General features: G+C 40.9%; 13 protein-coding genes, 1 long non-coding RNA gene and 1 pseudogene across 20 annotated transcripts; 7 read left to right on the top strand and 8 right to left on the bottom strand.

Moving 5' to 3' along the window:
• Positions 1-41,293: 41,293 nt before the first annotated feature.
• LOC119721288 (disco-interacting protein 2 homolog C-like) lies at positions 41,294-77,178 on the bottom strand. Its single transcript, XM_038191291.1, has 38 exons — positions 77,094-77,178; positions 73,682-73,753; positions 72,507-72,599; positions 70,937-71,059; positions 70,073-70,279; positions 69,133-69,261; positions 68,423-68,539; positions 66,949-67,022; positions 66,331-66,454; positions 65,323-65,414; positions 64,981-65,091; positions 64,593-64,716; positions 63,794-63,897; positions 62,788-62,955; positions 62,142-62,235; positions 61,368-61,487; positions 60,130-60,244; positions 59,152-59,291; positions 58,143-58,279; positions 57,609-57,689; positions 56,648-56,775; positions 56,117-56,201; positions 55,545-55,643; positions 54,879-54,970; positions 54,360-54,513; positions 53,100-53,180; positions 52,509-52,674; positions 51,719-51,858; positions 51,079-51,240; positions 50,127-50,257; positions 49,592-49,683; positions 49,062-49,138; positions 47,733-47,903; positions 47,038-47,157; positions 46,162-46,236; positions 45,194-45,368; positions 44,422-44,545; positions 41,294-43,419 (listed from the first exon to the last, which is right to left on the bottom strand). Exons 1-38 carry the CDS (start codon positions 77,176-77,178, stop codon positions 43,167-43,169), a joined length of 4,635 nt encoding a protein of 1,544 aa, XP_038047219.1. The 3' UTR covers positions 41,294-43,166.
• A 4,347-nt stretch (positions 77,179-81,525) lies between these two features.
• LOC119721578 (neurofilament medium polypeptide-like) lies at positions 81,526-92,692 on the top strand. The gene is made up of 8 exons (XM_038191655.1): positions 81,526-81,695; positions 81,925-82,211; positions 82,445-83,759; positions 83,937-84,083; positions 84,310-84,510; positions 89,966-90,252; positions 90,479-91,745; positions 92,059-92,692. Exons 1-8 carry the CDS (start codon positions 81,674-81,676, stop codon positions 92,259-92,261), a joined length of 3,729 nt encoding a protein of 1,242 aa, XP_038047583.1. The 5' UTR covers positions 81,526-81,673; the 3' UTR covers positions 92,262-92,692.
• Positions 92,693-96,409: 3,717 nt separating this feature from the next.
• On the bottom strand, positions 96,410-97,799 carry LOC119719306 (adenosine receptor A2b-like). The gene has a single exon (XM_038188718.1). It carries the CDS (start codon positions 97,759-97,761, stop codon positions 96,634-96,636), a length of 1,128 nt encoding a protein of 375 aa, XP_038044646.1. The 5' UTR covers positions 97,762-97,799; the 3' UTR covers positions 96,410-96,633.
• A 1,810-nt stretch (positions 97,800-99,609) lies between these two features.
• On the bottom strand, positions 99,610-100,750 carry LOC119721577 (collagen alpha-1(X) chain-like). The gene has a single exon (XM_038191654.1). The coding sequence runs from the start codon at positions 100,748-100,750 to the stop codon at positions 99,947-99,949; it is 804 nt and encodes a 267-aa protein (XP_038047582.1). The 3' UTR covers positions 99,610-99,946.
• A 2,336-nt stretch (positions 100,751-103,086) lies between these two features.
• Positions 103,087-105,387, top strand: LOC119721287 (alpha-1A adrenergic receptor-like). Its single transcript, XM_038191290.1, has one exon. The coding sequence runs from the start codon at positions 103,451-103,453 to the stop codon at positions 104,816-104,818; it is 1,368 nt and encodes a 455-aa protein (XP_038047218.1). The 5' UTR covers positions 103,087-103,450; the 3' UTR covers positions 104,819-105,387.
• Positions 105,388-107,549: 2,162 nt separating this feature from the next.
• Positions 107,550-111,733, bottom strand: LOC119721286. The gene is made up of 3 exons (XR_005270168.1): positions 111,626-111,733; positions 108,167-108,622; positions 107,550-108,041 (listed from the first exon to the last, which is right to left on the bottom strand). It is a non-coding gene; the product is annotated as an uncharacterized LOC119721286 (long non-coding RNA).
• Positions 111,734-113,739: 2,006 nt separating this feature from the next.
• On the top strand, positions 113,740-115,757 carry LOC119721285 (cysteinyl leukotriene receptor 2-like). The gene has a single exon (XM_038191289.1). The coding sequence runs from the start codon at positions 113,864-113,866 to the stop codon at positions 114,935-114,937; it is 1,074 nt and encodes a 357-aa protein (XP_038047217.1). The 5' UTR covers positions 113,740-113,863; the 3' UTR covers positions 114,938-115,757.
• Positions 115,758-116,123: 366 nt separating this feature from the next.
• On the top strand, positions 116,124-117,475 carry LOC119721576 (annotated as a pseudogene).
• Positions 117,476-118,453: 978 nt separating this feature from the next.
• LOC119721574 (QRFP-like peptide receptor) lies at positions 118,454-125,228 on the top strand. The gene is made up of 2 exons (XM_038191653.1): positions 118,454-120,056; positions 124,310-125,228. The coding sequence occupies exons 1-2, from the start codon at positions 119,042-119,044 to the stop codon at positions 124,411-124,413; spliced, it is 1,119 nt and encodes a 372-aa protein (XP_038047581.1). The 5' UTR covers positions 118,454-119,041; the 3' UTR covers positions 124,414-125,228.
• Positions 125,229-127,568: 2,340 nt separating this feature from the next.
• Positions 127,569-141,587, bottom strand: LOC119721284 (cytochrome P450 4F4-like). Of its 4 annotated transcripts, none has more exons than XM_038191287.1 (10): positions 141,565-141,587; positions 136,385-136,598; positions 135,973-136,117; positions 134,804-134,976; positions 134,211-134,332; positions 133,588-133,852; positions 132,119-132,315; positions 130,880-131,013; positions 129,554-129,701; positions 127,569-128,371 (listed from the first exon to the last, which is right to left on the bottom strand). In XM_038191287.1, the coding sequence occupies exons 2-10, from the start codon at positions 136,556-136,558 to the stop codon at positions 128,200-128,202; spliced, it is 1,530 nt and encodes a 509-aa protein (XP_038047215.1). In that variant the 5' UTR covers positions 136,559-136,598; positions 141,565-141,587; the 3' UTR covers positions 127,569-128,199. The 4 variants fall into 4 exon arrangements, with proteins under 4 accessions (XP_038047215.1, XP_038047216.1, XP_038047213.1 ...); XM_038191288.1 differs by lacking the exon at positions 141,565-141,587 and adding an exon at positions 141,542-141,564; XM_038191285.1 differs by lacking the exon at positions 141,565-141,587 and adding an exon at positions 141,167-141,267.
• Positions 141,588-141,947: 360 nt separating this feature from the next.
• Positions 141,948-156,772, bottom strand: LOC119721283 (puromycin-sensitive aminopeptidase-like). Its single transcript, XM_038191283.1, has 17 exons — positions 156,475-156,772; positions 155,248-155,329; positions 154,356-154,555; positions 153,841-153,948; positions 153,250-153,450; positions 151,800-151,930; positions 151,400-151,470; positions 150,584-150,792; positions 150,214-150,318; positions 149,847-150,081; positions 149,393-149,529; positions 146,568-146,702; positions 145,838-146,057; positions 145,294-145,493; positions 145,002-145,109; positions 144,383-144,535; positions 141,948-143,715 (listed from the first exon to the last, which is right to left on the bottom strand). Exons 1-17 carry the CDS (start codon positions 156,595-156,597, stop codon positions 143,527-143,529), a joined length of 2,607 nt encoding a protein of 868 aa, XP_038047211.1. The 5' UTR covers positions 156,598-156,772; the 3' UTR covers positions 141,948-143,526.
• Positions 156,773-171,098: 14,326 nt separating this feature from the next.
• On the bottom strand, positions 171,099-171,893 carry LOC119721573 (U3 small nucleolar RNA-associated protein 25-like). The gene has a single exon (XM_038191652.1). It carries the CDS (start codon positions 171,891-171,893, stop codon positions 171,099-171,101), a length of 795 nt encoding a protein of 264 aa, XP_038047580.1.
• A 1,624-nt stretch (positions 171,894-173,517) lies between these two features.
• Positions 173,518-174,312, top strand: LOC119721572 (U3 small nucleolar RNA-associated protein 25-like). Its single transcript, XM_038191651.1, has one exon. It carries the CDS (start codon positions 173,518-173,520, stop codon positions 174,310-174,312), a length of 795 nt encoding a protein of 264 aa, XP_038047579.1.
• A 10,796-nt stretch (positions 174,313-185,108) lies between these two features.
• On the top strand, positions 185,109-244,236 carry LOC119721282 (mitogen-activated protein kinase kinase kinase 2-like). Of its 4 annotated transcripts, XM_038191282.1 has the most exons (16): positions 185,109-185,614; positions 208,044-208,182; positions 223,691-223,800; positions 229,277-229,317; positions 230,699-230,810; positions 231,640-231,870; positions 232,215-232,445; positions 234,114-234,202; positions 234,948-235,003; positions 235,489-235,575; positions 235,768-236,016; positions 237,193-237,341; positions 238,016-238,141; positions 238,645-238,774; positions 239,329-239,506; positions 240,211-244,236. In XM_038191282.1, exons 2-16 carry the CDS (start codon positions 208,179-208,181, stop codon positions 240,446-240,448), a joined length of 2,031 nt encoding a protein of 676 aa, XP_038047210.1. In that variant the 5' UTR covers positions 185,109-185,614; positions 208,044-208,178; the 3' UTR covers positions 240,449-244,236. The 4 variants fall into 4 exon arrangements, with proteins under 4 accessions (XP_038047210.1, XP_038047209.1, XP_038047208.1 ...); XM_038191281.1 differs by lacking the exons at positions 185,109-185,614; positions 208,044-208,182 and adding an exon at positions 219,367-220,623; XM_038191280.1 differs by lacking the exons at positions 185,109-185,614; positions 208,044-208,182 and adding an exon at positions 221,913-222,877 and having other exon boundaries at positions 235,768-236,001.
• Positions 244,237-257,743: 13,507 nt separating this feature from the next.
• LOC119721281 (shiftless antiviral inhibitor of ribosomal frameshifting protein homolog) lies at positions 257,744-269,546 on the bottom strand. Its single transcript, XM_038191278.1, has 6 exons — positions 269,427-269,546; positions 267,861-267,932; positions 266,637-266,792; positions 264,421-264,584; positions 264,081-264,225; positions 257,744-263,332 (listed from the first exon to the last, which is right to left on the bottom strand). Exons 1-6 carry the CDS (start codon positions 269,445-269,447, stop codon positions 263,111-263,113), a joined length of 780 nt encoding a protein of 259 aa, XP_038047206.1. The 5' UTR covers positions 269,448-269,546; the 3' UTR covers positions 257,744-263,110.
• Between the last annotated feature and the right edge of the window lie 9,249 nt (positions 269,547-278,795).

Genomic DNA, 278,795 nt, shown 5'->3' with positions numbered 1-278,795 from the left:
GAAGGGGCATCCGCTGCTACTTCTGGGATTTTTTCCAAAAGTTTCGGTTTATCGACCTGCCGATTTGGCATGCGGGTTGGCCCATTCATCCGCTTCAAAATGGTACCGTACCCCGGTTGTCCAGATCCATCCAGGGTTAAGGTACCTCAGGCTGCGATACATGGGAGCCAGGCGGGTTGGCTGACAGGACCTCCTTAAGGGACTTACTGCACAAAAGCGAAAGAAGGGGCATCCGCTGCTACTTCTAGAATTTTCTCCAAAAGTTTCGGGTCTATCGACCTGCCATTTGCATGCGGGTTGACCCATTCATCCGCTTCAAAATGGTACCGAGTTTGTCCAGATCCATCCAGGTTAAGGTACCTTCAGGCTGCGATACATGGGAGCCAGGCGGTTGGCGCTGACAGGCCTCCCTATGGGACTTACTGCGCAAAAAGCGAAAGAAGGGGCATCCGCTGCTACTTCTGGGATTTTCTCCAAAAGTTTCGGGTCTATCGACCTGCCGATTTGCATGCTTTTGGCCCCTTCACCGCTTCAAAATGGTACCGGTTTTGTCCAGATCCAACCAGGTTAAGGTACCTTCAGGCTGCGATACATGGGAGCCAGGCGGGTTGGCGCTGACAGGCCTCCCTATGGGACTTACTGCACAAAAGCGAAAGAAGGGGCATCCGCTGCTACTTCTGGTATTTTCTCCAAAAGTTTCGGGTTTATCGACCTGCCGATTTGCATGCATTTGCCCATTGGCCCATCATCCGCTTCAAAATGTACCGAGTTTGTCCAGATCCAACCAGGTTAAGGTACCTTCAGGCTGCGAGACATGGGAGCCAGGCGGGTTGGGCGCTGACAGGCCTCCCCTATGGGACTTACTGCACAAAGCGAAAGAAGGGGCATCCGCTGCTACTTCTGGGATTTCTCTCCAAAAGTTTCGGGTCTATCAACCTGCCGTTTTGCATGCGGGTTTTGGCCCATTCATCCGCTTCAAAAATGGTACCGAGTTTGTCCAGATCCATCCAGGTTAAGGTACCTTCAGGCTGCGAACATGGGAGCCAGGCGGGTTGGCGCTGACAGGCCTCCCTATGGGACTTACTGCACAAAGCGAAAGAAGGGGCATCCGCTGCTACTTCTGGGATTTTTTCTCCAAAAGTTTCGGGTTATCGACCTGCCGATTTGCATGCGGGTTGGCCCATTCATCCGCTTCAAAATGGTACCGAGTTTGTCCAGATCCATCCAGGTTAAGGTACCTTCAGGCTGCGAGACATGGGAGCCAGGCGGGTTGGCGCTGACAGGCCTCCCTAGGGGACTTACTGCACAAAAGCGAAAGAAGGGGCATCCGCTGCTACTTCTAGGATTTTCTCCAAAAGTTTCGGGTCTATCGACCTACCTGCCGATTTGCATGCGGGTTGGCCCATTCATCCGCTTCAAAATGGTACCGGAGTTTGTCCAGATCCATCCAGGTTAAGGTACCTTCAGGCTGCGATACATGGGAGCCAGGCGGGTTGGCGCTGACAGGCCTCCCTATGGGACTTACTGCACAAAAGCGAAAGAAGGGGCATCCGCTGCTACTTCTGGTAGATTTTCTCCAAAAGTTTCGGGCCTATCAATTGCCGATTTGCATGCGGGTTGGCCCATTCATTCGCTTCAAAATGGTACCGTGTTTGTCCAGATCCAACCAGGTTAAGGTACCTTCAGGCTGCGAGACATGGGAGCCGGCGGGTTGGCGCTGACAGGCCTCCCTATGGGACTTACTGCACAAAAAGCGAAAGAAGGGGCATCCGCTGCTACTTCTGAGATTTTCTCCAAAAGTTTCGGGTCTATCGACCTGCCGATTTGCATGCGGGTTGGCCCATTCATCCGCTTCAAAATGGTACCGAGTTTGTCCAGATCCATCCAGGTTAAGGTACCTTCAGGCTGCGAGACATGGGAGCCAGGCGGGTTGGCGCTGACAGGCCTCCCTATGGGACTTACTGCACAAAAGCGAAAGAAGGGGCATCCGCTGCTACTTCTAGGATTTTCTCCAAAAGTTTTCGGTCTATCGACCTGCCGATTTGCATGCGGGTTGGCCCATTCATCCGCTTCAAAATGGTACCGAGTTTGTCCAGATCCATCCAGGTTAAGGTACCTTCAGGCTGCGATACATGGGAGCCAGGCGGGTTGGCGCTGACAGGCCTCCCTATGGGACTTACTGCACAAAAGCGAAAGAAGGGGCATCCGCTGCTACTTCTTGGATTTTCTCCAAAAGTTTCGGTTTATCGACCTGCCGATTTGCATGCGGGTTGGCCCATTCATCCGCTTCAAAATGGTACCGAGTTTGTCCAGATCCATCCAGGTTAAGGTACCTTCAGGCTGCGATACATGGGAGCCAGGCGGGTTGGCGCTGACAGGCCCTCCCTATGGGACTTACTGCACAAAAGCGAAAGAAGGGGCATCCGCTGCTACTTCTAAGATTTTCTCCAAAAGTTTCGGGCTTATCGACCTGCCGATTTGCATGCGGGTTGGCCCATTCATCCGCTTCAAAATGGTACCGAGTTTGTCCAGATCCATAGGTTAAGGTACCTTCAGGCTGCGAGACATGGGAGCCAGGCGGGTTGGCGCTGACAGGCCTCCCTATGGGACTTACTGCACAAAAGCGAAAGAAGGGGCATCCGCTGCTACTTCTTGGATTTTCTCCAAAAGTTTCGGGCTATCGACCTGCCGATTTGCATGCGGGGTTGGCCCATTCATCCGCTTCAAAATGGTACCGAGTTTGTCCAGATCCATCCAGGTTAAGGTTAACCTTCAGGCTGCGAGACATGGGAGCCAGGCGGGTTGGCGCTGACAGGCCTCCCTAGGGGACTTACTGCACAAAAGCGAAAGAAGGGGCATCCGCTGCTACTTCTGGGATTTTCTCCAAAAGTTTCGGGTCTATCGACCTGCCGATTTGCATGCGGGTTGGCCCATTCATCCGCTTCAAAATGGTACCGAGTTTGTCCAGATCCATCCAGGTTAAGGTACCTTCAGGCTGCGAGACATGGGAGCCAGGCGGGTTGGCGCTGACAGGCCTCCCTATGGGACTTACTGCACAAAAGCGAAAGAAGGGGCATCCGCTGCTACTTCTGGGATTTTCTCCAAAAGTTTCGGGTCTAAACCTGCCGATTTGCATGCGGGTTGGCCCATTCCCGCTTCAAAATGGTACCGAGTTTGTCCAGATCCATCCAGGTTAAGGTACCTTCAGGCTGCGAGACATGGGAGCCAGGCGGGTTGGCGCTGACAGGCCTCCCAATGGGACTTACTGCACAAAAGCGAAAGAAGGGGCATCCGCTGCTACTTCTGGGATTTTCTCCAAAAGTTTCGGGTCTATCGACCTGCCGATTTGCATGCGGTTGGCCCATTCATCCGCTTCAAAATGGTACCGAGTTTGTCCAGATCCATCAGGTTAAGGTACCTTCAGGCTGCGAGACATGGGAGCCAGGCGGGTTGGCGCTGACAGGCCTCCCTATGGGACTTACTGCACAAAAGCGAAAGAAGGGGCATCCGCTGCTACTTCTGAGATTTTCTCAAAAGTTTCGGGTCTATCGACCTGCCGATTTGCATGCGGGTTGGCCCATTCATCCGCTTCAAATGGTACCGAGTTTGTCCAGATCCATCCAGGTTAAGGTACCTTCAGGCTGCGAGACATGGGAGCCAGGCGGGTTGGCGCTGACAGGCCTCCCTATGGGACTTACTGCACAAAAGCGAAAGAAGGGGCATCCGCTGCTACTTCTGAGATTTTCTCCAAAAGTTTCGGGTCTATCGACCTGCCGATTTGCATGCGGGTTGGCCATTCATCCGCTTCAAAATGGTACCGAGTTTGTCCAGATCCATCCAGGTTAAGGTACCTTCAGGCTGCGTGACATGGGAGCCAGGCGGGTTGGCGCTGACAGGCCTCCCTATGGGACTTACTGCACAAAAGCGAAAGAAGGGGCATCCGCTGCTACTTCTGGGATTTTCTCCAAAGTTTCGGGTCTATCGACCTGCCGATTTGCATGCGGGTTGGCCCATTCATCCGCTTCAAAAATGGTACCGAGTTTGTCCAGATCCATCCAGGTTAAGGTACCTTCAGGCTGCGAGACATGGGAGCCAGGCGGGTTGCGCTGACAGGCCTCCCTATGGGACTTACTGCACAAAAGCGAAAGAAGGGGCACCGCTGCTACTTCTGGGATTTTCTCCAAAAGTTTCGGGTCTATCGAACTGCCGATTTGCATGCGGTTTGCCCATTCATCCGCTTCAAAATGGTACCGAGTTTGTCCAGATCCATCCAGGTTAAGGTACCTTCAGGCTGCGAGACATGGGAGCCAGGCGGGTTGGCGCTGACAGGCCTCCCTATGGGACTTACTGCACAAAAGCGAAAGAAGGGGCATCCGCTGCTACTTCTGGGATTTTCTCCAAAAGTTTCGGGTCTATCGACCTGCCGATTTGCATGCGGGTTGGCCCATTCATCCGCTTCAAAATGGTACCGAGTTTGTCCAGATCCATCCAGGTTAAGGTACCTTCAGGCTGCGATACATGGGAGCCAGGCGGGTTGGCGCTGACAGGCCTCCCTATGGGACTTACTGCACAAAAGCGAAAGAAGGGGCATCCGCTGCTACTTCTGGATTTTCTCCAAAAGTTTCGGGTCTATCGACCTGCCGATTTGCATGCGGGTTGGCCCATTCATCCGCTTCAAAATGGTACCGAGTTTGTCCAGATCCATCCAGGTTAAGGTACCTTCAGGCTGCGAGACATGGGAGCCAGGCGGGTTGGCGCTGACAGGCCTCCCTATGGGACTTACTGCACAAAAGCGAAAGAAGGGGCATCCGCTGCTACTTCTGGGATTTTCTCCAAAAGTTTCCGGTCTATCGACTTGCCGATTTGCATGCGGGTTGGCCCATTCATCCGCTTCAAAATGGTACCGAGTTTGTCCAGATCCATCCAGGTTAAGGTACCTTCAGGCTGCGATACATGGGAGCCAGGCGGGTTGGCGCTGACAGGCCTCCCTATGGGACTTACTGCACAAAAGCGAAAGAAGGGGCATCCGCTGCTACTTCTGGGATTTTCTCCAAATGTTTCGGGTCTATCGACCTGCCGATTTGCATGCGGGTTGGCCCATTCATCCGCTTCAAAATGGTACCGAGTTTGTCCAGATCCATCCAGTTAAGGTACCTTCAGGCTGCGATACATGGGAGCCAGGCGGGTTGGCGCTGACAGGCCTCCCTATGGGACTTACTGCACAAAAGCGAAAGAAGGGGCATCCGCTGCTACTTCTGGGATTTTCTCCAAAAGTTTCCGGTCTATCGACTTGCCGATTTGCATGCGGGTTGGCCCATTCATCCGCTTCAAAATGGTACCGAGTTTGTCCAGATCCATCCAGGTTAAGGTACCTTCAGGCTGCGATACATGGGAGCCAGGCGGGTTGGCGCTGACAGGCCTCCCTATGGGACTTACTGCACAAAAGCGAAAGAAGGGGCATCCGCTGCTACTTCTGGGATTTTCTCCAAAAGTTTCGGGTCTATCGACCTGCCGATTTGCATGCGGGTTGGCCCATTCATCCGCTTCAAAATGGTACCGAGTTTGTCCAGATCCATCCAGGTTAAGGTACCTTCAGGCTGCGATACATGGGAGCCAGGCGGGTTGGCGCTGACAGGCCTCCCTATGGGACTTACTGCACAAAAGCGAAAGAAGGGGCATCCGCTGCTACTTCTGGGATTTTCTCCAAAAGTTTCGGGTCTATCGACCTGCCGATTTGCATGCGGTTGGCCCATTCATCCGCTTCAAAATGGTACCGAGTTTGTCCAGATCCATCCAGGTTAAGGTACCTTCAGGCTGCGAGACATGGGAGCCAGGCGGGTTGGCGCTGACAGGCCTCCCTATGGGACTTACTGCACAAAAGCGAAAGAAGGGGCATCCGCTGCTACTTCTGGATTTTCTCCAAAAGTTTCGGGTCTATCGACCTGCCGATTTGCATGCGGGTTGGCCCATTCATCCGCTTCAAAATGGTACCGAGTTTGTCCAGATCCATCCAGGTTAAGGTACCTTCAGGCTGCGATACATGGGAGCCAGGCGGGTTGGCGCTGACAGGCCTCCCTATGGGACTTACTGCACAAAAGCGAAAGAAGGGGCATCCGCTGCTACTTCTGGGATTTTCTCCAAAAGTTTCGGGTCTATCGACCTGCCGATTTGCATGCGGGTTGGCCCATTCATCCGCTTCAAAATGGTACCGAGTTTGTCCAGATCCATCCAGGTTAAGGTACCTTCAGGCTGCGATACATGGGAGCCAGGCGGGTTGGCGCTGACAGGCCTCCCTATGGGACTTACTGCACAAAAGCGAAAGAAGGGGCATCCGCTGCTACTTCTGGATTTTCTCCAAAAGTTTCGGGTCTATCGACCTGCCGATTTGCATGCGGGTTGGCCCATTCATCCGCTTCAAAATGGTACCGAGTTTGTCCAGATCCATCCAGGTTAAGGTACCTTCAGGCTGCGAGACATGGGAGCCAGGCGGGTTGGCGCTGACAGGCCTCCCTATGGGACTTACTGCACAAAAGCGAAAGAAGGGGCATCCGCTGCTACTTCTGGGATTTTCTCCAAAGTTTGGGTCTATCGACCTGCCGATTTGCATGCGGGTTGGCCCATTCATCCGCTTCAAAATGGTACCGAGTTTGTCCAGATCCATCCAGGTTAAGGTACCTTCAGGCTGCGATACATGGGAGCCAGGCGGGTTGGCGCTGACAGGCCTCCCTATGGGACTTACTGCACAAAAGCGAAAGAAGGGGCATCCGCTGCTACTTCTGGGATTTTCTCCAAAAGTTTCGGGTTTATCGACCTGCCGATTTGCATGCGGGTTGGCCCATTCATCCGCTTCAAAATGGTACCGAGTTTGTCCAGATCCATCCAGGTTAAGGTACCTTCAGGCTGCGATACATGGGAGCCAGGCGGGTTGGCGCTGACAGGCCTCCCTATGGGACTTACTGCACAAAAGCGAAAGAAGGGGCATCCGCTGCTACTTCTGGGATTTTCTCCAAAAGTTTCGGGTCTATCGACCTGCCGATTTGCATGCGGGTTGGCCCATTCATCCGCTTCAAAATGGTACCGAGTTTGTCCAGATCCATCCAGGTTAAGGTACCTTCAGGCTGCGATACATGGGAGCCAGGCGGGTTGGCGCTGACAGGCCTCCCTATGGGACTTACTGCACAAAAGCGAAAGAAGGGGCATCCGCTGCTACTTCTGGATTTTCTCCAAAAGTTTCGGGTCTATCGACCTGCCGATTTGCATGCGGGTTGGCCCATTCATCCGCTTCAAAATGGTACCGAGTTTGTCCAGATCCATCCAGGTTAAGGTACTTTCAGGCTGCGATACATGGGAGCCAGGCGGGTTGGCGCTGACAGGCCTCCCTATGGGACTTACTGCACAAAAGCGAAAGAAGGGGCATCCGCTGCTACTTCTGGATTTTCTCCAAAAGTTTCGGGTCTATCGACCTGCCGATTTGCATGCGGGTTGGCCCATTCATCCGCTTCAAAATGGTACCGAGTTTGTCCAGATCCATCCAGGTTAAGGTACCTTCAGGCTGCGATACATGGGAGCCAGGCGGGTTGGCGCTGACAGGCCTCCCTATGGGACTTACTGCACAAAAGCGAAAGAAGGGGCATCCGCTGCTACTTCTGGATTTTCTCCAAAAGTTTCGGGTCTATCGACCTGCCGATTTGCATGCGGGTTGGCCCATTCATCCGCTTCAAAATGGTACCGAGTTTGTCCAGATCCATCCAGGTTAAGGTACCTTCAGGCTGCGATACATGGGAGCCAGGCGGGTTGGCGCTGACAGGCCTCCCTATGGGACTTACTGCACAAAAGCGAAAGAAGGGGCATCCGCTGCTACTTCTAGGATTTTCTCCAAAGTTTTGGGTCTATCGACCTGCCGATTTGCATGCGGGTTGGCCCATTCATCCGCTTCAAAATGGTACCGAGTTTGTCCAGATCCATTCAGGTTAAGGTACCTTCAGGCTGCGATACATGGGAGCCAGGCGGGTTGGCGCTGACAGGCCTCCCTATGGGACTTACTGCACAAAAGCGAAAGAAGGGGCATCCGCTGCTACTTCTGGGATTTTCTCCAAAGTTTCGGGTCTATCGACCTTGCCGATTTGCATGCGGGTTGGCCATTCATCCGCTTCAAAATGGTACCGAGTTTGTCCAGATCCATCCAGGTTAAGGTACCTTCAGGCTGCGATACATGGGAGCCAGGCGGGTTGGCGCTGACAGGCCTCCCTATGGGACTTACTGCACAAAAGCGAAAGAAGGGGCATCCGCTGCTACTTCTAGGATTTTCTCAAAAGGTTTCGGGTCTATCGACCTGCCGATTTGCATGCGGGTTGGCCCATTCATCCGCTTCAAAATGGTACCGAGTTTGTCCAGATCCATCCAGGTTAAGGTACCTTCAGGCTGCGAGACACATGGGAGCCAGGCGGGTTGGCGCTGACAGGCCTCCCTATGGGACTTACTGCACAAAAGCGAAAGAAGGGGCATCCGCTGCTACTTCTGGGATTTTCTCCAAAAGTTTCGGGTCTATCGACCTGCCGATTTGCATGCGGGTTGGCCCATTCATCCGCTTCAAAATGGTACCGAGTTTGTCCAGATCCATCAGGTTAAGGTACCTTCAGGCTGCGAGACATGGGAGCCAGGCGGGTTGGCGCTGACAGGCCTCCCTATGGGACTTACTGCACAAAAGCGAAAGAAGGGGCATCCGCTGCTACTTCTGGGATTTTCTCCAAAAGTTTCGGGTCTATCGACCTGCCGATTTGCATGCGGGTTGGCCCATTCATCCGCTTCAAAATGGTACCGAGTTTGTCCAGATCCATCCAGGTTAAGGTACCTTCAGGCTGCGATACATGGGAGCCAGGCGGGTTGGCGCTGACAGGCCTCCCTATGGGACTTACTGCACAAAAGCGAAAGAAGGGGCATCCGCTGCTACTTCTGGGATTTTCTCCAAAAGTTTCGGGTCTATCGACCTGCCGATTTGCATGCGGGTTGGCCCATTCATCCGCTTCAAAATGGTACCGAGTTTGTCCAGATCCATCCAGGTTAAGGTACCTTCAGGCTGCGATACATGGGAGCCAGGCGGGTTGGCGCTGACAGGCCTCCCTATGGGACTTACTGCACAAAAGCGAAAGAAGGGGCATCCGCTGCTACTTCTGGGATTTCTCCAAAAGTTTCGGGTCTATCGACCTGCCGATTTGCATGCGGGTTGGCCCATTCATCCGCTTCAAAATGGTACCGAGTTTGTCCAGATCCATCCAGGTTAAGGTACCTTCAGGCTGCGATACATGGGAGCCAGGCGGGTTGGCGCTGACAGGCCTCCCTATGGGACTTACTGCACAAAAGCGAAAGAAGGGGCATCCGCTGCTACTTCTGGAATTTTCTCCAAAAGTTTCGGGTTTATCGACCTGCCGATTTGCATGCGGTTGGCCCATTCATCCGCTTCAAAATGGTACCGAGTTTGTCCAGATCCATCCAGGTTAAGGTACCTTCAGGCTGCGATACATGGGAGCCAGGCGGGTTGGCGCTGACAGGCCTCCCTATGGGACTTACTGCACAAAAGCGAAAGAAGGGGCATCCGCTGCTACTTCTGGGATTTTCTCCAAAAGTTTCGGGCCTATCACCTGCCGATTTGCATGCGGGTTGGCCCATTTATCCGCTTCAAAATGGTACCGAGTTTGTCCAGATCCATCCAGGTTAAGGTACCTTCAGGCTGCGATACATGGGAGCCAGGCGGGTTGGCGCTGACAGGCCTCCTATGGGACTTACTGCACAAAAGCGAAAGAAGGGGCATCCGCTGCTACTTCTGGGATTTTCTCCAAAAATTTCCGGTCTATCGACCTGCCGATTTGCATGCGGGTTGGCCCATTCATCTGCTTCAAAATGGTACCGAGTTTGTCCAGATCCATCCTGGTTAAGGTACCTTCAGGCTGCGATACATGGGAGCCAGGCGGGTTGGCGCTGACAGGCCTCCCAATGGGACTTACTGCACAAAAGCGAAAGAAGGGGCATCCGCTGCTACTTCTGGTCTTTTCTCCAAAAGTTTCGGGTCTATCGACCTGCCGATTTGCATGCGGGTTGGCCCATTCATCCGCTTCAAAATGGTACCGAGTTTGTTCAGATCCATCCAGGTTAAGGTACCTTCAGGCTGCGAGACATAGGAGCCAGGTGGGTTGGCGCTGACAGGCCTCCCTATGGGACTTACTGCACAAAAGCGAAAGAAGGGGCATCCGCTGCTACTTCTGAGATTTTCTCCAAAAGTTTCGGGTCTATCGACCTGCCGATTTGCATGCGGGTTGGCCCATTCATCCGCTTCAAAATGGTACCGAGTTTGTCCAGATCCATCCAGGTTAAGGTACCTTCAGGCTGCGTGACATGGGAGCCAGGCGGGTTGGCGCTGACAGGCCTCCCTATGGGACTTACTGCACAAAAGCGAAAGAAGGGGCATCCGCTGCTACTTCTAGGATTTTCTCCAGAAGTTTTGGGTCTATCGACCTGCCGATTTGCATGCGGGTTGGCCCATTCATCCGCTTCAAAATGGTACCGAGTTTGTCCAGATCCATCCAGGTTAAGGTACCTTCAGGCTGCGAGACATGGGAGCCAGGCGGGTTGCGCTGACAGGCCTCCCTATGGGACTTACTGCACCAAAGCGAAAGAAGGGGCATCCGCTGCTACTTCTGGGATTTTCTCCAAAAGTTTCGGGTCTATCGACCTGCCGATTTGCATGCTGTTTGGCCAATTCATCCGCTTCAAAATGGTACCGAGTTTGTCCAGATCCAACCAGGTTAAGGTACCTTCAGGCTGCGAGACATGGGAGCCAGGCGGGTTGGCGCTGACAGGCCTCCCTATGGGACTTACTGCACAAAAGCGAAAGAAGGGGCATCCGCTGCTACTTCTGGGATTTTCTCCAAAAGTATCGGGTCTAACGACCTGCCGATTTGCATGCTGGTTGGCCCATTCATCCGCTTCAATATGGTACCGAGTTTGTCCAGATCCATCCAGGTTAAGGTACCTTCAGGCTGCGAGACATAGGAGCCAGGCGGGTTGGCGCTGAAAGGCCTCCCTATGGGACTTACTGCACAAAAGCGAAAGAAGGGGCATCCGCTGCTACTTCTAGATTTTCTCCAAAAGTTTCCGATCTATCGACCTGCCGATTTGCATGCGGGTTGGCCCATTCATCCGCTTCAAAATGGTACCGAGTTTGTCCAGATCCATCCAGGTTAAGGTACCTTCAGGCTGCGAGACATGGGAGCCAGGCGGGTTGGCGCTGACAGGCCTCCCTATGGGACTTACTGCACAAAAGCGAAAGAAGGGGCATCCGCTGCTACTTCTGGGATTTTCTCCAAAAGTTTCGGGTTTATCGACCTGCCGATTTGCATGCGGGTTGGCCCATTCATCCGCTTCAAAATGGTACCGAGTTTGTCCAGATCCAACCAGGTTAAGGTACCTTCAGGCTGCGAGACATGGGAGCAAGGCGGGTTGGCGCTGACAGGCCTCCCTATGGGACTTACTGCACAAAAGCGAAAGAAGGGGCATCCGCTGCTACCACTGGGATTTTCTCCAAAAGTTTCCGGTCTATCAACTTGCCGATTTGCAGGCGGGTTGCCCATTCATCCGCTTCAAAATGGTACCGAGTTTGTCCAGATCCATCCAGGTTAAGGTACCTTCAGGCTGCGAGACATGGGAGCCAGGCGGGTTGGCGCTGACAGGCCTCCCTATGGGACTTACTGCACAAAAGCGAAAGAAGGGGCATCCGCTGCTACTTCTGGGATTTTCTACAAAAGTTTCCGGTCTATCAACTTGCCGATTTGCATGCGGGTTGGACCCATTCATCCGCTTCAAAATGGTACCGAGTTTGTCCAGATCCATCCAGGTTAAGGTACCTTCAGGCTGCGAGACATGGGAGCCAGGCGGGTTGGCGCTGACAGGCCTCCCAATGGGACTTACTGCACAAAAGCGAAAGAAGGGACATCCGCTGCTACTTCTAGTATTTTCTCCAAAAGTTTCCGGTCTATCGACCTGCCGATTTGCATGCCGTTTGGCCCATTCATCCGCTTCAAAATGGTACCGATTTTGTCCAGATCCATTCAGGTTAAGGTACCTTCAGGCTGCGAGACATGGGAGCCAGGCGGGTTGGCGCTGACAGGCCTCCCTATGGGACTTACTGCACAAAAGCGAAAGAAGGGGCATCCGCTGCTACTTCTGGGATTTTCTCCAAAAGTTTCGGGTTTATCGACCTGCCGATTTGCATGCGGGTTGGCCCATTCATCCGCTTCAAAATGGTACCGAGTTTGTCCAGATCCATCCAGGTTAAGGTACCTTCAGGCTGCGAGACATGGGAGCCAGGTGGGTTGGCGCTGACAGGCCTCCCTAAGGGACTTACTGCACAAAAGCGAAAGAAGGGGCATCCGCTGCTACTTCTAGGATTTTCTCCAAAAGTTTTGGGTCTATCGACCTGCCGATTTGCATGCGGATTGGCCCATTCATCCGCTTCAAAATGGTACCGAGTTTGTCCAGATCCATCCAGGTTAAGGTACTTTCAGGCTGCGATACATGGGAGCCAGGCGGGTTGGCGATGACAGGCCTCCCTATGGGACTTACTGCACAAAAGCGAAAGAAGGGGCATCCGCTGCTACTTCTGGTATTTTCTCCAAAAGTTTCGGGTCTATCGACCTTCCGATTTGCATGCCGGTTGGCCCATTCATCCGCTTCAAAATGGTACCGAGTTTGTCCAGATCCATTCAGGTTAAGGTACCTTCAGGCTGCGATACATGGGAGCCAGGCGGGTTGGCGCTGAAAGGCCTCCCTATGGGACTTACTGCACAAAAGCGAAAGAAGGGGCATCCGCTGCTTCTTCTAGGATTTTCTCCAAAAGATTCGGGTCTATCGACCTTCCGATTTGCATGCGGGTTGGCCCATTCATCCGCTTCAATATGGTACCGAGTTTGTCCAGATCCATCCAGGTTAAGGTACCTTCAGGCTGCGAGACATATGGGAGCCAGGCGGGCTGGCGCTGAAAGGACTCCCTATGGGACTTACTGCACAAAAGCGAAAGAAGGGGCATCCGCTGCTACTTCTAGGATTTTCTCCAGAAGTTTTGGGTCTATCGAACTGCCGATTTGCATGCGGGTTGGCCCATTCATCCGCTTCAAAATGGTACCGAGATTGTCCAGATCCATTCAGGTTAAGGTACCTTCAGGCTGCGAGACATGGGAGCCAGGCGGGTTGGCGCTGACAGGCCTCCCTATGGGACTTACTGCACAAAATGCGAAAGAAGGGGCATCCGCTGCTACTTCTGGGATTTTCTCCAAAGGTTTCGAGTCTATCAACTTGCCGATTTGCATGCGGGTTGGACAATTCATCCGCTTCAAAATGGTACCGAGTTTGTCCAGATCCATCCAGGTTAAGGTACCTTCAGGCTGCGAGACATGGGAGCCAGGCGGGTTGGCGCTGACAGGCCTCCCTATGGGACTTACTGCACAAAAGCGAAAGAAGGGGCATCCGCTGCTACTTCTAGGATTTTCTCCAAAGGTTTCGGGTCTATCGACCTGCCGATTTGCATGCGGGTTGGCCCATTCATCCGCTTCAATATGGTACCGAGTTTGTCCAGATCCATCCAGGTTAAGGTACCTTCAGGCTGCGAGACACAGGAGCCAGGCGGGTTGGCGCTGAAAGGCCTCCCTATGGGAATTACTGCACAAAAGCGAAAGAAGGGGCATCCGCTGCTACTTCTGGTATTTTCTCCAAAAGTTTCGGGTCTATCGACCTGACGATTTGCATGCGGGTTGGCCCATTCATCCGCTTCAAAATGGTACCGAGTTTGTCCAGATCCATCCAGGTAAAGGTACCTTCAGGCTGCGATACATGGGAGCCAGGCGGGTTGGCGCTGACAGGCCTCCTTATGGGACTTACTGCACAAAAGCGAAAGAAGGGGCATCCGCTGCTACTTCTGGGATTTTCTCCAAAATTTTCCGGTCTATCGACCTGCCGATTTGCATGCGGGTTGGCCCATTCATCTGCTTCAATATGGTACCGAGTTTGTCCAGATCCATTCAGGTTAAGGTACCTTCAGGCTGCGAGACATGGGAGCCAGGCGGGTTGGCGCTGACAGGCCTCCCTATGGGACTTACTGCACAAAAGGAAAGAAGGGGCATCCGCTGCTACTTCTGGGATTTTCTCCAAAGGTTTCGAGTCTATCAACTTGCCGATTTGCATGCGGGTTGGACAATTCATCCGCTTCAAAATGGTACCGAGTTTGTCCAGATCCATCCAGGTTAAGGTACCTTCAGGCTGCGAGACATGGGAGCCAGGCGGGTTGGCGCTGACAGGCCTCCCTATGGGACTTACTGCACAAAAGCGAAAGAAGGGGCATCCGCTGCTACTTCTGGTATTTTCTCCAAAAGTTTCGGGTCTATCGACCTGACGATTTGCATGCGGGTTGGCCCATTCATCCGCTTCAAAATGGTACCGAGTTTGTCCAGATCCATCCAGGTAAAGGTACCTTCAGGCTGCGATACATGGGAGCCAGGCGGGTTGGCGCTGATAGGCCTCCTTATGGGACTTACTGCACAAAAGCGAAAGAAGGGGTAGCCGCTGCTACTTCTGGGATTTTCTCCAAAAATTTACGGTCTATCGACCTGCCGATTTGCATGCGGGTTGGCCCATTCATCTGCTTCAATATGGTACCGAGTTTGTCCAGATCCATCCTGGTTAAGGTACCTTCAGGCTGCGATACATGGGAGCCAGGCGGGTCGGCGCTGACAGGCCTCCCAATGGGACTTACTGCACAAAAGCGAAAGAAGGGGCATCCGCTGCTACTTCTGGTCTTTTCTCCAAAAGTTTCGGGTCTATCGACCTGCCGATTTGCATGCGGGTTGGCCCATTCATCCGCTTCAAAATGGTACCGAATTTGTTCAGATCCATCCAGGTTAAGGTACCTTCAGGCTGCGAGACATAGGAGCCAGGTGGGTTGGCGCTGAAAGGCCTCCCTATGGGACTTACTGCACAAAAGCGAAAGAAGGGGCATCCGCTGCTACTTCTGAGATTTTCTCCAAAAGTTTCGGGTCTAACGACCTGCCGATTTGCATGCGGGTTGGCCCATTCATCCGCTTCAAAATGGTACCAAGTTTGTCCAGATCCATCCAGGTTAAGGTACCTTCAGGCTGCGATACATGGGAGCCAGGCGGGTTGGCGCTGACAGGCCTCCCTATGGGACTTACTGAACAAAAGCGAAAGAAGGGGCATCCGCTGCTACTTCTGGGATTTTCTGTAAAGGTTTCGGGTCTATCGACCTGCCGATTTGCATGCGGGTTGGCGCATTCATCCGCTTCAAAATGGTACCGAGTTTGTCCAGATCCATCCAGGTTAAGGTACCTTCAGGCTGCGATACATGGGAGCCAGGCGGGTTGGCGCTGACAGGCCTCCCTATGGGACTTACTGCACAAAAGCGAAAGAAGGGGCATCCGCTGCTACTTCTGGGATTTTCTGTAAAAGTTTCGGGTCTATCGACCTGCCGATTTGCATGCGGGTTGGCCCATTCATCCGCTTCAAAATGGTACCGAGTTTGTCCAGATCCATCCAGGTTAAGGTACCTTCAGGCTGCGATACATGGGAGCCAGGCGGGTTGGCGCTGACAGGCCTCCCTATGGGACTTACTGCACAAAAGCGAAAGAAGGGGCATCCGCTGCTACTTCTGGGATTTTCTGTAAAGGTTTCGGGCCTATCGACATGCCGATTTGCATGCGGGTTGGCCCATTCATCCGCTTCAAAATAGTACCAAGTTTGTCCAGATCCATCCGGGTTAAGGTACCTTCAGGCTGCGATACATGGGAGCCAGGCGGGTTGGCGCTGACAGGCCTCCCTATGGGACTGACTGCACAAAAGCGAAAGAAGGGGCATCCGCTGCTACTTCTGGGATTTTCTCCAAACGTTTCGGGTCTATCAACCTGCCGATTTGCATGCGGGTTGGCGCATTCATCCGCTTCAAAATGGTACCGAGTTTGTCCACATCCATCCAGGTTAAGGTACCTTCAGGCTGCGATACATGGGAGCCAGGCGGGTTGGCGCTGACAGGCCTCCCTATGGGACTTACTGCACAAAAGCGAAAGAAGGGGCATCCGCTGCTACTTCTGGAATTTTCTGTAAAAGTTTCGGGTCTATCGACCTGCCGATTTGCATGCGGGTTGGCCCATTCATCCGCTTCAAAATGGTACCGAGTTTGTCCAGATCCATCCAGGTTAAGGTACCTTCAGGCTGCGATACATGGGAGCCAGGCGGGTTGGCGCTGACAGGCCTTCCTGTGGGACTTACTGCACAAAAGCGAAAGAAGGGGCATCCGCTGCTACTTCTGGGATTTTCTATAAAAGTTTCGGGTCTATCGACCTGCCGATTTGCATGCGGGTTGGCCCATTCATCCGCTTCAAAATGGTACCGAGTTTGTCCAGATCCATCCAGGTTAAGGTACCTTCAGGCTGCGATACATGGGAGCCAGGCGGGTTGGCGCTGACAGGCCTCCCTATGGGACTTACTGCACAAAAGCGAAAGAAGGGGCATCCGCTGCTACTTCTGCGATTGTCTCCAAAAGTTTAGAGTCTATCGACCTGCCGATTTGCATGCGGGTTGGCCCATTCATCCGCTTCAAAATGGTACCGAGTTTGTCCAGATCCATCCAGGTTAAGGTACCTTCAGGCTGCGATACATAGGAGCCAGGCGGGTTGGCGCTGACAGGCCTCACTATGGGACTTACTGCACAAAAGCGAAAGAAGGGGCATCCGCTGCTACTTCTGGGATTGTCTCCAAAAGTTTCGGGTCTATCGACCTGCCGATTTGCATACGGGTTGGCCCATTCATCCGCTTCAAAATGGTACCGAGTTTGTCCAGATCCATCCAGGTTAAGGTACCTTCAGGCTGCGATACATGGGAGCCAGGCGGGTTGGCGCTGACAGGCCTCCCTATGGGACTTACTGCACAAAAGCGAAAGAAGGGGCATCCGCTGCTACTTCTGGGATTTTCTGTAAAAGTTTCGGGTCTATCGACCTGCCGATTTGCATGCGGGTTGGCCCATTCATCCGCTTCAAAATGGTACCGAGTTTGTCCAGATCCATCCAGGTTAAGGTACCTTCAGGCTGCGATACATGGGAGCCAGGCGGGTTGGCGCTGACAGGCCTCCCTATGGGACTTACTGCACAAAAGCGAAAGAAGGGGCATCCGCTGCTACTTCTGAAATTTTCTCCAAAAGTTTCGGGTCTATCGACCTGCCGATTTGCATGCGGGTTGGCCCATTCATCCGCTTCAAAATGGTACCAAGTTTGTCCAGATCCATCCAGGTTAAGGTACCTTCAGGCTGCGATACATGGGAGCCAGGCGGGTTGGCGCTGACAGGCCTCCCTATGGGACTTACTGAACAAAAGCGAAAGAAGGGGCATCCGCTGCTACTTCTGGGATTTTCTGTAAAGGTTTCGGGTCTATCGACCTGCCGATTTGCATGCGGGTTGGCGCATTCATCCGCTTCAAAATGGTACCGAGTTTGTCCAGATCCATCCAGGTTAAGGTACCTTCAGGCTGCGATACATGGGAGCCAGGCGGGTTGGCCCATTCATCCCTTTCAAAATGGTACCGAGTTTGTCCAGATCCATCCAGGTTAAGGTACCTTCAGGCTGCGATACATGGGAGCCAGGCGGGTTGGCGCTGACAGGCCTCCTTATGGGACTTACTGCACAAAAGCGAAAGAAGGGGCATCCGCTGCTACTTCTGAAATTTTCTCCAAAAGTTTCGTGTCTATCGACCTGCCGATTTGCATGCTGGTTGTCCCATTCATCCGCTTTAAAAAGGTACCGAGTTTGTCCAGATCCATTTAGGTTAAGGTACCTTTAGGCTGCGACACATGGGAGCCAGGCGGGAGTTGCGCTGACAGGCCTCCCTATGGGACTTACTGCACAAAAGCGAAACAAGTGGCATCCGTTACTACGTCCGGGCTTTTCTCCAACAGTTTCAGATCTAGCGCCCTGCCGATTTGCATGCTGGTTGTCCCATTCATCCGCTTCAAAAAGGTACCGAGTTTGTCTACATCCATTTAGGTTAAGGTATTTTAAGACTGCGACACATGGGAGCCAGGAGGGAGTTGGGCTGACTGGCCTCCCTACGGGACTTACTGCACAAAAGCGAAACAAGTGGCATCCGCTACTACGTCCGGGCTTTTCTCCAAAAGTTTCATTCAGGTCTAGCACCCTGCCGATTTGCATGCTGGTTGGCCCATTCAACCGCTTTAAAACGGTACCGAGTTTGTCCAGATCCATTTAGGTTAAGGTACCTTTAGGCTGCGACACATGGGAGCCAGGCGGGAGTTGCGCTGACAGGCCTCCCTATGGGACTTACTGCACAAAAGCGAAACAAGTGGCATCCGTTACTACGTCCGGGCTTTTCTCCAACAGTTTCAGATCTAGCGCCCTGCCGATTTGCATGCTGGTTGTCCCATTCATCCGCTTCAAAAAGGTACCGAGTTTGTCTACATCCATTTAGGTTAAGGTATTTTAAGACTGCGACACATGGGAGCCAGGCGGGAGTTGGGCTGACTGGCCTCCCTATGGGACTTACTGCACAAAAGCGAAACAAGTGGCATCCGCTACTACGTCCGGGCTTTTCTCCACAAGTTTCAGTCAGGTCTAGCGCCCTGCCGATTTGCATGCTGGTTGGCCCATTCGTCCGCTTTAAAACGGTACCGAGTTTGTCCAGATCCATCCAGGTTAAGGTACCTTTAGGCTGCAACACATGGGAGCCAGGCGGGTTGGCGCTGACAGGCCTCCCTATGGGACTTACTGCACAAAAGCGAAACAAGTGGCATCCGCTACTACGTCCGGGGTTTTCTCCAAAATTTTCGAGTCTAGCACCCTGCCGATTTGCATGCTGGTTGGCCCATTCATCCGCTTCAAAATGGTACCAAGATTGTCTAGATCCATCTAGGTTAAGGTATTTTTAGACTGCGACACATGGGAGCCAGGCGGGAGTTGCGCTGACAGGCCTCCCTATGGGACTTACCGCACAAAAGCGAAACAAGTGGCATCCGCTATTACGTCCGGTCTTCTTCAAAAGTTTCAGTCAGGTCTAGCGCCCTGCAGTTTGCATGCTAATTGGCCTATTCATCCGCTTTAAAACGGTTTCGAGTTTGTCCAGATCCATCAAAGTTAAGGTACCTTTAGGCTGCGACACAAGGGAGCCAGGCGGGTTGGCGCTGACAGTCCTCCCTATGGGACTTACTGCACAAAAGCGAAACAAGTGGCATCCGCTACTACGTCCGTGCTTTTCTCCAAAAGTTTCAAGTCAAGCGCCCTGCCGATTTGCATGCTTGTTGGCTCATTCATCCGCTTTAAAACAGTACCGAGTTTGTCCAGATCCATCCAGTCTAAGTTACCTTTAGGCTGCGACACATGGGAGCAAGGCGGGTTGGCGCTGACAGGCCTCCCTATGGGATTTACTGCACAAAAGCGAAACAAGTGGCATTAGCTACTATGTCCGGGCTTTTCTCCACAAGTTTCAGGTCTAGCGCCCTACCGATTTGCATGCTGGTTGGCATATTAATCCGCTTCAAAACGGTACCGAGTTTGTCCGGATCAATCCAGGTTAAGGTATTTTGAGGCTGCGACACATGGGAGCCAGGCGGGGGTTCCGCTGACTGGCCTCCCTATGGGACTTACTGAGCAAAAGCGAAACAAGTGGCAGCCGCTACTACGTCCGGCCTTTTCTCAAAAAGTTTCAGATCTAGCGCCCTGCCGATTTGCATGCTGGTTGGCCCATCCATCCGCTTCAAAACGGTACTGAGTTTGTCCAGATCCATCCAGGTTAAGGTACCTTTAGGCTGCGACACATTTACACGATGTAGACCTGACCAGCAGCTTCCACCAACGTAGAGTTTGCCTTGAATTTCTAATGATAAGGTACCTTTTGATCGAGATATAGACAGGCGGTGTTGCCTGGCTCTGACAGGTCTTGCTAGGGGATTTACTGCACAAAACGCAACTTGCGGGATTGGGTGACTACATCTTGCATTATCTCCACAAGTCTTGAATCTAAAGACTTGCTTGTTGTTTCACGTTGTAGACCTTACCAGCAGCTTCTAAACAACGTAGGATTTGCTTAGAATTTCTTATGTTAAGGTACCTTTTCATCGAGATATAGAGAGACAGTGTTGCCTGGCCCTGACAGGCCTTGCTATGGGATTTACTGCACATAACGCAAGTTGCGGGATTGGGCGACTACATCTTGCATTATCTCCACAAGTCTAGGGTGTAAAGACTTGCTTGTTTTTGCACGATTGAGACCTGACAAGCAGCTTCCGACCAACGTAGAGTTTGCTTTGAATTTCTTATGATAAGGTACCTTTTGATTGAGATATAGACAGGCGGTTTTGCCTGGCCCTGACAGGTCTTGCTAGGGGATTTACTGCACAAAACGCAACTTGAGGGATTGGGTGACTACATCGTGCATTATCTCCACAAGTCTTGAATCTAAAGACTTGCTTGTTGTTTTACGTTGTAGACCTTACCAGCAGCTTCCAAACAACGTAGGATTTGCTTAGAATTTCCTATGTTAAGGTACCTTTTGATCGAGACATAGACAGGCAGTGTTGCCTGGCCCAGACATGCCTTGCTGTGGGATTTACTGCACAAAACGCAACTTGCGGGATTGGGTGACTACATCTTGCATTATCTCCATAACTCTTGAGTCTAAAGACTTGCTTGTTGTTGCACGTTGTAGACCTGACCAGCAGCTTCCAAACAACGAAGAGTTTGCTTTGAATTTTCTATGTTAAGGTACCTTTTGATCGAGATATAGAAAGGCGGTGTTGCCTGGCCCTGACAGGCCTTGCGAGGGGATTTACTGCACAAAATGCAACTTGCGGGATTGGGTGACTACATCTTGCATTATCTCCATAACTCTTGGGTCTAAAGACTTTGCACGTTGTAGACCTGACCAGCAGCTTTCGAACAACGTAGAGTTTGCTTAGAGTTTCTTATGCTAAGGTACCTTTTGATCCAGACATAAAGAAGCCGTGTTGCCAGGGCCTGAAAGGCCTTGCTATGGGATGTACTGCACGAAACGCAACTTGAGGAATTGGGTGACTACATCTTGCATTATCTCCACAAGTCTTGGGTCTAAAGACGTGCTTGTTTTTGCACGTTGTAGACCTGACCAGCAGCTTCCGAACAACGTAGAGTTTGCCTTGAATTCCATATGTTAAGGTACCTTTTGATCGAGACATAGACAGGCGGTGTTGCCTGGCCCTGACAGGCCTTGCTATGGGATTTACTGCACAAAACGCAACTTGCAGGATTGGGTGGCTACATCTTGCATTATCTCCACAAGTCTTGAATCTAAAGACCTGCTTGTTGTTTCACGTTGTAGACCTTACCAGCAGCTTCCAAACAACGTAGGATTTGCTTAGAATTTCCTATGTTAAGGTACCTTTTCATCGAGCTATAGAGAGACAGTGTTGCCTGGCCCTAACAGGCCTTGCTATGGGATTTACTGCACAAAACGCAACTTGCGGGATTGGGCGACTACATCTTGCATTATCTCCACAAGTCTAGGGTGTAAAGACTTGCTTGTTTTCGCACGTTGTAGAACTGACCAGCAGCTTCCGAACAACGTAGAGTTTGCCAAGAATTTTTAATGTTAAGGTACCTTTTGATCGAGACATAGACAGGCAGTGTTGCCTGGCCCAGACATGCCTTGCTGTGGGATTTACTGCACAAAACGCAACTTGCGGGATTGGGTGACTACATCTTGCATTATCTCCATAACTCTTGAGTCTAAAGACTTGCTTGTTGTTGCACGTTGTAGACCTGACCAGCAGCTTCCGAAAAACGTAGAGTTTGCCTTGAATTCCATATTTTAAGGTACCTTTTGATCGAGACATAGACAGGCGGTGTTGCCTGGCCCTGACAGGCCTTGCTATGGGATTTACTGCACAAAACGCAACTTGCAGGATTGGGTGGCTACATCTTACATTATCTCTACAAGTCTTGGGTGTAAAGACTTGCTTGTTTTTGCACGTTGTAGACCTGACCAGCAGCTTCCAAACAACGTAGGATTTGCTTAGAATTTTCTATGTTAAGGTACCTTTTCATCGAGCTATAGAGAGACAGTGTTGCCTGGCCCTAACAGGTCTTGCTAGGGGATTTACTGCACAAAACGCAACTTGAGGGATTGGGTGACTACATCGTGCATTATCTCCACAAGTCTTGAATCTAAAGACTTGCTTGTTGTTTCACGTTGTAGACCTTACCAGCAGCTTCCAAACAACGTAGGATTTGCTTAGAATTTCCTATGTTAAGGTACCTTTTGATCGAGACATAGACAGGCAGTGTTGCCTGGCCCAGACATGCCTTGCTGTGGGATTTACTGCACAAAACGCAACTTGCGGGATTGGGTGACTACATCTTGCATTATCTCCATAACTCTTGAGTCTAAAGACTTGCTTGTTGTTGCACGTTGTAGACCTGACCAGCAGCTTCCAAACAACGAAGAGTTTGCTTTGAATTTTCTATGTTAAGGTACCTTTTGATCGAGATATAGAAAGGCGGTGTTGCCTGGCCCTGACAGGCCTTGCGAGGGGATTTACTGCACAAAATGCAACTTGCGGGATTGGGTGACTACATCTTGCATTATCTCCATAACTCTTGGGTCTAAAGACTTTGCACGTTGTAGACCTGACCAGCAGCTTTCGAACAACGTAGAGTTTGCTTAGAGTTTCTTATGCTAAGGTACCTTTTGATCCAGACATAAAGAAGCCGTGTTGCCAGGGCCTGAAAGGCCTTGCTATGGGATGTACTGCACGAAACGCAACTTGAGGAATTGGGTGACTACATCTTGCATTATCTCCACAAGTCTTGGGTCTAAAGACGTGCTTGTTTTTGCACGTTGTAGACCTGACCAGCAGCTTCCGAACAACGTAGAGTTTGCCTTGAATTCCATATGTTAAGGTACCTTTTGATCGAGACATAGACAGGCGGTGTTGCCTGGCCCTGACAGGCCTTGCTATGGGATTTACTGCACAAAACGCAACTTGCAGGATTGGGTGGCTACATCTTGCATTATCTCCACAAGTCTTGAATCTAAAGACCTGCTTGTTGTTTCACGTTGTAGACCTTACCAGCAGCTTCCAAACAACGTAGGATTTGCTTAGAATTTCCTATGTTAAGGTACCTTTTCATCGAGCTATAGAGAGACAGTGTTGCCTGGCCCTAACAGGCCTTGCTATGGGATTTACTGCACAAAACGCAACTTGCGGGATTGGGCGACTACATCTTGCATTATCTCCACAAGTCTAGGGTGTAAAGACTTGCTTGTTTTCGCACGTTGTAGAACTGACCAGCAGCTTCCGAACAACGTAGAGTTTGCCAAGAATTTTTAATGTTAAGGTACCTTTTGATCGAGACATAGACAGGCAGTGTTGCCTGGCCCAGACATGCCTTGCTGTGGGATTTACTGCACAAAACGCAACTTGCGGGATTGGGTGACTACATCTTGCATTATCTCCATAACTCTTGAGTCTAAAGACTTGCTTGTTGTTGCACGTTGTAGACCTGACCAGCAGCTTCCGAAAAACGTAGAGTTTGCCTTGAATTCCATATTTTAAGGTACCTTTTGATCGAGACATAGACAGGCGGTGTTGCCTGGCCCTGACAGGCCTTGCTATGGGATTTACTGCACAAAACGCAACTTGCAGGATTGGGTGGCTACATCTTACATTATCTCTACAAGTCTTGGGTGTAAAGACTTGCTTGTTTTTGCACGTTGTAGACCTGACCAACAGCTTCCGAACAACGCAGAGTTTGTTTTGAACTTCCTATGTTAAGGTACCTTTTGATCGAGACATAGACAGGCGTTTTTGGCTGGCCCCGACAGGCCTTTGCTATTGGATTTACTGCACAAAACGCAACTTGCGGGATTGGGTGACTACATCTTGCATTATCTCCACAAGTCTTGGGTCTAAACACTTGCTTGTTTTTGCACGATGTAGACCTGACCAAGAGCTTCCGAACAACGCAGAGTTTGCTTTGAACTTCCTATGTTAAGGTACCTTTTGATCGAGACATAGACAGGCGTTGTTGGCTGGCCCCGACAGGCCTTTGCTATGGGATTTACTGCACAAAACGCAACTTGCGGTATTGGGTGACTACATCTTGCATTATCTCCATAACTCTTGGGCTTAAAGACTTGCTTGTTGCTGCACGTTTCAAACCTGACCAGCAGCTTGCAAAAAACGTAGAGTTTACGTATAATTTCCTATGTTAAGGTACCGTTTGATCGAGACATATACAGGCGTTTTTGGCTGGCCCCGACAGGCCTTTGCTATGGGATTTACTGCACAAAACGCAACTTGCGGGATTGGGTGACTACATCTTGCATTATCTCCACAAGTCTTGGGTCTAAACACTTGCTTGTTTTTGCACGATGTAGACCTGACCAGCAGCTTCCGCACAACGCAGAGTTTGCTTTTAACTTCCTATGTTAAGGTATGTTTTCATCGAGATATAGAAAGGCGTTTTTGGCTGGCCCTGACAGGTCTTGCCCGGGGATTTACTGCACAAAACGCAACTTGCGGGATTGGGTGACTACATCTTGCATTATCTCCACAAGTCTTGGGTCTAATCACTTGCTTGCTTTTGCACGTTGTAGACCTGACCAGCAGCTTCCGAACAACGCAGAGTTTGCTTTGAACTTTCTATGTTAAGGTACCTTTTGATCGAGATATAGACAGGCAGTGTTGCCTGACCCTGACAGACCTTGCTGTGGGATTTACTGCACAAAACGCAACTTGCGGGATTGGGTGACTACATCTTGCATTATCTCAACAAGTCGTTGGTCAAAAGATTTTGCTTGTTGTTGCACATTGTAGACCTGACCAACCCCTTCCGAACAATGAGACTTTGCTTTGAATTTCGTATGTAAAGGAACCTTTCGATTAAGATGTAGAAAGGCGGTGTTTCCTGGTCCTGACAGGCCTTGCTAGGGGATTTACTGCACAAACGCAACTTGCGGGATTGGGTGACTACATCTTGCATTATCTCAAAAACTCTTTGGTCTAAAGTCTTGCTTGTTTTAGCACGTTGTAGACCTGACCAGCAGCTTCCGAAAAACGTAGAGTTTGCCTTGAATTCCATATTTTAAGGTACTTTTTGATCGAGACATAGACAGGCGGTGTTGCCTGGCCCTGACAGGCCTTGCTATGGGATTTACTGCACAAAACGCAACTTGCAGGATTGGGTGGCTACATCTTACATTATCTCTACAAGTCTTGTGTGTCAAGACTTGCTTGTTTTTGCACGTTGTAGACCTGACCAAGAGCTTCCGAACAACGCAGAGTTTGCTTTGAACTTCCTATGTTAAGGTACCTTTTGATCGAGACATAGACAGGCGTTGTTGGCTGGCCCCGACAGGCCTTTGCTATGGGATTGACTGCAGAAAACGCAACTTGCAGTATTGGGTGACTACATCTTGCATTATCTCCATAACTCTTGGGCTTAAAGACTTGCTTGTTTTTGCACGTTTCAGACCTGACCAGCAGCTTGCAAAAAAACGTAGAGTTTACCTAGAATTACCTATGTTAAGGTACCGTTTGATCGAGACATAGACAGGCGGTGTTGCCTGGCCCTGACAGGCCTTGCTATGGGATTTACTGCACAAAACGCAACATGCAGGATTGGGTGACTACATCTTACATTATCTCTACAAGTCTTGGGTGTAAAGACTTGCTTGTTTTTGCACGTTGTAGACCTGACCAGCAGCTTCCGAACAACGCAGAGTTTGCTTTGAACTTCCTATGTTAAGGTACCTTTTGATCGAGACATAGACAGGCGTTTTTGGCTGGCCCCGACAGGCCTTTGCTATGGGATTTACTGCACAAAACGCAACTTGCGGGATTGGGTGACTACATCGTGCATTATCTCCACAAGTCTTGGGTCTAAACACTTGCTTGTTTTTGCACGATGTAGACCTGACCAGCAGCTTCCGCACAACGCAGAGTTTGCTTTTAACTTCCTATGTTAAGGTACCTTTTGATCGAGACATAGACAGGCGTTTTTGGCTGGCCCTGACAGGTCTTGCCCGGGGATTTACTGCACAAAACGCAACTTGCGGGATTGGGTGACTACATCTTGCATTATCTCCACAAGTCTTGGGTCTAAACACTTGCTTGTTTTTGCACGATGTAGACCTGACCAGCAGCTTCCGACTAACGTAGAGTTTGCCTTGAATTTCTTATGATAGGTACCTTTTGATCGAGATATAGACAGGCGGTTTTGCCTGGCCCTGACAGGTCTTGCTAGGAGATTTACTGCACAAAACGCAACGTGCGGGATTGGGTGACTACATCTTGCATTATCTCCATTACTCTTGGGTCTAAAGACTTGCTTGTTTTTGCACGTTGTAGACCTGACCAGCAGCTTCCGAACAACGCAGAGTTTGCTTTGAACTTTCTATGTTAAGGTACCTTGTGATCGAGATATAGACAGGCAGTGTTGCCTGGCCCTGACAGGCCTTGCTGTGGGATTTACTGCACAAAACGCAACTTGCGGGATTGGGTGACTACATCTTGCATTATCTCAACAAGTCGTTGGTCTAAAGATTTGCTTGTTGTTGCACGTTGTAGACCTGACCAACAGCTTCCGAACAATGAGAGTTTGCCTTGAATTTCTTATGATAGGTACCTTTTGATCGAGATATAGACAGGCGGTTTTGCCTGGCCCTGACAGGTCTTGCTAGGGGATTTACTGCACAAAACGCAACGTGCGGGATTGGGTGACTACATCTTGCATTATCTCCACAAGTCTTGGATCTAAAGACTTGCTTGTTGTTGCAATTTGTAGACGTTACCAGCAGCTTCTAAACTACGTAGAATTTGCTTAGAATTTCCTATGTTAAGGTACCTTTTCATCGAGATATAGAGAGACGGTGTTGCCTGGCCCTGACAAACCTTGCTATGGGATTTACTACACAAAACGCATCTTGCGGGATTTGGTGACTACATCTTGCATTATCTCCATTACTCTTGGGTCTAAATACTTGCTTGTTTTTGCACGTTGTAGACCTGACCAGCAGCTTCCGAACAACGCAGAGTTTGCTTTGAACTTTCTATGTTAAGGTACCTTGTGATCGAGATATAGACAGGCGGTGTTGCCTGGCCCTGACAGGCCTTGCTGTTGGACCAGCAGCTTCCGACTAACGTAGAGTTTGCCTTGAATTTCTTATGATAGGTACCTTTTGATCGAGATATAGACAGGCGGTTTTGCCTGGCCCTGACAGGTCTTGCTAGGAGATTTACTGCACAAAACGCAACGTGCGGGATTGGGTGACTACATCTTGCATTATCTCCATTACTCTTGGGTCTAAAGACTTGCTTGTTTTTGCACGTTGTAGACCTGACCAGCAGCTTCCGAACAACGCAGAGTTTGCTTTGAACTTTCTATGTTAAGGTACCTTGTGATCGAGATATAGACAGGCAGTGTTGCCTGGCCCTGACAGGCCTTGCTGTGGGATTTACTGCACAAAACGCAACTTGCGGGATTGGGTGACTACATTTTGCATTATCTCAACTAGTCGTTGATCTAAAGATTTGCTTGTTGTTGCACGTTGTAGACCTGACCAACAGCTTCCGAACAATGAGAGTTTGCTTTGAATTTCGTATGTAAAGGTACCTTTCGATTTAGATGTAGAAAGGCGGTGTTTCCTGGTCCTGACAGGCCTTGCTAGGGGATTTACTGCACAAACGCAACTTGCAGGATTGGGTGACTACATCTTGCATTATCTTAAAAACTCTTTGGACTAAAGACTTGCTTGTTATTGCACGTTGTAGACCTGACCAACAGCTGCCGAACAACGTACAGTTTGCCTAGAATTATTTATGTTAAGGTACCTTTTCATCGAGATATAGAGAGGCGGTGTTGCCTGGCCCCGACAGGCCTTGCTGTGGGATTTACTGCACAAAACGCAACTTGCGGTATTGGGTGACTACATCTTGCATTATCTCCATAACTCTTGGGTTTAAAGACTTGCTTGTTTTTGCACGTTTCAGACCTGACCAGCAGCTTGCAAAAAACGTAGAGTTTATCTAGAAGTTCCTATGTAAAGGTACCTTTTGATCGAGACATAGAGAGGCGGTGTTGCCTGGCCCTGATGGCCTTGCTATGGAATTTACTGCACAAAACGCAACGTGCGGGATTGGGTGACTACATCTTGCATTATCTACAAAAGTCTTGGGTCTAAAGACTTGCTTGTTTTTGCATATTGTAGACATAATCAGCAGCCTAGAAACAACGTATAGTTTGTCCATAATTTCCTTTTTGAAAGTTCCTTTTGGTCGACATATAGAGAGGCGGTGTTGCATGCCGCTGACAGGCCTTGCTTTGGATTTACTGCACAAAACGCAACTATCCGGATTGCGTGACTACATCTTGCATTTTCTCCAAAAGTCTTGGGTCTAAAGACTTGCTTTTTTTTGCATATTGTAGACCTAATCAGCAGCTTTTGGACAACGTAGAGTTTGTCTACACTTTCCTATTTAAAGGTACATTTTAATCGATATATAGGGAGCCAATACAGCACGGCAATGATAGGCAGTGCTATGGGAATTTCCGCACAAAACGAAAGCAGCAGGACTTACTTAATACATCTTGCATTTTCTCCAATAGTCTTGAGTGTAGAGACTTAGTTTCTTTCACATATTGTAGCCCTACTTATTAGCTTTCGAACGATACATATTTTGCATACAATTTCGTTTTTAAAGGTACTTTCGTCCGACATATAGAGAGCCAATACAGCACGGCACTGACAGGCCGTGCTATACGAGTTGCTGTACAAAACGAAACCTGCGGGACTTAATAATAATAATAATAATAATAATAAAGTATTTATAAAGCGCTTTTACAAAATAGACCAAAGCGCTGTACAACTACAAGAGAGGACTAGGAAGTAATGAATAAGAAACTTTTAAGACGTTTCTTGAAAATGGTGAGAGATGGGGCGTCCCTGATGTTGATGGGAATAGTGTTCCATAATTTGGGGCCTGCTATTGAAAAAGATTTGTCTCCAAGGGATTTTGAACCTGTAGGAATAGAGAGAAGAAGTTTATCATTGGAAGATCTTAATCCCGGTCTGCCTGGTAGATACAAAGTGAGTAAGTCACACAAGTAAGGGGGAGCATTACCATGTAGGCACTTGTACACCATCAAAAGAACTTTGAATGCTATACGCTGCTGGATGGGTAACCAGTGAAGATTGGTGATGAGAGAAGTAGCATCCACAGTGCATTTGACAGAGAAGATGAGCCGAGCAGCACGGTTTTGAATTTTTTGTAGTCTATGTTTTTCACCTTGGGTTATACCAAATAGAAGAGAATTGCAGTAATCAAGCCGGGATGTTATAAATGTACGAACAACATGGTGACATGTGTTGTCATCGCTATTTCTTAATACATCTTGCATTTTCTCCAAAAGTATTGAGTGTGAAGACGTAGTTTTTTGCACGTTGTAGCCGTACTCATAAGCTTTCGACTGATAGTTTGTTTACAATTTCGTTCTTAAAGGTACCTTTTGACTGACATATAGAGAGCTAATACATACATCTTGCATTTTCTCCAAACGTCTTGAGTGTGAAGACTTAGTTTTTTGTTTTTAAATTGTAGCCCAACTCAACAGCTTTTGAATCATATATAGTTTGTCTGAAATGTCCATCCTAAAGGTATCTTTCGACCTACATATAGCATGTTGTAGCCCCTACTCATTAGTTTCGAACAATATATAGTTTGTCTACAATTTCGTTCTTAAAAATACTTTTCGTTCGACATATAGAGAGCCAATACAGCACGGCACTGAAAGTCAGTGCTATGGGAATTTCTGCACAAAACAAAACCAGCGGGACTTACTTAATAAATCTTGCATTTTCTCCAAAAGTCTTGAGTGTGAAGATTTAGTTTTTGGGTTTTTTTTAAGTTGTAGCCCTACTCAACAGCTTTCGAATCATATATAGTTTGTCTGAAATTTCCATTCTGAAGGTATCTTTCGACCGACATATAGAGAGCCAATACAGCACGGCACTGACATGTCGAGCCTTGGAAATTGCTGCACAAAAAAAAAAACCAGCGGGACTTAGTTAATGCATCTTCCATTTAATCCAAAAGTCTTAAGTATAAGAACTTCAGTGTTATTGCATTGCAGTGGCCTACTCACCAGCTTTTAAGTATGTATAGTTTGTTGGGAATATTCCCTTTTCAAGGACAGTTTAAGGGGGATATGTCAAGTGTATAACCAGCGGCTCTGACAAGCCCTTCTATGGGACTTTCTGCACAAAATTAAACTAAGGGGTGAAGTTAAAACTGCAATTTTCTTCAAAACTATTGAGTATGAGAACTTCGCTGTTATTGCATTTTGTTGGCCCGCTCACAAGCTATGTTCTAAGCATGTATAGTTTTTTTTTCGGAATATTACATTTTCAAGGGCAGTTTAAGGGGGATTTATCAAGTGCATACCCCGAGGCGCTGACAAGCCCTTCTATGGGACTTTCTGCACAATATTGTAACGTAGAACGAATCTGGGGTTCTCACACGCCAGACGAAGGAAACCACAGACACTATTCTTCAGGGTTTCGGGGCTCTCCGGCCATTTAGTCTTTCCAATTTCTTTACACGAGGCTCTCTCTTTATACAACTCACAACAAAAAGGAAAACTATACAAAAGTCACACTACTGAGTCGGCGCAGTCTGGCAACGGGTCTCCCTAACCCAGCAGCAGGGGTCCCAACGCTGCAGTTGCACCGTGGGTTCGTGCTGGCGCCCTCTGCCGGCGGCCCGGCACCGCCGTTACACAGCCCCCTCCGAGGACCCTTGTTCGTCCCCGAACAAGGCGGCGCCTCCGCTGGGGTATCCGCTTGGGTCTCCTGGTCTCCTATGTGGTCTTCTCCGGGGTCACCTCTGGGGTCTCCTCTGGGTTTTCCTCTTGGTTCTCCGCTTGGATCACCTCTGGGATCACCCCGGGGTCTCCTCTCCATTGACTCCTGTGCGGAGCAACTCCATCGGCTCCGCTCCATTGAGTCCCGTGCGGAGCAACTGCGCCGGCTCCTTTTTTTCACTCCCGAGCGGAGCAACTCCACGGTTCCGCTCCATTAACTCCCGTGCGGAGCAACTCCGTCGGCTCCGCACCATAGACTCCCGTGCGGAGCCACTCTGTCGGCTCCACTCCACTGACTCCCGTGCGGAGCAACTCTACCGGCTCCGCTCCATTGATTCCCGTGCGGAGCAACTCCATTGATTCCCGTGCGGAGCAATTCCGCCAGCTCCGCTCCATTGAATCCCGTGCGGAGCAACTCTACCGGCTCCGCTCCATTGATTCCAGTGCGGAGCAACTCTACCGGCTCCGCTCCATTGATTCCCGTGCGGAGCAACTCCACGGGCTCCACTCCATTGACCCGTCCCATAGAGTCGTGCAGTGCGGGCCTGCTCCGAGTGGAGGTCAGGACTCGCCGTACTGCGATAGTGGGGATGAACTTACTGCTGGGGGAGATCCACTCCCGGTTGTGCCGCCTGAGGCGCGCTCGGACGGTTTACCGCCCCCGGTGTATGGGCAAATCCAGCCTGGGGCGCCCCGAATAGGAGGCCGCACAAGTCGTATCCATGTAAGCACCGAGTGGCGCTTCCATGTAGGGCCTAGCACTATTTTCATGAGCGTAGGGATTGCGGGTTGCCCCAGGACGAAACCCCGCCCCCGCTGCATCAACCAGCACAGCTCGGAATCGTGCCTAATGGAACGAATCGTCTGCTGCGCCAGCGTCTACAGCACGGGGCGGCCCCTCGCGAGACCTGGCACGTGTGTTGATGCGGGGTGTCTCCGGACGATCAAGCCGGGCCAGCCCCGCTTTATCAACAGGCGCAACTCGGCAGTGTTCCGAGTGGAACAGAGCGTCTGTTGCGCCGTGGTGCACAGTGCGGCGCGATTCTCCATGGGATGTAGCATGTGGGCCTAGCTGGCTCCCCGAAACCCTGAAAAAGTCCAACTCCAAGTCATCCAACGTGACGAACGCTTTTCTGGCCATCTCACCAGGTTGGTTTACGCTCTGCGAGGCCCTGATCCAGCGTGCGTACCCGCCGCGTGGCGAGTCGGACGCCAGACTAACTCGACCCGGTGTATTCATGGCGAAAAACACTCCAAATTCTACCTGTTTTTCCCGTCAGACATGCCACGGCTGCCACCAATGTAACGTAGAACGAGTCTGGGGTTCTCACACGCCAGACGAAGGAAACCACAGACACTATTCTTCAGGGTTTCGGGGCTCTCCAGCCATTTAGTCTTTCCAATTTCTTTACACGAGGCTCTCTCTTTATACAACTCACAACAAAAAGGAACGCTATACAAAAGTCACACTACTGAGTCGGCGCAGTCTGGTAACGGGTCTCCCTGGCCCAGCAGCAGGGGTCCCAACGCTACGGTTGCACCGTGGGTCCGTGCTGGCGCCCTCTGCCGGCGGCCCGGCACCGCCGTTACAATATGAAACCAGGTGGTGAAGTTGAATACATCTGCAATTTTCTCCAAAACTACTGAGTATGAAAAGTTGGGTGTTATTACATTTTGTTTGCCAGCTCATCAGCTTTCTTAGCATGTATAGTTTGTTTTGAATATTCCATGTTCAAGGGCACATTTCGCCGAAACTGGGCGGTTCAATTGAATAATCTGCAATATTCTCTAGAAACTCCAGTCTGAGAACGTGGGTGTTATTGTATTTTATTGGCCAGCTCATCAGCTTTGAAAGCATCTGTAGATTGTATGTTATATTCCATTTTAAGGGCACTTTTCGCGGGACATTTTGCCACAAATAAACTTTACTCAAAAATGCTTCTAAACCTGTTTTCCAGAGAGGGGGAACACAGTGTGGACGTGGGAAAGTCAACACAACGTCGCTGCTACCGGGTGGACCTATTTTGTTTGGAAGTTCACACAGAGAATTTCAGCTTGTATAAAGTCGCAGAAATGGTGAAGAAAGAAATCCTGAATCCAGACCAAGGTCCGGATAAACAAATCTGATCGATTTGTACTTGTACCAAGGACCACCTCTAAAAAAGATTTCATGCAAATCCGTCCGTAACTTTGAGAGTTATCTTGTTAACACACAAACCAACCAAATCCGATGAAAACGTAACCTCCTTGCCAAATTCATAGGGGAATAAATGTGCTTGGTTGGTTTTAAACAAGTACGTTTAAAATAGATCAAAACCAGTCCCGAGTCGAAGATGTACTCCTATTTGGATATTGCTCATGTATGGCTAAGACTTATACTAACTTACTTTCCAGCCAAGTCCTCTTTTTCATGTTTACAGTTATCCTGGTGTTTAAGTTACAAGGAGAAAGGGGTTAGTATATTTCAACATCAAAAATTCCACAGACGAATTCACAAGTACATTGCACTTGAGTTCGCTTCATTTGCGATTCCTTAGGCATATATCTTGAAGCTAATAGATAGGCCCAATGGTTCAGCAATCGTCATCTGCAGACTCACAGCCAATCGTCGGAGCCCCGTCTTCGAAATTTCTCCTCCACAATATTGTCGAAATGTCTGCGGTTGTTCACATGAGAAAAACCAAGTCTTTGCTTTGTCAAGTAAACTTGAAAAACCAAAAGACTTCATTTTTCTCAAATGTGGTAAATTAAAAGATGAAACTCACCCCGTTTAGTGATGTGGATTACCTTGAAGCGTCCTTGTTCGGCTAGGTCTTTAGAGATCGTTTAAGCGTTTCCTGCCAAGCAAAAGGTACCCCGTTCAATAAGTAATTTGTTGCTTTCACGTCAACGGCACTTTTTATCTTTACAGAAAAAAAGTAATCCTACTTTAAAGGGTTAAAATGGCCAAATGATATGTTTACAATTCCAGGGTCACACATCATGGAGCACCATTGTCTTGAAGTTTATGAGGGAAAAATCCGAGTGCCACCACCCCCATTCACCTAATGCTTTGCTAATATTATTTTATTTATACAATATGAATGGTTTGGCAACTTTTTAAAGATAAACCTAATCTCGAATTTAAACGATCTTTGCCGATGAATAACACCAAAGTATGCCTCAATGTCTCGTAAATACTCAAAGAAGCTTCTTGAAGAATTGAAACTTACTAGATTCAGTATCTCTTTAAGTTGTCTTGAAACCGTCCCCGTGACGTTGTGCCATAGAAGGGTAATTGTATCGAAATCTGCAAAACAATAAAATACAGTTTGGTAAGAATTGTGCAGCTATCAAGCTAGGAGCGCAATTGGTCAAGATTGTTAAACTGTTAAAGTATTTCATTTTCACGACTAATTCCGACTTATTTGTTGGGAGTTCACCTCCCCAAGTGCGCAAATAAAATTATGTCATCACTTTTAAGGATTAACGTATTCCTTTCTGTTATAAAAAAAAAGTAAAAATTTCGCTCATTTTCAAATATAAATTGATTTCTTTCAATTGTATATCTTTTCTTAGAAATCAGCCTCAAGGTTATATTGGAAAGAATGTAGTATCATATAGCCACTTTGGGTGTTTAAGCACAAAGTCCAGTGGGAAAAGGTTTTACTATATACCTGAAACCATCAACGGTTAGAAAAATTGGAGACAAAGCTCTTTTTGTTCAAAACAATACAAATTGATGACACAACATTTTGGTTCAAGAGTTGTGTGAGAACACGTAGTAAAATAAATGAGTCAGAAAACGGCCATTATATGGACACTTCATAATAATATATACACTGGGTACACAAATGTATAAGGGAAACGTTTACGTCGACACTGTATGCAATGATGTGAGCCAGCACGTTGATGACATCACCACGGCCATGGCGGACAAGAGAGTCTGGAAGAGTTTGGTTTCATCCATCTTGGCTGTGGCCGCCCAATGATGATGATGATGATTATGGCCCATGTTAACGGGAAAACTAGTTGCAACCTGACGCCACTATTTGCTTCATATATCACCTCGATGATGGTCATTCATTGCAAAAATTATAAGACATGAATCTTGGACTGAAAAACATTTCAAATTTTGTTAGGAAATAAAAAGAAAATTTTTCTGACTCTCCCTAGACTTTGTACACAATCGCGGAAGTGGCGTCAGCTTGCAACATTTTGTTTTATTTTAATGGATACTTTTTTCGTCATATTTTCTGTTCCTGGCCATTTATGGTGGGGTGAATGTCATATAGTTGTTTATTTTGACAACAACTGACCACAATGAGATTATAGTCATAGAATAAATACGTGCAATTTTTTACTCTAAATTAATTCTAAATTCTTACCTCAATTTGTAGTCTCATTCAGCCATACAAATTCAGCAACACCGTAGTTGAGTGATGTATCGCCTTGAGTGAAAACCCTCCCTCTTGCGTTCTCATTTGAAACCTACACTCATTATCTAGGCGTTTGCATCAAGATGATTTGACATCGCGCACTCTGTAAGTGTTCTCCACTGTTCTCTGTCTGATGCCACGTGCCAGGTGCATCGATCCTCGATGTTGATCCCCGTGGTTGTCAGGTCCTTGTTTATTCTCTTCAGCCACGTGGTTCGTTGTCCCCCTCTTGGTAGCTTGTTCTTGCGGATTGCCTCTAGAAGTGCTTGCTTGGCAGGAGCTTCCTCGGGTAGTCTCAGGAGATGGCCTGTCCACCTAAGACGTCTTCGGGTAATGGCAGTAATCCACGGGATCTCGTTGGTTCTCCTGTACAGTTCTTTATTGGTGATCTTCTTGGGCCATTTAATATTAAGGATTGAACGCAAGAGTCTTCTGTGAAATGCATCAATGTTCTCTTCTAGTGACTTAGTCAATGTCCATAGATCAATGTTGTATAGAAATACAGATACTATGAAGGCGCGGAATGTTTTGAGTTTCGTGTTGTTTGAGATTGCATCACTGTTGAAGACATTCCTGAATTTGTTGAAAGATACCATCGAAAGTATTTTCCTCCTGGTAATATCTTGCTCAGTGTCGAGAAAGATCCCAAGCATTTGCATTTCTTCCAACTGATGTTGCTTCCGTTTCTACTGATGAGGTGTTTCTCCGTCTTAGACGTGTGAAACCTAGACTGAAACAACTTGGAAATAATTACGCCGGAGGACGGCGATTTATTATCGTTTTTCGTTAAACAACTCGAGTTTGCACTCGTTCCTATTTTAACCCTAAAGGGGCCGTGTTTTTTTTACCATCTTACATCAGGGGGGCGGAATCCCCCCCCCCCCCCCCCCTCAGATCTCAGCCATCGAGTGACGGTTTTGGAATTGTGGCCAATTGATTATTCATATGCATCAATGCTAATAATGCTTTGTGTACGCTACAAAGGGAAATTAATTTTTCACATGGCGCCTAAAATATTTTTGCTGCGCAGCAACCCATGGTCGGAAATTTATGCGCAAGACTCCTGACTAAAAATTCAGCAAAGCTCGGGTCGGGGGAAAAACAATGTTGCAAGGGTATCGCGGAAAAATTTAGGGGCGGATTAGGGTTAAGACTCCCTTGTTCACTGCCTCCTGCCCTTTTAAATTTGACCCATATTTCTCCATTGTTTAATTCGAAAAATGAGTGTTAAGCAAATGAGCACTGACCGTCATGTTACCACGAATGACCTATATACAGTGAATAAAGCGCGAGTGCGGCTGGTACGGGTTGTTTTTGTTTTATTTATTATTTTGGGGTTTTGGGGTGGGGGTTTCTAAATAGCCCAAGTTTCTCAACCATAATATAGACAGAAAAGAAGAGCTTTTTCTAAGATTTATGATCAGATAGGCCTACTAGTGTCGTTTTCTTCTTCATTGGCGTCGCGAGGGGGGCATGGGGGGTGCTCCCCCACCCCCACCCCTTCTGAAAGGCAAAACAAAAAATAAAGGAGAAAAAAACCAAGGTTTGCAGGGGTGTGCAAAATCGGAGGATTCAGAACTGTTAGGGTTATTTAAGGGACCGGAGACGGGGGCAAATGTCCCTGCCCACCCTCGAAAAAATTATCAGTCGAGAAAATGCTGGAAAATATAGGGATTTCGGGAGAAATGTGCTTTGCCCCTCTAGAAAAAAATCCTGGCGACGCCTATGTTCATTTTCAAATCCTTCCTTATATGCGGACAGAGTGAATAAAAATGTATTTAGGCCTCCTACAACTTAAGTCCAAGGCAAAAATCCTTGTCGTCAAAGTATAAGAATATCATCAACTGGTAACTAAGCTTGGATGTACAATATGATAGTATTCTTTTTCACTTTTTTTCCGCACTTCCTTGAACATTTTGAAACCCAGAACTTGCCGATATTTACCCTGCTCAAGCACGTTGCTCTTCAGGTTGCTTGAAGCACGAAGAGATCGAGCTTGGAGCACATGTATAAAACATGGCTTCCCATCTTGTCTGCTACACTGTTGAGGTTCTGTACACGCTGGCATGTGTTGTGGGTGGGTAAGCGAGCCTACGATATGCGCTTCAAAGGAATTTTCCTTTGAAGAAGAAGAGTGTTTTGTCTTAAATCTTAGCCCTCGACATAGTCGACGTAGGCGGTTTTGGCGAAAGAAATTCCTCTTTTGTTAATCGAGACCGGCGACCCCCATTTGATAAGCACACTAAATCAGCTATCATATAAAGACCGGATTTGCACGCCGACAGGGCGCTTCTAAAAAAAAAACTATATCCCTCGTTGCTCTGGAAGTTTTACATGTGAAAGAAAGAGTATACATTAATTTAATCCCCGGCAAGTCCGACTAAGGCCGTTTTGGCCTACAATATTCCCTCATTGTTAACCGAGCATGTCGTACCGCCATTTGAAAAGGCACAATTACTCAGTAATGATATAGGGCGGGGTTAGTCGTTGTAAAGAAACGTCATTCTAAAAAAAAAACTCGGAAGCTTGAGTTTCAACCAATAGCTATTCAAGGGTTCAACCGATGCCGCACTATAGTGTCGATTCAGTGACAATTCACCGTCCGAAATCACGTTTGAAGCAATGTTTTCGAAAAGAAAATAAATATGTTTGTCTTGTACTAGCACTGGAACCAAAATGTTGAACCTCGAATTTCCAAAACAAAATATTCTGCAAAAACAAGCTAACAAAAACCAAGAGGGAAAATTTGTTCTAGCAATTTTTAAGCCAAGCTTTTTTATTGAATTCAACTAGCCTCCAATTAACGAATAATTTGTACCGCAAACCTTCATATTACCCTTTAATGCAATAATATTTACCAATTAAAAATTAATAACATATCTTGTTTAATATCTATATAACATCTTTTCAAAAAAATGCCCGATCTTTGATTGGCAAAGTTCAGTATTACTCTTAAGAATGAAAGTCGTACCTGATTAAAACATTTTTACAACTCATGAGCTTTAACTCTAGTTTAATGGGTTGTTAATCTACCTTTACATTTATTTTGAACCACGAAATCCACAATAAGACTTAGTAAGGGATAATAGAGTAAAAAAAAGGGGAACATTAAATGGGTGCTATTACTAAAGCATTCTTCAAATGGTGTCATCAAGAAATTAGCGGACGCTAACAATGACATATTTATACTTGATACAATACTATTACGACGGTTGCACTCTCGATACCTCCAAGTATGCAAAATGCCTAAAGACAAACACGGCCGATTTACCCACGAAGCTACTGATATTCTCATTTGTTGTCTCTTTGTTTAAACTATAAGGCAAATGTTACTCACCGAATGCCCAACACACAACAATCTCACTTAAAAAACCTAAGGACTTTGCGGAAATAGAATCACATTTTTTTCCACTAGGGCAAGGAATCTATCTATTGTCATTCTATGCGCCAAACACCGAAGCACCACTTAATGTCACTATTAAAAGAAAAAATTCACGACGCATTCGTTGTACACTTTTATATTCAGCAATTGTTTTTAACTAAGGTCGACCGATTAAATGCTGAAATACCAAATCGTATCTCTCGTCTTTAAATAACTTTGCAAAACGAATCTTTACAAACATTCATGTAATTATTATTGTTTTTGTTTTTTACATCATTCTATATATTCATGAGCCTTGCACTGTCTCGTGTCAATTTCGTTCCTCCATCTACTTCACTTAAGCGGCCAATGATTGCTTGATGCATCGAAAACCACAATGATGACCCCAATGCTGGGCAAAACTGTTATGTAGTTCATGCATGCGCGTATGAGAACATGAGCGCAAGCTCACTGGCGTAAAAATAAGACCGACATTCCTATAAATGAATCCGGCAAGATTAAGTCTAGCTCACGTTTTCTTTTACGGAGTCAATTTACGATAACACTGTTATGTTAAATTATTCAGTATAAATTTCGGACTGTTTTCATGAGCAACTATATTTATTTCAAGACATTTGCATGCTCTCACTTTCAGACGTTTTAAAACTTTGGACATTTTCGGACCTTAAAAACTATCAATTATTCAATAACAATTATTAAGGAGTAAGTCACTAAAATCCATTTACAAAACAACTTCTTACGCTGCTAACAATTTCGTGAACAATGATCATTTCCGAGTGTGCTTAAGGAAGACGTTCACTCAGACTCTTATTTTTGGTCCCTATCCGATTCTTCTGACCCGAACTAGATATCCAAGCATGCCATCATGAAACGAACAGCAGAAGATAACTACATGTACTAACAACAATTCATAACGAGGTCATCTTGTGTACGTTCTCCAACTTCAAGTAGTCACGTGATTGTCCTCCAGACAAAAACATTTCACATTTGTGGTAAGTTTGTTTATGTCTTAGTCTAAAAACATATGTCTGCACAGTGGGGCTAAAATAGTGTAATTACGAAATTCATGTTGTCCAACAAATGCATGAATTTGTTGCTATTCCAATGGCCTGTCTCTGTCTTTATGGTCTTTCTGGTAGTTATTCCTCCTTGATCCCAAGAATTTGCAGCGCTTAATTCTGATCATTGTGCGAAAGTTGTTTTCACACAATCATAAATAACATAAGTTGGCTTAACAGGAAGTGACTTCCCCTTCTTGCTAACACACAAGAAAATAATTACATTTTGCTTTCTATTAACTTCCAAATTCAGAATGAATCAAAAGCGAGTTCCCGTTTTGTTCCTTCACAAGATAATAACGAATACACAGAAGAAGAAAAAAAAGAGAAAAGTGAATGGGTGAGGAGATCTGAGTGTAAATATCTTTAACATTACCAGGCTTATTCTGGCATTAGATCTTTTTTTACCTGCATAGACAAATTTCCAATATTCGTTTTTAAAGAAACACAAAACCGTTTAAAAATAATCTACCTTGTAACCATGTCCATTATGAAAAAAATCCATGAAAAAAAAGAGTATTTACAGAATATGTTAAAGGGAATATACATCATTTGCTTTTGCTGTAATTTTCAGAAATGGATGGAATTGGGGGGTTGGAAATGTATAGCAAATATAGTTACACTGACTTTTTTGAGGTTTTGGGTTCGAAAATGCTATAAAAACCAAGAAAAACGATCATTTTCCTGTAGTCTGGTTCCCTGACTCCATATAAGAAGAAACAGAGCAGTTTACATACATTGGGGAATTGTAAGGTCAGGGAACCAGTCTAGCTGGCTCGTACCCGTTCATAGGTTTGTAATCGATTGCAAACAAGTGCGATGGTCAATTGGGGCCAGTATTTGAAAAAACAGCCAGTTGTTTCCAACGCTGATCGGCCGATCAGCGTTGGAAATTGATACAAAAAAAACACTTTTCTTGAAAATAACAGTATACCAGGTGCCATGATTTTACAGGATGCTTTACACTGTCATTCACAAACAGTCCAGCAAGGTATTTCAAAATGATTTGGTAGTTTTATTTTTTGATGTTTGCAAATGTTGTATTTTCCCTTTAAGGGACTAATAGGTCCTGGGTAGTTTTCCTTTTACTAAAAATTTAACATGCAATTGCCTGCTCAGTTTGTCTCAACTGAAATAAATTAGAATCCTAAATATTTATGTGCACTGTCATTGAGGACTTTTCAATTGTTTTTAAATTCTTCATGCTTTTTATCTTTCAAACTGATGATGAGACTTCTATTGTGAGAAATATGCCATTCTGACTCATTCTCATTATTAGTATGTACACTTCTTACTATCGTGTTGACCTAAGCCGACATCTGGAGTATTTCAAACGCTGACAGAAATAATGCCACTAAGTTATCCACATTCATGCATGCTTTGGTTATTTACAATGCAAATACAGACATGTCAATAATATAAAAAATGGCCACAGTCAAGTGACAAGAATACACAATATCATTAACCCTAAAATATCATCAATAAAAACTGTTTGCAAATATTCATATACGTAAAAATTCTGGCACTGGTTGTCTGTGGGAAGAAGGTGGCGGGATATGCTAGGTGCTGCAGTTTTAAAAAGTTAGAAGTTATTCGTATCATAGAGAGATGTGAGATTTTTTTCAATAATATCAGAAAGTCCATAGAATATTGGTTAATATTATCACCAACAAAATGGCGAATTTTTTCAGAAGTTGACTAGATGTATACCCGCCCCAACTCCCAGGAAAGTGCGTCTGCTGTATTATTTCCAATGCACACACTAAATGTAATATGTAAAGTCTACAATCTTCATTTGGGTATCTAAATCTTTTGGCAACATTTGCACGCGTTTCTTTATATTACTATATCATATTACTTGAAATTCAAATAAGTGAAATTTAACCCACAATGTACATGTAACTATTCTCAACAACTCAGCCAAGTCATGTGATTTGTTTTTACTTCTCTAGACAGCTACCCAGATATCAATATGTTGTAATTATAGACTCAGATGAAGTTCACATCGTCATCAGTTCAGTTTATCTGCAAAGTGTTCGGTCTGGGCAAAAAACTTCAACTGTCTACAATATGATTTCTGAGTCATTTCGCTACTTTTTGCCAGACACAACTTGAAGCAAAAGTCCTCAGGTTAAGCACATTATCTATAAACTATGAGGATGAATTTCAATAACCAGTGCACTTGAATAAATGGAGTCACTAAGCTACGTAAAATGGTTAATCACTTGAAAGACTATATCACACAAACAGCGATGTGTATGAGGTTAAGGCATCACATTTCTGTAGTCTCCAGCTCCACGTGTCGATTTGACTTTGCCTTCCGCCTGCGTTTCTTAACTCTACCTTTATGCTACTATGTTAATTTGCACACTTAAACCAAAGGAGATGTCTGAGTAAGATTTTAAATGTGGCACTCTTTATGCAACTAGCAGACAGTATCTGATCCTAAATTATACCAGGTGGGATTCTATTAGAAAGATTGATTGCAAAGTGTGTGTATTGTACAGAAACCATGGACAAATTTATAAATTTCATTACTTCTAAAAGATGGCACCGCGTTTCTAACCTCCATGAGTTTCCTTTTAGGTGAAAGTTTGTATTTACTTTCTGTTAGGCCACAACATTAAGAACCTGTACTGAGTTCTTTAATGCATAACTAGGAATACAAATGCAATCTTGATAAACAGTACCCACATTTTTATCAAGTTTCCATATGTTTGTGCAGAGACTATGCTTTTGAAGGATATGGCAACAGGTAGATCAGTGTGCAGTGCATGCAGTGTAGCCAAAACCCTTTGGCTACACTGCATACTCTAAGCACTCCAGTTTTTCTTTTAACCCCTGATTTTCTCATGGCCAAATCACTCAAAACCATTGGTGTGTTTTTTAGAGGATTGAGAATGTACAACCACTGTTAGTTTACATAGGGCTGGATACCCAATGTCAAAAGTGTTCCTGCACAGTGGTGGATTAAGGAGGATTGGGACCTACTGGAAAAACAAGGCCTCAAAGGGTTGGGGCTTATGTAGCTCTATGAGAGATTTCTTCTTGCACCACTGATTAATAAATGATGTGGAACAGGACTGACACTAGTTTGGCGAAGTCCTTTTTTATGTAGAAGTCATGGATTTAATTTGTGGAGCAGCTCAGCAAAAAATATTGCGGAGCAAATGTTTTGTGCTTAGCTAAGAACCAGTTACGAATACAAGACACCGGGTGGTATTTTGATTGGCAACATGTTTTTGCTAGTCATTCTGTGCCTTGCAACTTCTGTGCTTACCAAAATTCTTTGCTTAGGAAATTTCTGTGCTGAGCTACTCCATGAAGATTGGGGGCTTTGATTAGAGAGTTTGGTTTACATGTTGTAGGCCACGTAGATGGGATCCAGCTGGTCGGCCAGGAAGCCGTCCCGCAGGTGCATGCGTTGTTTCTCTCCTCTAGAATTGATGGGTATGATCCCCGGATCCACCATGACCACCACGCCAACGATCAGATAGTGCTCCTCCAGGACCGCGTTGGTGACCAGGGGGACCAGGTCCAGGGCCTCTGATTCCTTGCCGTCCAGCTCCACGACCACCACCAGAAGGTTGGTCCATGTGAAGACAGCACTGTCAAAATGAACATTAAGTTTTTGTTCATTAAATGTGTATTCATCCTAAGGCCAGATCATTCAAAATCCACAACATTTTGGAGAAATCACAGCACGGAGGAAAATACAGCGGGCCTCTGTTATCTTCAATATATGTGCATTTTGTTTTGATTAAATTATACATGTATTTTTATTAGATTTGTATGCCACACCCACATCCTCAGGGTGCTGCATGCAGTCTTTTCATCTTATCATTTCAAATAAACTAGCAGCATTTTAACAATCTGTACAGTCATATTCAGTCAATTAAAGTTTGAGAGCACTTATTAAATTTATGATTTGAGGCTGTATATTATTGAGAGTAAACTCTGGAAAAGTTTGCGGTTACATTAGGGGATTACAAGAAACAACCCAGTGGTTTGGTTTTTTTTGGTGCTTTTTTTAGGCTAGCATTTTTCCAAATGGCGGTCATAGCATACTGACACTGAACAAAGACATCAGAAAAAGTCATTTTAAGTGCAGCGGTTCTTTCAATTGTAACCGTTGCTGTATAAAATGTGCTGGGTCACTTCTTAAGTTCTATGAGTCATTTAGCTCGCAGGCTTTTAGAAAATACTGCACAAATATGTCACAAAGTACTTCGGAAATACCAAATCAACCCCTCTTGTAGACAGCCATCTTGCCTAAACAAATTACAACTGCATATTCAATGCCATCTGGTATGTGTGCACGTAGTGCAAAATGTTTTAAACATGCCCACATGTTGCTCAATTTTTTTTTCAAAATACGGCACATCACAAAAATTTGCCTCTCAAAATGCAGATGCACGAGACAATCTGTAGGCAGTGATGTCATTGAGAGGGGCTTATACAGGCTTCTAAGTTGAGAATGCCAATATCTTTGTTAAGTCCATAGGTTGGTTCATAGTTGTAAACTTTATATCAACAACTGTTCCAGTGTGTTTACGGCAGCATAAACTGGCCTTACACTGCACATGAAAAGTTTGTGACTGTATATTTACCATTCACAGACATTCTTGTGACATCGGAGGACTGTGTTCTCGATGTCAATCGGGTGGTATCTCATCCCACGCATCATCAATGTCTCATCCAGGGAACCAACAACAAACAGTGCATCATGTCGATCTACAACCAAAAAAAGAACACACATATACTACAGCTTGCTACTTTGTTGCACACTGACTGAAACAAAATGGTGCACTGCCCTGATTAAGTATGCACAAGATTGAAAATGGGCTGCGCTAACAATGAGAATCCGTGTATGCAACGCTGCAATGTGCTTCACAGAAGGTAGTCAACAGAATCAATCTAACTTGCCCTACCCTCACTGGAACGTTCCCTGCCATTAACTTTGTCAAAGGATGCCATTTGAATTTTCCCCAAATATGAACGAAATCGCTGGTAATTCACTGATATCTAAACTAAACAGAAATCTTTAGTAGTCCCAGTGTCAAATATCATTTGCCAATCCCAGCCCTACATCTTACGTACATACTGTCCTAAAGGGCATATGCCATGACCTAGTCCCCTCAGTACCAGTCTATATATCTGTTGAAGGTCCAATAAATCGTATTTGGTGCAAAAACATGCACTTGTGTCCTTACTCCTTAGTCAAGATATGGACAGAGCTGGTTTCATACAGTCCTCCAGAACACACAGACATTCATCAGTGCCTTCAATGCCACTCAATAATGCATGTTAGTGGTGTCCCGGGCAAATATACATGTACTATGTAATACCCTCACTGTCAGTCAATATAAATATATATCCCACCTCCGTCGGCCTGGGTCAGGTCAGTTCTCTTGATGAAGCCCAGATAGCCCGTCCTGGCAAATGTCGTGTGTGTATCTCCAGTCAACAGCCGGGCATTGAAGTGGTCGCTGCGTAGAGAGTCGTCGCCGTAGATTGTGTAGTAGCCACAGGATGAGTGTGGGCTATTGACCCAAATCTTCAATTCAGGATGGGTAAAAAAAATTCAGATATGAAATCAAGTCATTCTAAGTCTGACCCAGTGTAGTGTGAAATTTGGACTCGAAGAAATCCGGACTCATGGGTTGCATTACACATGTCTTAATGAAGACATTTATGACAGTGACCAGTCACGTGCGAGGGTTACAGCCTATGTCAGGTAAAAGAGACCAGATTTCATAGGAGTCCAATTTTCATATAACACCGGCTTGTGAGTTTGACAAACAACTCTGAAAATGAAACTTTGGGTATGCTAAGAACTAGACAGAAGCCACATAGGCCCTGGGGTTACTGGACTTTGGCCTTGACTCTTTGAATTCAATTCAATTCAATATCAACGTTTATTTCCATTTATGCTGTTAATGATGCACTAGATGACATTATCACAGTGAATAAAAGGCAAGAATGGAGGCATACTCTGAAGCCCCTTGGTCTGACTGCCAGTTGGAATTTCTAACACAATAGGCCTTTCAAATTACCAAAAATGTCCTTGCCTCAACGAGACTTGAGCTTTGGCGGCTGTAAAGCAAGTACGTTTTTCTGTGCTGCCTAAACGTGGACATTTGTGTCCTTTTCTGAGGAATGAGACTTTATTTGGACAAGTTTAAAAATACAGTGGAGTAAAGTTACTTCAATAATAAATACATTTTTTAATTTGAAAAGTGGGGAAGGGTGAAAAACACAAGCACAACACTTATCATTGAGGAAAAAGTTTTATTGATGATCAAAAAGGTTCCCCTGAAGAAGTCTGATGAAAGATAAAGGCTTCCTACCTCTCCGAGATGCGAGTCAGCACATTGTCCCATGGTTTCTGGATGGGCAATCACAACCTTCACCCCAGGTAGAATCTGAAAATAAAGAATCAAAACAAGAGTTGTTTAAAAGTATATAGGATCATTTGCCTTTCGTGCATTTTATTCGTTTCAACTAGTAACACCACTCAAAATCCAAAACAAAATGTTAAAAACCTGTTGAAATTCAGCTTAGTGGATAATACACTTATCGAGAAAACATTAAAAAAAAACGTGCACAACCTTTTGATCACCAAACATGATTTCGTCCATAGCACACTCTATTTAAAAAAAAAATCAGTCAATGGACTGATTGTTGGAATCACCTACATTTCTTGATTGCCTTTAACCAGATCACGCTAGGATTATTTTGACATGACCGGACCCAGGCGCAGGATTGTTTTTCACAAACCTCGATGCCAGACAGGTTCAGGCCGTCACCTGTGGGTAGCACACCCTGATATTTCTCGCCTCGCTCGCTGCGAGCAGGTTGCAGACAGATTTTTCCGGCCTCGCTCGTTGCTTGTTTATCATCATCCGTTCTGAACACCTCAAACCTTTGCGTGTATACACTTCATCTGACGTAAACTGGTTAAATCACAGCAAGCCAGACCGAATAATTTCACAGGGTGTTTAGTAATATTACACTCTTTAATCTGAGTAAGTTTTTGATAATAACTCGCTAGGTTACTCGTAAGAAAACTGTGAATGATCCCAAATGCCTTGAAGGGTACATGGGATCATTAGTTTTTGTGTATTGAATTTTGTTTGAATTAATTAAATTGCTCAAAATAAAAGTGTCCCTCCCACTGGAGCTCATGTACATAATCCATAAGAATTCTGTGACATTGCTGTTACCTTGCCCGATTCCATGAGGCATACACTCTGTGGACTGCCCTTCTCCACAATAGTCACCCTGTCATTGCGTAGCGCTCTCATGTCACAGTAAACCTGGGTTGGGTCTGGACTTGAGGCCCCCTACACACAATAACAAAAAAACATTATTAATAAATATCAAGCATTACCTTGAGAGCAGTTTTAAGATGCGATTTCAGATATACAAAAATACTTGATGCAACTTTATTGGATGCATATTATTTTACTTCCTTATTAATCCTGGCTGCACTGTAAATTTTGTTGTCAAAATTGTAAGCAATAACTCCAGAATTTTGAAATGAACGATTTGATTCTTTGAATGAAAAAAACTGAAAGACATATTTATTTTCTCTGCATAATACCTTCCATCAGGCAACAACATGGATGAAAGGCAATAGACGATATCTTAAGTCCCGCCACACTGCTCATTCTAGCTGTGTGCTTCATACACATGTGCAAGCATGTATATATACAGGGTTTCTTATGGGGTAGAAAACAATAGGAACAAAGGAAAACAAAAGAAGGGAAACAACGGTCCTCCCCACATGTATGTGTTTGTAAGGCTGTGTGCATGCATGTCCAACTTTTGGGCACGTCATGCTTGATACTGATCACAGCTGTGATTGGTCAGAACATGTGAAGGCGGGGTTAGTGAATTGGTCTATTAGTGCTCATACCTGTAACCCAATAGCAACATTGACTCGGCAGCCGAAGGACGTACTGACTGCTCGGGCAGAGAGTCCCAGGCTGCGGAAGAGCTTGCTGAAGGAGTTGGTCAGCGCAATCCTGGGCCTCTCTTCAGCCACGATGACGCAAGTCCGTACAGCGGACAAGTTGATCCCCTTGGCCTGTAACAAAAGGAGATGTTGTCATTCATTGCACAGAGTTGGAATTCAATATCGAGTGCTCTATGTAGAAACACTCCCTCAACGGTTACAAAAGGAGAGTGGGTGGAGACCATAGGGAGATACATTTGAATGCACTGCCAACAGTGCATGACACCTATGTGAGGATGATTTGGGGTTTGTGCACATTCAGAATAAAACAAACATGCATACTTCACGCAAACCAGTATGCACGACCGATGCGTCACTCCCGCTGCAGATTTTGAAAGTGGTCACAAAGCACAATCAACTGTTCCTGCACGAAGTACATAGATAGGGCCATGAAACTGCCAGAAATTATATTCGCAGACTTCACGATAGTTAGAACTCGTCTAAATGACAGTTTGGCACAAGCACAATTTAACTTACAATGGATTTTGATCAACATCCTCACAAAACACACGTTTTGAGATATAACACACAGGGTAATATCTCACACGAGTGAACAGTTGCAGTACCCACTTCCATCTATAATTCAAACCTGCCAGCCGACCCCAGCAAGCTTGGTGGTCGAGTGGTTAAGATGTCTGCACTGTTAAAGCAGGAGGTCCGAGCCTGGGTTCGAGGTCAACAAGCAAGCTTATGAATTTTTCTCACAAGCTCTTGGACCACACTCAGTATGCATAGTCCGTATACATGCCCACGCTTATTGCTCCCATGTCTAGGCAGCACAGCACAATATAATACCGGAGTCTTATACAGCGCACCTATCTACCAACAATTAGGTACTCAAGGCGCTGTTAATTATGTCTATTATTAAAGACAGGTAAATGAAGTTTATGAGAAATATAAGGCCCATTATGTAGCACCTTTATAAGGGTTTACAAGGTGCTGCGGCGCATATTGCAGCCAGAAACACTGGGGCAAACCCCTTCTCTTAGCGATAAGTGCTACTGGGTTTTTTAACGTGCATTACACAACACACGGAACCAACGGCTTTACATCCGAAGGACGAAGCAATAATGGTGAAGTGCCTTGCTCAAAAGCACAAGCACCATGTTCCCACGGTCAGGATTCGAACCCATGTACCACGGCACACAAATCGAACACAGTAACCTTTGGACCACAGCACCCCACAGCAATATGACAATGATTGAACAAACCTGATACCATTGTACATACCTTGAGCGTTCCTGTGGACTGTCCCAGTCCCTTTGTGCAAAGCTCAAGCACCGAGTAAGAACAAAACGTGTCCCTCACTTCAAAATAAACAAGGGGATAAACAAGATGAATTATCATTTCAAATCAAAGAGAGTAAGGTCACTGACATACCCTGTGAAATTATTCTGTCATCCGTGTAGTCATTGTTTGCAAAAATTATAAGAATTAATTGGATAACAATCCAAGTTTTGATATAAGGGAACAAAGCTGTATGGTCTTATAAATTCGTCAATGTTCTTGTTCTTTAAATGCAGACAGACTACACACTGTACTTTAATAGTTTTCCTGAAATGTTTACAACTCGAAATGCGAGAATTTTATTGGGGAGGGGTTCAATCAAATTGGCATATATTTCAGCAGCGATTTTGAAAAAAAAAAATTGAATCCGAAATTTTTACGGCGGCAATTCCATAATCCAGGTTATTAAAAATTAATGGCCTATATGCAATGGTAAAAAATTCCTTCATAATTATATAATGCCTTGAGCCCACCTTTGTGTTGGCTCAATGCAGACAGCCACAGCGAAGGGTTTGTTTCTATCTCTGCAGGAGGGATCAGGATCGACTGATGACCTGAATACACGCTGTAATGTCACAAGAAACATGTATGTTGAATAAATGTGAATGCACATTTTAGTCTGAAATACCAGCTTTCTACCAATCCATCTAGCCCAATACTTCTGTCCACAAAAGGAGAAGCTACCTTATGACTACTGAATAAACTCATACTCCATCCTCTTCAACAGCTAATAAGGTTGAACAAACACATGTAAACCGACTAAGAGTTTCTGCACAGTGGATGCTTACGAAGGATTCAGGTGCAGTTCCTATAAATTAAGAAAGCCAAGAGAGTTACGCTTAATGCTTTGGCACTGTTCACACTGTTCACACTGTCCACTCATGAAATCTGTGGACAGCTTCATCAAAGATTGCACGGATGTGCTAACGTTTTGTGAAATGTAGTATGGCCAATCTGTGTCTTGTGACAATCTACTGATGATTGCTTGAACTATGAGTATTTCTTTACCTGCTGAGCACCCAGAGGACAAACCCCAAGCCACTGTAGGGATCCAGACAGAGACACACAACCCTGGAGGGATACAGCTCACAGGCAAGTTTCTGAGATCGACAAACTGCGCTAGCGGAGGCATGTGACATCTGTACAAGAAAAGAAAAGGAAAATCACATGTTGAACAACCACGAGGGGTTTCAAAACCTCAACTTTACCTCTGGTTTTTGGCTTCAGGAGATTTTCAGCCCTAGGCTTAGGGCACTCTGGCTCAAAATAGGACCACGTTCTAATATAGCAGTATTAAATTCTACAATTGGAGTATTTCAACATGGTTTGGACACTGAAAAGAGCCAGAATAATCCTGGAACCAGAGATCAGGTAAAGCCAGAAAAAAGCCAATATGTGAGAGAACCAAGATGTTTACATTTTGTGCAAACTCAATTGCAACTTCAAAGCAGCATTTAGACGTGTGGTACCTTGTTTGAGAAAGTAGTTTCAAGGCTTAGTACAGACGTAGGTTACTCAATGAATCTATTCACTGTGTGAAATGCCAACCCAAATACTGGCACATGCATAAGATAATACAATAGGAGCCTTCAGATTCCCAAAAAGGAAGAATGTTACATTTTTCAGAACTACACATTCCCACTGCTCCCAATTTGCATCAATCACTGGTGGCTGAAAATAGCTATAACAGTATTCTGTGGCCTGCGTTTGTTGAGGTAGAATTCTACCGTTTTGAAACATTCATCCAAAATTGAATGTGCCAGATTTCGCCATGGCCCTGCACACTTTTATGTGGATATTCAACACGTGCGTCTTCCCAATGCCACACTGCATGATCTAGCCATGCACATAATGAGCACGCGCATGCATGCAAGACTTTCATTGTGTATTTGGTTGCAGTCACAGTTGCGCCTGGTCCAAACATCATGGGGCTGAGCTTAAAAGGTGGGTCTATACTGACCTTGACACCTGCTAGCATGCCAGTTGTGGACACACTGAAGTCCATGTAACACATCATCTCAGCAGTTGGAGCCCTGTACACACCGCCAAGTTTCTTCTTCGGCAGGTCGTCTGTGTCCATGAGCTGGGGCCAGGTCTTGACATCAACTGTACCTGTAGCCTCCTGCCAAATCATACAAAAAAATGCATGTCTTGCGTTATTTCACCTCATCATCACTTGCTCCACAAACCTAAACACTCGTTATTTGCCTTAGGAAAATGCAATGGTACGTAGCAAACCACATCAAATAATAAGCCAAATCGGTATTTCAACCTGCGCATGGGCGTAACAACATTTGACGGATTTTACTTTGGGATAAAAGTGACAGATAAATGCACACAAAGCTATTGGGGATGTGGTAACCCAAATTGCTTTCTGCCATTTTTCATACAAAACATTGGGGCATAAAAAACACTTTAAAAATACCTCAATGTCCAAACTTTCTTAAATTTTGTGCTCACTTCAAACTTTCTTTGATTTTGCTGGTATCCGCCATGAACCTCGTGGCTTTTTTTACTAGGAATTCTACCTGAATCCTTCCAAAACCTCCACTGCGCATTCTTTTATATTTAATTAGAAGACATACACCGCACATAATAACCTTTGACTTCAGAAGTTTGATGACTGCTGCCGTTGACAAGACAGCAATGGACTTGCTGACCTCAACAATCATGCGCACTGTGGGAAGGGTTGTCACAAGGTTCTGGGGGTGGGGAGGGCGCACAGTCACTGGAACAGCACCTATTAGGGATGTAAAGAAAGTAGCATCGATTCAAACACATTTGCATATACAACGTTTTATGAGCTTAATGAGCTGGTCCAGTGTTTCCGATTTCTGCACTAGTAATCAGGAGGTTGTGGGTTTGAGTCCCACCCGAGCAAGCTTGTGAATTTTGTTCTTGCAACCTCTATGACATCACTGAGTATGCAGAACATACGAAAGTGGATAGGTGAAAGGCAAAACCCAATATTTAAACTTAACATATTCTGAATGCTAAAAACTTATAAGACAAGTTTACTAAGATTTGTGAAATGAGGCAACTGAATAGTTGGTTCAACAAATATCTCTTTATTCACATTTTCAAGTATTCAATTACTACCAACACTTAAGTTTTTCTGAAACGTGTCATTTTCTTGGGCTCGAATTGAAAGGATTTTTGTCACTAACATGGAGGACTCCAGCTCAACACTGGTCCTATGTTCTGCTTACGAAACATGAAATCTTACAAATCACAAGGCCAAAGTTTCAATTTGTTTGAACATCAAAGGTTTTCTCGATTATTCTTAAATCAGAGAGAAAGCCGAACCAGAGACAAAGCCGGGATTTAGACAATCTTGATTTGATGAAATGTGCAATCCAGGTTTGTGAAAAGGAAAATGAAAACACTCACCACTGTAAAGACAACCATAGAAGGCAGCGATGAGGTCAATACCAGGGGGGAAGATTAAGGCAACGTGGTCACCCGTGTTGACGCGCCCCTTTTCCTGGAGCAAAGCTCCGATCCTTTCAGCCTTCTTGTGCAGCTGACTGCAGGTAAGGGCAAGCGAAACAGCTCCCTGTTTGGAAAACAAAATCAATAATCAAACCTAAATAGTGCTAAAGACCAACATTATACAACATAGAAACTAAACTAAAAACAACAATGTTCAATTATACTGAAAAAACTTTTTCCGGTTTACCAGAAGATTTTAAACATCTTATACCCGACTTCTTGTTATTTTGTCATCCCCAAATGTTTAATGAACAATCTGGGTTAATACTGTTCAAGGTAAACAGAAAAGGAAAAAGGGCATGTAAGTGTATTATTCCCAATTAGGCTAACTAATTTGTATTTGATTCTGCTGTAATACATGTATTTATATGCTCTTATATTGGATAATCACATTTAGGTTTTGGTTGCATTCTCCCCTAGCGCTTTGTGTCCTTTGGAAAAGGCGCTTTATGAATATGGTTATTGTTATTATTATTATTATTAACTTACCTTATTGTTCAGAAGAGTGAAGAGTACGTGGTCTGGAGTACTCTGTGCACGCCATTTCAATACCTCAGACAGAAACTGATACTACAATGAAAGAAATACAGTGCAATATGGATATGTTATTTGTGTGATAGTAAAATTTCCTTGTGGGCTTATATGGCTGTTCAGGGACAAATGGGTTAATATCACAGGGAGCAACAACAACATACCCATTTCATGGCAATGCTAAGCACAGAATTCTGCAAAAATGCAAAACAGATTCTTTCACCAGCCAAGGAGTGATGTGATGTACTTTACTACTATTGACTGGATTTCTACTGGTCAATTGCAGTGCTTGTATATTGCCATTGACTGATTCTCCACTGGTCAATAGTACACAAATATTATTGCCATTGACTGATTCTCCACTGGTCAATAGTACACAAATATTGAGTGGCTCAGCGTGGAATGGGAGGAATATTATCGCAAGGTAAAATCTGGACTTTTCCATTTCACGAGGCGAAGCCGCGTGAACTGGAAAAGTCCAGATTTTCCCGAGCGATAGTATTCCTCCCATTTCACAATTAACAGCCACTCAATATTTGTTTTATATAACTGACACATAGATCCTTGTCATTTGATATATTTGAACTTTTATTTCAATACAAAATTGGTGGAAAATGTATTTCTCTCTTCCAAACCACCCCTTCACGAAAATGTTTGAACCCCACTCTGTAGCGCTGGCTCTTTGGAACAATATGCGCAATGCTGAATGCGCACACCAGCATGCATTTGCACACGAACACCGTGTCATGGAACAAGAATGATCCTAACTGTTCAATAGTATTTCCCATTCCCCATGGGCGAATGGGACTTTTTGAGCCCCGACGTGAATGGGAGCAATAACGAATGTCACGTGATGTGAGTTCCACCAATCAAATGACAAGGATCTGTATGTCAGTTATATAACAGTAATTATACACTGCTATAGACTGGTTTTCCACTGGTCAATAGCAGTGCTTGTATATTGCTATTAACTGATTTCCCACTGGTAAATAGCAGTGCTCTTATACTACTATTGACTGGTTTTCCACTGGTCAATAGCAGTGCTTGTATATTGCTATTGACTGATTCTCCACTTGTATACTACTATTGACTGGTTCTTCACTATTCCATGCTCAGCAATCAGCTCAGCGATATTCAAATGCTAAGCTGCTGCATTAAGACTTATGCCTGTCCGCCATGATGGCTTTTTTCATGCTTAATTCTCAAAGAACCTTTTACCTTCTTCGCAGCGTCAGTCTCATCATCCAATGATCCGATGTCCCGACCCGCTGCTCCGGCTATCCGTGAGCCAGCCACCAGGTTGCCCATCATGACCGATGCTGGGCCAATATCCCCTGGCTTGGTACGTGGTTTGGGCAGATTGGTCACACAACTACGACGAATAATAATAGGAATATTGAGGCATTTTATAGCCCTTTACACAAAAGATATGAAGAGATTTAAAATCATTACCCCTGATAAACTTCAACGCGGTGTGAATGGTTGTTCACCCACACAGGTACCACTGGATGTCCAATTCTTTACTTAACGTATATCTCTTAATCTCTTTTGGTTTAACAGGATTGATGTTTACGAGAAAAATATGAGGAACTAATACAACAAAGGTGCTTCAGTGACTAGTTTGGCTGTTGAACACAGACAGGCATGTTTTCATAGATGGCATGGTCTTTACTTGAGAGATTTAATTGTGGTACTGTGTCTTGCCCAAGAACACACTTGATGTCTAAAGATACTTACGTGTGAGGGCACATCAAGACATTAGTAGGGTGGAGACAGCCTTCCAGAAATCGGTGCTTTGTGTCCGACAGATGAATGCCTCCAAGAGGGGTCTAAACAAAAATATATTGAAAAGCCTTCTGAAAAAAAATAGTTCATTGAGAAATCTTGTATAAAAAAGTCCCTTCTCTCAATTTCCATTCTCAAACAGAAAATGGCCTATACCAGGACACAGATCAGCTCTACTTATACTGCTCAGCAAATTTATGGGTTAAGCAAAAATCTGCCGAGTACTTGTCACATGCCATATACAATCGCATGACGCTTTGGCTGGTAACCTAATAATGATATGAAGGCAACATTTTTCTGTACTTATAAACATGTTGACTACAATTGTTCACAGCCTTGCTTTAAGTGAAATTTCAAATCTCATTCTTGTCAATTTTGTCAGTCACTTGAAATACTGATTACCTCTTTTTGATAGTTCATATCTCTTGTGGTTTGTTAAAACATTTCTTCTTGGTCCCCCATTACTTGCTTTTTATAGCCTCGTAATTGTGACTTCCATACAAAAATCTGGTTACGTCATTCATTCATGTTACATAGCCACAGAGTCTCTTAGTAGTTTGGTTGATATTACCTATGATTGGTTAGCGTCAAGCGAGAAAAGAACCTGGCTGAATTTACCTTGGGTAGGGAGTTTGGCGGGACCAGTGCCAAGCAGTACACACCGACCTGGTGAATGCTGTCTATGGCTTGCAACACACGACTCATCCACTGGAAACACTGTAGAATAGATACACCACACATTATAACGGTCAAAATCAGGTATTATAAGATAGATTTACTGTTATCAAATGAATCCTAAAGTCTCTATAAAGTAAAAGTGTCCCCTCAGTAGCAATGTTTCATGTAGATGGCTCTAGATGGCCCTTGGCTCAGATAACTGCCAAAAAAAAGGAGGCGGGGAATCGGAAGGAGGGGGAAGTTAATCGTGTACTAGTCAATTGGGAATACCCATGGCTATCAGTGGTGGACAGCCTGCCAAGTATTTATGACCCTTGTAACAGAATAAAAAGTCCAAACAGTTTTTGGAGTATTTCTATGGAGTTATAACTGCAAATCTCAGCCGTCGCTACTGTCACCAAAGATTGCTCATGTCAAGAATGTGATATTGACTAATACTGCATAGGTATTGTTTTTGAATTCAGTTAAGTTTAAAGGAACCATTTAGTTGGTCTTATAATCTAATTGAATACCTCTTCTTCCGTTGCTTCGGGTCTCTGTTCGGCTATGATGACCACACGTTCATCTCTCAAGACCTTGATCGAGAATACTGCAATTCTGCAGAAAGGCAAAGCACGAAATCTCTGATCATTATTAAAACTTTGCACTGAGTCTTGTTTTAAGTACTCATGCATATCTGACTGAATTTTTTATAATTTTTTTTTTATTTGAAATCTTTACACATAAATATAAAAATGGGTTTCCAAAAAACACATACATCTATTTAAAAATTATATAATAGTAAATCATGATCTGAAAAAGATAACTCTAATGAGTAAAGAGAAAACATGGACTGACAGATGTAGACAAATGAACACATGCAGACAACTGAAAAGACAGACAGACTAAAGGACAAAACATGAAACTAAGCAAACAGAGCTTAAAGTCCAAAAATGACAAAGACAGAAAGGCAGGCAAACAGTCAACTCTCTTTAATGAATACTAAAAAAGACACACACAGTAGCAACAGAAAAACAAGAAGACACAAGAAATGTAGATCTTACCTCCCCCGGAAGATGAACTTCATGGGTTCGACAGCCAGCACTGTGGCAATGATGTCGTCTGTGTTGTGTCGTCTGCCACCACACACCATCAGGCCATCCACCTTACCACACACAAACACCAAGCCACCCTAACGACAGTACCAACAAAATATAAGAGATAATCACTTATGAAGTCATTTTCAGATATATTAACCCTAACTCTGCCAGACGCGTAAATATCTGTGGGACATTGCTGCATTGAGCCACCAACACTAGTGCATTAACAGCCAATACAGGAACAATGAGAGCTAGTCCCTAGGGGCAATGGCATAGTTGTATCCTGCTACAGTTGGTGACCACAGACTCTGAGGCAGTTTGGCCTTTAAACAATTTTCATCTAATGGATCTTGCCACACTGGGCAGACTTCTCATTTTGACGAGTGTTGCATGTTGTTGTGTTTAGCAGGTTTCTAGCCAAAATACCCTAGGCAGTTTATTAGCGTTAAGGAGGGTACATATTTAACATGAGCATCTCAATTAAACTGCAACGATTGAAGTCGGGAAATTACACTATTGCTTATGCATACAGTATGAACTGACCAATTCAAATTACAGAGCAAAATCTGATTCAACAATCTTACATCCACTTCGATGAGCTTTTTTTCAAACCAGCCCAGGGTTTACTTGCAGTGTCATTTCTAAGAATCATCACTGCTTTTTAGTGCCCAATTTTATGAATTTGCTGAACGAAGAAATTTACACAGCACAAAAAAAATTGGTTGCCAGATAATACTGTGATTGTAATGTTCTACTTGTAAATGCTTCCAAGTTGCTCCTCACGCATATTTGCTTTAGAAATATTTTCAGCTGAACTGTGCCATAGCATTAGGTTCTGAACTGGAGGGTTCACCCTGCGTGCGGAAAAAAAAGCTAAGACAGTTTGGGGAAAGTAAAAAACCTCAACTGATAAGGATTATCTTACAGGTCCCAGGAAGCCCAGGAGACCGGTTCTGACAAAGCGCTCACTGCTGACATCGCTGCCGTCATCACTCAGTGGAATAACCTGAGAATGAACAACATACAATAATTCACTATTCTGGTAATTGCATTCTTGAAATGTAACTTGACAATCCCATATACCTTCACATTCAGTATTTATACTGCTTTTTCTAAGGAAGCGTTTGGGCCCGTCTTTTGGAGGGAGGGGTTATGCTAATGAAAATATCCATATGTGCATTGCAAATCGACACTTCCACCTGACAATCATCCAAAATTCACCCATACTCTGCTCAAACCAATGAATATGGATAAGCATTTAAGATGTCCAAAGAGGGGTCCACCAAAGTAAAGTACTGAAATGGAATTTTTCCCATCACCAATGTGTTGAAAAAATAAATGTATTCATAATAAAAAAATAAAAAAAGCCTGCTTCTGCATATTGTGCTTATTAAAAGCACAAACCTCAGGCAACGGAAAACACAGTATCAATATGCATCCTACAAAATAAAGAACTTACATTGAATGTTGTGTTTGTCTTTCCCCTCAGCCCCCAGTAGGAGGCTCCTACAGCCTCTGAGGCCACACACAGTTCCCCTATTTCATCTGTCTTGCACAACACTGGTGGCCCCTCCACCTTGACCACTACCATGGCAGCTATCAATGAGGAAGAACAAAAACGATTCAAGTTTTTACGTTTTATGTCACAAGTCAGGTCAGGTGTACCTGGGCATTAGCAATGACAAAGGAATGCCTTTGTCCGTTGTTACATTTCACTCCTTTACCTTTACCTGACTTGAAACTGGATGACTTATGATTGACTAGTGATGTAATGATTTCTAATGATTTGTAATGACTTAATTACAACTCTACCATAGAGCATCCTAATGTTAAATGATAATGGAATTGTGTTAAAGCCCAAGTCCATCATTTGCAGCTATCCAAAAAAGTAACCGGTGTAATTGTTGTTGAAAAACATACTGGTTGAAAGATAGTAAGGGGACTAAACTCCCTGTGAAATTATCCTTTCTGGCAAGCTCTCGTTTTGAAGAAATCAACGAAAGAAGGCATTTACAACTTCTTAAGAAGCACAGAAGAAAAATTTTAATTAGTTGTTCGTTTTGTTTTTCGGCACTGCGCGCACAAGCATTGGAACGACGCACAGGCGCGCGCAGTTGCTATAATTCGTTGGATCAGTGCGTAACATCGCGTAAAGCTGCAATTCAAAACAATTCGAAACATGATTTAGCAACTTTTGATTTGAAATTGAGATCCTAGAATGCTGTTTTTCTCGGAATATGAAGATGAAGCTGAGCTGAAACTTCATCAAGTAAGTTGTTCAGTATCCTTCATTAGATTTTGAACACTTTTGTTGCTTCAAACGAACAAAATGCACTAATTACAAATGATGGACTATAGCTTTAAATACATACATGTAGAACAACGTAACGACAATGTACATGTTACACCTCCTGCTGTTTGAATCGGGAAATCCAAGACAGAAAAGACATAAAGTGCTTTGAACTTACATCCTGGCATGACAACTCCAACATCTTGCAGAGTTAGAGATGTAAGCTTGTCGTCTGTGTCAACGCGAACCACGCCATAGCTGAGTCCAGCCATAGATAACACGCCACGACCCGAGGCCGTGCTTCCAGTCTTACCGGGCCTGAGAGACAAAGACGAGAGATATACAGTCAGCAATCTCCGACTGGATGTAAACAATTTCTGTTGAGCACATAGATCCTCTGTTTAACCGCGCCCTCAATGCCAAAATGCATCAAATGGCTTTTACTGGGGGATGTGATTAGCACTAAGGGTTATGCCTATTTAGCACAGTTAAAATCGAGTCAATCACAAGTCAATCACAAGTTATCGAATCTCAAGTTCAGTGACAACTTATTCCAATATACTGAAACTCAGCCTTTCCCTTTGCCATTGCTCAAACCTTGTTCGTGAGCTGACTTGTGATTTCACTTGTGATTGACTGGTGATTGACCCAAAACTCCTTAACATAGGTCTCTCTCAAAGCCGGCCATCTCTGTAGGAGAACTGAAACTACGTATTTTACGCAATCAAGCACGCATTGCGCAGTGCTGAAAGTGTTCCAAACACGCGCGCTTGATGCTCGAAATGTGTTCAAAATATGACGCAGCCAATGTGCATTATACAAGTTGATGCTCAAAATGCCGATACATGTGGCTAGTACATGTGGAATTGACGCCATTTGAGAGAGACCTATTGTGCTACATTAGCGCACACACAAACCAATGACTACCCATTGCCTCCCAGTATTGAGCCATGCAGCACTATCCACTGAGCAAGCACAAAGTCCATTCACAGCAAGATACGATTCAATGAAAATCAAAGTTTGAAGAAACTCGTGTTATTAAAACAGCAGGAGGAAAAATCGTACACCAGCCTGAAAAAGATGAAATGAGACATGGAAAGAGACAAATTACCAAGAAATTTTGAGACAAAGAATTACGTCTCAAGTCTGGTTTTACCTGCGCAAGGACACAGTCAGAGCTTCTGGGGCACAGGCACAAGGGCACATGACCTCTGGTTTCAATCCTCGAGTCTGAAAGGTACTCAGGAATGCATCACATGAAGACAGAGACCCTAACAAATGAAAGAAAAAACAATTCGCAAATAGGACCACTCTTTTATCACTCTCAGCACAGAAATTTGCTTAGCATAGATAATTATTATTATAACACCGCACCCACAGATTTTGTGTCTTGATTGGCCGAGAGCGAGTCACATGATACTTTCTATTTTTGCTATCTTTCTGTGCACGGCCAAAAGTACTATACCCGTAGCAACCAAAGTACTATACCATTAGCAACCAAAGTACTATATCCACGGCGCGGTATTTGTTTGCAAATGCATGCTGGTGTGCGCGTAGCGCGTTTTGTTCCAAAGAGAGCGCACCGCAGAGTAAGGTTCAAACATTTCATGAAGGGGTAGTTTGGAAGAGAGAAATACATTTTCCATCAATTTTGTATTGAAATTGAAGTTTATTTCAACTGTGCTCAGATTTAAATAATTTAAAATATTGAAACCAAGCAGAATCTGTGGGTGAAGTGTTATAAAACAAATATTGAATGCTTTATCTCGTGGTGAAGTAAAACTAGCCTCCCTCGGTGATCCATGGAGCATTCTATTTTCCCTCAGCTTTGCTTCGGGAAAATAGAATGTCCATGGATAACCTCGGGAGGCTAGTTTTACTTCACCACTCGAAGCATTCAATATTTGTATACTATACCTCATACATATTCATGACTGAGAACCGAACTCTTACTGGTCCATTCACCACCATGTGTCAGCTGCTAGTTTTGCTATCGCATGGGTTACCAGTGTGAGATTCTACTAAGCAATCATCACGCTACCCTACCTACATGAAAAGATGGCGGTACACGTACAGCAACGTTTTGCCCACATAACAGATGCGTAACTCATCGGAAGTTGTTTTTCACATATATGAGGTACAGTAAAACAAATATAACATTATTTCGGGTTGATAGTCGATATTAGCTGCCCTTGGTATTGGAAGTTGACAAGCTAGTTTCCTTGGTTCACCTCGGGAACAAGTCTCTTAATTTCCAATACCTCAAGGAGCTAGCATCGACTATCTCAAACCATGTTATATCTGTATACCTGCCTAGCAAAATGAGGTTATCAGCCAAAATGTAATGCAAAGTGTACTGCTGTAACTTTGTTTAGACAAAACAAATCAACTTACATGGGTTAGCACCATCTGCCACAAGCAGCATGCGTAGGTTACTGAGATTAATGTCCTTATGCTCCTTCTGTGCCATCAGGCCCCAGTGCATGTCACGGGATTTGACCACGGCAAGAGATGCTGAAACAAGACCGAAAAGAAGAAATGTGACAGCAGTGTATCGGGAGTGAGTTCCACTCAAGCAAACATTGCTAGCATTTACAATTTTTTTTGGTGAGAAGCCAATGCGAAATGGTTTGGAAGGTTTTCATTGTTCCTGTATTGTGGAATGCACCTCAGATTGAAGAAAGTGAATAAATCAACTTCTCTTATCTTCATTTTTTTTTTTATTTCTGTTTATGAACCAAGGATATCTTCAAATCTGCAGTTGCTTGTCATTTTGAAGAAACCTGTGCAGAGAATGCACATTTGGGGGAAACATATTCTAAGAAAATCCAAGGAATCGGGAAGAGACTAAAAACCCAAAACGCATGTCAGCCTACAAGTGAGATATAAGCAAGGATCACAAAGGTGGAATGTGAGGATTTTAGTCCTATTTGCAAACCCAGAATCCAACACAGTTTGTTGCCAACAGCTTCACACAAACTCTGCGAAAAATCTTCCAAGAGGCTGAGTTTTGCTCAAACGTTGTGAAAGCGTTAAACATGAATATTATCAGATCCTTGCTGGGTGTTGGCAGGGATGGCAGGACTGCTAAATGACAATTACAAATGTTACTGAGTCCTTGCTTGAGTTGTCTGGTTTAAATGACTGCTTTTACTTTAGTTATTTTACCTTTATATTTGGTGACCATGTGCATCCAAGAAGCTGGATTCACCTTCATCAGCGAGTAGGGCACAAAGATGACGTGCATTCCGTTAAACACGCTCTGAGCAACAAGAAAACATCAACATATCAAGTTTACAAGGAAATCAAATCAAATTTGACAATTATGTTAGTATAACTTTCTTTACTGCTTAGTCTGGCCACCTTTGCAAGGACCCGACAACAATTGTACATGTATTACACGACCGTCCACTGTGGACACCTGTTCATAGTGGCCACATTCCACCAGTCCCTTCGGTGACTAGGTTTGACTGTATTACCCATAGTAATACATGTGTTTCCACACAGATAAACAGATATCATGCCCTATAAAACCTTAATGGTTCAATGAAAAATAATTCAATCCCCCACCAAAAAAACTGTTATTGGGCATGCAACTGAGAAATTAGGGTGGAAAAAGAGGAAACTCCAAACCACACAAGACTTTGTACAGTGTTTTTCAATTTGTAATGGCATTCATGAGAATTAAAGACAAGAAAATCAGCAGATCAGAGGAAAAGTTGCATGCCTATGTTATCAAAGTTCTCACATTCTTGAAATGAAATATAAAGTCTAAGCTCTATCATTGTAGTAGGGAGGGGGAGGGTATACTCACTGCTAGTATGCTGTGCCAAAGGCCAACATCTCTCTTGAAATCCAGCACATTGACCATGGTCTCAGATTCAGAGAAGTTGCAACCCACAGTCAGCGTGCGACAATGGTACAGCATGGCTTTCCTTGTGACCGTCACGCCCATGACACTGCCATCTTTGTCAGTGGTGTACTGTAGGACAAGACGTGAAGAAAAAGGTAAAGACAGGCCAAGGCTTGTAAAGTTGGTCTAAGAGCACTAAACATTCTATTCAAGTGGTTCAAAATGGCTATACACTGGACTGCTGTACACAATGGAACAGATTTAACCATTACGTGGTAATCCTATGGACTAATTCGGAGAACAGAATTATGAGCCATTTTTAGGTGGAGCCACGTTAGCACGCATGCCGCATGCGTTCTTGAAGACAAGGCGCGCACGTTTTGTTCACACTATTCGTCGGAGGAACCCGGAGCGAACGCATACAACCTGAGCGTGACTCGCACGAGCCTGGTACCACCACGGAAAATGGCCGTTGCCAAATAAGTCCATACGAAGGCAGAAGCAACAGTCTGTGAGTCAGTCAGTCATCGGGACTGTCTTAAAACAGAGAGCCATTTCATGGGGGAAAATACAACCTTCAGGGCCTTATTGATTTATCGCAGTAGAATCGCGTCAATGCAGCTAGTGAAATATTGTCCAATCACATGATATACAAAATGGACGCGGAACGCGCAAAATCCGAGACAAACAAAACATAGCATACAAAACTCCTTAGGGTTGTCTAAGGGGCGTGGCTAACTCGCAAATGTCAATTTTATAGAGCAAGTGTAAAAACAGCTAAGCAACGGAAATATTTGCTTAGCAAAAACAGGATATCAGCCAAAATTCATGCACTGTATGTGCTATGTTACTGGTTCTCAGCGGATGTTTGCTGAGCAGATTGACAACATTTTCTGGTTAGTAGCTCTTTGACATTGGGCCCAGCTCATAATTATGTAGGGACCGAGTGGCACCAGACCAATCTCACCTCGATGTAAGCAGGTGCATCGTCAGCCATCCGTGGTGGGATCTGCCAATCCTTGGCCGGTCTGTTCAAATGATCTATGACCTGCCAGTTCATCTTGGGCCATCCTGTACATTGAAATTAAATTCATTATTAGCAAAATACTTAATAACAAGTCAAACCCTTTGGGAGACACTTTGGCATCATAAGTTATACCTTTGGGAGACACGTCAAATTAGGGAGACATTTCAATGTCTCCCTAATTCCACATCCCCTACTTAGAGGCAAAATTGTATTGTCACAAATAGGCTAGATCGATTGCTCGTGGTCCAGTTAGTAAAAATAGCGAAATTTGTGGGCCGATAGGATAAGGTAAAATTGGGGTTAGGGGTCATTAAAGTTGGAAAAAAATGTGTGCACAAGTCTATGGGAATGTCTCCTTAATACCCAATTATCGGTAATTATTATTTGCACAATTATGATCTCTGAAAAAAAAGGTTATTTTTGTATTACCCGTTAAGGTGAAATGTAGTACAGTATATTTTAAAACATATTTTATATTACACTAAGTTCCTGAATTACGTTGCCTCATCTCTAGGTTTTAAGCAATATTTCACTGATTGTTACGACTTGAAAGTGGCTCTAAAAACACAAAGTCCCATCACAGCTTTCTGATGGAACATCCTTGTCGGGAATGAACAATGAGATAAACTTATCATTTGTGCTTCAATCGATCAGAAGAATTCCACGTTACAACTGGCTGAATACATTCTAGTTCTTTGCTTTTTCCCTGACTGACAAGAAAAACAATCTTAACCCTGACCTCTAAACCTGATGATTTCCCCTTGCTGCGTCTTGGGCAGCTCCTTCAGACACACGGTGGAAGTCAAGGAGACTGTGATACCAAGGCTTCCCAGCAGAAAGCCAATCTGCTGGCTACCAGCATCCTGTACATATAGTGAAAGAGGTTTGTCAATTCCATAGCACTTCTACTTTATAAGACTTTTAACTGCAATGTTAAGGCTTACTACTGTTTGTCAGTACTTTATGCAATTGAACTGATTTGAAAATCCGAAGCAACGCGAGGGAAAGTTATCAAAATTAGCCCAGGTTTAAAAGAAACATGACATGTAAGAAAGCAAGAACAGATCTATGTTCTAGCTTTACACTGGAATGTCAAATACAACATGGAAACAAGAATTCTGCTCAACCTTTCGAGAAAGCGGCACATCAATAGCTACAGGTACGACGTTGGCGATGAGGCATCCGTACATTGCAGTAATGAATCCAGCAGGGTCGGAATTTGGGAACACAAGGGCAACCTTTGCATAAACAAGGCACAATCAAGTGAACAAATTGTTATTCTACACACTACAAAATCACATTGGTCCAGATGACTTCATGGCTGATATAATTTTTGAAAAAAATGATGCTATAATGCCAAGACAGTTTTCAACAACTGCTTATGGCTTTTTTTTTATAAGTTCATGACCAAATAAAAAGGAAAAGAAATAAGAACTAGAGTGGTATTTTTAATGACAGACGTTTCTTACTCTGTCACCGGGTCTGAGTTGTGGATCTCCTTTCCCTCCGATCTTATGCAGCAAGTGAAAAGCAAGTTTGTTGGCTCTGGTCAGCAGCTTGCCTGAGGGAAAAGTTAAACTTACACAATTATCATGATATTTCTTATTAAAAACGTTAACCCCTCCCAGAAAGCAAATTGATATTACTTTAACTCAGCAGTGGCGTGTTGTATGTGTGTACCTGAAGTCCTATCAAATTTGTGATGTTTAAGTACACACACATGTATGGTGGCAATATATTATTTATAAATTGAAAAAGCCTGAAATCGGGAAATCTGTAGGAGGACTTACATCTCTGATAATAGGGAGGTTTCGCAAGCGAACGGATACGCTTACACTTACGTTTAGCTATCCGTATCCGTTTTTCACTTACGTGTAGCGAGCGAGATATGCGTGTCGTCTGCACGTATGACGTCATACGCCACTCACTATCCGCTAAACGTGCAGACGTCACGCATATCTCGCTCGCTACACGTAAGTAAAAAACGGATACGGATAGCTAAGCGTAAGTGTAAGCGTATCCGTTCGCTTGCGAAACCTCCCTAATACTCTATTTTTACATGATAGCGGAAATGATGTGTTACATGAATGCCAGAAGTTTATTGCAAAGCTGACAAAGCAATACATGAATTTGTGTAGCTGGAGACTGAAATGAGAGGTATTTCTAAACTGGAAACCTGTTGTCATAACCGCCGTTACTTCTGGAACAAACCCGGAAGTAAGGAAGTATTTTCCATCATGAACACACAGCAGTGCACAATGCCATGCTGCATCAGCCAAATCACACTCTTGCCCTCCTGCATTCTTATGGTACACACAGGCCTACTAAACATACGGATTGCATGTAAAACTGCAAGCTCTCTGTTGGAAGTTGTCGGTAAATGTAAGCAAAAGCCATCTTTCACAAAAACCTTTGATGGTACTTGTACACATAGTCCGAAGAGCACTTGCATGCTGTACTTGATGCCAGATACTAACCATATGTCAGTGTGCAGTTGACTTTGCCGTTGGCATCCAGCGAGGTGACCACATTGGCCTTCTGATGTGCAGTGCCATACCTCTGTAAGGCAGACTCCAGGTTTCTTGGCAAGCCTGTTGGTATCTGTTCAAGCGGCAAAACAAAGACTCCTTGAACACTGTTGTATTCTCTGGACTACCGTGTGTAGCATTGCAAAATGCCAAAGTTCCAATAAACCAATTCATTGTTTCGTTCAAATGCAATAAAGTAGTTCAGGTCAAAGGTCATTCAGAATAAAGACATCCAACGACCGACGGCCAGTTTATACTTCATGCGAATGCCATGCGAATTTGATGTAACGAAGGGTTCGTTGGGAAATTCGCCAGAATTGAAATGTGTTCAACTTTTGCGAATTCACAGTGTGAAAACTTGCCCTGACGTCACAAATTCACATAAACGTTCGCTTTCACGCCGAGTATGAACCGGTCTTTACAAGTACCAAAGTTTACTTCTCGCCTTAACATTTATTACATATGGCCCTAAACAAAATCCACTGTAGAAAGTACCACAACGAACAAATCATTGGTTTTGTTTATCCAGAATGACAGTGTGACCCTATGACAATCTATGGAACTTACGTTGAGTTGTTCTCCTATGGCTGGCGTAATAGTGTTCCCTTCCGGTTTAGGAGCATTGGGGTCCATTTCAGTCACTGAAAGTAAAACAAAAATCAGAAACTGTCATCTTAAGATTTTCTGCTGTTGAATACGTTGTGCATTAAACAAATTTCCTTTTTTGCTTGAGAATTATTAAAACTCACTGCACTTTCAGGTTCAAGGGATATTGTGTAAATGTCCAGATGGCTCAATGCCAGCAACATCATGGTTGAATCAGGTGTTCCTGGGTTTTTTTCAGTGATGGCGTGAACAAACTAGTTTCCGCTACCAAAGTCGAGTCCAAGTGTGCAGTTAGCATGTTTTGATGTAATTGCTAATTACAACTACATAAAACTTGTGCTGGGTACACTGTTAGCATTTACAGCCAATGTGTACTTGATTGCGAAAATTGTATTGTCAAAAACAGATAACAAGGTGCACGCAGCTTACAGAAACAAGATGAAACAGCAGAATCCAACCTGTAGGCACAATTATACAATTACCAAATTCAAAGGACAAATGTAAAAATCACTCCAAAATTGAGAGGAAATGCATCATCTTCCTACCGGATGCAAAATCTTCAGCTGCACTGACACTGGGACCAAATTCTCTCTTCTATAGTTCCTTCGGGATTGTTCTTACTCATGAACTTAACCACAAAAACTCATAAGATTATGGACTGCAAGTGCATGCTGGTTTTTGCGGTCTACAAGTCAAGCCATATTCCACAAGCCACGACACACGTATATTGGCTACTTTTATCGATAGCGTTTTTCAACAACACATATCATTTGGACCTTATCAGGGGCAGTAAGCACTGTTGGCAAAATTCCCAATGAACCCTCATGACATCACCTGATCCACGTATTATTTGGGCATGTAGATATGCTTGCAAGTGCACTGTTCTTGTTTGAACTGTGAGTAATGACTCACAAAGAACAGGTCCTAAAAATCGCACACTAGGCTAATCCAGTGATTTCAGCAGCGGTCTTGTGCTTTCTGTGACTGAACTAGACCAAAAGTCTTTTCTTTACACTACTGAATAACGCTTATATTTATCTACTACATCTGCTATTATCTGCTATATCAGAATCGAACCAGCCAGCCGACCCCCGCAAGCTTGGCGGTCGAGTGGTAAGACACCAGTACTAGTAAGCAGGAGGTTGTGGGTTCGAGTCCCACCAAGTTGTTTTTGTCTCACAATTACTTGGGACAGCACTGAGTGAAGGGCAAAACCCAATATTGAAGCTCATTTTTAACAATTTCACACGCCCAATAAGAGTCCATGGCAGAGTTTAACTAATGCCTCAAAAACAATTACCAGCTTAATTTCGTATTGTCCATTTGTGTGTTTCTTATTTTTAACATTGCCTTCACATGAGGTAGAACAAGTTTTAAGCGACTAGCTCAGTTGTCAAGTAACTTTTCATCTCAAATTGAATATTAACACATTTACCTTGTAACTCGTCATCGTCTTCCTGGAAGAATTCTTGCAGAGGTTTCCTCTTTGGTCTCTTGAGGGTGTTCAATAGCTGTTGAATTTTGGCCGACACTTTGCTGTTTGGTATGGGCCCTGAGACAAAGTAGTACCACAAGATATTGCAATCAATTTGCCAGTAATGACACAAACCTTTTAAAGGCATACGGGATCATTTGCCTTTACCCCTGAAGTAACCTACCAAATTATTATCAAAAGCTTACTTGGATTAAATATCATACTGGTACTGAACATCCCGTGAAATGATTCCGTCTGGCATGCTATCATTTGGAAAAAATCAACAAATGTACGTGATTTCCAATGATCAGTCAATTTTTGGAAATAAAAGAGTGCTATGGACGAAATCATGTTTCGTGATAAAAACAATGTGCATGGGCTTTCTCAACATGTGTTCTATCCACTGAGCTGAAACTTCAACAGGTTAGATTTTGAACATACTTCTTTGGATGTTTGAGTGGTGTTATACTTGGAAACAAACAAAATGCATGAAAGCAAATGATCCTATATATGAAGGATATCATTAGAGAGGTTTCGCATGACAATTATTACAAATAATAACGCACCAGATAGGTCAATTGTGTGGTCACGAGATGTCTTACGCAACTCACTTTCTGCCATTCTTGTATAAACATTCAACTTTTGTATTAAAAAAAAAAAAAGTGTTTTACTGTATGATGCACCATCTTCTTCATCCTCATCTTCTTCCTCATCATCTTCAATCTGCCGTGCAGCGATGTAGCCTGAGCTAGTGGTGACATCAGGAGGGGGCTGGGAGGCAGGCATGGAAGAACTCGTCACTGGATAAGGATAATAAAACAACACCATTATGCTTTGCATCTTAATGATGTACATGTGTACGCTACTGTCCATGCCATTTTTGAGTTGCAAATGTATAAACACCAATACTACTGTAATAGTGACAGTTCTGAGAGCATTATAGCTACATGTAAGTATGTTGAAGTCCTCATCACAAAATAACACTTTTTAACACTGAAAAAAAAAGGAATGTCATTGCTACATGAAGGTACAAGTTATCTTGTACTAGTTACTGGAACTGCTACATATGTATACAATGTATAAACATGTAGCTATTTACCCACAAAAGAATGTGTGGATTTGCTGAGTATACACAAACTAATTCCGTCTGGATGTGCACAAGCCTGTAGCATCTTTGCTTTAGTGCTGCAATCCAGCAATGGCATTTAGGTGTCTGTCATTCTTTGTCACCTGAATGTGCACAAACCTACAGCATCTTTGCCTCAGTGCTGCATAGCACCTATGGCAATAGGTGTCTGTCATTCTTTGTCACCTCAATGTGCACAAACCTACAGCATCTTTGCTGTAGTGCTGCATGGCGGCAATGACATTTAGGTGTTTGTCACTCTTTGTCACCTGAATCTGCCCAACCTGCAGCATCTTTGCATCGGTATTGCAGGGCAGAAATGACATTTAGATGTCTGTCATTCTTTGTCACCTGAAACCGGTGGCATTTTTGCCTCAGTGCTGCAGGGCAGCAATGGCATTACGGTGTCTGTCAGTCTTTGTCAACATTGAGAGGGTACTTGTTTTATTGAGTGTAAGAAATTCCAAGCCTGTTGTGATACTCACTATTACTAGCCACATCTAATCTCCTTGCACCTCCCCTGGCCAGGTGGCCATTGGCAGCAGCCTGCCGGTTCACCATTTCACTGAATCCTGGCTCCATTCCAGGCAAGCGGAAACTCCCTGCAGATGTCGGCCGACTGCCAGTTTTCCGATCCCCGAGGCGGTTGAGCGATGAAGTCGAGGATCGAGAATCGTCATCCGTGTCGGAATCTAAGAGTTAATGTTTTGGTTAGAGGTCGATAAGCAGAAGAAAAAAAAATGTGTGGAAATCTTCAAAAAAGACAGTATGCTCTGCCAGTCTACTTGCTCATATATTTTCATGTGCTCCATAAAATGAAAGTTATCCAAACTGGCTTTACTGCCTTTTTAATGACACTACAAGCATGACAAGGCCACACAAGACCTGCTTTTTGGTACTGCATACAGTGTATAGTGATTTACACGACTTAAGTTTTCCTTATATATCTGTAGTCAAGATTGCCAGGATTTTACATTTAATTCAAGAAAGTTTTTATAATTTTATAGCGGCCAGTTTTGATGACTTAAACGGAGCACATGGAAATGTATGAGCAAGTAGTTAAGCTTCAACTGATTTATTTAGACCAACACAAAATTCACGAAAGAGATTTCTTATCACATGGCGCAACTGCAAACTTACTCCTTTTAGCAGGTACATGTAGAATTGTTTTGTTTCCAAAGATAAATGTATACTACATGTACATATATGTACATGTACACATACATATTGGTATATGTACTTGTATATGTATGTCCCTTCGTGCACATGTAAGGTAAATGTGTTGAATATTTCAGGACTCGTTACTCAGTTGACATGTGACAAAGGCTACATGTTCCGATTCACTATACCTGGAGGAGTTTCTATGGGCACGGCACTGGAGTGGAAAGACTGACGTTTGGATGGCATAGGAAGAGGCATCTCTCGCTCTCGGTGCTTAGCCAGTGCAACCTTGACAGCCTCCTCTCGAACATCTGCATTCAGAGACAGTATCAAACACACATCAAAAGCCTGTGCACATGTGTCTGGATCCTGCTTAAAAGATTCTTGGGAACTTCTATTTCACTATTAGTTTTACTTAGCTTCAGAAAGTCAGTCATTCATATTGATGTACAGTTGTATCACATTTGTATTCCTGATTACTAAGAATTCATACATGAAACAGGTGACAATGTAATGAAAAAAAAGGCTTCCACTTGACTTAGGCATGCAACTGTAAGGTCACCACACAAAAAAGAGGAAACTACAAGATTAAGAAGACTGTACAGTGTTTTTCGCTTTTCAATGGCAGACATGGAAATAAGATAAGAGGAAATGAACTGATCCGAGGAAAAGTTGCATGCCTGTTAACTCTTTTATAGGTCGAAAATCAAAATTCAGTTCAAAGTGTAAAAGTACTACAAGTCAAACTAGTGCGACCCCCCTGGCATGCTGGCAGTATTTACAGTCTACTCTCATTAGTACAAACACTGTTAATACAATGTCTGGTTATAACAAATATAAAGCCTTGGTCCAGACTGTGCATTAGTGTATACAGTGAATAGGACTGGCACTCCACTTTAATACAAAATTCTGATATTATAACAAACATTTTGGCTAGGTCCTGCTGAGTTTGCATTAATAAGAGATGACTGTATACAGTTAGTAAGCACACTTTTCAGTTGATCTCATTTGACAATCAACAATGACCTCATTCGACCCCTAGATGACATTTGACCTCAAATGTCTCAAGTCATCTTACATGTATGTCCCCCTACCCAAAGATTATTGTCACCAAGTTTGGTTGAGAGTGAAGTCTGACTTTTCATATGACAGTACTATTCAGTTTACCTGAACCAAAAACAACAAAGTCAATGACCTCATTTTACCCCTAGATGACCTCTGACCTCAAATGTCTGAAGTGATCTGAATTCTTCCTACCAAAAGATTATTGTCACCAAGTTTGGTTGAGATTGAAGTCTGACTTTTCATATGACAACACTAAACTGTTAACCTAACCAAAATGGAACACATGGACACACAGAAGGAATACACTATCGCAAGATCCCCCTTTCTTGGCTTAAAAGCCAAGGGGATAAAAACAAATCCTTTCAGTTTTTGCATGTGTGGGGTTATGAAGTGTTAATTAAATGTAGAATTCATACTTAAATTGCACTGAACAGAGCAAATTTGGCATGCAGTAGCATGGCAGAGTCCAACCGATTGCCCTGAGCTTATATAATTACCACACCAAAGTACAAGTCCTTTCATTAGTTTTGAAGTGTTAAACATACATGTACTCACACAAACAGTTTTGAAATGTGTGTTGCTAGCTACACTCTACATGCATATCTATGGGTAAAACTTGTCTACAGCCAAAACTTGAAGAGTTTTGAAGTGTTAAAGGCACATTTCAACCAATCACTGAATAAGGACATTTACCTGAGCGATATCTATTTTCCGGTTCATGATGCTCATATCGGCGACTTTTACCGCTGCGTTTGAGGGCCACTGCAGCACTTGCCTGTTCTGAAACTAAAGGGTGAGATAAAAAATGTATAAATGTTCAAAATCTGTGTTTGTTGTGATATAATGAGACACAGGGGATATGGTTTCTTTAACACATGTGGTCTCACAGAACTACATTTTTTTTACTCTTCAATAACAGGAGCCTGAAATGTCAGCAAGGTGTATATATTACCTGCTCATTACATTTGTAAGTTTGAATTTATGCCTTTGTTTTCCTTATAAATTGAATAGCTTTATCACCTCCAGCATGTGCAATGTTTACACATGTATGAACAAACTATTTCATCAGGTCACAGCGTTGTACTTCAACTCAAATATGTATCATAAATTCATAAGACATGCTTCATATACATGTGCACAAGTTTACAACTGAAGTATCAGTTATGACTCATACTAATTTGTAGTCTATTTGTATACTGTTCACATAACTGTCTTCTAAATGACAGCATGTAAATGTGTAAGACTGAAACAAATTCACTCTTTAAGTGTTTTGTACCACTACTGTGTTACAAATGAAAAGTGGTTTCCTTTTTTAAATATTGGGTACCTCAATGTACTAGTACTGTATGTACAAGAATATAACCATGTAAGAGCACTTTTAAGTTAATATAAGTATACATATATTCTTTTGTCCAAAGTCATACAAGTTCAACCTTTCTCATTTGATTTGCATACAATATGTACATTTCATATATTGGCCACCTTTACTGAACAGTGTGTAACATTAGAGTCGAGTTTCAAGTCACTGCAAAATTCATTTGTTTGTCAGGGCAAGGTCATATATTGTACTGGACCACAAAAGAGGTGACTCAATTGTGTGTCTTTGTCCTGAACAATGAATTCACTTGTCCAAACAGTTCACAATGTACATGTACATGTATAAGTATATCAAAATATTCACAGGTAAAAATGTGTACATGAACCTTTTATTTGTGTAATGTTGCAGTATAAATTGCAATCACGCATACACAAGCTGAACAGTCAACACATCAGTACATGAAAGTTTGTGTACATGTACACTTCTTATTTGGAATATTATAAGTGTTTACATGTAACTGATTTAAATATTTAATTGGGAGAGAACCAACCTTCTATTTGATGCACGAAGGGCTCCATCAATTTATGCTTCTTCTTTTCATAACCTTTATGTGTAATGTCCCCTGGGGTAAGAAAAAAAATACAGAAGTGAATTATGCTGCAATATGATTTGATAAAAGAATATACATTGATTAATAATTTTTGTTATTTCTTTTGCAGAGGAATAATCTCATGACTGACTTATCCTTTGTTGGGCAATCCTTTGATGGGCAAAGCTCCAGTCAATGATAATTAAATCGATCTGTTTATTTAGCCTTAACCAGCCTCGCATTTTTCCCGTTTTTAATGGTAGATCATTTAGCGCCCTCATGCATGTGTATACGAGTAGGTCTACATCATATAAGATATTACATGTAAATAACCATTTCTCATCAAGCCAACCCATGGCCTGGTGGATAGCGTGCCTGCCTCGCAAGCAACGCTGCTTGATTTTGAGTCCCAGCGTGACCAATGATTTTGAAACTTTATTTTTTGTCCAAAAAATTAAGAATTGTCTTATTTCATTGTTTAAAATTGAATCCTGAATTTAATTGCAGAGTATTTCATCTTCTTTTTCTGATTCGTGCCTCTGGAGGCTCTTGAAAATGAAGTCACAACGACAATGTTTGCGTGGAACCAGACAAAGATTCGTCATGGTGAAAATTGTTAAGTCGCAAAAACAAAACAGTCACTGCGCATGTTCAATGCTGTGCTGGTACAATACTGAACACAATCGGGGACTGGTTCATGATCAAATACCCACAACCTTAAAATAATTGATTTGGATATTATTATAAAAATATTAACATCGTAGTAGCTATTGTTACGGCAGCCAATTTTCAACTGCTTACAGTGCAATCGTTACGGTATTGCAAAAACACAACTGCGAATATATTATAACTGCCCTTCCAACCAGCACGCTTTAGTAGCTCGATTGGTAAAATCTTTAGCCACTAGTTTAGCGACGGGGTGCATTTTTTTTTTTGTGGAATTGTTTTCTTAACTTTTGTCATGTTTATGTTTTTAATCAAATCATCCTTTTTTATTTTAGTAGATTTCATTTTCTTCTTTGTAAGGCGTTGCTTTGGAGTACTCTTTTAAAAGTGAAATAAAAAATGTGCAAGAACCGTTTGGTTGATAGTCTGGTTCCAACAGCCAAAGATAATGACGTTGAGTAGGTCAGGGAACCAGACGAGTCCGTAACAATAACAGTTGAAATTCGCATTTTAAAATGGCTGCCGTAACGATAGTCACTGCATTTTTTTAAAGGGAAATAGGCCTGAAGTCCGCGAACCATTCGGTTGAATGATAGTATATCCTGACGTTGAATACTCTAGTCTTAGTATTTGGTCAGGGAGTCAGACAATGCCGTACGTAACAATAGCAGTTGAAAATAGCGTCACGGCTGCCGTATTAATAGCACATGAGCAACTGAGTACTATAAGGCCATGAGAATGAAAGTTTTAGATTTGTGTCCACCGCCCGCACCTTCACCGCTAGTCCTAAAATTTGGGACTCTCAATAAGTATGAGAGTCCCAAAACTGAAGGTATTGAAAACATGCAAAACAAGAAAATAGACTGGCACGTAAAACAACCAGTCCAACACAGCTTCAGTACTGCAGCATGAGAATTGTGTGGCATGAAGCGGGAACAAGTCTCAATTTACTACACATTTCTTTATAGTCAAGCCACCAGACTATTGACACTGAATGAAGAGGTCAGTCTTTTCAAATAGTTGGACCATGGATTGACATGTACCAGTCTAGTATTTAGCCCCATTTTGAAATCACTTGACTTCCCTCTCAAGTGCAAAATATTGAAGAAATGTCTCCTTTAAAAATTGAATTGAGTCTGCAAACTTGGTTGGTGAAATACTGAGGACATTTTGTTTGCCCCAGTGGAATTTTTGGAGAAATTTGCTGTCTAAACTGTGAGTAAATTGGGCCTGATTTAGTTTTGCACGTTTCAGAGCACTCCAGAGCCCTGTCTGCTTCACCGCATGAAAATTTCATTATTTTGCAAAACTTTCAATATTTCTAAAAATTCTATTCTCAATTACAAAAGACACACACAAAAACATAATTCAGTCGCATAAAAATGAGATACTAAGGCATATTTCCACATAGGGGTGCATGTACATGTATGTCGCCATATGTTAGAGACGGAGGCCAGCCCGCAACTTCACGATCATCAATCCCGTAGTACACATCAGTACACATCACGGGTACATTCTGTGTGTGGCATGCGCAGCATTGGTTTTTATTCCTCGGGTTTCCCCATTCCATTTGGCATATTTACCAAGCACTGCTTCTACCGCTTGATCTGATTGGTCCTTTGATTGTGGCACTCACTGAGTCAACCAATGGAAACTTTCATCTCCAACTTTGTCAAATTTTGATTTTCACATTTAGACTTTATTTGTAGCCTAGTTTATTTACGCTTTAGAAGCATACTCACCCTTAGACCCGTGAACGTGGCTTGTAAACTACGCCACGCTGTTGTGTATTTCCGAACCTGGCGAAACTGTCCCTCTGACTCCCTCCGTTACACACACTGGACGTTATTTTGCAAATGTAATAAGTACTTACATATGAAGCTGTCTTGAAATCTGTTTGTACATCAAAACTTGCATTTGACGAAATTTGAGGAAAATTCTGGCCCCAGTTTATGAAGTCCTGCTAGCTGCCATTTTCTCCCAACTGGCGCATGCGCATTGCGTTTTATTGTACCGTCCTGTTTCGTATAATTCGACGGCTGTTTACTGTCGCAGCTAAAAGAGACATCGTTTTAGACAGGTTTCAAGTCCTTTCCTCTCTCACCGCACCGCACGCGGGCGCATGTGCGCCCACGTGCATGTGCACACACGTACACGAGATGAGCCGAGCAGCCAATCGGGTGCGGGGTTTTTTTTTCGGGGTGGCGACATGAAACAGCCGTCAATCTGTCCAAGCGACTCGTCCGGGGTCATTTGTCAGGGTCACTTGTCGGGTTAAAATGAAATTTCTACACGTTCGTATGGGTCTTTATTGATGGCAAATTTCGTCGAAATTACACAGCCTGAACAATCGGACGGGCAAATTTAGATTTCTAGGTGAGTACTCAACATGCATACGGAATTATGTATGGTGGATCGATTTTCGCTAGGTTCAAAAATACACAACAACGTGGCGTTGTATACAACGCCACCTTCACGGGTCTAACTCACCCTCAATTATAGCGATAGAAAAGAAGTCGCGCATTGATTGATTTTTCACTAAAAATAATGAATAATGAAAAACAAAAAAAAGCCTCCTGTCATCTGAAAAATTTTGGACGCAAATCTAAAACTTTCATTCTGATCTGAGTCGTGGGTTTTGTTTGGCCTATTAATTACACCAACACGATTTATCCATCCGATCTACCGAGAAAATGTAAGACCCTACCTTCCTTCAACTCCTGCTCCAGTTCGGACAACTTCTCGCGTATATTAGGTGGTAATTTAGACGAGTCTATCCTGTGTTCGGCCATGTTGATTTGACAAAACGTCCTTCCAGCTAGCTGAGCACCAAGCTTGCCAAGCAATGTTGTAGGCCTAGGCTACGTTGATTCTGTACTCTTCGACGAGCTGCGTCAAAAACTAACGTTACGTAGTTCGAGCTTGTGTTTAGTTATCTGGTAGAATTACGCTTGGCTAAGACTGGCTAAGTAGCTAAACATAATTTCCCTGTTTCCATTTGTTTTTTAATCATGTATCCCCATTCGATCTGTAGAACAAGTTCAACAAAAGATTGATCGCAGTGCTCGACCGACTTTCCCCACTTTCTTTTACGTAGGGGCAGCCATCTTGAATAAATATCCGGTCGGTGTTGCATCCAATAATGTCCTGCACAAAACTGAGACCCTAATTTCTAAAACCCAAACATTCTGGGCCTTTTTCGATCTAATGGGCTTATAATTTTGTACGTTTTTCCCTGAAGAGTAGCAGTCAGCTCGAGTTTTGGAATCATCATCGCTCATTTTTGCGACATTCGCATGTTTTTGTTCCACGAGTGTGTGCGCTGCGTACAACTTTCTGAAAACTCACGGTTACAAATTTTATGAGACACCGGTTAATGTACGTGACGTCAGACTACATTTTGGCGAGACGAACCGCACTTTGGTTCACGCCTAGGCCTCGTCATGTGATCAAAACAATAAAAACGGGTAAATGACACATATCCTCGACTGCTGGAGGGTATACGTGTTTACCCTTTACATGTACATGTATTTCACACCTCGACTCTGTTTCAAAATAATATTGGTTCGGTTTGCAGAAAGCGGTGTAGCATATGCATGGGAAAGGCAATATCTGTACGGAATTAATTTCAAGGGAGTTTCATTTCAAAACCAGTACTGTTAACGTGTATTACCATATTGTACTTTGCAAATGCTGTGATTCGCTGCTTTCAGTTTCAGAACGAGATTGAGTAGGACGCCAGTGCGTGAAACAACCGTGACACAAGTCGCTTCAACGCGGGGGGCGGGGGTTTTGAAATCAACTATGCTTTCTTTTGCATTCTAAGGCAAAAGGAGAAAAATTAGGAACTTTAGCATTCCATTTATTATTTTTGGCCCCATTTTAACATCATAACATATAAGTCACTGATGAACGGGGGGGGGGGGGTGCGACCCTCCCCCTTTAGTTCCGCTACTTGTGTTTTTTTTTTTAAATATAGTTGACATTGCCTTCGTAGTTTTCAAGTAGGCCACCTATCTTTTCAAGCGAAAAGTCGTCTATTTTCTATTTTGGAGATCTGATATTTACCAACCCTGGCCCTGGAAAAGGCTTTTATTTTTGGGTTACTTACTGATGATACGAGTACAAACAAATCCACCATATGAGAAGCCGGCCCCCTTGACTGGTTAGTTTCCGGTTCCCAAATTATCGTTTCTAAAAGGGATGGGGGTGGCGCGATCCATTCTACCCTGCAAAAACTGGGGGGGGGGGGGGGGGGGAGGTCAATTTGACATTCAAAAATTGAATATACATGTAAATGTGTAATTTTGGGAAAAGTAATAGATATTAAAAATACAGTAAAATCTGCTTTTTTTTATTCCTGGTGACTTCTCGAGATTGGGTGGGGCATTTTTACTTTGTACCTATAATCTCTTGTTTTTAAAACTTATGCGATAGTGGTGACGAAGTGGCTAAACTTTTGTACATTTGTATTATATTTTCTATACCTTTGACAAAAAGGTCCGTGTACCCGTCGCCCGTGCACAGTGCGTAATATAACCAACTAAACCTTGAACAGGTAGCAGACCAGTAAATAAACTTCCATAGACCCCAATGGTAAATGCTCCCACTTCAAAAATTCGGGGAAAATACTCACAACTCTCCAAGGTGTTCGAGACACACATCAAATTAAAGCTTATTTCATCATCTTTCATTTTCTTTTCAATTTTCGGGGGGTCAACTGATGACTTTTAGGAGAAATTTCCATCTGAAGATGACCACCAATGAAAATAGTCCTGAAGCCCATCGCCATTTTGAAAAACGATGCCTACACTCCATTGCAAAATAGAGCGCTTTTAGGGTCCAAATTACATCAAAATTACACAGAACTGCAAGCTCCCAGTCCTGTGCACGGCTTCCACCCATATTTTTTACAAACCCTCAAGTTCATGGCCCACAGCATGCTCAAATACCGAAGATTTTGAGGGCATGCAAATCGTGATTTGGCCGGCGCAGGCAATTTCGGACCGATTTACTGGTCTGCACCCTATAGGTAGCAGACCAGTAAATAAACTTCCATAAACCCCAATGGTAAATGCTCCCACTTCAAAAATTCGGGAAAAATACTCACAACTCTCCAAGGTGTTCGAGACACACATCAAATTAAAGCTTATTTCATCATCTTTCATTTTCTTTTCAATTTTTGGGGGGTCAACTGATGACTTTTAGGAGAAATTTCCATCTGAAGATGATCACCAATGAAAATAGTCCTGAAGCCCATCGCCATTTTGAAAAACGATGCCTACACTCCATTGCAAAATAGAGCGCTTTTAGGGTCCAAATTACATCAAAATTACACAGAACTGCAAGCTCCCAGTCCTGTGCACGGCTTCCACCCATATTTTTTACAAACCCTCAAGTTCATGGCCCACAGCATGCTCAAATACCGAAGATTTTGAGGGCATGCAAATCGTGATTTGGCCGGCGCAGGCAATTTCGGACCGATTTACTGGTCTGCACCCTGAACGGTGCAAAGCGCCATCTTGTGTCATGACAGTTCCAGGGCGACCGTGTGGAAATTATTCTGCTAGATGCACTTCAAAAATCTGCTAGATTTAACAAAAATCTGCTTCATCACCCAGAATTACACGAAACACATTAAAAACGCTTACCCTCACATGCAGATGTTATAAAACTTTCTTTAAAAATGACTCAAATAACATTACCTCTAAAATAATAAAATATTATATATATTTTTAAAACAATTGGCGTGTGTCTAGCCTGGCTTCCAATGTCTAGTAGGCCTTCTTTACTGTATAGTCGTACACGTTATAACGTTAGGAATCCTCAACGCTTAGACTGGTCTGCCTATCCACGATGTTCTAGGGTTTGTTTGAAGTGACTGAAGCTTATCTGCTATATTTTTCTGCTAGGATCACCGATTTTACAGAACTCTGCTAGAAATCAGCTAAAATTTTCATTCTGCTAGATTTTCCGCAAGATTCATTTCTTTTAATTTGTCAGATCTAGCCGAAAGTCGGCTAAAACGGTAACCCTGGTCAGTTCCCATTCATCCGCCAAAATTTAGGTCGGCATCGGGCAAGGAACATGTTTTAAAGTGGTCATCTGCCGCACGAGGGCGCCGTTCAATACTCCCAAAATATGATGGCGGTGAAAGTTAAAGGGCAAGGGTACAATAAACACGCCAAAAATCCGTCCATCGGGCTCATGAATAAGTTATACATTCAACTTTTTCTATATTAGAGAGTTCCGAGAGCCATGGAATTGTGGAATTGAAGAGATAGGCAATTCTGAGCATTTTGGATGCAATTGGGCACGAAAGTGGCGCTATTTAGCCATGTTGTGGAGGGATCCCTTTTCAGGATGACTACTCTTCCAGTTTGGGAAACATCACTCATTTAAGGGGTGGTCTTCTTTGTGTGAGAATTTTAACAGAAAGTCGTTGGTCAACCCACCAAAAATGGAAAATAAAATAAAAGATGACATGTTCGGATCGTCATTTTTCTGTGCAGCCTCACCTGTGAGAGATTATGAGTATCATTTAAAAAGAATTTTGAAGAATGGGCATTTACCACTGGTGTCTATGGGAGTTTTTATACAGGGGTAAAAGTGCACCCTTCTGATCGAATAAACCAAAAGAGAGAGGGGAGGGCGGGGGCCTTCAAGTGTTTTCACCCGATGGTCTTGGCACTGTCCGTACGGTGTACCAGGCGCGTAGCCAAGGTCTGTTTGCCCGTTGCGAAATAGAGATTCGTCTCGTTCCTATACGTTTGCATTTAGGCCAATGAGTCAATTTTTACCGTCCCGATTTTGCTTCTATCAGCTTCAGCGATTTTCCACTGAAAATATCTTGCTCGTCGCACTTCTGCCACTCTGTACATCCTGGCTATGCCACTGGTCCGTACACATGCTATAAATTGTAACCTTTTTCTTAACTCAATTCATATTTTGGCCCTTTTATGAAAGGGGTGATGACGGATTTTGAACCTAATATAATGCCCTCTGATCTAACGACAAGCTACTGAAGTTTAAAACAAAAGTGATCTGGCGATTGGTAGAAGTCTATGGATATTAATATTCAAATTTGTCATTGATCGGTAGGGGGCGCTGTTTGTATTGCGCGTATAGTAACCCGCAGACGCGCGCGTACAAAGATCGTCACAAACCGGAGCTTGCTGCTACGCTGAATAACAACAAAGCTTTGTGTATCTTCTCAGTTGAATTGGAAGTTCGTGTTGGGATAAACGTGCCTTTTTTTTGCAAATCGCATCACTAACCGATAGAAAAATGAGTGATATCAATCCAGGAGGTAAGATCCATTGAAAATATTAAAGTTATGACACAATATCGATCTTCAACAAAATTAAGAATAAGTCGGCAGCAAAACACGAAAGGTTTCCCACTTCTCGAGTCGGGGAAGTGAAGGCGCGCACAAGTTTGTACTGAACTGAATTACTTATTGAAGTAATTCTACATTAATAACTTAAACGCTCATCTTTTACTTGAATTTCGAAATTATGTTGTTTCACACCGATTAGTACAACGCGTGAACGCGTGGATTCAGGCCGTGGATGACTTCGAGGTGTTTCCGGAGGAGAACACTGAGGCACTTGATGCCCAGTCAGCCAGACGGGCCGCCTTGGCCATGGAAGACCCCAACTCCATCTGTGCTCTGATCATGCAGGCCGGTCTTGCCCGCTTGATCCAGGAGGCAAAAGAGGATGGTGTGATGATGTTCGATGGGGGCGTGCCCTACCAGGAATCGGAAGATGCTGTTACCACGGTGATTGTGGATGACATCAGTGATGCAAGATGCACAGCAAAGGTCGGTTCAAAACACCTTGACTCCATTTTAGTGCATCAAGAGATGCGCTTTTAACAACATGTATTTTGAAGATGGCAACTCATTGGAATTTATTGGATTTACTACCAGAAAATGAAAATATTCAGAACATTCATAAATTGTTTAAATAAAGCTATAAAAAACTTGTTTCGAAATTATTCTCAAATAAAGATGAACATTGATGCTTTTCATTTACCTTTCTCATGAAATAACAGGTATTTGAAAAGTTGCCTGATGTATCCGTTTGCAAAGAAAATGAGCGAGTCACAAGTATTTGCTCTGTTGAAGCCATTGAGGAGGAGCAAGGTGAAGCAATAAGGGATGAGAGGAAGGAGGAAGGTGTTGAGGAACAGGAAGGGCAAGATGTCGTCCAAGAAGGAGAGGATAAAGAGATGAATCATCAGGAGGAAGATGAGAAGGAATCAAAGGCAGAGCTCGGGGAGCAGGATGAGAGTGGGCAAGAAGCAGGGCAGGAAGAGAAAGGACATGAGGTGCTAGGGGAGGGAGGGGATGAGGGGGGTAAGAAGGCAGGAGTTGAGGATTTCACGAAGACCAAGTGTGAATGCAAGGTGAAAGGAGATGGGGAGTTGAAGCAGGATAAGGTCAAGGGTTTGGAAATGGATGGTCATGGAGAGACAGGGGGCGTTCAGAAGGAGGGGGATGAGAATGCAGAAGTTGATGATTTGAGGAAGATAAAGCCTCAAGGCAAGGCGAAGGGAGATAGAGAGTTGCAGCAGGAGCAGATGATGAATTCGGAGATGGAGGATCAGGAAAAGGAAGGACTTGGACAGGTAGAAGAGAAAGGAGATGAGCAGGGTGATAAGATGGCAGAAGTTGAGGATTTGACGAAAATGGAGCCCGAAGGCAAGGAGAAGGGAGAGGTGGACATGCAACAGGACAAGATTAATGATTTGGAGAAGGAAGATCAGGGAGAGAAATGGGTTGAGCAGGTAGAGGCGAACGGGGATGAGCAGAAACAGGCGGGCGAAAAGGGAGAGGCTGGGGATTTGGCGAAGATTAAGCCCAAAGGTGAGAATGGAGATGAGGAGCTGCAAAAGGGGCAGATGAAAGATTTCAAGATCGAAAATCAATATGAAGTTTGGGATAAGGTGGAAGCTGGTAGGGATGGTGTGCTTCAAGAAAAAGTGGAAGTGGATACAACAGAGATGGGGAAGCCCGATTGCAAGGAGAATGAAAATGTGGAGTTGCAGATGGAACAGATGAAAGATTTGAAGATTGAGAATCTGGATCAGGGTCAGGATAAGATAGAAGTGGGTGGGAATAGGTTGCCGCAAGATGAACTACAGGTGGAGGCAACAGAGATGATAAAAAAGATGAAGGTGGAAGATCAGACGGAGAAGAATCAGGAGGAATCCGAGAAGGATGAGGACAGCAGTGAGCTTGGTAGAGAAGAGGTTGATATGAAGAACTTGGATACTGAGGAGTTCAATGAGGAAACTGCAACCCACAAGGAGGAGGGCATCCTTCCAGAGAAATGCAAAGATACTGCTGAGAAATGCCGTGCAAAAGGTAATCAGGGCACGTGTGATCATGAAATTGGTCAAACATCTTAAATGTAGTCTTTACATCCTTTCATTTTCAAGTATATTTGTGTTTTGTTTAATGTTATAACACTATACGACAACTGTAACAGAAGATTAGAAACATTCATCGCGATAATTATTTCCTTCTTGTTTAATTTTATAGACCAAGAGAAACAAGATTTCTCTATTAATACCGACATCGTCACTGAAGATGATGCGACGATGAAAACACCCAGTAACGATTTGATGATCACTGACAATGTACACCCACATCCATCAGAGGGGTTTATTCCACAAAGTACCTGCAAAGGTGAGATTTCATAATTATGAGCATATCGCGTAATTATGTAAACAGTACCAACGACAGAATACCGAAGGAAATAGGAAAGAGAGTCTGCAAAAGCTAGTCGGTCACAAAGGGACCGACGACATGCAATGTATTTAAGTCTCACGGGATTTGGTAATTACATGATGGAACACCACACCAGGCGTGTTTGTCAATTGTGTTTTGCAATATTCCATTTAATACCAAACAGACACATGTTCAGTCGAGATAACCCCGAAGACCAAGAAAAGAGGCTTCTTGACCAGGATTTTCAGCAGGCGCACCAGCAAGAAGGACAAGAGGACAAAGGTGAAGAGGGTTGAGATTGAGGACAAACTGGAGAAACAAAAGAAGAAACCATCCAAGTTGACTGCTCTCATCTTTGCCTGCTGCTGCGTGCAACCAATGGATTAGGTTCATCCCCATCACAAGCACCTTAAATCAATGAAGAACAGGATTCCTTTCAGGTTGGGCAGCTCAGGGGCGTGGCCAGTATATCAAAACGGCAGTTGCGAACATGAAATTAATCCCTGGAAATATTCTCGCTTGTATCATTCTTCCGGCAACTCAATTACAAAACGCCATCTGGCTGCGCCCCATGATGATACTGTGCGTCTCAAATTCACTATTCAAGGTAGTCAGAGTTCGCATTTTAACATTTGAAAACAGAGTAATATCACAGAATGGAACTTCCCTCAATCCAAACAGGGGAAACTGGCAGAGAGCGTGAGGCAAGAGTGGAAACAGAATCTTTAAAATATGTTGCGTAGTGATCGAGTTGAGAAAGAAAAGATGATTGTAGTGTCGGTGGCGATACTAAATGAAACACATGACAAATATCAGATGAGTTGGTGTGCAGACGAAAAGACGGAATGAAATGCACAGAAGACGGGGAAAGACAAAGGCAAGCAAACAGTTTCTAGACAAGAAGAGAGAACAGTGAAGTGATTCACAGATAGACCGGTGTAAACTAAACGTCCGGAAGATGACAGGCGAAAACAGGCAATGATGAGAGAAAGGAGGCAAACGAGTATCTACTCACTGGAGAAAGAGCAATCAACTGACGATAATCTCTCCTCGATTTATTCGGTCGCCTGCGAACTCTTGTAGCATCAGATTCCCTGTCTGTTGATTTTTCTGCGTATCTGTTTTTCTCTCCCTCTGTCCTTTTAGTTATACATTGCCTTTCGTTCAAATTCATAATATGTTGTTTGTGTTGTGTTTGTCAGTGGTTCGGCCTGTTGGTCTGTTGGTTTATCCATGTTCCATTCGTCTAACTGTCATTGTGCCAGTCTATCTTTTTCAATGCCAGATCTGAAGACAGCAAACAGCACCAACACTGACAGACAACAAACATCGACGTGGTTCAAACTGGTGTTGGAATCTGGTGCAATAGTACCCCAACCAGCACCAGTGCACAAACTGCGTTGCCGTGTTTGACTGTCCGTCAGTCAGTCTTGCTGTCGCGCTGTCCTAAGTTCTGGCATTGAAGTAGATAGACTGACATAATGGCAGGTGGGCAGATGGACGCAGAGATATCTCAAGAGACCGACAGGCCGAAACATTGACAAACACAAAACAAACGATATATTATGATCAACGAACAACGGGCAATGTGTAACCGACAAAGACAGTTAAAGAGAGGCACAGATACAGAGAGAAATCAGCAGACTTGCAGTCCGATGTTACAAGAGCACACAGGCGAACGAATAAATCGAGGAGAGATTATTGTCAGCTGGTTGTTCTTTCTCCAGTGAGCAGATACTCGTTTGCCTCTTTTTTCTCATCTTTGTCTGTTATCGTCCGTCATCTGTCGGACGTTTAGTTTACGTCGGTCTGTCTGTGAATCACTACACTGTTGTCTCTTCTTGTCCAGAAAAACGTTTGCGTTACTATGTCTTTCCCCGTCTTCTGTGCATTTCATTCCGTCTTCTCGTCCGCACATCAACCCATCTGTTTGTGCGGAGTATAACAGAGACAGGAGCTGGAAGTGGCAGGCAGACAAAGAGAGAACAATTGAAGGGACAACAACATATGGACAGAGGACACTGAGAGGGAGAGAGAGAGATTGAGAGTAACATGCACAGTTTCGATATGTTCGTGACTCTTGGAAAGAAATGCCGAATAGTGATCCAGACCAAATGAGGCGCACAGTAACAGCCCAACTTTAAAAAAGGAATCCTGAGCAAGCAGGTCACAAGATTAAAAAAACTGAAAAATAAGAATATTTCTGCAGAACGAAATGACCCCATTTAATATTATCACGGCGAAAAGCTAGAAGAAATAGGTGTTTTAATTGCGTAATAACTGTGACTCTGAGTCTCAATGTCAGAATCATGTTCAAACTTTAGATTTGTATACCAGAAAGTAACATTAACTTGAGAAAAATTACTATTTCACATACGACAGCAAATGTACCCGGCAGTGTTTTAATCTCGCTTACTACAAAATAAGAAACAAAAAGTTTTGGGGGAAAATGTACTTATTATTATTATGATCATTGTCAATTTTGTCGCCGCAGGGATATTGTTAACAATGGGAATCCATACTTAATGAAAGATACTGAAGCATAAGAATGTCAAATACAATTAAAATAATATATATTTATGAATCAGCACTTGTTTTAAATGTATCATTTATCACCAAAAGATTTTTAATTCAACAATCATTTGTAGAAATTGACGAAACAGGGTAATCAACTTCATATCTATATTAAAGAACGCTATACGCTCACTACAGTTTGAAAATCATGCGGATAATTACAGTATGTACAATCCAAAACTGCTGGAGAATCATTTGGTATAATTCTGAATAAAGATGAATGAAACACACACAAAATGGAGTGCATTGAAAGCCTCTTACTGAAGGAGCTTACTTGTCCGATTTTAATAATGATACGCGTGAGTATCAGGGAAAGTAGGCCTATCACGAGTATTAAAGGGTAAGAACTGCGCACCTCCATTAACCAGGATTTTGGAAGGTTATTAAAAGCGTATTACATCCAATTACGAAGCTGTATTGCTGATGAAATGCACAGACAACAAAATGTAGCGCGTTGAGTGACCGATCGCCTAATTAAACAATGGTCGGGTTCCAACTACATTTATTACCCTTAAAAGAATGCAATTAACGTCGTTCGCTTACAAAATTCACGCGACACAGTTAAAATATCCCTGACTAAAAGCGGGGATCTGTTTACGCAAACGTTCGTCGCAATTAAAAACATTTGAGCACATGTTTTAATGTATTTTTATGCAGTAATTGTACACCATAGTGCAAATGGCACAACGGAGCAATTTATGAAATTGTGATCTCTTTATAATAAGACCATGAACTCCATTAATGTCTGGAAAAAAACTCCGAAGAGCACGGCGGCAATTTAATGGGTGGTTTTGTTTTGTTTTTCAAAATGTGCAGTTGCTGGCTATTCTCGGAACCAAGCGTAATTATGATTAGCGGAATTAAGACATTAATTTTCTCCTGAGTTTTCAATTGTATGTTTACTTTTGGAAGAAAAAAAAAACACTTATATTTCGAACGTCTGCAACTCACTATTTTTTTATTTTTTTTTATTTATTTAATTTTTTTTTTTTTTTTTTGGGGGGGGGGAGGTTTTGTTTTGCCCATTAGCAGATCTGCCCTGCGAATGGACCGGTTTTTAGACTGGTTTACCGTCCCAACATTATCAATCCTTTTTTAGGGGCGGGCATCAGCCCACCGTAAATAATAACCTAAATAAACATTCGACAACTGGGCTTCAAAACTGAGCAATTGTTATGTTGGCAGAAAATAGCAATCTACATATAATCAATTTTGGGCTTAGAACTCGAAAATTGCACCGAGAGTTCATCTTTAAAGAGATCCCTTGCCCGGCGTTGCGGTCATTCCTGTGTAGGCCTTAATGTAATGGCAGTATCGCCATCCTTTGGGCTAATTAACACAACCGTTATACATTTATGACTAAATAATGCACATGGTAAACATTCATGGTTTAAAAAAAAAGATCTGCTTTAGCATGCGTGTAAATATATTGCACGCAGGTATTAACGAATTGTGCAGATTAGACACGTACCCTTCCCATACGAATTCCAGGTGTCACCCTTCTAAATATCTGGTTTGGTGCTTTGGACCAGTCGATCACATTTCTGACAATATCGCAAACTGACTATTTTGCATTTAGGCCGACGACGGAGTCCATTTTTACCGTCCCGATTTTGCTTCTATCAGCGTCCCCATTTTGCGTTTTAGACATGTTTAGGGCTATTTTATCTGCCAAGTTTGGTGCTTTGGACCAGTCGATCACGATTCCGACCATATGCCACTAGCACTATTTTGCATATAGACGGACGAGTCCATTTTTACCGTCCCGATTTTGCTTCTACCAGCGTCCCCGTGTTGCATTTTAAATATCTAGCCCGTCGCACTGCAATGCCACACTACACGTCCTGGCTATATGCCACTGGTCGAGTGGTCAGTACACATGCTAAGTTGTAATTTTATTCTAAACTCAGTTATTATTTTTGCCCAGGTTTTGAAAGGGGTGATGACGGATTTTGAAAATGCCCTCTGATCTGACGACACGTAGCTCACAAAAGTGACGAGGCGATCGGTATAGAAGTCTATGAATATTAACATCCAAATTTGTCATTGATCAGCAGGGGGCGCTGTTTGTATTGCGCGTTAGTAACCCGCAGAATGAGACGCGCGCGTACAAAGATCGTCACAAAACGGAGCTTGCTGCTGAACAACACAGCTTGGTGCACCTTCTCAGTTGAATCGAAAGTTCGTGTTGAGATAAACGTGACTTTTTCAACAAATCGAAACACTTACCGAAAGCGAAATGAGTGATATCAATCCAGGAGGTAAGATCTATTGAGAAATAATTAAAAGTAATGGCACAATATTGATTTTCAACAGAATGCAGAAGAATTCCCACTTCTTGAGTCGGAGAAGACAGTGAAGGCTCCAGTTTGCACTGAACTGAATGACTAACCGTAGTAATTCTACATAAATAACCTCTTATCAAAATTGAATTACTTATCTTTTGCTTGATATGGATGAATTGCGATATATGTTGTTTCACTCCGATTAGTACAACGCGTGAACGTTCCTCGTTCGTATAACTTTGCATTTCGGCCTATGAGTCAGTTTTTACCGTTTCGAGCTAAAAACTGCACTTGTGCCGCTCTCTGCACCTCCTGGCTATGTCACTGCTCCGTACACATGCTAAATTGTAATCGTTTTCTTTATTTACTCAGTTAATATTTTTGCCCTTTTATGAAAAGGGGTGATGACAGATTTTGAACCCAATATAATACCCTCTGATCTAACGACAAGCTACTGTAGTTTAAATAAAAGTGATCAGGCGATCGGTAGAAGTCTATGGATATTAATATTCAAATTTGTCATTGATCAGAAGGGGGCGCTGTTTGTTTTGCGCGTTAGTAACCATATACGCGCGCGTACAAAGATCGTCACAAAACGGAGCTCGCTGCTGCGCTGAACAACAAAGCTTTCAAAACCTTCTCAGTTAAATCGAAAGTTCGTGTTCAGATGAACGTGACATTTTCTGCAAAATCGCATCACGAACCGAAAGCTAAATGAGTGATATCAATCCAGGAGGTAAGATCCATTGAGAAAATCATTAAAAGTTATGGCACAATATTGAACTTCAACAAAATGAAGAAGACTTCATCAGCAAAACACGAAATGTTTCCCTCTGCTCGAGTCGGGGAAGTGAAGGCACCAGTTTGTACTGAACTGAAAGACTTACCGGAGTTATTCTACATAAATAAACTCTTATCGAAATTGATTTGCTCATCTTTTACATGAATTATTTGCGACATATGTTGTTTCACACCGATTAGTACAACGCGTGAACGCGTGGATTCAGGCCGTGGATGACTTCGAGGTGTTCCCGGAGGAGAACACTCAGGCACTGGATGCCCAGTCAGCCAGACGGGCCGCCTTGGCCATGGAAGACCCCAACTCCATCTGTGCTCTGATCATGCAGGCCGGTCTTGCCCGCTTGATCCAGGAGGCAAAAGAGGATAGCATGGTGACGTTCGATGGGGGCGTGCCCTACCAGGGATCGGAAGATGCAGTTACCACGGTGATTGTGGATGACATCAATGATGGCAGATGCACAGCAAAGGTCGGTTCAAAACACTTCTTAATCCATTTTAGCGTATGCATCAAGAGATGCGCTAGACAACATGTATTTCAAAGAAGGCAACTCATTGGAACTTATTTGAATAGCAACCAGAAAATGAAAACATTCATGCCATTCATGTCCACTTGTACAATTTGTTCGAAATTATTTTTCAACTACAGATGAAGGAAACTTATGCTTTTCATTTACCTTTCTTATGAAACAACAGGTATTTGAAAAGTGTGTTGAGGAACAGGAAGGGCAAGACGTCATCCAAGAAGGAGAGGCTGAGGAGGTGAACCATCAGGTGAAAGATGAGAAGGATGAGAAGGCAGAGCTCGAAGGGCAGGATGTGAGTGTGCCAGAAGAGAAAGGGGGTGGCTCAGAGGTGCATGGGGTCAGAGGGCATGAACTGGAGAAGGAGGGAGATAAGAAGGAAGGAGTTGAGGATTTCACGAAGATCAAGCATGAAGGCAAGGGGAACGGAGATGGGGAGTTGAATCAGGAGAAGGTCAAGGATTTAGAGATCGAGGATCAGGAAAAGGAAAGAGCTGCACAGTTAGAAGAAAAAGGTGATGAGCAGAAGCCGGGGGATAAGATGGCAAAGGTAGAGGATTTTACGAAGATGGAACACGAAGGCAAAGAGAAGGGAGATGAGGAAATGCAACAGGACAAGATCAAGTATTTGGAGGAGGAGCGGGAAGAGAGAGGTGTTGAGCAGGTAGAGGAGAAAGGAGATATGCAGAAGCAGGCGGGCGAGAATGCAGAAGCTGGGGATTTGACGAAGATCCAAACCGAAGTCAATTGGAATGGAGATGGGGAGTTGCAAAAGGAGGAGATGAAAGATTTGAAGATCGAACATCAGAATGAAGATCGGGATAAGGTGGAAGCTGGCTGGGATGGTGTGCCTCAAGAAGAAGTGGAAATTGATGCAACAGAGATTGAGAAGAAGAAAGTGGAAGTAGAAAAGGAAAAACAGAATCAGGAGGCATCCGAGAAGGATGAGAAAAGCAATGAGATTGTTGGAGAAGAGGTGCATGTGGAGTACAGAAAGGAGGGGGAGGGGGAAGCAGTGGTGAAAGAGGACGGAGATCAGAAAGATGACAAGAAAAATGGTTTGAAAGAAGTACAGGGTGGAATGGAAGAAAACAAGGAAGTGGCAGTTGGAGGACGGAAGGATTGGGAGACTAGGATGACTGAGGACCTGGAGGACAAACAACTGGAGGTTACGGAACAGGAGGCAGGGCTGGTGGCTAGGGAAGAAAATGCCAAGGAGGATGGCAATCCCAAGATGGAGAAGGTAATGACTGGCGATAATAACAAAGGGAAGCGAGATGGGATTCAGGAGGAAGGTGAGATGGATTTGGCAAAGGAACAGGAGAAGATGGAGACCTTGGAAACCAAGGAGTTGAATGAGAAAACTGCAACCCACAAGGAGGAGCAGGACATCCGTCAGGAGGTATGCAAGGATACTGCTGAGGAGGACAATGCAAAAGGTAATCAGGGCACATGTCATCATGTAATTGGACAAACATGTGAAATTGGAGTCACTAGGTTTTTTCTTCATTTTTCATACCATTTGGATTCTGTTTGAATATAATATTGTCCGACAACTGTTAACAGAAGATACCAACAATAGAAACAGTACCAAATAGGAAAGCGAGTCTGCAAAAGCTATTGGGTCACAACGGGCCCCTCGATCATTCAACTATTTCAGTCTCATGGAATTTGGTAAATAACATGATGGAGCAACACACCTAGCGCGTTTGTCAACTGTGTTCTGCAATATTCCATTTAAATACTAAACAGATACATATTCTGAAGAGATATGCCCGAAGACCAAGAAAAGAAGCTTCTTGGCCAGGATTTTCAGCAGGCGCACCAGCAAGAAGGAGAAGAAGACAAAGATGGAGATGGTTGAGATTGGGGACAACGTGAAGAAACAAAAGAAGAAACCATCTAAGTTCACTGCTCTCATCTTTGCCTGCTGTTGCGTGCAACCAATGGATTAGTATCAGCCCCATCACAAGCACCTTAAAGAACAGGATTCCTTCTTAGGTTGGGCATCTCAGGGGCGTGGTCAGTATTTCAAAAGGATATAGTTACCAACATAAAAGGTGTCTCTGGAAATGTTTTTGCTTGTATCATTCTTCCGGCAACTCAACTACAAAACGCCCTCTGGCTGCGCCCCATGATGATACTGTGCGTCTCAAATTCACTAGTCAAGGTAGTCAGAGTTCGCATTCAACATTCGAAAACAGAATAATATCACAGAATGGAACTTCTCTCAATCCAAACAAGGGAAACTGGCAGAGAGCGTGAGGCAAGAGTGGAAACAGAATCTTCAAACTATGTTGCGTAGTGATCGAGTTGATAAAGAAAGGATGATTGTAGTGGCGGTGGCGATGCTAAATGAAAAGCATGACAAATATCAGTTGGAGTGCGGACGAAAAAGACGGAATGAAATGCACAGAAGACGGGGAAAGACAAGGCAAGCAAACAGTTTCTTTACAAGAAGCGAGAACAGTGAAGTGATTCACAGATAGACCGGTGTGAACTTAACGTCCGGAAGATGGCAGGCGAAAACAGGCAATGATGAGAGTGAGGAGGCAAACGAGTATCTACTCACTGGAGAAAGAGCAATCAACTGACGATAATCTCTCCTCGATTTATTCGGTCGCCTGTGTACTCTTGTAGTTTATTCCCTGTCTGTTGATTTTTCTGCGTATCTGTTTTTCTCTCCCTCTGTCCTTTTAGTTATACATTGCCTTTCGTTCAAATTCATAATATGTTGTTTGTTTTGTGTTTGTCAGTGGTTCGGCCTGTTGGTCTGTTGGTTTATCCATGTTCCATTCGTCTAACTGTCATTGTGCCAGTCTATCTGTTTCGATGCCAGATCTGAAGACAGCAAACAGCACCAACACTGACAGACAACCAACATCGACGTGGTTCAAACTGGTGTTGGAATCTGGTGCAATAGTACCCCAACCAGCACCAGTGCACAAACTGCGTTGCCGTGTTTGACTGTCCGTCAGTCAGTCTTGCTGTCGCGGTGTCCTCAGTTCTGGCATTGAAGTAGATAGACTGACATAATGGCAGGTGGACAGATGGATGCAGAGATATCTCAAGAGACCGACAGGCCGAAACATTGACAAACACAAAACAAACGATATATTATGAACAACGAACAACGGGCAATGTGTAACCGACAAAGACAGTTAAAGAGAGGCACAGATACAGAGAGAAATCAGCAGACTTGCAGTCCGATGTTACAAGAGCACACAGGCGAACGAATAAATCGAGGAGAGATTATTGTCAGCTGGTTGTTCTTTCTTCAGTGAGCAGATACTCGTTTGCCTCTTTTTTCTCATCTTTCTCTGTTATCGCCCGTCATCTGTCGGACGTTTAGTTTACGTCGGTCTGTCTGTGAATCACTACACTGTTGTCTCTTCTTGTCCAGAAAAACGTTTGCGTTACTTTGTCTTTCCCCGTCTTCTGTGCATTTCATTCCGTCTTCTCGTCCGCACATCAGGAGCTGGAAGTGACAGGCAGACAAAGAGAGAACAATTGAAGGGACAACAACAGATGGAAAGAGGACACTGAGAGGGAGAGAGAGAGATTGAGAGTAACATGCACAGTTTCGATACGTTCGTGACTCTTGGAAAGAAATGCCGAATAGTGATCAAGACCAAATGAGGCGCACAGTAACAGCCCAACTTAAAAAAAGGAATCCTGAGCAAGCAGGTCACAAGAGTAAAAAAAAATTCTGCAGAACGACATGACCCCATTTAATATCATCACGGCGAAAAGCTAGAAGAAATAAGAGTTTTAATTGCGTAATAACTGTGACTGTCTGAGTCTCAATGTCAGAATCATGTTCAAACTTAAAATTTGTAGACAAAAAAAGTAACATTAACTCGAGAAAAATTACTACTCCATACGACAGCAAATGTACCCAGTAGTGCTTTAATCTCGCTTACTACTAAATAAGAAACAAAAAGTTTTTGGGGAAAATGTACTTATTATTACTATGATCATTATCGCTTTTGTCGCCGCAGGAATATTGTTAACAATGGGAATCCATACGTAATGAAAGATACTGAAGCATTAGAATGTCAAATACAATTAAAATAATATATATTTATGAATCAGCACTTATTTTAAATGTATCATTTATCACCAAAAGATTTCTAATTCAACAATCATTTGTAGAAATTGACGAAACAGGGTAATCAACTTCATATTTATATTAAAGAACGCTATACGCTCACTACAGTTTGAAAATCATGCGGATAATTACAGTATGTACAATCAAAAACTGCTGGAGAATCATTTGGTATAATTCTGAATAAAGATGAATGAACACACACAAAATGGAGTGCATTGAAAGCCTCTTACTGAAGGAGCTTACTTGTCCGATTTTAATAATGATACGCGTGAGTATCAGGGAAAGTAGGCCTATCACGAGTATTAAAGGGTAAGAACTGCGCACCTCCATTAACCAGGATTTTGGCAGGTTATTAGAAGCGTATTACATCCAATTACGAAGCTGTATTGCTGATGAAATAAACTTAATGTAGCACGTTTAGTTACCGATCGCCTAATTAAACAATGGTCGGTTTCAACTACATTTATTACCCTTTAAAAAAGAATGCAATTAATGTCGTTCGCTTACAAAATTCCCGCGACACCGTTAAAATGTCCCGTGTCTTTGTGTGGGATTGTGTGTTAACAGCAGAGATGTGTTTGCACAATCATTCGTCGCATTTGAAAGGATTCAAGTTAACAGAACAGATGTTTTTTATGTATAACCATTAGTAAATACACTTCGCTGCAGTAATTGTACAATCATATACACGGCACAACAGAACAATTTATGACCCATTTATAGCTAAGCCTATAATTATGAACTCAATTTAGGCTATCAGCTTCGGTCCAAAACTTGGGCCACCGGTATCAAATGATCGAAAAGAGCAATGTTCATAGCGATTTTTGGCAAGGTTATACACATCTAGAATTGGAAAAATGTGTGATAGCTTTGTAGTGTGAGCCGTGAGCGGTGGCAGTTTTTTGGGGTGTTATCACTTTAAAAAAAAAATTCAAAAGATATGCTTGAACCGGATTAATTGTAATGGGTAGGCTAACAAGCATGGCTGCCATTTAAAAAAAGAAAAAAGTGATATCACCCAAAAAGCTGCAACCGCTGCAATGCTATCACATATTTCTTTAACTACAGGGGTGCATACCTTGCCAAAAATCACTATGACAATTTTTCCCCTTATTTGATACCGACAAAACCCCCAGGCTGATGGCCTAATTTAGGTCAGGACAAAAACGAGGAGCACGGCAGCACGGTTTTCAAACTGTCCAGTCATTGACTATTCTCAGAACCACGCATGTACTTTCCATGCCCTAATTTTTTCTTCTGAGTTTCCAATATGTATGTTTAAGCCAAAAATACTAATATTTCGAACCTCTGTAACCTACTGGGAAAAAAACTTGGAGGTTTGCTTTTATTAGGGCGGGCATCAGCCTAACGTAAATAATAACCTAAGCAACAATTCCACAAGTGAAAGTGAGCAAATTTTATGTTGGCAGGAAATAGCTATCTGAATATCAGAATTTTTTGGCGTGAAACCCGAAAATTTCACCGACAGTAAATTTGTAAAGAGACCCCTTCCGAGGCGTAGCCATCATTCCTGTGTAGGCCTAAATTTAATGCCGGTATCACCATTCTTTGGGCTCATTTATAATTTATACAACCGTTAGGGCCTATGCATTAATAAGTTGATAATGTATTTAAAAACAACAAATTACTTGAGCGCAATGTCTCAGATAGCCCTGCAACCAACGATGTTCATTGCATTTTGTTGTCATACATTTTATAAACAACCGCTTATTTCATGTTATAATGGCCACGAGAACATTGCACTGATGTATCTCTTATAAATAAAGACATCTGATATACAATGAACAAAATGAAATCATATATGGAGAGACCGAGGCGTGAACAACAAGGTTTGCATGAAACAACAATATCGTGTTTTGGGTTTTGGTAGAACGTTCAATTCTGGATAACAATACATGGTTGACCATATCAAGACGACCATTACATACTACGTTTCTTCTGTTGTGAAACATAATCTTGTTTGTTCCTGCATGATATACGACAGCCGGTAGACCATCGCATTCAGCAGCAATATTCGAGGTTTGTTTGCTGCTGTAATTCTGTTACATGACTTGTGTAAAATTACAATATGATTTTTGTGGAGCAAATTAAAAGTACGCGCCTCAAACTTGCTGCAAAGCAGCGGATCTGCGCAGTCTTTATTAGAAAATGACTGTGACAAACCAATAATAAAAAGATTCGACACAGTGGCACATCTACAGAGCCTTGGGATAGCCTGAGGTATAATCTGACCGGAGTGTTGTCTCCGACAAAACGAAATCATTTTGTGTATTACGTTTGCTGTCAGACTTGCAGTGTATGCCGCATACCTTACGGAAGAATGCAACCAGGAGCGACTTGATGCGCTCTTTGAACACATCCATTGTAAACAAGTAGATGACGGTGTTGCACATCGGGCTGACAAAGACTGCCAGCCACAACGACAGCAGGAGGGCAGGCGTCTCGCCGGACAACCGAGAGGTCCGACTTTTATGAATCATATTGATGACGGTCAGGGGTATCCAGCAGATGACGTAAATGATTATGATTAGCACAGATACGACGAGAAGTCGGGCGTTGCGGCGTTGCATTGTAGACCGGCCGGACTGGACTCCCATCCCAACCGATCCGAAGAGGCGACGGAGCTGGTGTGAACGCCTGGACAGACGTCGGAGCATCGCGAAGCCTGTCATGACGACAATCACGAAACTAGGGATCGTTACAACACATGCAAACACCAATGACAGAGTGAGATTTTCAGCATCACGGGCTTTTGCAATACAAATATAGCCGCTGCCAATGAAGACATATTTCAGTTTATCTGTGATCATCAAAGGGATCAGCGGCGTGAAAGATACAAAAAGACTCACGCAAACGGCGCCAGAAATACGTGTCTTGGTAACCCAGGCCGTGTACCACAACGGGTGGCATATGGCGATGTATCGTTCGACGTTTAGCAGGTTTATCACGAAGGCGTTAAAAATCGTCAGGGCACTGGCGAAGTAGGCCGATACAACGCAGGTTGTCTCATCATAGGGCCAGCAGCCGGCCCATACTGGGTAAACGGTGGAAGCCGCTAGGCAGCCAAGACAGAAACCACCCGCCGTCAGAGCCGTCAATAGGTACCCGTGGACATTGCAGAGCGAAGGTGTGGTTGCGAGGACGGCAAAGTTCAATGCATTGGCAGCCAGGATGCAGACGGCAGTAACGAAGATGACAACTGCATCCACTGGTCGGGCAAAAAGCTCGATATCTTCATCAGGTTCGCATAGTAGACCTACCCGACGATCACTGCTTATGTTTGTAAACTCACCAACTGTCTGCCAAACTCTGGAATCCATCATTCGTCAGTTAACCGGCAAAGACTGCCGCAGAATCTGTCCATGCATCCCATCTAATGCGTCAAACACAATCCAAACCATGGAACTTAGCTGAAGGATGACATCATCGTATAATGTCGGCCCTGTTGCACATGCGCAGTTCATACATCAATATTAAGCGTGCGTTAATATAATATACGCAAAGAGTCTATGGTTATTTTTCGTGAAATTTGTTTGCAAAGCCATAAGCTGGGTAAATGCCTTCACTGTACCATATTGTAGAACGATATCTGAATTAATCAATTTATTCATTAATTCCGTCCTTTCAGACATCACACATGTTTCAAGATTGCCGACAAGACGGTACGTTAAAGCCATAAAGAAACGCCTACGGGTTGGCAAGAGACAAGGTTTTTGACACATTTTTGTATAAAAACAAAGGCGTACCACACTTACAGTGCAGTGCTCCGCAACTGAACTGACAATTACAGAGTAAACGGATTTTTTTTTTTTTTTTTTGATTTGGTTTATACAGAATGACAGATTTGATTAACTTGAACATTGTCGGAGATAATCTTTGAGAATTATCTTCAATTATCTTCAAGTGCGTAAGTACATCTCCGAAGATGGAACCGTGGTTCAGTGTCCTGCAAGTAAATTGGAGATGTCTGAATCATGCTGATAGTGAAAACGAACATAATTAAGTAAGACGTTTCCATTCCCTTTTGTGGATGGGCGATGTTCCTTGCAAGACTTATCGATGATAACTTTCATGATTATGAACTCATGCTGGCCGAGATATGAGCAGTGCAAGAGAGCAAATCAGAAACCAAAAACAGTATTTTTTTTAGTATTTTCGATTTTTTTTAATTTTTTTTTTTAGATATAACATTTCAGTCTGTTCCCACATCAAAATATTCTGACTATTCTGACGACTATGTCATGTAGGCGTAAATACCACGTGACCAATACAGGCAGAGTTCCTCCCGTTTCCAAAAACATCTGATATTTTCCAAACAGGTTTTTGTTGATTATGGGATATGTGTTCGCCGCATTTTGAGTGTTGCCAGATGATGTTGTATTTACCAATAAAAACTGCCTATGGTGCTTATTCTCGAAATTTTGTATTTATTAAATCGAAGCTCCCCTTTGAAAAATTTTATGCCGAATGTAATACCCTGTTTCTGAATTTAAAGTCTATATATGCCTAGGCTTTTTTCTTTAAGAAGGCACATTGTATTGACGAGGACAAGGCTTTGCTTAGTCATGGTCTGGGTTTTTCTTTTCGTTAATTAACGTGAAGGCTTCCTGAGAACTTAACTTTACGACCACAAATTTAGACGTCGGGGATCCTCAGTGCACCGTGGACCCCCACTGGCTCCATAGGAAAGTGCACACGTAGACACACAGATCATAATGTGCTTGGTAATTCAAAGACATTTCCTTGTCTAGAAGAGGCCGGTTGTGTCAACTTGCATTTACCGTGCTTTGTAAAAAATGTCACGATTTACACATACACAATAGATAACGAAAACATTCACATTATATTATGAGACCAGCTGTAAAGAGCAGTGTCTTGGAGCTTGTAAATTTCAAGCATTTATGTTCTAGGAAACACCTTCATTTTCTTGGCAAGCTAAATATATTTTATTATGATTACTGACTATATTGAATTCCATGCAGGCAATTACAGTTCAATGCAGTTAAAACTACTTTGAAATATTGGGAAGTTAACTCAAAAAGTTATTGGTCTCTTTAATCACTTCAATTTGGATATTTTATAAAATTATGAGAAGTTTTGTTTATCTTGTGCTTGTATACATACGATCATTCTAAGATTGTTAAAATGCGTATATATGCGTTCTCGTTTGAATGACTTGTGAAATATAAATGTGGCCAACATATGAAAATGACACTAGCGTCCTTTAACAACCGTTGCTGCTTCAGCCAACGAAATCATCCCATTTTTCATTTTCACTCAAGTTTTTAGAGGTTATCGTTTCTTATCCATTCATGGCATCATCAAGTCAGCTTCGGCAATAAGGACGCTCATGCTTTACATTATTTTTCTTATTTACGGCCCATAAGAAAAGTGAAAGCGACCACATCGGCAAAGTAAATGGAGATCGATTCTGGATTTTCTTTCTCTCGTATTATAAAAAGAAAAGATTAAATTGGAGGGGAAAAAAGGTTTTCTTATATTAGGCCCCTACATCGCGCTGATCAGAAAACCCGAAAAAGATGAAAAATGCCGTCCGTCACCATAGACACCACGACCCGAAGCACCGGCCTCAAGCCAGACCCTATCACCTGTAGCCAATATAATGATGGCCGAATTGCTAGACTGGTGATGGAAACGTGCTTGATTGTCATGCAGTGTTATGACGGTTTGTCCGTTAAGCTTCAAGTGATGATACACCCCGCTGTCGTCGCCCAAACTCATCAGATTGACGCTGACGAAATACGCGCCGGCAACTGGGCAGGTGAACACGCCCGACTGCGAATCGTACCCGTCCCCGATGTTTGTCGTGGCGCTTGAAAAGACTACGTCAGCACCACTACCTCCGCGGAAATGCGAAGTCAGTACGGCACTGAAGGCGACGATAGTGGGCGGTGTTGGCGTCACAACGGTCGTTTCTCCTGGCTCCCCCTTTAGTCCTTTTTCGCCGCTCGGACCAGGCGGCCCAAGTTTCCCCGCCGGACCCCGGAACCCCGGCTCACCCTGATCTCCTGCCTGTCCTCGGTCACCCGGGTTCCCTTTGGGTCCCGGTAGGCCCAATCCTTGGTCTCCCTTAGGACCGCTCGGGCCCGGATTTCCGTTGTTCCCGGGCATCCCAGGTATCCCCGGATGGCCGAGTGACCCCACTTGACATTCAGGGCGGCAAAGATTGCAGCATGATCCTTTATCAGGTGACGTCGAGGTTTCAGACTCTGCTGGTTGGCCGGCAATGATGCTATTGCTGCAGACCCAGAGCAGACACACAAAACGGATGGCAGCACGTCTCCACTCCATCTGTACATTAAATACGAAAACAAACCTGTAACTGTAAGGCTATAAGATATTCGATTTAAAAAAAAATCGTTTTATCTGATACGAAAACAACGGCATACCCGTTGGAAAGAGTTCCTAAATCACGACGACAGATGACAGAAAAATTACCGTAATAATTTTCAAGTCACATGGCCATTACTCTGCCTTGCTTCGGGCGCCTTGACATGTCATATCAAATCACCTCCCACTCCTCGGCCGTTCCTTAAATTTAAACAATGTCTTTTTATGACAAAGGCCTAAATTTCACACCACCATTGTTAAAAAGACAAGAGATGGTCACATTTTAACAACCTGCCTGATAATGCCAAATCGCAGCTCCTATCTTTGATTGAAGCGTTAATATCTCCTCATACATCCCATGCATGCATGTACATGTACTGCACTCCGTGAGGCAACATGAAAAGATGTCCACTCTGATCGTGGGGTCAAAGTAATTAGTCTTCTTCAGACCATACCATGTATAACTTACCTGTGGTTTCATTTTTTTCAGCCTTGATTACTATTCTCTTCCAAAAGTAAGGTTATGGACTTTCCTCAAAAAGCCGCCAGACAAAAGGAGTGCTGCTTTGCGAGTCAACTAGCAGTAACTAAAGCCCGTCTCTTCAAGACTGGAACCTCTGACACTGGAAATGATAAAACAACCGATGATCTGCTGAGGCATCGTTCCTTTCCCAACTTATGGAAATATCAAGGACGTCCAGATAGCGAGGAAGTAAAGTAAACGTCTTGACATCTCACAGGCGCAGATAAGCCTAATGGCAAAATTAAAACCATGCATTGGCATCAGGGTATGATTCAGCAACTATATTAAAACAAAAAAATCCGGAATTACATTTCAAAAAAATCACAATGAAAATAAAAAGAGGCCGGAAGATCTGTGTCTATCAATTGATTTACAGTTCTTCCTGACACGCATAAAAAAGTACAGCAATCCTCAAGACTTGGCAACTTGGGTAAACTCGTCATCATTTAATATTCCACTGGGATTCCTTCATATGGCTGCTGCAAAAGACAGGAGGGGACCAAATTAATTTGCGAGTCACTAAATGAACCACGAGCCGTTTCTGACACCATGCATTGCATTTTATGTACCCCTCGACCACAACCTTCTATGTGTAAATCGGCGCTGGAAGGGATTTAAAAAAGGAGTCGTCTCCGACGCATATTAAAAAAAAATCGTCGTTAATTGTATAGTGCGCCCCCTATTATCTACATACAAGTTTTGTCATCGATTTGCTTGAACATTATTGATATCGATGATGAAACGTTTCTAGGTCATGTCCATTTTTCTTATTTTATTAACAGGGCTTGTTGAAGCAAAATCGTTTGAAATTCAATTATTCGATAATCAATAAAAGCAACGAATTTTTAAAGGGATTTCATGTTTGAAATGCCAATGAACCCCAATTGTGGTCAGCTATAGTTAACTTAAGTCTTGAAAGGTGACACTAGGCGCGGATCCAGAGGGGGGGGGGGGTAAAATCCTCCCAGCTCCGTCCAAAAAATGTTTCAACAGAAATTCATTAAAAAAATGTACCCCGGCCCCCCTGCTCTGACACACCCACAATTGTTTTTACTGGCAATAATGTCCGCCTTTGCACAAAACACGGACAGCTTGGTTAATAGGGGGTATATGGACACTATTCTGTGATATAGTGTTAATAATCGTCTGATTTGAACAGCGCCCCCATTGAAAGTATGGTGAGAGCCCCCCCCCCCCCCTTTCCCCCACCCCACCCACCCACACACCAAACCTATTGGGGTTTTTTTTGGAGGCCAGGTGTTCGGAGAAAATCACTGTCCACACGTCTGATTTTTGGGGGCTGATGAACCAACCCCCCAACCCCCTGCGGAAATTCCTGGAACCGCCCCTGGACACGGTTGGTCTCTATACACCATGGTTGACAAAAAAATCCTATAATGGTGTTACCTAGCAACAGCTGGTGCCTGATAAATACCCCTCATTGGACGGTCTACTATTTTAATATTGAGGCCCTTCTTTTGGCACTAGCGGATTCAGATGTTTTCATAACAACATAGTTATGGACCACTGGCTGCTAATTGAGCATCGCCATTCCCAACTACATAATTTTGTTTGGTTTGTTTAATTCTAATTTATTTATGGTGGGCTTTACGTGATCGGCGACGGAATTAATAATAATAGTTCGGCGCAACCTTCAAGTGCAATTCTCTGCGCGATAGTGCGAACGTCAGTGGAGATTAATTTGTAACTCGATCAATATAACTACTCGCGGGCCAATCCGAAGCAACCAAAATTTTCACATGCCCCACAGCACAGTGCAACCACAATGCTATTAGTTTTCTGCGATCGAAAGTGCCATCACCATTTCTAGGCGATGAAATTAGCGATTAAAATTAACAAAAAAATAATTATCTGCTGAACGGTTTCATGGAGTTCCATGGGCACAGCCAATATCCGAAACTACTGCCATGGACTAGCAGTTCTATAGACAGCGGACTGTTAATGAAAGGAAGACACTGCTATTGGCCGTCAAGGTCTATATCTTTCCGTGGTCACAAGTGGAGTACATGTACACCGATAACTGGCTATAAAATCGATGGGCTCTTTGTAATACAGACGTTTTGGAGTGCACTCGTGTTTGAAGGACGTCTGTCTATTGTGGTAAACGCGTCCTCCACATGTACCAAAACAAAACTGATTTAAATGTGCAGGTCAAGCGTTGGTGTTTCCTATATACCCTACATGTTTCGTTGCTTAAACCGTGTGGAAACAGAAAAGCAGCATTTCCTGTTATGAATCAGATTGTCAGTGGAAGCTGGGTGAGCCTACACGCGATCGCAATGGATAACTTAACAGTAGACGGTAGCTTTTCGATCATGTACTCGTGCCCCAATGATGTTGTCTGCCTGTTGGAAGTGGTGGTTGTCATCTTGGTTTCGTCTCTCATCTTGCTTTCCAACACGGGCAACTTGGTGGTTCTGCTCTCGACATCGGCTTTTCGCAATAGCCACGGTTATTTGTTAATATCTCTGAGCGTGGCGGATTTTGGCGTGGGTTGCGTGGCGACCCTTTCCATTTACCCGTCCGCTACATTGCAAGGTTCGACCGATTCCTGGCCATACGGCGACGCGGCATGCCTCATCGCGGCCTACGCCGGCCAGCTGGTTCTGATGAATTCGGGTCTGGGTTTGATGCTCCTCAGCATCGAGCGGTACATTGCCGTGGCCCACCCCTTGAAATATGCCCGGTTGGTGACTAAAAAGGCCACTACCATCGCCATCGCGTTGTGCTGGCTGCTAACCGCCTCGGTGTTCTCGACAGTTTTCGCCGACCTCCCGCCCCACTCGTACGCCCCGCAGTTCTACGTCTGTCAGTCGTTAACAAAGGTCCCGGTATTCACTCTGTTGTTCATCTTCGGTGCTGCGCTCCCCAGCGTGATTGTCGTGCTGGTCACATCGGCAATAGTCAGCAGGAAGCTGAAGGAGAGTGCCCGTCTACGAGCTGCCTTTGTACCCGCCATCACGCCATCATCTGCCAGCCAGGACTCCAACTTGTCTGGAGGTACCTCTCAAAAAGCCGTCAGACTATCCCGCACGATCAGAATCATGACCATTGCTGTAATACTGCATATGTTTCCGTTTCTGATCGTAATCAGTATCACCGTATTAAGTGACACGAAGATTCCTCAGGTGATTTCATTCGCTTCATACTGGTGGATGATCGCCAACAGTTTCGTCAACACCATCATCTATTACCTGAAGACCACCAAGTTTCGAGAAAGAGTGAACGAAATTGCCGACAAACTCTTACCCCATTGCTTTAGGAAAATCGATGAGAGGCTAGTCTGCACCTGCAGGTGTCGGAAAAGACAAAGTAGTTCTACTCCCTCATCATCATACGAGACTCCAGAAAATCAAAATATGGAACTTGTTGCGGTCAGGAAGGACCAAGGAAACGGAATCGAAAACGGTGGATTTCAAGACAGCAAAACCTCCCTGGCAGAAAATCAAACAGATGAATCTCAAACGGCAGTCAACCGTCTTTGAATTATAAACACGCGGTCACATGCTTTACATCATGTACTTTACTTTAGACTATTCACCGATAAAGTTCCCATTCGTCCAATACGGTGTATAATCCCTCCCCTCGCAGTGTCTTTCCTGCGTTTTAATGCCCTCCGACCTATACATGTATATAATTATAACCATGCCCAACTCTACCCTGCCCTGATGCCCCTACCTACACCTAGTACCCTGCTTGATCTGTTCCACCATGTCCTGTCCTGTCCTAGCCCCATCCTTCCCCCATCCCACATTACCCACAAACCTATACTACCTAAACTCCTCGAGTTTTTTTATGACTGTACTGCAGTTTACTGGTTTAGTATTGTGTATTTGTGTATCGTGAATTAAGAGTATTGTTTGTCAGTTGTCAAGATTGTATAATTATTGAACGAATTTGTGTACCCCTTTCTAATTAACATACACTGGGAAATATGTCATAACAATAACAAATAAATGAATTAATGAACGATTTTCTAAATAATTGGAACTAGAACTACAAAATAGTGAAAACTCCACTTATTTTCTGATTATGTTGCTGTTCACAGGACTTTTAGGGATCAGGCCTACGCCAATACTAGATCTCATGTGCTTATATTTTGATACCCAACACATTGACGAATCGGTGACGTTAGGAGGGCCTGACGTGTATGGCCTATACGCCTATAGCAGAATATTCCTTAAAGCATTTGAGGGGTGTGACAAATCATTAGAAAATTGGAGGATTCCGGAATGTTATGGTTAACTGTTAACGGTGGATTTGTACTAATGTATTTAGTTTGATGGGTAAATTGTTTCAAAATTGTTGTCGTTAAGTGCTATAGGAAAAACAAGTATCAAGCAGCAAATAAAGAGCTTAACGCGTATACTGGAATTAACGTGAACTATTCACACATTATTGTGAATAATGGATGCGAAACATCAATTATTTCTGTGGGCATTTTTCAATTAAATTGCAGGCTAGGGGATGACGGGTCACTCGAAAGAGATGGACTTGGGAGGAGTGTTTCTGCAGTACACTTTATAGCGTTTTGTGAATTTCATTAACGGCCCGAAAACCGAATGCATTCCTGTTTTCGTGCAATGAATCAGTCAAAAACAAGAAAGAACGTGTGTCTTTCCTCTAAAGCTGCTATTTGTTTTCCCTTCGAAACTTGGTTTCCATCGATCTTGCGCGCGCGCGTGTCTATATAGCCTTGATTATTTCGTGAGTCAGCCAACCTGTGTGCTGGACTAATGGCTCTTGATTAATGGTGTGCTTGACTAATGGTGACCATTTATCCACGTCTTTTTTTCCAAAATTGACAGCTTGTTTGATTACATGTTACCTGAGGTTGGAGGGAAGTACATGTATATTAATGATTGGTAATTACGCTGTTGCCCGGAATCGCCGGATCCTTGTCAGCATGTTAAGTTCAAGACACTAGATACAGGGGGCAGGGGCGGATCCAGGAATATTCGCAGGGGGGAGGGTTTCATCAGCAAAAAACTCTGAAATGTAGACATGTTTTTTTTCCTCCGGACACTTGGCCTCCGAAAATCAATATGGGGGGGGGGGGGGGGGGGGGGGGGGGGCTCGTACCATACTTTCAGTGGGGGCGCTGTTCAAGTCCGGCGATTATTAGCAATATATTACAGAATAGTGTTCCAATACCCCCTAACCAAGCTGGCTCTGTCCATATTGTGTGCACGGGGTACGATATGAATATGAAGTAGGCTTTTGTGGGGTTAGAAATTCGGGCACAATTTGATCCGTTGTAAGGATGAGAATATGGGAAAAGGGTTTTAAAAAAACGAGTACAGTTTGACCTATTGTATGGAAAGATTGCATAATGTATGGAAGAAAATATAAAATTTTAATACAGTATAGTTATGATCGTATTGCCACGAGTTGCGCAATAACGGTTATGGTAATGGCCAGCTGTTGCATAAGATAACCTTCGGACAATGGACTGTAATTGGCAGCACACATGCGAGGCATAATTCGTGTGTTTTGTAGTGGGGGCCGATAATTCCTCGGACAATGGGCTGTAAGTGGCCACGCACTTGTCTCAAGACATTAAATCTTCCTCCGTTTGCCACACTGGTGACAAGCAGTGTTGTATTCGAGTACTTTTTCCGAGTACTGAGTACTGCAGAGTACTTAGGTTACCGAGTACAAGTACTTGTACTTCCGAGTACAAGTTCAGGTCTCCGAGTATGAATACTTGTACTTCCGGGTACGAGTGCGAGTACTTTCCAAATACGGCCATACGGAAAATGGTTCATTGTGCGTAATTGGCCAGGCCCAGTCGGACTGATATACAGAACCATTCACGGCTAGCTGTTAATTGTATTTGTCTGGCCGTGCACATAGAAAAATCAAGAAACTTTAATTTCTCTGCAAACAATCAACCATTTCCAACTGAAAGTATCGATAATAAAATAAGGCCGTGGTAAAACAAGCTATACCATTTTTTTTCAAATACTGCTATTCGATTTGATTTTATTTTTCAAATACTGCTATTCGATTAATCGAGTACACTTTCGACATGTGGAGTATGAGTACTTTGCTACCCGAGTACGAGTACTGTCGTTTCGAGTACTAGTACAGAGTTAGAGTACCGAGTACGAGCACTACAACACTGGTGACAAGCATAGGGTTGGACTGCAGAAATATCATTCATGTTGAATCTTTGAAGGTCGTACTCTGAATGACAAGAAACGGACAAAATCATTTACTGCTCTTTTTGTTACTCATTTACTCATTGCCCTTCTCATTTACTCATTCGTTGCTCTTTTTGTTGCTCATTCGCTCATTTTGCTGCTCACTTCTTTCTTTTTATTACTCATTTACTCATTTTGATGCTCATTTACTCAGTCGTTGCTTTTTGTTGCTCAGTCTTTTACTCACTTCCCTGCTTATTTGCTCATATTTTTGAACCCATAAATGATAGCATAAAGTCTTCTAGGTGAAGTCTTCAACTATTGGCTGATTACATCCATAACATTGCTTCCTAAAAATTTCCTCTACTTTCTTAAGAATCCAAGGAATGAATATCGACTGAATAATGTTAATTGTGTCTCAGTGGGCTTGGTGTATGGTACAGTGTCACCCGTATACCCCCATGGAAAGTCATCCTCCTGATCCGAATCCACGACTAGTGTAGGGGCCAGCAGCATCACCCTAAACATCGCTGTCACGTTTCACCTTCTTGCTCTCTTGATTCTGAAAAAAAAATTGTAATGATATTTTTTTAACATTAAAGTATGTGATAAGTTTGGAATTGAACCAACACGTATCTGTGAAGAAAAAAAAAAAATCTGCGAGAACAACTATGTTTTATTTCTCACCTCCAGCTCTTTAACGGCATCAGTGATGGCAGTCATAATCTCCACCAGTTTATTCCACTCATCGACCCTCAGGTTGATACGTTGCGGACAGCTCCAGAAGTCTATATCCTTCCGTTGCACCTATTCTCTGATCTTGACGTAGATTTGGCCCTGGAAAGGTTCTACCACGGTGTGATGAACTAACTCCCGTCAGCTCAAACCTGACAGATACGTTAATCTCAGCATGACGCGCTTGTTTGATGTTGCATTCGGGTACGGTACACTTTGATCTTCAGCACGGGTCATCATACACTGCTCTATATGCTCAAGACATTGTGGGTCGGCATTGGCTAATGATTCAGGCTTTGCTTGTGCATGGGAAGGACAACACTCGCGTAATTCGTTTCAACTACCAGCAGCATCACACTGTAGCGACGAATGAACTGTCCTCCTTAAGGTGTTTATAGAACCAAACTCCTATAAAAAAACAAAACAATGAGAGAGTCAGGAAGTACCGTCCAATCTTCAATTTTAATCATCAGTGAAAAAGGAGTAAAAAGTGTGACAAGAAATAGAAAAATGCACTAAGTAATGAAGTTAAATAAGGCTATGAACCTGATGAATGCTTATGCCTTAGACACATCGTACACGGTTCAAAGTTGACTTAGTCTAAATTTGCATAAACGCGACGTCACAGCTTGAGGCCATCTCTTGTCACATTCAAAATGGCTGCCATCACCGGACGTTTCACGAGTGCATATGGGCTCCAGAAAGATTCAAGAATATCTCGGAAAATTGAACATCATTACACCTAAGCATCCCAGAAGTGATAGATGGGACATCGTAGAATACAACCATATGTAAGAAATTCCTAGTCGAGTAACTTGGACCCAACTTATCGCCTTTTTTAACATTTGGACATGGTCTGGCGATAGTGGGGTCCAAGCTAATACCGCGACCTGGACAACATCATCCTGTCACTGTCCCAAAAACCAACATTTTCCAACAAAAAACATCAGATTTCACCTTCAAAACGGCCTCCAAATGACTAGATATGCCACCTGAGTTACAAGTAGACATCGATAATTAAGATGGTTGTACTGAAGTTTACTTACGATCCGGAAAAAAAGTGAAATTTTCCGTTCATTTCGGAGAGCTCCCCTCGCGATCTTGAACACGTTAAATTTCCGATCGTCTTTAATGTTTGAACGACGCGATTTCTTCTACATGCCCAGCGTACATTCAATGGTCCCCGTATCCCGAGTGCGATTCCGTTACCGGGCGCGCGCGATGCATCGATTATGATAATGAGTAGACTGGATCACGTTTGTAAACACATTTCAAACGATAATAGGGAGTCGGGAACTAGCGCAGCTTTTATGGCGGGTACCAGTTCAAGCTGGTTCCCCATTCCCTTTTACAGTTCGAAATGCACATGTATGTGTTTACAAACGTGACTCATTATCATAATCGATGCATCGCGCGCGCTCGGTAACGGAATCGCACTCGGGATATGGGGACCATCGAATGTACGCTGGGCATGTAGAAGAAATCGCGTCGTTCAAACATTAAACACGATCGGAAATTTAACGTGTTCAAGATCGCGAGGGCAGCGATCCGAAATGAACGGAAAATTTCACTTTTTTCCGGATCATAAGTAAACTTCAGTACAACCATCTTAATTATTGATGTCTACTTGTACCTCAGGTGGCATATCTAGTCATTTGGAGGCCGTTTTGAAGGTGAAATCTGATGTTTTTTTGTTGGAAAATGTTGGTTTTTATGGACAGTGACAGGATGATGTTGTCCAGGTCGCGGTATTAGCTTGGACCCCACTATCGCCAGACCATGTCCAAATGTTAAAAAAGGTGATAAGTTGGGTCCAAGTTACTCGGACTAAGAAATTCCCTGCAAATTTTATGAAAACGTCCTCAGTAGTGCGCGGACCACGGCGTGTGGCCTTCAGCGCAGCATACCGACGGCCACACTAGTGGGCTAGGGCTCTATGGATCGCTTTTTTAACATTTGGACATGGTCGGCAATGCCAATGCAATGGTCGGGCGATATTAGTGTCCAAATGTTAAAAAAGCGATCCGTAGAGTCCTAGTTACTCCGACTATGCTACTGTACTAGCAATAACGTAAAGCGTGAAATAAACCTAGGCCGGATTTTCTGTAACGTCGAATGTCGGACACTTCGCCCCATTTCCACGTCGCCCCATGTCACTTCGCCCCTAACCACTTCGCCCCATCCCCACTTCGCCCCATCCCCACATCGCCCCATTCCCACTTCGCCCCATTCCCACTTCGCCCCATTCCCACTTCGCCCCATCCCCAATTCGCCCCATCCCCACTTCGCCCCAGCCGTTACATGTAAAAAGTAACAAAACATCTCATCAATTTTATTGGCTTAAAAACAATTCCAACAGATACACTAATTGCTAACCAACGGAAAGAATTAGCCCACCAAATGAACAAGGCAAATTATGGAGGACACCAATGTACATGAGGACACCAAAAAAGCAAAATAGTAACCCACCTTGTCTGTGCTACAATCCAAGCTTGAAGAAGAAAAAAAAAGCCCCCCCCCCAAAAAAAAAAAAGCTGCGTGGCCGCGTCAATTCCGGAACTTTGGTCTGACCAGAGACCGAATATTTATTTTTTTTTGGCCTAAAAAGACCCGACTATACCATGGAGGAATAATCCTCCATGGCTATACCAACCCGTCTCCCACTTATCTGAGAACGACAATACCTTTGACATCCTAATTTCACTCTTGGAGGAACCAATCTACATGGGGCGAACAAGGGCGGATCCAGAACACAATTTTGGGGGGGGGCCAAAAACAATTTTGGTCCCCCAAAAAAGTGGTTAAAAAAATTACAGCGTGGGGTTCGGGGCCCGCTTAAGGGCCCCGAAATTTTTTTGGATTCTAGATGCTCTGTGGTGCGATCTGAGGCAATTTCTGACCACTTTAACCAATGTTTTTTTGAGGAAAAGATGGTGGTGTACTCATTGCCTGCCTTTATTGCGATGTCACATAAAAAAAAAAAAAAATTGGTTTCGTTTTGGGGGGGGGCCATGGCCCCCTTTGGCCCCCCCCCCTGGATCCGCCCTTGGGGGCGAAGTGGGGATGGGGCGAAGCGGGGATGGGGCGAAGCGGGGATGGGGCGATGTGGGGATGGGGCGAAACGGGGATGGGGCGATGTGGGGATGGGGCGAAGTGGGGATGGGGCGAAGTGGTTAGGGGCGAAGTGACATGGGGCGACGTGGAAATGGGGCGAAGCGTCCGACACCCACTTATACACGTACGCAAAACGTGTGGCCATGCTCTTAACCAGTTACGATATGGCTGAACTCATAAGAGTATTAAGACATGCATTACATAAAACAATATGACTATGACCGAGTCCAAAAATAGCCCTAAAATACCTCTACTTTACTAGCTACAAAATGAAAGCGGAAAATGACATAAACTTACAGACAAGCAGACAATACTTTCACAGGTAATTACGGGGATGGCAGTTGATCAGATGGCAATTATTTTATTACGATTTACAAAAGTCTGGAAGCGTTACACATGTGAGAAAAACTGGCTATAAAGATGGTCAATGGAGGGCGCTGTTTAAGAAAACTAGACAGACGTAGCAGCAGTTATTGCATGTGCGATATTGCCACATGCCTCGTGTCCATCTAGTAAGTTCACAAAAGTTTTGTGTTCAAGCCTTATTGTTCCTAGAATTGTTATAATGTATACGCAATGCGGAATTTTAAAATTGCACTTCGTTAATATTCTTTTAAAATTAGGCTTCCAAGTTTCCCCTTAAGTGTTTCCGAAATTAAGGCTAGCTTTTCCCAAATGAAGTCCGTTTAGAATACGTCTCCCACCCAGTTCGTTTCAGAACCACACCTCTTCCCTGAATCTATAGATGGCGCCATCAATATGCGTGTACGTGGTATGCATGCGGCTCGGTATGCCGCTTGTCAAATTACCATTTTACGAAGTCCATTCTTTTAAAAAATAATTGTCCGGAAATTTTGGAGCAGTCCTTTTTCATCAGATACCTTTGCTAATTTATAACTTTCACAAATGCCTACTGAAAGGGGACGTTCTCCCTCAACAAAGCGATGCAAACCTATCGTTGAGACAGACTGGATAAAACATGTAACCGTTCAAATGATTTAGTACGAATTGGTCCATGTGTCTTGAGTACATGAGGTCCCACTTGATATCCTGCGTGAAAGCCAGATGCATTGCCCATAACCATGCACGGCTGGAATCCCGATCGCCGGCCAGTCTTATGATAATTATTATTGGCCCCTTTTCCCTCTACGTAATTGAGCGATTGATTGAATGAATGAGTGACTAATTTTTAAAAAGCTTCTTACCTCTCCTTATCGCAGATGATACCCTGTGTAGCTCGCAAGACGTCTGTTCCAATTAATGTGGGGACGTACAGGTCTTGTGAGATGAACTGGACTGTGGTAAAGTGCAACCAAAACTGGTAATCGTGGTCCATGGGATGGGGGGGTTTGTCTGGTGATTGTGGGTACTCAAACAATATGTGTTGATGGGTAATTGACCTGGCAAATGGTTTGACCTCAGTTTCTTTATAACCACTCTCAGGCATCTATGTTCGTTCAAGATCCCATCATCAAGATAAAATTATAATTTTGCTGTTGTTTAATTGTGTATCATGAAAAGGCATTTGCAACGGTTTCCTTTGTTCGTTTTAGACAAAACTTTGCCAGATTGTGTTATATTAAAAAGGACAACGTTAACACAATTTCATAAAAATAACGTTCACCAAAATGACGTTACAGTAATCAATCAATGTCCTTTGAACAGCTGTATGTTCCAACTTTTGAAACAATTTTTTTTTATTTTTTGTGCACTCCGTCAGAGAATATACATGTCCCGAAGATTATTGATGTCACAATTCCACTGAATGTGTGGCGTTGAGGCGGTATGTGACGGCACGACGAGGAAGAATACGGTAAATGAAATACAAATCATTTGGCTTCCAAGCCGGGTATAATACAGATTTCCCAGCACTCTGTGAAAACAGAATTTCGCTATGGAAACAAGTCAAAGACTTCTGAGTGACGTCATGCCTTTTGGGGTCGACAAAGTGGACCCTGAGTGAAAGTCGTTCTCGCACGAATAACACAAGAATACTACAAAGCGCCCAGGCTTTAAAGGAGTGTGCGGATGTTTATATCCTACTTTTAAGCGTTCTTTCCGATTACACGTAACATCATTTCGTCAAAACGTGTTTTGTAGCCCAATTGGTCGTATTCCACGACGTAGTGTCCCTTTAAACCTTTCATTTACTCACTCAATCACACTTGCTCTTGTTCATAACATCGTACCATACTAAGAACAAGGTCGCGTTCATAAACATGTTTTTTTAGTTTTTCATCGGTGCATGCATGAAGCAAGTCCTTGCTTGAGCAGCGGGGACAATTTTTTTGTCAGGCTGCACGGTAAAGTACCCCAATAATAACCACGATTATCGCACAAACAACACAATTATCATATGAAAAAGGGTTTCCCCGAACAAACGCATGCACGTGGGCGAATCCTTTCATATCCCATTTGATCAAAATACTACGAGGTCGGGGCATACCGGCAGTGGCGGCCTTGGTGAAAGTGACATACAAAAGCATATTCGCGGTCATTTCAGTGGGAACAGCGGTAGACATCGGACAAACCAAGATGGAAAATTCTACCGGAGACAACTTTTGGGTGCCTGATATGCCGCCTTGCCCTAGCCCTGCCATTTGTATCATCGAAACGACCATTATCATTGCGGTGACTGGGCTTGTAATGATTGGGAACGTCTTCAACTTGATAGTTTTGTTATCCACACCGACTCTTCGTAACAGCCATGGCTACCTGTTGTTATCGCTCTCGGTGGCTGACCTGATGACGGGGCTAGTGGCTACCTTATCGATCTACCCGTCGGCTACCTTCCGAGCCAGCCCAGACTCCTGGCCATACGGGGACACAGCCTGTCTCATCTCGGCCTACTTTCACCAAGTGGGAATCGCAAACTCCGGCATCACTTTGGTGTTGCTGAGCATCGAGCGATACGTTGCCGTGGTGCACCCGCTCCGCTACTCCCGCGTCGTCACAAAGCGGGTCACGCTGATCTGCATCGGTTTGGTTTGGCTGATTTCCATCGGAGTATTCAGCACCATCTTTGCCGGTTTTCCGGAACATTTGTACTTTCCAACACTGTACGTGTGTCTGCCTTCGTTCTTTAGTCAGCCCATCCTTGCTGGTGTCTTGCTCTCCACGGTGGTTGCTCCCATACCGATCATCACGGTCACATCATGCATTGTCAGTAGGAGTCTTCGCACTGCACTCCAGGGAAGCACGAGAGATTCAGGGAGGGGTCTCAAAATAAAAGCCTTCCGGATGGTCCAGATCATGACGTTAACATTAATCCTATGCTACGTGCCGTTCTTTGTTATGTTCCTCGTCGGCCTTGCTGCTCGTATCTCCATACCGCAGGTGGCTGTATTTTGTGTTTACTGGCTGCTACTCGCCAACAGCTTCTTCAACACCCTGATCTACTTCAAGATGAACGCGGCCTTCCGGGCGAGACTTTATGAACTTGTGGGTTTGGTGGCGTCCCGGTTGGGCATCACAGCAGAGAAAAGTGATAGCCACTCTGCGCGAGATAACTTGAGTACCATAGCGAACTCCAGTAAACCATCCAACGGCAATTCGGTGGCCACATCTTCTACATCTGTAAACGTACAATTCCATGACAGTACTTTGTAAACTGATGATTAACTTGGCATAAACCAAATACAGTCATGTGTAGTACTACTGTTTTGAGAAATAATTTATATTTATTCGTCACGAAATTTAATTAAACAATATTTGACTGTTGATGGATACAGGATTACAATTTCTCTAATTTTATAAGTATGCCTATGTAAATAATTGGGCCTACATTTTGGCAAATTAATTAGCCCCCCCCCCCCCAAAAAAAAGTATATATATATATAATATAAAGGTCTGACGGTTTGCTCTAACGTGCCATAAAAAGGGAAGGTCAACTTCCATCAGAATCCGACAAACATTGATCATGTTTATTTTATTTTCCAATTTTGACATCTAGGATGCTTTCTCCTGTATTCAAGGCAATTCCAGAATAAATGTAGGAACTTTGAATCAAACATTTTCAACTCATAATTTTATCAAATAGGTATCGTAAACATATTTGTCAGGCGGGCTGTGTCCATTTTTGTCTCAGTCAGTCGGTCACCTTGTATATCTGTGTCTATCTATTGGTCAGTCGGTCGGTTTGTTTGTCTGTTTCTGCCTGTTTGTTGGTTTTTCTGTCCATCGTTATCTATGTATCTGTCCTATATGGTCTGTTGTTGTGTTTGTCCATTTTCAGTTGTTCGTTTGCTATTCTTTGCTAAAATGATGGGTCAATATTTTTAGTTCATTCAATTGTGTGTCTAATGTAACTTTAAAAGTGTAGGCCTTTTTTGTCTGTTGTTAATGTCGGATTAATTGTTTGAATTTATCTGTTTCACTCCATGTAATTTTGCTATCAAACTTCCAATAAACGAGAATCATAAAAATAATAGTTATTTTTTTCAGCGGCTGAACGGGGTTGCAAGCGCATCCCCAAGCGCATCCCCCTCCATCATGATCCGCCACTGTAATGCAGCGCGACAACCTTCCAAAACATAGTATACAAATCTGTATCCTTGAGCATTTTGCACAATGAAAGGTTTTAGTAGAGTATTCCAATAATAAACGCGACATCACACAATCAACACGATTATCATATGAAATGGGTTTCCGTGACGAACAAACTACGTGGGCGAATTCTTTCATATCCCATTTGATCAAAATACTACGAGGTCGGGGCATACCGGCAGAAGTAGCCTTGGTAAACACTTTCAATGCATTTGACATGATGCAAGTATTAAACGGATCTATATACACAATGGGAGGTAATTTCGTACGAAACAGCAATAGACATCGGACAATGGACAAACCAAGATGGAAAATACAACCGAAGATGACTTTTGGGTACCTGAGATATCATTGCGGTGACTTGGCTTTTAATGATTGGGAATGTCTTGAACTTGATAGTATTGCTATCCATATCTGCTCTTCGTAACAGCCATGGCTACCTGTTGTTATCGCTCTCGTTGGCTGACCAGATGACGGGGCTAGTGGCTACCTTATCGATCTACCCGTCGGTGGATCGCTGCTTACTTTCAACAAGTGGGAATCTCAAACCCCGGCATCACTTTGACATTGCTGAGCATGGAGCGGTACGTTGCCGCGGTGCAAGGGCGGATCCAGAACACAATTTTTTGGGGGGCCAAAAATTTTTTGGGTCCCCCCAAAAAAGTGGGTCAAAAAAATTACGGCGTGGGGTTCGGGGCCCGCTTAAGGGCCCCGAAAAATTTTGGATTCTAGATGCTCTGTGGTGCGATCTGAGGCAATTTCTGACCACTTTAACCAATGTTTTTTTTTTTGAGGAAAAGATGGTGGTGTACTCATTGCCCATCGTTATTGCGATGTCACATAAACAAAAAAATTGATTTCGTTTTGGGGGGGGGGGCCATGGCCCCCTTTGGCCCCCCCCCCTGGATCCGCCCTTGCCGCGGTGAACCCGCTCCGCTACTCCCGCTTCGTCACCAAGCGGGTCACGCTGATCTTCATCGGTGTGGTCTGGCTTATTTCCATCATAGTGTTCAGCACCATGTTTGCCGGTATTCCGGAACATAAGTATACCTTCCCACCCTGTATGTGTGTCTGCCTGTGCTCTTTAGTCAGCCCATCCTCGCCTGTGCCTTGCTCTCCACCGTGGTAGCTCCCATACTGATCATCACGATCACATCTTGTATTGTCAGTAGGAGTCTTCGCACTGCTCTCCAGGGAAGCATGAAGGACTCAGGCAGGGGTCTCAAGATAAAAGCCTTCCGGATGGTCCAGATCATGACGTTAACATTCCTCCTATGCTACGTGCCGTTCTTTGTTACATTCCTCGTCGGCCTAGTGGGTCGTGTCTCCGTGCCGCAGGTGGTTGCGTTCGGTGTTGACTGACTGCTACTCGCCAACAGCTTCTTTAACACCGTGATCTACTTCAAGATGAACGCGGCCTTCCGGGCGAGACTTGATGAACTTTTGGGTTTGATTGCGGCAAGATTGGGCGTCAGAGTTGAGAAAATTGACAGCCACTCTACGAGAGATAACTTGAGTACCATAGCGAACTCCAGTAAACCATCCAACGGCAATTCGGTGGCCACATCTGCAAACGTAAAATTCCATGACAGTAATTTGTAAACTAATGATTAACTTTGCATGAACCAAAATACAGTCATGTACTACTGTTTTGAGCAATGATTTCTATTTAGTAGTCACCAAATTAATTTATGGAGAAAAAAATATTTGACTGTTGGTGGATACGGGATAACAATTTCTGAAATTTTATTAATATGTAAATTAATGGGCCTACATTAATGGCAAATACATTTTACCCCCGAAAAAAATGTCGAACGGTTTGCTATGACATGCCATTAAAAGGGAAGGCCAACTTCCCTCAGAATCCGACAAAATACGGATAATTTTTTGATATCTATAAACTGTTGATTTTCAACATTATAGGCGGGAGGACCGTGGCCACGTCCACTATAAGACTTTGTTTGTATCAAGGGCGGATCCAGAACACAATTTTTTTGGGGGGGGGGCCAAAAAATGTTGGTCCCCCAAAAAAGTGGGTAAAAAAAATTACGGCGTGGCGTTCGGGGCCCGCTTAAGGGCCCCGAAATTTTTTTGGATTCTAGATGCTCTGTGGTGCGATCTGAGGCAATTTCTGACCACTTTAACCAATGTTTTTTTGAGGAAAAGATGGTGGTGTACTCATTGCCTGCCTTTATTGCGATGTCACCAAAAAAAAAAAAAAAATTGGTTTCGTTTTTTTTGGGGGGGGGGGGGGGCATGGCCCCCTTTGGGCCTCCCCCCCTGGATCCGCCCTTGGTTTGTATTACAGAATGATTTTGCCAAATCATCTGCCCGTCTTTTTCATGTGATAATGACTCTGATGCAAACAACAGCGCTGTATAGTCGCGTGTTAACAACTTGAACACACATTCAGTTGGTCGACAATATTTTTTTTTTAAAGTTGGGCTGATTTGGCCTATAGACACTACAACGTGACCACTGCATTATAGAGAAATATAAGAAAAAAAACATTGGTGAAAGTTTAAGATTTTATTTTCTCAATTCTTTACTCATACAAACTGGAAAAACTGTATTTTTTGTTTTAAGTGTACATACTGATTTATCTTCCGTATTTAAAGTTGTCTGCGAGGCATACTTCAGAGATAAGCAAAACAAAGCAATGTTCTCTTTCGTGTTTTGATGACAGATTTTGTTGCGCCCTTAAGCACGGTGACAACCTTGGAGACACATCGATTCCCCGCCAATCTTAATGCAACAAACGCAAACGGTTTCGCTTCCCGCCGACAACTCTAATATTGTTGTTGTAGTTGTTGTTTTTTTGTTTCTCAATATTAATTCGTAAAAAGTTGGGTCATTTACTGGACGATAAGTGTTTTTATTTAATTGCAGAATGGCCTCGTATTCTGAAATTACATTTACACAGACCTTGGCAAAGGTCCTCTTGATATGGCCGCTAAGAAGAATATGCGTGTACGTAATTCCAATGCAAACTGTCGCAGGGTTTTTAGAATGAAGTTAAACTAATTAGACAAACTTTCTCGATTTCATTCATAAGCATGTCAAGCGCAGTTGTGTTTGGCGGCATAAAGAAAGCATACCATCCTAAAATAATTAGCATGCACACGTATTTAATTCAGCACAATTCAGTTTTGTCTTTGTAAGATTATCATGGACGAGCTGATTAATTTGAACGTATCGGTGGTGAACACTTGCCCAAATTATGTCGTGTGTTTCCTTGAGGTCACCGTTGTCATTGCCGTAACGTCTCTGATCGTGCTGGGGAACTTCTTGACCCTAGTCGTACTCGTGTCCACACCCTCGCTGCGGAACAGCCATGGACTCTTCTTGAGTTCCCTCACCCTAGCCGACTTTGGGACCGGTTTGGTGTCGGCACTGACGGTCTATCCTGCGGCCACGTTCCTGGGCACCGTGGAGGCTTGGCCGTACGGCGAGGTTGGCTGCCTGGTGGCGGCATTCTGTAGCCAGCTGTTCTCCAGCACATCCCGGCTCACCTTAGTACTACTCAGCATCGAGCGTTACATCGCCGTGGTCTTTCCCCTCAAATACTCCCAAGTGATCACCAAGAAAGTGGTCCTGGTAATGCTCGGGACCTGCTGGACGATTGTGGCCGCGGTTAACCTGGCGGCCTTGCTCGAGTTGACGGGCTTTACCTACGTTCCCGAGATGTACCAGTGCCAACCCTCGTTCTTCGGCGACCCTGTGGTCGCTCTGGTCTTGATATTCTGCCTAGCGGCGCCCAGCTTTTTCATCATTCTGGCGACTTCGGTGATCGTCAGCAGGAGACTCAGCCGTAGCGCTCGTCTCCGGGCGGACATGACGACGTCATCTCCGAAAGCAACAGCAAGCCAGGAGGACTCTCGTAAGCTGAGCTCACCAAAGACAGTCAAACTCTTCAGAATGGTCAGGGTGATGGTGATGGCTGTTTTCGTTTGCTGGGTGCCGTTTTTCAGTGTTGCCATCGTGTCCCTAATCACTGGTACAAAAGCACAGCAACTGATTGTGTTCACTGCCTACTGGCTGCTGCAGTCCAGCAGTTTCATCAACACTATTATCTACTTTCTGATGAACGGTTCATTCCGATGCAGGATGCGTGAAATCTTGAGCAGCATCACACCTAATGTCTTTCTCGGGATATCATATAGTAGAAGTTCAGTCTTCAGTTGTACTTGTTTCAAATAAAATGTTACAATTTGGATATTTCTAAACTGTCGAATCGCAAATCTATACCAATCACAGAGGCGTATTTTGTTTCGATGTATAATAATTTAAAAGAAATACTTTCGCAAAAATAGTGTACAGTATGATGAAACGGAAAAAAATAAAATTATCCAATCTCTGAGAAATGTTAATATGAATATATATGTACGTGAATGATCCACAAGGTTAAATAAAGTAACTTATTAATAAGAATTATTTCAGCAATATTCTGTCGTTACACTGTTATTTTCGAAACACTGGATATGACAGGACTTGAAAAAGTTCCCGTTTTCTTTCTACACTTGTTATAATTTATCTGTCTCTATTCTGCCTCTGCACATTGAAGAAACCATTACACATTTAATGATACACCCTCTTATCTGTATAGCGGTCACGGTACACGTGTAAATGTACTATATTAAGGAGACGCGGTATCGTAATTTTTTCGAACGGTGGGAGACATTGGTCATTAGGGAGACATTTTCATGTCTCCCTAATGTCACAGCCCCCCTTTAGTGGCAAAATTTTGCTGTAGCAAATACGTTATTTTTGTTGTTCGTGGTCTAATTAGTAAACTTACCGAAATTCGTGAAAAAAGGGACAAGGGAATATTGTGCACAGGTCTATGGGAATGTCTCCCAAATTAATGTCTAATCCAGGGTAATTTACCAAAGTTGTCATAGCTTTCAAACTAGTCGTTAAGAATACGACTCATGACTCTTCTAGATACATGATAGTATTTTTTAAGTAATTACATAATTTGTATTACATTTATTTTCTCAAAGTGACATATTGAGACCAAAACATGTATCGATGCACTTTTTAGAACACATGGGGAGAATGGATTACACTTAATAATAATGATAATAATATTTTGGGAGGCTAATCATCCTTACTCGCAGCTGGTATGCTGAATTACGAAGGTCGCGGCTAAAACGTGGTCGGGCCGCTAGCACGTAAAGGCGCCTATGGCTGCCAGCCACATCGACCCATTATATGACCACGGAGCACAGCCTGAGATCGAAAGTGTTTGATTTTTCCGGAGGGAGGAAAACCGGAGGGCCCGGAGAAAAACCCTCGTGGCACAGGAGAGAACCAACGCACAACTCTACTCACATGCGATCCAAGGGCGGATCCAGGGGGGGGGGGGCCAAAGGGGGCCATGGCCCCCCCCCCCCAAAAAAAAAACGAAACCAATTTTTTTTTTTTTAAGTGACGTCGCAATAAAGGCAGGCAATGAGTACACCACCATCTTTTCCTCAAAAAAACATTGGTAAAAGTGGTCAGAAATTGCCTCAGATCGCACCACAGAGCATCTAGAATCCAAAAAATTTTCGGGGCCTTTAGGCGGGCCCCGAACCCCACGCCGTAATTTTTTGACCCACTTTTTGGGATACCAAAAAAAATTTTTGGCCCCCTAAAAATTGTCTTCTGGATCCGCCCTTGATGCGATCCACGGCCAGGATTCGAATCGTGGTCACCTTGGTGAGAGGCGAGCGCTTTACGCGCAAGCCACCCATGCCACTTGTTAACGTTATCGGCAGTTAAAAAGCAAAAGCATTTAAAACATACATTATTGGGTAACATAATTATCTTTACGTGGATCGTCGCAATAATTTAAGGGTTTTACAGACAATAAAGATCAAGAGAAAGAGAAAAGGGATGCAACTCAAGTTTCCGATGGAGAGTGTTTCTTGTTGGTTCGAATCCAACCGAATGATTACATGGTGCTTTGCCATTCTAAGTTGGAAGTTGATGCTGTACACCATGGTACCCGTGACGTCATACCAACGGGCAACCTACAGGCAACCTTGACATGTTTTTGCCCGCATTAAACAGTTTACATCACAACTTTTACATCAATCACATTTTAAGAGATTCTTAAGATTTTTTTGTTCCGTGACTGTGGAGACTTCACACCTGTTGAGCGATAGTTATTATGGGGACCGAAGACGCTATGGGGACAATAGAAAGTCCCTATAACTCGCTCCTAATTTCCCCAACAATAATAAAAACTTTCCCATAATAACGCGGTGACGGCTCGCCTACACATGCGGCACAGAAGAGAACAGTTTGCTTCAATTTGGTAGCACGTGACCTCAACATCCAATATGAAAACAAATGTAACATGGTCTTATAAAATTAATACATAGGTCCATGTATGTCTGATTGAACACGCACATAAGCCTCACTGAATGCACATGATTTAATTGTAATTTATTTGGGGGGGGGGCATGGCCCTTACAGTGGCCTCGTATTTTAGAGGCTCCGTATTAAACTAATTTCCTCGCATATATCTCGGACGCGTCCTTGACGACGCAGCTATTTTGGAATGAATGTACGTGATCGTAATTTAATATCGCTCGATGGGAAGGACGAAAAAATGGCTCCGAGTCAAACTTTTGATTGCCATGCAGGGCAAGTTGATTGAAAACACAATTTCCGTGCGTCGGTGATAACTGTTTGCATTTGCAATTGCACAGCGTTTGATCGTATTCGGAGGAGAAAATCCATCACTGGTCACACTTGAGAAACACTCCATGGCATGGATAATGACCACCATCATTTCCAAAAACCTTTCTACTAAAAAACATATCAAGGACGGTTACGAAAAGCGGGATTAAAAGACAATTGCAATTGCATTCGAATTGTGTAAACATTATACTTTCAAATTTCCATTTTACTATTGATGGAGGATTACTTGAGCATGTTGAGGCTATAAGGTCAATGAAGTAAGGACACGAGTTACATTAATTTTCTTGATTTCAAAATTCAAACAATTTATATTCCTCCAAGCGTCCAGCACATATTCTGCTAAACTGTACACACAATCTCCGAAATGCCGCTTTATTGGACCGCGATAAAAAAGGGGAAATAATGCAGAAACAAATTGTAAATGCCAGCTATAAACCCCTTCTTGGCATGCAGCTAAACCCTCCCAACCTCCCCCCCCCCCCAACCCCTTGATTAAAACCTGGATCTGTCCCTGGAGCTGTTTGTTGTGATCATGTAACAAGACTCTACGAAGATCCTAATTAATTTGTTACCTCAGCAATTTATAACCATGCATTTCTAGAGTTCAAAGATGATGGTTATTCATCAGTTCACCTCAAACTGTTTTGGGGAGAATTCCCTTTGAATGGGTCATCATTCAATCGACTGCACAGCAGTCGGTCACAATCTGTTTCCATCTGGCTTTATGATATTTAGCAACAGAGGAGATCTCTGGCAAACATCCGAGGACGACCTCTTTCGTCCCTATAGGCCCATTAATTGGTAAAGTGCGTCCTGAGAAATGAGCTCATCTCAAGTTTACACAGAACATGTCCAATCTGAGTTACCGTTAATGGACGTTGGAGGGCATGGGTGAATGGATTATACATGGATATTCATTAACGTGACAAGACCGTCTCAGAAACGGTACACTGAGGTTTGCAGCTCACTTCGTGGTGGCAGTCATCCAGCCGTTTGGGGACACTGTTCTCTAGTTGGCCGCCTTCGTCAGCTGTCCTTTGAAGTTGTTGGCAGCATCTGCACTCTCGGTCCACGCGTTGGCCAAGTTTCAAACAAAAATTGGGTACGACCGACCTGACCAAATCATGGAGTTTAGCACGGAAGGTCTTGTTCATGAGGATGTAGATGATTGTGTTGAAGAAGCTATTGGAGAGAAAGAGCCAGTAGGCAAAGAAAAGTAGTTTTCTCGGGATTTCGACTCCGAACCACTCACACAACGATACGATGTCGTACGGTAGCCAGCAGACCAGCACTGCTATGGTCAAAACTCGGACCATCCGGAAAGCTCTTAATGTTTCCGACGCCGAGTCTTTGAAGGCTGCGTTGGCTGCCATTGCCCTAAGGCGGGCACTTTCTTTCAGCTTACGGTTCACTATACAGGATGTTAGCACAATGGTGAAAACACTAGGGACGACGAGCACCAACTCCAAGGCCAGAACTATCACGAAGTTACTCCTGTAGATGGACATGCATGTATGCAACTCGGGCACATACTCGTATCCTGATAGGATGACGAGCGGGAGGTATATCGCCACACCCATGGCCCAAGAGCCAGCAACGCAGAGTAAGGAGGCTTTCTTGGTCCAGAGCCGACTGTATTTCAACGGATGAGCGATGGCCAGGTAGCGCTCCACGCTAAGGACCGTCAGCGAGTTGCTTGACGTGGCAAGGAAAACATGACCGGAGACCGCCGTCACAGCGCAGGCCGCATCCCCATACAGCCAGGCCTCAGGCCCCTCGAACGTAGCGGCCGGGTAAATCGCCATAGCCGCTACCACGCCGACACCAAAGTCAGCTACGGCCAGTGAAATCAAAACGTAGCCGTGACTGTTGTTCCGGAGCGACTCTGTAGACACCAGCACGACTAAAGTCCCGATGTTCCCAATTAAAATAAGACACGTTAAGGCTATGACTACCACGAGATCGACGAAGCACCACGCTGGCTTTGGACAAAACTCCACCAACTCCGAAGAATTATCCATTGTGTAATTATTATTATCCATCCTCGTTTAATTATCGATCCTTATTTAACAGTTGTCTGACATATACGAAACCACCACCGCTTATTATATACAAGCCACAGAACCATAAATGACTGTTGAGTTTCCTAAAGCCCTTATATAAGGGAATCAGGCAAAGCGAAGTGGAGCGACCGCCATCGTCGAGGTCATTTTCTATTCATCAAATTGACAATTAGAAAATGTCCTTGTCCGACCTTTTTCTAAAAGGCACGCCATGGTGTATCATAATCGTGCTTTCAGCTACATGTGTAGCTGGTATAAAAACGGTAGTTTCTCAAGGATGAGTGGTTTTAAGCGGAAAAAATAACTGTTTTCTATAGAATCAAATATAGAATTTTATGGTAATTTTGGCGTTGTTTTTGCGCCTGGTGTAATTGATTGTTTACAAACGTCGCCGCGCCGACAATATACCTCTAATTAAACGTTCTTCGCTAGGGCGTGCGCGTCAGTTCACTTCAACATCACATTTATTTGCACGGTTCTATGAAAAACCCAACAGTCATGTACAATTTGTGAAATGGGGAAATACATTTAATGTAAAATAAACGTATGAAGAATTGGTAAGTTATGTCATACCAAATTTTCTATAGAGTTCTATATAATATTTTTATAGAAATTACAGAAATTTTGAATAAAATTCTATAGAGTTCTATAAAATAGTTTATACAAAAATTCCAAATTTTCTATAGAGTTCTATAGAATATTTTTATAGAAATTGGAGAAAACCTCTATGAAATTCTATAGAGTTCTATAAAATATTTTATAGAAAAGTCCAAATTTTCTATAGAGTTCTATAGAATATTCTAAATAAAACTAGCCTTATTTCTATAAAAAAAAATTTATTGTTCTATAGAAAAGGTATAATTTCTATAAAATTCTATAAACCGCTGTATAGAATTATGGCCCATTTTTCTATAGAATCTCTATAAAATCTCTATAAAACCTTATAGAAGACTTCTAAAGAAACTCTATAAAATTTCTATAGACAAAATTCTATAGAATGCTTTATAGAATTTCTATAGAATTCTTTCTTATAGAATTCTATAGAACTTTTTTGTAAGGGCCGTTCTTTTATTAGGTACGGAATAACCTACACTTCACCAACAGAGCTCATTTTATGAGATACTTCCAAGTTCGTAAAACCAAAGTGTCATGGGATATTAATTAATAGCAATTATCAATAATGTTGATAATTGTTGAAAGATGAATTTACTTTCTTTTAACTTGTCTACACAATAACATTTTCAAGTTGTGTAACATGGATCTGGTGACCTTCTTAAGATGGCACCAAAAGTTGCTTATACTGCAGTTTTGGGTTTATGCAACCTGCTCCAAGGCTGCATTCTTATTGTAACTTTGTTTTACTCCTTTTATGTGCACACACAGCAATTTTTATTAAAACTCTTTGTTTTGGAATTTATATAACAATTATGTAAACTTTTACATAACACAAAATAGGGCTATATAAGTGAGAGCAAAATAAGTCTAAGGAGGGATTTTGAGACCTTTGGCCGGAAGGACTGACGCAAGAGACCAGAATCTTCAATTCTGCTGGCAAGATTGCCAGATAGTTTCTACCGATGGACCAGGACATGGAGATCGACCATCAAACTCAAATCTCAGCTTAACTTTCTGTAGCTGAAGTTTTGGATCTTGGCATGCTAAAATTGGCCAAGACTCGTCTGTGTACAAGGCAGTGCCATCGCTTCACTCAAGGCAGCAGTCCAAGAGTCAAGTCAAGTCAAGTCAAGTCAAGTCCAGAGCTACGGCAACGAGACCGCATCCCGAGGAGTCGTCTCTTCACCAGTTCAAGCAAACAAGCAGCTTAGTACATACATGTACATGATCATGAACTCAAATGAACAATCCAATGCCGGCTCTTGCTCTCAATTCAATGACAATGTTTCTACAATGCTTTGTAAAATGTTATCTGAGTAATGTATATTCACTGTAAATATGTAGTTGAAAAGGTTAAAAGAATACATGTATAACCCATAGTAATAGCAAAGTATCTTTCTTTTGTTTATGTGTGATGATTTTGTTGTTGATTGCCAAGCGCGCGGTCGTTATTGATTCATGCGTAACAAAAGTGTCTTGAAAGAATAGAAAATGCGCTTGAGTAGAACAGATCAGGTCCGAGTGTGATATGGTGAAGTAAATACCGTCGATGAGGGTTTCGAACTGAAGGAAAAAGGGAAATGCGTTAGGCTTGGGGAGAATATTGTTCTTGTATTTGTAAATGAAGACAGCAGGATGATCATTTTCTTACGCAGGTCCTCATCTTTGGAACGAACTACCCCTCGCCATCCGCAATATCTCTAGGGTCTCTGAATTTAAAGTGGCCCTGAAGACCTATTTGTTCCAGATCACTCACAATATTCTTGTTTAGTTAAATTTAATTGTTTTGTTAATTCTGATTTGATCTAATTTTTGTATTGAGCCATGAGCGTCATTTATGGCGGATACCGGCGCGTTATAAATTGCCGTTATTATTATTATTTTATTATTAATTATTTAAAGAAATGAAACCAAGGATTCCTCAAAAGCGCTCTAGGCAACCTGTAGATAGAAGACAATATGAAGACATTACAGTTAAAGAGGGAGGAAAATCCCAGAAGAATATTCTCGGGAAAACCCACAGAATAAGCTGGGACTGAAAATATAATCCACGTGCACCAGTGCAGGAATCGAACCCGGGTCACAGCAGTGGAAGGCGAGCAAAGAACCGCAGCGCTCCCCACACCGGCAAACAGGGTTGAAGAATACTCTCTACGATGATAATTGGCAAAACAACTACTACATGTAATACGAACAGCATTTTGGGAACAATGAAAAAGGACATGTTGATCCTCTTACAGACAGCGCCGAACTATGTTGCAAATTGATAAAAGAAGGTACAATTATTAGAAATATTGAGGTATACATCTCATAAGAAGCACATAATTATTGTCAAACGTTTTCTTTATTAATAACCAACTGATTATAGCTTTGAATAGGAGGTAAAAAAAAGATTCTTCATGTTACATTTCCATATCATTTTCCGACTAATTTCTGACTAATATTCACAAAGAAACTGATTAAAGTCATAAATTATTTTCCACCACAAACGTTTTAAATTAATGTTGCATTGATTACACATTTTACTCTACCTTTTGAATATGAATATCAAAAAGAAATCTCTCAGAAGTGTAAAAACAAGCAAGCACCAGAAGCATTAACAATGTTGTGACCACACACACTTTGAAAACCTTTAAAATTGTACTTCTAAACTCTACTTAAAAATTTTCTCTTTTGAGGTAGAGATTTTAATCATGATAATTGAACACAATAAAAATATCACTTTATAGTCTTCTCCATTAATAATCTAGCGACATACATACATGTACACTCTACAGGAATGGAATCTTATCAGATTAGAAACCTTTCAAATTCATAATGTTAAAATTGTACTCAAGTGAAAAATTTAAATGACAAGGGAATTTAATGGATTGCTTAAAACTTTGGTATATACTTGCAGATGTCACTGCACTTGAATTTACATATCACAAACAATAAGGTTAGCAGGGAAGACTCTTAAAGCTTGCGAGGTGTGATGTGCAGATGAATGCCATTCTCGGCTCGCAGGACCAGTGCATTGGTTCGCAGCACGGGAACGGATTCGTCGACAGAGAGGTGAAAGTTGCGAAGGATAATGGCAGAAATGACCTTCATCTCGTTCAGGGCAAAGTGCTGACCGATACAATTCCTGGCAGCAAAGGGGGAAAATGCACAGAGAAATGTAATGAGTAAGTTTCATTTATATAATTCTATTTTCTTGTTTGTTTTGTTACTCATCATAGATAAAATAAATCTGCAGGCGTTGGAAAGGGTAGGCAAGGATGGGCAAGTCGCCCCTTACCCAGAAAATGTTGCATTGAATTGATAAAGCACTTGTGCATGAGAGATGTCTTTTACAGGCTCAAATTTTTAGTAAATGTTTGACATCTAATGCCCTTCTCACTAGACCTATCCATTAAACCAATGACAGCTGTGATTGATGTCAGACATGCATGCACATGTGTATTTCACGTGCAGCTGAAACATGCAGTGAGTCAGAGGAGAGGTGTACGTGTTGTTCCCCATGTGTGCGCAGTAGGCATAACAGATCAGTCTATTGGCATGTACAGGGTGACCCCAAAAAAAATGCAACCCCGAAACATTTGCCTTTTTTCAAAACTGTGATCTGTGAATTTGTGTGTGTTTATGTTTGGGATATCAGATTGAAGCTGAGAGCTGTTTCTTTCAAATACTGAAAAAAAACATCACGAAAATAGCACATTGGGTTGTTGAGAAAATGCCAATTATGTAAAAGAAGTGATTTTTTTATCCTTTCCAAAGGTGCCTCAAACAGCGGAGCATGTTACTGTTAGCCTACTGTGCAATTGTCTTTCACTTGTGCAATTTATTGAATATTTTGACATATTTATGATGCTGAAAAGGTTAAATTTGAACTAAAACAGGATAAGATACCTGTGCAGGTGGGAAAATAAAAGGTACTCCCATCAAATTCATTTATACTCTTGTCATATTACATGTATGTGTAATGTTGTTTGTAAGGATTAGGACACAATGTGCCAGGTACAGTGCAAATCCCTTAACTGTGGTAATGCCACTGGAATGGACCAAAAATGAGTTGTGTTACATAATCTGCATTTTCTCAGCAACTATGTGCTGTTTTTTATGATTTTTTCCAGTATTTGAAGAAAAAAAAATCTCTCGGCTTTAATGTGATATCCCAAACATAAAAATACACAGGGGTAGCAGTTTTTGGGAGGTCACCCTGAACAGGGAGTCGGAGTTGCAATCAAGTCATATCACAAGTTACAGGGAGTGGACAATTACAAAGTAACTTTGAATGGTACATTGTAGGCAATGGACTGTCTCTCACCTGGGTCCAGCTGCAAATGGCACGTATGCATAAGGTGGGATATTCTTGGCTCTGTCTGGTGCAAACCTCTCAGGATCAAAGGTGTCGGGGTCATCCCACACATGCGGATTGTTGTGCAGGGCACTGACTATTATCCCTACAAGGGTCCCTGAGAGATTAGGAGAAAAGACAAGTTAGTTTAAAAATATTGAGGAAAGTTAGAAATAAAAGGTTTGATTCCCGCCTGGGGTTGTGGTGCATGTGACCTTGGGCAAGGCACTTTGTCACGTTATTGTTTCTCCCCACCCAGGGGTAAAATGGGTACCTGTGAGTGTGAGGGCAGGGACGATTATTGGGATTGATTCTAGCTGCCTTGGGCCCAAATGGCTGCATCAAGCTGTATACTTCCCAGGGAGCAGAAATTGTATTTGGAATGTTTCTTTGGCCCAATGATCAGGGGACAGGGGTAATACTAATGTACAGCATTTTGATCTTAATTAAAAGTGCTGTGCTACACAAGAACCTGGTATTATTATAATTATTACAAACTGCAGTAAGAAAAAAAATAAAGGCATATGTGTAATCCTCATTTTATTCCTATTGCAATTGAAAGCTGAACTCCAAGACTGTTTGGTCTCCATGATTAACAATGCCCCATGTAGTGAAACTACTAAACAGTAAGGGCAGGTTGATACTTCACAAAACTGCAAATGTGAACAAATTTAATGTCACAATTCTTTCACAGCAAATCACAATACTTGAAATGAATGTGCACAATTTTGGTGAATTCATGCCATGACTTACTTATTGTTCACCTTTGCACCATTGAATCTGGCCTTAATGCTACACATACAAGTACTGGGCATTTTGGCTTCCTCTTAAATCCACCACTGTACATAATAATAACAATTCAGAGCATTTTTTAGCGCTCTAACTAATCAGAGAAAGTAACACAGCGCTTTACACAAAATGAAATAAGCAAAAACAAGAGGAATATAAACAGAATAAGCATTAACACATCAAATAAATGAGTTTTCAGAGATTGTTTGAAAGGTGCTAGTGAGCTAGTGTGGTGGATAATGTAAGGTAAATTGTTCCAGTGTTTTGAGGCAGCAGCCTGGAAGCTTTTTCACCAGAGGTAGTACGAGTTTTTGGCACAACGAGTAATCTGGTATCAATAGATGATCACAGGCTTCTGTACAACTGAGTGAGTTCCCGTTAAGTATGAAGGTACAGAGTCAGTATTAAGACATTGAAATTAATGGCACATGCCATTCACCTTAAAAAAAATTGACACAAAGCCCTATGAAAAGTAATGTCTAAGGAAGTGCATAACTGACAACTGACCTTTTGGCAACTTCCTGCCATCAGGAAAGGTCACAGGCTGGGTCAACACCCGCATGACATTAGGGACGGGGGAGTGTATACGCAGGCTCTCCTTCAGACACTTGGTCAGGTATGGCAGATTGTTAAGGTCATCCCTAAACACACACAAAAACAAACACAAATTGCTACCCTTTAAAAAAAAATTGTGAGATGTAAGCAATTGCTAAGCGGTCCCTAATGCTCAGTAAATTAAACAGTTTATTTGATATTGCATTAATAAACTGGATAGTATACAAATGCAACATGGTTTGTCAGGAAATATTGAAAACTAATCACCCAGAGGTGTTGGATGATTGGGACTACCGGTATCCCGAAGCGAAGCCGAGGGAGATAGTCCCAATCATCCAATAAGGAGGTGGTCATTTGTTTTCACTATTTCCCCGCAAAAAAAACATGTTGTATTTGTTTACTATACCTCATAAATATTCATCAGGCAGCTGCGGTATTTCATTCGTCCACTCCACCATGTTTTTGATCGTGCAGTATTTGGATAATTAAAAGTGAAATATTATTTCAATTTAAGGAGACAGACAGAATAGAAAGTTAATTTTGTGTCATTTAATAACTTTAACATTCACGCAAAACACTGCATTTATTCTTATTGTGTAAAATTTCACCCACTTCCTCCTCGGTTAAAATCGCAAAAGCGAGCACCACCGGTCGCCATTTTGATGTACACCGTCATAAACTGGCACATGCAACTGTCCTCCACGGTACACACGTTAAGCACATGCATCGTTGGTAAAGAGATATACAGTACTTGAACATATGTAACTGCTGCGACCCAAGTGTGTGATAGTACCTCCCTGGTTTTGCACGACACGCGCACGTATGAAGACGCGGATTGATAGTAAAAACTTTCTGGTTGAGTTGCTGGAATGGACCAATGAAATACCACGGTTGCCTGATGAATATTTATGAGGTATAGTAATAGATGATGTCAATACAATGTTTTAAAAATTAAGGTTCTGGAAAATTTGTAAACCGATTTCAAATGATTTCATGTAAGCAAGTTAATATCACACCTATGTCACACACAGCACCGAACAGGCTTGCACTGGAATCCACTGAAGCATTGCCAACAAATACCAGACTGCAAGGCTACATCACTTTTGTAACAAGTATTAACCAGTGGGAAATCAAAATTTCACATGCACCACAAATAAGTACGTCAACAAGACGGCCAATGACTATGCTTACCACACCAGCCGGTCTTTTTCCCTGTCAGCTAGCAGGTCATCCACCTCCTGCCTACACTTCTCCTGGAATTCAGGCAGTCTGGCCATGTTGTATAGAAACCAGGACAGGCCCGAGGCCGTTGTGTCGTGCCCCTCAAACATGAAGGTGTCCACTTCATCGTAGATCTCCTGGTCACTGAGTCCCTGTCCATCACTGTCCTTCAATATAACAAATACGGACACAACCTCAACACTATTGGCACACAAAGTCTAAATAGTATTGGTTGTTGAATTGTTTCTAACTAAAACAATAGATCTTAAAGGGAAAATACAACATTTGCAAACATCAAAAAATAAAACTACCAAATCATTTTGAAATACCTTGCTGGACTGTTAGTGAATGACAGTGTAAAGCATCCTGTAAAATCATGGCACCTGGTATACTGTCATTTTCAAGAAAAGTGGTATTTTTGTATCAATTTCCAACGCTGATCGGCCGATCAGCGTTGGAAAAAACAGGCTTTTTTTCAAATACTGGCCCCAATTGACCATCGCACTTGTTTGCAATCGATTACAAACCTATGAACGGGTATGAGCCAGCTAGAATGGTTCCCTGACCTTACAATTCCCCAATATATGTAAACTGCTCTGTTTCTTCTTAAATGGAGTCAGGGAACCAGACTACAGGAAAATGATTGTTTTTCTTGGTTTTTATAGCATTTTCGAACGCAAAACCTCAAAAAAAGTCAGTGTAACTATATTTGCTATATATTTCCAACCCCCCAATTCCATCCATTTCTGAAAATTACAGCAAAAGCAAATGATGTATATTCCCTTTAACTAGGCAGCTAATGCAGAGTGTATTTTAAAAACCCAAGGCAGTCACATGGTTTGTACCCATGTAGGCAAAGCACATGTAAAGGTGCTCAGTTGTCAAAACTAATGCGAGCGTAAAGCATGAAGCCCAACGGCATTGGGTTTGGGGCCCACTGAAGGGCCCTGGAAAATTGTGGATTGTAGATGCTCTGTGGTACGATCCGAGACAATTTTTGACCACTTTAACCAATGTTTTAAGCAAAAGATCATCATTCAAACATCATTTTTGAGTTTGGAGTCACTGAATCAGCTATTCTGAGCTATAGAATCAACTGTAGGCTACAATTTATGTTCGGGGATGGAAAAAGTGTGGGGGGGGGGGGACAAATTATATACCACCTCACTTTAAAAAATGGGGACATGTCCCCCTGCCCCCACCTATCGACACCCGTGCTTTATTAACATGCCATCTCTGTACAACAGGGCATTTGAAATACTGCTGTTTTTTTTTACTTTCCTATTAATATTTTACATAGACATGTGAAAGCAACCTAATCAGGTTGGCATTTAGCTAATGTGGTGCAACGACATTTGTTTTTTGAGAAATGGTACCACATTTGGAGGACAATTTATCTCATAAAGGCTAAGCACAACCCCAAAATCACTGTTTCTTACTTTTGCGCAGAGCAGAATGTCCAGGAAGTCAATGTACTTCCTCTGCCTTTTTTTGCCGTTGGCTGCCTCCTCTATCAGAGCTTTCTTACGCTGCTTGATTATATTCCGTGCGTAGTCGTGGACGGTTTCATTGGCACGGCGGAAGCGCCGGCCACTGGGACTCCACTGGTAAATGGCGTCAATGTGGTAAGGCAGAAAGCGGAAGCGCTCCACAACCAAGTTGGCTATGTCATTAATTCCCTTAGTGTAGGGGTGATTCTCAACTCTGCATATAACACACAAAAAGCAGATAAGAGTTGAAGTCAAGACATAAAAAGTCCGCAAAAGTCCTCACAAGTCCATCCCAACTTTAAAAAATAACTGAGTCAAAGTATATTCAAGTGGAAAGTGACAAGGGCGTTCCTTTGCAAATGTCCATGATCTACAAATTCATAAAGTTGTGACTGACTTGTGATTTGACCAGTGCTGGACTTGATATTTGACTCATGAGGGGCTCAAATGTAACTCTTAACAAAAGGTCTAGAAGTGGTCCTAAACTTCCACCACTGTGGGAAGTGGAGGTTTTATCTCTGTTAATACAGTAAAAGGCTTCAGATATGTTTTCTATACATGTAATTCCTCACGTTTGGCAGTTGGTCTCCACACTGAATATGCACTTCAGAAGACTGTCTAGCGTTAGCTGGCTCATGTTACCAAACATCTCCATGGATGTTTTTCCTCCAATACACGCTGCTCTCCACTTCTCCTATATTCAGTAAAACAACAAAATGCTCCATGAAAAGAACAGAGTGATAGTACACACAGTGTTTAATCCCCAACACATTTGTTGAAACATAATACCACAGTATTTTTTAGGCATAACCCCACACATTTACTTTAAGGCAAGGACATTAGCTTGATACCACAGGCGATATCAATGATCTCTGCACTAGATCACCTCAATTGTCATACGTTTCAAATTCATGAAACTATCATTTTGATATGATCACTGTGTTATATCTATCAAAACTGACACCCTATTTGGTTTAGATATATGTGTAAAAACAATTTTGTTTACCCATGCCAATGTTGTGTGATTGTGGCCAAAACTCAATAAGGCTAATTTGGTTGCACATAAAAAAGGACTGGGCAACAGAAGAGACAAAATAAGAAGTACTAGGATGTCTGGGCAAACCTATTAGAGTCCTTCACCAGACAATATTTGTAATTCACTTACAACAAGGATGTCTCCGGATTGTTGGAAGATACCAACATACGGCTTCAGGATGTCAAAGTGAAAGCCGGGGGTCAGTAAGCGTCTGTTCCTTGCCCATTTCTTCCCAGATGATAACAGCAGCCCATCTCCAATCCAGGGGCGCACAAAAGAGTAGGTGTACTCGGCCTTTGGTTCTATGACAAAAAAAAATTAGACAAACTAATTCTAATAAGAGCAGAGCATACTGTCCAAAACGTTGAGTTGCCCTGGTTCTCTTCATCAGAACCTCACAAACTCACAAAAGAGAGTTGTTACATGGTGCAACCATGAATTTAATCTTGTTGCTATCTTATCTGTGCAAACCTTCAAATCTCATCAAACTGATTCTAGACAAACATACAATGTAAAGGCATGCGAATACTTTGTGAGTTTGAGATCTGTCCACAATAGACTCATATGTACTGGCCTGCTGTTACTCGTATAAAATCACACAAATTTATATAACTACATGTATGCATTCCGATTTCCAAAGACTGGCGAAGTACACTATTCCATATTGTTTCGAGATCTATATCGCCGATCTCTTTTTTTTAAATCGTATCGAAATATTGAAAATATATCAAGGAATAATATCGACAATATCGAAAAAGCTCGATGTTGAGGAATGATATCGACAGATCAAAATGTGTTAGATTATCGTCAAAATAAATCTCCCGTTTAGGGTGCATTTACTTTGTGTAATAACGTTTGCTGCATAATGTAATAAAAGTCAGCAGCAAATTGTGTTCGTGAGTGAGAATAAAGCATGCGAAATGCCAAGCGGCGATGCTTTGTCATTTGCCATTAGCTGGAATTCGTGGTCTCTTGTAGTAATGCAGCACCTCAAAAGAAGCTGCCCTTTTTTTTGGTATTGACGGTGCTTAACAAACTGCTATTCACAAAAAACTACTTCATCTTAGTTAAACTGTTAAAGCATGTATGCATTAAACACTGTCATAAAAAATCATAACAATTGCCCAGTCCTCGTTGCCCAGTGCACAATTAAGTATCAGCTGACAAGATTTTGCAGCACCATTTATACAATGCAACTTTTCTGTATAAACGTAAATTGCTCGTATCTATCTGTGTCAATATTTACAGGTGAAGTTAGGACAACATTTACTCAAAATATAGAAGCGAACTACACGTACCTCCTGTGCTGAGAATTGCTTTCACTGTGTCAGTGTCAAAAAGTGTCACAATCGGCAGAAATGGTCCAATCCACAAAATCGCTGCGCTGACAGCTTTCCTTACGAAAACTCGTCCCCACTTGAGTTCTTCCTCATCAAAAGTAAGCTTTAAACAAATTAAAGATCAATCAGTCAATCAATCATTCAATAAAAACTGCTGTTTTGAATGAATGGATCTTGTTGGTTTCCAAAAGAAAAAAAATTGTGAGGTTTTATATGATTGTTGTTGTGGTTTACAAATGTATCACATTCCACAAAGTTGGTAAATATAGGCTTGATTTACATGTATATATTACAATCCTCCACCGCCATCCCCAAACCGTTTACAACACGTTACACTCCTGCAGATAATTAATTACATGAACAGTTGTACCTTGGGGATATGACCAAGGAGCCAGTGTCTGTCAGGGGCCGATGGAATGGCTGACAGCTCCTTCTCCAGTCGCCGTTTCTGAATGAACGACACCACAATGGCCACGATGCTGGACGTGATGATCAGCGTGACAATCGTCACACACAGAACTGCAAAGGATTCACTAAAAGCCATTGTCTCCAAGCAATCAGTCCGAATACAAAAGCTTTTCTACCTGTGAAGAGACAAAGAAGTTGGCGTGGATATTAAAGGGACACTAGGTCCTGGAACAGCCCAATTGGGCTACAAAAAGCACTTTAAACGAGATGATGTTAATCGGAAATAACATTTAAAAGTAGGATATAAACATCCACACAACTATCCTTTCAAAACTGGGCGTTTTTGTGTTATTCCTGTATTATGCGTGCGAGAGCGAATTTCGGTGTCCACTTTTGCAACCCCGTAAATTCGAGCTGTTTGGATGCTAGTTGTGATTTCATTCGTAAAGTGTTCATCTTGGCGGACGTTGAAGAAACCACTTTTTTTGCACTGATGGTAACTGGTCACCACTGTTCCCGAGACGCACAACTGTGTATATCGTACACTCAGAACGACACGAAAAACGTTTTCGTACTCCGTCATGTCCGATGTAAACAAGCGGGTTTTTTCGTCTTTTCTCGGGAACGGTAAGACATTAGGTTGGTTTCTTTTCAACCAGCTGTTTGAAATAGGCTAAGTAAACAATCCAAAACATAAAATTTTCGGGGGATTTCAGGACCTAGTGCCCCTTTAAGCTCAAAGGGTAGTACAAAAAAAAAATCAGCAAATATATCAAAACCTAAGATGTGGTGATGAACAGAGCTACATAAGTACATGTATCTACCATTTAGGTTAATACTACCGGTACCAAGCTGTTTTGTTAAACAGAACAAAAGTATGTTAGGCCTACAGACCAACTGAATGGATTTTTATTTGGATTAAACGAAAAAATGTAGTTTGAGAAATCAAAGCAGATACAAAATACACGTGCCGCCTTCAGTCAGAACTGCAGTTATTACTGATCAGACTTTTTAACTTAAGATGTGGCGTCTGCAAACCTATTTTATACACGTAGTTTGCTACGTGTACATGTCATATGACCTAATACCAAAGTGCAGGTCAATAAACTCTGGAAAAACATGTTGCTACTAGTAGTACTGGAATGGCTTTATATGCGCGAGTAAACTCAAAAAGAGGTTTCTGCACAGTATCTAGGATGACGATGATGACTCACACATATAAGCAACTATGAAATGTGAATGAACAACATAACGAAACAAGGCCAGAGTGTAATGAGCAGAAACCCTCAGACTCTGACACCAGATAACAGCATGCCTGACGACCTTTATGAACAATTTCAATGAGTTTGCTACGTGTACATGTCATATGACCTAATACCAAAGTGCCGGTCAATAAACTCTGGAAAAACATACGAGTAAACTCAAAAGGAGGTTTCTGCACAGTATCTAGGATGAGGATGATGACTCACACACTAAGCAAATATGAGATGTGAATGAACAACTGTAAGGCCAAAAAAAAAAATATTCGGACTCTGGTCAGACCAAAGTTCCGGAATTGACGCGGCCACGCGGCTTTTTTTTTTTTTGCTTTTTTTTTTTTTTTCGTCAAGCTTGGATTGAACAGACAAGGTGGGTACTATTTTGCTTTTTTGGTGTCCTCATGTACATTGGTGTCCTCCATAATTTGCCTTGGTGCTTTCGATCATTTGCCTTGGTGCAATTTCCCATTCCTTGGTGCTCTTTGGTAAAAAAAATTGAGGAGGTGCGGAAATAGAGGGCGCTGTTGGAGCTACCGCGGAACATTTTGGAGAAAAAAAAAGATCGACGCGCATGATTAAAATCGACGCGTGCGCTGACCAGAGACCGACTTATTTTTTTTTTTTGCCTAATCAATATAACGAAACAAGGCCAGAGTGTAACAGCAGAAACCCTCAGACTCTGACACCAGATAACAGCATGCCTGATGACCTTTATGAACAATTTCAATGAGCCGGATATGAGTGGACCCAGATACATTGTACTAGACTGCCTTTAATCTAAAAAGCTACATTAACTGCATATTGCCCACTTTATAAACTGCACATTGATGCTGTTATCATGTCAAGCAAAAAAATCACAAAGGTCATTTCTTATCACTTTTTATTTGAGAGTGGGGGAGGGGGGATGCATTGGTCACATTGCCCCCCCCCCCCCCCCCCCCCCGACAATAGACCTTATAAATGTTTTGTTATATCGTGTGCTTGGATACTGTAATTTCATTTATCTAGAATGGCCACGAGTCTGGTCCATAAAAATGCATGTCACACAAGTTTATAGTGGAACCGTACCACCAGAATTTGTCTGCGGTGGTGTCATGCTCACATGCTCACGTTCTGAAAAACAAGGAGACGTGCATTTTGGTATTCCTGTTGGTCGAAGGAGCATGGAGTGCGTGTGTACTACCCGAGCACAAATTGCATGAGCCTGCATGGTGCCACCGTGACAGCAGAAAATGGCTGGTGCAGGATTCAAATAAGGCAGCGTATATTTTGTCGTGACCGGAAATACAGACAATGTACTTCCTAATGCTAATTTGCCGTGAGTGCGCTCTGACAACCCGTGTCAGTAGGCCTCGTTTCAATGGAATCAATGCAAGACACTTCGGTTCTAGAACTCTTCTTTTCCCTAAAATTAAAACTATCCCAACTATAAATTTGGAGAAGAAAAATAGCAGATGAAGAATTGGCATTGGTGGATTCAAACCAGGGATCTTACGATCAATCTCACTATCCACAAGGCAAAATAGCCTTAGGAGGTACGCCTGGGCTATATTGCTGGCCACTGCAAAATATCCAATAAAGAATATGCCTTTACCCTAACGTTAGGCTTGCCTTTGACAGTTTGAGACACACGTTACAAATAAGGTCATTGGTACAAGAACTTCTGGTATTAGAAGGCACCCTAGAACGAAGTACATGTATGATACTAGGGCTGTGCATGGGAACCGGGTACCCGAGTACCCGACCGTTAATGTCAGAAACCGGTTCCAGATTATGGAATCGAGTACCCATAACAACTTTGCAAATTACTTAACTTCTCAGTCTATGCAAAAGAAATGTTTCGAATGTCAGTGGGAACCCAACCCCCCCCCCCCCCCCCCGGCTATATTTCGGCAATATTTTGTAAAGACTGACCTTTTCCATTCATTTGCCCTTTTTTCACCACCGCTCAACCCCCCCCCCCCCCAATAATTTGTAAAGAGTGCCCTTTTTTTTAAGAAGTGCCCTTTTTTCGGAACAAGTGCCCTGTTTAAAAAGAAGTGGTTCCCTTTTTTGTGCCGTATGCCGTTCCAGGTGGTTTCGTTTTTTAATTTCACGCCTGTATCGCCCCGAAAAGCACCATATATTAGTGTGCATAATGTGTCGGTTTTGAACAGCGCCCCCATCAACAGATGGTACCAGAAAGGTTAGGAAATACTTTGACAATGTTCTTGACTGAATGACTCCCCATGATTGATATTGATGATAGGGCCTAGCTTGAGTATAAACTCCAGCTCATAATGCTCATCTACCTTGAGTAACTCCAGCCACGGATCCTAGAACCCAGGATAAACGACTCGGCCCAACTCCTGGTTAGACGCGTGATAACGGCCTGTACTGGTGGCAAATACCATGAATAGGCCTACTTTTAAAAAAGACCATTGCACGCGGTGGCTTTCAGATTTGCAAGGCTCTGCGCCCGATCTGGCCTCAAAGTCTGTCAAGCCAGCGAATTATATTTTTGAATATTCATGAGTCTACGTTTTTGGTCTTTATTATTGAATTCTGATAAGTGATAACTACATAACCATGGTAATGCCGAGCACAATATCTTTAGCTTTAAGATGAACAATGAAATTTCGCTTTTGCTTCATCGGTTCGGCATCACATCTCTCTAAAACTTTTTAATAAAAGCCTCATTTAAAACGAAATTTGGGTAAACGGTGTTCTCCTCGAAATTTGACGTTTATTTCTCAGGTAAATACTTCATCTATGACGACAAAAACTGCACAATACCATCTGTTTGGAACAACTATATCTTAAATAAGAAGTAGTTTTGCTTACAGTTTTATGAATGCAAAAACCCAACACAATCAATGGCACATCTGGAAAATTCGCGATTGCGCGCCAACGGGTATTAATGCCCGTTGGGGCATACCAATTAAGGCATGTAAGGCAAGTACGCTCAGTGCATTTTGTACTAGAGCTCAGAACAGTAACAGTCGTTTATCCTGGTGTCTAGGATCCGTGCTCCAGCTTAACAAGCTCATCATGCTCATCACGACATCAGGATGTGAATTCCTGATGAGCTTGTTAAGCTGTAGCCCCACTAGTGTGGCCGTCGGTATGCTGCGCTGAACCTAGGCCGGTTCAGCGCAGCATACCGACGGCCACACTAGTGGGGCTAGTTAAGCTGGAGTAAGTTACTCAAGCTAATGCTCATCAGGGAAATCGCCATAGGTCTGTAGAATTCCCGACATTTTTCCCGATATGACGAGTATGACCGAGTATGATGCGATGAGCTGCTGGCTGGAGAAATTAACATTAAATTGAATGCGAGTGCGTCGAATTCGAAATAGATCCTCGTCGTTTTAGGTGAACTGACGATACACAAGACTTCTTGTAGTACTTAGTTAATAGTTGTACACAACCACCATGACAACCGCGTCTACGCTGCAAAGTTTGCCCCTTTACCCCGTTTGATACTTATTGACATACTCACGTACCATGCACCGACCAAAGAATAGGCTGAATCGGTCCCGATGTTGAAAAAAAATTCCCCTTTCACACTAGTTTATTACACTTACAGTGAGTTAGCACTGAGCCCTAGACACTAGAGCGCGGCCATTTTGAAAACTGACGGTCACGTGGACGTCATTTCTCTGCAGGGCCGGCTAGGGGCGGGGTTACAGGGCGATGGGCGATCAGTCATGTGAATTCCTCCATCGAGTGAACCAAATCTGCAGTATTATCTCATTTTTAATCATTTGTTCCTCATATTTTTCCTTTGGTACCTGGAGACTAGTATAAATCAACCATGTTCGTTTCAAATTTAAATGTGTACATGTACACAGTAAACTTGAATGTAGCTAATTACCTACATCATATTATAAATCCCCCTCACCCTTAATTTGGCCGAACCCCAAATATTCCGTCTTGCCGACCCGCATTAAAAAATACCTCAGGCGTCATGATGATTACGACAAAACTGAACCCTGAAGGCTATTTATACAGCAAATTTAACAAGCGCCTCAAAAGTGAATTCATGACACACCCTCCTCCCAGCCCATAATCATGTTTCTTTTAATGTCCATATGGGCCTTTGCCTCATTTGCCAAATACAAGAATCTTTTCCCTGAGCTACAAAGGGTAAAGCTCAAAAAGAAGCCATTGTTGCACATTCATAACCATAGTGACTGACAATTGGCAGTAAGTAAGCTAGGCTAAAGAGCTGTTGTCTTTTATGAAGAAGAAAAAAATCCTTAAACAAGCAGAGAACAGATATGTACACATTATGTTTAATCATTGGTGAAGTATTTTATTCAGATAGATACTCACTAATCAAAGCACTTAAAGATGCATACCCTGTGCTCTTGGATTTTTCTCCTCACAAATTTTAAATTTGTATGTTCTGATATCAGACGTCTGCAACCCTCTCAAAGAGGGCTTTCATTTTGATTCCGCCCTCGACAGCCCAAGTATTGTTTGGCAGCCATGCAATCATTCCAATTTTGTGCAGACATAATTCAATAAGTAAACGTTGGTGAATTTTTTTGTCCAATGTTTCATTCAAAAGTGAATAACTTTTACATTTCTAGCAAAATAGAAACTGAAATAAAGACAAATATTTTTTGAGGTAAAACTCGCTTATACCACAGGGGAATGCATCTTTAAGTGCCAAACTTGGAATGCTTTAATTAATTTTTGTATTTGGTTGGTAATTTATTACACCAGATTAAACACTACCCATTTTCGTTTCTGATTCATAGAGAGGTCAAATTAGATATGGTATTAATCATGTTAATGGAATTTGGAAAGTTTAGAGAATGACCATTTCTATGTATTTATTTGCAGTAGCTTTGCTACAAAGTTGAATTTTCTGATGAAAAAAAAATCACCAACAATCAAAGCTGTTACATAATCAGAAGAATTTTGCATCACTGTAGTGGTGTTCTACACCAAGGACATCTTTTGAGGACCACAATTATAATGACCTCATTGGCAGGCCTGGTTTTCCAATACAATTCAATGCTGGTTACTATGGAAATACTTGGAACCGTTCGCATGTTTTCATTCTGACAAAAGAAAATAAACTGCAGAATAAACTGCAAATCAAAAGGCACACAAGTCTTGCATAAAGTGATCATCCCATATCATTCTGCTGCCATATTCCAGAAACATCTCTCTTTGATTCAACAATTTCTCATCAATTTTTAATGAACTAAAAATGCAAGCAATAATCTGGTTTAGCATTTCTGATTGAAAATAATTTTGTTTGTCGTTTGTCAATTTTGATATACATGTATATGTTTTGGACTTTGTGTTGCAATCAAGAACAATTTCATTTCAATTATTTTTCAAGACTTTAAGTCTAGAATACAATTGCATACTTAAAATGAAAGTCTTAATATTCTTGAAAATATGGTTTTTAAATCCACTATGCTCTTTGGATTTGACAAACTTTAGTATAGTTGCTTTAATAGCTATTCCAGTTGCAATGGTATGTCAAACATGATATTTGTGTCACATCTGTGTTACATTGAAAACTACATTCATTGCCAAGTCAATGCAACGCAAGCAAACCTTGGCAACATTTGCAAAAAGCGAAGCAATGTTCATCATTGTTTGTTGCCAAACATCATCCTCAGAGCCGTCTACCGAAGTTTGGTTTTCAACTGAATTTTTTTCTTAAGCATTAGACACCACATATTTGGTTCACCACCGACGTTCTGACAAAATTACTCACTCAGCTTTTTCACTGTGATTACAAAAGTTTGCACTATCTTTACAGAATTACACCCAAAAATTGCTGCAGAGAAGGACCCCCCCCCCAACTCAAAAAGCCACACTTGATTCAAACCCTACTCTACAGCTGTGATTTGGTCTTGAGCCAAGCCTCGATGTTGGAGGCATCCCGGGCCAGCCATCTTGCACTCAGACGGATGTTCTCTGCTGACTGCTTGACTGTCCTCTCGGCAGATGGAGCCTCGTGAGTCTTGAAGAAAGCCTCCACCTCTTGGGCTTTTTCCTCGGAGGCAAAGCCTTCAGTGCAGTACTATCAACAAAAGAGGGAGTTTTCAAAATTACACACTAATACTGGTCTTAGCCTTCACCAACTTCGCTTCACCAACCCAACAATGTCCCATAGCTTTTCTAGTGTTACTTATTTATCTTTCCAAGACATATTCTATTGTGTTGCCTCCTTACTTTGAATTTACAATGATTGTGAATTTGATTTTTCTACAATAAGTGAAGTGTTGATACATGTAGTCTTACCCATTAATCGCTATGCAAGGCATAATACACTTTCAAATTGAACAGCAAGCCAGTGCCTGCATTCTACTGTTATAACTTACGAAAAAAACCTGCATTCTACTGTTAAAACTTACAAAAAAATCCGATTCGGGACATTGAGTTCAATGTCACGAATCAGATTTTTTGTTCCCAACTGAACATTCCAAGAAACGTCATTGTGAATTCAGGGCTTGTGGGCTGAGAGAAATTTCTGGCTCCAAGAGCGATATTGGCACCTTCTAGACCATGGATCTTCCTTTCCACATCCCTCTTTCTTCCCCCACCCTACCTACCACAACCCCTCCTCCATCACCAACTAGGGTCTAACCAATTTTCAAATTTGCCATGACTCGATGGTCAGCCCCTTCTATTTTTGGTTCCATAAATATTTGGTTCTGGATCTGCCAGTGATTTCACACTGGATTTACCTGCACCAGCCTAGACAGCAGGAAGCCACCAGAGTAGCGTGTTATCAGCTCCGTCCATTTTTGCTGCAAGAACGTCCATGCTAGCTGCTGGCCTTCCTTGGTACCCGTCAGCCCACCAATCACAAACACAGTGTCCTGGGCACGAACTTCTTCCTGCAAGTGAAAACCAATTTTTCGTTTTCTTTAAACGCATAGTAGTTTACTGACAGTGAAATTTACTGACATGAACTTGGCAGTCAAGTCATATAAGCTGCAAGAATTGAAATCAAGTCATCGCAAGTCAAGTTAACACAACTTATCACAGGTCAAACACAAGTCAATCACAAGATAATCAGAAGTCATAAAGTCTCAATTCCAGTGACAAGCCTTTCGAATTAACTGTAAAAAAGGCATTCCTTTGTTCATTCTGTGTCGTTGGGGCCTGACTGGTAATAGGACTTGCAGTCGACTTTATCACACCTCTATCAACTTCTACAATGACAATGGTTGCCACAGTCATGCATAACAGTTTCTCTTTACACTTTTTGCCGAAGTGGGCCAAGGTGCTATCTTTCTTTTCACAACATTTCAAAATCTTCATAGGGTAGAACTGTTTGGGTGACAGTAGACACACTCTTACCGTGAGTGCGAAATCTAAGACTTTCTGCATCAAGCTTGGGTCCTTGATGGATCCTAGAGTCCTCAAGATACGATCCTTTTCCTCCTGGAGATCCTGAGCCCTGAAAAGCTGTGAGAAAAAAATAGGACCAAGTTAAGCTGATGAAAATATGTGAATGCATGTACATGTACCTTGCAATTTCATACAGAGGACGATTCTCGGTTTCAAGTTGCCCTTATTTTGAATCAGTAGTAATGAGTTCTTCAACAGAGAAAAAAATAGTTGTCACTTCTGGACTTTATTGTACGATTACCTTCAGAATTTCATCAAATGTTGTCTGATCGCCATGAGACAATGCTGTGAGATAAACTGGAGCCCGCAGGTCAGCTGGTATCAGCTCCACACCCGAGCAGTGATTCTTGAAGCGTTTGTGGGCCTCTTCCACAGCATGAGCATGCCCATTACGACCCATTACTCGGATGGTCAGGCTCCGCAACATGGAGTCAAGATGCCCTGTGGAGAGAGCGAAATCATCGTAAAGGTACCTCTAAGAATCTTCAAATAGTCAGAACAGGCTTTTCTTCTTCAAAAGTAAGCACATCCATGAAATGTTGGCCCTTATACGAATCCATCCAAAAGTACCCCCAATAGTAACACAGAGTAAGGCAGACTCTTCAACGCAAATGCAATGCTAACGGCATTTGCTTGATACTTACTAAACAACGCTACCAATTTGTGCATTCACATGCATACGTGTGCCATTAGCGTGAACAAGTGCATTGCCCATATGGAGTGTTTCATTATCATTCCATCAAACAAAGGACACTTGTTACATAAGCAAGGAGAAAATATAGTACCTTCATCATCCTTGGGTGTCCATCCAAGCTTCTCGTAGCCATTTTTGAACAAGGTCTTAGTGAACTCCTTCAGCAGGTGGCCAAAGTCAGTGTTGGTCAGCAGTTTAGCCAGAGCTCCCAGGTTGGTGGCCAGCTCAGTCCAGACAGTGTAGTTGGTCTCGTTGGAGAAGGCCTCTATGACCTTCAGGACGTCCACAGTGTTGGCCTGACCTGCCTTGGCCTAGGATTATCGACGACAACAGGTCAAATGTATAAGGATCAACCCAATGAATGGAAAACTTGTCAGAATACTTTACTTCTGTTTTTTTAAGTAATTGGACATTTCAATTTTTCAAAACTTGTATTATTAGACATAGGTACTGCTCTGACTTTCAAAAATTTTGCACTTTGGCCACTGGCGGTGCTTTAGGAATTTCTATTTTGATTTACCATGGCCCATTCAACAATACTATGTTTCTTGAAGGAATAGTTAAAAAGTAGTCCACAGAAATACCTCATCATTTCAGAGGAAATTGGGATTCACTTTGATTTAATGAAGCTACATGTATTATGAGGTTATGCAGCCACAGTGGACAAACAAAGTGTGATTTTTTTTTCCAACACTGATATCAAAATCCCCACTGAATTTAAATAGCATATATATAGACCATATTGAAAAGTCCTGTGTTGCTATAATAAAAACAGCATGTGTGATGTGCTCACTCATGTTCGACATGAATACAGTACTTACCAATGCAAAGAGGTCACTCTCCAGGCCTAGTCTGTCGCGCGGAGGCATGGAACCATCTCTGATTCCTGGTAGTAAGGCATCCAGCATCTCACTGGAATAGTGCACACGGTAAAACCCAACTGTTCCAGGATTCAACTACAGTGAATACAAACAGCCAACACAGCAATCAGTGGATTATTCTTTGCATTACAAATAAGGCATCATGTGACATGTAATATGTTTTGTGCATCAAAGGTAGAATAGACCATTTTCATCTTTCCAAAAAGTAACCGACCAAATTACTGTCTAAAAGCTTACTTGGTTTAAAGTTAGTAATGACACTAAAACTCGCTGTGAAATTATTCCTTCTAGCATGCTGTCATTTTGAAAAAAACAATAAAAGACCGTCATTCCCAAAGATGTGTCACGTGATGCATTTTTGGAAATTTCTGTTGGCAGTTGGTTTGTAATTGGGCAAATCTGTGAATGGGCGACGTGCGCGCAGTTGCAATTTTTAACGAGAATTGTCGGTTCAGTGTATGACATCACACAGCAACAATAGGCTGAATGAGAATCATGTCCCGAATGCTGATTATGGGAAAGTACCCCCAATTGCAACAAAGAGTCACAGGATTGTATCATGACTCAGCAACCTTGGAATTGAAATCGAGATCCAGAATATTGTGTTTTCTCGAAATCTAAACATTCACAGAGCTAACGCTTCATCAGGGCCCAATTTCACGGCACTGCTAAGCACAGAGCCTCCGTCTATTTCATGGAGACCGTAAGCATAAGCACAGCAAAAGGCACGCTTACCTCAAGAGGAAAAATTTGCTTAACTTAGTGACGTAACAATAGAAATCTCCATGCACGCACGACCGTTAGCACGTCCACGCCGTGCTAAAGGTTAGCACATTTTTCCGCTATGCTAAGCACAACTTTTCTGCTAACTGTTAAGCAGCACCGTGAAATTGGGCCCAGGTTAGTTGTTTAACACCTGTCTTCAGATTTTGAGCACTTTTGTTGCCTCAAACGAAAAAAAATGCACCACTGACAAACGGTCTACTCTACCTTTAAGAAGGTTGTGTTTGTCATTATAGAATGAGGAAACAAGCACTGCCTTGTTTCATGGAGCTACTGGGTAGGAAATAGTGCTCAGCAAATTTATGTGGTCATTATGACATTTGGTTGGCAACCAGTTTCTGCTTGGCAAATATTTCCTGTCCTTAGCTCATTTGTTTGCAAAGCGGCTCCACAAAATTCGGGTCCAAGAGCTTTACCTTTGAAACAGTGATTTTATGCAAATTGATCTCAGAACCAAACAGACCTTACAAAAGAGATAAGGTGTCACATTTTGTCAAAACAAACTTTCATAAAACACTGAGTATACAGTGTTTATATGTCGTACTCTCCATCCTCCTATATGGAGCAGAAACATGGACACTCAAGAAAGAAGATGAAAACGGATTACTCGTCTTTGAAATGATGTGCCTTAGAAAGATCCTCGGGGTATCATGCCTGGATAAAACCCGCAACACCAAAATCCGTCAATCACTTGGACTCGGGCATACAATCATCGACAGGATAATATACAAATATAACATGGTTTGAGGGTGGACAGTCGATATTCGCTCCCCGAGGTATTGGAAGTTGACAAACTAGTTCCCGAGGCGAAGCCGAGGGAACTAGTTTGTCAACTTCCAATACCGAGGGGAGCTAATATCGACTGTCCACCTGAAATAAACCATGTTATATTTGTTTTACTATACCTCATACATATTCAGTTGCCGAATTTTGTTTTATTATGATGCACCTAAAACAAAATTCGGGGAAACTTGTACAGCTCACCAAAAGAATATTGTTGCTCAACTTCAATTACTCGTTCGGTTCGTTTGCAATATAATACAGTTACTACAGTTGTAAATACAGTTGTTTGCAATGTGTACAACTTTCTTTTGTACACGGTCCATACATTTTCTCCAGTACGGCATCATGGAGCTCGGGAAATTAACATTTACGCGAACCGTGCAACCATGCATATCTCCTGGGCGATGTTCGCGCGTGCGTACTGCACCCGTGCGACAGTTCCTCGATTGCTCTGTAAAGCGCATGTGTAGTAGACTGTCGCACGGGCAACCCATGCGACAGTCTACTACGCATGCGTATTTACAATGTGCGTGAATCCTCGCGCGCGCGTTTGGTAAACAGCAAGAATAACATCTGGCACGTGATGGTGAATTGACCAGTGAAAGTTCGGCTCTCGATCATGAATATGTATGAGGTATAGTAACACAAAAGAGAATGCGTTTCTTCAGTCACACCCAACGAATGACCGAAGTAAGATACCAAGAGATCCAACTTGAAGGGAACATTCAAGGATTAAAGGATACAGTCCATCCTGTAATGTTTTGATCAAATGCAAACATCAATGCCCGACAAAAGTCTGATGTGCATGTATTGGAGAAACACAGGTGTTGTCTCTGTGTACAGTGGGCAAGGCCTAAGGAATCACTCTGTTACCATTTCCCACGGCGGGTGTGAAACACGCTGTGGGCTTGAGCTGCTTATGTTTGATGGTTGGTTGGTGGGTGGGTTGGTTGGTGGACAGTTCACTTGGTGATATATTGTATTCATGCAGCTCGAGTATTACAGTTTTGCTTCCGAAGGCTGGTTTTGTACGCATGCATCTAATTTTTTAGATCACACACCATTTGTTTTTTGTTTTCTGTACTCTCGAGGTACTACTACGGCCGGGTTGCGCGCACACGGACGGTGCCGTAAGCCGTCTTCACACTTTACCCAGCCGCCATGGGTTGTACCACTTGGTACTTGTTTAACTATATTACCTTGACCCACTGGTCTGGTTGAACGTTCTCCAGGGTAACAGTAATGCTAGGTTTCTCCAGTAGGACCGTGTGTGCTGACTTGGTGGGATTGCCACTGGTGGCAATGTTTATGGGGACCTTCCACTGAGGACTCTCACCTAGAAATACCCACCAAAAGGAAAAGTGTTATCTAAAATCATATTTTTGTAAGAAACCATTCTGAATATTTCAAAATCCTCCAATGTGCATGGAAACAATGGCACATTCACCACACTCTATTGGGATATCATGGCCAATGATATGCAATACCGGATGGTCTCTAAATTCTTCACGCAAAATCTCTTGTTGGAGTTTGAAGAATCTGGAAAGGTAAAGGCTTAGACCAGGCCTAAATAGGCAACAAAAGTAAAACTTAATATGCACCAGCAGAAGGGCTGCTTTATGCAAAGGCTTAAAACAATCTCAAAGTGTATACCTTCAATGGGTCCATCAGCGCAGAATTTGCTCTGCGAGATAGACAGCACTCTGGATGTCCCCTGCTGCTCAGAGGACACCTTCAACACAGGGAATCCCATCTGTAGAGTCCAGGTACTCATCAGCTCCTTGATGCATTTGCCGCTGGCCTCCCCCAAGGCTTCCCATAAGTCCTCAGTGAAGGTGTTGGAGTACTTGAAACGTGTCAGGTACACGTTCATACCCTTTCTGAAAGTCTGTCGAGATAAATAACGTGAATCAGTCCTATTGCAAAGTGAAAAAGGCCTTATGTAAGCTCTTTTGTTGAGCAAAATGAGAAGCGATTACTTAGGCAGTAAAACACTAGCGCCCTTAATCCTTCAAATTACCTCATCGCCAATGTAGTCATGCAGCATCCGGATGATGGAACTGCCCTTGGAGTAGGAGATCAGATCAAAAATCTCATCAATTTCATCTGGGTGGCCGACGGGCACCTGAGCAAATGGAAAAATGAATGAAGAATCACTACCCACTGTGCAGTCTCAGATTCTCAGAAACTGTGATGTTCTTAAGGTTTAGATCCTAGAATACCAAAAGTTGATTAGCATTACCCTTCCCAACCTAATACCGTCAGGTCTCTAGTCTACCAGACATCCTAGTGTGATCCTTGATTTAAAAGATCTTCTTCAATGCTAATAAATAGTGAACTATTGATAGTAAAACACTGATTGGTGTTTACTTTGCAGGTACTTTACTTGCCTCAATAGGGTGGCTACTCTTCAGTGCATCCAACCCCAGTGCACGGGTGTAATCTGTAGTGATGAATTGCGTCCAGATTTCGTATTCTGGGAAGCAGTGGTCCACGCACAGGTATTCGATCCACGATGCAAAGCCCTCGTTCAGCCAGAGATGGGTCCACCACTCCATGGTGACAAGGTTGCCAAACCACTGGTGTGCAAGCTCATGGCCTGTACGATGAAACAAACAAAATTCACAGGAACAAAAAATGGATTTGGATTTAGCGGATGCACTTTAATACACTATCAACTCACTGTAGCAGTGGGAAATGGACGTCCATCCACTGCGTATTTCAAATGATCCAAAGTTATTCGCGGCGGGAGACAATCGCAAGTTCAATTCGAACATATTCACATGCTGACGACACCTGACGCTCATGCAAAGACGCTGTGGCTAATAGCTTTGGCACATGCAGGAAGTCATGCGTACTTCACACGAGAACCTGTACAGTACAGTGCGCACATGCTGTGTGTCCCGTCCATGGAGCTCTCAAAAGTGGTAAAAAGTGCCCTCTTTGTTGGCGCACGGAGCCCATAGCGTTCAAGTGTCATGTTCCTCTTTCTGTCAGGTTTGAGGGGTAACTAATCACCTTTTCTGTTTACAATGACAGTGATTGAATAATGGAGAAGGCTGGCTAAGGAATGACTGAAGATCAGCTTTTTGCACACACATAAGAATGTGAAAAATCTGCATGAGCCTGATAATGATGAGAAAAAAAAGAAAAACAATTGTGTTCTTTTAAACTTGTGTCCATTTTATCTATCAATGTAAACTTACCCACAACTAATGCCACCCACTGTTTGCCTGATGCTGATGAGTTCTTTGGATCCACCAGAAGAGCACTTTCTCTAGAAAATGAATGGGTCCATAAAAAATGTTCGTAATAGTGATTGTGCATTGTAAAAGAATTTACCATTTTGGGAGCCAAAGGGGATGTTCTTTATAGCCAAATGTTCGTAAGAGCAGTGTTCCTTATAGCGGCATTTCACTGACAGTAATGCAATGTCGGGAAGGACGGAACTTTCACTTTATGCTGAATAAAAGTTAAATTTACACATTTACCTCCATGCTACTAGAAACACATTTGTGGCTTGTTTACAACACATTTAGAACAACACAATGACGTGAAATAGCCATGAGTTTTTCTGAAAAGGGGACAAGGGAACATTGATTGTACCTGTAAGTAACAAGACCCCAGTTCTCCATGGCCCCGGCAGCAAAGTCTGGAATGGCGATCAGATCAATCTTGGGGAGAGGATAAGCCACATTGAAGTATTCCTTGTAGAAGGGCAATGTCTTCACTGCAACCTGCACAAACATCGGTGGATCAACAATTGCATATTTAAAAAGTCACTTCAGGGTGTGAAAGAGTTCCAGAGTTCTGCCAGACAAAACAGTATTAGGAATGACTCAGGTTTTCCCAAATATATTCAGATTTTGGTTGCAAACATTTCAATTTCAGGTATTTATCTACTGACTAGTCCTGTAAGTAATTCCAAATCATTGCAACAGTTGATCTATCAATGTTGTCGCTCCCTACTGATTCAAACGTCAAATTTTTCAGATATACTTTATTTCAAATCTTTAGAATAATTTGCATTGGCGCAACTTTGCAACACCAGTCTACCGGGACATGCAAATTATTCTATTATACATGTAGTTACTCACAATACAATGTACTATGCCACCAAGCATTTGCCTTACAGAAATCATTTTTTTGTTGACGGTATGGTTTTTTTTGTTGATGGTTTGGGTTGACATCCTATTCATGCTGTACCACACACACATGAATATTTTATTGATGGTTTTTTTTAGGAAAGAATTCAAATGAAATCAGCCACTACCAAGGAAAAACTAAAAACTACCAGTCCTTATTACCAAATACAAATCTTTTCAGGATACACTGCATGTTAAAGGGGCACTACTGCGTCCCGAAATCCTCGAAAATTTCATGCTCTGGATTGTTTTATAATCCTATTTCAAATATCTGGTTAGTAGGAAACCATCCTAATGTCTTATTTACCGTCCCCGAGAAAAGACCAAAAAACCTGGTTGTTTACAGCGGACACGACGGAGTGTGCATACGTTTTTCCTGTAGTTTTCATTCAATGTATGATACACGTTGTTCTGTCACATAAATATTACACACAGTACCAATGCACAAATGTGGTTTCTTACATGTCCGCAAAAGGCGAACACTTTATGGCTAGATATTATAACTAGCACAAACAGCCGATTTTTGGGGGTTGCAAAAGTGGACCCCGAAATTCATTCTCGCACGAAATAACACCAAAACGCCCAGTTTTGAAAGAATGGTTGTGTGGATGTTTATATGTTACTTTTGAATTGTCTTTCCAATTAACATAATTTCGATCAAAACGCCTTTTGGAGCCTGATTGGGCACTTTCCAGGAAGTAGTATCCCTTTAAGCAGGTTTTCTGTTGTGATTCACCTGGATTGTACTACAGACTGACACTCGTATGTTCTCCGGTGTGCAATTTCAGCTTTTTCAAATATAAATTCAATTACGTTCATTCTGATCTTTTATAAAACATGCATATTAATTTCCGAATGTGGTGGGGAAGGGGTTGGAGGGGACGAAATTTAATAAAGGGTCTAATACCCACCTCAAGAGCAAACTGCCCTTGCTCCTTTTTGGAGAGAGGGGTGTAAACCCTGACACAGACACCATCCAGCGAGGTGCCCTCAACGTAGTCAAACTCACCCACCACAAAGGCCAGCAGGTAGGTGGACATGACAGGTGTCTGGCCAAAGGTCACCACCTTGAGTTTGGGGTCATCTGGGCTGGGCTGGTCGCTTACTACATTCTGAAACAGGTAAAGTAATATTAAAAGTCTCAATGTTTTCTTTAATCAGGTTTTATGTTCTCTTTGTCCATCTGCACAATCTTTTGGTGGAACATAACAATGGACTGTCAACATTCTGCATATTTTTAGGCTTTAAGATTGGTCAGCTTGGAGACTAACACATTAGGAAGAGAATACTGTTAGAAAATTAGAGAAAACATACGTTGCTGCTTGGTTATTGCAGAACCAACTTCTTCACAGACGAGATTGAAAGTTAAATGGTATAATCCATATAATGTACCTCATTCTCGTATTCCAAGATGCAATGCTTAAAATTATACACAAATGAAATGGAAAGAGAGGACCCTGCCCCAATGCTTTCAGAGACTTGGCAGATGGTATTCAACTTACCATATTGGACAATGCCACTCGATCAGCTGGTGCCACCAAAGTCACATCAAAGGTGGCCTTAATCGCTGGCTCATCCCAGCACGGAAATGCTCTTCTTGCATCAGTGGCCTGTGGCAAACAACCCCAAACAAATATCAAAAAGAATAAATTGATGGCAAATCTTGGGCACAATTGAGGTGCAAATTATAGAACTTCCATAGCTGGATTGTGTTTTCCGCCACTGCCTGATTCCGATTATGTCTCCAAGATATTTTGGCGGGTTTTCCTCCTGCCTCTGAACATGTCTTCATTTTCTTCTCTCTATAGGTTGCTTCATGCTTGCTAGCTACAATACCATGGGACTTTTGAGGAATCTTTGGTTCCATTACTTGAAACAAATAATAAAAATATTACCATACAAAACGACATTACACTATGATTTGGAAAGCGTTCTTCAACCCTTGAGGATGGGCTTCTCCTAAGATGCCATGCAGCCATCAAGTTTAAAAATGCCAAGTCACAATTTTTAAATCTACCTCAAACTGAGTCACAGCACAGAAGCGTTCCTCTCCCTCCGGTGTGGTGTACTTGCCTCGGTAGAAACCCTTCATCTTATCATTCAGTTCCCCAGTGAACTCAAGACGCAACTCCCCCTTGCCTGTCTCCAAAGGGTTTGGGAATGTCAGGGTGGCAGTCTCATTCTCAGGACTGTAGCTGATATCACTAGTTGAGACATCTAAAATGCAAGAAGGAATAGCATTGTTCAGTGATTTTTAACGAGAAAGGTTGCTTCAATGTCATAAAACATATTATATTACATTTGCTGTAAGAGGCACTGTTCATGGTGGCATCTTTTACTTACATGTTTTGCCCAAGTGAAATCAAGGAAAGAGTGTTGCATCCTGACGCCACTTTTGTCATCATGTGTTATCTCAACAAGGTCAGTAATTACAAAAATGTTGAAAAGACATACATTCGGGACAGGGAAACATTTCCACTTTTGTTAAAAAATACTTTGAAAATGCACTTAGACTTTGTACACAACCAAAGAAGTGGTGTCTGGACACTACACAATGTAAGGTACATTCTTTCTGAAATCAGTATTTTGCCCACAATAGCAGCAAGTGGGAGGAGCATCCAATTATATAGCAACCTGTCCCAACTATTGCTTGGGCAGTACCAAAAGTGGTAACACAGTTGGGCATGCCTACCACCAGTACAAATGTTGTTGCCAAATTGGGTTGAAATTTATGCAAACTATTGTCAGTCACTGGTAGTTCATGATGTATGAAAGTCCATTATTTTATGTACAACTGCGTTGTTACAGAACCCCAACTACATCATGTAGGCCTATAGTTGGGATTAGCTGGAATAGTTGTGATGTATAAAATGCCCCAGCTCATAGAATATTGGTACACAGTCACCCACCCTTTCCACCAGAAACAAATGATGCCTTGGAGATCTTGATGTCAACACAGTTGAGCACTATCTTCGGTGTTGCCTCATTCACCTGAATGGAACAGTCAAAGAGTGCAAGGATAAGACCTAGACATTGTCAATTGCTAAACCCAAAAATTTAAGTCTCACATCCATATGTTTGGCTTTGAGAGTCAAAACACTTCATACAGGGCAAATCCGCAATATAGAACCTACAAGAAAAAAAAAAGAGACGATGCAACCAATCGAAAATAACTGCATTAAGTTTGGATAAAAGTGTAGTTTAGGAACCTGTTATATTAAGAGAACAAAAAGACATGTTTCGAGACTTACCTAAATATTTGGCAATGATACACAAGCAAGAAAAGTCATTTTTTATTTGGCCTTTCCGAAAGAAAAGTCACTTGCTTTTGGACTTACTGAAATTATTTGTTAATGATACCATGTTGAATATCAACAGCCTTAATTTTGTAGAAAGAGGGCAGGGTTTTGATTCATGAGGGACATGATGGCACATGTATTGCTGTGACTCCAACACCTAAAATTAGGCTCTGTTAGACAGGTTAGAAAGTTGCAAGTTCATGTAGGCCTAATGACAAAAATTACAAAAATCTAGAGTTAATCATTCATTGTAAAAAAAGAAGACTTCTTGGGGCTGCAAAAGTCACTTTGGACTCACCTGAATAAAATAATTTGCTTAACATTAAACATGGCTAAGACATGGCAGAGGTTTCTGCACAGTATAGGAAGATGATGATGATGATGAAGATACATGTACCAACGTAAAAAAAGGTTGCAACCTGACGCCACTTCAGCGGTTGTGTTCAAAGTCTATGGAGAGTCCAAAACATGTCCAACAAAATTGGAAATGTTTCTCTAATCTCAGTCCCAGAATCATGTTTCATAGTTATTTTTGCAATGACTGACCTTCATTGAGATGATATAGGCCTACGCCTATGATTGAAGAGAAAAGTGGCATCAGGTTGCAATATTTTCCAAACCATATGTTGAATTTTAGGAAGCAGAACTCTTTCCCTAGTAAAAATTAGAGTTGTCCTAACTACACTTTTACCAAAGTTCGGTACCCATCAATTATAGATAACACACGTTAGACCATGGAGCTATATGGTAAGACCATGGAGGAATAAGAATCCTCCATGGTAAGACTCATTCATCGTAAGATGAGCGAGCAAATGCAAAGACATTATATGAACTCACCAAAACGGCCACAGCCACATCTCCAGCGAACGTGAATTGCTTGAGATCGGGCGCAAGTTTTAGCTTGTAGTTCGAGGGCACAACCGTCTTTGGCAATCGCTCAAATGGTTTCTTCTCCGGCATTTTGGGTTGATTGTAATATTCACAACTAACGTTAGTTAGAACAAAAGTACAGAGGTATAACCACCGGCAACGCTACGTGCAGCTAGAGGAGGGCGACAAGTCAGTATAACGCGTAGGTGGTTAACTCCGACGCGATGGATGGAGCATGCATGCAGTGCACAAAAATGCAGTGCGAGTGAGCTAGCTTTACCTGTACACGTGATTTATCACATGGGGTCAACGGATAGCTGAGCCTAATCGCCTGGGGGCGCTCTTTTCTTACATTCGGTTAATATAGGTTTTCCCGGCTATTTTAACACTTGTATCACACGAATTCCCTATATCGATACTTTAATTTCGTCCCCGAACATCGCCAAGCTCAATTCTCAATTTGAATTTCAAAAAGCCACCACTAGATTTCATTTAAGGTTCAGTATAATTCAAATTGTTAGCAATCCGATTCGTCCAAAATCTTTGAAATTCGTCTCGTGAAGCAATCGGCGTTGAATTGAAAAAGCAAATTCGTTTTTTGTCATTCGTTTTCATAATGTTCTTGTCGTTACATTTCGTCTCTCGCGACTTAAAACGTTACGATTAAAAATGTGCCCAATCTTTGGACTTGTTTGCGCATTAATTAAATTTAAATTTTTAACAAATATGTCCTTATAAATTAAAGTATAGCTGTAAGTTTTGAGTTTTATTTGACAATTAACATTAAAATCAGAAATTGAACTTTCACTATAGGCTCTTTGCTTAGCATATGGAAATTAAGCATTATAAGATCAAACACCTTCGTAATGTTGCTCTTTGATTTATGTATATGAATAAAACAACAGAAATAAGGCATGTCTATCAAAGAACAACATTAAGAAGGTCTTTGATCTTAATGCTTAGTGTCCATGTCATAAGTGCATATTGTGAAATGTCAATTCCTGACTCTAATGTTAATTGTGAAACACGGAAATAAAAATTCATACCTTACAGCTAACTACTTTTATTTATACATATGTTGAATTATCATTGTTTTAATACGCATAATTCTTCAAATAAGTCTAAAGATTGGGCGCATTTTCTAATCGTATACGATTTAAGCCACCGGGATGAAATGTAATGACAACAACATGAAACGAATGACAAAAAAACGAATTTGCTTTGTCAATTCAACGCCGATTGCTTCACGAGACGAATTTCAAAGATTTTGGACGAATCGGAATGCTAACAATTTGAAGTATACTGAACATTAAATGAAATCTTGTGGTGGCTTTTTGAAATTCAAATTGAGAATTGAGCTTGGCGATGTTCGGGGACGAAATTAAGGTATCGATATAGGGAATTCGTGTGATACAAGTGTTAAAATAGCCGGGAAAACCTATATTAAGTTTCCGCTCCAAAATTAATGCAATTTTCTCTCCTAGTGAAGTTTCAATTTGTTTGTTTTGTTTTAACGAGCAAAAAAATTATGTCTGTTTTGGGAGTTTGAATTAATTGAAGCACATTGTCTGAATCAGTGTCGGGCATTTTTTTTTCTTCAAAGAAATCAAACATTTCCCGTCATAACTAAAATGTCACGGAAGGCGGATTTTGATTGTGTAGTGAAAACTTTTGTATTGTGCCAGAAAAACAGCAATTAAAAAGGTTGAAACGCAAAAAAAAAGAGATGGTAATGACTTTCGCAAGCTCGTTCGATACTCAAGATTGGAGATCACATGTATTGTTAGCGTCAATGGTCCCAATTATGCATAGAACAAGTTTCTGAATTAGGTCCTAATTTTTTTCTATTGCTTGTCTTTTTGTTGTCATGCGGAAATAAACGAATCTGCAGTGAAGAATAAAGATACGACTGGTAGTGGTACAGTTTTCCCTCTGTGCAACCGTTGCGAACAAAATTATGAATAAAACGTCTTGTAATTTAATATTTTTTTGAAATGCAAAATCCAAAAAGGCAGTTCAACAGTGGCGTAAAACTATAGCGTTAAAGTTGGCGGAGGGGCTTGGGATGCACCGGGGGGGGGGGGGGGGGCATTCCCACCCCCCCCCCCCGTATTTGTTACAACACTAGTCGAATTTGCAAAAACGCTGCACTGCAACGGCTAATTCGAAATACGGCCGCCTATGGCGTGTCAAACGTTGCAATATTCAATATTTTGCAATATATATGTTGAATGTTCAATATGTGTTTGTTATCTTTTACATTTATGTGCGATGTTCAATATAAGTGTGCGATGTTTTTCATTATTTGCGCGATGTTTTATATATTTGTGCGATGTTTTACAATATATGAGCGATGTTCAATATATGTGTGCGATGTTTTACATTTATATGCGATTTTCAATTTATATGTGCGATGTTTTTGACGATATAATTATATGTGCGATGTTTTCAATATTATGTTCGATTTTTTGCATTAAATGTGCGATGTTTTTCGATACAATTGTGTGTCTTGTTCTACAATATATTTGCGATATTCTCAAATATGTGAGCAATGTTTTACACATATGTTTGACATTTCGAGCTATTTGTATTCGATGTTTCATCGGTATATTTGCATTCGATCTTTTGCAATATGCATTTGATGTTTCCCTTTTCATTCGATGTTTCGTTTAGAGTCAAAGTCTGGTTACTAGACCGCGAAAGTCTGACTATTTTGCCTAAAGTCAGTGTATGAGTATGAGTGTCAGTGTCTTTAAGCATACGCAATGCGTTCATCATTGTTTGGGCAGTACCCCCAGCTGTGCCTGTTAGCCTGTTCTACCCATAGTGTTATGTGCATCATCTATGCATTGAGGAGTGCATGAAACATGGTCTGAGCTCCAAGGCCGATGTGCACCTGTCCCGTTTAATGATCCAGTTACCTGATAATTTGTTAGCATAAGCTGATGTAAAATTGGGCAACATTAGATGTTTATGAAAAAAAATCAAATTGTAAGGGGTTGACCTTGCATTTTTTTTTAGCAAAATCGGGAAAAAATCAGATGTTTCTGGAAAATTGCAGATTGTATGGGGTTAGATGTTTATGAAACATTTCAAATTGTAAGGGGTGAACATTGCATATTTTAGCGAAATTTGGCAAAATCAGATGTTTCCGAAAAAAATCAGATGTAAGGGATTAACCTTGCTTTTTTAGTGAAATTTTGCAAAGTTAGATGTTACGAAAAATTTTAAATTGAAAGGGGTTAACCTCGCATTTTTTAAAGCGAAAATGAGAAAAAATCAAATGTTTCTGGAAAATTGCAGATTGTAAGGGGTTAACCTTGCTTTTTGAATAAGATTGGGAAAAATTAGATACTCATGAAAAAAAATTCAAATTGTAAGGGGTTAACCTTGCATTTTTTTAAAGCAAAATAGGACACAATCAGATGATTCTGGAAAATTGCATATTGTTAGGGCTTAACCTTGTATTTCTAGCAAATTTGGGGAAAAAGAAATGTTTATGAAAAATTTTAAATTGTAAGAGGTGTACCTTGTATACTTAGTAAAATTTGGCAAAATCAGATTGTATGAAAAATCTAAAATGGTAAGGGGTTAACCTTGCTTTTTAAGCAAAATTTGGAGCATATTTTACTAAAATTGGGCAAAATCAGATGCTTCTAAAAAAATCCAGATGTAAAGTTTCCGCAAAAACAGCTGTTGAAAAAGAGCCCAGTGTTGAACTTTACTGAGTCTGAGGTCTATCGAGGGGACGATCCTTATTTCAACTCTTGGAGATTCGCTGACAGTCTCTATTTTTCTTTTTAAGAAAGTCGAAATAGCTGAAGAGGGAGGTGAGAATCTATATGTGCCTAGATACAAAGATTAGAAATCGACGCGTCTGCCTTTTGAAAATACACAATTGCGGTGTTCATTGTTGCGTAATGATCCGCCTAGCACACGACTGTTTTGCACATTAGGCTGTGTTATGCAGCTTCCTAACAAACCAAACACACTGGGCTCATTATATCGACTTGTTTTTACCCATTAAGGTAAAGCAAATGGACCCAGTAATCTTCCTGGCGCGTTTGCTCACCTATAAAGACAACTTTTCTCAGTTTAAGGACAATTCTAAGGTAACGACATGGCCGAGCGGTTACGATTCGTCGTCCACGGTTAGCGGGGTCCCGGGTTCGAATCCCGCTGGTGTCTTTTTGGTTTTTAACGTATGAGTTCAATCATTTACTAAATGAGATTTAATTTCCCGTCGTGTAAGCACTGCTGCTGGTACTGTCCGCGAGTTCCAGGTTGGCGCCTTCGTACAGGTTCAGGGCATGTGGTCCACTCGGAGGAACAGGGCTTAGGGGCCGCCCTGTTCCTCCCTTAGCTCTTTGCTTTTACATGGTGCCTGGCCCTCCGGGGTTATATGGATGGATAGGGAAGGAAGTGTGTATTGGTCGGGGACGCCGAGACCCCGGAAGAGAACTAAGGGATCGGCTGGGGCATTGTTATGGCTCAGACCGATCCCTGAAAGCTTGACTAGCACATAACTTTTTGATTTGTTTTACCCTCTATCTTTTATACTTTGGTTTAGTTTGATATCTACAGCTGCTCGGCAGGTCTACGGATAGTATCAAAATTGAAACAAAGGTGTATGTCATAAATCAATGAATATTTCATAATTGACTATAATCAAAACGGAGTTTCGTTTGATCAATTTGACTATCATTATATAATGACGCGATTGCCAATTGACGTAAGAAACGCCATAAATTATAACGGGAAAGAATAAAGATGTACATTGTAATATAAATATTATTTATACATCTTTCAAATAACGTGTCTTTAATTGTGAGCATTCCAAACAATACAGTAATTCGCAATAGTAATAGAATGGTATATGATAGCACGATCAATGCGTCTCTATTTGATTTTAAAAATATAATTTAGGCCCCTATGTGTGAAATAGTCTGTGATTGACTATGAGCATTCCATACGAATGAGTCAATTCGCAAAATATAGCAACAACAAAAGAGAAAGGAAAAAGAGAAAATTCCTTTACCCTAAACACTGGAAAAATAATTTGTTTTAAAAAAGTCAAATGGGACACTTCATGTATTGATTTAACAGTTTGCAAGGGGTTAACCTTACATTTTAGCAAAATTGGGAAAAATCAGATGTTTCTGGAAAATTGCAGCTTGTAAGGGGATAACCTTGCATTTTTAGTAAAATTTAGATGTTTATGAAACATTTCAAATTGTAAGGGGTGAACCTTGCTTTTTTAGTGATTTTTGGCAAAATAAGATGTGAATGAAAAAATTCAATTGTAAGGGGTGAACCTTGCATTTTTTAGCAAAATAGGGCAAAATCAGGTGTTTATGAAAAATGTCAGATTGTAAGGGGTTCACCTTGCATTTTTAGCAAAATTGGAAAAAATCAGATTTGTATGCAAAATCAAAAATTGTAAGAGGGTTCACCTTTGCCCAATTAGGGCAAAATCAGATGTTTCTGGAAAATTGCAGATTGAAAGGTTTTAACCTTGCATTTTAAGCAAAATTGGGCAAAATGAGATTTTTATGAAAAATCTGAAATGGTAAGGGGTGAACGTTGCATTATATTAGCAAAATTGGGCAAAATCAGATGTTTGTGAAAAAAAAATCCAATGTAAGGAATTAACCTTTCTTTTTTCTTTAGTGAAATTTGGTAAAAATTAGATGTTTATGAAAAATTTCAAATTGTAAGGGTTAAGATTGCATTTTTTTTAAAGCAAAATAGGGCAAAATCAGATGTTTATGGAAAATTTCAAATTGTAAAGGGTTAACCTTGCATTTAAGCAAAATTGGCCAAAATCAGATGTTTCTGGAAAATTTCAGATGTAAGGGATTATCCTTGCTTTTTTAGTGAAATTTGGCAAAGTTAGATGTTCATGAAAAATCTCAAATTGTAAGGGGTGAACCTTGTATTTTTAGCGAAATTGGGCAAAATCAGATCTTTCTGGAAAATTTCAGATTGTAAGGGGTTAGGCAAAAAAAAATGTCTCCGGTTTCTGATATGGAGCTTGCCCAAAAAGTGGTGCGGCGACGCGGCTTTTTTTTTTTTTTTACCTGATTTTTTTGCTTCAAATGTCGGCTGATGACTGCAAATGGTGCCCGACTAAACTTAGTGCAAATATATGGGAGTCCAGAGAGGCCACATAAAGCTTATTCTCAACCATAACCCAATCTAAAAACACGTTAAAATTGTGCAGCAGCAGCAGGATTCCAGTCAAACCAGTGAGTTTGGCGGTTTTGAGTCATCATCTTTCATTGAAAAAAAAACTTTTTCATTTTGCCGACGCGCATGGCTACGGCGACGCGCGATCATACCAGAAACCGGAGACTATTTTTTTCGCCTTAACCTTGCTTTTTTTAGTGATATTTGGCAAAATAAGATGTGAATGAACAATTTTAAATTGTAAGGGGTTAACCTTGCTTTTTAAGTAAAATTTGGCAAATTTAAATGTTTATGAAATATCTCAAATTGTAAGGGGTGAACCTTGTATTTTTAGCGAAATTGGGCAAAATCATATCTTTCTGGAAAATTTCAGATTGTAAGGGGTTAACCTTGCTTTTTTAGTGATATTTGGCAAAATAAGATGTGAATGAAAAATGTCAGATTGTAGTTTTAGCACAATTGGGAAAAATATGATTTGTATGAACAATCAAAAATTGTAAGAGGTTAACCTTTGCCCAATTAGGCCAAAATCAGATGTTTCAGGAAAATTGCAGATTGAAAGGGGTTAACCTGGCATTTTTAGCAAAACTGGGCAATATCAGATTTTTATGAAAAATCTCAAATTGTAAGGGGTGAACCTTGCACTTTTAGCAAAATTGGGCAAAATCAGATGTTTCTGAAAAGTTTCAGATGTAAGGGGGTTAACCTTGGTTCTTAGTAAAATTGGGCAAATTTTAATGGGCCCCGCACCCCACACCGTAATTTTTTTGACCCACTTTTTGGGGTGACGAAAAAAACGCTTTGCCCCCCGAACAATTGTGTTCTGGATCCGCCCTTGCCCATGATTGCAGCGATCGCAAAGCCTCAAATCTCAAATCGGTGTTTTGAAGTTGCTGTCCTCGTGATTAAAACAATTTCTTTTTTTCCTACGTACCTTCACTTTATTTAGTTTATAAAACAAAAAATCTGTTGGGCGTCTACATCCTTTCGTAAATTTTTTTTTTTTTTTATCCAACAGATCCTCCAAAAAAAAAAAAACCGGACCCTTTGAATTGCGCCCTCAATATTATGTATATATGTGGTATCTTAATGAATTAAAAAAATGTGTGCCTTTATATGTGTCTGTAACATTTTCGAGCCCCCCCCCCCCCCCCCAGTCTGAGAATAAAATTATTTATTAACAATCCATCAGCTGACATGTTCGGGCGCCTCTACCTGGGTCTGGGGGCAGGGTCTCCCACATCCCATTTTAAAGCATGTACTTGCATTTGTATGAATAAAAATGAACCAAGATTTACTTATTATTTACTTACGTATTTAGACAGCGGTATTTACTTTTTGCATTTTTTTCTTATTCCCTCTTCCTTTCCCCTTCCTTCTCCATTCTTCATTTTCTATTTTGCCGAAAGCACCATGATTTAGCCGACAAAACTGACAAGGGGGGGGGGGGTCCCCAGCGACGCCCGTGCAGTGAGGAACACTGAAACCCGATGTTATAGTTGGGCCATAGAAAATAGTGGCTCATTTAATCGTAATGAATTCATATTAATCTACAACTACAAGTTCACGTAACGGAGACATAGTAAAGGGCAAGACTGCTTTATCTCAAAATAGGTCCATGGAATGTAATGTGTTAATTGCAATTTGAATGTTTTTCATCTAACTTTGCCCAATTTTAAAAAACAAAGCAAGGTTAATCCATTACATCTGGATTTTTTCAAAAACATCTGATTTTGCCCAATTTTAGTAAAATATGCACCGAATTTTGCTAAAAAAGCGAGGTTAACCCCTTACTATTTTAGATTTTTCATACAAATCTGATTTTGCCAAATTTTGCTAAATATTCAAGGTACACCCCTTACAATTTGAAATTTTTCATAAACATTTCTTTTTGCCCAATTTTGCTAAAAATACAATGTTAAGCCCTAACAATCTGCAATTTTCCAGAAACACTTTATTTCGCCCTATTTTGCTAAAAAAATAATGGTTAATCCCTTACAATATGAAATTTTTCATAAACATTAAAAAAACTTCCCAACTTTGCTTAAGAAAATGCAAGCTTAACCCCTGACAATTTGAATTTTTTCATGAACAACTAATTTTTCCCAATCTTATTCAAAGAGCAATCTGCAATTTTCTAAAAACATTTGATTTTTTCCCCCATTTTCGCTTAAAAAAGGCAAGGTTAATCCCTTACATCTAAAATTTTTCAGAAACATCTTATTTTACCCAATCCTATTTTCCCCAATTAAGCTGAAAATGCAAGGTTAATGCCTTACAATCAGAAAAAAAGTCATAAACATCTCAATGTGCCCAATTTTACTGAAAAGCAAGGTTACTGTCTTACATCTGAAATTTTTCAGGAACATCTGATTTGCCAAATTTCGCTAAAATATGCAATGTTCACCCCTAACAATATGAAATATTTCATAAACATCTAACCCCATACAATCTGCAATTTTCCAGAACATCTGATTTTATCTGATTTTATCATAAACATCTAATTTTGCCAAATTTTACAAAAAAAGCGAGGTTAACCCGTTACATCTGGAATTTTTCAGAAACATCAGATTTTGCCCAATTTTAGTAAAATATGCACCAAATTTTGCTAAAAAAAGAAAGGTTAATCCCTTACAATTGTAGATTTTTCATACGAATCTGATTTTGACAAATTTTGCTAAATATACAAGGTTTACCCCTTACAATCTGCAATTTTCCAGAAACATCTTATTGTGCCCTATTTTGCTAAAAGAGAAAATGCAAGGTTAACCCCTTACAATTTCAATTTTTTTCATAGACATCTAACTTTGCCAATTTTCGATAAAAAAAGAAAGGTTAACCCCTTTCAATCTGCAATTTTCTAAAAACTACTGATTTTGCCTTAATTTGGCAAGGTTAATTCCTTACATCGGATTTTTTCAGAAACATCTGATTTTGCCCAATTTTGCTAAAAATGCAAGGTTAACCCCTTTCAATTTGGAATCTTCTAGAAACTTCTGATTTTGCCCTAATTTGGCAAAGGTTAACCCCTTACAATTTTTGATTTTTCATACAAACCTGATTTAGCCCAATTTTGCTAAAAATGCAAGGTTAACTCCTTTCAATCTGGATTTTTTTCATAAACACCTGGTTTTGCCCTAATTTGGCAAAGGTTAACCCCTTACAATTTGAAATTTGTTCATAAAAATATCATTTTGCCCAATTGTGCTTAACATGCAAGATTAACCACTGGCCTTTCAATCTGCAATTTTCTAGAAACTTCTGATTTTGCCCTAATTTGGTAAAGGTTAACCCCTTACAATTTTTGATTTCTCATACAAATTTGATTTAGCCCAATTTTGCTAAAAATTCAAGGTTAACCCATTACAATATGAATTTTTTTCATAAACACCTGATTTTGCCCTATTTTGCTAAAAAATGCAAGGTTAACCCCTAACAATTCGAAAAGCAAGGTTAACCCCTTACAATTTGAAATTTTTCACAAAAATCTGATATTGCCCAATTTTGCTAAAAATGCTTAGTTAACCCCATACAATTCTGCAATTATCCAGAAACTTCTCATTTTTCCCAATTTCGTTTAAAAAAATGCAGGCTTAACCCCTTACAATTTGAAATTTTTCATAAACATCTTATTTTGCCAAATTTCACTAAAAAAGCAAGGTTAACCCCTTACAATCTGAAATTTTCCAGAAAGATCTGATTTTGCCCAATTTCGCTAAAATATGCAAGGTTCACCCCTTACAATTTGAAATGTTTCATAAAAATCAAACCCCATACAATTTGAAATTTCCCAGAAACACCTGATTTTTCCCAATTTTGCTAAAAATGTAAGGCTACCTCCTTGCAAACTGTTAAATCAATACATGAAGTGTCCCATTTGACTTTTTAGGGTAAAGGAATTTTCTCTTTTTCCTTTCTCTTTTGTTGTTGCTATATTGTGCGAATTAACTCACTCGTATGGAATGCTCATAGTCAATCAAAGAATATTTCACACATACATGTAGGGGCCCAAATTATATAATTTAATAGAGACGCAATGATCGTGCTATCATATACCATTATATTACTATTGCGAATTACTGTATTGTTTGGAATGCTCACAATTAAAGACACGTTATTTGAAAGAGTATGAATAATATTTATATTACAATGTACATCTTTAGTCTTTCCCGGTATAATTTATGGCGTTTCTTACGTCAATTGGCAATCGCGTCATTATATAATGATAGTCAAATTGATCAAACGAAACTCCGTTTTGATTATAGTCAATTATGAAATATTCATTGATTTATGACATACACCTTTGTTTCAATTTTGATACTACCCGTAGACCTGCCAAGCAGCTGTAGATATCAAACTAAACCAAAGTATAAAAGATAGAGGGTAAAAAAAAAATCAAAAAGTTATGTGCTAGTCAAGCTTTCAGGGATCGGTCTGAGCCATAGCAATGCCCCAGCCGATCCCTTAGTTCTCTTCCGGGGTCTCGGCGTCCCCGACCAATACACACTTCCTTCCCTATCCATCCATATAACCCCGGAGGGCCAGGCACCATGTAAAAGCAAAGAGCTAAGGGAGGAACAGGGCGGCCCCTAAGCCCTGATCCTCCGAGTGGACAACATGCCCTGAACCTGTACGAAGGCGCCAACCTGGAACTCGCGGACAGTACCAGCAGCAGTGCTTACCGATTAAGCTAAGGTACTGTTGGTACTTTACGACGGGAAATTAAATCTCTTATAGTAAATGATTGAACTCATACGTTAAAAACCAAAAAGACAACAGCGGGATTCGAACCCGGGACCCCACTAACCGTGGACGACGAATCGTAACCGCTCGGCCATGTCGTTACCTTAGAATTGTCCTTAAACTGAGAAAGTTGTCTTTATAGGTGAGCAAACGCGCCAGGAAGATTACTGGGTCCATTTGCTTCACCTTAATGGGTAAAAACAAGTCGATATAATGAGCCCAGTGTGTTTGGTTTGTTAGGAAGCTGCATAACACAGCCAATGTGCAAAACAGTCGTGTGCTAGGCGGATCATTACGCAACAATGAACACCGCAATTGTGTATTTTCAAAAGGCAGACGCGTCGATTTCTAATCTTTGTATCTAGGCACATATAGATTCTCACCTCCCTCTTCAGCTATTTCGACTTTCTTAAAAAGAAAAATAGAGACTGTCAGCGAATCTCCGGGAGTTGAAATAAGGATCGTCCCCTCGATAGACCTCAGACTCAATAAAGTTCAACACTGGGCTCTTTTTCAACAGCTGTTTTTGCGGAAACTTTACATCATGGATTTTTAAGAAGCATCTGATTTTGCCCAATTTTAGTAAAATTTGCTCCAAATTTTGCTAAAAAAAGCAAGGTTAACCCCTTACATGTGAAATTTTTCGGAAACATCTGATTTTGCCAAATTTCGATAAAATATGCCACGTTCACCCCTTACAATTTGAAATGTTTCATAAACATCTAACCCCATACAATCTGCACTGATTTTCCAGACACATCTGATTTTTCCCGATTTTGCTAAACAAATGCAAGGTTAACCCCTTATAATTTGATTTTTTTTCATAAACATCTAACTTTGCCCAATTTTACATTCAGCAGTAGTATAGGCGGAGCAGCTCGACCCCCGTTGAGGTGGGATTGAGGTGGGATTGAGGTGGGATTGAGGTGGGATTGAGGTGGGATTGAGGTGGGATTGAGGTGGGATTGAGGTGGGATTGAGGTGGGATTGAGGTGGCATGAGGTGGCATGAGGTGGCATGAGGTGGCATGAGGTGGCATGAGGTGGGATGAGGTGGCATGAGGTGGCATGAGGTGGGATTGAGGTGGGATTGAGGTGGGATTGAGGTGGGATTGAGGTGGCATGAGGTGGCATGAGGTGGCATGAGGTGGGATGAGGTGGCATGAGGTGGGATGAGGTGGTATGAGGTGGGATGAGGTGGAGGTGGAATGAGGTGGAGGTGGAATGAGGTGGAGGTGGTATGAGGTGGAGGTGGTATGAGGTGGAGGTGGGATAAGGTAAAAGTGAATTTTTTTTTTTTTTTTTTTTTTTAATTTTAAAATGATTTTTTTTTTTTTTTTTATTTTTTTTTTTTTAAATTTATATATTTTATTTATTTATGTTTTATTTATTTATTTATTTATTTATTTATTTATTTATTTTTTTTTTTTTTTTTTTATGTCGTTTTAGTTTATTATTATTATTATTAGTTTTTTATTAACGGAGCCACGTAAGTGGCGACATTGGCCTTACGCTAGTAACCCGAACGGAGTGGAACTGTAGCGTAAGTCTCGAGACTTGTCTCGAGGCTAGCGTGTGAGCGATGAAGTCGCGAGCACGGCTCTAGTGCTGTTTTATTTTATTTATTTTTGTATTTATTTATTTATATATTTACTTCTTTTTTTTCTTTTTTTTTTGTCTTCAAAAATAGACTATTGAACTAATCTAAGAAAGTTTGTCGTGAACACGAAGTTAAAACGTTTGTACAGTGTGAAGTCCAGAGCCCCAATGGGCTTTTTCAATTTCTAAAGACGGGCTTTCTCAATTTCTAAAGACGGGCTGCCAATCACCTTGATTAAAACGAAGTTAAAACGTTATGCAGGCTAAATACACTTCCTATATGGGCTTTCCTAATTTATACAGATGAGCTTTCTCAACTTCTAAGATGAGCGGTCCGTCACATGGGCCTCTGTTCTAATTCTAAGACTGGTGCCAGTGGTCCGTGGGAAAGACCCGTGGTTGTCGGAGAAACTTCTACAACAATCATCACATGGGCTTTCCTAATTTCTAAAGATGGGCTTTCTTAATTTCTAAGATGAGCTGTCCGTCACATTGGCCTCTGTTCTAATTCTAAGACTGGTGCCAGTGTTCCGTGGAAAAGACCCGTGGTTGCCGGAGAAATTTCTTCGTCGCGAGCAGGGCCCGTACGGAGTCACGTTAGTGGCGACATTGAGCTCACGCCAGTGAACCCTAACGGAGTGGGGAATTCGCAAGTCTCGAGCAGCGCTCTAGGTCTCTGGTGCCCTGGACCCTTCATCGCTAACAATTCAATTCGATTCATTTCAATTCAGTTCAATATTTTATTTTATCAGAACATATTTAAACATGGTGGTCTAATAAGGAGGCACAAGTCTCGATCGTAGACACGCTCCAACAAGTCCGGAGTTACGCGGCGATTGGGTAGTCTAAGCATTTGACCTCGTTTTCCGGTGGAGGATCATGATCCTCATCGAGGATCATATCGGTAACCCCGACGAGGATCACCAAACGGGGCGTGTCTGAGGCGTTGTGACGTCATGGATCATGGACAAATCGATAATAAGGTAGGGTTTAACACTGAATGAGTATTATTGCTTGAAGATAATAGTACAACAAAAGGGGAGAACGGTATACGACTATGCAGACAACGCGCGTGTAAGGGAATAGTAATTATATGTTGTTTTAGTAACTTGAAGCGTCAGTAAAAATTAAAACAATAGATTAACCCAATTCATGGATGAAGGCGGTTATCGATGTCTTATCGATGGGCATACTTCGTGAATGAAACTTTATTGTTCTTTTTTGTTGTTGTTGGTTTTTTTTAAATTATTATTATTAATCAGGCGACACGTTATCGAGATGGGACCAAATACAAAAACATTTAAAATTATACCTGTATTTGTTGCGAATGGGTGTTATCGTAATGTATTATACAGTATACAAATATAAATGTACCAGTAATGAAAAATGACTTATAACCTGGAGACACGGACACGCAAAAAACAAAAAACAAAACCCACAGTATCACACCGAATTTGTATTTACAAGTACGTGTATTGGGTTTTATTTCACAACACAAAATCAATAACATAACAATAAGTAGTATTACATGTATTTACATTCTTTAATTTATTTACATTTTGCATTTCACTCCCCACGCTTTGACGATTTTTATCCGTAGTCGGCTATTTTCGTATCATTTATATCAGTTCATTACTATTGTTCTGTTACCCACACCATTTCTGATGGTCCAGAGTAGTCTTGGTATACTCGAATGGGGAAATCCGTGTACGTCGTAGTGCTGAGTCATCGAAGGATGGCAACAAGAAGCCGGACAAGTCCGGTCTTGTCCAGTCGTCATAGGTCTGAATTCGCGGTGCTTTTAAATATCTCCATGTACTGGCAATTGGCGTTTATTAGAGGAACGTTCGATGTTCATCGTTTCTGGGGATTAGCGGTGTCGTAGACACAAGTCTGAGCATAGTATTTTGATTGAATTTCAGGGAATCTTGACCAGGATAGGATCAGACTGAGTTTTCCAATGTACGTACCGTACTGTTTTCTTTTCCACCAAAGGCACTACAGAATACTATTATTTTTTTAAGAATTACAATAGACTTTTCTCAAACTACTAGTCTTCAGTCAACACTCGTCTTCCTCAAGATCTCGGAACAGTCCGTCAAATTTGGCTTGGTGTTTAGGCATTATCCTGTTCAGGGCTGTGTTTACTTCTGTGCCTTTATTAATTTTTCTTTCCAGCTCTTCAACAATTTCCTGATGAGTATCATTATCTTTCAAATGCAGGTAACTTGACAAAAAATCCTTGTAGTTGTTGAAAAAGCATCGCTTGACTGCCCAGAGTGTCTTCCTATTTGCTTTTTCCTTGGCTTGATCTTCATCCATACACCCGTTGACGTACTTTTCATATTTCTCACTCCACATCTCTTCAGTGGCGTCTTTGGCGTCTTCCAACCAGTCTTGATAGGCGGCATTGTCTTCCAAATCAGAACTAGACTCATCTTCATCCGATAATTCGTCTTCTTCTACCTCCGTTTCGGATTCCGAATAACCTTCCTCGAAAACTTCGTCTTCATTCTCCGAAGATTCAGCTTCACGGTTTTCTATTTCCGAATCTTCAAATGACTCTTCTTCGTCCGATAAATTGTCATCTTTTACCTCCGTTTCGGATTCCGAATACTCTTCATCGAAATCTTCGTCTTCATCCTGCGTAGATTCAGTTCTACAGTTTTCTATTTCCGAATCTTCAAATCTACGCTTTTTAAAATCAGGTTCAGAATTTTCCACATCAACGTCCTCCACTTTAACTTCCTCTTCAGCATGTACATTTTCTATATGCCTCCGTAGGTTATATCTCCGTCCAAAGCTCTTGTCACACTTGTGACAAACATGGGATTTGTCTACAGAAATAGCATTCATGTTGAGTGTTTGATGGTTAATCTGCAAATGGCAAGAAACGGATGAAAACATTTGATATGTAGCTACTCATTCCACTAATTTCGCTGCTCGTGCTCAAATTTGCTCACGCATTGCCCTTTCATTGCTCAGTTACTCACCCCTTACTCTATTCTTGCTCCTTTGCTCGCCCCTTACTCTATTCTTGCTCCTTTGCTCACTCCTTACTCTATATTCTTGCTCCTTTGCTCGCCCCTTACTCTATTCTTGCTCCTTTGCTCACCCATTACTCTATTCTTGCTCCTTTGCTCACCCCTTACTCTATTCTTGCTCCTTTGCGCATTCCTTGCTCATTTCTTGCTCCTTTGCGCATTCCTTGCTCATTTCTTGCTCAGTCACTCACCCCTTATTCTATTTTTGCTCTTTTTGCTCATTCCTTGCTCATTTCTTGCTCTTCTCTTGCTCCTTTGCTCATTTCTTGCTCTTTTTGCTCTTGTCTTGCTCCTTGTATCACACCGTGGCGTTGCATGTCGCTTCCCTTAGCCAGCACTTGCAGGTAATAATAATAATAATAACACGATTGATAGCGCGCATTTTCGCAAGTAACAATGCGCGACTAAGGACATCTCCAGAAGACAAGTTACAGATTATGAGGAGAAAACAGATCAGTTTTCAGTTTGCCCTTAAAGTTGTCAAGAGAACTGATGTTGTGGATGTTGTGTGACAAGGAATTCCAGCATCGGGGACCAGACACTGAGAAGGCCCTGTCCCCTGCCTTTTTGAATGTGTGTGGAACTCTAAGGTTGTTACTGGAGCGGAGGCCACTACGGCTGGGTGCATAAAGTTGAGTGATCCCATTATGTACTGCGGCATTGTGTTATGAAGTGCTTTGTGAATGAAAACTGCTGTTTTGCAGTTGATGCGTTGTCTAACTGGTAACCAATGTAATTGTTAAAGGAGTGGAGAGGCATGTGTGCATTTGGGTTGAGATAATGTGATACGAGCGGCATTGTTTTGAAGCCGTTGGAGTCGATCAACCTCATACTGATTAATACCATTGAGAAGAGAGTTGCAATAATCGAGTCTGGACAGTACAAGTGCTCGGACAGCGGCGTGGCATGTGTTTGTGTCTATGTATTTACGAATCTTGGATATGTTCCTGTTGTGGTAGTTGATAGATTTGCATATGTTTGCTACGTGTTTGCTCATTGTCATGGAACTGTCGAAAACAGGGAGCAAACAAAGAAGAGAAAGAAATGAGATAGGAAGGAGCAAGAGAAGAGCAAGAAATGAGCAAGGAATGAGCAAAAAGAGCAAAAATAGAATAAGGGGTGAGTGACTGAGCAAGAAATGAGCAAGGAATGCGCAAAGGAGCAAGAATAGAGTAAGGGGTGAGCAAAGGAGCAAGAATAGAGTAATGGGTGAGCAAAGGAGCAAGAATAGAGTAATGGGTGAGCAAAGGAGCAAGAATAGAGTAAGGGGCGAGCAAAGGAGCAAGAATAGAGTAAGGGGTGAGTAACTGAGCAATGAAAGGGCAATGCGTGAGCAAATTTGAGCACGAGCAGCGAAATTAGTGGAATGAGTAGCTACATATCAAATGTTTTCATCCGTTTCTTGCCATTTGCAGATTAACCATCAAACACTCAACATGAATGCTATTTCTGTAGACAAATCCCATGTTTGTCACAAGTGTGACAAGAGCTTTGGACGGAGATATAACCTACGGAGGCATATAGAAAATGTACATGCTGAAGAGGAAGTTAAAGTGGAGGACGTTGATGTGGAAAATTCTGAACCTGATTTTAAAAAGCGTAGATTTGAAGATTCGGAAATAGAAAACTGTAGAACTGAATCTACGCAGGATGAAGACGAAGATTTCGATGAAGAGTATTCGGAATCCGAAACGGAGGTAAAAGATGACAATTCATCGGACGAAGAAGAGTCATTTGAAGATTCGGAAATAGAAAACCGTGAAGCTGAATCTTCGGAGAATGAAGACGAAGTTTTCGAGGAAGGTTATTCGGAATCCGAAACGGAGGTAGAAGAAGACGAATTATCGGATGAAGATGAGTCTAGTTCTGATTTGGAAGACAATGCCGCCTATCAAGACTGGTTGGAAGACGCCAAAGACGCCACTGAAGAGATGTGGAGTGAGAAATATGAAAAGTACGTCAACGGGTGTATGGATGAAGATCAAGCCAAGGAAAAAGCAAATAGGAAGACACTCTGGGCAGTCAAGCGATGCTTTTTCAACAACTACAAGGATTTTTTGTCAAGTTACCTGCATTTGAAAGATAATGATACTCATCAGGAAATTGTTGAAGAGCTGGAAAGAAAAATTAATAAAGGCACAGAAGTAAACACAGCCCTGAACAGGATAATGCCTAAACACCAAGCCAAATTTGACGGACTGTTCCGAGATCTTGAGGAAGACGAGTGTTGACTGAAGACTAGTAGTTTGAGAAAAGTCTATTGTAATTCTTAAAAAAATAATAGTATTCTGTAGTGCCTTTGGTGGAAAAGAAAACAGTACGGTACGTACATTGGAAAACTCAGTCTGATCCTATCCTGGTCAAGATTCCCTGAAATTCAATCAAAATACTATGCTCAGACTTGTGTCTACGACACCGCTAATCCCCAGAAACGATGAACATCGAACGTTCCTCTAATAAACGCCAATTGCCAGTACATGGAGATATTTAAAAGCACCGCGAATTCAGACCTATGACGACTGGACAAGACCGGACTTGTCCGGCTTCTTGTTGCCATCCTTCGATGACTCAGCACTACGACGTACACGGATTTCCCCATTCGAGTATACCAAGACTACTCTGGACCATCAGAAATGGTGTGGGTAACAGAACAATAGTAATGAACTGATATAAATGATACGAAAATAGCCGACTACGGATACAAATCGTCAAAGCGTGGGGAGTGAAATGCAAAATGTAAATAAATTAAAGAATGTAAATACATGTAATACTACTTATTGTTATGTTATTGATTTTGTGTTGTGAAATAAAACCCAATACACGTACTTGTAAATACAAATTCGGTGTGATACTGTGGGTTTTGTTTTTTGTTTTTTGCGTGTCCGTGTCTCCAGGTTATAAGTCATTTTTCATTACTGGTACATTTATATTTGTATACTGTATAATACATTACGATAACACCCATTCGCAACAAATACAGGTATAATTTTAAATGTTTTTGTATTTGGTCCCATCTCGATAACGTGTCGCCTGATTAATAATAATAATTTTAAAAAAACCAACAACAACAAAAAAGAACAATAAAGTTTCATTCACGAAGTATGCCCATCGATAAGACATCGATAACCGCCTTCATCCATGAATTGGGTTAATCTATTGTTTTAATTTTTACTGACGCTTCAAGTTACTAAAACAACATATAATTACTATTCCCTTACACGCGCGTTGTCTGCATAGTCGTATACCGTTCTCCCCTTTTGTTGTACTATTATCTTCAAGCAATAATACTCATTCAGTGTTAAACCCTACCTTATTATCGATTTGTCCATGATCCATGACGTCACAACGCCTCAGACACGCCCCGTTTGGTGATCCTCGTCGGGGTTACCGATATGATCCTCGATGAGGATCATGATCCTCCACCGGAAAACGAGGTCAAATGCTTAGACTACCCAATCGCCGCGTAACTCCGGACTTGTTGGAGCGTGTCTACGATCGAGACTTGTGCCTCCTTATTAGACCACCATGTTTAAATATGTTCTGATAAAATAAAATATTGAACTGAATTGAAATGAATCGAATTGAATTGTTAGCGATGAAGGGTCCAGGGCACCAGAGACCTAGAGCGCTGCTCGAGACTTGCGAATTCCCCACTCCGTTAGGGTTCACTGGCGTGAGCTCAATGTCGCCACTAACGTGACTCCGTACGGGCCCTGCTCGCGACGAAGAAATTTCTCCGGCAACCACGGGTCTTTTCCACGGAACACTGGCACCAGTCTTAGAATTAGAACAGAGGCCAATGTGACGGACAGCTCATCTTAGAAATTAAGAAAGCCCATCTTTAGAAATTAGGAAAGCCCATGTGATGATTGTTGTAGAAGTTTCTCCGACAACCACGGGTCTTTCCCACGGACCACTGGCACCAGTCTTAGAATTAGAACAGAGGCCCATGTGACAGACCGCTCATCTTAGAAGTTGAGAAAGCTCATCTGTATAAATTAGGAAAGCCCATATAGGAAGTGTATTTAGCCTGCATAACGTTTTAACTTCGTTTTAATCAAGGTGATTGGCAGCCCGTCTTTAGAAATTGAGAAAGCCCGTCTTTAGAAATTGAAAAAGCCCATTGGGGCTCTGGACTTCACACTGTACAAACGTTTTAACTTCGTGTTCACGACAACTTTCTTAGATTAGTTCAATAGTCTATTTTTGAAGACAAAAAAAAAAGAAAAAAAAAGAAGTAAATATATAAATAAATAAATACAAAAATAAATAAAATAAAACAGCACTAGAGCCGTGCTCGCGACTTCATCGCTCACACACTAGCCTCGAGACAAGTCTCGAGACTTACGCTACAGTTCCACTCCGTTCGGGTTACTAGCGTAAGGCCAATGTCGCCACTACCGTGGCTCCGTAGGTTAGGGGAAACCCAGAGCACTAGAGCCGTGCTCGCGACTTCATCGCTCACACGCTAGCCTCGAGACAAGTCTCGAGACTTACGCTACAGTTCCACTCCGTTCGGGTTACTAGCGTAAGGCCAATGTCGCCACTTACGTGGCTCCGTTAATAAAAAAAAATAATAATAATAATAAACTAAAACGACATAAAAAAAAAAATAAATAAATAAATAAATAAATAAATAAATAAATAAATAAACATAAATAAATAAAATATATAAATTTAAAAAAAAAAAAATAAATAAAAAAAAAAAAATCATTTTAAAATTTAAAAAAAAAAAAAAAAAAAAATTCACTTTTACCTTATCCCACCTCCACCTCATACCACCTCCACCTCATACCACCTCCACCTCATTCCACCTCCACCTCATTCCACCTCCACCTCATCCCACCTCATACCACCTCATCCCACCTCATGCCACCTCATCCCACCTCATGCCACCTCATGCCACCTCATGCCACCTCAATCCCACCTCAATCCCACCTCAATCCCACCTCAATCCCACCTCAATCCCACCTCATGCCACCTCATGCCACCTCATCCCACCTCATGCCACCTCATGCCACCTCATGCCACCTCATGCCACCTCAATCCCACCTCAATCCCACCTCAATCCCACCTCAATCCCACCTCAATCCCACCTCAATCCCACCTCAATCCCACCTCAATCCCACCTCAATCCCACCTCAATCCCACCTCAACGGGGGTCGAGCTGCTCCGCCTATACTACTTTCAGCTTATGCTAACAAATTATCAGGTAACTGGATCATTAAACGGGACAGGTGCACATCGGCCTTGGAGCTCAGACCATGTTTCATGCACTCCTCAATGCATAGATGATGCACATAACACTAGGGGTAGTACAGGCACAGCTGCATGGGGTACTGCCCAAACAATGATGAACGCATTGCGTATGCTTAAAGAATTACCCACAATTCCGGTTTTTACCGTTTAGGTCTGGCTCTAATCACTTTACGCGATCCCCTGACGTCTCATACACTGACTTTAGGCAAAATAGCCAGACTTTCGCGGTCTAGTAACCAGACTTTGACTCTTAACGAAACATCGAATGAAAAGGGAAACATCAAATGCATATTGCAAAAGATCGAATGCAAATATACCGATGAAACATCGAATACAAATAGCTCGAAATGTCAAACATATGTGTAAAACATTGCTCACATTGAGACAACGCGAAACCCAACTGAAAATACTCTGTGGTTTTGACACAAAGTGTTGTTTTTGAAGGCGTTCAACTTTAGTTGCCGTTTTCTCCGATTGCTAGTTTTTACTGGTATGTAGATGGGTGTTACTTCGTGGTGTCGGTGACGATATTTGAGAATATCGCAAATATATTGTAAAACAACACACACAATTGTATCGAAAAACATCGCACATTTAATGCAAAAAATCGAACATAATATTGAAAACATCGCACATATATATCGTCAAAAACATCGCACATATAAATTGAAAATCGCATATAAATGTAAAACATCGCACATTATATTGAACATCGCACATATATTGTAAAACATCGCACAAATATATTAAACATCGCGCAAATAATGAAAAACATCGCACACTTATATTGAACATTGCACATAAATGTAAAAGATAACAAGCACATATTGAACATCCAACATATATATTGCAAAATATTGAATATTGCAACGTTTGACACGCCATAGCCGCCAGTATGTGCTAATGTGAGACCGAAGTTTGGACTATCCCTGATACCACTCTCACAACAGGTGTTCCACATTACACCCCAAGGTCTTCACGTCACTCTTTTCCAAGCAATACACCCGGCCCACAGCATACCAAGACTGTGATTTAACCCTCGTACAGGGGAAAATTACCTCATAAGGGTACTCCCCCCAGACTGACCATTACGTCAGTCTATGGTCAGTCTACTACTCAGAAATGATGTCATGTAAGGTATGTTTTCCTTATATGACATCATCTGCTATTTTCCGACTCAAAGTGGTCCCTCTAATGTCCACATTTTCCCACTTTCATTGAGTTCTCCTTCTCCCTGGGAAACCAGAGGCATAGCCATAAGCTGATGCAGCCCTATGCTCTGGCCAGTCTTCATCTACGATTTTCTGTCTTCTGTCTCCTATTTCTGTAATTATACAAGACCAGGTTTTGAGTTCTTGAGAATAAAATCATTTCTCCATTATAGCCGAGCTCATACCAGTGTGTCTTTGTATTCGTCGTAGTCATTCTTCATCCCGCTCTTAGCCACAAATCTATATGATACACTAAGTCACGGTGGCTTGTTGGAGCATCCGAGTCCAAGTTTTTTACATTAAAGATGATACCCCAAAATGGAATTTTGGCTCCCAACGAATCTTCAATTTGTTAGTTTTGTTTTAATGAGAAAAAACTTATTTATTCCGAGTTTGGGTGTCTGCAACCCCTTAAAAATTGGCTTCCATTTTGTGCATGCACAAAATGAACCGACCCTGCGAGAGCAAGAGCTGATTGTCTGACAGCCAATAACTCGAATTTTGTGAAGAAAATAATTCAACAATTAACCAAATGTCACAAGGTGGAGTTTTTATTCAATGTGTGTCATTCAAAAGTGAATGTTTATTTTAACTAGGAAAATGGTAAGTATTTTTAAAACATGTTTTCGAGGTGAAACTCGTATAAATAGAATGGAGGAAAACAGTTCTTGACGTACATTAAAAAGGGATATTAGTGTTGCGGTTTATTTCGTTAGACGGCTTCAATAATAATGTATTCATTATCATTTTTTTGTCTATTTTTTTGTTTTAAAAGAGGGGTAAGAGGGTTGTTTTGAGGCACAAGGGCGGGAAAGAAACACATTTTAAACAAGTTGGGTGATCCCCTTGCCCCCGGCCCGGCCGCGGGGCCCCATGGCATCACTGCACCTAGTGTGGGGCGATGGTGCGGGGGTCGGGAATGTTCTGAGTCCCCTTAATTGCCTCAAGAGTACTAGCACTCAGTGCAGTTTGTTTCCTTCTTACGTCTAGCTCTCCCGCTGCCGTTTTGTACCTGCCCCCCAAAAAGTGACAGCGGCTTATTTAGGAAAAAAGGTTAAAATCCGTAAAATCAAATAGGGGGTGGGGGTGGTACCATCTGTCGATGGGGGCGCTGTTCAAAACTAATAATTGTGCATATGATGGACATAATGGGTGCTTGTCAGGGCGATACATAAGCGAAATTTTGAAAAAAGGCACCCGGAACGGCCGATGGGACAAAAAAAGCACGATTTCTTTTTTAAAAGGGCACTGGTTCAGAAAAAAAGGGCACTTGTTAGAAAATAGGGCACTCTTAATACCCCCCTTACCCCCCCCCCCCAACCCCACCCCACCCCAACTCCCCCGCTGGCTACGCCTATGCTATTTCGCTGTTCCCAACAATCCTTTATCAACCTGTAATCAAACATTATTTTCCTGAAATAGAAAGTAAACAGTACGTTCTCATCCTTAATTCTACACAAATAAAACTTAAATCAGTGTACACTAGCTGCAGGCTATAGTCTGGTTCCCTCACCCTATTGTCCTTTGGATTTGAAAAATATCTTTAGGTGGGGCCGGGAAACAGTCTGAATGCAGACCAGTAAATCGGTCCAAAATTGCCTACGCCAGCCAAATCACGATTTGCATGCCCTCAAATTCTTCAGCGTTTGAGCATATTGTGGGCCACGAACTTGAGGTTTCGTACAAATAAGGATGGTAGCCGTGCACTGGAACGTGAGCTTGTATTTCTGTACAATTTGGATGAAATTGGGGCCATATAATCGCTCTCTTTTGCAATGGAGTGTAGGCACCGTTTTTCAAAATGGCGATGGGCTTCAGGATGATTTTAAGGGGTGATTATATTCGGGTAGAAATTTCTCCCAAAATTCATCAAAGCAAAGAAAGACGATGAAATAAGTTTTAATTTGGATGTGTGTCTGCCGACACCTTGGAGAGTAAATTATGGGTTTATTACCTGACTTGCTGAAGTGGGGCCATTTATCATTGGTGTCTATGGCAGTTTATTGCACCCATAGGCCAAAAAAAAGTATCCGGTTTCTGGTATGGAGCTTGTCCAAAAAAGTGGTGCGGCGACGCGGCTTTTTTTTTTTTTACCCGACTTGTTTGCTTCAAATGTCGGCTGATGACTGCAAATGGTGCCCGACTAAACTTAGTGCAAATATATGGGAGTCCAGAGAGGCCACATAAAGCTTATTCTCGATCATAACCCCGTCTAAAAACACGTGGAAATTGCGCAGCAGCAGAATTCCAGTCAAACCAGTGAGTTTGGCGGTTTTGAGACATCATCTTTCATTGAAAAAAAAAACTTTTTCATTTTGCCGACGCGCATGGCTACGGCGACGCGCGCATACCAGAAACCGGAGACTTTTTTTTTTGGCCATAGGGACACTGTTAAAAGCGGGCCCTTATTGTGGACACTCTCGGGCAGTAGGTGGCGCTCTTCATCACTGCCAACTTTTTTCCGATGATATCAAGCAAGGCAGCATCCATTTTTTAGAGATCATCAAAATGCTGCATCGTCATGCCCAAATTTTTATAAAGTGTGACAATTTTTTAAAGTTGGTATATAGAGCCCACGTGCCTTTTAAAAATTTTGATTTTCTTTTCCGAACGAAAAGTGAAGGACTATAATGTCCTTTAACAAATAAATGGGCTTGTTTGCTTTGCAGGCCCTTACACAGTTTTAAAAGTTGGTTTAAGGGACTCGCGCGATCAAGTTCTGAAATTGCGCACACTTTTCAGAACGAATTAGGAGTGTCCCGCTCTTAATTCCAAAGTTGAAATGAAATCATTGATATGTACGAAAGCCCGTTAGTGCCAACATTGATTTTTTTGGGGGGACAGTTTTTTTTGGGGGGGGGGGGTTTGGAAATTTTTGGGGTTTTTTTTTTTAAATTGTTTGTGTTTTTTTTTGAAGCGGAAGTGCCTTTTTTTGGTCCATGGTTTCATAAAGGCCGTGCAGTCTATTTTTAGTAAAAACAAAAAAAACAAAAAAAATTTCAAAAAAAAATAATAATCCAAAAAAAAAAATTCCCCCCCAAACAAAATGTTGGCACTAACGGGCTTTGGTAGATATGCTTATGGGCCATTTTTTTTCGTGTGATGTCTCATTTGAAAGCTCATTGAAATTTTAGATTGATTTTTTTTTGGGGGGGGGGGCTTAATTCCATTTGTATTTGTAAACAACATAGTTATTTAGGATCATGAGTAAGACTTTTTTGACACGACGTATAGTCTGACGTCGCGCCGGCAGATACTATCAAATTCTATAGCACTCGAGTCGCCCATGCCGCGATCTAGGAGGGGGAGGGGTCCACCCCCCCCCCAGCTCTGTTAAACAATTGTTTTCATAGAAATCACTTAAAAATTAGGTGACCCCCCCCCCCCCCCTGCCGCTGCTAGCTCCGACACCCCCAAAACTCTATACTGGTAATAACATACGGACAGACAGAGGCAGCTTCGTCGTGGGGTATTGTACGCTTTCTGCATTTAAATACATTGTTAATAATCGTCGGATTTGAACGGCGCCAAAATTGAAAGTATGATGATTCGAGCACCAGATCGAATTTTTAAATTCAATCCTTTTTCGGGTGTTCCACTTGACTCTGTTTTTTATTTTGTATTTCCAGTTTTAAGGGTGGGGGGCTTTGTTTTCTTGCGTTTTCCTAGTTTTCGAATTACTATATTTTTTGGGAATGTTCACAATTAAAGAAACGTTATTTTTTTAACATGTCATTTATTTCAATGTACATTTTTATTTTTGCCCGGTACAATATTGCATACTGCGTTTCTTACTTCATTTGTAAATTGTGACATTATTTATGGTAATGTTATATTGATCGAACGAAACTTCGTTTTGATTATTGTCAATTATTAAAATTTCACCGATTTATTTCATGAATCATCAACCCTTGTTTTGTTTTAATACTAGTAGGCCTGCCGAGCAGATGTAAATGTCAAACTAAACCAAAGTTTTAAAACGTAGAGGATTAAAAAAAAATCAAAAAGTTATGTGCTGGCCAAGCTTTCAGGGATTGGATGGGCCATAACGATGCCCCATCACAATCCCTTAGTTCTCTTCCGGGCTCTCGGGGGTCCCGGCCAATACACACTTCCTTCCCTGTCCATCCATGTAACCCCGGAGGGCCAGTCACCATGTAAAAGCAAAGAGCTAAGGGAGGAACAGGGCGGCCCCTAAGCCCTGATCCTCCGAGTGGACCACATGCCCTGAACCTGTACGAAGGTGCCAACCTAGAACTCGCGGACAGTACCAGCAGCAGTGCTTACCGATTAAGCTAAGGTACTGTTGGTATTCTACGACGGGAAATTAAACATCTTATAATGACTGAATGGAACGAGTGTGGTGAAAAGCAAAAAAGACACCGACGGGATTCGATCCCGGACTCCGCGATTAGTGGACGACGGCTCTAACCACTCGGCCATCAGGCTTCCTTAGAATACTCCTCAAAAACAATTTGTCAAATAGGCGGAGAGACCTGGAACATTGCTGTATGCATCTGTTTTGGCTTCATGGACGAACAGAATTGAAGTCGATGTTTCGGGCAGTAATGAGTCAAATGTTTTCATTTGGTTGGAAAATTGTATACGGCAGCCTTGTTAGTCGTAGGCATAAAGTGTGCTAAACATACTTATCGTAACGCCACAATGAACACTGTTATTATGTAGGCTATTTTGAATTTTGACGGGGTTGGGGTTTCAGGCCCGTTAGAATTCTGTATTCGATCTAATAACTTTTAAAATGTTTACCATATTTTGTGTGTGTCAGAGCGGGGTGGTGGTGGGGGGGGGGGGGGGGGGATTCCGAACACCCTGTGGATCCGCGCCTAACTTCTGCTGTTTGTATTTGGACAGATACAGAATCTCAACTCCACTACTATTTCAACATAATACGGACGTGTTTTTTTTTTAAAAAGGAAACGATAATTTGTTTTTACGGATTTGTTTGGTAACACTGCATGTAGGCCTAAATCAGGCCTCTATAAGCCTATTCTGTGGCGTTGCACAGCCATTTCTATTGGGGGAAGGGGTAAACATTTCTTGAAAAGGGCACTTGCACATTCGTGCTGAAAGGTAGACACGTTCTTTTTTCCGGTCACATGGCCTCCGTAAAATCAAATGGGGGAGGAGGGAGTACCATCTGTCGATGGGGGCGCTGTTCAAACCTGATGATTGTGCGCACTTATGGACAATATATGGTGCTTTTCAGGGTGATACATGCGCGAAATTAAAAAGGCACCCGAAACGGCCGGTAGGACAAAAAAAAAGGCACGACTTCTTTTTAAAAAGTGCACTGGTTCAGAAAAAAAAGACACTTGTTTAAAAAAAACCGAGGACTGAATTTGTTATTTAAATTCAGTGGTAATCATGAGAAGAACACAGAGCCTAATCACATCGTATTACTGAAGAGCAAAGGCCTATAATAAAATAAATGTGCTTTTACCCTTCAAAACTGGCCGGGTGCAACTTTTCATTTAGTGCGCTATTAAAGCATTATTATGTGGTCATCCTCATTGATGGCGATTTACTGTTCAAAAGGAAACAGCATTCATGGCATCTCTGATATTGTGAGTATAGTCTCCTACTTTGCATTTTCCTTTTACACAGGGAATGACAGGGAATGCTCTCTCCAGTCTGAAAAAGGCGTATGTTTCAAGGGGGGAACAAACTTCCCAGTTTATTAATAATAATGAACATTGTTAAAGGGAATAGCGCCCTCTGTCTTCTTTCTTGGCCATGACAAGTACGTTGTACATCGTTAGCTGCATGCGTTAGATGGAACTACCGCATTTCATCTTAGCTTCTGTGGACGTACATAGTACCTGCTGGGCTGTTATTTTATTCCTCTTAAAAAATGACAATTTAAAAAGTCAAAGTCAAGACATCATAATTATCCTCCATGGGTTATCATGCAGTCTGAAACTTTTCTATCTCTATGAAAATAATCAACTGGTGTAACTGCAAACAGGACCTTACAGTTTATAAACACCCCCTTTAGAATTGAGAAGAAAAACAACTTTTACATCTTAAAACAACAATGGTCGGTCCGCTCGCATAGTTAGAACTACTTTTGATATAGCTCCTTGCTTCTCAAAACAGAAAAGCAAAATCATTGGAGCCAAGCTTAGCGATATAACTTCAGTTTTGCCCCACAACATCATAAGCACCATTTGTACCCGTATGCGCGCTCCTGTTTTTTTTTTTTTGGCTAAGGCTTTTATCGTTTGCTAAGGTTGCAGTTGCTAGGCAACAAAGATGTTCGCCATGTCGACAAAATCTCGATTCTCGTTCACTCAAAAGTCTTTGCCGAATGTACACCAATTATAATTATTGTTGTTTATATTGATTGAAAAATCGGCACTGGTTTTCTGTATTATCGTATATGAATCAGACGTGGACTGACAGGATACCTGCGAAAGTCCAGAATCGATTACATCACTGTACTGTATCGGGAACGTCATTGAACCCGGCCTAATTGATTGGACTACAAGCGCGTCTGGTGCTCAGCTTGCCAGGCCGCAAATATCATACGTGCACGTAATTGAACACGATACCAGACCTTGTTCTGATGTGTAAAGATAACAGGTACATTTCACTGGCGATCTGGGTGGACGAATGTTGCTCGTTCTGCGATCTTGTATCATGTGAAGCCGGGTTTTCCTGTGAAATTGTCTGCATTTTCCCAGCGTGCCTCTTCACGAGGATCTTCCTACATAGTTCTGTAGTAGTGTTACGGATGATCAAGTTGAATTTTGGGCGTTGAAAAATGTGGTGCCGTTGTCAGGTGGTGGGTTGAGCAACGTCAGTAGCCGGCCAAGCACATCGCACTGCCTCCATCCACTACACTGGCACGCACAGGTACGAAAGTGTTGTGTACATACAGAATCAGATAAACCCGTGCCAGCAGTGCAGTGCTGCCAAACTGTACATATAAACAGATAAATGAAGTAAAACAGGTATCGCTTCAATAGCTGAATGATTCAGTGACTTTGGTTTGCACTGCAGAGCCGCTTGACATTCAAATTGCAACGAGTAAACGACAAAGGTAAGCTAACTGGCCAGCAAGAATAATCGTTTAGGACCCTGGCCTGTTCTAATCATTAAGCATGCCATGGATTAGGAGAACGAAAAGACACTTTAATGGTTTGGGACTTAATACCAAACATTTGGCAATTAATGATAAGCCGGAAAAGTCATTTTATGTGTTTGGAATTGAAATCATCTATTTAGTTCGCTAAGATACATGTACATGTACCATGTTGAATATCAGCTAGCTTAATTTTGTGGAAAGAGGGCAGGGTTTGATTTTCATTTTGAACAGGCTTGTAAAACATTAGTGGTGTCCGTCCTAAACTACACGGTTAATACCGTAGTAGAAGTCTATTCCTATCATGTGATTTGATGTGCCTGAAAGTTTGATGATGATGACGGTAGATTTCTATATTCCTCTGCTTTAAATTATGATCATGAGAATGCTTGTTAAAATTACATGGTTCATGATTATTTACACCATCTGTGAAATGTTGCAACCAGATGCCACTTCCGCATTGGTGTACAAAGTCAATGGAGAGTCAAGAAAATTGTCTATGTAATTTCCAAACCAAATTGGAAATATTTCTCAGTCCCACTTTCATGTCTTATCATTTTTGCAATGAATGACCTTCATTGAGATGATGTATGAAGAAAAAAGTGGTGAAACTGTTTGACCGATCAAGGCAACTGCATGCCGCGCCAATAAAAAGTTGCACACAAAGCCCGCCAGTTAAAATTTGCCTGCAGCGTAATGAATCGCAATTATGGGCCGTTCAAGTGTTTTGCAGTGAGTTAGTATCAAAACTGTCAAGGGCTTTAACCTGCTAACGAACCGCAGTCGACAAAAAGGTTACGGTCGACAGCAAAGTGGTATCTGACAATAAAGCAACACAATTTACAATTAAAATAACATCACAGTCATGTGTGTACATAGGTATTTTTTTCCTGAATATTCAAACCGGTGAACAGCTATTGGAAAATTTAGTTGATGATCGAATATTTGGTATTCAGGACAGCCCTAAGTGTAAGGAATTGAACTGCGGGCCCAGTGACCAGAGTTCGAGACATGGCTGTGCACAGTATTTTAAAAAATACTTTTTTATCATTATCTCAGTGAAGGTCAGTCATTGCAAAATTGTTGAAAAGACATGAATCTGGGACTGAGAAACATTTCCAATTTTGTTAGAAAGTACTTAAAAATTGCACTCGACTCTCCAAAGATTTTAAAAGAAGTGACGTCTGGACACTACATTCTTTCCCCCAAAACATCCACTGCGCATGCGCAGTGCAGTGCTGATACAAGAGCCAAAACATGGGGGACTGGTTCATGGTCAAATATACAGTGGCTTAATTGTACTGTGGACAAGTGATGTTTGATATGTTTTTGGAAAGGGTTTGTTTTGGTTTGTATTGTGGGTGACTGAACACCACTTACATACATTTGTAGATAATTGGATGGTTAAAAGGACACAGCATGTTTACCTACGATTGTGATACGATCAAGCTAAATGAGTGGTTTGCCAATCCTGGTTATTTTATTAAATTTTTTATATATTTGAAAAGAGTAGGCCTGTTCCTTGCTCTATGATCTCAACATTATTGCTGTGAAAACGGCATGCTGGTACCATCTTTAGTACAAAACTATGAAAATCGCAACACCAAGAGATGTGATGAAGTGATGCGATGAAGTGGTCCTATTTTGGCCTGTATCTCCAAATGAATTTAGCTTGATCACATCACAATTAGTGGAGCTTTCATAGCCCAAAAAGTAGCCCCAAACCAGTCAGCCATATGGTAGAAACAATAGCCAAAAGAACAATATTAAACGGAGAAGTGCTGGGGTCAAACTTAAGAATGTTCCATGCTTGGCTAGTATTTGTGTATTTGTGTCTCGAAATACATAATGTAAGTTTGTAATTTTCATGAAATTCTATGGGCTTACTCTTTATTGGACTTTCTCTTTGACAAATTTATGTAATAGACTTTGTTTGAGCCTGTAACATCCTGAAAACCCACGTGTGCATCCATGGAGATTTGCTTGTGCCATGTTGGTCAAAATATATGTTTATCATATCGCAGGAAATAAAATCTAATTTCTCTTCTGTAGGCTACATGAACATGTTATACATGTAGATGTCATGTAGTGAAATACTTAAGTGAGGAAGTAATAAACCATAAACTGAACAAACAATCATGTCCAATCAGACCGCCCACCCCATGCAAAATGTTTACGCGTCCCAACCCCTGAAACACATTAAACATTTATGTTCAACCGAAATGCAAATAAAAAGTTTTCAGCATTTATAATTATGATTTACCGGTAATTGAAATGATAAACCTGTCATTTTTTTAATTTCAAACTTGGCCAAGTCTTTAGGGTCGCTTCCTGTTGTTGAGTAGATAAACTGCATTGCCGGAAGTACATGTGCTCGCTCCAAATATAGAATGCTAGAAATGTACATGGGATATGTGCTGTATCTGCTGCTTATGGGTATTCTTATGTGAATTTGTGTATTTTTTTTCCAGTCAAAATACCGGTAGTTCTCTTTAGCCTACCGGTCAGTACTTGTTCACAATTGACATATATGAATAATTACATTTATTGTAAGTTTAATATAAACTTACAATATAGGCCTAATTGAAAATAGTACACCTACATGTACATTGTATGTAGTAAACTTCCGTCATCATTAGTCAGTTTGCAATCTTTTTTTAAATTTGATGATTTTGTTTGGAAGATTATTTCATTATTTTCCTTTTTTTGAAACATTTAGTGCGTGTTCATGAACTGGATGTCATTTACAAAAATATACATACGGTAGGCCCCTACATGAATATAATTTTTTACTGTGAGATTTACAGGAAAGGCCCCCGCATTTGTAAAGTAATAATTATTTTGTAAACCACAGTCCAAGGTTACTTCCTTTTCAAATCCACGTTTTTATCCAAGCATGATCCAAGTGAAGGTTTTAATAAAAAGAATTTCCATGAAAAAAAAACATTCCTTTACACCAATGCAAGGTGTGCTGAGTGATGTCAATTTATACATTTTTTTATGAGAGAGGCTACAAATATTTCTTAAAATTGTGTGTTTTTTTTTTATAGAATACATATGATAGAAAATTGAATTTTTCTTACATACATGTAGTTATTTTCCTTTTTGATTTGGCTGATAAAATGTTGTCAATTGAGTTCTCTGCCATCATGATGTACATGTACGCAAAATTGTATACATGTAGCTATTTTAGGGGCATTAGAGGGATTCACTGTATTCTCTTCAAGTATTTTGATTCATGAATACAAATGACCATGTTCCCATTTTAATGTTATTGTTCTATTGGATTTTAAAGCATTGATGTGAAATTTGCTTTTAAAATGTTGCAAAGCAATGCTGCCCTTCTCATGCATGCATGCAACAATGGGATTGTGATTGAAATGCAAAACATGTTGGTGCCACTTCATTCCAGGAATTTGTCAATGGTTCAGTTAGTTCAATAGGCTTTATTAGGTTACTTTTGTTGGGAAAAAGGACTAGTTTATAAAGATTCCCATCTTTGTTCAAGTATGCTGACCAATGTATGGTCAATTTTTCTTTATAATTTACCAAGGTTGTGACGTTGCGTTTAATTTTGTAAACGTTTAGCAAATATTTTAAGAACCATTTAAACGTTTAGCCATTTCACAAAAGCTCATGCCTGCCCATTATGTCTGCAGACTGGCATTAATGACATGATAAATGAACAATGACTGATAGAGGGCAGCCATTTAAAAAGTACAAATTTAACCAAGTACAAAATACGTACACCCCAAATGTAATCAAGTACTGTGGTGCTTCTAAGGTTTTGTAAATTAAATAAGTTTGGAAACATTGTTATTATTATTTGTATACATACACGTTTAACTCAAAGGAAGATCACGTGAACGTACACGTGTATGTCCTTTTTTCATACTTCAGGTTTCGTTTAAACATTTGAAAAATTTGTAAAAGTATGTAAAATTATTTTTCGTTTAAATGTGTAAACGACACTTGTATGAACTAAAAATAGCAAAACCATTGTAGGTCAAAGGGAAAATTGTTCCACTGTATAGTGTATTGTAGACATAAATAGTTGATATTTTGGGCAATGTCCAAAGTTCACAGAGCCGTGTCATGTGTAGGATGTTCAAACTATAGTATGCGCATTCCCATTTTGCAGAGATCATGGGGCCCTTTAAGTACTTAAAGGGTACATACTCCAAAAAATAAGCAAAATTTTAGTTCGGAACAAAATGAACAACAGAATGAGCCCAATCTGCTGCCTCCGACTGCATTGGGGTCTTATTGACAGAATGCGCTTTACAAGAGTGCTTTATTATTATCCAACAGCAAGCATTTCAAGATGGAATTTGTTGAAACAAAAAGTGAACAAAAGACCTTCAAGCTGTTGAATCTTGTTGGGTTGAAAGGGGTTCACAGTCTTAAAAGGCCATAAATCATTAGAATCATGTTGGATTCCACTGGGTGACGGGGTTCAATGATGTTCCTTGATTAGGATATACCCGGAGATGATGCTTACACGTACATGTACATAAAATGTAGGTGAAAGAATGTGTAGAACAGTTTTTGTACCAATACATAGTGTAATTTGTTTTTGTGGGGATTATTTGTGGTAATGTGTGTACAGTACATTTTACGGTACAGTCTTTGTCAGCACTGTGATTTAGTTTCATTGAAAATGTTTATTAGTAAATTAGCACGTTCTGGAGTTTATTTATGGCACAAATAGACATTATACTTATATGTACACGTACATGGTACCGGTACATGTTGCATGTCATTTTCATTGGCTGCACCCATAATTGGCCGTACACAATCCACCTTCTTGTAATCTGATTACAAATAAAATCCACGGATGCACCGGTTCCCCTTTGCACGATTAAGCACCCATCTTGACATGGCATCCAATTTTTCCTTCATCACAGAGGCCACCTGCTGATAAGAGATGTTTGATGGACCAAAAAAAATTAAATTACACATGTACTGTAGGTTTTTTAAGAGGGAAGATGATCTCAAGTTCAACCTAAGACACATCCACTGCGGGATACTTCATGGGTGTGTGCCAATATTTATCCAGGTTGCCATTGGCAACCATCTGCAGGGTCCTGCAAGCAGTGCGCTATCTTGAGGAAATCACTTCGGACTGAGTGGAGTCATACATGTATACCCACGATGCAGTGGAGATCCTTCCACGTGGTCGTACAGAATAGAATTGATGCGGAGACCTTATTGATGACTCATGGCTGTGGCATGTTAATGAACTAGTAGATGCGGCTGATTCAGATCTAAAAGCACAGGTACAAGTAGCAGGTAAATACGTGAAAATGTTTATAACCTGCAGACTGCAATAAATGGCTTTATTGCAATCTGGGCAAATGTATTATACATTTAAATAATTTAAAGGGTTTGCAGTTTTGTAAAAATTACACTTCGTACATAGTGGACGAAAATTTGAAAACAAATTTGTGCCATTTCATGAGCAGTGGGTTCAATGTTTTAGTCATGCAGATGTGCACGAAAGTACAACTGCATATAAACATACAACATGTAGAATGAGTTTCTTTCTTTGTATAAATTAGATTTTACTTCCCTTTATCCTTTAAAATGATACCCAGTGACCTCATCATCCTCGGTCACGTTTTTTGCATTTTTATTTCCTGATTTTACAAACACACTACAATACATACAATGTGATGTGACATTTCCTCATGTATACACAGTACACTGTTCATGCACATGTCATGTACACGTATACATTGCAGTACTTGTATAATTAATACGCACATTATTTAATCCATGGCTTACTCCAAAGGAACCAAAATGTGCATGAACTAAGGAAATACTCACTTCCTGTGTAATGTATGGTACGTGTACAGGCTGGGTCATCAGTGTAAGTTTCAAACTTTCCAAAGAATTCTCAGCTGCTTTTGCTTTACATAAAATTATGTTTTCATTTTCTGCTTTACTGTTTCTTCTTATACATGAACCTTTTATGACCAGGAGGGCAAAAGGTGGATTTACAAAGAAAAAGGACAGTTACTGTGGCTGCACGTAAAGTGCGTAACTTATGATCGTGACATGTTGATGAACTACAAGTAGTAATGAACATTGTGCATTGAATACATGCAATTTGGTCCTAACCATGTTCATGCACATGTGTACATGTACAAATGTACCTTGAACATGTATCTGGTCTCGCTGCAAAATTCTTACATGTAAATCGCAGAATGGATCAGTTATCTGTGAATGCTAATCCTTTATTCTTGTTCCCTAGTCGACCATCCCACGCAGTCACACACACAGAAAAACACCACATGTATATTATTCCCCTACTTGAACAATGCACGTTAATGTTATTTGGTTTGTCAAATGTGCATTTCGTGTTGGTACGTGCGTGTACTCAATTCAAAAAGATCCGGAACCAAATTTTTGCAAGCTTGCTTCAAATCCATAGTGTAAGCAGATTAGATTGAGCTAAACCCCAACCTGTCATAGCTCACAGCTCTGTCCTTGGGTTTTTTTTTTTCAAAGCGCCTACCACAAAGTCGGAAAAAAGACACAGGCCAGTTTAGTTTGTTCAGTTGCCCTCGCAATTTTGTTTGCCAAAGTACAAATTGTACATAACGTAAATCTACATTGCCAAACCGACAGGAAAATATCTGGTGAAGAAGTCGTTGGACCATAACTATGACACAATGCAGCAAGTTATTTGGGTTTTGTAAAGACTTACTGATGCATGAAACACCAGAGATGACATCAACAAAATACTTTGTATTTCACTTGTGTTATAATTTACCTTACATAAAATGTACTTTTTGTACATGTACCCCAAAAAAGGTGTAAATCACTCTGCTTTTTGACGTGAATATTTGTCTGATGCATGCTGTCTCTTTGTAACTTTGGACAGTGTACATGTACGTAGTCTTACATGCTACACTACAATCCAGTATAATGAATGACGTACCTGTTACTTAATTTTAATGTAAAACGTATTAAAAAAGCAAAACTGAATTGTCTAGTGTTCTAAACGTGCTACATAAATTAAAATATTGTAAAGTTACTGTTGTTTTGGAGATAATCATTGTTGCCATGGCAGTACCGTACATGCACATGGTGCGTGCTGAAAATCTGCAGTTTCCAACATTACAGACTGTGCATTAAAATGTATAAATAACTGTAGGTGTGAACTATGCCATACAAAGACATTAGAAATAGTTTTCAGTTAATTCTTTTTTGACAATCTTTAAAGGGACACTAGGTCCTGGAACAGCCCAATTGGGCTACAAAACGCGCTTTGATGTTTATCGGAAATTACATTTAAAAGTAGGATATAATTAAACATCCACACAACTATCCTTTCAAAACTAGGCGTTTTTGTGTTATTCCTGTATTATGCGTGCGAGAACGAATTTCTGGGTCCACTTTTGCAACCCATAAATTCGAGCTGTTTGGATGCTAGTTGTGATTTCATTCGTAAAGTGTTCGCCTTTTGCGGACGTTGAAGAAACCATTTTCTTCAACGTTTTCTTGCATTGGTGATTGTTCACCGCGTGCTGTTCCCGAGACACACAACGTGTATATCGTACACTGAGAACGACACGAAAAACGTATTCGTACTCTGTCATGTCCGATGTAAACAAGCGGGGTTTATTCGTCTTTTCTCGGGAACGGTAAGACATTACATGTAGGTTGGTTTCCTTTCAACCAGATATTTGAAATAGGCTAAGTAAACAATCCAAAACATAAAATTTTCTGGGATTTCAGGACCAAGTGCCCCTTTTAAGGAAAGATACAACATTTGCAAAGTTCATCAAAAAACGAAATGGTCAAATTTTCACAAAATACCTAACTGGATTGTTAAGGAATGACAAGTCTAAAGCATCCTGTAAAATCGTGGCTCCTTGTGTTCTGACATTTTCAAGAAAAAGTGTCAAAATTTTACAAAAAACTGTAAAATCGTGGCTCCTTGTGTTCTGACATTTTCAAGAAAAAGTGTCAGCCGACCAGCGTTGGAAGAAAACTGGCTTTTTAAAAAAAAATCTCCTAATTTTTCATATTTAGTTATTCCGCATTTTCTTGGCAATTGATTACACACATGTGAAGGGGTACAAACTAGACTGGTAGACTGATTCTCTATACCTTACACTTTCCCAAAGTCTATATAAACTGCTCTGTTTCATCTAAAGTGGGTCAGGGAACCAGACTACAAGAACATGATTGGTTTTCTTGGTTTTTCCAGCATCTACAAACCCAAAGCGTGAAACAAGTCAATTTAACTATATTTGCTATAACATACTAATCCTCCAAATCCATTTATTTTTAAAAATTGCAGCAAAGGCAAATGTTGTACATTCCCTTTAAGCAGTTGTCATTTGCAGTTTCCAAAAGTGTGTCCTTCAAATCCTGACCTGCACATTGGGCATAACAAATTACGGAACTATCAGTTACTTCCAGATTGTTAGTAATGTATATCTGTACTAATTGAAGATCGGACTTGAAATGTCATAATTTCTCACGAACGTCCGGAATTGAACTTGCACTTTTCTTTCTGTCTCTTCACATGTGCGCCACAAGATGTTCCTCCAAATCGTCAGTTTCATATTTTTCCAGCGGTTGCCAGATTGCCCTCCTCAAGTGATAAATGCAATGATTGAACGCAAGTTCCCAGGGGACACTTACTATCCCTCCTGTGGGCCCATTTCAAGCCACGCAATCGCCTAAGTGACTCCTCTACATTTCCTCTCGGTATCCTCCAGTTGCAAGGCCCGAGACCGCGCGGCTCCTTAATTTAAATTTCCAGCCCCAAATTGGAGGCCAATTTTGCTAATTTCCGGCAGTCATGAGATCCAAGAAAGGCATTTTTTCCCCCCAAATTTGTCTGGTTGAGATTTTGTTTTCTGCATTGGTGCGTAAAGTCTGGACAAAGTTGTCAAGGTCGGCTTAGAGAGGTACAAAAAGTTCCAGTATTTTTTGATAGAGTTTTGCAATAGGAATTCTCGGCGTATCTTGCACTACAAAAAAATGCAAAATAAATTCCAAGTCTAGGGCAGGGGAAGTGGAACGGTAGAACTCAACTTGTGGCTGATTTAAATACGGATATGATTACATGTACATTAGCTTCCAAGAATCTTTCCTTTCCTGGAGCTTGTCAGGTTCTTGAAGTTCAACTGACACTCAAGTTTCTCCTCATAATCAGGGTTACATGTACGTGCACGTGTAGCTGTTGGTTATTGAAAAAGAGATCATTCTAATTACAATACAAACTTAATCAAAAATAACCATTTGAGATAGCCCTGAACTTGCTTCTGCCACCCCCCCCCCCAAAAAAAAAGAGCTCAGTTCCTACTGTAATGCATAGCATTGTGATCTGCAGCATAAAAAAATGGTTAAATTCCGACCTCAAAATTCAATCAAATCCCTTGTAGTCAAGTTGGTGTTTTTGCTACCAAGTCACATCCAATAAAATCAGGTCTGCGACACCGGAACATTCTAGCCAGTTTTGGGTGTAGGTTTTACAAGGAGACACCAGCTCAGCGTATTATTTGACAGCTGTCCTCCCCCAGAAAGGTACAGAATTGTTTTCTCTGTGGGACGCCCCTCTCTCTGTGACCCCTTTTGTGACCCTTTGCCCCAAAAAGAAAACCCTGGAATATACATGTAATGCAAAGAAATATTAAATTCTTATATGGTATTTCTGACACAAAAGTTGTATGTTCACATCTTAAGGGGTACATGTACACCTCCATTTTATCCCGTTCGATTTTTGTGTTTTTTTAAGAGTATCTTAGTTTTAGTTGAACTACGACTACATTTTAGGAAAATGTCAAAAAAAGTTTCCTTTTGAAAACATTTGTTAATACAGGTCTCTGCAATTTCTGGTCTTACATGTAAATACATAAATATGTGCATGTAAATTTTCTTTTGCGTGCATGCAGGTTCATTTAAATATTTCCAGTAACCTATTGGAAATATACTTGGCTTACGCCACTATACATGTACCTGTAGTTACAGTAGAGTTAATGCTGATACATGACAAATTAGTGGTTTAAAACTAAATTACCTCCTCAGGCTCCTCTCACTTAAAGTAATCAACATCAAAATTATCACTATCATATCTCTGAGTAATTTTGGAAAAATGCCCAAATCTTATAGGATGTTTTTACCATGGAGAGAGCATAATTACGAGCTCTTTTCAACTCTCTCAATAGTGCACATCATAATGGCACAGTGGCCCTTTAATGATTGATGCAAGCAAATGTTTGTTTGCATTCCTTTATCATGAATGTGCACATAGATTCCAAAGAATGTCTTTGAGGGAGCCAGGGGTACATTTGCTCATGTCCCATTGTAAATGCATTTGGGTCAGGAAGTGTTGTTGTCGGGCTTGACCCGAAGTTGGCAGTGCGTGGGAATATTTTTTTTATTATTTAAAAGCAGTCACTGTGAACAAGCGTGATATTCAACAAGTGGTTGCATGCTGTGGTGTGTGTTGTAAAGCTCAGTATACATAAAATGTATGTAAATCTATTGGAACTTTTGCATGATAGGCCCTAATGCACTACGGGTTGTCTTTTTTAGTGTCACCCACAAGCACATATTGTAATGATACATACAGAACATGTACAAATGACAAATAGAAACACATGCATGGTGGGAAGAATATGGATCTTCTTGGTTCTTGAGAGAAAAAAATACACCCACGTACGTATATTTGGGAAAGTCCGCATATATACCACACAACTTTCATATACAATGTAGTATTGTGTCCTGCAGTCTATTGCGTGTTCACTTGAAGCGTACATCGAAGCGTACAAGGCATCGAGCATTCCAGTGGATTGGTGTTGATTTTTGAGATAATTCCTCCTGTACACTGCATCCAATGACTTAGGATGGGATTGGGAAGATCAAACATGGACGATTTGATGTCAGGTATAAGTACTGCATTTTCATAAGTCAATCATACATTGTACTGTGATGTACACGTAGAGTACAATGTACTTACATGTACTGGTACATATGTACTATACTTGTCCATACGTATTTAGATTAAAAACTGTTTTTATATTGGGGAAGGTTTGTTCTGTTAACATTTTCCCATACATCGTTACTCATGATGTGTCTTATACTTTAAGACATGTTGGAACATTGGTAATTACCCCATAACTAACCTAACGATTTAATGAGGAAAAAATGACAAAAAGACCAGCACCAGATATGCTGTGAAGTTTTGAAATTATTCTTCCTGAATTGATATTCTTTTGAAGAAAACAATCATTGAAAGTGAATTAAAAATAATTGTGCCTCTGGGCATTAGCTGTGGAATCTAGTTATTAGACTACAAAATTATGCATATGTAATGCTTTTCCTTTTTTCTCAAAATGTATGGTGGCCATATAGATCATTTGTTTAGCGCACTTCTTTAGATGTTCAGAAATGTTTGTTGCTTCAAACAACAAAATGCACAAAGAGGAAATGATGTACATTGTATATTGTACATTTACATACCATACCTTTAAACCAATTAGGTAAATTTTAGGCATTCCGTTCTTGTACACGTGAATACATGTATGTACACAAAATTTCAATTTTGATTTCTGGGCCTAAATGACCGTAAAAAAAGTGCTCACTCACAGGCATGAAGAAAGCTAAATGCATCATTGCCCTAACATTTCACAGATGAACTAAAAAGGATGAATTTCCATCTTGCAAACCATTTTTCAGTACAAAGTTGTCATTGAACAGCTTTGATATGAATGGAAACAGAAGTCCCTTTACAGTGAGAAGTAAAAAAAAAAAACCACTAAAATGTCTTTTAGATACATGTAAAAGAGTTTTTAGTGTTTTGTTGTTCATGTATGCGCCTTTTCCTGTACATATGCCAACTTTCGGACAGTTTTGTGTTTGTGGCCTAGAGTTTAGAATAACCAACAGACACAAAAGGGACTGAAAATGTGCGTGGAAAAGCCAATATTAGTGGAATAAAGACCAGTTGAATATTTCAGGAAACTATTGACAACCTTTGGCCACCAGGAATTTGTTGCTTTTTATTACCTGTTTAACATGTGAAAGGTTGCACTTTATTTTTTTCATACCAGTTAAAATTCTATTATAGTGCACACAGATACCTCATCAATCATGCTTACATCCAGGGTACCGGTAGGCCTATAGTTTTGATTAAATGCTTTGAACCCTCACTCTTTCAATTATAGAAATGGCAATTGTACAGGTATGTACACGTATATATGTGCATTTGTATCTTGGTGGTTTTAATTTTGTTCATGAGATGTGACACCTTTCTCGAAATGAGTTCCCAACAAAGAAACATGATTTCCTTCATTATAAAGGGTTCACGAAGGGACAATTTATTGTGTATTTTAATGATTTTGTACGGATATCAATTTCTTTGATTTGTGTGAAATTTTGACACCTCTTTTTGCTCGTATACATGTATTTTAAAAAGTTTTCAACAATTACTGATTTAAAATGTGCAATGCTGCTCCTTCAACTGAGGGCACTGTTGCTGTGATGTCACTTTAGGCACTCGATCATCAAATTTTGTACATGCAGTTTAGGGGTTTTCTGTACTAATAAAAAACTAAGTGTACAATAGCTCATTGAAAATAAAAATTGTGCATAATGTTTGCTCATTATTAAAGTGACCATCTAAAAGTTCACCACAACAAACCCCCACAAGTTTTGATGGTGAAGCAGCTGTTACGCTGAAGCTTCAACCTGAGATGGCATCACAGTTTTCCTCATGATTATGGAAATTTGATGTGACTTATTTTATGTAAATAAAAATTCAAAGGAATGAAAAAAAAAAAAAATTAGAGCTGGCAATATGAAGATAAAAAACTAAGTCAAATGGGGACACAAGAGTGCATTCAAGTATTAAAGCATTGAAAAAAAAATCTGTTACTTTGTACTTCAATTTAATGTTCAACACTTCATTGCTTGTTGAAACAAACGTGTTCACGCACATTCATATACACATGTGCACACTTGTACTTTGTACATGTGGCCCAGGTGTCTTTTCTCCCGTCCTAGTATTACTTGTGTTCAAGCTGTCAGCATCCAGGGTATCGATTCCCAAGTGAAACTGCACCATTATGACATGTGGATTCTGTCACCTAGAAATTGACTCCCACACACAGGATATCAACTCCAACTGTCTGGATTCTTTTCAACAAGTTATCTTGGGAAGGATAATGACATGTAAGTGAGATATCAGGTGCGAGATGAGCAGCTACGTGCATCCTAAACCATTTTATTAATTTGTAAGAACGTTTGATTAAAAAATCTAGAGGATGATCAAAGGCGACGTACCCCATGTAACCCTCTCAGACTTTAATATCTACCAGGAGGTTTTTAAATAGTTTTTAGGATTGAAGGCCCTTTCACAACTAAAGTGTACATATATTTGAAGCAAAATCACAAAATCGTTCGCAACGAAAATCACCGTAGATAAAATGTTCAACTGATGTGACTTTGCAGTGCAAATTCTTGTTGTTACTTTACAAATTCACATTGTTTGTGTTCGCTTTCATGCCTGTTATGCATAGTAGAGCTGGCCTGTAAAAAAGTACATATATATGTACATACAGTTGTAGAGAGGGTAGTCTCTACAACTTTCTTGAAAATTAGAGTGCAAAAAAATGTGCCAAGTGGTTTCCTCTGTATTACGAGATCTGAGAATTCAGGAAAGTGACTTTGAAAAATGCCTGCTGTACATGTATGGTTGAAGGACTCATTATCAAGTGCAATTTCTGTACCTGAAGTACAGAATTTAAATATGTACATGTACATACACATGTATATGTACATTGTAAGCTTGCCTGTTTTTGCCATTTTGTGCAGTGGGCTAATTTCCACTGCAACCCAATATCATTATCAATTAACCCTTTCCAATGTTTGAATAATGTATTACATGTATTAAATAGGTAAGAACTCAATACCACTGGACATTTAAACTATTTCATTACCACGTGACAAAGCTTCAGTTTGTACCATTTGTAAAAAAGAAAGTGAAATTTGTACTTGTACCAGCCAAATCAGGATTCACTTGGCTGCACTTGTTACTGGCTCGCGCATGTTTTTCTTTCAAATGGTTATGGAAACTTTCATTATGTTAAAAACTTGGGTGCAGTGCGGGTCTGAGAACACACAGGATTTTCTTTTCACACGGTATTTCAGCACATTTGTGGAAAGGTTACTCAATTGGCACAGCAGTCTGAAAACCTTTTCATATTCTGAATGCAAGACTAATCTTCTTTTAGGTTATAATTCTATGAGTGTTGGAGAATCTGAAAGTCTGGGTTTATTTAATTTATGTTTGACAATACAGATCTGTGTACCATGCAATTTTTGGTACGTGTATAAACATTGTACGGTGTATTTCACTTTGCGCTTACGAAATCATATCATAGGTTGGTTTTGAGTACAGTGTACGGTACCATACACTACTACAGCATACGAATTGTTCAGCAATGATAAGAAATGCAGTATTTACCAAACCATGATTTTATCTCCACCGTGGCTTCAGGTGGCTCGAGTCTCTGGCTCAAAATACTGTACACACTCGCAACTGAGAAAAGGGAGAAAAAGCTGTTTACTTAGGCCTACTGATGCCCAGGAAATTTTTGTAAAGGAGCAATTTAGTAATCTGCTGAAAAAGTATGCAGCAAGGTTACCTTTTGAACCCATATTCTTCAATACCGTGCTCTTGATCATCACAAACTTCTGTAAACGTGTTGCTTATGAACACTCCAAAAGTGGGACTCCAAATGTAGCAGCTAATTTTTTTTCTGCTTTTTTTATGTCATTCTCAGATGATATTAGTACCCTTTACACTGCTACATATGTACCGGTAGGTTGAGAGAGAGGTAGTATTGGCAAGCTTCAGTCACTTGAATTGGTCCTTAAACCTCGTACTGGGAGATCAATATTCTGTGCAATATAAAGTAAAACCCTTTAAAACCCTTCAGGTGAAAGATTATGAAGTGTTTAAGTAACTGCGTCATGTGAGAGCCACTGTACAAAACATTGCACTTTGGAGAGCAGTGAAGCATGATGAAATCCACCTGCTTGCCCTGAGCTTAATCACACAAAAGGACGGTGGAGGGAATTGAAGTGTTATCCACACTCCACCAAATTTTATCTCAAAGGACTTTAAGCTGTGGGTGCCATGAACCCAAAACTTGAAGGGTTTTAAGTGCAAAAGACTGTATAGGACGGTTATCTTGCAAGTTACACATGTTTGCATATATAGTAGGACAAACCTTTGTTCTTAAAAAAGTGCAGCCTATTTTCTGATATGGGAAGAGTTAATACCACATTTTGCCACTACATGTAAGTTAAAGAAGTTCATACATGTATGGCATATTATGGTGGCAACAGCTGGAGCACTGTGGTGTATTCATGTAGTACCAGATCAAAGAGCAAGGAAACAAGACGGGAGCATGCAGACACCTCACAATTTACAACAGTTATGGTGCAATGTGGTGCAAAACAGGTAAATGTAACCTTTAGACAGGTTAACCTTGCAAGCAAAAGTCTTTAGTCAGAGAATTGCACAGTTTAGATGCCTGGGAAACAGCAATCACAGAAACCCCCTGCTGTATGGCGCAACACAAACAACCACCTGAAAGTACTGAATCGTAAAGCCGACGCAACAAGCACAGAAAAAGGAATGAAGAGGGAAAAAATCTGCTATATATACACATCTGTTTATTTAACGGTCCATGTCTAGGCATTGCAATATTGTTGTACAAACATCAGCAGTTCTGGCATAAAATTGATTGTATACAGAAGGGAAAGGTTGATTTGTGGGGTGCACAATATATATTTATCTTTAGGTACATGTACCGACCTGCTTGTTTGAACGGACGTTGATTCAGATTGAGCTCTTCAGTTATAACTTCCTCGGTGATGGCAGTTAGTCTGTTAAAAGTCATTGTGAATACTGGACAACTGGGAATACATTTAAAAGGGGGGAAAATGTGTAGAAAAAGGTGTAGAAAAAGATTTAAAAGTTATGCGTGGGCAACACACAGCAAAATGAATACATGTAAAATACACAGACTATATTTTTTTGAGAATTGATTCATTGGAAAAATAAGGTGGAATCCAGAGTACGATATTAAACATACAGGTACCGGTACATGCACGTGTCTGTACATGGAGTACATACATGTACTTGTATAGAATTGCTACATATTCTGTGGTTTGAATATCTAAAAGAAAATAGAACAAAATTGAGTAGGATTTGAACCTTCAAGTTCATAAAGCTGTTTTCAACAATGCAGATGAACGGTTAACTGGGGTTAGTTGTTTTGGTTTTTTTTTAATGTTAATTATTAGGCCTATTAGCTAACCATCCTTTTGTTTGATCACTCACAGACAATCAAAAATTCAATCCACTTCCTCTGCCATGCCTTTTACACAGGCTAATCACCAACAATCAGATCATATTTCTTGAAGGCACTGTGACAGTCCAATTCCATCAACAAACAAAATGTAGGCATGCAAAGCTGGCTTATCAATCTTCTACAGTCAAAACATATCAAGTTTCATAACAGTCACAGCCAGTCAACCTTGCTAATATGGGCAAGGAGCTCTCAACTGTTAAAAACAGTCACTTGATTTATTTTGACTGCTGGGTTGGCTTTGTGGAATTTGCCAGCCAGAGAGGGAGGCATTTATCAAAATGTATTACATTCTTAGAGTAAAATCCTTGCCTATCCCCTTACTCCTCTTTCATCATCATTTATGAGGTTGTCTGTTTATAAATCGAACAAGTGTCCAACATCCACCAGGTAAGGTACATGTAATGTTCCTGTCTGTGGGAAATCCTTGAAGTTTACCAATCCTTGCATGTAGGTAAGTGGTTACAGGTATGACTGAGAAGAGGGTGGCAGGTACAAATTAGTGACAACCTGTTGATGTACATTGGACAGAAGCTTCCTGACCTGGTAGGAAAAAATCTGCAATATCATACACTTAATGTAAAGGCCAAAGGGGGATGCTTGTTTTTTTTATAAAACTGACCTAATTTGTTTGTGCAACTTTTGGAGAGTTTGCTGTCAGATAGTGGCTCCTATAATTCTGTGGGTTTTTTTTTTAAGAGACCTGTGGCATTTTGAACGACGCATGGAAACTGAAGATTGTGGGAATTTTGAGTCTAGCCAGTTGGGCCATGTTGCCATGGTGTGACCATCTTTAATTTAATGCCAGTAAGGCTTACAGCATGGTTAGAATACAACTTGGGAAACATTTGCAGACACCGGTACATGTACATGTACGACATGTGAAGTGACTATTCGGAAAGAAAGTTAGAAGAACCAGAGATGTTTACTAGATTTAAACCTGGATGTAAAGTTAATACAAGTTTTTCTCAACTCCCTATATTTTGGAGATAGTCATAAGTTGTTCACAAATTGTTTCAACTCACTTAAGTGTACATAAAATGGTAAGGGATGGCATGTTCAAGAATATATAAAGAAGGTTGTAGGCTTTGATCAACATGCATGTACTGTATTATACTTGGAAATTCAATAGAAATTGGTCCACTTAAGTTTTTCCAAAACTACCTTTGTGAAACTTTGCATTGTAATCACAGATTTGAGTATTTAATATTCTTGAAAAAGGAATTCTATGCCAGTTAAAGGAATTTAAGTTTTCTGCCTTGAGCCTGTTTTTACACACAGTGTACACACTTCTCCAGCAGCTGGCTATTGTTAGCTTTGTGAACTTCGAAACATTCTTGAACACAAAGTTTTAGAAATTTAAGTTTTAGGAATATGTGCAAGTCATTGTAAGAAAGGATGATGCACATATGTACATGTACAGTACATGTACGGTAGTTGGCTAGTGGCACAGAGCCCAAAACAAGACAGATACGGTAGACTTTGACAAGTTACATATTCACCTGTTTTGCCAAATGTAATTTTTAATGTACATACAAGTACATAATTTACCATGCTGGTACTCAGTGAGTCAGTTTGTGTATGTTCATGTATGCATGTATACATGTATGTACATGCAGTGAACTTAAGTTTAACAGTACCGGTAAATTAGGAAATGTACACCCGTAACTGTACATGCCGGTACCATATACTGTATTTTATGTACAATGTACAAATTTATAAAATATGGACAAGAACAAGATGTGTAGGTTTTTTCTTTAGTTTGCTGACTAATTAAGAGAATTAAGAAGCACATTGGCCTGTTCAAATGTCTTTTTTCCCACAATGCCTTTTTTCCCACAATGCCTACAGTCACAGCACTTTTAACGTATCCACTTGGCCAACCACAATGCGTGCTTTGTCAGCCATTCAGGACAGATTTTATTTTCAGTTGTAGGCCTGTAGGCTTGTCTCCCTCAGGTGTATGTACGACATACAGTACATATGGCCTGGGAACTTTCAGCATTTGTGGTCAGTATGCAGGAAAATCCCTTCAGGTCTCTATCAAAGCTGTACATGGTTCTTCTTCCTTCCTTGCAAATTGCCTTAATGATTTCCAACCGTCGCTATGTGTAGTTTGGGAATTTTTCTCTCCCAATAGTGAAGGCTAAATTCATTATTATACATTGAAATTTCATCCGTCAAACTTTTGTTTCATCATGGGCTGGAAATTGGGGCTGGAACATTTGAACTTTTTAGGTCACCTTATTTTGACATTTCATTTACACACAGTATGGTGGGTCAGTCCAACAAATCTTGTTCCAGAAAGTATGTAATCAGGTCCGTTGAGTTCTACATAGGAATATGAACATTTAGTTTTTGGTTAATGGTCTTTAGTCAGCATACTTTACGTGTACTTGTATGTATTAATGAATTTTTCTTCCAACAACTACTTATAATGCAACACATTGCTCTGTGAAACTGTCAGAATACAATGTATCTTGGAGAACTTTTCTTTCAACATGCTCAAAACACACAGTTGATTTCATGATTGCATACGTGCACATGTACAAGGCCATTGTAAGAGGGATTTTAAGTTGAGGCCCATAAAAGAATCAGGCACTTTTCTTTTCTTAAAAAATTTGATTTGTGAGACTTCTACCTGCATTATTAGATCATATTGCAAAGATACTCTGGTGATGCACATCACTCTCATACATGTACATGTACATGTACACATGTCTTGAATCGTATGCAAGAGCACGGATGATCCATGTACATGTAGGACTTCTTGACTTTTTTCTTTACATAGAACAAGTGTCTTGTTTATACTCAAGGGCCATGTTTATTGGGTAGTGTTGATAGTGTGACAGCTTGTTGCTAAGGGATGGATAGCATTAGACTTGCAAATGATTCAGGTTTTATTCTCTCTTCTAGTGACCGAACAGACTGGTAGATATTCAAGTGGAGATTGCATAAGGTGAAGCTAGACGGCATTGCGTAATTGGGTTGCTTTTATGTCTGGCACAGTACAAGATGTAAATTGCTGGGATGAATGAACTCCTAGAGTCTGTTGTACATGTACCAGTACTTGTGCTGAATAAAATCTTATTAGCCATCACTGAGTAAAATATCCATCACGGAATTAGAATGCTCTGGCAGTACAAATTTGAAAATCAATGATTTGACTGAGTAGGCCTATACATTTTTTATTGGACAAATTTTAAATGGTTGGAAAATTTTAGATGCCTGGTTATAATTTCGTCCTCTGGTGTGTGCTATACTACCAGTATCAACCGTTCTTTTTGAATGAATATCGGTATTCACTCATTTCAATTCTTTTTAAGAGTTTTAACTTAAGCGTTTTAAATTTTCATTGTGGGATTTTCTTTATCAACCAAAAGTTGCTGACTTAATGCAAGTGAGGTATTTTGTGGTGCATGGGTAACGTACCGTTTGATTGTTCATATCATTAGTTTGTTTTTTTTTCATCAATTTTACATTGGAACTACGTTTATTTCAGGTCACTGGCCCAAAAACAGATTGGCTTTAACCTCGAATTCACCCTATATGGTTTTCCCTGAATCATGCTGTAGTCCAGGCTTATCGCTACAAACTCTGCGCAGGATCTGCCGTTGGTTTGGGTTTCACAAACCGTAAAACTCGCCCAACTCAAAGCATCTGTGTTTGTCCAAAGAATTTGGAAGTCGTTCATCCTTGTACATACAAAAAAATGTATCCTGTGACTAATGCACATGCTCACCCCTCACCAAAAAGTTCCAAAGTTCTGGAATTACATAAACTGTACATGTAGGTCACATTTAAGTGGTGACAAGTATCAGCACCTTTCTAATGAGAGATTGTTGTAAAGGTTACGTATACATTTTTAAACCTTCTTGTGAATGGTACAAATCAGAGCTGATTGGTGGAGCGAATGTGGAATAGTCCATTCTGAAATGCCAGGGGGTTAATCCCCCTAATGAATTTGTTACCTTCTCCTCCGGCCCGTGAAACTCAATTTAAGTGGATATCCCATCCCACGGGAGGGGAAGGCTGCGCTAACTGTTAAATGATGCCTCTCGCGTTATTCGGCGAGTGACTGCTGCCCTCGATGGAGAGAGGGGGGAGCGGAAGCGCTGGGGGAAGGAGGTTGTCAGATCGTGACATAGTTGCCATGGATCAATCTCTTGCATGCTTGGCTAATAGGTTCTTTCCAGCGTAGCGCTGGCCAATATTATATTTCAGGGTTGTGGTGACAGCAGTTATGATTTTGCCCCCTCTATAAATCAGCCTTTTTTCCTTGGCCAGTGTATTATCTCATGTTCAGTACAAAGATATAAACATGTATATATACCGTACCATATAAATAAAACAATTTGAGAATTGATTAACAAATTCATACCGGTATAGACAAATCCAGCAGCAGCCATTTTCTGCTTGGCGCAAGGCTTGCCCGAGTTGAACTCAGGTAGTACGCACGCACTTTTTAGTCGCATTGTTATTTGGGAAAATGAAACCTCTCCCCAATCCCACCACCCTACTTTGAAAAAACACAAATAGCAAATTAAATTAAGGTGCAACACCTTCACCACCAAAACTCAAGCCTTTTTATACCTACATGTGTAGGACTGATTTCTTGGAGAGCTTTGTTAGGCCAAAAAAAAAAATAAGTCGGTCTCTGGTCAGCGCGCGCGTCGATTTTAACCATGCGCGTCGATCTTTTTTTTTTTCCAAAATGTTCCGCGGTAGCTCCAACAGTGCCCTCTATTTGGTCTGACCAGAGACCGAATATTTTTTTTTTTGGCCTTAAGCACAAACATTTGCTCAGCTTTAAAGTATTTGGTAAACTACATTAAAAGTTTTCTAACCATAGGGTACATTTAGTATACAATGTACATGTATGAGGTTTTCAGCTGACTTGTGCTTGGCAAATTCAGCAGTATGATTTACATGTATAAGATAAAGATTGTTACATACATACGTGTACGATGTACATGTAATGGAGTGGTGGAAGGTTTTATGGACACGTATGCAAACTGAACAGATTAATTCCAATATCACCTATCTGAATGGGAAATAAGCTCTTGGTTCTGTTTTCCCTTGTAGTTTTTTACAAGTGGGTCAACATCTTTCTTTTTTTATTTTCACATACACACGTCATTAAATAAAATGTGTCTGCCTACAGTATGTTCATAGATTGTACGCACAGTACCGGTATGTTGTATGCTGTATGTACACGCACAGTAGGCCTACTTGACTTACGGAACCAGAATAATGCTTCACATGTTACCCGGTACATGCGCTAAAAAAAACTCTCTGGTCAGAATCCATGAACTGGATTTTGAGGTTGTTGACCCCTAAAGGTTGAGGTCATCCATTCTCTTGATTAGAACTAAATTGGGATCAAGGAAGTGCGGAGTGATTGTCAGACATTACCAGTCCCCCCCCAAAAAAAAACTATACATTGTATGCAGGACAGAATCCCAGTGTATGGGTATGGGTGCTGTGTGTACAGGGTAGATGGCAATGGTTTTTGAAACCCTGGCCTGGTTCAATTTCAGTCAGCACAAGTCAGATAATTAAGATGTAGTGTAACTTTGCTTTCAAGTCTGGTAGAAGTTTTCAATATTCACATACATTTGTTATACATTGACATATGTAAGGAAAGGTAAAGTACAGGTATGTACCGGTAGCATTCAAAACTGTTTGTATCAGTTGGTTTAATGCTAAATTGTACACTGTAAAACATGACTATATGTACTATTAGGGGCATCTGTATTCAGCTTGAGCAAACGTTACATGTTGGACGAGCACAGGCTACATGTATCAATAGGTCCATGTAAATGATTTTTTCTTATATAAATTATACGTGCGGAAAAAAGTTACAGTTGTTAGTGTTTTTCAAGTTTTTTTAAGTTTTCCAGTTGTTCAGATGGGTTCAAGTTAAATCCATAGATTATTCAATATTAATCAACATTTTCTTAAATTTGTTTCTCCTCCAGGAGTTAAGTGCTTCAAAGAAAACCACGACACCATAAGTGTGACCCTCGTCTACCGTGTCCAAGACACAACATCTATAGACCAACAAGGAGTTTGAATGAAACAGATACATGTAAGGTGTACACGCAAGGCCAAAAATGGGTAAGTTTGTCGCTTTGAATGAAAAGCCTTGATTTCATCTGATAATGAACTCCATGCACAAATTGTAGATGGTGCTGTTTTGTCTACTCAGTCATAAGAGCCATGTGCGAATGGTGTGGTGTTCACAAGTCCATTTTCCAATAATGTGCACAACTCTCGAGTATGGCTTCATGTACACAACTGCACTAAAGTGTGTCAAAAACAAGTGATGTGCATTTTTACTACTGATGGCAATGATGTTTATGGAGTCCATAGGTAGCTTGCTTAGCCACAGATACCAAACTGTTCCTTTAGGAATTGATCAATTTGTTACCCAATCCGAAAACGTAATTTTGAAGTCTCACAATTAAACCTTGAGCATTCCACTATTTCAAGATGGTTTCATTGGTTTTTCTTATCTTAAAGTTGCTGACCCAAGTGATGACTCTAAATGAATACCGGTAGTTAAAACAGACTCTACCAAACAAATATCAATAGTCAACCACAGTCTTTTATACCAATCCACTCATGTAATATTTTCTTTAGATAAAATAAGCTTGCAAGCTTCATAGTGTTTCATCAGAGTCCCACTGTAGTATTCAGTTCACCAATTGCCACAGTGTACCTTCTGGAATGTCTGCAAGTTTGCCTTTTGAATGGGTCCTCAAACTCAAAGAGGTCTGGCAATAAATTTGTTTTGCCGAACCTTCTTTTCAAACTATGCTGGGCCAACCTTTAGTCCTATTCAATCCCAGGATTACTCCCACTAAAGTTCAACAGAGTTCAAAGTGGTGCACATGTTGTGCTAGATAATTTCTACTTGGGTAATTTATTTGTAGAGTAATTATTAAACTACGGTAGCCAGCTGAACTCCGGCAAGAAGACGTCTGAATTGAAACCAGGAGGTAAATGGGTCCGTATCCTACATGTACTTGAAGATGTTTCTCACCAGCTTCTGGACAGCACAGTGTGATTTAAAATAACTTTGTGGAACTTGAAGGGCATTACCCACAGGCACTACCCACAACAGAGTTAAGGCATCACAAGTGCATGTAGCATAAAAGAAAAGTCTAACTAGGATATAGAGTGGCCCAAATCTTGGGCCAGTGTAACGTGAACCTTTAGACCTAATACCAAAGGGGATTTAACATGAGACCAAGTCAGAGTCTTTGAATAGTGTGAAAAGACTTAGACAGTAAATCATTTGGGGATTGTATTTGGGGATTGTATCGTACCAAAGACATATGGTTACAGCACAGTACAGAAGAACGGCCCACAGTATGTAGTGTACCAGGTATGTACAATGTAGGTACTGGTACGTGTACAGGTAAGTATGTACCGCTACATCAGCTGGAGCAGGCATACACATGCAGAGGGTGAAATGACAGTCAGATTTTGGGCATACTGTTAACATACATATGTACATGTAATTGTTCTGATTATGTGTGCTTACATGTACATTGTACATAAGTGATGGAAGAACCTGGCAGACACTGTAGGGATTTTGCTAACATTATTTTAATTTGAACAATCCACCCTCTGTTCCTTAAAGTACACAGAGTGCAGCTGTAAACTCATACAGCTGGGGGATTCTGTATAGTAAAATGCCAAAACCCTGAATTTCCTGTTTGGTCTCTGCGAACCATGTGTGCTTCCAGCTTCATGGAGCTGTGTGACTGGCGCCCTCAGGCAGGCATTCGACTAGTTGACTGATCCTGCATTTACTTGTGACAAGAACCTTTGGAAGCAGTACACGCTTTAACTGCACACTATGATCATAGAGCAAGGAACCTTCTATGATATGATCCACTGCAAAGTATTTTGAGGTTTGAGGTAACTCGACTCTTTCATTCTTGCGTTCCAAATGTTGACAAAACCAGTCACAATCTGAAGGAAGGGAAAGGCTTAAAAAAACAACATTCCATTTGGTTTTACAGGTATTTGACCTGCATGTTCAGTCCTTACAAAGCAAAATGTTTACAAATGTTTACAAGTTTTTTCCAGTCTTTCACAATTGTAAAGCACATTACAAGTGGTTGTTCTGGAGCCTTTTTGATTTGACTCTCGTCAACTTTGTACCCTTACTGTATGATGTGATTTAACCACACAGATCATTTAAACTATTCACATCAGTGGCCATAAATGTAGCAATTTTACACATTGTTTCCTCAAAAGTAGTATGGAACCATACAAGTACATCACACTCACAGGAAACAAATTGAAAGTTACAACAGTATGTTACATGTGTACATCAGTATACAAGCAAAACTTGTGACATTTAGCATTAAAAAAACAGCAACAACAGCAACACATGTATCCTATAGATCTACATAGCATCAGCAGCAGTAACATCAAGAGAATGAGCTGCTTCAACATCAATCAACCAAGAGTCAATCTATTTGAAAGTTCCAGTCTTGTCTGCATCACAGCCACAATCGGGCCAGACTTACAGGTACATGCAGGTGACCTCACAGCAACACGCACCTCACCGATTTTTCTGAATAACATCCCCAATATTACGCACAGTGTCCTGTTGCCCCTGTCTCCCCTCTCCAACCCGTTTTTAACCCTCAGCCCCCCCCCCCTTCCAGTTTGACCAGGTTCCGTCACTTCCCACTTGATTAACGAGGGGCATCCTTGCCGACTGTCATCCTGTGGCTGTTTTTGTGAGCCCACCTTGCCACCTCCAGGAAGTCGCAGGGGTACGGGGACACACGCAAGCTAAAAAAAATTTGTTTGCGAGGATCTACCCCCTATTTATCTGCAGCAACAAACATACGTGCGAGCAAAGATAATATTATTTTGAAAACTGTCGTTCCGTAAAGGGTACAGCCTACTTGAAAAACATACTACTTTCTATTTGGCTAATTGTACGCTGGTTAAAGTACAACATGTTCAGATAACTTCTTTCTTTTTTTAATTAATATGTGTACGTAGTTGGACACCATAGTCGTAGCTTGTGGCAATTCTCTCTCTAATTTTGCAAAGCTGGTCAAGACCCAAAATACATTGTACATATTCACATTTCATGTGAATGAAAATAAAATGTGATGTCGCAAAAAAACAGTTGCAAAACACTTCACAGGAGATGTGTTTAGTTTTTCAAATATGCTGCCAGGTACTCCCAATAATGTCACATATTTCATTAACGTTGGCTTTTGTGCTGAATATGAATTGGCCTCTAAATCTAAGTGTGTCTGAGACTGAGACCGAATTAAAATTGTCCGAATTTGATCTTGCTGTTTATTATAATGCTAACAATATTAACGGTGAAATAATTGACTCATAACCCATGAAGCCAAATCCAAGCTGGTAAAACCCTTTCTTCTCCTGATATTCCCACAGGTCTGATTGTCCCTGTCACTCATTGGCAAATCGCTTATCCATCTCCAATTAGGAAAAACTCTCTCTTTTTTTATCAAGCAGAAAGAATCAATTTGTCAACCTCTTAGCATCCATGTGGCTTGAATTGACTCAACAGGCTCCTGGAATTACTCTCCAGAACCTCCAGGGAGCTATTGCCTGATAGGCTCTCATCCATCATAGACTTTTTGTGCCACAAATGAACATGTTTTTATTTTACAGTGAAATTGGTGATTGCCCATAATGTACTACTTCAAAAATTAACAAAAAAAGAAAACACTTCATTTTGTAAATTAACAGAGCAGAATTTTCATAAAGACAGTTAACAAAATTGGCGTAGTACATGTAGTCGCGTGACAGTAAAGCTTGACACCAGTTTTTCACATTTATATTTCTTAATTACCAGAAAGAAAGATTTGTAAAGTATACTCCTTTGAAGGCATACAAAGGGGTACAGCCAATTATAAAAAAGAAGAAGTTTGTTTGCTGAAGTGCAATTTGTTTCGCAACTCTGACATGGCTCTATAGACTCTGTGAAATCACGAAACATACAATTTGTTTTTGTACATCATTTTAACCAATTGTCAATCAATCTGGTTACAGAAATTGAACGCATGAAAACAAATGTATACATTCTTAATCTGATGCAACCGGAGATGAAAATCTGGACCTTTACCCTCAACAATATTATCCTTGGCAGTGGCACAGGAAGCATGTATATGTTCGCAACATATTAATTGCATGAGACTATATCAGTACTGTCAAACAACACAATCGGTTGTTCAAACTCTCACTCAAGGTTCCAGAGTTGAAGTCCAGTCCTCACAAGTCTGTCACAATTTATCATAGAGCTAGCACCCAATCTTAAGACAAGTGACTAGTCTGAGAATCAGACGTTCAAGTGTGCAGAGCCATACTACAAAGGTCTGATATACATGTACATTTTATGCGACCTCGTGCACCAGGCAATTGGGAGCTGCCTTTAGAAGTTGTGACGTCATTTAGAGCAGAAATTTGGCCAAAGCTGTTGATTGGTCAATAGCTGCCTTGTTTTTTGTCATCCAATGATTGGTTACCGAAGATGCGATGAAAGGCGCCCGCTGAATGATCAGAATCAGGAGGTCAAGATGCAGTGTTTTCTTTTGCGTAATCTATGCGCATATCATAGATATTTCATAGACTACCGGTAACAAGTGACCAGCTACTCCGATGAACTGTAACAAATCATTCCTTTATCATGGTCCTTTCCCTGTAATACAGTGTACTTGCCTGACTTATGATCTGATATGTGATTGACCTGACTTCAACTCAGCAAGGTTCCCTGAAAGTGAAATTCAGACCACCTAACCTTATAATGCAGTAAATCAAGAAAAACTTTTCCAACTAAACAGCAGTCCTTCATTTTTAAGGAGCGCGATCGCGCAGGCGCTCCTACTGCGCTCCTCGACTGTCTCGAAGGAGCGCCAAAAATAGCGCTCCTCAGAAATCCAAAAGAGGGCTCGTCAAACACGGGAAGTTTAAAAATAAGAAGTGATAAAAACGCAAGGATTTTAAGTCTTAAGCTACACGTATTTTTCGTTGGTATAATGCCCAAACTCACGTTAATATGCCGCTGGACATCGCTAAAAATGAACGAACACCGAGCTCGTACGTACTGTATAAGATCGTGTGTGTACAGCGGTTGTATACTGTGCGTGCACAATCTGCAAATCGCATAGAGCTGCATGAAAACACGTGGGCCCGTACGTGCGAGTGCAGCAATGACTGGTTCCCGCTGCGCCGCGCACTAAGTCCCAATGAAGGCATGATGAAAATGCGGTAACCAGTCAATGTAAAAGTCGCGGGCGGTGCAATGCACTGCCGTACAGTGTTTTGCGTGCAGGCCGGACGGAATAGACATCGTGAATGCCAAGAAGACAACGATTGAGAAGGACGATCTTTGCAAGCTTATTCACAGAACTTGATCTTTCTTGTCTGTGTATGTATTTCCCGTGTTCATGAATTTATTTTGAGGAAGTTTTACTGGTATGTGAAGTGAAACGATGCAGCGTGTTTCACCGAAATCCTATACCGTAAAACGAGTCTCATTGCCGGCCCACCACACACAGTGCATCACAAACGCTCGTACTAGTGCGAAGTTCAGACGTTGTTAGCCAGTTTCTCGTCGTGACTAGCATTGTGTATATGGCATACTTGACCTGCATTTTCCATTATTTTTAAGATTATCGACGGCAAATATTTTCGATAAAACTTAAGGCAAGTTTGTGTCATTTTGAGGCCCTTTTTGTATAGCTTTCGTAGAGCAATTGAAATAGTTCTGGCTGAAAATGTCATGTAATTTTAACGAATCTGAAAGCAAATATTCAGTTGCTTTATGTGCTGTTTATTAACTCTCCATTTTCAAAGTATAATCAAGTGATGAACCAACTGACAACTGTATTAAAAAATGAAAGCCTAAGCAGTAGTCAAACCTTTTATTAATCTCCATTTAGTTAGTTTTTTAAAATAATTTTACCTTGTCTTACAGTTACAAAAACGAAAAAAGTAACGCAACTTGAGCATATGTTATTATGCAAAAACTAATAATAATGCAGCCCCTTGAATAAATCGTTATATTCAAAATAAAACAAAAACAATGGTAACCCGTCGTTTTACCGCTGTTTATCCGTAGATTTTAAGGAGAGCGATTTGCTCTCCTCAAATATTTGAGGAGAGCGATTTATAGCTCTCCTGGATTTTCTTTAAATGAAGGACTGAAACAGGCTGTTAATTTTATTCCACAATACATCTTTTTTTCTTCAACTGACTTCCTGCATGGAATCATTTTGAGTTGTGATGTTCAACAGTCAGCATTCACAGATGTCAAAAGTTGGTTGATAATAGATTTGTCTGAAACTTTTATCTCAGGTTCTTTTCTCTAGTGAAACGGACTTTCCCTGTCCTGACCAATAACAGAAGATAGCAGATCAGGGTGAAGAAAAGTACAGGCTTCTCCCCGAGGGACTGGTGTTCTTCTGCAGTATCAGGAGGCCAGACTTATTTTGGGTTGAACTACTGACCTGTATGAACTCTGCAGCAACTGATTCCCTTCTTTCACTTGTGGAAGTGCTAGGGGAATCTGGTGGGACAATCGGTCATTAAAGACCGATAAGGAGTGATTTGTGAAGACAAAACCTGCCCCGAGGCTGATAGGAGGCAAAAAATGCGCCAATAACAGGACAAGAGTGACAGGGATATTTTTTGGTGGGCAATCAGGTGCTGAGCCACCTTGGCTAAGATCATGGTCGGTTGTTAAAAATAGTGTCTCAGGTGCCGAAAATACACATTCGGGAGGTACATGTAGTCAACATGGTACCGGTGTCTACATCATGTAGACAACTTTCAAGTTATTGTTCCAGTTGAAGCTGTCAGTGCTAAACCTTTGAAGGACATACCTTTATATTTTTTTTTTATATTATAACTTTAAATCTTTTCATCTCTACAATTTATTTATTTATTTATTTATTTATTTCATTTTCCGGGATATTACAAACAGTGAATCATAGACAAAGCAATTACATATATACAAATAACACTGAGTAGTAAACATAACAGAAAACATAACAGAAAACAACACCCAAAAAGCTCCTGCAGGATTACCCAAAAGAAACAAGTTTCTGTCGAGGGGCTCTCCAAACTAATTGGATAACAGTGATTAATACATTTAGGATAAAATTCATTAAATAAAATATTTATAAAATTAAGCAGTTATGCAAAATATAGTTAAAAATATGGGGAGTACCCTCAGGCCCTGGTGTTTTTAATGCTGATTTCAAGTACATCTGTACAGTGTAAATCTGTGCAGTGCATACATGTGCAACAACTCTATCCATTAATGTAAACGTACATGATCATGATTGTACCTATTTGGGCATTTGCAGATATTACGATAACATTAACCACCATGTTGGATACATGTAGATGTACCGGTAGTACACTGGCACTGGTGGGCTTGTCTAGAGTGGTACCAGTTTGGCACATGTACCGGTACATACATGTACATTGGTCATGTTGGCAACCAGTTAAAGGTCGCTGTTGGATAACATGTTAATGATGTAGATTTGCTGTTATAACGTGTATGTGGTTGTGTTGTTTGCTGAATTATAGTGTGGCTCTAGGACCTATACATTCGTGACATTATCATGCTTGCGCAAAATCCACTTTGGAAATTGTATGGTTGTTTATTGCCCACAGAGCACCCATTAGTTCCTGCCATTGGGGATACAATAAAGATTATGGGGCACTTGGGGTATAATGTTGTTTGTAACTCATGCGCATACATGTACATTGTCAACCCCAAAATATACAGGAGCAGTACAACTACAAGCCTGTTTTGCATGCACAAAAACAATATATGCACCAACATTTACAGGCCTGCATACATGCAGCTGTGTTATGGCTTGAACAGTAAATGGACGACTCACATGATGCACTGCGCATGCACTTGTTTGCAGGTGAATAAATAGTCACAATTAATTTTCATTTGAATGTGCACAAATGTGTAAGCCTACTTCTTGTGTGTTTACTTTGGTATATCGTGCTTGGTTGCAACATTGGCATTAAAGTATCTGTTACATGTATGTATCCCTTCTGTTGTCACTGTTGAGAGAGTTTTGCACAAATCTCATTGGCCAGTGTAATAGTTGAGTTTATCACAAGCCCCTCGCATCTGAATCACAAGTCACCCAGTCCCACTCCCAGTCAAGTCGCACGCTTTTTCAATAAACTTTGTCAAAGGAAACCTTTTGTTCTTGTTAATTCATTCCATGTTACTTGTGATTTTTGTTTATTCAGAGAGACTTGTGATTGACCAACCACACCAGTAGTGTCATAAGGGCTTCCATTGTATAAAAAAAAAGAAATGGGTTAAGGTTTTATAGTGGCTGTTTTAATTTGGGCTGCGAGGCTGTAGTGTAAAGAGACAGTTGATGCTAAAACCATTTGAGATTAAAGTTTGGTAAAAGGAAAACAAATACAATACCAAACCATTCAAAACAGAGTGCAAAACATTCCAATTAATGAGCACAGAGTTTGATTCATTGCTAACATTTACACTATTAGAGCATTGGTGAATAATTCATTCACATAATGATCATCAGGTCAAAACTAATAATATAAACTGGGTCCTAAAAATATACAAGAATAGATCTCTGAAACCCTCACTTACGTCATGCTTACGTTAACTGATTGATTCATTGATTCATTGCTATGACATTTACAGCATAACTCATTCAGGTAATGGTCTGATCAAAACTAATATGATATAAACTGGGGCTTAAAAATATACAATCTACATGTACGAGAATAAACTCTCACTTTTTCAAGTACAAGTTAACTCTGTCATTTATAAATGGTACACTACAAATCTCCCCGGTAAACAAACCATGACCCATGTACAATTTGCTGTGGTACATACATGTACGGTAACCACCTGTTACCACTGCCTCCCTGCCATCCCTTGGTTTTGTTGGTCTGTACTTGCTCTATGGTCTGACTCTGCTACACTGTTGGAGAGGATCAGAGTCCCCCTTGTTTAACATTTTATAACCTGTACAGTGGTTTATTGATATTACGCCCAATTTGTCTTCATGGGATTTGACAGACCATCTCCATCAAAGGCAGCAAGCCGGGCTGCTGGCTCATCACTGGCTGTGTTTCCCATCATCACTTGATGCCAGCTTCACTAACATGACACCGAGTATTATTAATTGCTAATCTTTGACCTATGTGTAAACCCAGCATTAAATGGCCACGCATGCAAATATTTAAGGTACGCAGGGCTTTCACTTTTAATTTGATATAAAAGAAATGGGTCGGGTGATACACATAGATGAAGTTACATACATTTCTTAAAGCAAATGTGGAATATTTATGTTGGGATTGTTTTTGTTATGTTTTGTGTTGTTTGTTTTTCCTCAGGAATTCTTTAGTTCAAAGTTGACAAGGCTTGAAGCACTGCATACCGCATCCTGCATACCACAATTTAATTAGTTTTTTCTTAGAAGTCAAAATTTCCATTTTTGCCAGTGTCTGTCTAAAAATGTGTAATTTTTTTTCCTTCTTTTCACGTACCCTGGTTGGGTGTTTTACACTTTGAGTAGATGGTTCTGTTTACTCAAGTTCATCAACTCTTCCGGCCATGGGTTTTCCACACCTGGCCCCAAAAAATTAATGATCAAAAGGCTGTTGCCACACTGCCCTCTTGTGGTACATTCAGTTTGTTGTTCTCTGCCACTTCCATACAATGTCAAAGGTCACCATGCAACTGTCCCACCAATCCCAACCTCATCCCCCGGGCTTACCGGTACCTTATTTCCATCCTCATTCCAATTAAAGCCCTGGGTGGGAAAGTTGCTTCCTGTATAATGATTTGATACTGAAATACCAATGTGCATTATGCACCGGTATTTTATATAATAATATAATAATAACGTCCCCTCCACCTCAAAAACAATTTCCCTTTCTATTTTGCTTATAATAATTTGTAATGTCATACTGCAGATTGATATTTCACTTCGAAAAAAATGTGTGTTTTTGTAACTGCACGCCGCGACGACTTGATTCTGTTTTTACCCCAGACACCGCATACAAAAACAAACAGCCAGGCACTAGACTATTCCTTATTTGCATAGATATCCAAAAATTGTTGATATATGCAAACGATTCAAGTCAACACTAGGGTGAGGGAGCAGGTTGTGGTGGAAGCATACTGCTCAACACCATGGGAACGAGGTTGCACCAATCCAGTCCCAGGAATGGTACTGAACATCTTGAGTAGAATTAACATTCCATGTGTTGTCAGTCTTTGCTTACAGTTACACTGACTTGGTTTTTCACACTGTCTGAATCAAAGAACAGCCTTACAATCACTCATTTGCATTCATGAATGTTATTTAAAAGCTAACATGAAAGCTAACACCAATGTGCATCTGATTGAGTTATGCGAGAAAAGCCATTCAACAACGTTTTTTTCTCAAGGCATTTTGGGTCTTAACTAATTTCCTAAACGTCGTCCTCCAAATCATCCTTCCTGGAAAGAGTGTTGTCTGCAGATTGTGATAGGGGGCCAGACATCAGTAGTGCTCATTCTGGCACATGCACTCGTGTATCACATGAGTTCATGTGTTACAAGTAATTTACAGAAAATCCATCAACTCTAGTACTTCCCAGAGTTGTCTCGGAAACTGTTTGTGCAGAAGGGGTGTACCAGTCAGGCAAATATATATGCAATATCTTTACTTTTTCTTCATGCGTGGTAAAAAAAGTTAATCAGGGCTAAGTAGTGATTGCAGGGCTACAATGGACATAACTTCAGAGAGGGAGCTCTATCAAAAACACACAAACTCATGTTCGATTGATACATGTAGAAAGCATCCTTAAACAACTGCATTGCCGCTCCCTTTATAACAGGTAAAAATGTTAATGCATCTGACATCTTGAATTGTACATGTACATATACTTCGTGCGCACAGGCCTCCATTATCATATCCACCTGGATTTTAGGGTCCATGCATGTACTCAAACATCCTCTACATACACATCCACTTGAGAGTCCAGTTAAAGACCAGGGCAAACATCAACCAGGGAACAGAGTCACTTTTCACAAAAGAAATTCCAGTGGCATTGTTACTTGTTCTGTTGCCTTCTCTTCCCCTCATCCTTTTAATGGAATCGTCTTATTCATCCTTCCCAATCTCAGCTTCTCTCCCTCGCAATTCCAATCCTCTATTGGGGTCATTATCCCATCTTAAGTTTATATAACTAGTAAAGATCCCTCAGAGCCAATCTTGTCTGCATAAAATCTGTTCACTTGGCTTGTAGACTCCGAGGTAGGGCTTCCTATTATTGTCTCTCTCTGAGGGCTAGTGCGAAAGACTGGCCTCTTTACATTACGGCTAGGATTTGAGGATGAGGCTTGGGCAGCCATGACTGGAGCACGAGCTTCGTGCATGACTAACTGAAGGGGTTCCACCACCCTGATAATGAGTTTTTAATCTTTGCCAAGCTCATTGAGGGAATGGACGTACATGAACGTGTTACCAGAGTGACTAAGCAGTTCATCCATGCTTCCTGCACTCGACTCCTAGACCTTTGGTACAAGACCTGATGACTTCCAGCTTATTTGATACCAGTGCATGTTTGACAGCTACAGTATAAGGACATGTTTATGTACTGTGCAAGACTCCTCACTGTGGCATTTAATCAAGGGATATGGACCAGATTTCGGACTGATGGGATGGAATTTTATCTGAAAACTGCGTTGGATGCCTGTTGAATTATTCAGTTGTTCCTGGAAGGGATTTGTGAAGAGTAGGGAGCGGAGCCACTGCAATGAGAGTTTGAATACCATTTAGTGTCATATGTTTCACAGAAATCCTGACCCATGGGATTTGAAAGAGGGAACTTTTGTTTGGTTTCTTTTATAGGACTATTCCCTCCAGTGAAGCCACAATCTTGTCTATAGTTGTCTGAATTGCCCACTAGAGAGTAGAAAAGAAAGAAAAATATTTCTTTGTAGTTGGCTGTAAGGACTCTCAGACTCAGACAGTCATGACAGCCATGAATAAATGTGGTTAACTGAAGAGGGTCATGGCTGCTTTATACTAGGTACCCACACTGTGGCAAACGAGCTTCATCAAGGTTTTTTGCCATTGTGAATTGCGCTTAGAATTATCAAAGAACTTAATCTGTACCTGATTCTGACCTTCAGAAACAAGCCACGGACAAATTACTTTTTTTGTGAATTCTGTAAGAGCTTCAGACACTTATCAGTAGTCCTGTGATGTATGTATGTATTCAGTGGCAACAGCAACATAAACAAAACACTGACTATTTATTTGATGCTGTAGAAGCACCCCATGCCTGGTCCTGCGTTGATTTTTTCCACTGGAAACTTGCTGCGATACAGATAAATGCAACGATTGCGGCTTTTTATATTGGCTTCTCATTTGTTGCCAAGCAGACAGAGACCTGTGAACTTTGTCCCTGTGCGAGCAGGGAGATGCTGACTAGCCCGATTTACCTATGAATGGAGCAAAAGCCTGACAGGAATGCCTGCATGTAAGTACTAAATGATAAGGAATACCAACAGGATTACTGGCAAATTTATTATTATTACATGTTTAAGTCAGCCTGAAGGTCGAATTTGACAAGAGTCAGTGAAATCCTGACTGAAATGTTCTTAATGAGGTGGTATTTTTTGTGTACCGGTATCTTTGAAATCTGTTCCCTCAAAATGAGTAGAAGCGATCAAACTGTTAAATCATTGATTAAACAGTACAATAGACTTTTCTATTCATGCCGCCATGTTTGTTTACGTTATACAGTATGCCTCACTTTGATTTTCAAGATGGCGTACCCTGAGAAAGGTCTTGAATCTCACATTTTTCACTTCTCAAGTCAGGTAGAAAAAGGAACTCAAAGTGTCTTTTTCATGGAAAAGTACTTGTCATTCATTCACTGTGTTGAATCCGATAAGACTGGTGACATTTTATTTTTGGCATTTTTCACAATGGACAAACTAAGTCTGGCACATTCTTTATCATGGTCGTTGCACTCTGGGCATCACTGCATAGATACTTAAGCAGGGATTTCAACCCCCTCAAGATGATCTTTGACTCTTCGCCAGTACCCCGCAACTCAGCTTTAACATAGATGCCTGAAAAAAATCCCAGAGATATCCCAGCCCACTGGGGATCGGTGGCATGTTGGTTAGGTTGGGCCTGCCCTGTGTGAATGTCTTGGAACAGACATGTGGTTACTATGGCGATGGGTACACAACAAGACACATGTTGCACCATTCATGGAACCTGGAATGCAGGTTCATTGGTAAATGTATGGGAAAATCCTGGACATGAAACTTAAAGACATTAGGGACTACAGTGCTAGCATGAAAGACATACATGTACATGTTCTGGTATGTACGTACAGTAGATTGGCGATGTTGCAAATTGTATCGATACTTTGTGGTTGGGCTCCTTGAAGGAGCTTAATAGGAAGCAAGAACCTAGCTTCGCTCTGCCATCTTCACATAATGAGCCACCCCCAACCTTCCACACAACACAAAAGAAGAAGAGAATTAATTGATAAAATCAAATTTTAAGCACAACTGAAATGATTTATACAGAAAAGGACATTGCCATTCTAAAAATATAAAGTTGAGTAATACCAACAAACAATTAAAGGCGGCACAGGTATTGCCCCAAAACTACAAGTGATACCCTGTGGAATTTTAATACCACAACAGGTTCACTTAATTTGGTCACATGTGATTTGGTCAACTTTTACAAATCTTTATAATTGAAAATCCGGTTTGAAATGAGAAAGGTCGTAGTGTATGTACATGAATGTATTGTGCTTATTTTTGGAATTCCAAATGTGCATTCATTTGTAGCACCTCTTTTATCAAACTATTGTGAGTAGACTGTATTCTGAATCTACCTTCTGGCTTGCCCGGTTGTTGTGTTAAGCTGACTCATATGAGGAAGTAAAAATGTATTTAGTGCATGCAAACAAATTCAATACAGTGATAGTGTTGCCGTTTTGACAACCTACCGGTACCTGTATCCTACATGTACTATAAAAGCCCCTGAAAGTTGAATAAACCATTTTTTGTCACACACCAGGAAAGAACTGCTGTTTGTGTGCAGTGTATTATGGACAGTTACTCTGAACTATCAGAGGTTTGACCATCCTGTCTGAGATCTTTCCCTTTGAAGGTCTTTTGGGCAATTATGAACCTGAACTCCCACAAGTCTTGTTGATTTCTGTGTTGCTGCCAGCCAACTTTGATAAACAAACTGAAGTACATGTAATAGGATGAGACACAAAGCTATAAATGGTCAGGAGTTTTTCTCTACGAAGAAACGCTAGCAGGATGCACAACAGGTCTATAGAATATAGCAGAAACAAGCTACATGTACATGTACCGGTATGAGGATTTGTAACTGCATGTGCCAGAGTTGGAACCTGAGACCATTGGAGTGCCATACCAGTCATCGATCACGATCATCATAACCAAGAAATTTGCCACGGGTCCTGCAGTGTGTGTAGCAACATTGTATCATTGTTTAAAAAAAAACAGGGAGTTGGACCTGTATCAGAAGCATTGTAATACACAGGAAACTGAAGATTGCCGTTTCAGTCTTTGAACTCCTGGCTAAGACCATGCGTAGCAGCAAGTACACACTGATTCTTGACGCAGAGAAGAGAAGGCTACAGGACTTCATGAAGATGAGGTTTTTAGACTGTCTTTATTCTGACAAGGGAGGTGTATCACTCCAGGCATATCGTTCACTGACTGATGACATACAGGGTAGGCACAATACAATGTCTCCATCTCAACATTGTAGAGGCAAGTTGATGCCATCAAAATTCTGTCTTATTATGGTTGCATAAAAAAACTTTAACTTCTTTATTCAAGTATGCTGATGCACTGTTTAATGTTGTCGGATGGTGGAAACAGTCCATTATTTACTATTCATACCGGTAAGATGAATCTGCGTCGAGGTGTTGTAAATCAACATTAGGTTTTTGCCCTTCAACGTATAAACACCGTATACTCAGTGTGTTACCTGAGTCCATTATTTAGTTGCCATTAAAAACATTTGTTGTGAATTTCTTCAGAATTACATGTAAGGATTTTCCCTACTGTAATTTTGTTGTAGATGAAGGAAATCATATTCATGACACTGTCCTTTGTATCAAATACTAAAATATTCATGGCAAAGTTCCCTTAGTTTGAAATTTGATACCATTGTGTACGATTGGTGGTCATGTAAACCAGACAGCAATTTCTGCGTAGGCTGGTTCCGGTTCCCAGAAATGTACAGTTACCGGTACATGTAGGATTGTAAATACCAAATATTGTTCCAAAATGTTACTGTACATGTGTACTAGAGGGTTACAAGGTGTGGTCTACTCAACAAAGTGAGTTCACTTCCATGCAACATGATGGTTTGCATGTCCCATGCTGGTCAAGCGTGGTGCACAAATGACACAAGTGTTACAAGACCAATTTTCATCCGAATTGCACAGAATCATGGCATCCCTTGTGCACTGTTCAGAAATTATTGTAGCCATGATGCAGCGTTCTTATTTTTACCCATTTTTTCTGTGCTTTCCTCAGCGGACAAGGGTAAAGAAGAGGTCATTCAAGTGATCACCAGCGAGCTGGTGGCTCTGAAGGAATCCAATACCCGCCACAGTAAGCCGGTCAAGACCAGCAGCACGCAAACAGTGAGTAAAACAGCTCTTATCCAACCCAGTTGAAGTATGCAAATACTTAATTGTAGTCTGAATTTCATGGTTCTGGTTTCCAAAAAAAAGAATCTATGCATATTAAAGCCCCGAATTGCCCTCAGACAGACTAGCTTGTGAATGTGAAGCAAATTGCTGAAGTGAAACATCGGCAGCAAGATTTGCCAGAGTTGAAATGTGTTCAACTATTTGGTATTTGTGTTAAGTATGAACTGCTCTTTATGGGTTTGCAAGAAATTTTAGCTTAGTGCATGCATGCTTATAAATACATTGTACATATGTAGGCTTTGCAAAACTTTCAGTGCTAGCATTTAATCATCTACATGTACTTTGTGAGTGCAGAATTCTGTGGTTAGCGGAGCCATGAAATTGTATTTTTTCAATCTATAGGCTTCTGCCATTGTGTTTAACATTTCTTCAGTGAACAGAAGATCCACACTTTAAGTGGATCTTGAGAAGCAGACAAAACACATCTCGTCTCAAAGGCTCAAAAATGAATTCTTAGCTTGACAATGTCAGAAGGTCACACAGCTTAGAGTTCAACAACTTGGTGTCCTGAGATTGAGGTCACAGGCTCCTGTTCTGTTTTACTTTTACCATGCCACAGTTTCACTTACATTTTAATTACAGAATCAAAAAGATTTTTAAGCTTTTCTTAAAATGTGTGATTAATTGTCACACTGAAGTACCAGTACACAAAGATGTTGTTCTCTGTCCAAGCAAAGACAACCTTGATTGACACAATTTACCACAAAACAAATTGATCATGCCACTGTAATGGACAATAATCAATATCTGTGTGGATATCAGAGGAATACTTTTGTACATGTCACATCATCCTTTCCCAACTGAAAATCTTTCCAACTTTGGCCTTCCCATGGATAGGAACTATAGCACCTAGAGGTCAAATCCAACTGTGTTGGTCCTTGTACTAATCGCTGGGCTGTGGAGCGTAGAAAACTATGAAATCCATGGGTTTTGTGGCCCATGGAGTGTCTATTGGAATGGTGTGAACCGGAATGTACATGTAATAAGGATCATGGCTAGCAAAGATTCCCTGCTGGGGCATTATGCTTGGCTCATTTGCCCCATTTATCCTGGCAAGGTTACTTTTTCCTGAGGTACAATCTACCATGAATGTATTGTTGGGTTGGTGCCAGGCATTCTTGTGTGACAAAATGCTAGGATTAAGTTGTTCACTGTGTTTAGGAGATTGTTTGTTCCGTGATGTGTGTGTTGGTCTGTTTGTCCACCATTCTCACATCAGTTGTGGCTGCTGTTGGTGTAATTTCCATTTTGGCTCTGACAGTGTTTGTTAATGCTACACTTTTTAGTCCTGTCATTTTGTGAAGTTTAAATCCATTAAAACTCTAAGATCATTTAATTCATTACTTTGTGTGTTTGTAATGCAGTATGTAAATGGTCCGTCTTCTTGTTTGACAAATTTGTTTAATTGTCCATAAATGCGAATACCAACTTGTTTACGTCTGTTTCTCATTCCAAAATACATTTACCCTAAAAAAAAACTTTTTGTGTATATTTTGCCAGTTTGAAAAAAAGAGTGATTTTATAGTTTCCTTTGCAATTGCTCTCCCGCAAATTTTTTTTGAATTGAACACGCCCCCTTTTCACTGCAATTTCCCTTTACTCAGTCAATTACTTGCATAGGCCTACCTGTACAGTGGATGTACGGTATGTGAAATGCCCTTGGGTGACATGATCCTTGATTGATTCATATTTCCACTAGTTACACACCAAGGTCTGCACATGAACATGTATGTAAATGTATGCACATGAATGTTAGCCAGAGTTTTCCGTCAAGGTCATTAATGCTTTCCCCGAGATATAGCACACTAATTGCATTGACTACATGTACATGTAGTGCTGTAAATCGATAGAACAATTTCATAGGAATACATGTGGGTCCATCACGGAAACACTGCTTCCGTTACATTGCTGTCCTGTCATGGAAATAATACATGTACTACATTGTGCGCCATACATGTATGTACATGTATTATGACCCAGTTTATGTACGGTACAAGAGGAATACGTGCAGTATCACTGATCGGTATTGTACATGTTATACACAAGAAAAAAAATTGCCCTTTTCAAGTGATAATCAACTTTGAACTTTGTCATGAATTTCTCACACAGTGACAGCCTGTTATGAGTATAAAAGTCAACACTGGATTGCAAACACATCTTCAGTGTCTCATTAGCCCACATGTTCGCGTACTTTAGTCACATGCGAGCCACTCCACTTATCAGTTGAGAGAAAGATCAGAAGTTAAAAAGTCTCAATAGTAATGAGTTGGCTGGTCCTGATTCACTGATGTACCGCAAAGCAAACCAAAATGATACTGATTAAATTCTAATTTGCAAACAAAGGACCTATTTATGGACTCTTCCACAAACCAATTTTGAATGAGGGTTCATGTGGAAATCGCAAGTCCTGGATATTTTTTGTTAAATTGGACACCTGCAATAGTGATGGAGAAAATCAGTCACACCAAACATGTTACATGTAAAAACCAAACCTAAAACATATTAATAGGTTTGGTCTGGAGTGATTTTTTTCCCAAAAAAAATTCTTTGGTTGATCCTTTTTTAAATTTCTGTGTCATTGTATTTTGAAAAACTGAAAAAAAAAATTTCAGTGTGCTATTGTACCTCCAGGTTATCTTTTGAAATACATGTGCGTACCTTGTATCGCTTCCAGAAGGATACAACTTTTTTACTAGAGTATTGACTACTGTAGAACACATTCGTGCAATTTTCATTTTTGAAAAATGAAAATTGTTCAGATACAGAAGAGATGGCGGCCTTCTTGTATGTAAAGCCCTTTCACGAACCTGGTATACCGTCTATGGGCAGTTGCACCTACATTATAAGCACCTAGACCTCAGAATTCCCCCGCCCCCCACCTTTTTTACCGGTATGTACTAAAGGATGTTATTGCGGTGATTCCTCAGATAGAGTTTGCTCAAGCTCACAAAGCTCAGCCATCCTGGATTTGTTTGCCCAGCACACAGATCGAAAGATGCCGCTCTTTTCTCTGTTGTTATGACAAAATGGTTGTTTGACTGTCCACCTGGGGCACCATTGGGCCAATTGGATAAAAGAGGACATACATGCATTCATTTTTATTGCCAGATTCCATGCATGTATATCGTAAACTTCTCCAGTGTTGGGTCAACATCCTTTTGTCAGTCATTATAGGTATCTATAGAAAAACACACCATTAAGAGACATAACATTATTACAAAACTACCGTCACAAATTTGAAATGAGGTCATTTGTTGGGGAACTTATCCCATTGAGCTGGAGCTACATTTTGTTGTCTGTAGGCCGGGGCACTCATTAACAGGATCATAAGGTCTTTTATTGTTTAATGGTCCCATTACTTTGATGTAAAATGTTGACAAAATGTGTTCTTCTACATCATAGGTGTATAATGATCCAAAGTCTTTGAATATTATGTTTTAGTTTTTCATCTTTATAGGATTTTTATCATACCCTTTGGTGGTGGCGTAACTGTGTAATTGGAGTCACACTATTACTGATGCTTTGGTAATGGTGGTTGTGGCTCTTGCTACTTTGTGTGAACTGGTTTTTCTTCTTGAGGTCCCTCTAAAAGTAATGTGAAAATGTGATGACAATGCAGCTTGCATAATCAAACATTGACACCATGCTTGTCTTTCCACTTTGGCAGTCGATTGCCTGTTTGCCTCCGTGTACACCTCCATCTCCAACCTGCGACTACATGTACTTCTTTCTGTCCCCTACTCTCACATCTGCACTTCCTGTTTTGTCTCTTTTCCTACCACCTTGGTGAGGCCGAAAAACAAACCCAGCAAGCCCTCTTTTTTTCCACTCAAGCTGCAAAGCCAAGCGGCTCATTGATTCCTGTCTTTGTCAATTCCCACTCATCAACTTGTCAATCCTTTCACCTTTCACAAAGGACCACTTCCCAAAAATAAACCAATCAATATCATTGTTGGTGAGACAATTCCAATAAATACTGGTGCAATGGAAATACCTGACCAGATAGTGAAAATAAAATAAAAAAGGAAAGAAAAGATTTTTAAAAACCTGCCTTTAATGAGCCACTGTTGTGTGACATTCTGGTCCACTTCAGCAAACACCTGTAATTTTGTTTACTTTGCAACTCATTTAGGCCACCTTTCCTTTTTTTGGCAGGGGAGATCAGTAATTGATTTTTTAAGGGAGAGTATGTATTTTGCTAATCGTGAACAAACTTTGTAACCCACCTCTTGACATGCTTGACTTGAAGTGCAGTTTCAGTAGGCCACTAATTGCACTCAGAGGCATGGAAGGTTCCAGTTCAGTGGCAAGTTTCATGGTCATGCTGTTTTTTTTTAAATCATTTTCATGGTTGAAGTCGCCATAAAAAAAAATCCACCAAGTTTATACCGGTAAGTTAGTGGATGAGCATTTCCAGGCACAGTCCAGCCACTTTTACTTGAAGATGATGGGACTCATTGTCCATAGAAAACTGGTTGCACGCACAGTGGATGATGTTGAGTTCTAGCAATTTTGGGTTAAAAATGTCAGTTCTGCAAAGTTCTGTGTTTTTGGTAAATTCTTGAACATGCATGTAAATTGCATTTTGAGCGGTAAGAATGATCAAATCCCTTTAAAAATGCCCTCTAACCCACCTCCCCCAACTTCCCCCCCCCCCAAAAAAAATCCCCTCCTAAAGAAAGCACCAATAAACCCTCTTTTTAGAGTTGCCCCACGTTGACTTGTCTTCCACTCTCTGCTAGGCAAGACAGCCACGTACTTGTCGGTAAGCCAAATTGGGGGAAACATCTCGGCTCACACGGGATCCGACCATCAGAACGTTTGCCAAGACCCACAAGGGACCCGTCCAATTAGGGTCTTCCTTCCCCTTTTCTCATGCGCTCCCTTCAGTTTCCCCCCGTTTTTTTCCCCTCTCTTCTTTTACCGAACCTCAGGAACTGAGCCGAAACACACTACGAGTGTGCTAACTACTCGTGTCATTGGAATACTTCTCCTCAGAAATTTGGAGTACTTTGCCTGCGTAACAGCCTCTTTTTTTTTTCTTATCTACACACCTCATCAAGTCTGACAAAAAATTGGATGCGAAACGAATTACTTTGTTCAAGTGCTCTCTTTGTTACTATATACGGTGTATGCTCTAAAACAGAGTGCCATTCATATCCAGTGAAGGACAAGTTTTGTTGAAAAGGGATGTACGCTGTCTAACAAGGTTGTAAGTGTCAAAAGGAAATAAAATTATAATTTGACAAATTAAGAAACACACAGTGTTTGCTCCTTTGGGATCGCCTTGATTGGCTTGCGTGCGAAGACTGTCTCAGGGAGCTGTTACAGTTCCATGTCATTTGTTTGTTGAGAGAGCTCCATGAAAAAAATAACATTTTTTCTGTGCATATATATTTCTTTGCAGAATGAAGTTCGAGTCAAGTTTGAATACCAAGGCGAAAGGAGGTGAGTGTTCATTTCTCTGTATTGATCAGTTTCCAGTTGAGGTATTTGCTATTGTATTGATGTTTCATTAGTTTGGGATGACCCATCAAAAGCTATGAATTTATACCCCTCCCCCCTTTTCTTTTTTGCTGGGACCATTTCTGAAATTTAAAAAGTCTGTACTTTAACCTCCCACTTGACAACTTTTTGGACAGCAAGCCCATTGTCAGTGATGATTTTTGGCAGATGATGGTTCAGAGTAAAAGCTTGTCCATATCTATGCATCAAATATGGCGTACTTCTATTTTCCAAATTTGTTTATACATGTACATGTACAGTGTAAGGTGTGATTTAGAAGCATGAAATACCGGTACCTTTCCAATGTTACTGGACTTTATGGGTTTGATTAGCCATTGGCTATGTTACGCCGACCACATGCATGCAGATCATGTACACGTACATATGTACAATGTATGTGCATAGATTGACATACATGGTTCAAGCATTCTGCTGCTACATTCTGCTGTAACTCATACTTTGCAAACTGTGGACCAATTGTTTTCGTTCAATGCCATTTGGAAGCGACCAGGGTAGTGACTTACATAAAATAATTCTAAGAAATTGTCTTTTTGCCCTTGACATATATCCTGCCAGGATCAAAATGTCAGGCCCTTTTAGTTTTCTATAAGTTGTATATTTCAGGTCAATCTGTTTGCAGCAGTTTAATTCATTTTCATAAGAACTTACCAGTTCAATTTTAAACTTTGTCTGGCTGAAACATCCACAAGACCACAGAGAATTCCAACTTTAACTGAAAGCGGGACACATCATTCAGAAAATAGGGTGGGTTCAAGTGAGTGTACATTCTACAGTGTACCGGTACAAGCGTTAATGTGAACCTGTACACCAAGTCACAATATCCGAGTCCAAGTTTTGAGTTGAAGTTTGTCATTTTGACTGAGAATCATGCCAGATTCTTATGTGAATAGAGTCATGTCACTGCAGGACGAGTTGACATACGTGTTGGTTCAAAAATTTAAATGAGCATGAAGTTCGCAAATATCACCATAAAATTAGCACTTTGCCATCAGTATTAGGCCTAGTATTATGTAGGAGTCAGTTTTCTTGTAAATAAGGATGTGCTTCAGACGAAACATTAATTTTTATGAGCCCTAATTTTTACGTTATACTTTTTTTCACACTTGAGTTTTTGTTGCATTATGTGAGGGAGTTGTTCACATCATTGAAACTTAGGAAATTACCAACCATGTAAGGGTGCCGCGAACAGAGCAGGCGACAATAAGGATGTGTTTTGAGACATAACACCTGTCAAGCTTTGAGCTGATCCGGGGAGCAATCCATTACTTCTAACTTTCCTCTTTTTTGTTATTTCCACCCCAAGGATATTGCAAGTTCCTCGACCCCTGAACTACAATGACCTCTTGACTAAAGCCAGGATGGCCTACGGGGTTCCCGTAGACATGCACTACACCACAAATGATGTCAACTCAAACGTGAGTATATTACTCAGAAAACTTTAGGGAGCTTTTGGTTCCCCTCAATGTATCCGAGACCATTGAGGGCGCCTTTGTAGCCGACTTGTGACACCCACGTGAAGTCGCTTTGTTGACTCTTGCAACTCATTGAAACTAATTTGTGCACCTCAGTGTCAATATCTACACCCAAATAATACAGAGTGCGCTTTTGAAGTTTGTAACATTTGACATAATAAGATAAATTGTTGCAGTAGCACCATGTGGTAAAATCTCTTTTTGTGAGTATACGTGGTTCTGAAAAGAACCGGAGGGTACTCAACATTTCGGACAGTATGCTCTGCCCATTGTCAGGAGACTCTGACGACAGTCTCCTGATGATGGGCAGAGCATACTGTCCGAAACGTTGAGTGCCCTCCGGTTCTTTTCAGAACCACACATACTCACAAAAGGAGATTTTGCCACATGGTGCTACCGCAACAACTTATCTCATTTTTACTCTTTCACATTGTAATGATAAAAAAAATTTTGCCAGTATGAACAAAAGCTAAATAAATCCACAGTTTAACACATTGTCCCACTTGGGAGAATTACTGCATCCCAGTACATGCACATAGTCATTTTGTATCATCACATTTATTTTTTGCTTTGCATTCTTATTATGTGTGAACCAGCTCTAACACTGGACAAATATTTGAATTAATTTCATCTTAAGGCACAATTGTAACTGCACATTGAGCAAATACCTCTTCACTTTGTGCCTATTTGCTCAAATTTGAAGGGAGAAAGGGAACCCTGTAAAATAACTTGCTCAAGAACACAAGCACTATGGTTTCTTTGCGTCCAACAGATTGTTGTCCCTATCAAGAGCCAAACCAACCTCAATCAGGCTGTGGCGTTGATGGACCACAACCCCAACGCCAAGAGCCTCCGCGTCTACTTAACGCCAATTCAAACGGGTACCAGCAGCACAGCACTCACTGTTACCACAGGGGCACCACACCGGGCCTTTTCGTCGCCAGAGATTGTGTCGTCAGGGTCAGTCACCTATCACGAGAGAGGAGAGCTCTACGATACAGCTGTGAGTGGTCTCTATGCAATCGTATAATTCGTTTTGTAGCACAGGTATCTTTGAAACTCAATGTCCAAAGTGTAGGGGTGCACCTCTATTATTTGGTATGGTAGGTGCGAACAAAACATTACATGTTGTTGCATCCAAAATAATGATACATTCACAGGGTAAACGTTGATTGGACACCTTTCACCAAATGGAGTTTGTAATATCTTGCATTGGGGAGAATTGTTTATAAAGTAAACTCCAATTTTAATAATTATTTACTGGGGGTTTATGTGGGATTCGAACCTCCCATCTCAGCCGTGTGAAACTACACTGGTTTTTACCTCTGTCTTCTTTTTTTTACACAGATCCGCAGTGACACTGCCCACAAGCCCACAACATTACGCTCCCAGTCCATTCCCCAGGCGCCAGTGCACAAGGTGCAGAACCAAACCAAGCGACATTCCACACCTATCGAGATGCCTGCCCGCGACACACCTTCCCCACCCCCAGGCCACATACCCACAGATTCCATGCAGAACATCATTCGAGACTCAACCTGTGGGGAGGGGCGGTTCATCCCAGAACCAGAATCAGAGGTAGGTATAAGGGCTGGTGCTGGTGGAGAGGTACAAGTCCTTACAGTTCAAAGACAAGTCAGTCATTCGTCATCAAGCCAACTGACAAGCTATTCGCATGAATTGTGACGAAAGCATTCCTTTGTCTTTGTTCGTTTCCTTGTTGCACTTGACCTGACTTGTGATTGCAATGGTGATAGACTTGACTTTACAATTCTTGCAACTAAAAACCAGGGCCCAATTTCTTGGCTCTGCTAACCACAGTATTCCATGCTTACGACCACAAAATTTGTGCTAATCGCACTAGCAGAAAAAATTCTGTGCTTACCCGTAAGCGCAGAATCCTTAGTAACAGGATATACGCATGCGCAGAAGCAAAAATCTTTGCTAACGCGTGAAATATGCTATAGTAAGCAGGGATTTTTCGGTAACGGTAAGAGGAGCAAAGAAATTGGGCCCAGGAATTTTGGGAAAAGTTAAAAAGGGTTTTTTGGGGTCATGGTTTTGACTATGATGGACATTTCTGTCAAAAGAGCTCTGTGTCTGTTATTCATATACACTGTCAAAATTAAATTGCATTTTTAACCTCAATACAATAGCAACTTAACTTTGTTGAAAGTAACCTAATGGCCATTTTATAGCGAGCCAAACGTTAGGGATAATAGGGATAGAAGTTGCATGGAGTACTAGAAATCACCATGTTCAAAATATTTGTCAAGCTTGTGCACAATACTGTCGAGGTGTTAATCCTTGTGTGTTCGTAGAAACTGAAATCACCTCACCCTGCAAAACAGGAAATGTGGGGAGGGCTTATTGCAGCCGACGGAATGTTTCGTAATCCAAGAATGTGGTCATTAAATGGTTGTTTTCCTACCCTGCCAAAATTCTCTCATTACCTAGAACTACATGTGCATGTAGCAGTATCTCAATGGAAATCAACAATTACCAATTTACTGCCTATTTCATTCATGCAGTTCGCTGGGCTTATTTTTTATTTTTATGGTGTCAGCCCTTTTTTAGGGGGGAGGACATTGAATACTTTGTGACGTTTATGAAAAGTTGGCGGGGTTACTAATTGGCATCCTTTCAATGTACTTTTTTCAAATGTCAGATTGTATTAAGTGTTTGTCAAACACACCGCTACACGTACTCAACCTTGAGATGTCAGTTATCAGGTGGGAATGGAGTCCTAAATATCCCTCTATAAAAAAATGAAACTGAGTTTGCACCCTTACTGGTTCTCGAAAATGCATTTCCACTTGTACATGTACATGTACACTGTCTCAGCAGCTTTGTAGGGAAACGCATTGGGCAGAATTTTATTATAAGGCCCTGTAATATCAAGCTTGTGTTTATGTGATACGCAGCGAGGACACAGACTGGGCGAAATAATTTTGAGAGAAATAAAAAAAAAAGTAGGGAGTAACACATTTCTTCGGGATAAGGAATGGTTGAAATTTGGGGAGAAAAATGGGTTGAATTTGGATTATTTGATAATGGGAACATGTTTTGCTCAAGTTTACTCTGATTTTTTGTTGGGTGATTACTATTTGTTCCCCTAGTTTTTTAGGGGGGGGGGGGGCAAAATTTCAACAAATAGCAATTTTGAAATTACCCCTAGGTCTTGAAAACTTGCAAATAAATTTGCATTATTTTCAATCCTGTTTTTTTTTTATTCCCTTTCCTCAGCAACAAGATCATGTGATTATCAGCAGTCCTAATGGCAGCCACCAGTCACTAGATAAGCCTTACTATGGTGGAAGCCAATCCTTAGGCAGGTGAGTGACCTTTGACCTGTCAACCAGCAAGGAAATTATCGGCTACTTCATGTAGACTGAGAATGTTTCACCAGACAATTATTTTTGCTGTTATCTCTGAATTTTCAAAACGTACGCCCCATGCACAAGCAAGATTGGGGTTCTTGAGTATGTTGTGGAAACACCTCAACTGGGAATTTTTTTTTAGAAAGGGTGACCCCACAAAGTATAACTTTGCTAAATCTATAACAAACAACACAAGGGTTTGGGCTCCTCAGAACATTCAGTCAAGCAGTCATTTGTACGTAAAATTCGGGAGCCAAAGTATGTTGTTATAGTCAAATGTTCGGTATACATGTAGTGGTTTTTGGTATAATAGTAATCTACTGCAAGATGTGAAAGGAAATTTCTTGTGGGCGTTTATGTTCTTAGAAGATCTGGTGCAAAAACTTAACATTTTAGACAGTATGCTCTGCCTTTCATCAGCAGACATTACACCTGAGTTACTTCTTTTTTGCATTGTGAACAAGAATTTTGAACTTGATTTCATTTGAATGATAAGGAAGTGGGTCAGAAGTCGAAGCTGATGGCTGGAAATGAAATTTTCCATTAAATTATCAAGTAATTACATTTGGAAGTCATCTGGCCTGTACTTTTCTGGTCTGTAGAGCTGTGGTATTTGGTAGCATTATCTTTTCTGATGAAAGTGCTGTGTTGTTTTTACTTGAATCTTGTTGTAACCTTCTTTCCTAATTTTGTTTCCTAGTACAAGTGGTAGAATGTTCAGAGCACAAAGCACAACAAGCTATGACGAATTTTCAGGTGGGTAGAAAATATAATTAGTTTTGTAACATTGTTTTTGGAATCAATCATGTGCTGTTAGTTGGCTCTTTATTGCAAGATTATTTTGGAAGGATAGCTAGTCCTTGAGAAAAAGAATAGAACAAGATAATTAGGGTACTTCCGGGTATTTTGTGTGATGTTGTTATTCATTTTTCCATCCACATTGCTGCCAGAGGTGGCCAGAGCTAGAGGGCCTGCAGTGATCCCAGCATTTTGAAGTTTTCATTTTAATCTTTTTATGAAAATAATAATGGAAATTGAAGGTTTTAAGTTTTGATCATGCAGTTCAGAGCCAGAATTTTCAAGAAAAACCCTAGTTTATGCATGTTATAAGTATGACAATTGAGTATTTAAAAGAAAGATCACAATGTTTTGTGCAAACAGAATTGTTTCCTGAAAAAAAAAGGTGTGGTCATTGAAGAATCTAAGGGCATAAGTGATGAAAAACGAATTCACATTTACAGGTTCACAGTATCCGGAGAGGTCTGGCAAGGGTGGGACGTTTCCAACAAGGTACAGCATGAGGAGCTCACAGACAGACATCGATGATGGTAAGCGGCAACAAATTGACCTACATTTTACAATGTATTATCTGTGGCATAAACATTGTCAAAAGAATATTTCAAGTTTTTGATTCCTAGCAGGTGTCATTGTGTGCGGCGAGCTAGTCCCGTTTAACATTGCTCCTGGGCATCATCACATTTGGAAAAAATAATCCTCTGAATGCTACCCTTTTTCGTTAGGTCGTAAAACATTCCCCAGCCGGTCCCGGCGGCCCCAGCTCAGCCCCAGCCTGATGAACCCGGACGAGCGGGACTATAGCCCCCATGGCAGCGAGCACTCGCTCAGCAAGAGCAGCAGTAGCAGCGGCATTGGGGCTGATTTTGACACGCTGGACAGCCGGCGGCGACGGGACAGCGAGCTAGAGCACTCCATCAAGTCACTGCAAGAGATGGGCTTCAAGGAAGGCACCAAATGTGAGACCATGATGTGTATGTCTGCTTCTTCTCTGTCTGTTACGCTTTTTGCCCTTTTTTGGTAGGGGGAGTTGGGCTATGGTGTAGTCAAGTCCATCACAATTCCAGTCAAACGTAACAAGGGATTTATAGTATCAAATAAATGCCTTTGTTACAGTCTTGGGTTTGAGTCCCACCCGAGTAGCTTATATGAAGTTTGTTCTCACAATCACTCGGGACAACACTGAGTATACAGTGTTACCAAAAATATGTCGGTGAAGGGCAAAACCTAATATTGAATTTGTCACAGTTCATATGAATATCTTGTGAATTGACTTGATAAAGGATGACTTGTGATTGGCTTGCACAAGCTATAAATGGAGTTGAAATGCATATGGTTTACAGATGCTATTAACACTTTCCTTTGCTGTAATCTTTATAACATCTATTGAGACTAATGCATTAACTCTGGAAAATGTCTAAGACATCAAGATGCAAACATTGGAATAATGCAATATATTTTTACATGTAATTATAATGGGCCTGTCTCCTCCAATAATGATGGGTTCTTAATGGTTAATACAGGCCATGATTTGATTCATTTATGCATAGAGCTAAAAAGGCAATACAGGATCTACATTGCTTCCAGTAAAATGACTTGCTCAAGGACATACCGGTACACACATCACCATTAGGCCCCCCAAAAAAGTCTCCGGTTTCTGGTATGCACGTGCGTCGCCGTAGCCATGCGCATCGGCAAAATGAAAAAGTTTTTTTCGATGAAAGATGATGTCTCAAAACCGCCAAACTCACTGGTTTGAATGGAATCCTGCTGCTGCACAATTTTAATGTGTTTTTAGATGGGGTTACAATCGAGAATAAGCTTTATGTGGCCTCTCTGGACTCCCATGTATTTGCACTAAGTTTAGTCGGGCACCATTTACAGTCATCAGCCGACATTTGAAGAAGAAAAACGGGGAGAAAAAAAAAAAAACGCATCGCCGCACCACTTTTTGGGCAAGCTCCATACCAGAAACTGGAGCCTTTTTTTTGTTGCATTATCATGATTATGATATCGGGGCTGATATCAGCCATACAGCACTTGATCACAAATCAAGAACATGTGTCAATGTTTAAACATCTGAGATGTACTGTGAGACTGTGAGTATGATTCAAGTATTTGACCGACTTTTTCATGTCTTTGCTTTGCAGCACCTCGGGCGCCGGTCAACTGGCGTAAAGGCAAGATCCTGGGTCAGGGGGCATTCGGGGTCGTTTACCTCTGCTATGATGCCGACACAGGCAGGGAGTTGGCTGTGAAGCAGGTCCCACTGGACAATTCCAACACAGAAGCTAGAAAGGTGGGTTACTGCAAGAGCAGATGGAGAGAGGGTAGTAGGGGTGGCTTATCACCAAACTTGCCAGAGTAAACAGAGGAAAGCCCCCAAAAGTGCTACTTGTAAACTACATTTTACTGACTGAGTCTTTAAGAGCAAATAGCCAAAAAAGTACATTTGGCAGGCAAAACACATCTTGCAGATATTGAATTCCAAAAGGCTTCACAGAAACTTCATAAATCATTCTATCATATAGTTTGTATGAAAATGTCAATTTTCCTTGAACTAATGTCTAAGAAATTAGCTTCAAGTTGAAATTCCTGCCGTTTCATTGAAGTAAAAAAAAATTTGGGAAAAGGTTTTATAACTTTTTTTTTATAACTTTGGGAAAAGGTTTTATAAATATTTGCAAAGATTCAATATCAATGGTCAATCTGATCGATTGAAGTATTGCTACTATTAAAATGTTGATTCAGCATTATGAAACCATGCCTTTAGCTTGAGATAAAATGCAAATTATGCATGAGGTGTGTGGCTTTAAGTGAAACATAACTGAAAGGAAAACAATCAAAGCAAATACATTTCAATTTCCTTTTTGAAAGGCGTTTTTCCTCTTAATTTGAAGTGTTTTTTTTTCCTTTCAAACTGAGCTTGACTCATTTTGCCCCTCTGTCTTTCCTTTTTTTGCAATCCAACAGGAAGTGAAAGCACTGAAATCAGAGATTGAGCTTTTGAGAAACCTTCACCATGAAAGAATAGTGCAGTACTTTGGGTGCTCAGAGGTTAAGGACGTTCTTTCCATCTTTATGGAGCTGATGCCAGGGGTAATAATTTCACCAAAACTTTGACCCTTACGAAAGTTACGAAAAACTCATTTTACAATACATATGTGGGGTCATGTTAGCATGAGGGAAATCCACGTGTGATTTCTGCAAGGCTGCAGAATACTTCATAGTGATACGATTTTGTGTGGTTTGCAAAAGTATCCAGAGAACCAGTTTGTGTTAGATGATATTTTGGCCGAGCAGATGATGTTTTTTCAAAGAGCTTACCAGCTCAATGATATTGGCCCATGCTTTCTTTTTCAGTTTAAGCACATTAGAGCATTCATTTTTCAAAGCCATTTCTGATTCTGAAAAATGAAAAATCCTTAGAATTTTACTGGAAGCATCCCTTTAGGTGCTTCAGCGTGATCTTCCATCACTGAAATACTCGTTCGATCTTAAAGACAGTGGGTGGCAATATAGGCTACTGAATTCTTAGTATAGTCTATAACATTTATTGTTTTGTTGTTTATATTTTTGTTGGGCCTGTTTTGAAATTACAGGGCTCAGTGAAGGACGAGCTGAGAAGTTACGGTGCACTGACGGAGAACGTTACAAGAAAATACACACGGCAAATCCTGGAAGGGGTTGCCTATCTTCACACTAGTCATATTGTACATAGAGATATCAAAGGTAAAATTTTAATTACTTCTTCTAATAATATGTACATTGCACAACCTTAGGCAAGGTGAAAAAGACTCTAATAAGGCTTCATGATTCAGTTCAGGCTTAATATTCAGTATAACGGCACTATAATGCATACTGAACACTGGGGTTGACCAAAAATAGCTCTAACACATGATCACTATACCAAATAATATTGTGTGCATCCCATTATATTCATTAGTATGATGTTCTGCTATACTTTTCTGGCAAGGTCAAGAGCTCTCAGACATTTGTTGGTTAACTGAAATGCCATTGATTTATTCAGTTCCATGCCATCTTTCGATTGGTCGTAACTAACGTGGAATGAAAAATGACAAAAGAAATGCTTTTGTCCCAGTTCATTAGTTTAGCTTGCCTCTTGACTTTAATTGGAGGACTTGTGATTGACTTGTAAATTACTTGATGACAACTCTGTTCTTTTTATTAGGCTGCTGGCTGAACATTTTGCACAATTCCTGAAGTTTCTTGTGGTTTCATGTTGTATCTTTCTCTGTTCCTTGTTTTTTTTTTTCCCCAATCAGGTGCAAATATTCTGAGAGCGGGATCAGGGAATGTCAAGCTAGCCGACTTTGGCGCATCACGGCGGTTACAAACAATTGCGAGTTATGTGACGGGAATCAAGTCAGTGACGGGGACACCCTATTGGATGAGCCCAGAGGTCATCAATGGGGTCGGGTACGGCAGGAAAGCTGATGTCTGGTAGGTTAGATTTTGCAAAGGGGATATTGTAGTTCTAGGGTCAATTTGTTGGTGCTGTATGAGCTGTTCAAACTGTGCGTTCTATAGAATAAAAAATTGTGCTACATGTACTTACACCACGTATTTTGTGGTGTAAAGTTTGTATTTATTGCTTACAATGTATCCATGGAGATTTCCATCGTTGATGTCATTATAACAAAGTTTGCCTCTTATTAGGTAGTGTGCACTTAAATTTGCCTATATTTATTATAACCATGGTAAAATTGATAGAAGCAGAAAATTGTGTGCTTACCATGGCTATGAAATTGGGCCCAGATGATGCTCAGCAGAGATTTGTTCAGCAAAAACGGGTTACCTGCCATCATGTATATTTCTTGTGACTGGATTAGCAGATGATTTTTCGCTCAGCACGTAAATTTGCTAAACACTATTTTCTGCTTCTCAGATCCATGAAATTGTGCCATGGTCGCAGCAGAGACATTGGACCTCACAAAATCTTGAGATGGTCAAAACCCGCTAAACCTCATCTAAGCTGCAAAAATTGCCATGCGTGGAAACTTTGCTCAGCCAAAATGCCATTATGACAGGTTTCACCCTTGACTCGCAGCCGATTTCTTATAGTTTTTCTGCTTCATAAGATTGCGTCTGGATAGAAGCTTCTCACCTCAAATTTTTGTACATTTCTCCTTCTTTACTCTTATCAGGAGTGTTGGCTGCACAGTAGTAGAGATGCTGACGACCAAACCCCCTTGGGCAGACTACGAGGCAATGGCGGCCATCTTCAAAATCGCCACACAACCCACAATCCCCCAGCTGCCGAGCACGGTGTCGGACGTTGCAAGAGACTTCCTAAACCTCATGTTGATCCGAGATGCACAGCAAAGGCCCTGGGCCAGTGACCTGCTCAGGCACGAATTTGTGAACAGTTACTCCATCGATTGACATTGTTCAAGGAGGAAATGTAGCATCCGTTGCAAGGAGACTTTTTAAATGTAGACTTCAGTAGGCATTTCATTTTTGAAGAACATTTTTTTTTCTATCCACTGAGATGTGGTCGTTATTGAATTTGATGCAACAATGTGTATTCACATGCCTACATTAGTTTGTCTTTTTATACAGCAAGAAACAAAACATGATAAACACATTCCTTGACTGAAATGCCAGCAAAGTGAGAAGGATTTGCTTCAAATTGTTTCCAAGGCTCAAAGCAAAAGGACTTTGGAAGTATGTGGAGCGATACTTGTTTATGGACAGTTACCTTTGAGAGCTGCACTGCAACAAGTTTGTTAGCTGGTAGCCAAACAATACTGTTATCTCATATTGTATTGTATGAAAGGTACCCAGCAGGTTCTGTGGAGTTGGAGTGTCGTCCAAGTGTAACTTCGAATGAAAACAGCTAAGGGTTTCTGTCTCCCAAAATTTGGATGCATTGCACCGGTACCCATGGGCATTCCTTTATGCACTACAGGTTATAAAGCACCAGTTTGGATGTTGGTAACCTCCTTGGAGTCCACAAGTTTCAATGCTATACAAGCAACAATACCATCACTGGTATCCCGCAGACTCTTCTTGGATTCCCGTACAACTGTTTCTATGCACCATTGCAGTGGAATTCTTGGAGAAGAGAATTTTCATTTTCTCTCTGTGTCATTTTGAGGAAAATACTGCTATAAATTTCTCTAACTGAAGATGGCAACAGTTGTCTAAGAGACAGGTGGATCTCGGCATCAGAAAACCCTTTGGGTTGAAATATCTTTATCTAAATCCCCAAATAATTTTTTTTTAACAAAGATGATCATGTCCTATCGTATGAGGTTGTACAGTTACCATTGTCTCTTTTTGTATATAAAATATTGAATGAAAATAATATCACCACTACTGTTAAAACTTTGTAACTGTGGTGACAAATTATGTACGTTCCATTTTGGAAATACCAGAAAGAATATTTTGTTGTACATATTTGCGATTGTGACAGACAAATATTACATGTTCCTGTACATAAAACACATCCGGAACTGTCACAACGAAGTTTTGACAAATTGTAATTATAATATAACATATATACAAATTTCTAGCGCAGACAATTAATCTGTATATTGATTATTATTTACAGAAGTTACAAATGTTACCATACTGTTTCTTACAAGAAGTGCCTCTTTTTCAGGTCTCAAATGCGGTGGGTCAATGTATAACAGTGCTTGGTCTTTTTGAGATGTAAAAGATTTGTACAGTAATGAAAGTGGTTCCACTGCAGAAATGTAATATATATTTTTCGTTGATGTATCATTGGTTGAGAATGGTTCATATATTTACATCATTTCGCCTGATAGATCGCACATTGGAAACCAACATAACTATGTAAAGAAGTTTGATGATTCAACAAATGTTGAGATCATGGGAGGATAGCATTACAAAGGCAAGTTTTCTTGGCAGTTTCTTGATGCTGTAGAGAAATTTGCAGAGCACTGTCATGTACAACTTTCTAGATGCAATCATGTGGCACTTAAATACTGCTTTGGACCAAGAGGTTGCAAGCACCTGTTCATGTGTGCGAATCTCAGCACAATTAATATTCCTTTCTCATGCAAAAAGGTAAAAACAAACCAGATAGCGTACACGGGTCACTGCTTTGTCACATAAATAAGCAGTACCTTACACCTGCACCTCTTCTAGTTTTTCACCAGAAGAATAAGAAGTTCATGGTGATATTATTACCCTGGATTGACAGGTTTATAGTCATTTCTGGATTCACTTTATTGCTCATTGCTTCAGTGAGCCACATTTATGCAACAGACTGTAATCAGTAGTACGTAAAATGGGCTCTCATGGGTAATGCTTCGCTCCTAGAAGGGGAAATGGAAAGTCTAGTGAAGTGTCTGAGTCAATCCAGCGTAAGCTTTAATATAAGTCATTTCAAACCAAATCAAAAGCTAGGAAATTGTTCTGTAAATGTTGCTCTGCATTCCAAAATGGTCTTATGTCCAAAGTGGCCTTACATGCAGTCGGCTGTAATAGCAAACCTACTGATACATTTGCATACATTTGTTGATCAAAAGCAAAGCTAGTTCAGAGTGCTCATAAGACTGCCCTTGTAAGATGGGCTTATTACAAGCAAAATATGTAGATTATATTCCATTTCAATTAAGTTTGAGGAGGCCCTGCTTTACTATAAAGCTGAGTCCAATGACAACTTAGCCAAAGAAGCGAGCTTGAGTACTGAGCAATATCAAATTGTACATTTGGACATGTGGAAGTGAACAGTCTCTTTCACTTTTTTTTCCTCCACTTTTTCAACATGTTTTTTTTTTTGCATTCTCAATTATAATGAATAACTCATATGTACGGCTGGTTAAAACATACCAAGGTCTGTTCTATTTTGGAAGAATAAAATCTGTGGAACACACAGATCAGGAGCATAAACATGCATAACTTACAAATTAAAGTATGTCCCCATCAAATCTATGGCTGGTCTTACATATACATGTAAATTTCTAGACACGTTTTCGTAGGTAATTGCTACACTGCAAATAAATGAATTGTGTCGACGGCTTTGTCATTTGTAGGGGATGTATAAAAGATTTAAGTATTACTTTCCAATTCTTGTCCATTTCCCATTTTTTGTAGGACCTTCCAAAGTGCTTTCCTTGCATTCTAGGCATTCCCAAGGCATGGAAAGGCTGGATAATTTTGAAAGTTTGTGCAAGTGTTTGCCCTTTTCTGTGTGACTGAATAAAAAATATCAATTGCCCACCCAAGGATCACCCTATTGAATGTTCAAATCTTTTAATGATAATCGAGAATATTTCCCTGTAGAAATTAAATTTTACTATGCAAACATGCAATTTACAATAAGCCTTCCATCAAGTGTAAGTGCTGTCACAAAAAAAAGGACCATGACATCTGGATGTCATTTTTAGTAGTATTGGTATTATTTTTTTCTTTCTTTTGGGGGATTACCCTATGATTCCAATTTAAATTTCCTCCGGTATCAGACCAGGAATAGTTTAGGCTGCATATGAATCTCTTGTAGTTACTGGTACATGCAAGTCTTTGACAAACTTGGGCAGATGTTTGCAGTAAAATGCAGCCGAAGCTCTGGACGGCTGTTTCATGGACGATCTTATTTTTAGATATCATGTCAAATGGTGTGCGTAACTTTTCGGGGTTTAAGCCGGGTAAATTTGAATGTTGTCCTTTTTAAAGTACTTAAATAACTACTTTGAAGGTTTGCACAGTTAAATATCAAATTAGTTTGCAATATAAGTCGTGTATCTCTTCTGTAAGTTGTGTGGGGCTCACTGAAGAGTGAAGTTAGCTATCTGGTTAGCCAGCTTTTCCTACCACAGGCAACACCAAGAAGAGATACGTTGTCTTGTAGCAAACCTATCACACTCTAAAAATGTGTAAATTAGAGAAAGACAAATTGGGAAGAAAACAAATTATGCACACTACTCTGGTGAACAGGTCTTGAAAAATGTGAAAGTGAATATACATTGTAATTTGAGAATGGCCGTCGTGTGCCAAACTGCTGTTGAAATCTTGTATTTGTATAGAAAGAGATTTTAAAGAAACTAGTTTTTGCCTTTGTACAACTTCACACAGTCATGCAGATTTTATATTCTGTGCCATCTTCAACAACCATGTACATGTATTTGCTCATTATTTTATATACATATATAAAAACAAAAATGAAACGAGAGAAAAAAAATAAAAAGATGAAATAAATTGTACCAAATGCAGTTGTCTGTAATTGATATGGTTTTTCTTTCAAGTTTAAACGGAACTATATGCCTAGGATGGCTGAGAAGTTAAAGGCAGACTAGTATGGTGTCGGTGAACAACCTCTGCATCATTGTCCTGTTGACCTCTGGCATGCGGTCAACTCGATATGAAATTTCAACGTCCAGAGGACTGCAGGCATTCGTACTAAGTTTTACAAGAAAACTCTGGAACCATGTTACTAAATCTTCTCTAGTCGTCCCCACCTGGTGACTGAATGTTTCATCTTAACAAATACAGAACCTGTGGCACGTTTCATGCTGGTCATGCTTAAATCACTTGGATTCCTTCTCTGGTGTATAGGAGATCGAAGGAAATCCACTCATTCTAAATTGAATTGACACTTTCAATTTAGCTGATGTAGTTATGGGGACCTAATCTTGTCTACATGGCAATTTAGGAGAATTCTGTTTTATAGGGAGTGAGTTCAATTTAGCCTGACTGACTTTGGATTTTTTTCTGAACTCGGATCTCAGTCGTGGTGTTTAAATTTGTAAATAGTTCCATAGGCGTAGCCAGGGGGGGGGGGGGGGGGGGACAGATGGTACCAGCCAGCCCCCCCCCCCCCCTTCCCCGCTTTTTGATTTTACGGAGGGCAAGTGTCGGGAGAAAAAAATTTTACCCCCCCAAAAAATGACCGTGCTACGCCCCTGAGTTCAGTGGCCAATACTAAATGTAAGGCTAAAATACGATCATGAAGCCCAAAAAAAGGTTTTCTGTAAATGTAAAGAATCAAAGTTCCAATAAATTAATTTTAAAAAACACGGCCTCCCATCTCCCCTTACAGCCGTCCTTTCCACACCTTTGCCTATCAAATTACAACATAGGAAACTATGAATACACTAATTGTCTCAAAATCGTGCGGCTTGAGGTGCGCAAGTCACCATTGATTAACCATTTCAAAAACTTGAAATGCTTTTGTTAAGTACAAAGTAAGTGACTCTTGTATATCCTTCTGAGATTAATAAACGATATGTTCGTCGGTGCTGATTGATCAGTACAACTATTGTGCTGATAACTTTTCGCTTGTTACGCAAAATACCATTCACTGCGTTCATGCGTAATTGTTGCAACCGTATCGCCATTCAATTTCCATCAATAAAAAGTAATAAATCTTTACAGTCAGCAGTAAAGTTTCGTAAACTCCCTATTGAGTAAACGCTACGTTTAAGATCAAACATCATCCTGTCTCCGTAGGCAATATTCCAGCCGATTCGGTCATTATCGAAAGTTTACCGAATACACAGATTATTTGTATATTTGTTAAGAGTGGGCTACCTTCACCGGGCATCGGTTCTCTGCAACATTATAAAATATTCCTATCATCCACGTACATGTACTTGTATGACTATATTAAGACTTACTTGTCAATATAATTGTTCATCTATCGTAATTCATTTAGTCGATTATTAATACAAGAGCGTGACAAATCTTACCAATCATTGAGTTTGTTATTCTTACACAAACCTAATACATTGTACATACTGATACGCTTTCAGACGTGGCCAATGTGATCAAGAAGCTCGAACAAAACGTTAGCAAAGATGCATAACGCCTTCAATGCATATTTTATGAATGAAAACGGCCTCCCATCTCCCCTTATAGCCGTCCTTTCCACACCATTGTCAACAAATTTACAAAAAAAGTTTACCGCTAATTAACTACTTCAAGAAGTCGCCGTATGCAAAAAAAAATACACTTTTTCCTTGACGATTTTGAACAATGCGAGGCTGAAGAAATCCCTTCGGCGTAACAAGAAGGTAACATGGACAGTGGAGGGTGCGAAGATTTGTGCTGGTAAAAAAATGTTATGGCGTGAGCAACTTTTCATGAATAGGCTGAATTGATTGCAGACTGATGATGGAGATACACGTGATGTTTTGATGATAAAGACAAAGAGAACTTTCTCTCCCGTTGGTGGGCGAATACTCTGTAGAAGTGTGACAAATTGAAGCAAACTCTAGTTGGCTTTTTGAATAACTTACCAACAACAACGTCCATTCTATGAAGTCATCCTTGTAGATTTTTGTTTGTAATTCCACAACTGAAGAAATCTGCTAATAATCATGCTTCTGGAAGATTCGGCAAGATTCACTGGACAATTGAATATTCTAGCGATGACATGATTTTGAGCCCCCACCCAACACGAAGTTTTTTTACATACAAAATTTAAGACTATCGTTTTAATATGGGTTAATATTTTTATCGAGTATAAACTTTAGTTAGTTTGGCCTACCCTATTTATCATTTCTCCCTCGATAACCCCCATCCCGCCTTATAGCTGCCGCGCGATGGGTGCATATTATTGCATTGCCTGCATGCATTCGCGTATCACTTGTTCACTCACTCACTTTCTCAACACTCGCCACTCACCATCCACCACTCACTAACATGTTACTACACATCCCATTGGCTCAACTTGAACAATCAGACTCTAAGTCTCTCACAAGCTCGTATCACAGTATCGATTCGATTAATCGAATCCATACTCTGTATAGGTACCCCACGGTACCAACGAAACCGAACACCGAGTAAGCTGACTCAGTGACGTACCGATTCCGATGTTTCCGAAAACGAATAATCGTTTCCAACTCTGTGTCGGAAACGCGCAAGTCACTGACAGTGACACATCTCTCTCAAACGATATAACTTGTCACTCATTCATTCACAGTTTTTACTCACCCAGAACTCACAACAGGTCTACACACGTCAACCTCTAATACTCCGACACTCACAAACTCACTTGTGCAAGCGCATGCCAATGCCTTTGGCTAAAGTGCCTTGCGTTCCGCTGTGCTTCAGTGCATTTTCCCACAATATACCCCCGCCCACTCAATGTGTTTTCAATTATTTGTTAGATCGTACAATTTTAATTATTATTAAACCTGTATTAATTACAGTTAAATTGGTGCATTTGCTAAGGTGTAAGTTATTGAAGCTTATGTTTAGAATTATGTTTTACGAAAATATATTTTATTTGTATAATAAATTATGGTTAACATATATTTATCTATTTATTTATTTATCTAAATCTAAACAAAAATCAGGTTGATTACATATTGTGAACCCGCACACCCTTCCATGACAAAAAGCCTCACTTAGACTCATTTGGTAGTTCGAAGCAGGACAAAATCGTTAGAAATGTCGTTTAGGCAGCACTTGCAGCGTTGCTTAACAATTTACATTCATGAAGAAGACATGATGAAAAGATGAAGAAGACATGATGACAAAATGAAGAAGACTTGATGGAAATTTGAAGAGGAATCTTGAAGTTTGAACCTCCGATGTCATTTGCAGCTTTTCGCTCGACGAAGAGAGAACTTGGGAATAACTGTTTTTCTTTCTGAAGGAGGCAATGAATTTCCTCTTGATGAGGAAGAACACGAGAAGAAGTCCAGGAACAGTCCATTCCTTGTAACTGGGATTATGGGGCACGTGACGAAGAAGACACATTGTCTTGAAGGAGACACTGTTGCGTTACTTCTGGAAAATCGCACAAGACGAAAATTGCTGTTTTCCTTTGACGAAGAAGAAGAACGTGAAAGGGATTTTCCATTAATCATGCTGTCGGCTGCATGTTTGATTTCGTCAAGAGGTGTTTTTTTTGCTGTCAGTTTTGTTTAAAATCTGCAGCTCCTTTTATATGATAACGTTGAACCTAACGGCAGCCTGCCATTATTTCACATTAAGTACACGCTGGAGCATGTAAGGAGTATGGTACAATACTTAGTATGTCAATCAATTGACGCAGCGCTTCACGATTAAATATGAGAAAAAAAGAGTCATCATTGGGTGAAAAACGTAACTTTCTGACAGTAAGAAGGGAACAAGTTCGTTATGAAAGTAAACCTGACACAACAGATGATACGCAAAATTTTACTCCTATAGACTGTGTAGCCATTTTAGCCTAGGAAAGACGTGCATTTTCTTACTCCAAAACAATTGTTAAAAAGCGTATCCTTTTTTTCTTTTACCCATGTTGAGTAGTTCTTGTCCCACCCTTGTCGGGTAAAACTTTAAAACTACATTCTACTCAAATATTAGTCAGAGGTTTTACAACTTCAAGCCTTTATTATTACTGTTGGAAGATGTTTTCTTTTAAACTTTGATCTACTAAAAGACAAAGTAATCTAACAAGAAATCAAAATATTTCAATTTAAATTTATAAATGGTTTTGTTTAGAAATTGCTATCAATTTGGTTTGAAACGTCAGGCCAGCTAATTTTGTTGATTACAAGTTTTGCATTTATATAGTTAAGTTATATTTATATAGCCTGTTTCTTCCTATCCTGTGATAAAATTTAAAAAAACAAACAAACAACGAATTCAATTTAAAGACCCATACTGCACTTACATTATAGGAGATATAGATTTTAGGGTGTACTTTTGTCCCAGAGATTCGCACGAGTACACAAGGGGAATTCACTGTTACTGAATGTAAATAGCAAAAAACACCAGACCCATCCAAGATGGAGAGCTGAAGTTCTGGTTGAATTTATCTTGGTGAGGAAAATTCCGCAAAATGTGTGCCCTCCTGAAAACACAAAATATCAAAATTTTAAAAGATCAGACCGTGGAGACGTCCATTAAGCGAACCGCTTTGGCTAACATAACATTCAAAACTAAATGATTGAACTAAAAACTTGAGGTTGAGTAAGATAACTGAAAAAATGGCTGAATTTGTAAACATTTCACATCGGCCCGGATTACCCAATATAGGCACTGTGCCTAGGGCCTACGAACAATTTGGGAGCCTACGAAAACTTGGGGGCTACGAAAATATCGCAGTGTGCCCATAGGCCTACGCACACGCGCAGAGAAAAGTTTTTTTAAAAAGGTTTAGGGTCTCTCTCAGAATTTTCGATTTCACCAACTGACGCTGTACAGCATGTATGCATACTAACTAAGGCCCTACGTATAAAATGTACGTGTAAAGTCTGTCGTTCTGAAGCACGGTGCCAACCATGGGCGTCGATCGGTGGGCAACGGGGGGACATGTCGTTCCCCAACCATGCATTTTTGTCCCTGAATAAAAAAAAACGTAGCCTACATTTGATTCTTTATAGCTCAGAACAGCTGATTTAATGACTCCAAACTCGAAAAAGACGTTTGAATGATGATCTTGTGCTAAAACTTTGGCAGTCGTCAGAAATTGCCTCAGATCGCACCACATCACAATGTACGTTTGTGCATTATTCTTACGCAAAGCTACATATTGACACAACTTTAGTGACATGATGTGGCAAATACCAAAATAATAATAATATGAGATAAATAATAATAAATACAAGAGGTTCGAGCTAAATGGCTAGTACGGTGAAGCATTACACAAAAATTACTATGTTATGAATAAAAACGGCCTCCCATCTCCCCTTGTAGCCGTCCTTTCCACACCAGTTTAAAAGTGAATTAATACAGGTCACTATCAATCAACTTATCACAACGTTATGTGATTTGCTTGCAAATCGTAATGAGTATGTGATTACGAATGCATGCCTTGTATTTCCAAAGTAATCTATTCTCGTATACGTATTTAATGAATCAATTGCACGATGAGATCACCGATACGAATTTATCAATACAAACATATACTACGGTTTAAATATCAACGCGTTACTTTTGTTATTTGCAAAAATACAATTTACAATTTCTATGATTGGTTACTAGAAGGCTACTACTTACTAGAATCTTAATTTTACATATCATTACATGGATACGAAAAAGTCATGCTTTGGCCCTAAATCGGCTATTGACACATCAAAAAGATGATGACCCAAGAGTTACGATTCATGAGAAGTAAGCGACAAACATGAACAATGTATAGACAAAATGCAGCCTGAACGACTGTCCTACATTTCGCAGCGCTCATTACAAATAAAAAAAAAAATTGTCATTTGCAAAACTGACGCAGATTCCTCTCTATCTTCTCTGATATCTGGAATGACGAGGTTCCTTCTCTTCTGAGACCGTCGAAAGACATGGTGTTACACACTGTCCTTCTTGGATCACAACAGGTGTTTCAACTGAAATATTTCATGCAACATTAATTTTGAGGATGATATATGGTGTGATCATCTACAAAGGGAGATTTATATATACGTCTGCTGTTTCACTTGCCGCTTTCTCTTGTCAGAAGAGGTGGATGGAGGTCATTAAGGCTGGGTACGGTTGATATCTTTAACAACGCGAGGGTAAAACATCCCTTTGGCATTAATAATGTGGATGGCGTTAAACTACATTCTTGTTGATGCTTTCTCATAAAAGCCAAACTTTTCTCTTTCCTCCAACGTGTCGTGTAGTTTTATTATTTGTGAAGTTAGTGCTTCGGATTGAAGTTGGACATTATGAAGGATGAGACAATGTGATGCTAGATTCCTTTTTTCTTCTTCTTCATGATTTCCATTCCGCAGCCTAGTGTAGATGGAGAAGCAGCCTGTTCATGACATTCATCAAAAAAGTTTTGAATGTCCTGAAGAATGTTCTTTATTAAGATGTTTCCAAAAAAAGATGTCTGCATGAAGGGGAAACTTGTTCTTGTTGCTGTCGAGACTACGCTCGTTGCAAATACTTCATTTTCTACAACATGTAACCATGAAAAGTGAAAGACCAGTACACCTGAACTTACACGTCCATTCTACAAAAGAAATATTTAGTTTTCCTAATTTAAATATATATATATTATTAACTAATTTAAAAAGTATTTTATTTACTTACTTGTTTTTAATTTTTGTTTATTTTTTCATTATATTCATATTTTATCTTTATTTAATTTTATTTAAATATTCAGTATTTAAATTTAATTTTTTTCTACCCTGATTCCCATATTGCCCCCTAAAATGACCTAGGCTGCGCCTGGCGCATATTGCTTGCTTTGGGGGTGCAGCAGCTGCCTGCTGAAGTGCCTCTCAAGCGTGCGATGTTCCACATCATCACCTTATATCACCCACTTGTCATCAATGTTCACTTATCACTCATTAAAAATCTCACTATGATACATTTTGCCCTTTATTCACCTTTACATTCTCAAAGACGGAAACAACTGCGAAATCGACGGTTCAACCGAAATATACCGAACGATACGAGTTACCAGCGTTTACCAATACAGTCGGCGGTAGGCCTACCACGTCACGGTCGACGGTTACGTTTCCGTCTTTGGTAAACTGACATTCAATTCACTCATTACACAATTCACCAAAGTGCTAACTTTTCAATCACTTTGGTTCCTTAGTCATTCACCTGCATACATCGCCACAACCATCACCACCGCGACCAGAATCAACAGCACTATTCCACCATCATCACTACAACCAGTGTCCATCCTTTGTTTTATCACTCGCTTTGTGCCGCATTTGCATATGCGCAGCCCTAAGTTGTTTTGCGGTGCTGCGAGCAGTTTGCCTTACTACCATCCCAATCCCTTAACCCATTGACTTAAAAGTTACTTATCTGTTAAAATGTTATCTTTATCGTTTACATTAAAACGACCAATAAGTTACAGTTTATTCAATTAATTTATCATTCACCTATTTGCCCCACTTATTACAACTAAAAGCCAACTTCAACCTCAATTCCACGACTACTTAGGAAGACCAAGTATCACCTACTATGCCAACAACACATGCTTCTTTTGCCATAACTTTGAGATCCTTGACGATAAATGTTGATTCGAGGGAGACATTTTGAAGATTCCTTGATAGAGCAGCTGTAGAAACTCTTGCTATCGGTGTTCATGAAGAAATGCTCACTGAGCCTATTATTTCCAATATGGTGACAATATGCTGTCCTCGGTATTTCATTGATAGAGTAATACCTTGCGATAATGACGCATCAAAGTTGATGAATTCGCGGTTCAGTGTATCATTGTATCGAAGAAAGAAATATGTGTTGGTCGTTACATGTGATTTACTAGCTAAAGGAATAATTTCCTGCACATTCTTGATTAAGGAGATTTTAATTCTTGAATTCTGAGCACTTTCATGACGACGGTATTCTTGTGTAGTTTAACTTTGCGGGAGTTTATCTTGCAGTCGATGGAGGTTTGGGTTTGTGTTTGTTCGCATGAAGTGGAGAACTCCAGAGAAATATATCAGCAGCATTCTTTATAATACTTGTCGCGCAAGATTTGAAGGAAACATCTCGGTGAGTACCCACGAGAGCAACTTTACTTAAATACACGCTCAATTTCTTTGAGGTAAAATTATCATTAGGCCTACTGTATATAACGAAGAAAAAAAAAATTAATGGAATCACAGAAAATGATTGTGTCTTCCGTACATATGTTGAGGTTCAACTTCTATTCAAATTTGGAGACTGGTGATGACTGAAGGCGACAGATGAGATTCTGTTTCTAGATGAAGACAGAGGGTATGTTCTTTCCAGTTGGTGGACGAAGTCTCTGTCGATGAAGTGTGAACAATTTGAAGAAAATCTGGTTGTGTCTCAAAGTATTACATCTTTTAACGTCCATATTGTGAAGGTACTCTTGTTCATGTTGCCATTCTTGTACAACAGACAGAAAAGTCTCTATAATTCTCAAAGACTTCGACCGTTAAAAGATTCACCGAACAATGGAATATCATTACAATCACAAGCTTGCAGCCCCCGCCCCCAAACACACAAAGTTTGACATGTTTCGGTTTTATATTATTATTAAAAAGCTAAACTATTTAACTTTACTTTTTCATTTTATACATTTATTCAAGACTATTATTTTGAGTAACATTAATGGTATCACCCTGGTAAATTCACCCCCCCCCCCCACCTAGCCCTAGCTTCGGGCTGCCACGCGAACTGTGCTGCATCGCATGATGTGTATTGCATCGCGTGAATGCATGTGCATGCATGTATCGGTTGTTCCCTCACTCACTTCTTCACCACTCACCACTTCGATATCACAATCACTACTCACCAACCTACAACTTACACATCTCTCAGGCGCGTGATATTCAAAATCACACTTGCATACAGACTCGACACGCAATCGATGCTCTCATCTCAGTCACTGGCGTTTTCTTACAAGACCTGGGTCACGGTATCGAATCGAGTGCTCGAATCGATACTCTCACTTCTCACAACCCACCACTCATCATTCGCTACTCACCAACATACGATTACACATTTAATTGGCTCACCAGTACTCAGGCTCACAAATTCTTAAGACTCGAGACTCAGTACCGAATCGAGAGTTCGAATCGATACTCCCATTCTCTAACCACTCATCATTCACTCAACTGACTCATAACTACACATCTCATTGGCTCATTAGTATTCAGACACTGACTCAAATAATAGTATCGAATCGATTGATCGAATCGATACTACTCTGGTACCGCCGAGGTACACCGAAACCGAATACTGAGTAGGCCTACTCAGTCACCGATAGTCGCGTTTCCGATTCCGAATACTCGTTTACGATCTGTGACGGAAACGGCTAATATTATCAACACATCTCTCACCCAATAAATCATGTGTCACTCATTCATTAATTCACTCATTGTTTACCTCACTCATGACTCACAGCAACATGCACCGCCCACAGACCACCTCAATAATCGGCCACTCACCTATGCGCAAGCGCATGCCTAATACGCTATGCATTCGCCCGTGCCGCACAGCGAGTTTATTTCCCCTACATCCCCCGGCCTAGATGTTTTTATATCATAATGATTACTTGAATAACGATTATAATTACATGTTTATGCATAAATTATACAAATTCCATTTTAACTGTCGTATAAGGTGCCAGACTTAAAAAAAAAAATTTTTAATTTATGTTTTAAAAATGCCTGTTTCATTTGTTTATACTTTATTTATCTTTGACAAAATGAGGTTGAGAATATACATTATGACTCTGCCCCTTCCATGACAAACAGAATCAATCGCACTCCTTTGGTTGGTCGACAAAACATTATCTTGGGACAGCTAGCACTTGATGTTCTTAAACAGTTTACATTGAAGATGAAGACATGATGGAAACTTGAAGGAGAATCAAGTTGAACTCCTTAATGTCATATCTCTCTGCTTTTTATCAAGACCTGAAGTGTTCGACGAAGAGAATTTTTTTTCTGAAGGAGATTAAAACACACGTTTATAGACCACTCTCACTCCTAATTGGTCCACAAGTAAGGTACTGAGGCAACAGTTTTTCTCATGTTGATGAAAGAACAAAAGGAGAATTCTAGCGAATTTGCAGGAGACTACAGTCCATTTCTTGCAACTTTGTTTAAAGTGCACGTTTCTTGCAACTCTGTTTAAAGTGCACGTAGTGAAGAAGAGCATTATCTTGAAGGAGACATGGAAGCTTCTCGTGCTTCAGAAAATATCACATTACTTGAGAATTATTCTTACTAAGCCTTTCCTTTCATGGGGAAGATAATCATGAAGAAGATTAACGATTTAATGTACAAATTTGATTGATTTATTTGTTCACAACATTCACGATGTTAGACCTGATGGCAGTTTGTCAACATCTTGCTTGATACACACGTGGAGCAGCTGTCAATATTCCAGAAACGCATGCAAAGTCCAGACAATAGGAGCGTGTCTGCCTCATAACTCTACCCCAAGAACAATGGGTGTGCGTGACTGCGACCTCCGCTGCCACGTGCCGATGGGAGGTACAGAGGTCAAACATTTTTTTACTACGTGCTGGGCCAGGTCTGCATTGTTCCATGTTCGGAGACATTCCTTTTATAAGGAATTCACAGGTGATAATTCTTTCAAATTGAATATACCCTTCAACTCACTTCAGACAATACCAGAGAGGAAAAATCAATACCTCGAGTCTAGTCAGGTTGATTAGAACATTACACATGGTTAAAAAAAAAATAGATTTTTGAAGCTCTGAGCCAGCTAATTTTAGCAACCGAAAGAGGGGCAAATACCTTGAGAATTGTTAAAAAGAGCATTACACTTGACTACAAACAAAAATAGCTTTTTCAAGCTCAGATTCAGTTATATGTAATTTTACCAAACGAAAGAGGGGCAACCCAGAGTAATACTTTGAGTCACGCTGACAGAAACCAATACATTTGCCTACAGAAAATAAGCATTTTAAGCTCAGAGCCAGTTAATTTTAGCATGCAAAAGATGGGCAAATTTGGGGTTATACCTTGAGTCATGTTGATAAGAACATTGCAATTGCTGCAAAATAAATTTTACTCATACAGCAAACTCGTACTAGGAAAAAGAGGCCCACAGGTCAACATTGTTCTATTTTTGGAGACATTCTTAAGAGGAATTTGCAGGTGCTAATTCCTTTTACTACCAAATGTGTTAAATTTGAGGCCAATTTGGGGGAAATACCATGATGAAGTCGTGTTGACAAAAACATTACATTTGGCTACAAAAAAACAAAACATTTTACCCCAAGAAAACTTTGAGCAAGAAGGTTTCAATGTCTACATTTTGCTAATAACAAAGGCATTCTTCAGAAGAATTCACAGGTGATTTTACTTCCAAATATATACCCTTACTTTCAATTCACCTCAGACAATACCAGAGGAAAAATTAAAAAAAAATCTGAGCCATGTTGACAACAACATAAACAGCTGTCTAAAAAAAGAAGAAGATTTTTAAGCGCAGGACATGCAGAGGGGCATTTCGGGGTAAATTTTCAAACTTTATACAAACCAATTATCAAATGCAAAGTTAGACATTCAAAATGTAAATATAATATTGTAAATAAGCGTAGGTTATTCAGTTTTTATAAATGGAAGACCAAGCATGGATATGATACACAGTTATTTAAAAAAAAAAAAAAAAAAAAAAAAAAAAGGGTTTTTTAAAAAGGTTTTTACTTACCTCCGAAATTGTCTTTGACTTACCGAATGTCGCATTCTAAACCACAAACATTTATCATCGCTCAGATAATTCCACAAATTCCACAGACAACTTTCATAGGCAATATAAATCCATGACACATGAGTTGGAGTTGTTGTTTCGCATAATTTTTCTCTTCAGAGCTCAATGCTTGTGTCCGTTTCAGTTCCGTGAAAACAACAGTTCAGTTCTTCAAGTGTTCGTCGCTCTTTGGCTTGAATTTATTGCAGGCAAAACCACTGCTGAGTTGGGTTTGTGACAGTTTGGTTCATTTTCCACAAAGTTCGCTACAGTTCAGTTATTTTGCCACAAATTTCGGTGAAGCTTCAGCTATTTTTCCACAAAATTTGCTTACAATTTCAGTTAATGTTTCTGTTCCAATTAAACATTCACTCACGTAAATTCCATGGACAGAAGTCCGAGAACGTAGTGGTAGGACTGGGAGAAGGTCTACGACAATTTTCAAAGAGGCCGCGGCAGCATGGAAACTCGGGGGCCGCTAACAGTGACACGGACCCGTCTGCGAGGTCGTCTCTCCCGCAGACCCATTTTGAAACGTCTCTCTCCTGCAGAAATGCCTCACTTAAGTCCACGACTCGATGTTGACGTTTAGCACAAATTGTTTCCTTCGAGTAAGTTGAATTTGTACTTTTGAACATTCAAAGAATCCGCCAAAAAATGACATTTTTGTGGACAAAAGACGAGTGCCAGCTATTCGTTCCGGATTCTGAGAACAATTACTTCAAATTTGCTCGCGCTTACCACGGAAAGCAGCCGCCAGGGAGTGATAAGGCTATGTATGCATTTTACACGGAAATGTCGAAACTTATAGATGTGTTCATTCGCGGCCGGATTTTACTAATGAATGTGACGAAACTGCAAACCGTCAACAGGATTTTTATATAATTTTATTATTTTATACACCTTCAAGAAGAAAAAGTCAAATATTTCGTTGCTCATCACAAAAATAGCTTCGGATTTTATTATAAACAGCCCGACCTGTTTTTTTCTTAAACGCGGAGAGATATCTAGATGCGACCAGCTGGGGAGGTCACGCGCTCCGCGTCGAAGAGTGACTGCTATTGGTTGGAAGTGGAACAATAATCAATTTGATTGGCAGGTACAGACTGCGCTTGTTTACATGGGTTTTACGAAACCCCGGTTTCGCTTAGGCTTCGGATTTATCGATCTCTCGATTCAGCATTGTGAGTGATAAACTGCATAACAACGGGAGTTCTCTTAACTTTCGTTTTTTTTCATAAATTTTCTAAACTTTCGCCTCACTTCATGCAACGACGGATCCAGAACATCCCCCCTTTTTTTGGGGGGGGGGGGGGGGAGGTTGGGTTGTGTGCGAGGGTGGACTCCTCATGTGACGCTGTGGCGATCCTCCCCTTTTTTTCCATTTTCTCTCTTTTATTAATATTTCATGAATCTCTGGAGGGAAAGGGAATGATAATCTTTTTAAAAACCTTTTGTTAAATAATTTATATTTTTTATATTTGAATTCATGTTATATTTTGAGTTAAATTATTTGTAATTAAAACAAGGTGGGGTTTTTTTTTGGGGGGGGGGGAGCCAATGGTCATTGGAGCTAGAGTCCAACATCTTTCTGAAGTACAATGAACTGGACAAAAATTGAACATTTCAAACATTTATTCAGCATGTTTTGACATAAAATAGACGCAAGCCCTATAATATATTTGTGTTTTACATTAAAAAAAAAGCAACAAGAACAGGCCACTGGACAAAGCACCACATTTTTTTCTAAACCTTTTTCAATTAAAATCTGATTATCACGAATGGCATCTTGATGTGTCATGCATTTAAACAATAATTTCAACATTACATATTTCAGCTTTTCCCAATTTGAAGTTCAACACAAACATGACAAAAGGGGAAACAGAGGCAACTTCATCATCAGTTGTCACATGAAAGTGCATGAGGCAAAAAAATCCACATAAAGTGTGTTGTTCATAATACAAATACATGCAAGCAAAGAACAATAAGCTGCAACATGACAAGATGAGCTTAAAAAGAACGAAGGAAAAACAATACACCAGAAAACTAAATCCATCACATAGAGAAAATGCCTTTAGAAACAGCGATTCCTCAAGTTCACATCGGCCAACAAAATGTACATGTACATTGATTTTAACCAGTTTTCGCAAAAAAAAAAAACCTTCTGAAGAAAAGATGGTTACCGGCCAAAATGACCAACCATGTGCATGCTAACTCTGACTGGTTCACTGTAAATGTGTGCATTAAAACCACTTTGCTATTAAAACAATAATTATATTCTACTTTGCAGTTCTGTGAAATTTCTTGGAGCTACAAAGCACATACATATTTGTATGCTGAGATTGAAGATATGTTGCTCAGCATAATGATTACAGTCATCTTTATAATTTTTGTTGTCCGACAGTGAACTACAAACACTTTTCAAAGTAGTGAAAATATAAGGAATGTTAATGTATGAGAGAAATTTACAAACTATGCCAAACTCAAGAAACTTGGATTGTCTTTAACAAACATTGAAGAAAACTGACTATTTCTTTATCAACAGAAGTAAATTCAAATCCAAGGTTTTCTTAAGCTTGAAATAACAAGGACAATCTGAGTACATTAACTGGTAAATGGCGACAATTTATAATTTTTTTCTTAAACTTTCAGCTGGTAATTATTTCAGATAATTTGGTTGGTACAATTTTTTAGAGTTCTAGTTGAGTCCTTTTCAGAGTCCAGCAGGTATGCCGAGAAGCTTAATTTAACTATCAGGAATTAAACCCATGAAACTATATCAGTAATGGACTATGCAGTGTTTTAAAAAAGAGATTGAAGATCTAAATTCCTTAGATCATAACCCCTGTTCATCGGGCCCATAAAACATTCCTCACACCTCAGCTGCTCTAAGAGTATAAAGCTCACTAATCACAAACACTATTCCTGTGCCCTCACAGGTACAGGTACCCATGTTGCTCCTGGGTTAGAAGAAGCATTTCGTGACAAAGTGTCTTGCCCAAGGACACATGCACTTTAACCCACAGGCTGAACCAAAACCCTCAATGTAACCATCTTAAAACATTAATGCTCCAGACCATAAACAGCGTTATTCAAATAACGTAGGTCAGATTCTCAGTATGGTTAAACTACCATGCTAAAATGTATATATATTGTACATGTATTATCAACTCAAGTAAGAGTGCAAGTCCATTTGCAAATTTTGTACACTATTTTCTTGTACGCCGGTTTGGGGCCTGGTCTCTAAACGCCAATATCCCTACTCGCTCAAAGTAGTCTAGGAACCCAGCCTAGGTGCTAAAGGTTTGATTAACAAACTAAAGATTATGGTGGAACAAGGCAACAAAACTCTTTCGTGAGGTTCTGAAAAGTACCGTGGATTCTTAATGTTTCAGATAGTACTCTGCCAGTCATCAGGATGTTTCCTTATGAACGTCTCCTGACGTCTCCAGACAACAGGCAAATTATACTGTCTGAAATGTTGAGTTTTCCCGGTTCTTTTCAGAACCTCACAAACTCACAAAAGATATTTTTTGCCTGGTGTCACCATAAACTTGATCATATTTCTATCATCACCATGCGAACCTTCATATCTTAAAGCCTTGATTCCTACAATACCAACTACTTCACCACTTTTCAATTCTTTGAGGGACTTTGAAAAGGATTCGACTACAATGCATTTAAAACAAAGATACGATACCATATTTCATAACCCAAAAGATATGTCTGGGTATATATACTTTAGATTGAACATAGTTGTTATACAACTGTTAACACATCACATGTGAGCAATATTCATTTTATAACATTTATCAGTTGCTTAAAAGTTTTCGATCTGTTAAGGAAAATCAGCAATACTTTACAATGAGAGCAACTATGGAACAATTTAAAAATTACATTTTTACATAAATATATCGATAATAAATTTGAGTATTTTTGTTTACTTATAGTGATAAATTGTGTTTATTAACTACATCTGCTAAAAACAAAAAAAATATATAAATAAAGCATGTTTAAAACAGAACTTAACATTCTGTGAGTCTGCTACTTTCACATTTGCATAAAATTCTGGTTTAAAAAGATATCTGATTTTTAAAATCGAGAAAGAAAATGACTATAAGATTTAAAGTAAAGAACAGCAGTCTCATGCAGTCAGCAGTCTCAAAACTTTAAACAAGCAGAAAGAGTTGTATCGATGAGTACATGGCTGCATCAGAATATCTTATATTCTTGGTCTATTATCTAAGTTTTTGACAATTACTACTATGTACATGTAGGAACATGCTGACAATAGTTGTAGGCACAGCTCGGAACAACCACTTTGGACGTAGCCCAACTCGTCATTCAAATTAAATCACACTTAAATTTTACAACGTAGTAGTACAAACTAAATGTCCCCTCAAAATACTTAACGGGCCCAGTTTTATGTCTAAAGTAAGCAAAAGATTCTCTGCTGAGTCTCTGTCCTTTTCATGACCATAATTGCTATGAACAGCCAAAAAAAAACAGGTTAATTTAAAAGGCAGATTTTGCCTAAATACTGATACAACAGAAAAGCCCATGTGTGAAAACACATAAAGTCTTCTATGTCATTTATTTTCTGCTAATTGCGCCCTAAAATTGGCCTTAAGTTGTCTGTAAAATTCAGTTGGGCGAGTCATCACTCCAATTTTTATGTCACCTTTCCGAAGCACAAAAAATCCCAAAACACTGAATATACTAACTATTATGTGTGCTAAGACGAATCATGAAGCAGTCGCTATGGTCAAAAGCTGCCGAGCCCTGACTGACATCATGGCTAAGAAGCCACACGACAGAAAGGGGGAAACAGCAAACTCCAAAGTCATAAGTGCTACAGTAAATCTTACCGATCAGTATGTGATTTTGTACAGAGTTGGTTTAATTGGAGTACGGACCTGTTGATGAAAATCACCAAACCCCATGGTAAAAACCACATTATGTCACAAACTGGGTGATGTACTGCAGCCCTAATGACCACAGACAAAATATATCCAATATTAAATTTTTTTGAATTAAAATTCAATTCTTTAGTCGAAGCAAATTACTTGCATGCTATTGAGCATGCAGATTATTATGCTAGAGATCATAATATCGCTGTGTCATAATCAGCTATTTTGTGGGTACACCTTTTGTAGCTCCGGCTACAGCTATGGTTACAGGAAATATGTGAGGCGTTCTGGCAAAATGAGATAGAACTGGGCAGAGGTTGAAATGAGGGTTTGTAGGTACATGTATCACGAAAGACAATCGAATCCTCCTTACAATTAGGTTTGGGCGGTTCCAATCTTTCTGGAGCCAGTTCCAGTTCTCAAAAAAGAACCAGTTCTGAGTCGGAACCGGCTCACGAAAATTCAATGAAAAATATAAGCTCTTGAAATTACATATAAAGAATAACAGTTTCACCTTGAGAGGTCCGTGTTTTGTGGATTTTGATGTGGAGTACATGAATATTCCACTAGGTATTTGGTTTCAAATCATGAATTTTTCCTGTGAAACTATTTTTGAAAGCAAGCTTAGCGTTTATTACTTTATTTTCTGTTCCTTGCCTATGATTTTATTTACCGCGATGACCGCAATGCTGCCGAGAATAGAATGATTTACTTTGGGACCGACCGCAAATTCAAAAAGGGCTCTGTTGAGCTCAGTGTTGTCTCTGACTCGTGAAATATTGTTTTGACTAGCCGGCTCGAGTGAATGTCCCGGGCCGCGCCTCCGCGATCGATTTTCTGTGGAGCCGATTCTCGGCTTTGGATTTTGTGCACAGAAAATAGGTAATTTAATCTGGAACCGATTCATTTGGGCCCGGAACCGACGATAGCGGGTACCCGGTTCTTGAAAATATTGGACCCACAGTTCCAGTTCCCATATTGGAATCGGCTAGAACCGGGAACCGCCGGAACCGCGCAAGCCTACTTAAATACTGTTTGTTGCACTTCAATTGGACATTCCGTTGACAAGGTATGGCTGATTAAATCTCACATTTAGGGACATGTCAAGACGGCAAAATAATGAGGAAAAGGCCTCTTAATTTTTTGAGTTTTGTATTTGTGAAAATGACGCCGCCAATTGTTATTCCACGATTTTTATACTATTTCTCTTAAATTATGTGTAGATTACAAATATCAATAAATCTGTAAATTCATAAAAAAATTCATCCCCATTTTTGTTTTTCCCACCATTTTTCTCCGCTATGGCCTGTGCCCAGTTCAATCTCATTTCGCCAGAATATATTTGTATTAAACACTGACCTCTGTACTATAACTGGACTCGTGATCACTTATGTGATTTGATGCAATGGAAACAGCATTGCCACCATCTTTGTTCTCCAATGAGTGTGTTGTTAATCACAGTTTCCTCAAAACACTTTAAAGGTAATTGACACAATTTGCAAAAATGTGTTCATTTGCCAATTCAAGGAACAATTAATACAATAAATCGGAAGCAGGTTATTAACAAGGTAACTTGTAAAAATTGCAGTGCAGTAGTTAACATATAATTTTTTTTAAAGAAAATTGTGGAAAATACATTTTTCTCGACGCAAACATAGGTTTCCACTGAAAATGAGATGGTTTGGTCCTAACCATTGCAATGAGATGAGGGCAGTTCCTCTTTTCTTGAAAATGACAGCATAACAGGCGCAAGGATTTCACAGGATGCTTGACCCTATTATTTACTTGATTGTAGGATGTTTCACGATACTTTGAGTTTGATTTTTGAATGTTTGCAAATGGTGTCAATTGTCTTTAATTCAAAACAATTTCAGAATTTGTGAGTGCGAATGGTTTCTAATGATCTATATGAAAGAGCATGCGCAATCTTTGGAGAAAAATTATGTGTCATGGGGGAACAAAAATGGTGGACAGTTGCTTCAGTTCACCAGCATTAATTGTCCGCCAGTCAAAGAGGTCAATGGTTTGCAACCACAGACAAAAGTGAACAGCTAGGTCTTACCCATTCCCACACCTAGTTCATTGGTTCCCTGTAAGCATAGCTGGATTGTGTCAGGAATGTGGAGGCTGTTGAACCGGTGCTTACGTGCCGCACACTCGGGCACAGGACCTTGTTGTAGCCAGGGCAGGGTTGAATGCGGCCGTTGTCACAGAGATCGCAGGCATGACGGTTCCTGGTGTTCTGGCGTGGGCCATTAATTCTCATGGGACCTATGCTGCCCACATCAGGCAAGACCTGCAAATGAAAAAAAAAATGAGTCCATAGTTTTAACGAGTCGCTGAATTTTGTGACTCAGTCGAGTCGAGTTATTTCAAGGAAGTGACTTGAGTCCAGTCATTAGGTCAAGAAGGTTGAGTCGAGTCGAGTCACAGTGTGCGGTCGAGTCGAGTCGAGTCAAATTTATGCTCGAGTCAATTTGAGTCACTGACATTTGAACACCATATAAAGGAAGTGACTTGAGTCCAGTCATTAGGTCAAGAAGGTTGAGTCGAGTCGAGTCACAGTGTGCGGTCGAGTCGAGTCGAGTCAAATTTATGCTCGAGTCAATTTGAGTCACTGACATTTGAACACCATATAAAAAATTTTAGAATGGAAGAAGGAATTACACAAGGCACCAGTATATTATGAAGATCAAAAGACTTAAAATATGCTGCATGGTACCCAATACACAGTTTCTGCTGGATGTTTCTACCAAAGATCTACATAGCAGTTAATAAGAAGCAGAACTTCAGTTTTATTTCTGGCTTGGATTAGGGTCTGGAATAATTTTTACGCTGATAAAGTCGAAAACAAATTGCAACATACGAAGCTCAGTTACTGCCACCATGCCCCCTTCAGTTATGCCACTGATTGATGCAAGGACATATAGACCTACGCTTCAATGCATGAATGCAACAACGGAGGTGAACAGCCATGCACTCAAAGGAATGCTAAGATGATCCTCTGTTAAGCAACAGATGAACAGACTGACACAGACACCTACCGAGGCATGGCACTGGTAGCAGATACTAGGGACTCCAGCTTGTGCACGTCCAAAGAAAACGTTTCCACAATGGCAAGTGAACTTCCCCCAGCCAAAGACTTTGTCCATGGGCACAGCGTTGTAAAGCACATGGCAGCGGGAACACCTTTAGCAAAGAGCAATACAACTCATTATTCAAGTTTGCCACACGCAATCCCTAAGATTCAGCATTCTGTACCCAAATCAGTCTGTTGTAACACATGTGAATGACAATCCGACTTTGCCAAGGTTTACAGCTTTAAAATTAGAAAGACCAGTTCCTTCATTTTGAAACAAAAATATTTTTGAGAAAATTCCGTACTTGGACACAGGCTTGTAGCTAAAGACCTTTCTCCACCAGACATTCTGACAGGGCTGGCAGGCAAATTCCCTTTTTTCCATCATGGTATGATTGTGGGTGCGTAGGTTGTCGACCGTCAAGGGGGCCACGTTCTTGGGCAAGGTGCTCCGCTCTTGACGACGCTCCTGTGAGAGACACAACTTGTGAGTTGGAGCAAAAAATGTTGCCATGACAACACCTGCAACTATCAGCGGCAAGTTTGGGGTGGGGTGGGGTTCATGTTGCCATGCTGTCACCCCTCCCCTCTAAAAAGAGGTTTTTTTATACAATTAAACAAGAGTTGTAATGACAAAAACATAAATAGAGCCATTGTAAAAAATAAACTGATGTTCACATCCCCCCCCAAAAAAAATACAGTTATGTCAGTTGGAGTTATTCAAAACTTTGATATGAAATATGTACAGGTAAGTATAAAATTTCAGTCTATTTCCAAAAGACCTCCTGTACATAAAACTGTTCATAAATTATGTTTCATTTCATATAGACTGCATATCCGAGAGCAAATATGCCACAAAAAGCAGTAGGGTAGACATCACGCATGAGCAATTATGAAAACCCTTTGCCATGGTTAGACTGGGCGTTGCTGATTTTGGACAACAAAGAGAACCCTGGATCCCCATTCATGGGGTCTGCTGAGTTCACAACTCTCACAAAAGGCTTCTTCAGCTTCAGCAAACTTTTTATCAAAAAAGCACTTGTTTTGTGAAAAGTGTGGCTCTCTACTGGTACTATAGTGCAATGGATTGTTTGTTGACACTGTCAGAAATGTCACAGATCAAACCAGAATTACCTCACCCTTCTTGTCATTATCATTACATTGCATTAGATCACGTTTTAATTATCTCATTTTTTCTTCGAAAAAGCACACCAGTTACAGTGGTAGGGCCCAAAAAATACTTCTGCTTTCGATTACATGCCTTTCAAAAATAGGGTCGGTTGGTCAGAATTTTATGCAGATTGAATGGGGTATTCGATTTTATGCGAAGTTTTAGCCTGAACTATTTCCATTGCCTTACGAAAGCTATACACAAAATGGCCACAAAAAGTGAATAAAACCTACTTTTATTATCGTCAATATATTTAGGTTCGATGATTCTTAAAAAATAATGGAAAATTCAGGTCGTTCGCACCATATGCACAATGCTTGTCAAGACGGGAAGCTGGCCAAAACTCTGAAGTGTGTGATGCACTGTGCATGTGTGGCCTGCGGCCGACAGACCTCGTTTTTACGGTCGAACATTTCGGGAAACACGCTGCATTGTATCACTCCAATATATGAGAAGTGCGATCTCAAAATAACTCTTAAACACGGAAAATTCATACACAGACAAGCTAGATCAATTCTGTGAATTAACTTGCAAAAATGTTCTTTCTCCATCGGTGTTTTCTTGGCATTTTTACGATGTCGAATCCGACTCCAGTTGACAGTACACCGGCCTGCAATGCACAGCCATGCTGGCGCTATCAGACTGGTTACCGCATTTTCATCATGTCTTCTAAATTTTTAGGGTCGCAGCCTAAAAATAGGTGTCGGTCGGGTAACCGGAAGCAGAAGTATTTTTTTTTTGGCCTAGTCCAAATCATGCCGTCACTAGTCATGCATGCACATTTTGACACAATTCGTAAAACCTTGTACATTACCAGTTTCCTGTTGATCAGTCAAGTTTGTCAGTGTGCATTGTTCATGCATTATGATATTTTCAACCACAACTAACAAACTTACTGGAAATACGGTACTTGCCCAGAGTACTGAACATTTTCTGCGGGCCAACTTAGCACTTATAGCCAACCAGACTGACTAGAGATAAGGGGGGGGGGGGGGCGCAAGAAACACATTTAACACCATGTCTTGCTAGCCAAGCTTTGTTAGCCAAGCCCAAATTGCAGAAAAAAATCCCGAACACCAATTATAGGAAGTGTAAGTTGGATTTGGTTCACCAGCTGGCTATAAGCATACAGTTTGTGCTTATGACTAACTCCAAGCTGAATTTGTGCAAAGTGACCAACTTTGCAGAGCAACATTTCTGGGTTTTCAAAGCAACAGACTACCTTTTGAGGTCACATTGAGATTTTACACCACCCAAGATTTACAAACCCAGAAAATCTGAGCAAAGTTGATACAGAGTACATGTATACCCTGCCCAAAATACACAGCACGTTCTGCTGTTTGGACAAACCTGTTTGAGATGCCGTTCCAGGAGACCTATAACGATGCTGATTTTATCCATAGGTCCATGTATTCTGAAGGAGATGGTCCCGTTGTCATGAATGTCGTATTGCACGGTGATGGCACTGCCCGATTCGATGGTGATGGCAGTACATATTGCCTTGATCTGAGAAAATAGAAGTCACCTGCTGTTATTAAATGAAAACGAATTCCCTGTTGAAGTGCACAACTGCATTTCAATTGGATTTCCACTTCATTTTGCAAAGTGTGTCTTTCGTCAATATTTTGTTTCATTAATATGCCACACCAAAACTATTAAATTACCAATTGTATTCTTGCTAAATAGAGAAACAAGATACATCAATGTGACAGAAGTGAAAATAGGTTGTAAATTACCTTCCATGTCATTGGTGAATTCACCGGTCAATTATATAAAACAGCCATTTACATAAAATGCAGGTTTGAAGTTTGTTTCTTTTATTGCACAATGCATTTTGCATACATGTACATGTATATGGAAAAAAACACATTCACATTATTTAATCCCTTTATTAACACAAAGCAACTGTAGTTGGTATTGTCTGTTACTGACTGGGAAATGCACATCAAGTCTATTTAAATTACTGTTTCCAGCTGATGTTTTGCTATGTTTAAAAGCTACATTTTCTGTACTAAGCTGTGTTAACCAAACCGACTACTGTTTGAGGTCAATATTATTACTTTTTCCCCCAAGTAACTAAGTATCCCAGGCCTACCAAATACAAACCAAGCAAATTTGAGCGGGGTTCTATTCCCATGGTTTAGTTTGTCAATTCCCTTGTGATGTTCATGTAGTGCTGTGGCCTCGTGGTTAAGGGCACTGGATTCGTGGTCTGTGGGTAAAGTCGAACCCACAACCCGCAGGTTGTGGATTCGAGTCCAGCCGGGGGTCATGGTGCATGTGCCCTTGAGCAAGGCACTTTGTCAGTCATTGCTTCTCTCCACCCAGGAGTAAATGGGTACCTGGGAGGGCAGAGATGGTTATTGTGATGGAATAAGCTTGCTTGCGCCTAACAGGCAGCATCGAGCTGTATACTCCCCAGGGAGCTGAGATGGTATTTGGAATGTTTAATTGGCCCAATGATCAGGGGTAATACTGTAAGCGCTATGATTTAGTTTACTAATAAGAGCGTTCTTAAATGCAGATTATTATTATTATTGTTCATTATCTGGATTAAAATAGAGACTAACTCACTCTTTTTCGTTTCACATCTTCCGAAACAGTCGTATGCTTGTCCAAGAGTTTCTCCACAGGAATGTGAAATGTCTGGAAATTAATGGAATATTTATATTCAGGATGTGATGAAACCATCAAAACAGGTTGTTTGTTTTGGAAAACTTTGGCTACCCGATCACCACTTTTTTTCAATTAATTTTCTAGCGCCAAAAGTTACATCTTTTATGGTTATTCTCTCCACTTTCCCTCCTCTACTCTCACCCTCTCCTTTTCTTAATTTCCATTTATCAATCAGTCACTTACTTCATCGAGATTCGAACCTCGGACGCTGGCTTGATACACGAGACTCTTAACTGCTAGGCCGCGCACGATCGTTGTTGCAATGATCAATCTTTGGACGTATTTGAAGTATCCATTGAAATAAACTAAATATTCATGAGAAAATAAATATTCATAATGACGTATTGCACTATCATTGGCCGGCTCATGCGACGTCATAGTTATCGATGTCATGCGTATAATGTACCGCTGGCCCAGACACTTCAATCAGTTTTGACCGGCTGCTTCAACTCAGATCTGCACTACATGTACATGTGCACGCAAAATGTGCTCTAAAAACACATTTTTACTAAATGTTTTTCGCATGTCCACTTTTTCCCGGATTCCTCTTTGTTGAAATCACAAGGTGAGGTGGAAATTTGGATGTTTGGCAGCAGGTAAGTGGTGATCGGTTAGCCGAATTTTCCCGTTGTTTTATCACACTAGTTTGATTGAGTGGAGAAAGGATTACTTGATTTTAAAGTGAAAGTCACTTCATTTTTTTGCAGGGCCCATCCTCGGTTCCCCACGTTCTTCCTTTCCCCATTTTTATTTGCAATTTCAATCCCACAAAAAAAAAATAAGGCAGATGAAAATTGTTCATGTGTATCTTATAATAATCCAGTGAACGACTACAAAGTAGATTTACCGGAAAGATTCCCATATCTGGCCATCACTAATATCAGCCATCAGAAAGTGATGTCTTAAAGTCAAATGTCGCAATCAGGGAAAATATATGAGAAAACATGTAGAAATTTTCAGACCAGTCTCATAGTCATAGGGTTTGTGCACAGGGTGACAAGTGATGGCCAGATACGGGAATCTTTCTCCACATTCATGACATTCTTTCCCACATGTAAATTAGAACAAAACAATTTCATACTAGAAAGATATACTGAGAGAGCTCACTACAATTTACGTCCGTCTGTCTGTAGTCAAGTGCAGAATAGTCTGTAGCTGACAATGAATTATTCAATGCCAGTCAAAACTTTGGCTAGTACATTATATGTCTGTAAATTAACTGAATCGGATCTGGCCTAAGCTGGCCCACTATTCAGCTATGGTTATCATGAAAAGAATAATATTGTGCAGCGCGCACATGGTCATGCAGCATACGGTGCGTGTGTGGTGTGTGCAAACAAACTCATTTGCAATTGCAAGCGGTCAAAAGCCAACCACCTGCAAACAGCACACACGGCAAATAATTCCATCCCAAATCTAACGGTTTAAACCTTTACTGAATAAATTGAAAATAATCCACGTTACCCGTTCCATATCGTCCCCCATGTTGCAGACCTCTTTGAAAATATGTGACTAGTTCGGTGCATGCATGTAGAACTCGAGCGAGCGATATAAATTTTTACGGTACGGCGGTACCTGCGCTCGATCAATTAATTATGATAATGAGCTTAAACGCTGGGTGGAAACAAAAGAGGGCGCTTTTTCACCCAATAGATTGCAGCGCTAGTAAATCAAGCCCCGACTTTGTGTGGTTTGGTTTGATTTGATTTGATTTGATGATTCAGATTAAACCAACAACACGAAGATAAGAAAACGAAGAACAGTCGATTTCGTCTGGGATAGCCCAAAATGCCAATTATAGACGTGGCTTATGTTATGGTTCGTCCCGTAGTTCAGATTCACGTCTGGTTTTATTTTTAGATTAGAAGGCAACAAAATGAAAATACTCCAACCCTTTAATAATAATCCCGGGACATACCGTTATTTCGTTTTACCGTTTTGGATTTCCTCAAAAGCAAAAACAGTAAACTAGCCATCGACTGTTTTGTCGTTTTACAGTTTTGTAAAACGGTCAAACGGTATTAAGTCACAAAAAACAATTGCCTTTTTATTGTTTTTGTAAATTGTAAAAAGTAATAAACGGTTAGTTGCTTTATTTTTAGAGTGTTGTTTTACAAAAACATAACAATGTCAAAACGGTCAATAGTCTTGTCGACCATTTTTTTATTCAGGTTTAAGTTGGCAATTATAGCAATGCGGCACCTTGGAATATTAATGTGTCCTTGGGATTAAGTCACTGCCTGTCAAATTGCCCTCCTTACATTTATGTCGTTCTAGTTCTCACGACAGAATTTGAGAATATTGGCTATTAAAGAGCCGCACTGGCCACTCCAATTTCCTTCAACATATCTGCAACTTCTTCGTACGTCTTACCACCCTGTAACTATTCTGAAATTTCCTCCATGAAATTTTCCAGCGCCATTTTTGTTTGCAATTCTTCAAGCCCCACCAACTGAATCGCAGTAGATGGGGGTCAAGGTCACGCGAGGAATCACACCACGCATTAATTATGCCGAGGTAACACTTCTTCGTGCACGGCATGGTCCCCTCCACCCTCCTCCCCCTTGCCCACTGCCGCAAAATGCACCACGGACTGTTAACTATGACACTGAAATAAAAAACAGTCTGTATTCAATACTGACCGTTCTGCTGTTTATCAAACTTATTTGTGTAAAACTGTAAAACAAAAATCATTGATCGTTATGCTGTAATGAAATTTACTAAACTGATAAAACGGAATAATCGTATTTATCTTAATACCGTTTGCCGTTTTACAAAACTGTAAAACGACAAAACGGTCATCGTTTCGTTTCCTCAAAAACAAAAACAGTTAACGCACCGTTGACCGTTTTTTCGTTTTACAGTTATGCAAAACGGTCAAACGGTATTAGGTCACAAAAAACAATGACCTTTTTGTTGTTTTTCTTAATTGTTGAAAGCGATAAACGGTTAGTTGCTTCATTTCAGAGTGTTGTTTTAAAAGAACATGACAATGAAAAACGGTCAATAGTCCTGTCGACCATTTTTTGATTTAGGTTCGGCAATTAAGCAATGCACCTAGGATTGTTAATGCGTCCTCATGGGATCGAGTCATTGCCGGGGACCCAAATTACCCTCCTCACATTTCGTTCTCACGACATAGTTTTCGAACTGGCTACTGAAGAGCCGCGCCGAACTCCAATTTCCTTCAGATATCTGCAACTTCTTCAAACGTATTACCATCCTGTATCCATTGTAAAAAGTAATGTCCTCCCTTGAAGCTTTCCAGCGCCATTTTTGCTTGCAACTCTTAAGCCCCACCAACTGAATCGCGTGAGAAGGGGGTCAGGGTCACGCCAGGAATCATCACACCCGTACCACGCATTATGCCGATGTAACACTTTTTCATGTAAAGTATGGGTCCCCCTCCATCCCCCTTGCCCAGCACCACAAAATGCACCCCGGCGACCGCCCCCCATAAAACCTTGTCGCCCCCCCCCCCCCAGTCGCCCCCCACTGAGATTTTGAGTTTCTAAAAAAATTATCATTGATCTACATGACGCCATGGGCGTCAATCCTGGGGGGACAGGGGGACTGGTCCCCTCCCCCCCCCCCCCCCCCCCCACTTTTTGAAGGGTGGGGGACACGATATCAAATGTCCCCCCCCCCCCCCCCCCAGATTTTTGAACTCGTGTTTTGCTTAGAAAATACTGGCTAAAGTGGTCAGCAATTGCCTCAGATAGCACCACAGAGCATTTAGAATCCAAAATTTTTCGGGGCCCTTAAGCGGGCCCCGAACCCCACGCCTATAGCTCAGAATTCTGGTAGCTGATTCAATCACTCCAACCTCGAAAACAATGTTCAAAAAATTTACTTATGCCTTTAGCTGAGAAAACTTCGAAAATTATATTTAAATTATTATCTTTTGTGCTAAGATAATTATTGGTTAAAGTGGTAAGAAATTGCCTCAGATCACACCACAGAGCATCGAGAATACAATTTTTTCGGGGCCCTTAAGCGGGCCCCGAACCCCACGCCTATAGCTCAGAATACCGATAGCTGATTCAATGACTCCAATCTCGAAAACGATGTTCAAATAATTATCTTTTGCTAAGAAATTATTAGCTAAAGCATGGAGGAAAGTGGTAAGAAATTGCTTCAGATCACACCACAGAACATCTAGAATCCAATTTTTTTCGGGCCCTTAAGTATGGCGTGTCAAACGTTGCAATATTCAATATTTTGCAATATATATGTTGGATGTTCAATATGTGCTTGTTATCTTTTACATTTATGTGCGATGTTCAATATAAGTGTGCGATGTTTTTCATTATTTGCGCGATGTTTAATATATTTGTGCGATGTTTTACAATATATGTGCGATGTTCAATATGTGTGTGCGATGTTTTACATTTATATGCGATTTTCAATTTATATGTGCGATGTTTTTGACGATATATATGTGCGATGTTTTCAATATTATGTTCGATTTTTTGCATTAAATGTGCGATGTTTTTCGATACAATTGTGTGTGTTGTTTTACAATATATTTGCGATATTCTCAAATATGTGAGCAATGTACACATATGTTTGACATTTCGAGCTATTTGTATTCGATGTTTCATCGGTATGTTTGCATTCGATTTTTTGCAATATGCATTTGATGTTTCCGTCCCTTTTCTTGATACATCATTTGCTTTTTGCTGTAATTTTCAGAAATGGATGAAATTGGGGGATTGGAAATATATAGCAAATATAGTTACACTGACTTTTTTGAGGTTTTGGGTTCAAAAATGCTATAAAAACCAAGAAAAACAAACATTTTCCTGTAGTCTGGTTCCCTGACTCCATTTAAGAAGAAACAGAGCAGTTTACATACATTGGGGAATTGTAAGGTCAGGGAACCAGTCTAGCTGGCTTGTACCCGTTCATAGGTGTTTAATCGATTGCAAACAAGTGCGATTGTCAACTGGGGCCAGTATTTGAAAAAAGGCCAGTTTTTTCCAACGCTGATCGGCCGATCAGCGTTGGAAATTGATACAAAAATACCACTTTTCTTGAAAATGACAGTATACCAGGTGCCATGATTTTACAGGATGCTTTACACTGTCATTCACTAACAGTCCAGCAAGGTATTTCAAAATGATTTGGTAGTTTTATTTTTTGATGTTTGCAAAAATTGTATTTTCCCTTTAAGAGTCAAAGTCTGGTTACTTGACCGCGAAAGTCTGACTATTTTGCCTAAAGTCAGTGTATGAGACGTCAGGGGATCGCGTAAAGTGATTAGAGCCAGACCAAAACGGTAAAAACCGGAATTGTGGGTAATTCTTTAAGCATACGCAATGCGTTCATGATTGTTTGGGCAGTACCCCCATCTGTGCCTGTACTACCCATAGTGTTATGTGCATCATCTAAGCATTGAGGATCAGGAGTGCATGACACATGGTCTGAGCTCCAAGGCCGATGTGCACCTGTCCCGTTTAATGATCCAGTTACCTGATAATTTGTTAGCATCAGCTGAATGTAAAATTGGGAAAAATCAGATGTTTCTGGAAAATTGCAGATTGTATGGGGTTAGATGTTTATGAAACATTTCAAATTGTAAGGGGTGAACATTGGATATTTCAGCGAAATTGGGGAAAATCAGATGTTTCCGAAAAATTTCAGATGTAAGGGATTAACCTTGCTTTTTTAGTGAAATTTTGCAAAGTTAGATGTTACGAAAAATTTCAAATTGAAAGGGGTTAACCTCGCATTGTTTTAAAGCGAAAATGGGGAAAAAAATCAAATGTTTCTGGAAAATTGCAGATTGTAAGGGGTTAACCTTGCTTTTTTAATAAGATTGGGAAAAATTAGATGTTCATGAAAAAAAATCAAATTGTTAGGGCTTAACCTTGTATTTCTAGCAAAAGTGGGCAAAAAGAAATGTTTATGAAAAACTTTACATTGTAAGAGGTGTACCTTGTATATTTAGTAAAATTTGGTAAAATCAGATTTGTATGAAAAATATAAAATGGTAAGGGGTTAACCTTGCTTTTTAGCAAAATTTGGAGCATATTTTACTAAAATTGGGCAAAATCAGATGCTTCTAAAAAATCCAGATGTAAAGTTTCCGCAAAAACAGCTGTTGAGAAAGAGCCCAATGTTAAACTTTACTGAGTCTGAGGTCTATCGAGGGGACGATCCTTATTTCAACTCCAGGAGATTCGCTGACAGTCTCTATTTTTCTTTTTAAGAAAGTCGAAATAGCTGAAGAGGGAGGTGAGAATCTATATGTGCCCAGATACAAAGAGTAGAAATCTACGCGTCTGCCTTTTGAAAATACACGATTGCGGTGTTCATTGTTGCGTAATGATCCGCCTAGCACACGACTGTTTTGGACATTAGGCTGTGTTATGCAGCTTCCTAACAAACCAAACACACTGGGCTCATTATATCGACTTGTTTTTACCCATTAAGGTAAAGCAAATGGACCCAGTAATCTTCCTGGCGCGTTTGCTCACCTATAAAGACAACTTTTCTCAGTTTAAGGAACATTCTAAGGTAACGAAATGGCCGAGTGGTTACGATTCGTCGCCCACGGTAAGCGGGGTCCCGGGTTCGAATCCCGTTGGTGTCTTTTTGGTTTTTAACGTATGCGTTCAATTATTCACTATAAGAGATTTAATTTCCCGTCATAAAGTACCAACAGTACTTAGCTTAATCGGTAAGCACTGCTGCTGGTACTGTCCGCGAGTTCCAGGTTGGCGCCTTCGTACAGGTTCAGGGCATGTGGTCCACTCGGAGGATCAGGGCTTAGGGGCCTCCCTGTTCCTCCCTTAGCTCTTTGCTTTTACATGGTGCCTGGCCCTCCGGGGTTATATGGATGGATAGGGAAGGAAGTGTGTATTGGTCGGGGACGCCGAGACCCCGGAAGAGAACTAAGGGATCGGCTGGGGCATTGTTATGGCTCAGACCGATCCCTGAAAGCTTGACTAGCACATAACTTTTTGATTTTTTTTACCCTCTATCTTTTATACTTTGGTTTAGTTTGATATCTACAGATGCTCGGCAGGTCTACGGGTAGTATCAAAATTGAATCACAGGTGTATGTCATAAATCAATGAATATTTCATAATTGACTATAATCAAAACGGAGTTTCGTTTGATCAATTTGACTATCATTATATAATGACGCGATTGCCAATTGACGTAAGAAACGCCATAAATTATGCCGGGAAAGAATAAAGATGTACATTGTATATATAAATATTATTTATACATCTTTCGAATAACGTGTCTTTAATTGTGAGCATTCCAAACAATACAGTAATTTGCAATAGTAATAGAATGGTATATGATAGCACGATCAATGCGTCTCTGTTAAATTTAAAAAAATATATAATCTAGGCCCCTATGTGTGAAATATTCTTTGATTGACTATGAGCATTCCGTACGAATGAGTTAATTCGCAAAATATAGCAACAACAAAAGAGAAAGGAAAAAGAGAAAATTCCTTTACCCTAAAAACTAGAAAAATAATTTGTTTTAAAAAGTCAAATGGGACACTTCATGTATTGATTTAACAGTTTGCAAGGGGTTAACCTTACATTTTAGCAAAATTGGGAAAAATCAGATGTTTTTGGAAAATTGCAGCTTGTAAGGGGTTAACCTTGCATTTTTAGTAAAATTTAGATGTTTATGAAACATTTCAAATAGTAAGGGGTGAACCTTGCATTTTTAAGTAAAATTTGGCAAATAAGATGTGTATGAAAAATTTCAAATTGTAAGGGGTTAACCTTTCTTTTTTAGTAAAATTGGGAAAACTAAAATAAACGTTTATGAAAAATTTCAAATTGTCAGTAGTTAACCTTGCATTTTTTAGCAAAATCAAAAATTGTAAGGGGTTAACCTTGCCAAATTAGGGCAAAATCAGATCTTTTTGGAAAATTTCAGATTGTAAGGGGTTAACCTTGCTTTTTTAGTAAAATTTGGCAAAATAAGATGTGTATGAAAAATTTCAAATTGTAAGGGGTTAATCTAACTTTTTTTAGTAAAATTGGGAAAATTTAAATAAACGTTTATGAATAATTTCAAATTGTCAGTGGTTAACCTTGCATTTTTTTTAGCAAAATCAAAAATTGTAAGGGGTTAACCTTGCTTTTTTAAGCGAAATTGGGAAAAATCACATCTTTCTGGAAAATTTCAGATTGTAAGGGGTTAATCTTTCTTTTTTTTTTCTTTTTTTTGGCAAAATTAGATGTGAATGAAAAATTTCGAATTGTAAGGGGTTAACCTTGCTTTTTAGTAAAATTGGGCAAATTTAAATGTTTATGAAAAATCTCAAATTGTAAGGGGTGAACCTTGCATTCGTTAGTAAAGTTGGGCAAAATCAGGCGTTTATGAAAAATGTCAGATTGTTAGGGGTTAACTTTGCATTTTTAGATGGCAAAAATTTTTTAGGCAAAATCAGATGTTTCTGGAAAATTGCAGATTGAAAGGGATTAACCTTGCATTTTTAGCAAAACTGGGCAATATCAGATTTTTATGAAAAATCTCAAATTGTAAGTGGTGAACCTTGCAATTTTAGCAAAAGTGGGCAAAGTCAGATGTTTCTGAAAAATTTTAGATGTAAGGGGGTTAAGGCCCTCCCAAAAAAATATTCGGTCTCTGGTCAGACCAAAGTTCCGGAATTGACGCGGCGACGCGGCTTTTTTTTTTTTTTTTTTTTTTTTTGCTTTTTTTTTGCTTTTTTGGTGTCCTCATGTACATTGGTGTCCTCCATAATTTGCCTTGGTGCTCTCGATCATTTGCCTTGGTGCAATTTCCCATTCCTAGGTGCTCTTTGGTTAAAAAAAACTGAGGAGGGGCGGCAATAGAGGGCGTTGTTGGAGCTACCGCCGAACATTTTGGAAAAAAAAAGATTGACGCGCATGATTAAAATCGACGCGCGCGCTGACCAGAGATCGACTTATTTTTTTTGGCCTAACCTTGCTTTTTTAGCAAAATTGGGAAAAATCATATTTGTAGGAAAATCAAAAATTGTAAGAGGTTAACCTTTGCCAAATTAGGTCACTAATAAAAAACAAGGTTAAGCCCCTTACATCTGAAATTTCAGATGTAAGGGGGTTAACCTTGCTTTTTTAGTAAAATTGGGCAAATTTTAATGTGCATGAAAATTTCCAAATTGTTAGGGGGTTAACCTTGCATTTTTTTTAGCAAACTACGGCAAAACCAGGTGTTCATGAAAAACTTCATATTGTAAAGGGTTCACCTTGCATTTGTATGAAAAATCAAAAAATTGTAAGGGGTTAACCTTTGCCAAATTAGGGCAAAATCAGATGTTTATGGAAAATTTCAAATTGTAAGGGGTTAACCTTGCATTTTCAGTGAAATTTGGCAAAATAAAATGTGTATGAAAAATTTCAAATTGTAAGGGGTTAACCTTGCTTGTTTAGTACAATTGGAAAAAATAAAATGTTTATGAAAAACTTCAAATTGTCAGAGGTTAACCTTGCATTTTTTTTAGCAAAATAGGGCAAAATCAGGTGTTTATGGAAAATTTAAGATTTTAAGGGGTTAACTTTGCATTTTTAGCAAAATTGGGCAAAGTCAGATTTGTATGAAAAATCAAAAATTGTAAGGAGTTAACCTTGCCAAACTAGGGCAAAATCAGATGTTTCTAGAAAATTGCAGATTGAAAGGGGTTAACTTTGCTTTTTTAGTGAAATTTGGCAAAGTTGGATGTTCATGAAAAATTTCAAATTGTAAGGGGTTAACTAAGCATTTTTAGCAAAACTGGGCAATATCAGGTTTTTATGAAAAATCTCGAATTGTAAGGGGTGAACCTTGCATTTTTAGCAAAATTGGCCAAAATGAGATGTTTCTGAAAAATTTCAAATTCTAAGAGTTTAACCTTGCTTTTCGAATTGTTAGGGGTTAACCTTGCATTTTTTAGCAAAATAGGGCAAAATCAGGTGTTTTTGAAAAAAATCAGATTGTAATGGGTTCACCTTGCATTTTTAGCAACATTGGGCTAAATCAAATTTGTATGAAAAATCAAAAATGGTAAGAGGTTAACCTTTGCCAAATTAAGGCAAAACCACTTACAATTTGAAATTTTTATTAAACATCTAATTTTTACCAAATTTCCTTAAAGAAAAAAGTAAGGTTAATTCCTTACATCGGAATTTTTTTCAGAAACATCTGTTTTTGCCCAATTTTGCTAATATATGGAAGGTTCACCCCTTACAATTTGAGATTTTTCATAAAAATCTCATTTTGCCCAATTGTGCTACAAATGCCAGGTTAACCCCTTTCAATCTGCAATTTTCCTGAAACATCTGATTTTGCCCTAATTGGGCAAAGGTTAACCTCTTACAATTTTTGATTTTTCATACAAATCTGATTTTTCCCAATTTTGCTAAAAATGCAAGGTGAAGCCCTTACAATCTGACATTTTTCATTCACATCTTATTTTGCCAGATATCACTAAAAAAGCAAGGTTAACCCCTTACAATCTAAAATTTTCAAGAAAGATTTGATTTTGCCCAATTTCGCTAAAAATACAAGGTTCACCACTTACAATTTGAGATTTTTCATTAATATTTAAATTTGCCCAATTTTACTAAAAAAGCAAGGTTAACCCTTACAATTTGTAATTTGTCATTCACATCTTATTTTGCCAAATATCACTAAAAAAATTAAGGTTAACCCCTTACAATCTGAAATTTTCCAGAAAGATCTGATTATGCCCAATTTCGCTAAAAATTCAAGGTTCACCCCTTACAATTTGAGAATTTTCATAAACATCTAACTTTGCCAAATTTCACTATGAAAGCAAGGATACTCCCTTACATCTGAAATTTTCCAGAA

Source organism: Patiria miniata, unplaced genomic scaffold, assembly GCF_015706575.1.
Source record: "Patiria miniata isolate m_02_andy unplaced genomic scaffold, ASM1570657v1 HiC_scaffold_13, whole genome shotgun sequence".
Taxonomy (NCBI): domain Eukaryota; kingdom Metazoa; phylum Echinodermata; class Asteroidea; order Valvatida; family Asterinidae; genus Patiria; species Patiria miniata.
This window is presented reverse-complemented; position numbering and strand designations above follow the sequence as displayed.

Coding starts and splice junctions, on each gene's coding strand:
- LOC119721288 (XM_038191291.1), bottom strand. CDS start 77,178: ATGGCCGAACACAGGATAGACTCGTCTAAATTACCACCTAATATACGC. Junction 65,415..66,330: donor CAACTGCACACTGACATATG/GTTAGTATCTGG, acceptor CTTTTCCCTCAG/GCAAGCTGCTGACCAGAGCC. Junction 47,904..49,061: donor AGTCCACAGGAACGCTCAAG/GTATGTACAATG, acceptor CTTTTGTTACAG/GCCAAGGGGATCAACTTGTC.
- LOC119721578 (XM_038191655.1), top strand. CDS start 81,674: ATGAGTGATATCAATCCAGGAG. Junction 84,084..84,309: donor TCCACAAAGTACCTGCAAAG/GTGAGATTTCAT, acceptor AATACCAAACAG/ACACATGTTCAGTCGAGATA. Junction 84,511..89,965: donor CTGCGTGCAACCAATGGATT/AGGTTCATCCCC, acceptor CACACCGATTAG/TACAACGCGTGAACGCGTGG.
- LOC119719306 (XM_038188718.1), bottom strand. CDS start 97,761: ATGATGGATTCCAGAGTTTGGCAGACAGTTGGTGAGTTTACAAACATA.
- LOC119721577 (XM_038191654.1), bottom strand. CDS start 100,750: ATGGAGTGGAGACGTGCTGCCATCCGTTTTGTGTGTCTGCTCTGGGTC.
- LOC119721287 (XM_038191290.1), top strand. CDS start 103,451: ATGTACCAAAACAAAACTGATTTAAATGTGCAGGTCAAGCGTTGGTGT.
- LOC119721285 (XM_038191289.1), top strand. CDS start 113,864: ATGGAAAATTCTACCGGAGACAACTTTTGGGTGCCTGATATGCCGCCT.
- LOC119721574 (XM_038191653.1), top strand. CDS start 119,042: ATGGACGAGCTGATTAATTTGAACGTATCGGTGGTGAACACTTGCCCA. Junction 120,057..124,309: donor TAGAAGTTCAGTCTTCAGTT/GTACTTGTTTCA, acceptor GTCACAGCGCAG/GCCGCATCCCCATACAGCCA.
- LOC119721284 (XM_038191287.1), bottom strand. CDS start 136,558: ATGGCTTTTAGTGAATCCTTTGCAGTTCTGTGTGTGACGATTGTCACG. Junction 136,118..136,384: donor TCCTTGGTCATATCCCCAAG/GTACAACTGTTC, acceptor ATTTGTTTAAAG/CTTACTTTTGATGAGGAAGA. Junction 131,014..132,118: donor GAAAAAGACCGGCTGGTGTG/GTAAGCATAGTC, acceptor GTGTGTGTTTAG/GGATGACCTTAACAATCTGC.
- LOC119721283 (XM_038191283.1), bottom strand. CDS start 156,597: ATGCCGGAGAAGAAACCATTTGAGCGATTGCCAAAGACGGTTGTGCCC. Junction 144,536..145,001: donor TCTTAGATTTCGCACTCACG/GTAAGAGTGTGT, acceptor TTTCACTTGCAG/GAAGAAGTTCGTGCCCAGGA. Junction 143,716..144,382: donor TGCTGTCTAGGCTGGTGCAG/GTAAATCCAGTG, acceptor TTTTGTTGATAG/TACTGCACTGAAGGCTTTGC.
- LOC119721573 (XM_038191652.1), bottom strand. CDS start 171,893: ATGAATGCTATTTCTGTAGACAAATCCCATGTTTGTCACAAGTGTGAC.
- LOC119721572 (XM_038191651.1), top strand. CDS start 173,518: ATGAATGCTATTTCTGTAGACAAATCCCATGTTTGTCACAAGTGTGAC.
- LOC119721282 (XM_038191279.1), top strand. CDS start 222,730: ATGCGTAGCAGCAAGTACACACTGATTCTTGACGCAGAGAAGAGAAGG. Junction 230,811..231,639: donor CAAATGATGTCAACTCAAAC/GTGAGTATATTA, acceptor TGCGTCCAACAG/ATTGTTGTCCCTATCAAGAG. Junction 238,775..239,328: donor TGTACATAGAGATATCAAAG/GTAAAATTTTAA, acceptor TTCCCCAATCAG/GTGCAAATATTCTGAGAGCG.
- LOC119721281 (XM_038191278.1), bottom strand. CDS start 269,447: ATGGGGGACGATATGGAACGG. Junction 267,933..269,426: donor TGGGGGACGATATGGAACGG/GTAACGTGGATT, acceptor ATTAATTTCCAG/ACATTTCACATTCCTGTGGA. Junction 263,333..264,080: donor GCTACCAGTGCCATGCCTCG/GTAGGTGTCTGT, acceptor TTTCATTTGCAG/GTCTTGCCTGATGTGGGCAG.